This window comes from Sturnira hondurensis, unplaced genomic scaffold, assembly GCF_014824575.4.
Source record: "Sturnira hondurensis isolate 20B ecotype Veracruz unplaced genomic scaffold, ASM1482457v3 Scaffold0001221, whole genome shotgun sequence".
NCBI lineage: Eukaryota > Metazoa > Chordata > Mammalia > Chiroptera > Phyllostomidae > Sturnira > Sturnira hondurensis.
Window position 1 is genome coordinate 5,560,430 of NW_028073852.1, and position 256,164 is coordinate 5,816,593.

Here is a 256,164-nt window from a genome sequence, read left to right on the forward strand (position 1 = left end):
TCAGGGCCCTGGCCAGGGTGGCTCAGTGGACTGAGTACTGGCCTGTGAACCCAAGTCTCGCCAGTTCAATTCCTGGTCAGAGCACATGCCTGGGTTGGTTGCAGGCCAGGTGCCTGATGGGGGCCGTGCAAGAGGCAGCCAGCTGATGTTTCTCTCTTGCACTGATGTTTCTCACCCTCCCTTTCTCCCTCCCTTTCCCCGTCTCTGAAAATAGTTCAATAAATAATCTTTAAAAAAACAACAGTGAGGGAACTGGGGTTTGTATCCCCCAGTTCCTGTCAGTCACTACAGGAGGTTGTTCCTTCTCCCTGCGGAGATGCTCAGCAGGCTCCGGCAGCCCGGGAGAGTGCTGGGACAGAGTCTGCCAGGGTTGCCAGGGGCAGCCGGCAGCCGCCGGGTCCCTGTGCATGGAAAGGATGAGTGGCGGGGGGCCTGGGCGGAGCACCGACAGCGTCTGCCTGCCTGCTCCCGCCCCCCTGAACCCCTGTCACCACTGGCCTGGACAAACGCAGCAGTCACCTAACTGGTCTCCCTGTCCTGATCCTGCCTCATCTGATAGACCCCCAGCTCGAGTGGCCACGTGTGCCCAGAAGCCCGCCAGCCTGGAAAGAAGCAGGAGTGGCAGAGGTGCCGTGGCAGAGGTGCCCGTGACAGCGCGAGGCTGCGTGGGGCACGCACACCGCCTCTCGGGGCTCCACAGGCACCTTTTCCTCCTCTTGGAGCTCTGACTCCAAGCCCAGCGACCTGCCCCGTGGCCAGCCGTCGAGACGAGGGACCAAGACAAGGACGACCGGCCAAGGACCACCGCTGACTCTGGCAGGGCTGCATCCACGCAGGGAGCCACGGCCCTGGGACGCCGTTTAAGCCGTTTTCCAGATGGAAGGTCAGCTTTCCTGCTGGTGCCCCACGACGTGATGGGAAAGGACACCGGGGAGCCCATGTACAAGTTCAAAGCCTTGCTCTGCTCCTTGCCACTGTGTGACCCAGTGCAAGTGACACTTCCACTAAACCTCAGGGCATTTTTTGTCTGTAAAATGGACAAAACACTCCACACCACACAAAGGTGCAGGAAGAGAGCAGGGAGGCTCGGCGAAGTCCACAGCCCCGTGAGCAACGGGCAGTGAGGACCCATTTCCCTTCTCACCGGTCTGGCCTAGAGAGTCGCTGGCCAACTCCTGCCGTTTTGACCCAAAGAGCCCGAAGAGCCCACACGAGAGGAAATCTTAGAAGTCCTGGGAGAGACGGCTGAGCGTCCCACTTCCCCGAAAACCTCTAAGACACACAGTCTCTGCCGGCCCTTCTGCTACTCTCCACACGCCCCGCCCTGCCTGGCCCCCAGGCCAGCAAAGGGGCCAGGCGAATCCCAATACCACCACTCTCTCATCCCACGAATTCTGGAACTCGCTCAGGTCCTGCGTGACCCTCACGACCGCAGTGTGAGGCCAGGGCTGTCAGGGCCGTCAGGGCCGATCTGGGCCCAGGACCTCGTTTCCAGGCCAGAGACCTGGGGACAGAGAGGGGGCTCACCCAGGGTCGCCTGGAGCCTGAAGCTCTAGGAAAATGGTAAAGGCCCCAGATAAGGGGCCAAGTAGCAGGATTTGAATTCCGCTCTACTTTCTAGCTGTGCGACCCTGGGCAAGTCACTCTACCTCTCTGAGTCTTAGTTTTTTTCCTTGTCAAGTGAGAATAACACCTTACACAGGTTGATGACCCCCTTCTACAGACGGGGGGGAAAGGAGGTGATAAAATGGGAACCACTGGTGAGTTACAGACACACAAAGGTGGGCGTTAGAAGCCTGGCCTCCTCCCTCTGGGTTCCAGCGTGTACTCTCTCCCCCTCCCCCTCCCCCTCAAGAAGTTGTAGGAGAACAAGGTCGAATAAGAACCAAAGTGCTGCCTTCAGAGAAGCGACAGCAGCCGCCAGAGAGGCAGCCGGTAACACAAAGAGGCAGACGCAGAGGTCAGCGGGCAGAAGGCCAGTCGGCTCTCCAGGCCTGGAGGGTCCCTATCCCTTAGTGACCACTTCCCGTGCACCGGCCTGTGCCGACGCCTGGCTCCCTCTGCCACACTCGGCGCTCACAACGCTGTACACAAACGGAGGCTCGGAGCGGCTAAGTGACCCTCCTGCAGTCACATTGCCCACCAGTGGTGGGGCCAGGACTCAGAGGACAAGAGGTTGGCCTCCAAGCCTGCCCGCCTCTGCCCTCAGCATTTCTGCCCTTTAGAGCGTTCAGACAGGTGTCTTCTGAGCCCCCGGGGACTCCGTGCAGCTCAAAGATAGCAGAGATGCCGCGTGGGCGCCCGCAGCTATGATCCATGGTGATGGCGAAACACCAATCTCACCCTCGCCCCTTGCCCAGACATGAAGAAGAACAAGAGAAGAAGAGGAAGAAGAAGTTAAATAACTCTTCTGGGTTGGCCCCCAGGCCCGTCAGTGCAGCTGCATAAATCACCAAGGCCCGGGGACCCAAGTGAGGAAGACGGGCCCCATCTGTCACACCCCTGTACATAATAAATGCCCCCCATTAAAGGCCAGGGAGTCAGCTCCCATCCACACACACGCACAGTCCCGCTGCCCTGCCCTTTGCTCTGGGAACAAAGCCTCCACTCCACGGGCTTCCCCCACCCAGAGGTCACTGGAAGACCCCAGGAAGTGGTGACGAGAGAGGAATGTCAGTGGCCGAGGCAGGACTCCCACCAGGAACTCGGGTCACAACCGCCCCTCCCCAGAGGCAAACAGAACAGCTTCCCACAGCCTCTGCCCGACCCTCAAGCCCACCCCGGAGCTGGGAGTGCCCCAGATGGGTCTCCTGCACCCAGAGGACCTGCCTCTACCTCAGAAGAGCCCGGTGGGAATGAATCTTAAGGATGTCCTCATCCACCAACCTCGCCCACGCACAGAGGACAGAGGAAGGCCGGTCCCGGGTCGCGGAGTCCATCCGGATAGAGCTCAGATGGAAACTACATCTCCTGGCTGCGGCCCAGTGCTCTCCACCTGCCCGCCCCTCCAGGCCGAGCTAGTTCATTGCCCCCTGAAGCCCCCATCCCCTCCCCCACTCCGGGATCTGGAAGCTGAGGGGCTCAGGGCCTGCCAACTGCCGATAGCTCCTCCACACTGGGGCCAAAGGGCAAAGGTACAGAGGGGCAGCCTGGTACAACGGAATCAACCCAGAACCTTAGCACCAGACAGACCCCGCGTCCCAGCCCGGCCCGGCCAAACATCAGTCATCCATTGCTGCACAGCAATACCCCGAAACCAAGCAGCTTCAAACAACACCTATTTGTTACCTCACAGTTCCTGTGGGTCAGGCACGTGGGTACGGCCTAGCTGGGCCCTCTGGGAGCCGTGGGCCCTCACACGGCTGCCACCGAGGTGTCAGCCCAGGGTCTGCCGTCTCACGGGATGCTCCGACTGGGGAAGAATCTACCTGCAGGCTCACGCATGCAGCTGTTGGCAGGATTCTGGCTCCTGCGGGCTGTCACAGCGAAGAGCCTCCATGCCTTGCTACGCGGGCCTCTTCCGCACGGCTGCCTGCTGCATCCAAGGGTGCAAGCCGAGAGCACGGTAAGAAGCGGCCAGCAGGAAGGAAGCCACAAGCTCTGGAAACATAACCCTAACAGTGACATTCTATCGCCTTTGCCGTATTCTGTTGGTTAGAATAAGTCCCTAAGTCCGCCCACAGTGAAGCGGAGAGGGTTACACAAGGCTATCTTGTAAGCCTGCCGACCACAGACATCGCAAACTGTGTGTCCTTGCCCACATTCCTTACCCTCTCTAAGTATCAGTGTCCTCCTCTGAACCGTACACATGGGGATACGGTACTCAGCACCAGGCACAGAGAAGGCACTCGGGGAAGAACAGTTATTTTTCCTCTGCGAGCTACTCATAGACTGGGAGGCCGAGAGAGGGGTGGCGGGCTGCGGAGCAGCCGGACAGACACGGGAAACAGGTGAACCAGGACACGGTGCAGGGACGAAGGACATGGTACGCGGGTCTTCCCAGTGTAGGGGGAGAAAAGATTAGCTCCTGAAGTGGAGGAAATTCTTTACGGAGCTGGATTCCAGAGGAAGAGTAACAGGGAGCGTTTGGGGCCTGGAATAACTGGGGAACCTGCTGAGAACGGACCGGGCCCCCTGAGAGTGAGCCACACGGAGCCTCCTGTCACATCACAGCCTCAGAGGAGGGACGTGGAGTCCTGCGGAGCTGGTCTCCTCCAAGCGGGTCTGGCGCTGGCCTGCTGACTGGCCGCGTTTGCCAGTCGGGGCAGCGGGCATGACCACCAGCACATGCTGGATGAAAGGCAGGCCCTGGGGAGGGCGAGGGCCTTCTCCAACGTCTCCGCTTCACCCGGCTACAGTGACTATGGGCTGAAACTGGAGCCAGCTGTTGTAGGCTGGAAGTCATAGAGCAGGGAAAGAATCGAACCCTGGAGTTTCCAAGTAGAAGTGGCTTAGACTCTAAGGAGTGTCCACCCTGCGGCCCGCAGGCCACAGGGGACCCAGGACAGCTGTGAATGCGGCCCCACACAAAATCGTAAATCTACTTAAAACATGATGAGATTTTTTGTGTGACTATGTGCTGCAACGTATTTATTTTTTAAAAGATATTATTTATTTATTTATTTTTAGAAAGAGGGGAAAGAAAGGAGAGAGGGAAACATCAATGTGTGGTTGCCTCTTGTGCGCCCCCTACTGGGGACCTGGCCCACAACCCAGGCATGTGCCCTGATTGGGAATTGAACTGGCGACCCTTAGCTTCACAGGCCCACACTCAATCCACTGAACTACACCAGCCTGGGTGATACAATGTATTTAATATGTGGCCCAAGACAACTCTTCTTGTGGTGTGGCCCAGAGACGCCAAAAGTGTGGACACCCTTGAGGAGGACCACAGACAGGTGTCAGAGAGCCACCAGCCCTCTGAAGTCACGCACCAACTGTACCTGTGGCTGCGCAATTCACCGAAGGAGAGAAATCTGTCCACCACCCCCAACAGATTAGCATCACAGATCCAGTCCAGGTCTCCCCTTTTACAGATGAAGAGACTGAGGCCCGGGGGGGGGCTGCTCCAGACAGTACAGCCACCCGGCAGGCCAGCCCGCCTGCCACCTTTCTCGGCAGCCTGGAAACCCACCCTTCACCCACGGACGCCTAGGCGCTACATGCACCCTAATGAGCAGTTGATGTCTCTGAAGGGTGTTTCATTATTCTGCAGGAGAATCACTTTAATGGGCCGCACGAAACAAAGAGTTTTAATAAAATCTCACGTGCTCTGGGGGCCCCAAGCCCCTCCCTGTGCTCCTCTGTTATTTCTCCCGATCTCATGAAGATACAACATTTGTCACTGTTTCATCAGGAGCCACAGTACCCCGCATTATTTATGAGCTTGCTATTTACTGAAAATTGTGTTTCTGAGGGGGAAGAAGGGGAGGGATGGAGTTTATCACAGAGAAGGCTTGGCAAGAATTTGTGATAGTCCAAAGTTCCCAGACGCCTGCGCTCCTATGGAGACGGAATGAGTTTGGTCCCCAGTGCCAGAGCCTGACCACGAGTCCCCTTCCAGCCTGGAAGCCTTGACCAGCCTCCTTAACCTGACCCCCGTCTGTCTGTCTTCTTTAAAGAAATACGGTTTTTTTATTTAAAGGAATATGCGCACAAGGCTAAATGCAGAGCCCTGCCGCACTGCTTCCGACTTCCCGTTGCATCCCCCTAGGCGGCCCAGTCTAACTTTCTGAAACGTCTCTCCTAATATTTACCTCCATTTTTCTAAATAATACGTTTCTGCTGGTATTTCTTGTTTCATCGGTTTTAGACACAATCTATTAACTTCCTACTGCAACGGATGAGTCTCTATTGCCCTCCCACCACCTGCGCCCCCTCCTGCCATGTTGCTGTTTTTAGTTCTTCCATCGGTTGCCTCTGTGGCCGCCCCCCCTCCAAAGCTGCACTTTGGGAAAAGGGAACATGGATGCTCCTTCTTTCCCTTCCCTCACTTCTCGCCTCCTAACTCGCGCCACCCACACTTCCACGCTGGTCAAGTTGGTAACATTCACCGTTATTCTGCGACCACGAGAGGTCTTCCAGAGGGACTGTGAGAGCTGAAAACCCTGAAAAGCATTTACGTTTGTGCCTCCATAAAGTCTCTCCACTGCGGAGCCGAGGAGCATGCGACAATTACAGTCGCCAGTCGCCTTTCTTCATTCTTTTGTCTTAGTTGTCTTTGTTACATTGCCAATTCTTTCTCAGAGTCTTTGTGAGGCAGGGGCGACCAGCCCGCAGCCCCCGCCCGCTGGGGCCCTCCCTGCTCTTGCTCCGGTCCCACCAGCTGCTCCCCGGGCCAGCGCACGGCTCCCGCCCTGGGACTCAGCCCTGCCCTGCCGAGTCCTGGCCTTCCCCTTCCCTAGTTTACTCTCCCACAAATCGTAACACTGCCCAAGTGGCTTCCTTAAAAAGGATTTACAGGAGGTAAATTTTCTGAGTCCTTTCAACTTGAATGACGGTTTGGCTGGATATAGAAACTCTAGACTGAAAACCCTTTCTTTGGGAATTTGGAAGGTATCCTCTGTTGCCGGTGAGAGCCGATGCCAGTCTGATTCTTGTGGCTTTGTAAGTGACCCGACTTCCCTCTTGGAATCTTCAGAATACTCTCTTCTCCTGTTGCTCTTCCGACTCACGCTGGTGTATAAAACTGGTGTGGCCTCTTTTTCCTTTATTGTTTTGGGCACTCAATGGGCCCCTCCTTGTTCTGTTTAAGTTGGAACTTGCATGTTGTAAACACAGATCCTCTCACTATAGAGCAGTTTTGCCTTTTTCGAGTTTCCTATAAATGGGTTTTTACCATATGTGCCTTCCGTGTCTGGCTTCCTTTGCTTAACATTATGTCTCTGACCGTCACTGATGGTACTCCGTGCAGAGATTGCTGGTTCTTTTTCACTCCTTAGTAATATTCTGCTGTGCGCCGACATCACCGTTTGTATGAAAAGTGATGGACATTTGGAAGAGTCCCAGTTGGGAACTACCAGGAATAATGCTTCTGCATCGGTGTGTATATGTCTTTTGGTGGAAACAAGTACTCACGGCCCTTCGGTCTACATTTAGAGCTGGAACTCTTGGCCTACGGGGGAGACATACATTTAGCTTCTGTAGATGCTGGCACAGAACCTTCCGAAGTGGCTGCACCAATGTCAGTGAGCAGTAGCAACGTCTGAGGGGTCCGGTCGCTCTACATGCTCACCGGGACGTCAGACCCCGTACTGCTGGCATTCTGATAGGGGCGTGGTGGGACTTGGCTGTGGTTTTAATGAGCATTTCCCCAGTGACTAATAGTGATGACCACCTTTGCCTATGTTTACTGACCATCTGTGCTTTTTCACTGACTTGTTTTATTGACTTGCTCATCCGTAAAAGCAGAAGTTTCTCACTTTCTAGATTGGCAGGACCGCTACACGCATTCCAGACGCACCTTCTTTGTTGGTGTATGTATCACGAACTCGTCTCTAAGTTTTGACTTGTCCTCTCGCTCTCTTAATATTTCTGAAGAGAAGTTAACTGAAACTTAGTGATTCTTTCTTTTATACTTAGTTGTTTTTGTATTCTATCTAAGAAATCTCTGAAAGACACGAAGCTACACTTTGAGGAATTTTTTTTCTCGAAACTTCATCGTTTCACGTTCCACATTCAGATCGACAGTACATCTCGAGCTAATTTTTGCGTACAGTACACGACCACTCCTTCCCCATAGCCACCCGGTCGCCTGGCACGAGCAGCCCTTTTGCTGGGCAGCTTCAGATCTTCGGGCTTGTGGAAATTATCTTGCTTTGTTTCTTGATAATCTTCACCCCTCGGTTTTCTCTGTCTTGAAATTTCTGCCACTCAGATGATAGACTTCCTGGAATGTTTCTCTGGGTCTCGTTTCTCTCTCTCATTTTTCTTGTCCTTTTCCTTGCTTGCTTTACTCTCTGAGAATTTTCCTTAACTTTACTTTCAATCCTTGTATTGAATTTTATTTCAACAGTAATCTTTTTTATTTCCGAGCATTCTATCTTGCCTCCCCATCGTTCTCACTCCCCAGCTCTGCCCTTCTTCTGGTCATTGAGGCGCACCTGCCCTTTCGTGTGGGTCATTCCCGCTCCCCGCAGAGCCTTCTGCGCCGAAATGGGGAGATGAATCACCCAGCTTCAGTTGGAGTTCCAGACACAGACCCGTATCTTCGAAGATTCCTTCTTTTTCATCCTCCCTTATTCCTGCTTTTCACATCTTCTTTCTTCTCATTCTCTTTCTCGTTATCTACGGTCTGATTCTCTGGGGAGACAAACTCTGAAACAGACATTTACACTCTGGAAATTTACAGGGGTTCCCCCACATCGATCCTGAGCAAAGGGTGAAGGAAGGAGAAAGAAGCAGAGGGAGAAGAAGAACTGTGTTGCAACGGCAACCAAGACTTCCCAGGATCCCGGAGACAGCCCTGGAGCTGGAATGGCCCCCCCTCGCTGATGTCGAGCAGGCGGCCCTGCTCTGCGGAAGGGCCCCCTCCCCACAGTGAGCAGTCACTGGATGCAGGGGTGGGTGCCCGGGAGGAGGCGAGGCCGGGGGCAGGCAGCCCTTTGGCAGCTGGAGCAAACCCAGAGCAGGACTCAGCTGAGAGTCCTGCGCTGGGGGACAGATGGCTCAGCACAGAAGGGGAATCTTGGCAGCACAGTATACACCACAGAATCCACTCAGTCTCTCAGTCTCTCTCTCTCTCTCTACACACACACACACACACACACACACACGCCCCACGTGAAACAAGGACCCCGGAACTCCCTCCCTGTTCACTATGGGGAAATAGAGGAATCCACAGAGCGCTATCCCCCCTGAGCCCAGCAGCCCCTCTGGCCACGCCCACACCCACCATTTGGAACTGAAGGATGGGGGGAGGGTGGGTGGCAGGACTGTGTCTGCCCCCAACCAGAGGTGGGGGTAGAGCTAAAACCACTGAAGCCTCCCACCCCCCCCCCAACCCCCAGCTTAGGGTCTTCCCCAGCCCTCCTGGGAGCGAAATTGTGTAAAAATACCCTTCCAAGTAGCTAATCTGCACTGCAAAGGCACGTTGGGAAGGGGAACTTGGGCTGCAGGAAAGGACTCAAATTGAAAATGCTCGGCGGGGCGGGGGGGAGGGACCATTAATAAAAACAGTAATTCACCTCCTTACTGAGCAATCCCAGAACGAAGAGGAGAAACTGCTGAGTCCCCGTCTGAGTAAGGAGAGGGGACAGGAGGAGCCAAACGGCGACAGTTTGGCAGACAGACTGGGAGAGAACCACAAATGCTCCTTCGAGTCTCTCCAGAGGAACGTGAAGGTCTGTGGTTTTAACAGACCCGGTGATGGGGCCCAGACCCAACTCTCCCCAGGGTTCCTTCCCACGTGAGTCTCCCACCCGCAGCCGCAAAGAGCCCTCCAGCCACCGGGGCGACCCGTCCAGGGTCCTTGTGCAGGGCAGCCCCCCACGCCCCTCGGGTTCACCAGTGGAGGAACAAGGTGGGCCTCACGTTGCTGCCGCCAGCTCTGCACGGGAACTGCGCCGGGACTTGGTCCCTTCTCACCTGTGGTCTCCAATGGCCCGGCGACACTGTTAATAACCACACAATTATCACTCACGGGAAGCTCATTATGTACTGGATGTTCTGCTTTACCTTACCAACCCTCACAACAGAACTGAGAGGTAGACCTGTTAACACCCGCACTCCTATTTGGTAACAGCTTTCCTCAGACGCATTATAATCCCCACACTATACGGTTCACCCATCAAAGTGCACGATCTCGTGGTTTTCAGTGTATCCTCAGACTTGCACAACCATCATCACAATCGGCTTTAGAATGTCATATCACCCCTCAAAGAGTCCCATGCCTACTCCCCTGACCCTCCCTCCCCTGGCCCTAGACAGCCCCTTGTCTGCCCTCTATGTTTACAGATTCAGCTCTCTAGACAGAGTCACACAATACACAGCCTTTCACAACTGGCTCCTTTAACTGACCATTTTCAAGGCTGGCCCACGTTATAACGTGTAGCGAAGCTTCATTTCCTTTTACGGCAGAATACTTCTTTATGTGCATACACCACATTTGGCTCACCCACCCACCCGTGGGTGGCTGCTGAGTGTGGTCCTGCCGTTTGGCCATCGTGAAGGACGTGTGCTTCCCCTTCTCTCGTGCAGGGACACACGAGTAGAATGACCGAGTCACGCGGTAACGCGTGTTTAACGTTTTTTTTCTGCACCATTTTACACTCTCGCCGCTGATGCCCGGGGGTTTCAGCTGGTCCACGTCCTCACCAACACTCGTTATTGTTTGTCTTTTGTAATTACAGGCATCCCACTCTCGTGAAGTGGTGTCATGTGGTGGTTCGGATTTGCCTCTCTCTACTAGCCAGTGACGCTGAGCATCTCTCCGTGTGTTTACTAGCCATTTGTACGTCTACTTGGGAGAAATGTTTATTTAGATCCTTTGCCCGTTTTTAATTGGGTTACTTATTATTGAGTTGTAAGAGTTCTTTCTATAGTCTACATGCTCTCACCTGCATCAGTTCCGTAATTTGACAATGTTTTCTCCCACTCCATCAGTTGTCTTTTAGTTTCTTGACAGTCCTCGGAAGCACGAAGGTTTCTAATTTTGAGCCCTGAGAGCGGGGCTCAGTTGGTTGGGCATCGCCCTGCAACGCGGCAGGTCGCAGGTGGCATTCGGGTCCAGGCCCCTGCCCGGGGGGCGGGTTCTCTCCCCGGACAGGGCGCATGGGCACGCACGAGAGGCAAGCAGCCGGTGTTTTCTCTTTGGCATGGATGTTTCTGTCTCTCTCTCCCCACCCCTTCTCCTCTCTCTAAAAATAAAGAAAATATTTTTTAAAAGGTTTTTAATTGTGATGAAGTCCAATTTATTATCTTTGCTGTTGCTTCTGTGGCTCGTCATAAGCCCACTTCACAGGTGAGAGAGGAGGCACGTATTCAGCAGCTCGCCCGAGGACACACAACAGCAACCGACCAAGCCGAGGCTCGACCCCAGACCCACAGACCCCGCAGCCTCCTTCCGCTTCCTTCCACCGAGATCCAGAGGCGCCGGTGTCTCCGCGGGCCCTGCCTTGGGGAGAGGGCGGGCTCCCACCCCCTGGGAGAAAGCCCACGCCTGCCCCTGTCCGTGGGAGGCGGGGACGGCCACGGCGCCAGGCCCTGCCACAGACGCAGACACCTGAACCTCTGCTCGGCAAGTCGGCCCCAGAGGGCCACGAGGAGCGTCAAAGAAACCCTCCTCCGTGGAAGGTTCCTGCACAGCGTGGCCCACAGGGGAAGAACCTCTCGGTGTCAGGCCACCCACTCGCCAGGGCCGAGAGCTCGCCCGAGAGCATTAAGAGATTCTTACAAAGTCCTTCACACTCCGCTCTAATAGTTGCCATTCATCACTTCATTTTTCTCCAATAAACAGTCATTCCTTCAGCAAATATGTATCAGGCACCTACGCAATAAAAATCTCTGAGCTGAGAAACTGGAAGATAAAGTGTCCTTTCTCTTTAGATCATCCTGGAAAGGGCAGCAACTACTGTTTCTGGTCTAAAGACGAGGAGAGTGAGGCACCATTTTACAACTTGGCCAGGATGACAAAGTCAGACAGCAGTGACCTCGCAGGGCCCGCATCCGGGCCCACCGTCCAGGCTCTGTCTGCACATGGTGAATACCAGTTGATGGGGTCAAACTCAAGGCTACCCTTGAGTTTCCCGGTGAAGAATGGGGCTCCCTTGTTAGAGAAATGGCACCCAGGCCCGAGAACACAGGCGGCCCCCCGTGGGCCTCCCAGCCACCTCTCCCCCGCCCACTCTGCCGAGACGAAATGACGGCCCCTCAGCTTGGCAACCCGGCCACCTGCCCGGGAAGACGGGGTCCAAGCCCACGGTTTGATTATTATTCTTGTTTTGTGACTCATTTTCCAGTCAAATCCTTCATTTGTGCAAAACCCCATCCACCCTCGAGCACATTTGTCTTGTCTTTGAATTTTATCTTTTTAATTAAAGAAAAAAGAGCCCCCCAGAAGGCAGCACAAATCAGGTCGCTGTCAAAGACCTGCCTTCCCAAGGAGCAGGTCACGGACTCGAGCCCTCGGCCTGCCGCCAGCGTAGTGGCGACTGTGTCCACATTGCCTCACCTCCTGGGGCCAGGTTTGTTCTCTCAGATAAAGGGTTTGGGCCCCACTGTCCAGAAAGCCCACGTACAGTGGGGACAGGGTGCCACGGGAAGAGTGGCCCAGGGGCTGGAGGAGCCCAGGGCAGCCCCACAGGGAAGGGCTGCCTCTCGACCTTCAGCACGAAACGCTCCCGCCCGACGCCAGCGGGACAGGCTCCCTCCGGGCTCAGGGCCCAGACCTCACAGCCCCCGGGAGGACCCCGTGGGCAGGACCGAAGCTGCCACTGCTCTCCGGGGTCCCTGGGGCAAACCCGGACAAGAGTGCCCTGAGGGTCTTGTTTTGATGGAAAGAACGGAAGTGCCCATCCATGGGGTGGGGTGGGGAAGGGTAGGGGAGCACGCGTTCCAAGTTCAGCTTGGTTCTCAGCACAGGGAAGGCAACATCCCCCCGACCTCCCCTCCCCGGGCCTCTCCTGGGGCCTGGCTCTGATTTAACGGCTACCTTTCCCTTCTCTCTGATTCTTCTCGTTCCTTCCTGTGCCTCCCTCGTTCCTGGGAGTCTCGAGGAATCCTCCGAACGTACTCACCCTTCCCTGAGTGATCCCATTGCCGGGCCGCGCCTCCCAGTCCTGCCTTTACACCGGTCTTCTCGGATGCTCAACAGGCGTCGAGAAAGGAAGGAAGAGCGGAGGGAAGAGAAGGACGAGGGGAGTGGAGGGGGAAAGGCCAATGGCCGAAGCCTGGTAGGGACGTCCTGCACTTGTCTGATTTAACTTCTGGGTCATTTAACTCCTCTCTGATGCCCCCAGGGCATCACTTAGGGATTTCTGCATCGCTCCCTAAGGAGCCATGTCTTCCATGTCTGATCCCAGCTGCCTCACCCGGTCTGCCTGCCACGGCCGATCCCTCGCCTCCATCCTACACCTGAAAACACTGAGGCTCAGGGGAAAAAAGAAAAGAAAGCCTTCCCAGGTGGATTTAGGCAGCTGAGAGAGTTTGACACCCCTGCCCCATAGGCAGCAGCCTTGAGAATGATGCCTGCCTCTGCCCTTTGCCATTGGGGTGAACTTCATTCGGCAAGTTACGACCTCGCTCGTCTTACCTGGAATGGAAGGGTATCAACACCTACCTCGTGGGGCTTTTATAAGAACTGAACCCGACCATGGATATGAAACTACCTGGTGCGGAGTATGTGTCGGATTACAAGACAATCCTCCTTCGAGTCCCACCCCCCGACCCTGCCTCTCTGAGGCTCAGTTCCTGGCTCCCCTAGATTTGAAGCCCCGAGAAATAGCACCCAAGCCCAAGAACACACACCCTGAGAGATGGGAGTGGGTACACTCGCCTCAGCAGGGTGTCTCCGGCATTAAGACACGCTCAGGAAGGTGGTTCTCCCGCCCCGGCCCGGCGCACGGCGGGGGGCACAGCCGGGAAAGCCGTCTTCACCACAGCAGGCTTCGCCTTCTCCTGCCCCCCGCCCACCCCCGCCCTGCGGCCTGGGCGCCTGCCAGCCTCACGCATTCCGCTCAGGCTAAAAGTTGGCACACGGGCGCCACAAGCCAGATGTTCCAGCTTTGTTGAGAGTGGCTTAAATAAAGCCTTTAAAATAAGAATTCTCGGCCATCAAAGAGATGTCTCTCTCCTGGCTCCATCTCTCTGACACACAAGAGATTTTTTAAGAGGAGAGGAAGCGAAAAACAACCCTACGAAGCAGAAACATTGTTAAAAGCACATGGACTTTTGCCACCACGCTCTGGCCTCCCAGATACTGACACAAAAGAGAAAAGAACCCGTGGGGAGGAGCCAGTTCCCCCCCAGCCCGGGGCCGCAGCCGCAGCTGCAGCTCCAGGATGTGTCTCGGGAGCCCGGACAGGTGGGGGCCATCTGACAAGCTCGCGAAGGCAGGTTTTAAAGAGACATGCACTTGGATGACATTGGCCAGTCGGGGAATCGGCCCGCTTCTGCTCCCAAAGAGGGGGCAGGAGTCTCCCAGTGGAGACTTTGTCAAAAGTGGGCTGGACGGGAAGGACAAACCTTCCCTTCCGGCCCCCTGTGTGATGGCCCGGAAAGGGTGGCCTGACGCCGGCCCTTCGCCGTCTCGAGGCAGTCCCTCCCAGGGAAGGTGACATTAGAGGGGACGCGCACACGAGGCGAAGCCACTCAGAAGATTGTCGTGGACACGGCTTCACAGCCTTTCCAAGAGCCAGTCACAGTGCGTCACCACCGTCTTGGTATACATGATTTCTGCGACGAGTTGGAGACCAGACTCCTTGAGACTCCGCTAGGCCTGGTGTAGCTTTAAGACGGACCCTGACCCGCGCGAGCCGGAAGAGGAACCACGTGCTCAAAAACGGGACAGGGCCTTCGGTGATGGTCAAGAGGCTGCTAACCACACCAGCCTCCACAGGTCACAGCTGTGAACTCTGGGTAGAATATTTTGAAGCTGCCGGGGGGCACTGGTCAAACAAGAATCGGGCAGAAATTAGAGGGCAATTCACACTCGCAGAAACGGCAGCGAGTGTGGTCGATGTTTTTAAAGCATTTCTCCTGAATGCAGACCACAGTCAGTGTCTCACGGGATAGCGACGCTGAAAGGAAACCCAAAACCTTGGTGTCTTGAAGAATCAGGGAAAATGGGGGTGAACACGGCCGCTGGAATGTGACGGCAGAAATCCCAGCAGGGAGCGAGGCGCAGAGGCCAACCCCAACTTCTGTGCGTTAACTCCGGCCAAACTCCTGGCCGACCCTGCCGCACACACGCTTGCGTGGGGAAGACCCCAAACACCCAGCTAAGGTTAAAGAGCTGAACTGAGATTTCAGCCGCTGCCCAGCGGAGGGGACACGGAGCTGGAAATTCAATGTCAGCCAGATGAAAAACCAAAAGCCAACACTCTTTAGCATACAGTAGAATCCAGAGTCTCTCCCAAATATTCCCAACAGCCAGGCGGCAATGCAGAGTTACTAGACATGTGAAGACATTGAAAAAGGAGGAATCAATGGAGACCGATGGTGAGGTGGCATTGTGGCCCTGATGGCCTGGTATGAGAAGTCCCTTTTCAGGGGGAGCTCTGCCGCTGAGATCCGACAGGCCTGGGTTTGTGTCCCGGACCCAGCACTCCCAGCGTGTCACCTTGAGCAGTTCCTTTACCTCCCCGAGCCTCGGTTTCCTCATCTGCCAAAAGGGGTGACACCATCTCCCCCGAGTCGTTGCTGCGGAACCGAAGGAAATGATGGACACGGCCGTGCCTGGAACAGCACTCGGTGTGTGGCATGAGCTCACTGACTACCGGTTGACTGTAACTAAGGATTCCCGAGTCCAGGGCACGTCTCTGGCCCTGCCTCAGCAGGCTTTAAGCCCCTTGGCACCTCCTCCCCTTCAGTTCCTAAAATGGGAGTGCTTTGCATTGCATGACACAAGTTCTGGGGAAACCTTTCCGATCCTTCGAAGGGACAGCCTGCCCACCTAGGTTGTTAGAATGCACACGTCCAGCCACAGCTTCAGGAGGGCGCTAGACGAGATTAAGAAAAAGGAGCAATCCCCCGCTCCCACCCCACCTAGACGTCATTTTAGGAAGTGGTTATTTGAACAGTGTCCTGCCCCCTCAAGCCCTGGTCCCTAGAAGCCCTGTCTTCAGCTAGGAACACATTGATCAGAAACTGAACTGCCAAGATTGTCACAGCGTCAGGTGTTGTTCAGGAAGGACAGGGACCAAGAATTGACCGTCTAATCCCTTCATTTCAGGAGTGAGAAATATAAAGCCCAGGAAGGAGGAGTGATGGGCGTAGATTCCCACGGATAATTAGTAGAGGGGTTTGCCACCTGGACACAACACTTAGAAGATACCAAGTACGTAAAAGGGAGGCTGAGGGCAGGGAATGCTATTCCCACTTTTCAGGTGAGGAAACTGAGCCCTAAGAGGCGATAGGGCTGGTTCCCTGGCACCCCTGGGGCTCATCCCCAGTCTCTCCATCCCTGACCCTCAGACGCAGCCATCTCTGCTAGACCACACGCCCGTGAACACACTTCCTGGAGTCTATCCCAAGCAGACGAAACTGGACAGAAGGTGGGACCATCCAGGAGAAACCATTCTGGGAAAGTGGCCGGGCCCAGCCGCTCCTGGTTAGCCACCGAGCAAAGCCAGTCAGACTCCCACCCCACCTCTACTGAGACGCATACATTTCTGGGCCTTGACCTTAGAGATGGCCTTTGGGATGTCCCTCTGGGCATCTAGGGTTGGCTTTACGTGGAGCATCTCACCACCCTAAGACTGAGGCTTCCCCCAGAAAACCTGTGGAAAAGGCTCAAAAAGAAGCCTCCTAGACAACTGAGGGTCTCTCTCTCTCTCTCTCTCTCTCTCTCTGGCTCTCTCCAGAAGGCCAACCAAGTTTCTCAATTTGGTTCTCATGACCTGCCCCCAAAACTGGAGAATGTGCCCTCACCTCCCTTCTCCTTGGTACCCAGCTAAGGCTCAGACCCCAGGGAGACCAAAAAGGGCTCTGTGGACCGGCCCCATCCCCTGATTCCTTAGGCGTCCCTTCCCCTCACTGGACTCCACTTGCCCCACTCGTCCAGGACACAGGCAACTGCCCACAAAGCCAGTGGTCTGGGTGACAAGGCCCGGGCCGCCTGCTCTTTCTCCAGCCCCACCCTCACCTTTGCCTGCCCCAGCCCTTCAAGACCAGGCCCCTGGCCTTCCCCTGCCCCACAATGCTGCTGCTCTGAACTGCTCACAAATTGTTAAATTTGACTCGTTTGTCTTCATAAAGCCAGAGCTTCCAGCCTCCTGTTTGATTTGTGTTCCTAAAGTATCCATGAAACTTTCAATGGCCTGGGAACAGCCAAGCAGAGGTCCCCCTCGGCCCCTAATAGAAGCCACCAGAGGCCAAGACCAGTGAAGGTGGAGACCCTGAAGAGGGGCAGGGGAGGGGGTCCAACCTCTGGAGGGGGAGAAACTCCAAGGACGTGGCAGGAAACGTACAGGGAGGAGGGGGAGCAGCTGGCAAGGTCTGGAGAACCTGCTCTGCCAGCAGCAGAGGAGGTGGAATCAGAGAGGGAAACCGGCCCGGCCGAGGTCACACAGCCTGTTCTTGAAATGATGCCTGGTCCCAGCATGTCTTGAATCCAGGATCACCAACCCACAGAGCATTGAGGCTGGAAGGAAACTTCAGATTCGCCCAATTTTTGTCAGAGTTGGGGTTTTTTTTCTATCGTGGTAAAGTACACATTTGAAAATGTACCATTTTTACCACGTCTACGTGTCCTTACAGCTGAGGCACACGGCACAGTAGCAACATTGCACAGCCAGCGCCGCCGCCGTCTCCAGAGCCCCCCCCCCCCGCACTCTACACACGGGAAACCCGCGCGCAGAGGGACCCAAGTCCTGGCCCGGGGTGGCAGGCACGGCTGCAGCACAGGCTGGGTTAGGATTTGTCCAAGCCGGTGTCCCCCGGAGGCAGGCTCTGTGGGCCAGAGGCTGAACGTGTGAAAGAAGGGGCCCCCCCACAGTTCTCCTGCACCCCAAGGTCCCCCAGCTGACAGGCATCCCTCTCCTCTGTGAACTTGAGAAGCAGCCCCCAGGCAACACAGTGCGGGGGTGGGGGGGCCTCAGCCCCAGCGGGTTTGGAAACCATCCATCCCCAGCTGGGAGTTTAAATCCATCTGTACAATCAGCTCCCTCCGGTCCTGCTGCTCTGACTGCTTCTCACAAAACCTCACTGAGGCCTTGACTCTTTCTTATTTTTTTTTAATTGAAAACATCCATCGACACCACCCCTCCTCCCTCATGTCAGGGGAGGAGGGTGTTCTGTTTAGACCAGGGTTTTGGTGCGACACAGGCTAGTGAGGCCCGGGGAGGGGGATAGTGATGAAATACATGCCCCAACACACACGTGCACATGGACACACACACACACGTAAGCATTTAATTACCGTGGGAAATCACTTCCAGACACTCTCCTCTCTCTCTCGGTCTGCTCCAGTCAGACGGCTTTTGCTGGAATATCTGTCCCCATAAGAAGTCCTTAACCTCCACCTGAACAACATGCGTGGCGGGGGCTGGGTCTAACAGGGACCCCGGGAAAGCACCCAGGGCAGGTGGAGGTAGGGGTGCCAGCCAGTCTTCCAGGGACGGGAGAGGAGAGTCTCTCTGAGAAGGTAACATCTAAGCTGACAGCTGAGAGTTTTAAAAGACCCCGTCATGGGGGATGGGCAGGGGGGAGCTCTCCCAGCCGTGGGATCAGCATGTGCAAAGGTCCTGAGGCCACATGTCAGGCTACACCTCCGAGGCTGGCTGCCCACTGTGTCCCCGCCTGTCTCTTCCTGGGCCCACCACTCTGCCTCATCCACGAGTGGGCCAACAGCACTTCAGCACAGACAAGGAGTGACCCACAGCCACCCTGGGAGGTAGATCAGGAAATGTTCCCTTGAGGTGAGGAAGATGCGGCTGAGAGACGTTGAGTGACATAGTCTGGGACAAGCCAGACCTCCTCCCTCTAGAGCAGGTCACTTTTGCCATTCCCTGGAGGCCCCAGAGAAGCCGGGCTCTTGGGGGCGGGGAGGAAGTCACCTGGAGAACAGCCTAGCGAGAAAGGGACGGGCTCCGGAATCAGACTGCCGACTTCCCACCCAGCTCCAGCCCTCTCCAGCTTTCCTCTGGGCCAGCTCCCCTCACCTCTCTCAGCCTTGCTTTCCTCACCTATAAACTGAGGTAAATACTTTTCCCCAGTTGATGAGGCTGCTCTGTAATCACTTGGAACATTGCCCAGCACCTAGTAAGCATTTAAAAAACACCCATAAGATTATTATTATGCAGGTTCGGGCGTGAGACAAGATCGGGTGTCTTAAATTTGTCTTTAAAATGAAATACATGCCCTCCTACCCCCATATGCACAGTTTTTACAAAACCAAACACTGTCTCTGTCCCACCCCCCTTCCTCCCCGCCCTCTGTGAACGCCCCAGACTACTGACCATTGCCCCCGTGGGAAGAAGGGCACGGCTTTACACAGAACAAGGGGCCGCACAAACGGTATCTGTTGATTAACACGCTCTTAAAGCGCCGAACTCATCACCCGGTGCTCCCGGGCCCTGCGGTTCCTCTGCTCCTGCTTTTCGGTGGCGCGCAGCCGCACAGCTGCGTCCCGAGTCGTGAACAGGCTTTCATGTTGTCATCAAATGAAACTTACAGCAAAGCTAATCAGCCCCACGTGGGTGCTATGTGTTATGATTATTCTGCTACTTAGAGATAAACTCTAAATAGTAAGACACAGCTCGGATAGGAAGCGGTTATGGATTCCCCCTTTGTCAGGTTTGAATCTTTAAACAGTGGTGGCATTAGATTGAATCCGTATCACAGACACACGCACGGAAGTTCCCTCCCAGGAAACTCCAAGGCCCCCGCATCCACCAGCCTGGGCGCCCCGCCGTCCACCCACACACCCGAATATGCAGGCCAAGGCTCCCAGGCCTGCAAGGGTCTCTCCCATCCCTCCCTCTGTAAGGCTGTCTAGAATGTCAGCCTGTCCGTCCATCTCAGGGCAGGTGGTAGAAAGCACATGGATTCTGAATTAGAATGTAGTGGATTCAAACCTTGGCTCTGCTATTCAGTAGTTACATGATCTGGAACGAGTCACTTATATTCTAAGACCTTAGTCTCCCCATCTGTTCAAGGGGCCACTGTAAGGATAAAAGCATGAGATGCGCTTTAGCAGAGCGGCACCCTGTGCAGACCAGGGCATCGGACTGCTTGTATTCCTCTCCCTGCCTGGCTCCTTGTAACTGTGTGGCCTTGACCCCTCTGAGCTTCAGTCTCCCCACCTGTGAAATGAGAGTGGAACCAGTCCCTACCCCCTAGGGCTGTTGTGCAGTTCGACACGGATGTTACATATAAAGTGCCTGGCATCGGAGCGTACGCCACAGAGGTTCGCTGCTGGGGTTATTCACGCTGTCACTTGTCCGGTGCTTGGCACACCCTAGGCACTCCTCTCAAATGCGTGGATTCCCCGCTCCCACCAGAAGGGACAGCCCAGGGGTCCTGGGCAACAGTAGCCCCGAAGCCCACTGCCATGCCTGCATGGCCAGGAGGGGGTGACGCTGACAATGGGCTTCCTCTGGGGTGAGGTGAGGCAGGAAATGGAAACAGGGAAAAGTCAGGGAGGGGCTCAGACGGGTGGGAAGACCAGAGCTTGGGCAGGGCTGGCTCCAGAACACAGGGCTGAGACTCGATGAACCCAAAATGGGGGCCCTTGCCCTTGGCGAGTCTGAGACAAGGTGCCCAGCAGCCCTGACTTTGAAACGTGCCTACAAAAGGAGAGGAAGACCAGGAAGGCACTGGGTACCGGAGTGTGAGGAACAGGGACAGAGAATAACCTTGTTCTGGCCTGTCTGGACTGCTATGTCTCCCGCAGGGACAGTTCCCATAGTCTGGACGCTGGAAGTCCTGCTGACCCTTCCCCGCCGGGGACCACGCCCCCAGACAGCAAGAGCCACGTGGACATGCTTGAGCGGGCGCGTCGGTAAGCCTAGCAGGAGAGCGAGAGCCAGGCCGTTAATGAGCTCGTGAGTCATGTCAGAGTCAGGCTTCCCCCAGCACTGCTGAACGACTCCCGTGTCATCCACTCAGGTCCCGTCTCTCCTGTTGACAAACCACTCTGTTCCTCCGTTCAGAAAACACTGAAATAGACCTTTCTCCACCAACCCGTGGGTGTGAGTGGCACTAACAACCCCTGAATCGCGCTAGTGCCAAGCACCTATCTGCCAGCTCGGGGACTTCAGCCCTTTGCAAACATTCTCCCAAGGGGTATCTCACTTGTGAATAGGTCTCGGTTTCCACTCTCAACTGCTCTGCAAATTGGCTATAATAAAACCCTTCACTAAATGAGGTAGGTTTTTTTTAAAAAAATCTTGTTATTACTCTTACCAAATGTATTTGAGCACCTGCTTTACAGCAGGCCCTGTACCAAGAACTCAGCATTCTTGTGCAGGCTGGGGAGGGCTCCCTAAACCTGACTTATGACCAGAATCCAGCGGCAGGGTCCCACCCCCGCGTTGCTTGGGCCCCAAAGGGTTAGAGAGGAAATGAAAGGACTGTCCACACATACACACATAGTTTTCTTTTATTTCTGGAGACACTCAGTCTACCAGTGTCACTGGGTTCAGATGGGTTTGAGGACCGACCAGCCACATGCCTGCTCCCAGAACTACTTCCTCTCCGGTCCTCATGCTACCGCAGCCAGACCTCAAGGCCAGGCCACGTCAGCCTCCCACGATGAATTCTCGGGGCTCCAACTGTCCCCCAGCCTCCTGCCTTCCACTGGTCCATCAGACCCTGCTCCGAATATGTCACCCCAGGAGTGGACAGAGTCAAGGGTTTGGGTTCCCCGCCAACCACATCTTACTCTCCCATGAACCAACGTGGAGGCTACCGTCCCGCTCCCCAGTCAGGACGAACAGCCCCAGGGGCCGCCCCCAGCACAGTGCCTTCTGTGAGGAAGGGAGCGGCCTCGAATGGGAGCCCTGGTGGGACGACATCACCTGCCCCCTCAGGGCTGGACCTGCCCCTCTCTGCGCCTGGCCACATGGGAGACCAGGGTGGAGGTGCCTCAGATGCGGGTGCCCCTGGCATGGGCACCTTAACCTGGCCCTTGCAGCTAGAACCCCAGGCGAGCGGGAGGTGCATTGGGAGAGCTCTGCAGGTGTGGGGAGGGTGTTACGGGGACCCACGGGCCACACTTGCTCACACACACCCCAGACCTGATAACCCATCCAGGCCTCTGCACTGCGAAGAGGCTCCAACCCTAACCTGGGCCGGGTCCCGTGGGTGGTCTCTGTGGCCTCCGGCCTCCTTCTTGAGGCTGAGTCCCATTCTAGGCCCCCAGTCTAACGTCTGTGACCAAATCCTCAGGTGTGAGGGCTCGCCTCAATAGCTAACGAAGAGTAATAAAATCAGTGATAATGGCTAATATTCATTAAGCGCTATGAGCCAAACAGTTCCATGTAATTCATTGAATCTGCAAACAGCCTTGTGAGGTAAGTACTATTATTGACCCCATTTTGCATATTTTAAAACTGAGGCTTGTACTCCAAAGGCTGATGGCCTTATCTAGTGACCCACCTGCCAGATAACAGACCTCTCCAAGGCCAACCCTCATCTGACATTTTTCCTAGACACTCTGGGTGGTAAGCATTACTGCCCCATTTTGCAGATTCCAATACTGAGGCCCAGAGACTTGATGGACATGCTCAGGTTCCCCCAGCTGGGAAGTGGCCAAACCAGAAAGTGTAGGGCACCCCATCCTCATGCTTTCTGCCACCCAGAACCCCCTCTACACAAACACTGAGCACCCACAATTGACAGGCAGGCCCCCCGCCCGTGCCGCTTCCTCTCCCCACAGTCCTAGTCCCAGGGGTCTCTGTCCCAGAGGAAACAAGAAGAAAACGCAGGGCTGGGGCAACTGCTGGGGGACGAGGGCTGGGGGAAATTCTCCGAGTGGCCACTCCCATAGCCCCTCCGCCCTCTTGCTTCCCAGGAAACCTCGGTGAGGAAAGGCATGCAGAGACGGGAGGCCTCTCGTAAAACAAACGAAAAGGCCCTCCGAGCTCGAGTGGGTCCTTCATCCCCTTGAACGCCGGGCTCCCAGCCTCAAGCCAGCAGGTGCCCCTCTGCCACACGGGTGAGTGTCCGTCAGTGTCCTGCCCCCACCCTCCTCCCCAGGGCGGGGTGCGCCCCCGTCACCCGTCTTCCTTTCCTCCTCTACCCTCCCCTCCTATCTCTGTCTTGTTTAAATAAACCTCCTTCCGGCAGACAGAAGAGCCAGCTCCCAAGCTTCCCCGTCCTGTCACCGGTCTTGTCCAACCCGGCCTCCCGCTGCACCCTGAAAGAAGAGGGGCCTCCCCTGGACGTCCCCACCCAACTCTGGATGTGTCCCCTTGCTGTACGTGGGCCCTCTCTGAATGCTCTTGGAAGAGGGTGGGAGCTGCTGACGCTCTCCGCCTCCCCAGCCAAGGGCCAGCCCCACCTGGTGACAGGCTCTGCGTGGGTTCTGAGCTCACTGTCCTCGGGGCGTGAGTAAGGCCAGCATTCACCTGGGCGCTGCACACCCATTGTCCCCTATTTACTCCTCACAGTAACTGTGCCTCGTGGACACCATCAGCGCCCTTTTCAGACGGGGAAACGGAAGACCAGAGGAGTTAATTAAGGGACCAGAGTGACACAGCTACTGAGTGGCGGAGGTGGCACTCAAATCTGGCCCATCTGGCTCTGGGTGCAGGCTCGGGTCCACACGGTAACGCCCCTCGGGCACTCACACCCCACCTCCTCCCCCCAGAGCCCCCTTGTTTGGGTCTGTGTGAGTCACCACTGAAAGGACCAGACGCTTGGCTGAGACGGACAGCAAGGCCCCCTGCCCTGCATGCTTGTATCCAAACCACCAGGGAACATCATCAAAAGTAGAACATCCCGGTCAGTTACCGAGTCAATTCTCCGGCTCCAGGAGATAAGCCTCACCTGTTGGATGAAAGCCTTACCCTGGGCACCCAGCCACCTGCAAATGATAATGAAAAGGAAGCCCAGGCCGCCCCCCCGCCCCACCGCAGCTGAAACTCCCACGTTGGGCTGCAGGTACCACTTTATCCTGCCCCCCCCCCCCCCCGGCTCCAGCCCCCAGGCCCGGTCTGGTTCCTGGACAGGGAGCCTCGAACCAGCCTCCTTCATTTCACCACACTCACAGGCACTTCCGGTGTCACCCCGGGGAACCTGGGGGAGTAGGAGCCATCCTCCCTGGTCTGGGACTCAGGGTCTGGCCTGCTGGCGGTCCCAGGCTGCAACGGAGCAGTGAGGTACTCGGGGCCACACACACACTGAAAAGATCTTCAGAGCTGCTTTTGAAAGGAGGTGGTGTGACCTTAATCAAGTCACCTCGTCCTCTGAACCTCAGCACACTCACCTGTAAAATGGGTGGGACTTCCACTGGGCCCATCTCCGAGGCTGCTTCGGGCAAACAAGCAGCTCACTTGAGGGGAAGCTTTGGCAGGAGCCCCGGGTAGATGCATGGGACTGTGACGGTGATGACAAGGGCACACGCCCTCACGGAGTGCTCCCCGAGGCAGGCACTGTTCCAAGTGCGTGATGTGTCCTCACTCACTGTGTCTTCAGGACAGCCCTCGGAAGCGGGAACCATCACTGCCCCACTGGACAGATGAGAGGAGTGAGGCGCAGGGAGTTAATGAGGTCCCGAGGATGCCTGGCTAGCGTGTGTCTGTGGCAGGCCTGCGGAGCAGGGCCCTCCAGCACTAGGCTCCGCCCTGGCCGGTGGGCCAGTTGCCCCCGCAGTCTGAGGGCACTAAAGGAGATGAGGAGGTGGCGGAGGGAGCTGCTCGGGCGGGGGGAGCACCTGACGCAAGCCAAGACTTTCCTTGCCTCTCACTGGATTCAGCAGCCGCAGGGGACGGGCGTCCTCAGCCCTGGGGGCACATCGGGAGACTGAGGACCAGGAAGCCCCGGGTCTCCTGGCCCTTGGGGATTTGAACCGTGTCTCCTCATTCCCCTCCCCCTACTACTTCCACTCCGCCCCAGCCTTGTCTTCCTGAGACCAAAGCCCCTGCCACCCTGTGCCTTTCTGGACACCCTGGCGGGCGGGCAGCCAGCTGACCAGAGGCTGGACATAGGTCACGCCCTGCCTTACACTTCCTGCCACAGGGTTCCCACCTCTCCCCGCCCAGGTAGCCCCCTGCCTAGCTCCCCACCGCTTCCCCCCATTGCCACATCCAAACTGCCTATGCAGGGCACCCATCAGGGCCCTGCAGAGGAGGCCTAGTGTGGCCATCGTCCCGCACTGGAGAGCGCTGGAATGTGGGTGGGGACCATGCCCTGGACCAGCCTGAGGGGGCCCTCAGAGCCCCCGGAGGCCCCGACCCACATACCCAGCTGTACCCTCCAGCAACTGTCTTCCCTCCTCTCCCCTTCCACGGGCCCAGGGGAAAGGAGGAGGGACTGGGCTCTTCTGCCTCCTCCTCCCCGAGCTCCCACCAAACCTAGAGCAACTGGGCTCCAAGGGGGGCCTTGCAGAGGGTGCGTGGGGCAAGGCTGCCCCCAACAGGCGGTCAGGAGAGGAGGTCACTTTGCTCAAAAATCCTGAAATCTTTGTAAACTCAGAGCCGGTGGGGATGTTTGGGGGAGTCAGAGTCTCTTTGCTGGGGGGTGGGGTTCTAAATCCAGCATATGGACGTGGAACCAGGAGGCAGAGATGACCGGAGTCGGAACCCCCCCAAGCATAGGATCAGAGATGCGTACCACCCACCACCGGCCCATTTCACTGTCCCTACTGCTGGCTCCGGGCCTTAAAAACTGTCCTACGTGCACCCGCCCACAACCCCTAATCGTCTGGAAGTGCTTCCTGGGATCCAACCAGAATTTCTCCTGCTGCGACTCAAGCCCAGCTCCAAGTGCCCCAGTCCTGGTTGGTCCCGGAGCGGGGAAGATGAGTGAGTGGGCAGAGCACCACTCATCTCAGGGCTGACTGGAGTGGAGAACTGGGCAGGCCAAGTACTGAACGAGAGCCAGCGTGGTGGGGGGCGCCCCCGGGAGGCCTTCAGGCTGAGAGCAGCAGAGCAGAGAGCAGAGCGTCTCCTGAAGACAAATGTCTCCGCTGCCTTCGGCCCGAAGCCCCGTTTCCATGAAGACATTATCCCCTCTGGTCGTTCACCCAATCGGAGCATGTCTGTAGCACGGGGGCACGTGCCCTCGCCAGCGGAACACCACTAACCAGCACACCAAGGCTGGTGAGAGCAGCGGCCAGTGTGGCCCGCCCTGCTGGCCAGGCCGGGGACGAGGCAGCGTCTTCTCGGCCTGGCCTGGGTCTGAACCCCAGCTCTACCCCTCCCTCTCTGAGCCACGGTTTCTTCATCTGTTAAGGAGGAAGAATGACTCTTGCCTCGTTTGGCAACTGAAAGGATTTAAGCGGGATATTGCTCCAGAAGGTTCAGACACAAAGCAAGGCCCACACTCGGTGTTCCAGACACATTACATTCACGAGTCAGGCCGGCAGGGCGTGGCCTGGATGGGCCCTGAGCCCTCTCAGCTGAATTACCAGCGGTGCATGGAAAACCTCTCACCAGTTGTGTGTCTCAGTCCTTTTGGGGGGGGGAGGTAGCGGCCCCCACCCCAGGGACGCCATCACACTTAGACAGGGCAGCACGGGTAAGAGCTCCTGGTCTGCGCTGAGTAGGAACTACTGGTCACCANGGGGACGAGGCAGCGTCTTCTCGGCCTGGCCTGGGTCTGAACCCCAGCTCTACCCCTCCCTCTCTGAGCCACGGTTTCTTCATCTGTTAAGGAGGAAGAATGACTCTTGCCTCGTTTGGCAACTGAAAGGATTTAAGCGGGATATTGCTCCGGAAGGTTCAGACACAAAGCAAGGCCCACACTCGGTGTTCCAGACACATTACATTCACGAGTCAGGCCGGCAGGGCGCGGCCTGGATGGGCCCTGAGCCCTCTCAGCTGAATTACCAGCGGTGCATGGAAAACCTCTCACCAGTTGTGTGCCTCAGTCCTTTTGGGGGGGGAGGTAGCGGCCCCCACCCCAGGGACGCCATCACACTTAGACAGGGCAGCACGGGTAAGAGCTCCTGGGCTGCGCTGAGTCGGAACTACTGGTCACCAGATGCCATCAACCGGTCATTGTCCAGAGTGGGAACCCTGACATTTTGGAGGGAATTCTGAAGCCAGGTGGGGGCTGTCATGATGGCCCCTCCAACTGTCTGTGAGCCGCCCCACCCAAAGAGCCATACCCCTCATGTTTCAGGGCCCTGGGTTCCAAGGTCAGAGCCCTTGACCCCTCACCAGAAGCAGAAGCAAGAAGATGTGCCCAAGGGTTGGTGGTGCCCCCAGTGGTGCCCCCGTGTCTTGAGGACAGGTCAGCTCCCTGGCTGCATCTCGGGCCCCTCACCACAGTGTCGGGCTCACTCCAGGCTCACTCCAGGCTCCAGCTGAGCCCCCGTGCATCGACCACACTCCACATCTGCCTGCTCGAGCCGGGAACAACCAGGAGGAGAGGAGGGGTGGGCTTCCGCCTCTGTCAGGGGCTCAGTCCTGGGAATCCACCCGAGTGGCCTGACTTTGGCTCAGGGAGTCCATCTGAGCCCCCGCCCCGACCCTGTCTATAGGAATCGGGCCATGGCTGGGGACCCAGGCCCTTCTGAGGGACAGCCAATGGGGAACCAATTCGACAAGACCACACAAGGGTTAGGACGATGAGGCCCACAGAAGGTGAGGGTGGGTCACAGAGTGAGTCATCGGTGACCAATGGGAAGACAGACCTCAGGTCTGCCGAGTCCCCAACCCCGAGGGCACCAGCCCTGCCCCTGCCTTGCCCCTGAGGCTGGGAATGGCTTCACCGAGGTAGGAACCCTGTTTCTACAGAGCATTACCTGGTGCTCAAGTGCACAGCCTGACTCTCCCGCCTCCTGGCTGGGGCCCCTCAGACAGACCCACTGAAGCTCTCTGAACCTGTTTGTCATCTGTGAAATGAGGGCGTAGAGGCTTGCTTCGCGGGCAGCCGTGAGGATTCGGGGAGACGATGGAAACTGGTTTGGAAACAGAATACAGCATGTGCCTGGCTCCTCCTGATGGGCATGCAGTACAGGGAAGGCCATCCACCCCTCTGTGAACCATCGTCTTGTGTTCACACGTATACACATGTGTGTGCACACATGCACACACACCCCACGTGTACAAACATGCCCACTCAAACACACACACACACACACGACACATACTGCAAATACTGATAAAGGAGAAGACAATCAAAACCTTGAGCCAACAACCTGGACCTCCGTCCCATCCCTGCACACACTTGATTCTGACGGTGCTGGGTCGGGGGCGACAGAGAGAGGGACGGGGGAGCAGGAGGACAGGACCCTGGACGGGGCAGAAATCCACTGAAAAGCTCACTGAAAAAAGACCCTTCTCTTCCACAGCAGTCCCGCTCGCCTCTCCGGCCCAGCCTAGGCCGGTCACCTAGCAACAAGCATCTCTCCAGAACCCTTCCGAAGTTGCCAAGTTGCCGACAGCCTTCTCCTCGGAGGCGCCCTCCGACACTCCCTATCACCTTCCTCCTGGCACCAGCTGCCCTCTCCCAGAAACCACACCCCGCACGTCCTCTGGACCCACTTCCGGGCCAGGAGAACGTAGAGAGCAGGACCTCGATGACAGGTGCTCCCTGGGGAGGGTCAGCACAGGCCTAACCTCCCAGATGACACTGGGGAACAAATTCAGAACTGAGAGTCAAGAGACCTGACTTCCTGCCACCAATTTCCCGTGCGACCCTGGGCCAGTCACTTAATCTTCCTGCATCTCAGGATTCCCATCTATAAAATGAAGGGAATAATAGAGTGGCTGTGAAAATTAAATGAGTTAATAGACCTCAGACCTTAAAGCAGCACCAGGCACAGAGTAAGGGCCATTATGGGAAGTGTTTCTTAGCTACCAGGGGAGGGAAGATTAACCACTGAGCTTGAGGACTTTAAAGCCTGATGCATTACTTTACCGCATCATCGGCCTAAGCCGCCACCCGTGGGCAAGGCCGCCAGCCAGGGACCAGGGTCGACTTCTGCCCGGTGGCCCCTGGGCCAGGCCTCGTGGTGTTCTGCAAACACTGCAGCGGTGTGCCCGGCCGCCACCCAGCCACACCCAGGGCCTCTGCACCAGGGCAGGAGACTTCCGCAGAACACCACGGCCACCACAGGGCCCTGGTTGCTCTTCCTGCTCCCTTCCCAGCCTCCACTCCCGCTCACGGAGGCCCAGTTCCACTCCCTCCAAGCCCTCTCCTCTCCCCTTAAACAGACAGGAGCATCAAAGCGCGAAAAACATTGAAATTGCCAAACACAATTTCTCTCCAGAGATGACAAATTTGCCGCAATTTATTTTTCCAAACAGGAGCTGCAGCTCCTGGGCTCGGGCAGGTTCCCCGCCCCCCACCATGCCCTCTGTGTGCAGTGGCACCCCTGCCCTGCACCCCTGCAGAGAGCCGGGCACTCCCCATCTCTGCTCCAGGGGCAGAGTCTTACTGCGGGGAAGGGTCCGAGCAAGGGCAGGAGACAGAAAAGAGAATCGGCAGCCAGTCCCTGGAGGTTCGCTTGGCCAGACCTCTTCAGCCAAGGCCAGACAGAGCACCTCAGGGTGAGTCCTGAGACTGGAGGAAGGGCAGGCTCCGCTTCTAATAAACACGAACAAAAGGGACAGAGCCCCAGGACACCGCAAGCGGGGCCACTTTATTTACAAAATCACACTCACTCCTCACCCTCCCACTCTGAGCCGGGTCTCACAGGGAAGGGCACACCGAAATGGGCCACGGTTAGTGGGACGTGACTCGGAGCTTCCGGCCCCGCTGGCTGCGAAGCCGGCACCCTCCCCAACCACCACCCGGAGACCCTGGGCACCTCGTCAGACCGCAGACTTTCATCTCCAAGCTGGTTTGAATCGATGTGTCTTACTATCTACTTTTAAATACATGCGCCTGTGTTTAAGCAGCATTAAAATCCAACAGCCCTCCTGTGGTCTGCATTCTGAAGACCACACAGGACTCCCTTGTTTGTTTTCCAAAACGAACTTCCGCGTCCCAAAGAGAAGACTCACCTCCCGTCTGTGTGCTCACTCCGCCCCGTGCCCGGAAGACGCCTTGCGCACCTGCGGGAGTGGGGCCTCCACCTCCCAGGCCACCGCGCTGGGGGGGGGGGGGGGCTCTCCATCTCTCTCAGGTGCTGTCATTGCTTCCACCGGATGACAGGCAGCAGAGCCCGTGTTCGGGGCGCCCCTCTGCAGCTGGGGCCGGGGGAAGTCATTCTCTCCAAACCTCAGCCAGGAACGTGGGGACAGCAGCAGTTCCCAGCGGTGCGTGAGGGTTAGCTGAGTGCACGGGCCCCTGTGTACTAAAACGCCGCCTGGCCTGGGGTGAGCGCTCAGTAAACGCTCGCTGTCGTGAGGTTCGGTGGGTGTCCAGTCATCAATTCATAGTCCGCCTGCCCCCAGGAAAACCCCTGGGGCAAGTGCCTGTCCCTGGGCGAGGTCCTGGCGCAGGCTTCTGTGGACCTGGGCCCTCACGGAAGCTTTCCATTGCTCAGGATGACCCAGGGTGATTGAAGGTCCCAGGACCCAGAAGACCCCAAACAAACCCCAACCTCTGATTAGTGGGGGTCTGATTCAAACAGAAAGGACTTCCATGTTTTGTATGTGAGAAAAAGCCATCTGGGAAATTTTTTTAAAGATTTTTTATTTATTTATCTTTATAGGGGAAGGGAAGGAGAGAAGGAGAAAAGGAGAGAAATATCAATGTATGGTTGCCTCTAGTGTGTCCCCTGCTGGGAACTGGCCTGCAACCCAGGCATGTGCCCTGACTGGGAATCGAACCGCGATCGTGTGGTTCGCAGGCCCACGCTCAATCCACTGAGCTACACCAGCCAGGGCTCCATCTGGGAAATTTTTAAGTTAGGTCTTTACCTCACTCCACACACCAAGATAAACTCCAGCCAGATCTTGGATCTAAACATCAACGATAAAACCATACAGGTAATAAAAAAATACCAATCCTAAAGTAGGAAAATACCTTTCCAAGTAGGACACAAAACCCAAAAACCACAAAAGATGGGTAAATTCAACTCCATAGAACTGTTTATTTTACATGAAAAAATTATAAATTAATTAAAAGACAAATGACATGGTCAAGGAAAATGTACTTTAGTACGTATTTCAGGAACAGGCCCACTTTCTTAAAGAACCCGACGCAAGGAGCAGAGCCCACATTGGGGCCTGGCAGCTATGTTTCTCTGTACAAGCCACAGTGCCGCGTCCCAGCCTGTAGGCACCTGCTTCTCACATGTGTCTGTCCATGAGCATCAGCCCCAAAGGCAAGACCGCTCCGAACACCAGACAAAGTCGGGATTTGAGGCCTAGGAGGTCATGCGGCCCATCCAGCCCACAGGCAGGCACGCTTTTCTTCCTTGTCCTTGTTCTCAGAGAGGGAAACGAGCTCTGGGTGGCACGCCCAGCAGTGCCTGGACCAGGTCGCCCTGCCTTCTTCCTCCTGCCTTTCTCCGTGGCCCCTTACTGCCTAAGACACCCAGCCAAGGCTGTGTGGGCAGGGGAGGTGAAGTCCCCTTGCATGCGTGCACAAGAGGTCCCTGAGTAGAGCCAGGGGATTCCATTCAAGGCCACTGTCCCCATCCCCTCACTCATGTACAAGGAGGCAGGCATGTGTGGGCTGCCGGCTGCCCCGGGTACCTACCGCCCCGGTAAAGGAGGTCAATGGGGGGAGGGGTGCAAAGTAAGAGCACGGCTTCCCGAACCCTTGTAGTCCCTTTAGCACAAGATAAATTGTTGCCTCTGATTCAATTTCTTCCTCCCTCGCTTCCTCCCTGCTCGGCTTCCTGAAACAATAAGAAAACACATTTCTCATTGCTGCATTTAATCCTTCAGGCGGGGAACAGAAGCTCCACATCTAGTTCCATCCATGAAATGTGGTGGCAGGGAGAAGGCCAGGGAGGGGCCGTGGGAGGGTGAGTGGAGTCCAGGAAGACGTGAAATTCTCGGGGGATAGGGCGAGGCTTGCTCTGCTGGGCCCTCTGTGAGTTCATCATCCTTTCCCTCCGCTAGTACCTGCTGAGGCGGGCCCTACCGACTGTCAGGCAGACAGAAAAGAGAAAGACACCGTGCAGGATTCGCCATGCAGGGGGCCCACTAACAGCGTTCCCTGGACTCTGAAGGGGAAGTTCTGGGCCCTAAGGAAGCAGGGACCCAGGGAAATGTCACTCTGGCTACAGAAGGCCTTGCAGTAGATGAGACATTTGACCTGCCTCTCAGAAATTCACCAGGCAGGTGACACGAGGAGGAAAAACGCCATTTTAATAATGACATTCTAATGCTGCATGGTCTTTATGGAAACGTGTACAGGGCTTTCGCCAGGTGCTGTTGCCCCCATCGTGTTACCTAGTCCTGCACCCTCCCTGCGGAGCAGAGATTAGCTGAGCACACCCATTCTGCAGATGAGGAAACAGAGGCCGGGGTGGGGGCGGGTGAAACGGCTCACTTGAGTCTCCACAGCCAGACAATGGCAGAGCTGGAGTTCAAGCTCAGGTGTATCGCTCTAAAACTGGTGCCTTTCAGACAGCCCCGGGATGCCAGTTTCTTCCCAGAGACGGTGGCTTGGTCCCAAGGTGAGGTTAAGGAAGGCAGTGGACAAATGGTTATGGTCTCCTAAAGCCAGAGAGCTGTGAGCCCAGGAGATCCAGGCTGACCCAAGCACATTGCTAGGCCTGTGCTGAGAGAGCCCCTGCCCTCAGGGGGATGTCCTCACTCAGCCGGACAGCCACAGGGGACCGTAGGTGGGCAGTTCTTTTAAGAAAATCTAGTCTTTGGGCTTAGATTTGCTCTTACCCTGTAACTAAGGAGATAGATAGATAGATAGATCTATAAGTAATCAGCTGCTGTTTTTAAAATGAATTGAAAGAAAAATAACAAGGGCAGAACTTTATGTAATGCACCAGGTGCTATGCTGTGCTCTCTCTCATCGGCTCCTTCTGACAACCCTGTCACGGGAAATACCGCAATTCCCATTGTACAGAGGAGTAAACTGAGGCTCGGAGAGGTGAAGCCACTTGCCCAAGGTCTCTGACCTGATCCAAGCCATTGCTCATTCTTTTGTACCATAAATGTCCAGAGTTCCAAAGGAAGTCATTTTAATAGCTAGGACATGTGACTCTAAGAAACAGAAAGATTATAAACAGAAGGACAGCATCTCCTCAAGGTCAAAGATTTTTCGAGCCTGGAGACAGGAGGATAGTTCAGTATCTCAAGAGGCCAGAAAACGCCAAGTCCCATCACGTGCCATGGAGGCCCAGGAGGCGGCTGCCTGTCTCCGCAGCGGGCTGAAGAATTAAGCAATGAGGGGCCTCGGCTTCTGGGGCACAGATCTGGTGACCATTCCCCCTCCTCTGATTTACAGAGTCCCTGCCTGAGCACCCACACATGGAGCTTAGGGGGTCCCCTCAACGCCAGGGATCAGAATCCAGCCAGCACTGCGGCCCCTGCACTGATTATTATGCCACCTGGACCGTCTGAGAAGGTGGCCCTCGACACTGCTTGGGAGGGTGCAGTCATCGCCTCTGTTGGGGAAGACATTTCATCCTCAAAGGTAGAAATGCTCAAGAAACTCAAACCCGCAGGACGACGGAACTCAGAGGTCAAGGGTCCTCGCGCAGCGATACCTCAGGTGTTTGTCATCTTCGAGAACTGGGTCTATTTGAGCAAGTCTTTAACTTGCCTTTAGTTCTAATCTAAAAGTTTATTTAATAATTTAGTAAGATTTGTGATTTTAAGTTAAAAAATCGTATTAAACTCATACATAGTATTAGGACACTTAACTTAAGATTCTCTTGGATTTGTAAGAATTACTTAATTATTTGAGAAGGTTTATCCGTTTGGAATAAAGCATGATACTTAAAACTAAAATAAAATATATTAAATTTATCAAATTACATTTACATATTATAAATGACATTTACGCACCTGATTAACTTTGCAGATGGCACATCACCAAAAGTCCCCCAAAATACTGCTAAATTTTGGTAGACTTACACGAGGAAAAATTATAAGTTAATCTTAAAACTTAAGAACTAGAGTTTCCTAAATTAAACATTCCTTTCAAAACCAAAGTATCTTCTGAATGTTTCTTGTGTGCGTACAAACTGTCTCCACGCAGGGCACCTCCCACATTCCCAAAGCTACTGCTTTGCCTGAGTGGTCTCACTTAGTCCTTACGACTCTGTGAAGCATTGGTACCATCTTTACTCTGGGCACTCTGCTGCAGACAGGACCCTGCACGGGGCAGCTGGGACTTGAGAGCCACCTTTCTGAACCCCTGGGCCATAAATTCCCACCTGCAAAGAAAGAACTCCCTGTCTCGGCTGATTGGAAACCCCATCGAAACGCCTGGTGACCGGCCCCCTCCTCCTGTGTCCCTTAGTGTTGGAGCCACAGCCCCCGCCCTCACCTCCAGACCCGCTTCTGTTGCTTTGTGTGTTCTAGGACCTAGCAGCACAGGGGTCACCCAGGAGCTTGTTAGAAATGCAGAGTCACAGGCCTTGCCGCATCCTTTCTAAATCAGAACCTGCCTGCACAGAACGCCCAGGCGGTGCAGCTGGAGTCGGAGAAGCCCCGCTCTACAGCATTGCTTTGAACCAGACTTACTCCGCCCGGCAAACAAGTTGCTGCTCCACTGTCCCTCTCCCCAGGAGCCCCCAGACTCCTGGGGGCAAGCGGAGTGTTAATAGGAGAGGTACAGAACTACCTGGCCCACTGGGGGTGAGAGTGAGCCTCTTCCCCACCACCAGCTGCTGAGCAAAGTAAATTTGGCTGAACTGCCCAAGGCCACGCTAATCTTTAATTATGCCATAATGTCTGCCTTCCCCCAGGTAGCCATTACGCAGGCAGTTACTGTGGGGCCCTGGCTTTAAACAGCTTGCAGATTTCCTGACAGTATTAATGGAAGTTTTGCAAATTGATTTGGGGAGATTAGGGAGAGAGAGGCTGGCGTGACCTGACGTGACGCCCATTCTAAATGGCTCAGATCTGCCTGTCCTTGATCCCTGCCCAGGGCAAGAGAAAAGAGTGAAAGGCGGGCGATCTGGATCCCAGGCCTGGTGCTCCTACAGTGGGCTTGTGACCTTGTCACTTCCTGTCTGGGGCTCTTCTCTAAAGTGAGCCGGTCGGGCTAGTCTGGAATCACCGGCTGGTTTCCACTGGCGTGAATCGTCCTGATTTCTGAGTCTCAGAAGCTGGCAGAATGGCTTGCCTTGGAGGGGACGAGCTTCCCTCCTTCCTTCTTTCCCTCGTCCATTCATTCGCTCACCTCTTCACTCAATACACATAACTGAGGACCTACAGAGGCTTTGCAGCAGGCAGTGGGGATGGATACGAATAGCTGCTTCTGGCTGGCCCAGAGTCGCCCTCAAGAAAATCGAAGGCAAGCAGGGCTCACCGCCACAGGCTGGGGAAGCCTGCTATCAGGTTCAGAGTACAGGGCCCTGCCTCCTCCTCCCACTCTGCTCCAAGAGCCAGAGGAAGGGAGAATGAGAGGAGGCAGTGAGCTGGAACGGAGAGAGAATTGGCCTTGGCGCCAGAAGCCCGTGTTCTGGAAGCAGCCCCAGCTCTAATCGCTGTGTGATCACGGGCAAATCGATTTCTATTTCTAGCCTCCAGTTTCTTCCTCTGGAAACCGGGGAAATGGGAATGATACTTGCTGTCCTGTACTTGCAAGGAGGTAGCTGAACGTCATTAGCGAGCCTGGGGCCTTTTGATGGGGGAGGAGAGTTGCCATGTTTTCGGTTGCCATGGAGCTGCCCATCTCTGAGAAATCCAGCCCCCGGGCAGAGCATCCAGGTGCGAAGCCTTGGCTGGAACCTCCACCACCCTGTCTCTCCCTCATAAGTGACAAGTACCCCAAAACTTTTAAAATATTCCCAGGGACGTGGGCAAGGCAGGGACAGAGGGAGAGCCAGGGTGAAGACCACGGGTCAGCCCCACTCCCTGTAGGGGGGCCTCAGGAGTGGGCCTGGATCCCCGAGTACATTATCATTTCGAAAACATCCCACGCGTTGTGGAAAGCAAGGACCCAGCCTGAGTCCAGTGTCCCCAGGAGGGGAAGTTACTGACTTGGCGGAGTGACCCTGGCCCACACCAAGGCCTTGCGGTTGGGAGGGAACGTGGGCCTCCTGGCTACCCCAGGCCAAAGGCGTATTCTGCTGCACTGGGCACCCGCACCTCTGCCCCCGGCACCTTGCGCCTCTCACTGCCGCCACCCGCAATTGCGCCTCTCTCGCCCCATGCACCACAGCCTCCGTGTCTTCACCCTCTCCGACAAGCTGGCTAGAGCCGTCCTCCTCAATTCTGCCCTGGAGCACTGTCCCTGATTCCAGAGCCTCAGTCACCTAGCCCCTCCAACCTCACTGCTACCAGCAGCAAGAAGGGTTTATGGGCCTGGGTTTTATTCTAAAAATAAGTTTTCGATTAAAGTTGAGAGGTACGAAAGAACGCCACCTCAGGCAAGCAGCCGCTCTCTGAAGCTTCCTCTCAGACAGATGGTTTGGAGCATTTTTAATTAATGAGAGATGTGCAGATGGGGGCCCTTAGCCTGCAGCGAAATGTAGAGGCTGGGGAGCGGTGCAGCGGGCCTGACCTGAGCGGGCCCTGGGCCAGGAGATGCTCGCCGCCTGAGCTGGAGAAGGGAGCCCTCGCCCTGCGTCTCCTCCCCAGCCAGGCTGGCAGGAGCCTCGGCCAGCCCTCAGCGTGAGGCAGCTTGTACACTGGACTCGGAGCCCTGCAGCCACCAGGCGGGAAAGGGGTCTAGAAGGGCAGGCCTCTCTGTACACATCAGACGGCCCCAGGGCCTCTGCAGCCCTTGCTTCGGGATGCTTTACATCTCTCACAACCAAACGCTCCTTCCCCCAGATCTCCACCTTGAGCAAGTCTTTCAAGGTCTCTGAGCCTTAGCATTCTCGTGGGAAGGTAAGGATGGAAGCACCGCAAACCTGCAGGCCTGAAAGGATCATGAGCCCCCGCCATTTAACCACCAGGGCTTCAGCACCTACCAACACCCTCCTGCCGAGAGGCGATCTGGTCTCCAAGGCCACAGGCCTCTCTCCCTCTCAGAGTCACAAAGCGGCCGGTTTTACCTGCAGTCAGCTCCACCAGAGTTAAAGTGGACTCTGTCTCCCCGAATTAAGTATGATCACTGAAAAATTAAGGAGACAATGTATATGAAGTTGCTTTGTAACTATCTTCTTTCATTACATGAGCAGACGACCTGGGGCCAGGAGAGGGAAAGGTGGGACCAGCCAAGGAGAGGTCCCAGAACAGCAAGCTCAAGCCTTGCTGTCGAAGCCCACCTGGTGGTGCCCAGCCTCCCCTCCCCTATCCTTCCCAAGTTCACCCTCACCTGCTAGGCCCAACAAGGGGCAAATGTCAGAGAAAGTGCCCCAAGGCCAGCATCAACCAGGAGTCACTCAATCAACAAAAGTTCCTGGAAACCCTAGCATGTACCCGGGACTGTTCTGGACATGTAAATGTAAAGTAGGTACTACCATTGTCCCCAGTTTATTAACACCGAGACTCAAGGGGTTAAGTAACCTTACTAGGAAGTGCCAAATACAAAATTCAAATACAAGGTTTGCCTGACTCCAAATCCCATGCTTTTTTCTTTTTAAAGATTTATTTATTTATTTTTAGAGAGATGGGGGGGGCGTGGAGAATAAGAGGGAAAGATCGATGTGTGAAACATTGGATGCCTCTCTCACGCCCCCTACTGGGGACCTGGCCCGCAACCCAGGCATGTGCCCTGACTGGGAATCAAACTGGCGGCTTTTCAGATCACAGGCCAGCACTAAATCCACTGAGCCACACTAGGCAGGTTCCCATTATTTTTCATTCATTCAAAAAGTGCTTATGGGCACTATGACATGACAGGCACTGAATCAAGTATTCAAACATGGGAAAGTTGCCCTGAACAGTGTGGCTAAGTTGGTTGGGCACCATTCTGCAGAGGAAAACGTTGCCAGTTCAAATCCCAGTCAGGGCACATGCCTGGGTGGTGGGTTGGGTCCCTGGTCAGGGTGTGTACAATCGATGTTTCTTTCTCCCACTTTCTCCCTTCCTGCCCCACTCTCTAAAAGTAAATACAATCTTAAAAAAAAAAACAAAAAAAAACACGGAAAAGTCACTAGCCTTGGAAGGAGCCCTTGGTTACTGCCCCTGTCACCGACACCCCATACTCAGCCCCATCTGGAACATTCACTTACTCCTGATGAAAGCATGTGAGACAGCAGGTTGGGCGGCGGGAGGGGGGGTGGGGGGAGGACACTGCTGAGCCCTGCTCTGGGCGTGGCAGCTCCTTGCATTGCAAGACTGAGCCCTCCCACCAGCTCCGCAGGGTCATGTGGCTGAGACTGCTTTGCCTGTCCAGTGTCACGATTTTCTACCTCTGCGGCACGGGACTCCTGATTCAATCGTGAGGGCCAATGTGCCTAACTAAAGACAACATTTTAAATCCTCTACTGCAAATAGCTGTAGCCATGAGACTAAGCTGTATTTAACAAAATGTAGAGGAAGTAACTGTGTGGGACTTCAAGAAAAGCTGCAAAAAAGGAAAAGAGGTTCCGGATGCGGGCCCTCCGGGCCCTTTCCCTTGCTTGGACAAACTCAGAGACAATGGCTGAAGTTTAAACAGACACCATGGATCACGCAGGCAACTCTGAGAATGAAAAGCGTATGCTCAGAATAGCAGGAAAAAAATAGGCTCTTGGGTCCCAGATGATACCAAGGGAGCCCTGATTTCCCTACATCTGAACACGAGCAAGAAACAAACTTCTCTGTTGCTTATTTTTCCTGATCTCAGTTGCCAGCAGTCAAATGCGTGTGTTAACAGATACAGTAGTCGTTGCCATCCTCTCCTTTTGGACACTGAGGCTGACAGGTTGCCAAAACCCCACAGCTCAGTAAGGGAAAGAAGCAGGATTTGAACTTGAATCTGATTCCAAAATTCCTGTCCCTCCCATTCCTTGGAGGAGCCTCACTGGCCCCCAGTAATTCCTGAGAAGGCAGAGGCATTACAATAGAGTACAAACCACGGACGAACCTTCATCTCCTTGTCTTAGAGACGCACGTCAGAGCAGACTGTCTTCCTCCCACCTACGCACACTGGTAGATAAACTAACCACATAGCAGGCAGCAGGCAAATGTCTAACTCACCATTTAACGTCTCCTCTGTCCAGGTCTCACGGTGCCAGGCTCTTTCAGGGCTCACAGAAGAAAGTCCCTGAAACTCATTCTCATGCAAACTTCACGTCGTACTCTTCTCTAGGGAAAATTGTGTTTATTCCTTAGAACTTTCTGGATGCCAGAGAGTGGTGTTTGTACATAAAGTTTTACAATACTTCTTCCTTTCCAACATGGATACCTTTCATTTCATTTTCTCGTTTTAGCACTAGTTAAAGCCTCTTGTAGTCTATGTTGAATCAAAGAGGTGAGTAAACCTCCTTGCTTTGTTCCTGATCCTACGTGGAGCGCATTCAGGCTTTCACCATTAGGTATGATGCCTCCTGTGGGCTTTTTATAGCTGCCTTTTATCAGGTTCAGGGTGCTTCCTTCTACTCTGGGTTTATTGAACTGTATCATACTTTTTGTAAATGATTTTCGTGTATGTATTGAGGTGATTGTGTGCTTTTCATCCTTTATTATACTAATATGGTGTATTATATTGATTTGGGGGGGTTTAAATTATATTTTATTGATTATGCTATAACAGTTGTCCCGATTTTCCCCCTTTGCACCCCTCCACCCAGCACCCACCCCCACTCCCTCAGGCAGTCCCCACACCATTGTCCATGTCCATGGCTCACGTGCACAAGTTCTTTGCTACTCCATTTCCTGTACTGTACTTTACATCCCCATGGCTATTTGGGGATGTATTTGTAACTACCTATTCATGCTTCTTTATCCCCTCCTCTTCACCCATTCTCCCACACCCCCCTCCCACCTGGCAATGATCAAAATGCTCTCCACATCCATGATTCTGTCTCTGTTCTTGTCTGCTTAGCTCTTTTTTTTTAGATTCAATTGTTGACAGATACATATTTTTGCCATTTTATTGTTCATAGTTTCCATCTTCTTTTTCTTACATAAGTCCTTTTAACATTTCATATACTACTACTTTGGCGGTGATGAACTCCTTTAGTTTTTTTGTCTGGGAAGCTCCTTACCTGCCCTTCAATTCTAAATGATATCTTTGCTGGGCAGAGCAATCTTGGGTAGAGGTCCCTGATTTCATGACTTTGAATATTTCCTGCCAATCCCCTCTAGCCTGCAGGTTCTTATGAGAACTCTTTCTCTTGTTGCTTTTAAGATTCTCTTTATTTTTAACCACTCGCATTTTGACTATGATGTGTCTTGGAGCGGGCCTCTTTGCATCCACCTTGTTTGGAACTCTCTGTGCTTCCTGGACTTGCATGTCTATTTCCTTCACCAAATTAGGGAAGTTTTCTTTCATTATTTTTTCAAACCGATTTCTAATTTCCTGCTCTTTCTCTTCTCCTTCTGACCCCTCTGTGATGCACATGTTGGCCTGCTTGAACGTGTCCCAGAAGCTGCTTGTACTATCTTTGTTTATGTGGACTCACTTTTCTTCTTGTTCGGATTAGTTGTTCTTTGCTTCCTTATATTCCATATCATTGATTTGATTCCCAGCTTCATCCACTCACTCTACTGTTGTTCCCCTGTAAGTTGTTCTTTATTTCAGTTACTGGAATCTTCACTTCTGACTGGATCTTTTTTTACACTGTTGATGTCTCACTAAGTTCCTTGAACATCCAGAGTTTAGTGTTTTGACTCTGACAGTTGGCTTATCTCCATTTTGTTTAGTTCTTTTTCTGGAGTTTTGATCTGTTCTTTCATTGGGCCATGTTTCCTTGTCTCCTCATTTTGGCAGCCTCCCTGTGGTCGTTTCTGTGTATGAGGCAGAGCAGCTATGACTCACTGTCCTGGTTGTGTGGCCTAATGTAGCAGGTGTCCTGTAGGGTCCAGTGGCACAGCCTCCCCTATCACCCGAGCTGGGTACTCGAGGTGTGCCCTTTGTGTGGGCTGAGTACACCCTCCTCTTGTAGTTACGCATTCATGGCTATTTGCGGGTCAGTGGGAGGGATTTACCCAGGCCAATTAGCTGCAAGGCCTGGCTGTGACAACCACCAAGTTCTACTCTCCAGGGAGGATCAGCTGTGCAGGGGCAGGGTGGCAGTGCCCTGACATGGTCTGTGGCTGTCCACTGGGTATGCAGGCTCTGGGGTTTCCCAGCTGGTGCAGGCCAAGGCCAACCCCAACCTCCGTTCATTCCAGCTACTCTGCATAAATTATAAAGCAGTCCGAGACGGCTGCTACTAGTGCCGGGCTTGGAGATGCCAAGCTGTGACTCTAAGCTGGCTGCTGCTAATGCCAAACCTGGGGCTCACCGAGGCTGGCTGTTGCTTGTTTGAGAGGGTCTGGGAAGTTGTGCAGCATGGGCCAAGACCAGGCATTCATACAGAAAAGTCTCTTTAAGAGGCCGGGTGGAATGGAGCCTCAGGGGATCTCCAGGGTGGGGCAAACTATTAACCAGGCTGATGGAGTCTCAGATAGCCCCCTGCAGGCTCTGTTGGGGGGAGGGTTCAGAAAAGGAACAACAGCCTCTACCCACCTTTCTGTCCGGGAGAAAGCTGCTCCCCAGCTTCCCGCCTTGATGTCAGACACTTTGGTTCCCCCTCAAGGCCACCAGTGATTTTCAATCTGCTACCCCAGTGATGGGGCTCACAGACAGTGAGTCTGAGTCAGGCTCTGCTTTTGGCTACAGAAGTGTCTTCCACTGAGTCCCCACTGCTTTTAACAGCCAGAGTTACAGGGACTTATCTTCCTGGCACTAGAGCCCTGGGCCAGGCTGCCTGGTGCGGGGCTGAGACTCCTCACTCCCAAGATCTCCCTCCCAAATTTGTATCCACCACATGTGGATGTGTGACCAGCCCATTTCACATCTCCACCTCTCCTAAAACTTTGGATGGGTGTGGTTTCTTTAATTCTGTACTTGTCAGACTTCCATTCAACTCGATTTCTGACAGTTTTGAGTGATGACTGTTTTATATTTTAGTTGCAATTTTAATGTGGCTGTGTGAGGAGGGAAGCAATGTTTGCCCATGCCACCATCTTAACCAGAAGTACCTAATTGATTTTTGGATGTTAAAACAACTTTTCGTTCTTGAAATAAATCCTGCATGGTCATAGTGTATAACCTTTTTCATGTGATGTGGGATTCGGCACACTAATATTTTATTGAGGAGTTTGGCTTAGATATTGTTCTGTAGTTTTCTTGTGATGTCAAGAATTCTGTGCTGGAAATCCCCAAGACCAGTCCCAGTTCCGACGATTCACTATTAGTCTCAAAGGACTCAGCATAGAGTCACACTCACGACGATAATTTACTACAGAGAGACGATACCAAGTAAAATCAGCAATGGGAAAGGAGCACGGGAGCACGTCCAGAGGGAACCCGAGTGCAAGTTCCCTGGGGCCCTCTCTCAGTGGAGTCAGAGGGTGCTCTTAGTGGGCCCAGAACAAACCACGACAACATGTGTGGAATGTGACCAACCAGGGAGGCGCATCAGAGACCCAGTGCCCAGGGTTTTTACTGACAGGCAGGTCACGGAGGCACCCTGTGCCTGACACAGCCAAACCCCAGATTTCCAAAAGGGAAGAAAATACTTAGCATAAACCACATTGTGGATCGACAGCTCAGCTTTGGCACAGGGAGCCACTTTTGTCGGTCAGGGTACCGGGAACACTGCTGGACTCCAAGTTACCAGAAGCCACCAAGGACCAACCTTGCAAACAGGCCTTTCAAAGGACAGGAGTCAGGGCATCTACCTTAACTCTTTCCAGCACATGTGCATTTAAAACAAAATCCCAGGAAGTAATGCTTCATAAAGGCAAATTAAATGCTAATGTTGGAATTTTAGCCACAGGAGGGAAGGAGGTCTGAGTGTCGGGATATCCTTGGTGTCCAGAAACCACACCCCTTTGGCTTCCTCACGTGTCTGTGGAAGGCCAAGCCTGAATCTCTAGAGTTGTGAAACTGGAGTGACAGGAAAGGCCCTCCGGGTCGTGTCCTGCGGTGCTTAAGCAGAAATATCTTCCCCACGCTGGAGGGAAAAGGGCTTTTACAAGCCTCTTGCAGCAGCAGTAGCTGCTCCCGCCCCCAAAACTGCACCAGTTTCGTCGGTCACAGTCTGGGGCAACCACCGCGAGCATGTCAGAGGTGGGGACAGGAAAGCCCACACTCACCTGGGTCACCCTCCAGGCAGCACGGCCCTGGTCCCACCGCCAAAGCGCTGCTCACACTTCTTTAGCTCCGCAGCTAGAGCCAGAAGCTTGCAGGGTTACTGTCACTAGCTGATGTACTCAACTTACGCCCCAGACAGCACCCCAACCTCTGATGCCTAGTACTGATGGTAATAAAAAAGGTAGGAGCTTAAATGCTTGTTAAGCACAAGGTATGGACTAAGCACAGCGTGAAGCAATTTCACATACTAACTTACCCTCCCAACACTCCTGCAGCGCAAGCTGGCCCCGGGGCACACACCGAACAGACGGCAGTCGGAATACGATCCCAGGTGCGAGGGCCCCAGAGCCAGCATTCCTAACGGCCAGACAACTGCGCTGCACAAAGACGACCCCGCGGCGGAAGGAGTCCCCTTCCCTCCGGAGAGCCCCTCACATCCTCCGACCTGGACTGGTGTTGAGGCGGGACGGAATACTTCTTGAGGCTAAAGTCCAGTGAAGACAAAGAACCAGGTAATACAGACACTGCACACGCGGGCACATTTCTGAACAAAGTTTCTTCCGTGGTACTGTCTTCCAGAGGCCAGCTCGAGACGCAGTGGCGTTCCTGGCTGCCACAGGAACGTGGGTGCGCTGGCCTTCAGGGCGGGGTGCCAGGAATGTCAAACACTCCACCACAGAGAGAACAGTCTACACCGTGAATGAGCCTCCTACTCACCCACGGGGGGCCACGGCACCCCCACTGACGAACACCACGCCACAGACTGGCCCTTGTGTACAGCTCCAGGGCTCCAGAAGCAAGCGGCAACAGGAGAGATCACTTTAAGCTCACTGCTTCCAAAGCCTTACCTTACAAATTCTGAGATTTCGTGGGGCGTCTGCCAGGCAACCATATGGCCCAAACCTGTTCCTCAGCCCCCACGTTCAGATCAGTCTCCAAGGCATGGACGGGAGCCAGAGCCAGGCCCACAGGCTAATTGTCCAACAAGACACTTGGCTACACCCTGGCCCGAGCAGCGAGCAGACCTAGGGCGATGGCAGCTGATTCTTGGACTGTGCAATTGAGAAATGTTGAGAAATCCTCAGAAGGAAAGAGACCGCGGTCACTGCTCACTGTAACTGTCACCAGCTCAGCTCGGTTCTGTGGGGCCAAGGCCTCTGCTGAGCAGAGAAGATGCCCCTGAGAAGGCGGCACGTCAGGCTGCAGGTAAACCATTCTGACCATCTGTGGCCTCTGGGTGCTTCCCTTCTCTCTGTCTTCAGACATATGTCCCTCAGGAAAGGCTCCAACTCAGGTCCCCAGACCTTCTATCTAGAGAAAGGCTGGTATTTATGAAATAGCCAAAGAGCAGTGTAGTGAAGAATCAACAATCGAGCTTACGTTGCACGGCCCCCTTTATAAATAAACAGCACGGCAGCGTGTGTTTGTTTCCCACCAACACAGCAAACCCGTGGTCTGCGCAACACGGAAACCCTAGGTCTCCAGCTTCTCCCCCCGCGCCCTTCCTAAACGGCCTCAACACCTGGCCGGGAGAAGTGCGGCCCAAGACGAAACCTACCGAGCTTTGCCATGCATAATGCGCACCCACGTTTTGGGCCCAAACTTTCAGGGGGAAAAATCTTTCATTTTAATTTTTTAATTCAGTTTTTTATCTATTATATTTAGCTACTTGGTTTGTGTATTATAAAGGAAGTTTAGCATTTATTTTTGAACATATATGCTACAAGGAATTTTATGTAATTACCAAACACAGAATCTCTAGAGTTGTGAAACTGGAGTGACAGGAAAGGCCCTTCGGGTCGTGTCCTGTGGTGCTTAAGCAGAAATATCTTCCCCACGCTGGAGGGAAAAGGGCTTTTACAAGCCTCTTGCAGCAGCAGTAGCTGCTCCCGCCCCCAAAACTGCACCAGTTTCGTCGGTCACAGTCTGGGGCAACCACCGCGAGCATGTCAGAGGTGGGGACAGGAAAGCCCACACTCACCTGGGTCACCCTCCAGGCAGCACGGCCCTGGTCCCACCGCCAAAGCGCTGCTCACACTTCTTTAGCTCCGCAGCTAGAGCCAGAAGCTTGCAGGGTTACTGTCACTACAAAAGGTATTTCAGGTCCTACCCATGTATAACGCGCATCCTTATTTTTCCCTCAAAGATTTGGGCAAAAAAGTGCGCATCATACATGGCAAAATACGGTAATTCATGAGACACTTGACTTTCTCCCTGATAAGCTTAATGACCACAATGTAAAACAGGATAAGGAAAGCCAGATCACTTACGGAGTCAGTGGTGACGTCCCTAACGCTGCACCCTCGTCCCCTGGATGCCTCTGACAATTACACGGGCAGCTGTAAAGGAGGAGCGAATGGACCGTTACAGGTCCTAATACTCAGAGGTATCAAAGCGAATCGTGGTCAAGAGCGAAACCCTAAGATGGTAGCGGTGCTGTGGGAGGCTGGAAGGGCAGTGATGGATGGCTACCAGACAAAATCAAAACATAAAACAATAGCGATGGCACCAATACAATGATCTCAGAGAAACAGTTATTGTTATGGAAAGGACTATTTTAAAAAGGCAGGTAAGAAACCGACTATGAGGAGACTAGCAGATGGGGGATAATGATTCTTGGCTCACGACACTTTAGCCGAAATGAAGAGGTTTATGAAATAAACATAGGATATAGGGTTTTTTTATTTTTAAGGGAGCTGCCATGAAGTTTTACATACTTAAAAGTTGGCTATTATCCAAAAGAGAAAAAAATTAAACAATTTACATTAAAAATAGGTCTGGCCCTTGCCAGGGTGGCTCAGTTGTTTGGAGCGTCATCCCATAACCAAAAGGTGGCAGGTTCGATACCCAATCCGAGAGCATAGGGAAGCAACCAATGGACCTCTCTCTCTCTCTCTCAAAGAATAAGGGAAAAAATGTCCTTGGATGAGGATAAAAGATAGATAGGCTGGCAGTTACGGCACATGGCAGACTAAGCCGATACGGACGGCCCTCCATCTCAACCGCAATCCACAGACACAGAAAAACGCCACACAGCCCTGGCCGGTGTGGCCCAGTGGATTGATCACCGGACTGCAAAGCACAGGGTCGCTGGTTCCACTCCCAGTCAGGGCACAGGCCTGGGTTGTGGGCCAGGTCCCCGAGAGGGGGGCACGGGAGAGGCAACCACACATTGATGTTTCCCTTCCTCGTTTTCTCTCTCTCTTCCCTTTTCTCTAAAAATAAATAAATAAATAAATAAATAAATAAATAATCTTTTAAAAATAAAATGCTTTAAAATAAAGGAAAAAAGAAAAATGCCAAATAAGATGCAGCACATTTGAAACTACATGGCTCATTATGAGATACTACTTCACACTCATTTGAATAGCTATTTATCAAAAATAAAAAATGAGAAACAGAAAATTAGTGCTGGTACGGATGCGGGGAAATTAGAACCTCTATGCACTGCCAACAGGTATGCAAATTGTACGGTGGGTTCTTTAAAAATTAAAACATCACCATGTGATCCAACAATTCCAATTCTGGGTATATACTGGAAAAAAGTAAGAGCAAGGACACAAACAGACATTTATATGCACACGTTCATAGCAGCATTACGCACAATTGCCAAAAAGCAGAAGCGACCCAAGTGCCCGTCAACAGACGAAGAGGTGGACAAAACGTGGGTCTTCCACACACAGTGGAGCATGACTCAGAATATTGCCTTTTTCTTAAAAAAGGAAGGAGACTCGAGCACTTGCCACAACACGGATAAATCTTGAAGTCATTAGGCTCAGTGCAATAAGGCGATCATAAAAGGACAAATATTGTATGATTCTACTCAGCTGGCAAACTCACAGAAACAGAAAGTAGTGTCAGTTGGCAGAAAAAGCAGGGCGAGCACACTGGGTGCTACTGGGGTTTTTTAAAAGATTTTATTTACTTATCTTTAGAGGGGAAGGGAAGGAGAGAGAAGGAGAGAGATATCAGTGTGTGGTTGCTTCCCGTGAGTCGCCCGCCAGGAACTGGCCTGCAACCCAGGCATGTGCCCTGACTGGGAATCGAACCGCGATCGTGTGGTTTGCAGGCCCACGCTCAATCCACTGAGCTACGCCAGCCAGGGCTGGGCGTTACTGTTTATTAAGTAAAAGTCTCAGTTTGGAAAGAAAAAAGTTCTTGAGATGGATGGTGGTGATGGCTGCACATCAGTGCGCATGCACTTAAGGCCACTAAACTGTACACCTCAAATGCTTAAGGAGATAAATTTTGTTATGTCCATTTTACACAATTTAAATAAACTAATAAATAGCCAAAAGACAAAAAACTTACATGGCTGAACTTAAAAGAGAGAAAGGAAGATTTTCCTTAAGAAGAAAACAAAACAGAATGATAAGTGAACCGCAGAAAACTGGGGACACAGGAAACTAGACATTCCACCTAGTCTAGTTGTTGGCTTTTAACGCCCACACAGAAATGGCCACACCAGAAGGAAGGAGTTGACACCAGGCCCCAAAGTGCTGCAGGAGCCTCTCCACGATGCTAGACAAACCCCACCCACCTGCGAAGTGAAGCGGCGAGGAGGCTTGCTCTGTTCGGGCTCCTATGAGAAGCTGAAACCCAAAGGCGTGCCATGTGCAGACGCAGGTAAATAGTGTGTACTACCTGAGTTTTTAAAAAGGTAAAAATGGGTCCCGTGTTCTGTAAGTCATGGACGACAGTGCAGATTGGTCCACACCACTCCATCCCCCCATGCAGAGGCATTTGGCAACACTGCTGTCAAAATGACGAGGCACACACAATAGCAGAAGACAAGACTTTGACGTGCTACGAGAAAACAACGCTCCCCCCTGGCTAAACAACACAGTTAAGACTCCTGGAGACTGAGAGCACTGAAGATGAGGACCAAAGATACACTGGGGGGAGAAAGAGAGCGAACCCACTCAGAGGAAGGCAGTTGCAAGAGGGAATGATGAACAAATGGATAAACATATGGAAATTGTAAACAGAAACTAGCTATATAGAACAACAATAATTATTATTACAACTAATTTAGGGGATGTAAAAAATAAAATGAAACTAAAATATTGAAGGAAATGTAAAACAAAAGGGAATGATTACATTTAAACTGTTTTAAAGACTATTGTTAGGGAGGAACAGAGAGTAATAATTAACTATATTAAGTACGCAAGTTAAAATTTTTAAAGTAATAATAAGATATAACATTTCCAAACTAGCAGAGGAAAAAAGGGGTAATGATCTAAATTTTAAAACTGGACCAATTCAATGTAAAGTAATAAAAGGAGAAAAAGCATAAGCAAGAGGGATAAACAGAAAGTATCAAAATTATATGGTAGAAGTACATTCACTGTATCAGGAATCATTAAAAAATTAACTAAACTTACCAGTTAAAAAATGTTTGACTGGATTTTTTAAAATACTAAAAATCTAACTATAGACTGTTTTTAAAGATATATGTCAGCCCTAAAAACAAACATACAAGATGCAAAAAGAGCTACTAAAACACACCGTCCTCCCTCAACCTCTGCCCCATCAGCCCCACCACAAGAGCCAGAATCACTGGAGTATTAGAAAACTTTAAGGGAGAAGCAGCATTTTACAGAGGCTTTGAGAAAAATATAAATGATCAAAACAGACTCAAAAAGGAAAACTCAAGACCCAAGCGATGAAGAAAATTGAATCAGTAGCTATCAAAACTCTGTCCGTCCCATTTAAAAAACCACTAGGCCAAGATGAAGCTGCTGAGCAAAACACAACCTCCCTCTTACAGACTCAAACTGTTCCAAAGAAAAGAAAAAAAGGACTAACCCTCCCCCTACTCATTCTGTGAAGCTAAGATGTCACTGACATCAGAATTATACAAGGATAATACAACAAGTCATCCCCCTTACAAACACATGCCAAAAACTAAATTAAATATTAGCACCAAGTCCAGCAATGTAGTGAATATAAAAAATTAATATGATATTTTATCAAACTGAAAATGTCACTGATTATAAGATACACCATTACTTTACACACGGAGAAAGAAAAATGCTGTCGCTTCAACCGTAACATAATGCTTTCTCCCCACTCATACGTTTTATTTTATAGTTACTGAAGTTTTTCAGACTGACTTGCACACAGATTGTTAATCAACTATCCTTCTCATGCATCCATTACAAGGAAAACACAAGCAAAACAAGTAAGATCTCTACTTTCACGGTTCCAACTCTTCTCACTTTCAACTCAGAGTTTCCGCTATCCCTTCCCGTCAACGAGGGGCCATGGGAACGGTTCACGAGAGTCTCGGCCGTTCTCCCTGCTACTTCCCTCTAAACCACCGACACATATTCTGAACGTTTTGATGCTGAAGTTGTCTCTAATTTACCTGAAGGTAGCAATAAGAAGTTTTCAGGCAACAGTCAAGATTCATAAGCCTCCCTCAAATGGTTGTAGACTGAAACACTAGGGAATTACAAGTGACCAAATCTGAACAAAAGCAATTAGAAGATGCCATTGACTATGAAACATGTTCTAATTACAGAACATGTGAAAACTCTGCATCTCAAAATCCAGTTTAGTCTATCACCACCAAATGGGGTTTATCTCAGGAAGGCAAGAATAATCCAACATCAGAAAATATGAAAGTAGGTCACCACATCAACAGGCTAAAGAAAAAACTCTCAACATATGAAGAAAAGCATTTGATAAAATGTAACAATCATAACATTAAAAAAAAACCCTTAGCATAACGGAAATAGGAGTAAACAACTTTATGTAGCTAGCTACCTGCCAACATTTCGCAGGCAAAAAAACCCCCCCAAAACAGTAAAATACTAGAAACATCCCCTTTAAAGGCACGAACAGGATAAAAGTGACTGCCATTTACACAAAAAGTCGTAGCCAACTCAGTAAAATAGGAAAACGGTAGAAATAGTACGAGAAAAAAGAACTAAACTATGTATCAACCCAAGTATTCTAAAATAACATATACACAAAATATTGCACTCTAAGAGAGTTCAGCACGGCTGTGGAATAAAAAAGAAGTCAATATATAAAACTCCATTAGAGTGTCTATGGTACAGCAAGAAATAATTTAAAAATTAAGTTTTGCTCTGGCTGGTATAGTTCTGTGGATTGAGCACCAGCCTGAGAGCCAAAGGGTCACCGGTTCAACTCCCAGTCAGAGCACATGCCTGGGTTGCTGGCCAGGTCCCCAGTAGGGGGCGCATAAGAGGCAACCACTCACTGATGTTTCTCTCCCTCTTTTTCTCTGTTCCTTCCCCTCTGTCGAAAATAAATAAATAAAACCTTTAAAAAATTAAGTTTTATTAAAAAATTCTAATCATAATAGCTCCTAAATCACAATATTTAGAAATAAATCTAACCAAAGATAAAATGCGTCTTTACAGGAAATGTTTAAAGCTTTAGGAAAATAAAACATTTACTAATAAAAACAAACTGAAGTGCTTAGACATAAATGAAGTGATATAAAATATTTGAGTGGGAGGAATAAATATATATAAATAAGAATATCTCTATATATAGTCATTTCTACCTCAAATAATTTAGACAATCACTGCAATTCTTAACAAAATATAGAACAAAACTTATATGAAGGAGAGATAAAATGAGATCATGGGGTAGCCAAAATAATTTTAAAGTAAATAAAAGCAGGGTTGGGGGAAGCACCCTACCACATATCAAGACATTTTATATGGCCCTGGCTGGTGTGGCTCAGTAGACTGAGCACCAGCCTGCGAACCAAAAGGTCACCAGTTCAATTCCCAGTCAGGGCATGTGCCTGGGTTGCAGGACGAGGCCCCATTCAGGGGCAGGGTGTGCAAATGGCAACCATGCATTGACATTTCTCTCCCTCTCTCTTCCGCTCTGTCTAAAAATAATCTACCAGACCAACAGAACAACTTTTAAACCAGAATCAAACCCAAATAAAGAAAACGTGACCAACCCGGTGGAACGCAGCAGAATTCGGCACATGGTAGCGGTGGGAATGCGAACACCTGGTCAGTGTATGAGGAAAGAGCTCCATCCACAACACGCACCATACACAAGAAAAGCTAAAGGAGTTCATCACCACCAGACCAATATTCCAAGAAATGTTAAAGGGTCTTCTTTAAGACAAAAAAAAGCGGAATACAAATAATACAATGGCAATAAATACATATCTGTCAACAGTTACTCCAAACGATGAAGTTCTGCCATCTGCAGCAGCGCAGACAGACGTGAGGACACTGTACCAAGTGAAACGGGTCAGGCGGAGGGGACGGACGCCCGCGCATCACTTCCATGTGGACTCCGGAAAAGCAAGCCAACACGCAGAACAGAAACAGACTCATACGGAGTCTGATGGAGGACTCCATACGGAGGACATTTTAACAGGAGGAGGAGGAGATGGGGAAATGAGTAAAAGAGGTGAGGGATTAAGAGGTACAAATTGGTAGTTACAAAATAGTTATAGGGATGTAAAGTACAGCATAGGTATATTCAATAATATGGTATAAATAAATAAAATGATGCAAAATGAATAACCAAAAGATCCATCGATGGATACAGTATAGAAATATACTGGGAGACTGGAAAACTTTCTTGAAATGAATGAATGGTAAGTCTCAAAACTCTATGTTAAGACGGAAATAAAAGCAGCAAAAGTGTATACGTTTTATACATTTTAAAAACCCCAAAAGAATACTTTTTTACGTTTTCACAGGCATATGCATATAAACTAAAAAATGTGTTTAAGTACATGGGGATGATACCCAGGTGGTCTTTTTCTAAGGAGAGGAAGTGTGGGGAAAGGATATGACGGGACCGGGCTGGGGGAGGGTGGCGACTTAACAACATCTGTTCCCTCTAATCTCTGTAAAGAAAACCCGCAGCAAACATGACAAATGTTACCATTTGTTTAAAGCAGCTGCAGGGTACAAAGGTGTTTATTACATTTTTCTGTCCTTTCAGTGCATTGCAAATGTTTCATAATTTAAACATTGTACACAAAAAAGGTGTGGCAATATGCATGATATACCTGTTTTAAAATAAGGATAGAGGCTAGAAAAGGAAATGTTTGTTTACAATGGAAAAAACTGAAAATAGAATTAGTTAAAAACATTGTAAAACAGCCATATACTGAAATGTCATATAACCACAAAAAACTGTCATTCAGAAACATGGTTATTAAGCCAAAAATGCTGGCAACGCATTACGTTAACGCACCTGCCCTACTTCATCTCTTCTCAATTTGCACCCATGGAAAGAAGTTAACTACAAGCAGCCTAATAATAGTAAAAAGAGCAAAAGAGTAATTCCAGTGTTTCACACAAGAAAGATATTGTTATAATATTGACATGGAACTGCTACATTTGAAGCCAGAGGCAATTACTTCGCAGTGTTGGCCCCAACACCGCCCACTTTCTGGATGAGTCCTGGCTATGGAACCAGCCAGTAAGAAAGCTGGTGGAGCCAGCAGAGCCAGGCGAACTGCAATGAACTGCACGTAGTGAAATAACTGGCAGGCGTCCGTGAACCCCAGAGGTATGCTACGAAGCGATGTCGTGTTCGTAAGAGAGGGCAGCGGGACATCACTGAGGATTCTGAGAGAACAGGACACTGTCCTGCTACACTGACACCCTCCACTAAACTGGAAGCTGACTCGGGTCCCTATGACTGCCCTCCATTATCCTGCTCACTAAAGTTGTCCAAAGCGCCTAACAAGTGTGATACCAGTTGCACATAAACTTCAACAGCATCCTAAAGAAAAACAGTCTCTTCTACTCACAACACTTTTGACACTAAACGTGTGGGGGTCTTCCCACACGAACTGGCTGTCCAGCTCTCCAGGTATCACCTGGAATCCCCCAATTCAGTTGTGACCCTGACTACCTGGAGTTAGTGCGGACCCCACAGATTAAGGGCTCAGTCCCACAAGATTGCTGCCCACTTCAAATGACAATTCGAAGTCCCCATGTTATTCATACTTCTTTGCAACTTGGCTGCAAATCAGGTTCCCATGACCCCTTTCCTCCATTCGATAACTTGCTATAGCAGCTCGTAGAACTCAGGGTACCACTAAACTTACATTTATAAGTTTATTGTAGTGGATATTAAAAAGGATATAGATGGCCTGCTTTTGCCAGATGACGAGGTGCATAAGCCAAGGCCCACAAGGGCGCTGGTGCAGGAGCCTCTGTCCCCAGGAAGGCTGGAGCGCGCCACCGCCCTGGCATGTGGACATGTCACCAGCCTGGCAGCTCTCTGAACACCCCAGTTTAGGAGTTTTTATGGAGGTGTCCTCATGTAAGCATGACTGATTAGCAAGTCAGTCTCCAGGCCCTCTGCCTTCCCTGGAGGAAGGACGACAGTTCTAACCCTCTAGTCCTAACTGGGTTCCTCTGGCAGCCAGCCCCCACCCGGAAGCCATCTAAGGGTCCATCTAGAGTCACTTCATTAGCATGCAAAAAGACACTCTTGCTAATCACAGAGATTCAGGGCTCTTAGAAGCTCTTATGTCAGGAATTGAGAACTAAGACCAAGTATTACAATAAAAAACGTGGTGATAGCACCTACCAACCCCAGTTGTAACAGTGAGATGCTACTTCTCTCTGATGGCCTGCAGGCTAAATGTTCCTGTTACAGACATGCTAATCAACTAGAGAAATTGAGGCTTGAGCAGCACGCTAGTCCACAAAGAAGTGCAAAGTAAGGACTGTTTATTAAAGATTCGCAGGGGTCTCCATAACTGGACTCAGATCAGCGGGGGTCACCAGGCCAACGGGAACAAAGGGAATGAGAAACTATCTGTCTTCCTGGGACCCCTTTTGATGCCCATCTGTCTAAGGGGCATCCACGCCTTGCCTTGCCCCTCCTCCCTTCCCTTAACAATAAAGATGACTGAATCCATTTTCTTAAGATGGATTTGAGAATTAGTTCTCCCATCTCCTTGAGCTAGACCTTCTTGATCAATAAACCATTTCTTACTCCAAAGCTCTGATCTATTGATCAAATCTTTCCTTACTGGCCTCTCTTTTGAAGCATCAGGCACACACAATATATATCTTATTACATCATAATATGACATGTACGATAAAGGGTGGGAAGGTAGAACTCTTAGGGGAAAATATTTTCATTATTATTCCTTGACTGTAAAAATATCTCTTGTGGCCCTGACCGGTGTGGCTCAGCTGGTTGGGTGTCACTCCAAAAAGCGAAAGGCCACTGGTTCGATTACCAGACAGGGCACATGCCTGGGTTGCAGGCCAGCCCCAGTCGGGGCCTCTGCAAGAGGCAATCGACCAATGTCTCTCTCACATTAATGTTTCTCTCCCTCTCCTTCTCCCTCCCTTCCCCTCTTTTTAAAAATAAATAGGTAAAATCTTTTAAAATAATTTTTGTATTCTTTACACCTTCATGAAACATTTTGAGACTACTGAGACCAACAAATATAAACTGCTTTTATTGTTAAGTATTAAGAACAGCTCAGACCGTATAATGATAGTTGTTTATAAGCTGTGCTGAATTTCAGCTTCTACAAGAATTGATTTTGAACTCAGTCACCCTTTGAGAGAAGACATACCAGCCCGCATGATTTCGTCGACCAGGAGGATGTTCGCAGCAATCACCGTGCTGAAGAAGAAGACGACAGGGTGAGTAAAGCCCGCCCACTCGCTCTCATCTTTTCCCCACAGTGATCTCCACCTTCCACGGGTACTTCGTTCTTCAATGATGTTGCGAGGTTTTATGAGACACGTATTTTAAGTGCAAACAGCACCTTTGTATTATCATTTCTTTTGCTGATAAAGTGGAGGCCTGATTGTATTTTCCAGCAAAACTGACCTCGTTTTTAGCACATCATTTGATTTTTCCCTCTATGCATGCAGTAAGTACTATTTCAGGACAGTCCTTTCTTCCCCTTCTCCTCAAATAAACAGAAAGAATAACATTTCCTAAAGCTTACACTCCTAGAATTAAAACATTAAAGGGACCGTAAAATGACAGAAGCCAGTTGTAATAACTCAATACTAGCCCTGGCTGGTGTAGCTCAGTGAATTGAGCGCGGGCCTTCGAACCAAACAACTGCGGTTCGATTCCCAGTCAGGGCACGTGCCTGGGTTGCAGGCCAGTTCCCAGCAGGGGACGCACGAGAGGCAACCACACATTGATATTTCTCTCCCTCTCTCATTCCCTTCCCCTCCAAAGGTAAATAAATAAAATCTTAAAAAAAAAAAAACCACGCCTTTTCCCACATTTAACCATTTTTCCACTCTAGGGTGGCAAAAACAATAGGAAAAAAATGTCCCCAAAAGTCTTTCTCTTTTATTTTATTTTTTAAGATGTTTTTTATTTATTTATCTTTAGTCTTTCTCTTTTATTAATGCAAACTTACCAAGAGTGAAGTAGTTGTTTTTTCACACAATAATTATCCCAAACTCCTGCATCTGCGGCTACCATTGGCTCACCTACAAAGTAAAAAACACACTACTTGAATACCATGTGTTGATACATTGTTAATATTTGTTGCATATTCTAACAACAGCTAAGATACCACCAAAACCACCATCATCACGATCACCACCGACCCCACTCTGTCAAACCCAATGGGCGACTCTCAGGCCTCACCCGTCTGCAGCACTTACCACAGTGGATCACGGCCTCCCGACTATCCTTCCCCCACCCGTCTCCAGGGACAGCACATTCTCGCAGCTCCTTTTCCGTCTGCTTTGCTGGTCCTTCCTCCTCCCCACTGAGCTCCTCCTGCTGCAGCATCTGGTGGCTCGGTCCTGGACTCTTCCCTCACTCTCAGCCTGGGTGACCTCAGCCAGTCTCTCAAGCTAAACCATCTACACCCTGATGGCTCTCAGGTTTTTATCTCCAACCCAGAGCTCCTTCTTGAGCTCCAGACTCGGATGTCCAACCCTCTATTTTACTTGGAAGTCTGCACTACTTCACACATACTCTGCCCTAGCTCAGTGCTGATCACCACCCCCCACAAAACCTGCCCAGGCTCCTCCGACGGCAATCCCACCCTTCTAGTTGCTCAGTTAACTCCTCTGCACAGAGTAGCCGGTGATCCTTTAATTAGTCCGTGTCACCCTCCGCTCCGAATTGCCCCCTCTCCTCTACGGTAAAGCCAAAGCCCTCAGACTGGCCCGTCTGCCTGTATAGTCTGACCTCCTGCTACCTCCCTCACCTCCTTCCTCCTGCTCAGAATTATCGGACAGTGACTTTTCCATGGGGTCGTTCCCTCTCCCTAGCATCTTCCCGCGATTGCCCCACATGGCTAACGCCCCCCAACTTCCTTTTTCAATAGGCAAGTTCGCAGTCCTCATTCCCAGTGGCCTGCCCTGACCATCCTCTTTAAACTGGAACTTCCTCCCCACCCTCGTGAGCTAGCATTCACAATCACCCTTACACTGTTATTTTACTTTTCAGAGAATGCATTACTTTAAAAAATGCTAACAAACGTATTTATTAAGGTTATTCTTTATTGTCCGCCCCCCCCACTACAACATGAGCTCACAAGGGCAGTGATTTCTGCTGTTTTGTTCTGTGTGAATCCCGAGAGTCAAACAAGTGTTCAGTGACTACTTCTTAAATGAACAAACACTTAGCAAAAGTAAACTAAAAGGCACACAAATTTTAAATATTAAAATCCAAAATCCCCACCCACTTCCTGTAAGTTCTGGGTCACTATACTATACCCTTTTTCTCTATTAAGCAGCTCATTTGTCTTCCCTTCCTTACCTGTATTCAAGTTGATGCCAATGGGTTGTTTGGATTCTAAATGCTCAGACTGAATTTTCACTAGTGTTTCCTGCAGGTCATAACCAGAATTCTGAGCAAGAACCTTCAGAAAGGAAAGGAATAATAAGTATATACGTAGAATACCTCCACATGCATCTGAATGCAGAGTATGAAGAAGGCGCTGCTTTCTAGTCTTGTGAAGACACATTCACTATATACTAATCACCTCCTTTGGAAGAATTTCATTCCTAATCTAAAATTATTATTTTCTATACTAGCATTTTTATATCTACTTAAATACTTTCCCTATGCATATCACATAGATCCTGAGGGGGCATTAGAGTTGCCCCATGTCCACCCCATTCAATTAATTTCCCTCCTTGCAAAAGATTTTTAAAAAAACATGAAAGGAAGTAGAATGGTATTCTTGTTTCTTCTAGTCCCTCTAGCCACATGTCTTCCAATTTTTTTCTGGGCACTTGCAAAAAGAAAAAAATATTTGCAGCATCTTTGTTCCCTTCATCAACATGAGGAGAGCCACAACCTGTGACAACAGGGACAGAGATACCTGCTCTCCGAACCAGATTTAACCTGCTCTATGAACCAGGTTTAACCTGCTCTCCAAAATAGGTTTATTTGCATGCGGCCCCAACCAACCGCTGATGAGTAAAAAGGTATGACCAATGCATACTAGGTTTACCAGTCTGTGTCAACTCTAAGATCATTACTTATTGACTTTGCTGCTTTGAGCAAAGGAAAAAAACAGATTTCTGAATCAGAAAGATTCTACAAATCATGAGTAATTTTAAAGTAATTATCAAAGAGACTTTGATAAGTAATTATCAAAGAGACTAGCATTACTAGTAATGTTTTAATTCATGGTTAACAGCATATTTGAAACAGTTTTTCTGCATTTCTAAGTGGTTCACAACCAGATTAAGGCAAAGGAAAAGAAATGGTAGATCTCTGTCCTTCTGCTGATACATGAAAAAAATCTGGTTGCTCTTCTTTTCTAGGAATTACGATGATAATGAAATGCAAGCTAGTATTTAGGAGTGTTAAATAGCCTGAAGTTCTCACTTTGCACCATTTAAAGTGATAATACTTTAGATACCAGCAACAAAATAAAGGTCTACATCAAAATCTAATTAAATCTTAAATCCTAAAATTTTTCATTATAAGTAGTTAATCAAGAAGCATGTTTAAAGAAAACTTTTGGAGTTACTTCAACTTTGGAATTCAGAGAATAAAGCAAGGAGGTAATTTGGCTATTTCGTTCCATGGCTACAAGGATTCTGAGCTGTTATTCCAAAAGTTTCCCTGCTGTAAAATATCTTAGACAAAACTACGTTAGGAAATGCAAATAAAAATCTGTCCTCTACTCTGTTAACTGCTAGACGATATCAGCAATTCATAATTAAACACCTTATGTCTAACCAGCTGTTCTTGGGCCATTCGGTTAGTGGTACCTTAGGAATAATGAGTAAGGCGTCAGCAAAAGCTTGGACTCCAAGACGAGCTCTTCCTCTCACACTGTGCTTGTGCGCACTGAGGGCTTCGGCCATTGCCACTTCCATGGCACCCGCTCCTGGAAGCACGCAACCTGGGTGGGCGGGGAACGATGGGCAAAACACACCACACAGAAAAACTGGAGAAAAATGCAGCTAGCTATTCGAGTGTGTTTTATTATCTCGTCTACATCTAAAATATATTTAAATATACACAGAAATAAAATAAGTTGCATAGCTCAGCGATTGCTCAGATGTCTTATGAAGCACCCTGAAGTTATACAACATTAAATAATTGAGCATGGTAGAAACTGGCTACAAATAGCTGATTTCATTGTTTATCCCCCGGCAAATAAAAGTAGACATTTCCTCTACCTTCACCATACTCCTTTATGACTACACTTACAGTGTAGTTATTTATAACCTACAGTGGCAGGTAACTAAATGCAATATCTAACTTGGAAATTTGAGGGGGGTGAGACAATTAGGCCCCGGTTTTGGGGAGGCAATTTGTTTTTCACAGGCAATTCTCTGGATTCAATGACGTATCCGTTCTCTGTACTCTGCAGCACTCAGACTGCTCCCTGGTGGGGGGGGGGGGCGGGGACTAGCTGTTCTTATTACTCTAAGGCAAAAGCCCTAGTTAAACACATTTTTGTATCAGGATATGACATTTATTCCTGTTCGTATGATTTTATAAAGTTCATGGCTCTTTACAAAAACTTGCTTTGGAATCCTCCATCTTTAAAACAAAACAACACACACTCACAGATCTCCCCTTCCCCCCACACTATGTTTTAATGACCATCCCCTTTCTCTGCTCAAAAGACTTGTCTGTGCATCGGCCACTACATCCTCACCTCCCTCTGACACTTTTTAAAAGGTCCTTATTAAGTATTAAATACACACAAAAATACTTATATGTATAAGGGATAAAGAATAAATGTACAAATGAATGCACTCATCTACCTACCACCCAGCTTAAGAAATAGGACATTATCCCTAATTTTGAAAATTTCCTGATCCCACTCCCCGGGGAAAATGCAGCATATCTAAGTTTGTGGGATGCTACTGAGGCAGAACCTGAAGAGAAATTTTTATCTCTGAACGCCTACGTTAGAAAATAAAAAGGGTCTCAAGCCAATGGCCTCAGCTTCTACCTTATTAAAAGGAAAAAAGAAGGGCAAACTAAACCTAATACATAGAAAACAGTAAAGATCAGAGTGGAAATCAATGAAATAAAAATGACCAATGTCAGAAATGAAAAAGGTAATCTCACTACAGATTTTACAGGTATTATAAGAATAATAAAGGAATATTGTGGGCAACTTTATGCCATTAAACTTGAAAACCTACCTCAGGGATTGGCAAAGTTTCTATATGTTAACAACTAATAATCAGAAATTGAAATTTTATAAATACTATGTACAATAGAACAAAAAATCATGATATAGGCTAAACCTGAAAAAAAAGATGTATAAGACTCATATGCTAAAAGTTATAAAATACTATTGAAATAGGTTCAAGAAGGCCCAAATAAATACAGCTATACCATGACTCAGTAATGTTAAGATATCAGTTATTCCCAAACCGATCTACAGGTTGAGTGAAAATCCAATCAAAACCCTAGCAGTCTTTTTGGTAGAAACTGACAAGCTGATTCTAAAATTCCTATGAAAATGCAAAAGATTTAAAAGAACCAAAATAACTTGAAAAAAATAAAATTAAAGGCTTAACATTACTGATTTCAAAACAAAAAGTGACAGTAATCAAGACAGTATGATGTTAACACTGAGAAAGACAAACATCAATGGAACAGTGAAGAACTCAGAAAAAAAACTCAATAAATACGGACAGCTGATTTTCAACTAAGACACAAAGGCAGCTCTGTGGGTGAAAGGACAGTCTTTTTAATGAAAGCAGCCCTGGCTGGTGTGGCTCAGTGGACTGGGTATCAAACCAAATGCTTACGGGTTCAATTCCCAGTCAGGGCATATGCCTGGGTCGTGGGCCAGGTCGCCACTAGGGGGTGCGCAAGAGGCAACCACACATTTATGTTTCTTTCCCTCTTTCTCCGTCCCTTCCCTCTCTCTAAAAATAAGTAACTAAATCTTCAAAAAATATTTATTAAAAACTAAGTGTTTGAAGGCATTTTTTAAAATTAGCCAATTCATTTTTTTGTGTAAATTCTAAGAATCAGGTAAACTACCAAAGGCTACATGCCTAAATCATGTATGTTGATCTTGTTGTAAAAATACTGCTAGCTTTTTAAAAATGACTACAAAAAAAAGGCAGTGACCCTTATAGCGAACCCATATTTTTTCAACATAGGAACCGATGTGTTTTCTCCTTTTCAATAATGAAACCTACGTAACTGATTATATCCTTTTATATTCTAGCAGCTTAAATATTTATAGTGACTATTATGTTTGCTACACAGCATTTAAATTCTTTTTTCCTAGGTTCCAATTTTCCATTTCAGCTTTCATTTTACCATTATTTCACATCTATCTTTTTACTTATTAAATAAATCTGGCCTCCTGTTTATAAAGTTTATTACTCAATTTTTTCAAGATATAATTCACACACAATAAAATTCAGCCTTTTAAACTTATAGTTTACAGTAGTTTTTAGTATATCCCATGGTTGTGCAACCCCTATCTAATTCCAAAACATTAAAAAAAAGACTCTGTACCCATGAGCATTCATTCCCTACTTCCCTCTTCCCCAGCCCCTGGTAACCACTAACCAACTTTCTGTCCACATGGCTTTGCCTCTCCTGTTGACTTCATAGAAATAAAGTCACATAATATATAGCCTTTTGTGTCTAGACTCTTAGCATAATGTTTCGAAAGTCATCGTGTTGTACCATACATCAGTATTCATTCCTTTTCGTGGTTGAGTAATACTCCACTGAATGGACATACCACCTTTCGTTCATCCATTCATCAGCTAATGGATATTTGGATGGATCACACTATTTGGTTACAATGAATAGTGCTATTGTGAATGTTAGTGTACAGGTTCTTTGTGTGGGCACATGTTTCCAACTCTTGTGTGTACCTGAGAGTTGGTCTGCTGGGTCAGACAGTAAATCTGTAACTTGCTGAGGAACTGCCTGTTTTCCAACAGTTCCCACCGGCAACTGTATACAGGGATCAGCAGAAGTAACACCTGCCTGAGTGTGGTTTGTAGGGCAATAATATAAGTGCAATAACTTGCAGTTTTAATTTGAACACTCCACCTACAATGTCATATGGTTTGCTCGGGTGTGATATTGTTATGTTACAGAATTACATGCTGAAGAGTGTAACAAAAGGGGGAGTTATCTGTGCGGGCCCTGTATATGAGGACTCCCACATTACATCGCCCAGCTCTCCGACGACAGCCACCCTAACGTGCAGTGCTCTCTCTTCATGGTTTTGATCTTCGTTTCCCTAATGACGAAGGAGACTGCGCATCTTTCCATGTGCTCGTCATTCTACTTTCAACACGTGTGCTTTCCTGAATTATCTATCCTAACTCCTTTCAGAAGGAAGCAGTTTATAAAGTATAAATAAATGATACATGTTGATATTCTTCCCCAATCTTTTTTAGTTTTGACAATTACAGTTTACATTCAGTATTATTTTGTACTAGCGCAGCAGTTAGACAAACATATACTTTATATTGCAACTGAGCTAATGGACTAAGTTCTAAGTAGTAAAAGCTTTCCATGGTTTTAAAAATGAAAATTGATACTATAGTATTAAATGGAGTGTTTTTTCACTTTATAAACAGAATATAATTTAAAAAGCAACATACTATTAAGAATATCCCAAAGGGAAAAACATTCACAATCCAAACTATAAACTGTCCAAAGTGAAATGAGAGAACAGTTACCATTAATACCTTTTAAAGTACTATACATACCATAAGAGATTTAATACCACTTTAAAAGTACGGAAGGGTCATATCCATCACAGAAAGAACCTACCATCCTCAATGGCGTTTTTGACGGCACGAAGCCCGTCCCTCACGGCGTCTTTGATCTGTGTCAGAGTGTGCTTGTTCGGTCCCTTGACCACCAAGGTGACAGAGCGAGGGTTCACACAGTCCTCAATAAAAGTGAACTTCTCTTCACCCTAAAGGATAATACAAGAGGACATTACTTTCATACGTATTGTCATTAGGCAGTCAAGACCTTCAGTTTATAGTATTAGAACCCAATCTTCACATGGATTTTTCTTGTCAAGCATAACTAAATACACGTTCAAAGCAGTTAAGTTATATTTGAACTCTTAGCAAACATTTGGGTAAACAAACTGTAAAATCTATCCTGTGGATTATTCAGACCTCAAAATGTACAGCCTAAATTAAAAGGTTTAGTATTTAAAAGTGTTTTACTACCCACTTTATAACCACCACCCCCAGAAATACTCACTAACACGTGTTCATACACAAGCCCAGCGTGTCCCAGGCAATCTATGCTGAGGTCTTCCAGGGAGTTCACCGCTACCCCACCGCAAGCAAGAGAGAGTCTGAAATCGCAGAGATGCCAACACAGCTTCGGTTACAGAAAACACAAAAACAATCTCTTAAAGGGGAAAGGATACCTAACACACAAGACTACATCGCCACTGGATTATATTGCTTTTAAAATCTGTTTTAAGAAGATGAAAACCTTCCTTGTATTCCAAGAAAGGTCTGAGGTAGGTTAATCTTGATGTTTAACAGTTTCACTATTCACTGAAATTAAAAACAAAATTTGAAATTTGTATGCTACTATTTTGCTCAACAATGCCTACATATGAGCTAAAAGGAATACATACGGGATAATTTCCATTTACTCTGAATAAACCTAGCACACATAATCATCTGCGCGCTTACCTTTCCATATTCCTTCGTTTGGCTCTGCGAAGAGCCACTATGCCGTGTTGTGCAAGCGTGTCTAAGGAAAACGGATCGATCCCCTACAACCAGATTAATACAGAAGTTACCAGCATGTTTGAAGCCAGTAGTTCTAGGACTTTTTGATCTCAGCACAGTTTCACACACTTAAAAATTAAAGAGCCCAAAGAGCTTTTGTTTATATGAGCTGTATCTGTAATATTTGTCATATTGTAAATTAAAATGGAAGAATTTAATATTTACCAATCCATTTAATATAGTAAGAAATACATTTATGTTAACATAAATAACATTTAAATGAAAGTTTGCAATAGTTTTTTTTTAAACAAAAAACACAGTGAGAGTAGCGGAGTCACTGTTTTACATTTTTAAATCTTTCTAATGTCTGTCTGAAGAGCAGGCAGCGGAGCCTCCTATCCGCTTCTGCATTCCATTTGGTGAAATATGTTGGTTTGGCTAAAGTATAAGAAGAAAGCCTAGCCTCACAGAAACACGTACTAGAAAAGAGAGGAATATTTTAAAGGCCTTTTCAGATAAATGCAGATATTCTTCTTCGATAGGAAAATTCAACAAGTGGTTAGTTTCAATGTGGACTATGGAACCATATCAATAACCTTTCCACACTCTCTCACGTTAAAATCCATTTGTCCACCTTGCACTTTGAATTATTTACTTGTGCATATTTTGAAAAATCATGCATTTTTAAGGCCTTTAGAAAATAATGGTTCACTAAGTAAACCATTACTTACTGCTCTAGGCAGTAAGCTCTGCCTAGAGCTCCCAAATGTTGACACATTTTATAGTTATACAATATCAAAAATATCACCTTTGCTAATATCATCACTAATAACACCAGAAAAATCTTGTAAATATTGGAAAGCTATCAAACTCACAGTGGCAGATACAAGTTTTCCAAAATTCTAATTTTTGTTTGAAGGCTTAAATGCTATCATTGGCAACAAATACTGTCAGCAGTTTGCCTTGAAGTGACAAGATAGATGTCTCATTTTTGACAAGAACCTACCAAGTACCCACGTATAAATATAGTTTGTCTGTCAGTCACTCTTTCAAGTAAAAATGGCATTGCATGAAAGAAGTGGCCAGTTGAGCTTAAAACACAACTACACAAGAGCTTCCTTCGAGACGCATTTTGATACACTGCGCGTGCTTACTTCACGTTTTGTCACGAGGAATTATCTAAGGGCCAACATTGAATAACATCAGTAAGTTTCGCCACGGCATTGACACACCCTTAAAGGCGCCTGCCTTTTCCCTCCAACAGCCCGTGTGCGCCCGAGTGACGATCCCGAGCACGAGGGCCACCAGCACGGCTGGCGCGGCTGCTTTCACCTGTGCCGAGGCGCCCGCCAGTCTGCCTACCACTGCTCCTGCTTCATCAGTGCAAACGTCAGTGCAAGGTAAAAAGCATTATTATGAATACTATGAAAATAGTTTTGACCTCATAAACTCCCTGAAATGGTCTTAAGGACTCCTGGGGGTCCATAGACCACACTCGGAAAAACAATTAAGAGTGCTGGCTGCCGTGGCTCAGTGGACTGAGCGCTGACCTGCAAACTGAAAGATCGCTGGTTCAATTCCCAGTCCGGGCACAGGCCTGGGTTGTGGGCCAGGGCCCCACGAGGAGGCGTGCAAGAGGCAACCACACACTGATGTTTCTCTTCCTCCCTTTCCCTCTGTCTAAAAATTAACACATAAAATATTTTTTTTAAAAAGAAAAACACAGGGCAGGGAATATAAAACAAAAAACTGTACTTGAATAAGAATTTTTAAAAAAGAATGAAGAACCATTTACAAACAGTTAAAATCTAAACTTTTTTCTCACCTTTTGATTAATGACAACAAATCCTCTGTTGGACTGAGTACAGACTTTGCCTTTCAGGTCTATTATTTTTTGGACTTTATCGTCAATAAATTTTCTTTCAGCTCTTACCAAGTTCTCTTTTTCTTCTGCAGTCTTGTAAAAGAAACCAGAGCTTACCTCTCTAAAAGATTAATAAAAACAAGCTAGTAAAGGTAGTGAGAGGAACAGGAAAAGTTAGATGTTTACACTAAACATTTGAGAGAAAAGAAAAATTTTAAAACACTTTTAGAAAAAGACAATTTCAAAAGTTATAAAGAGTAGACCTAGCTGGTGTGGCTCAGTGAATTGAATGCTGGCCTGCCAACCAAAGGGTCACCGGTTCAATTCCCAGTCAGGGCACACGCCTGGGTTGCAGGCCAGGTCTCCAGTGGGGGGCATGTGAGAGGCAGCTACACAGTGATGCTTCTCACCCTCTTCCTCCCTCCTTTCCCCTCTATAAAAATGAATAAAATCTTACAAAACAAAACAAAACAAAAGCTAGAGTAAATGACCTACATACGTTTTTTCATATTCTAGTGATACATTGCAAGTAAGGATAAATGCATCTTCTACTCGCTTCTTCATTTCTGGATGGCGGGCACCATGATCCAAAACTAATCCTCTTATCAACCTATTAAAAACATGTAATGTTTCTTTCTTTGAGTATACACTCTAAAACTTGGTAAACAATCAGAATCACACTCTGTAAAGTCGCAACACAACTGCCAGGCCACACACTGTTTCCTTGCACCAACTTGAACCCTAACACATAATTAGTAAAATTAGAAATGATAACTTGCTCTAACACACTGTGACTGTTAAAGTCTCAGTGAAATCAACCCAGAATTACCCTCTAAATTATGTGCTCAAACAAATGACACAGCTGATCAAGTAATAAAAGGTAGGCACACAATGAGTTTCTTAGGAACATTTGTTCAAAATAATTATGTGAAACAACTAAAATGTTAAGCTAGATGTCCAACAATGAAGCATTGTTCAGCAAATAATGGCCCGCTCTTTCAGTCACGAAGACTACGTAACAGCACAGAAAAACATTTACAGGGGTAGCTGATAAGCACTCAGTGACGAACTGCACATAAAACATGACGACAGCTATCCTTTAAAACAGGACAAGCACCTTGCCCTACCCAGGGGCTAAACTGGTCGGAGCACCGTCCTGTACGCCAAAAGGTCGTGGGTTCATTTCCTGGTTGGGGTGCACACAGGAGGCAACCAATCCACGCTTCTCTCTTACGTCAATGTATCTGTCTATCTCTCTCTCTCTGTATCTCTCTCTCTCTCATTTCCTCTCTCTCTAAAAGAATAAACATATCCTCAGGTGATAATTTCTTAAAAAATAGCACCTGGGCATTGAAAAGAAAAAATGTGAAAGGAAAGTAAAAGGGTAGGATTATGCTTGAGTGGTTAGGAATATAAAAATATAGATAATGTTGGGGGGATCTTTTTTCCTCTTTTCCAAATGTCCCTTCAAGAGTGAATATCTCTATAACTCTTTAAAAATTCATTTATGCCCAATGAGGGGATGTCATTTCTACTTACGAATCTTTCATAACCAATATTTGTTATGCACTAAGGAAATAATTTCCAAACAGTTAAATATAATTATAAAGAAGTTTTTGAAGTTTTGATGTAACTAGATTACTCCTAACTCCCAACTTAACATGATGCTGTTTTATTTAGGAAGAAACGAGCAAACTACATGTTCAATATTCTTCACTCTTCGAGGCTCCTTCACTCTCCCCTTCCCCCACTCTCAGCAAATGACCTGGTTTCTTTAAGAAAAAGTGAAATGCTGTGCCATTACTACCTCTACCAAACCGTCTGCACTTGAACCCAAACACGCTGTTAACTGACAATGACCTGTCCGAAGGTTAGCTCTCGGAGGTTAACCCCCTCCTGTCCACCACGCCCCACTTCCCCATCCGCTCCTGCACTGCTCCCTGGCCCCCGCATCAAGTCTTTCTGCCTACAGGAGCCTTCCCCTCAGGATACACACCTGCCATAATAAGGCCCATCTTTAAAACAAAGGAGTCTTTCTGCTCAGCCCCATCCTCACGTTCCCTCCAAGCCACACCACCAGTTCTCTGCCGGCTTTTATAGCGGAACTCCCGAGTCGTCTCCATTTGCACCCTCACTTCTTCCCAAACCATTCTCTCGTGAGCCCACCTTCAATCTGATATTCACACCCACCCCTTTACTGAATCAGCTCTCATTAAAGATACCCCAAAGACCCACAAGTGTTTTCCAAATCTAACAGTTAATTCTCAGTTCACAATAATTTGCTCGAAATTCCTGCAGCGTGTACCACAGCTGATTATTCTCTCCCTGTTGAAATGCCCCCTCTCTCGGCTCTCCCTCCACCGCACTGACTGCCCCTTCTCAGTCTCCTGTGCTGAACGCTCCTTGTCTTTCCAATTCTAGACAGTGGGGCTTCCCAAAGTTCCCAGTCCTTAACACCGCTTCTTCCTCTACCTGCATTTACTGCCAGATGACCTCATCGACTCTCGTAGCTTTACGTCACCCACTCACCGACTGACTCCCAAACGCGTATTCCAGTCCAGATCACCGTTCTGAACCGCAGACACGTTTCTCCAACTCTGCACCCAGCCTCTTCACAGAGATCCCTACCGGGCCCCCAACACACAACACCCCCCACCCCTGCTCCGCCCAGTCTTCTCCATCCCGGGAAACGGCACCTCCGCCTTTCCAGCTGCTCCTGTAAAGACATCGCTGACTCCTCTGTTCCTGTCACATTCTGTGTCAAAACATTAAGAAATCCTCTTGGGGACTTCTGCCAAGATGGAGGCATAGGTGGAAGCACTGTGCCTTCTCCCACAACCAATTTTGAATACAACAAAGGTTTGGAGAACAAAGACACAGCCGAAGAACAGAAAATTGAATTATACAGAAGTCCAACAACAACGAACCATTCAACCAGGATGGTAAGAGGGGCGGAGCCAGCAGCAGAGCAGGGTCGGGCAGGAAAGATCCCCAGACCTAGGCGCGCAAGTGGCCCAGACCCAGTCAGGGTGTAGGGCAGACTGACCGCGGTCGCACATTCATGCACAGTGAGACGGACCACGCAGGCCCCAGGGGGCGAGGGCTGAGGGCAGTGGCACACTCGTGTGCAGTGGGACAAAACTCGCGGGCCCCAGTGACAGTGACAGTGGCAGCTGCCGCACCTGTGGTGGCGGCAGTGGGAGGCAGCAGACGGGACACCATTGCTCCTCTTTGACCCCGCCCCCACATACAGCATCACAACCCAGCGACTTAGTTGCCCTGCTCTGATGAACACCTAGGGCTCTGCTCCTCATACGTAACAGGCACGAACAGGCCAAAAGATGGCTCAAGAAGAACTCAAAGTCCCAGAGCCAATAACTCTAAGCAACCGAGAGATTGCCAGCCTCTCAGAAGCACAATTCAAGACACTATTTATCAGGATGCTCACAGAACTCGTTGATTATAGTCACAAATTAGAGGAATATATGAAGGCTAAACTAATTGAAATGAAGGGAGATGTCCAGGATACCAATAGCGATGGAAAGGAAACTAGGACTCAAAGCAATGGAATGGACCAGAAGGAAGAACAAAACACCCGACCAGAAAGGAATGAAGAAATGAGAATTCAAAAAAATGAAGAGAGGCTTAGGAACCTCCAGGACATCTTTAAACGTTCCAACATCTGGATTATAGGGGTACCAGAAGGGGGAAAGAAACAGCCACGAGTGGAAAACTTATTTGAACAAATAATAAAGGAGAACTTCCCCAGTCTGGCAAAGGAAATAGACTTCCAGGAAATCCAGGAAGCTCAGAGAGTCCCAAAGAAGTTGGACCCAAGAAGGAACACACCAAGGCACATCATAATTACATTAGCCAAGACTAAAATGAAGGAGAGAATCCTAGAAGCAGCAAGGGATAAGGGGACAGTCACCTACAAAGGAGTACCCATCAGACTGTCAGCGGATTTCTCAAAAGAGACCTTACAGGCAAGAAGGGGCTGGAAAGAAGTATTCCAAGTCATGAAATCCAAAGACCTACAGCCAAGATTGCTTTATCCAGCAAAACTTTCATTTAGAATGGAAGGACAGATAAAGTGCTTCTCAGATAAGGTCAAGTTCAAGGAGTTCATCATCACCAAGCCCTTATTATATGAAATGCTAAAGGGACTTATATAAGAAAAAGAAGATGAAAAATATGAACAGTGAAAGGACAGCAAACTCACAGTTATTAACAACCACACCTAAAACAAAAGCAAACCAAGAGGACAGCTAGATCAGGAGTGGAACCATAGAAATGAAGAACACATGGAGGGTTAGCAACAGGGGAGTGGGAGGAGGAGAAGGGGGGAGAAGGTACAGAAAATAGCATAGACGGTAGGTAGAAAATAGATAGGGGGGAGGGCAAGAATAGTAGGGGAAATATAGAATCTAAAGAACTTGAGACACGTGGTTATAAACTAAGGGGGGGGCAATGGTGGGGGAGGGAGGGTGCGGGTGGAGGGGAATGAAGGGGGGAATAGAACAACTGTAATGGTATAATCAATAAAAATATATTTTTAAAAATCCTCTTGGTCCTTCTCTCTAAAAACATCCTGACCTAAACCATTTTCATTTCGCACATACATCGCAGAGGAGCCCTCCCTGGTTCCTGGCCTCTGTCCCGGCAACCCCACATGACCCCACAGCGCACTCTGCACAACAGCCATAGGGTCCTTCGGAAACGGAAGTCGGAAACGCGCTGCCCTCAGCAGTGGTGGGCTGATTCGGACCATTCCTACTGCAGAAAACAATACTGGGTTAAAAACAACAAAACAAAACAAAACAAAACAAAAACCCTCTAAAATACCAGAAAGCTATATGCTAGTGATGAGCTACAAGTAATTTTCCTTTCAAAACTGAAAAGAAAACAGAAACCCTTAGAGAACTTTGGGATCTCATCATAAGGTCGCTTGACAGTTCAGGCAAATCTGAACTTGGGTTTCAATGGCCTCTCACGGAGAAGGGAACAGAATTGAGAGGTCAGAGTTCACCCAAGGTGCAGTCTCCCAGAAGGTCCTCCTCCCGTGGGAACCCAGTGGGTCATATACTCAGGGCAGAAATCAGAAGGACAAGAAGAAGCAAGCAGCCCTCACGTGGACTGGCCGTCAGAACCCACCACCACCGGATATTCCCAAGGAGCCTCGAGCGGTGGGTTTGGTTTAAAGCAGTCCCGGAGCCCCCGCAGCCTCAAACGCGGCTCCTCTGCTCCGAAAGCACCCGCCTCCTAGGCCGCAAACTGTTTCTACAAAGACTTTTTTCAAACACAATGAATGGCACATACAGAAACAAAGTGTGGTGAGTAAGAACCAGCAAAACACAATAAACACCATAAGTAGACAAGGCAGACTTTAAATACTGTAATTAGCAGACATGAACTATATGCTTAAAGAAATAAAACCTAAGTTTGAGAAGATATGCAGGGAATGGGAAACCACAAACAGTGACATGGCAAATTTAAGAAAGAACCAAACAGACCCTCTATAAATAACTAAAAATATACACACATATATTTACTGATGAAATATGATATCTGGATTGGCTTCAAAATAATCCAAGTTTGGGACAGGGAAAGGAAAAGGAACATATAAAGGGAAATAAGATGAGCTAGATTAGCTACACACTGAAACGGATACAAGATGAAGGACAGGTACGTGAGTTCACTCTTCCCTTCTCTTGACTGTTATGCGTGTTTCGGACCTTCCGTGACAGAACACTCTAAACGAGTGAAGTCCCAAATCAGCACGAGGCGCCTACTCTGAGCGCGTGCACGTGCAGGTGACGCTAAGCGCACGGCCCCTCTTACTGACCTCTCACCTCCACTTTCCCCTGACTCCGCTCTAGACACGAGGTAACAGCCCAGCACGTGTCTGCCTCGGGCAGGGCCTCTGCAGCTGTTGCTGCCTCTGCCTAGCAGACCCCTCTTCCCGCTGCTCACAGGACTGGCTCCCCTATTTCTTCAGAGACCCCTAGTTCTCTAGTTCAGTTTCGTGTCAATGGAACCGTGCACACGCCCACATACACAGGTGCTCCAGCCTCCTCATAGCATTTGTTACCACTAGTTTGTTTACTATCTCCGACTAGAAATGTAAGCTTCTTGGAGAAATTCTGTTTTGTCTACTTTTCACTTCTAGTACCTAAAACAAGGACTGGCTCTGGTAAGGATCCAATTAACATATGTTAATGAGTAACTAATGAAATTAATGAAAGAATATCTGAAGATAGCCAAATAGTCTAGAGTCTACCTCTCGCCAGAATTTATGTGACTTACTTTGTGTCTGTGTCTGATTTGTGCTTCATCTCCATGATCTCCACCATGAAGAGGTCAATAGGGTGCCCTGGTCTCCTAACAGCCAAAACAGAGTCCACCACGGCCTGAAAGGGAAGTGAATGGGAACAGGGAATTATTCGGGCTACTGAAAAAACCCACTGGCCCAAGTAATCTATCACCAGACTAAGCAGACAAAGGGCCTGAGGTTCCCAAACACAGGGCCAGGCCGAAAAGTGCCAGTTGGTCACTGGATGTGTCATTACAGCCCAGGGGCCTTCAGGGATCTGTAGGTACAAACCCTTTCTTTCACAGATAGGAAAACTGATACAAGACTTTAAAGAGTCACAGTCTTAAAACAAGGTCTAGCCAGCAGTAGCAGGACCAGAACTAGAATCCAGGCCTCTGGAACCGCCAGGCCACTGCTCCTGCCACTACAGCGACCCTGGCCAACTTCCCCACCGAGGACGCCTTCGGAGACGAGGCGGAGACCCAGCAGAGGGGTAGTGCTCACACCTGCTGTAACAACAGGAAAGTCACCAGTCTTGTGTCGTACCATTAAATACACGTGTGTGGTTTAATGTGGAAATAATGCTTTTCCCCAGAAATCCTAAAGTAAAAACTGACACTCCAGAGGGATGTGCCTCACTTACTCTGCCAAATGTCCCCAGGGATAAGCAACCTGAGAAGTATAACACAATGCTACTTAGCCCAGAAAGCAATACAAAAATGACTACAGAAATTAAGTGCAATAGCACAACCACCCTAAAATATAAATAAAGCAACAACAGTATCTCAGAAAAGTTTACTTAATGTAACAAAATATTTGGCTTTGGAGCCCACTAGGGAATGATGAGAACATCCTGGGTAAGGAGAGTCCCAGCGTTGGTGTAACCCCGGGAGAGAGTGGGGCTCTGAGCAGAGGGCATGAGGGCCCTGAGCCACTTGGTTCCCGGGTTCCCAAAGCAGGAAACGCAGCAGAGGCTTTGCTGGGCTCTGCTCCGCATGAAACTGCCTGCTTTTAATCTGCTCTCCCAACCAGCTTCTCCTACAGGTAAGGAGAATTGCCCAGAAATGGCTCAGGTGTCCAACCCACTTGGTGTTTACGTTTCTCAAAGTAAATCAGCATGACAGCACCCTGATTTACATGTCACTGTCTTAAGAATGTGGTTAGGAACTCAGCACTCCTGATACATTGATACATTCAAGTTTCAGAAACCACAAAGCTAAGCAGCAGTGCTACCACCAGACTGCAGCTCCCCGATACAGGCTTCCCAAAATCCCCGATCTTGTCCTTATAGCACCCACATTCTACGTGTAGAAGTGACAAAACAAACGTGCCCTGCCCAGGCGTGAGGACTGAAAGAACCACCGCGCTGCTCCGAAGTGGTCCCCCAACGCACAGCACACCGCCCACCCAGCTCCCCCACATGTCACCTCGCACGGTGCACACGGCCCTCTAGGTTGAAGAGACCAGTACATCACCCCCATGTGACACTTCCGTAAAAAACTGTACCTACTGTTCTGACAAATCAAATCTAGTCAGTAAGCAAGCCTAGAAACATCTGTTCATCTTACGTATTTTATGATTTATTTTACGTTCCAAAGAACCACACGCAATAGTTGATTATCTTATAGGAAAAAAATCGTATGTCAAGCTATACTCTTTCTAAATACGTCAATTTAATCACAGACCTCTGTTAACACATCAGCCAGTTTAGCATGAACTTTAGTTTGCAGAGATGTGCGAGCCACATCTAAGAGGAAGTCTCTTTTCATCTCTTTTTTCACTTTAATTTCTTCCAAAACTTCAAGTGCTTTTTTCTTTGCAGCTTCAAATCCTTCCGCTATTATTCTAGGGTGCAGGCCCTAGTAAAACAACATAAAACTAAATTATAAAGTGAATCACGCAAAGTAAAAGTAACCATCCTCTCCTACTAGCAGGGATATCTAAAAAAAGGAGTATCACTCACATCAATGCCACTAAATATAAGTGTATGTATGTAATTTATAAAGCAATTTTTCATTGCTTCGTTTTTCATAACAGTCTTACAATTTTTCATTTTTCATTACAATCTCAAACTCACAGAAAAATTCTAAGAACGAAGAAAACGACGTAAGTTCTCTGGGTTTGGTCTGAGAACCATGGCCCTGTTGCCCCGCGGTGCCCTCGGAATGGGCACGGAAGTCCTCTCACCGCAGAGGCAAAGAATCACCACAGCCTTGGAGGAAACTGGCAGACAGGCAGCACCTTCATTCAGTGCTCGAGGTTAGTTAGCATCACGGTAACGGGACAAACGGACACGTGCCTTGAGATACGATGCACAGGGACACTACGGCGCTGACATAGCACTCCCGCCGAAAGCGTATCACCCGAGTCCCATCTGAGGAAGCCAATCCAACCCAAGGGACTTTCTACAAACTAACTGGCCTGTACTACAGAAATAACGCTGTCGTGAAACACGAACAATGGCCCAACATAAAGGAGACTAGAGACGTGACGGCTGAAAGTAATGCTTGAACTTGGATTTCCTTCTGCTGTAAAGGACACTATTGGGACAAGTGATGAAATCTGAATAAAATCTGCATCAATGTGTCAGTGTTAATATCAATTTCCTGGTTTTGACCACTAGACTGAATTATAGAAGAGAATTACCTGGTTTTAGGAAATATGCACTGAAATATTTAGATTGTTGTATCTCCAACTTACTCTTTTTTAAAAAAGATTTTATTTATTTATCTTTAGAGGGGAAGGGAAGGAGAGAAGGAGAGAAATATCAATGTATGGTTGCCTCTCATGAGTCCCCTGCTGGGAACTGGCCTGCAACCCAGGCATGTGCCCTGACTGGGAATCGAACCGTTATCCCTTGGTTTGCAGGCCCACATTCAATCCACTGAGCTACACCAGCCAGGGCTCCAACTTACTTTTTTAAAAATTTTATTAATTGCCCTGACTGGTGTGGCTCAGTGGATTGAGCGCCGGCCTGTGAATCAAAGGGTCACTGGTTCGATTCCTAGTCAGGGCACGTGCCTGGGTTGCGGAGCCAGGTGGGGGCAGGGGGCATGTGAGAGGCAACCACACACTGATGCTTCTCTCCCTCTTTTCCTCTCTCCCTTCCCCGCTCTCTACAAGTAAATAAGTAAAATATTTTAAAAGATTTTTTTGTTTTTTATGAGAGAGAGAGAGCATGCAATTGATTTGTTGTTCCACTTCTTACTAATACATTCATTGGTTGATTTGTGTACGTTCAACCCTGACTAGGGATTGAACCCGCAGCCTTGGCATGTTGGTTAACAACTGAACTACCAGCGAGGGCCTCTGCAACTTATTTTATACCATTCATAAAAAAACATGTACATTACAACAAGTACAAACACACATATATACATTTATTTATCTGAGAAAAATGTTATTCTTTGGGATATTCCTGTAACTTTTCTATAGGTCTGACATTATAACAAAGTATTTTTTTGAAAAACAGAATTGTTTATTCTGAAAAGTAATTCACAAAATTATTGAAGCTGAAGCTAGGTCTAACTCATGACCTCCACTCCTTTACACTAGTCTTACAACAATTCTGAAAGTTGACATGCACTGAGCACTTGTGTCAGGCACTGCTGTACGGAGCTCTACACGTACTGTTTACGTCAGTCCTCTTGGCACAGTGGGGTGTGGATTGCCGTTATTACCCCCGTTTCACAGATGAGGAAATTGAGGCCTCGGGAATAACGTCATTTGCCTGGATCAGCCAGCAGTTAGGAAGGGGAGCTGGGACTGAAACCCACAGGCCTGACTTCAGAGTCTGTTGTGACCCATCGTCAGCACGTTCCCCGGTCTAGGACCTTGAACCCTCCACCCGGACTACTCCAAAAACCTCCAGTCTTGACTCCCTTAAAACTGTCCCCCAGATATTTTTATAAAGATTTTATTTATTTATTTTTAGAAAGGAAGGCGGGGAGAGAAACATCAGTGTGTGGTTGCCTCTCACGTGCCCCCTACTGGGGACCTGGTCCACAGCCCAGGCATGTGCCCTGACTGGGAACTGAACCAATGACCCTCTGCTTCAAAGGCCAGCACTCAACCCACTGAGCCACAGCAGCCAGGGCTCACTCAGTAGTACGTTAATGCAAACAGCATTCTTCTGGGGTGGTGTGCTAAATGCCCTCCATGACCTGGCTCCCACCTGCTTCTCCAGCCTGCTCACCACTGTCCGCATCACCTCAGACTCCACCAACACCAAACTTTGTGTAGCTGTGCACACAGTGTGGCTCCTCGTCTCGCGGCCTCTGCGCACGTCGTTCCTTCCTCCTGCAACGCCATTCTCCTTGCCCCTCGCTCTTTCACCTGGCTCACTCCTTCTCATCCAAAGGATGAGCCCAGGCCTTATTTTCTCCAAAAAGTGCTTCCCAACCCCCCAGACTAGGTTAGGACACGCCCCCCCCAGTGTTCAGGTGACACCCCACGTCTAGCTCTGCTGCTCCACTGCCACGCAGTTTCACAGGTGTGTCAAGGTCTGCCGGCGTCCCCCCTTCCCAAACTTCTCTCCTCCCAGCCCAGCCCGAATTTGTTGAGGTCTGCCTCTTCCTCCAGTGCTTGAGAGGAAGCTGACCCTATCCCTAACTCGGGGCGGGGCGGGGGGGCAGGCTCCCCATTAGATTAAGTCAGTTCCTCTAAAGATTGTGACTGGTCTGGGATGACACAAGACCAGTGTCGGCCCAATCACATGAAGTGAGGTCTTATGCTCCGCAGCGGGGTGAACGGCACCTCCCTCCCTCTCCTGCCGAGCATCACTAAGGGGAGAAGGTGGTCCTGACTTCCTCTGACAGTCTTACAGTCTGGGTGCAAATGAGCCTTATGGGAAAACAGCAGGATAAGTAGGAGAGCTAAAAGAGAGAGGGGACCCGCGTACTTGATAACCGACTGAATGTTTTAATCAACCGGCCCTGGAAGCTGCCTTATCGCTCTACATCCTGCTGAGGCAGATAATTTCTTTATTGTTTAAGTGATTTCTAGTCAAGTTTCTACTGCTAACAGGCAAAAGCATCCTTAGTGAAATAAGCCGCAGGTACTAAATTAATAGACAGTTCCCAATACTAAATGAAACACAAAGAAGTAATCATTTTACCATTTTGACCAGGCTGTGCTTTGCTGAAATACTCCTGGAAAGAGAGGATAATTCAAATCCTTAGAGAAGACAGAGAAGTAAGGCCAAGAAAAGAATACAGGCTGAACAAAAGCAAAGAGGTAGAAATATCTGTAATGATTTTAGAGGCTAGAGAATGGAGGAGTCTGGCTACAGCAGACAGTCTGTAAGGGAAATAAAACTAGAAAGGCAGGTAAATTCACAATGTAGGAAGCCTTCAGCAATTTCTCTCCAAAAGCAAAGCCTTCAGTAAATGGTGTCGGGAAAACTGGAAAGCCACAGGCAACAGAAAAACTAGACTGCTATTTGACACCATACACAAAAATTAACTCAAAATGGATTAAACACTTAAATATAAGATTTGAAACAATAAATCATACAGAAGAAAACACAGGCACTAAACTTACAGACCTTTGACTCAGAGAGGCTTTTTTGAACCTGACCCCAAAGGCAAGGGAAGTAAAGGCAAAAATAAATCAATGGGACCACATCAAACTGAAAAGCTTCTGCTCAGGAAAAGAAACTCCCAACAAGACAAAAAGGCAAGGAACCGAATGCGAGAAGACGTTTGCAAACAAACCTCCGATATGGGGCCAGCAAAATATAAAAAATATATTTTATTTTATATTAACAAATATAAAACTAGCAAAATATATTTTGGGGCTTTGCCCAAAATATATAAAGAACTCACACAACTCAACAACAAAATGACAAACAATCCAACTAAAAATGGGCAAAGGACCTGAACATTTTTCCCAAGAACACATAAAAACAGCCCAGAGACACGAAAAGATGCTCAGCATTGCCAGCTGTAAGGAAAATGCAAATCAAAACCACGGTGAGATGCCACCTCACACCTGCCAGAACGGCTGTTATCACCGAGACAGGAAGTGATGTGCGTTAGAAAGACGTGGAGGAAAAGATGTGGTGAGAACGGAAACTGGTCCAGACCCTACGGAAAACAATATGGAGGCTCCTCCAACAATTAAGAACAGATGCTCCATCCGACCCAGCAATCCCCCTTCTGGGTGTCTGCCCAGAACACTGAAACCATGCATTCTTAAACATGCAGATGCCCCCAAGTTCACTGCCGCATTACTCACAGCAGCCCAGACTTGAACACGACCCCGAGGGGACTGGATAAAGAAGGTGGCAGATACAAACCATGAACACTGCTCCACCATAACAAAGGATGAAATACTGCCATTTGCAGCAACATGATGGATCTTGAGAGCACCTTACTAAGCAAAACAAGTCGGGTGGAAAAGGACAAGTATGATTCCACTCATATGTGGGATATAAAACAGAAAGCAATAAACAAACAAAGCAAAACAAGAACTCTCACAGACACAGACAACAGTATGGCGACCACCATAGGCAAAGGTGGGTGGGGAGAGGGTGGAGGGGGCCAAACATGTGGCGACAGGAGACTGGACTTGGGGCGGAGGGCACACAGGGCACTAGGCAGGTGACGGACTGTAGAAGCGCACGCCTGCAACATACAGTGTCACCTCAGTGAGCTTAATTTTAAAAACAGTAAATTTTTCCCAGTTATTTTTTTAAACCATAATTTGTTTTCAACTTTCTCAGTGATGTTTTCTTTCTTAGGCCTTTAGTCATGGGTACATGGCTCATTTTTTATCTTTTTAAATATCTTAAATTTTAAATTTTAAAAACAGCTATATGATTCCAAATAAAAGAATCATTAGTTTGGCTAAAACAGTTCATTATTATTGTCATTTATAATGTCAAAAATATTTTCATATTAACCTTTGCCCTCCAAAACTAAACCATTTTACTAGTGTAAAAAAAGTCAACTTTCCATGCAAAATAAAGCACCATAGAGATGCGAACTCTACGAACTCCAGTACCTCTGAGATGTACAGATCGGCCTGCTTCAGCAGCTCCCCGATGAGCAGGACGTTGGAAGTGGTGCCATCTCCTGTGACGTCGTCCTGGGCCGTGGCTGCTTTCGCGATCAGCGAAGCTGTCGGGTGTTGGATTTGCTGGGAAAAGCAAGCAACCAATTTAAAAAGACAGAGGGAAATGCAGAAATAGTCCGCCAAAAACAAGATAACCTAAACGCCAACAGTAAAAATTAAGAAATTGAATAAGCTTCATTCTACAAGTTCACAGGTTTTATATCAACACTTAATACATGTCAAGACCAAAAGTTCACAGTTGAGAACTAATGAGATCTGAACATTCTATAAAAGAATCTTTGCTCAAGAATGCAATGACATTTCCGAAATTAGATTAAATCCTTCAGTCCTGAAGAGGAATATATTTACTGAAATTGCAAAGGGCTTTTTTACTTCTCTGCGATTATGAAGAACATAACGCAGTGTCTTTAAAAGATGCAACTAAATTGGAAGTATCCCTAAGCTATTACTTGAAGTATAAAAAGATTTGAAAACAGCCAAAAAAACATTTTTTGACATTTAATCTGACAAGGATATCTCGTGGTTGCAATATTAGCTGACAGCCTTGGCTTACAGATACACAAATGGCATTATGTTCTCTGTTAAGCTGTAGTGAGGTTTACAGAAGTTGGCGGTATCAGCTCACCATCTCGTGAAGCAGCACATTGCCGTCTTTGGTGAGTTTGATGTCACCTGCCCCAGAAACAAGCCTGTTCAGAAAACAGAGGTGTTATTAACCCTACATGGCAAGAGCCAAGCAGGACATTCCCAGTGTTTGCCCCTCTGTTCTCCTTCAAACACACCCTGGGCCTGGAAAACGTCCACCGAACCCCGGAGGCCCCACCCGCAGCACCACCCTCTGCAGCCCACAGAACCACTCTCCCCAGATGACTGCTACAGTGATCTCATTCCAGGTGGCGCATCTGCACGTTTAAGAATGAGAGTCATTGGCGAGTGATGACAGTGGTTTGCCCAAGAAGAGTACCTGGAAGTCTACGAGGCACAGGTTGGTGAATTTCCTGCAATTTTTCACTTTGATGAAATGTTACCACTCATTCACTCAATTTAGCTTGTCTTCATCCCTCATATTTATTAGATCATCAAATTCTGTCAACTCGACGACCTAAAAGCCTCTTCAAACCACTGTCTCCTCTCCATCTCCACCGCAATCGTCGCCATCTGCGATCTGGACTGTTTAGCGCCCACAGAGCTCTGAATTGGACTCTACCCTTCGTTTATCTTTCTAAAGGGCAGAATGGCTCAGCCAGTTCCCCTGTCAAAAAGCCTCTGATGGTTTTCACGTTCTCCACCATTTTCAAGGCTAAATCCAAACTATTTAGCAACGACATAGCTGACCTTTCCCAATGTGGCTTACACCTATTTTAAATGTCCCATCTACCAAATGAAATCTTGTGGTTCCCTTAATATGTAATGTTTGTTTTTATTTGTTGGATTTACACCAACTGGCTTTCTTGTTCTTGAAACGCTCTTACAAGACCTATTTCATTTCTTCAACTAGTGAACTCTAACTCACCTGTCCAGACTAAAATCAACTGCTGTGAGTCTTTTCCTTCTCCCATCAATTAGTCCTTTACCTCAGTGTCATGTGATTAAAAGTAAATGCAAGCCACATACTTTAAAATACATGCTATATAGTACATACACGCACATCACATTCATTTCTACCAAAACTGAACTTTTATCTTGGTCGTCTCTGCGTACTCTGTACCCGTAAGTACCTAATAGGCACCTGTTTTACTGTTAATGTACTCCGCTCATTCCTGAGACTGGATCTCTCCTCTCACACCTTTTTGCCCTCACTAGCCTCTTTCCCTCACTATCTCCTAAAGGAAAGAATGGCGCTACATAAATACATGCTGAAAGACTGAACAGACAGGAAAAACCTTGGGCACACAGCGCCCAAATAACTTGCTAAGGACTGACAGCTAGAGCGGGAGCTTGGATCCGAACTCACGCCGGCCAGGCCTCAAAGCCCGCGCCCTCTGCTGCACTGCACCCCAAAACGAAGCCGAAACGAAGGGCATGTGGCCAAACAGTCTTAAAAGGGCAAGGGAGTTAGCTGGCTTCTGTTTCGTGTGAAACACTGTATAAACTTTATAACTGCACATAAGCCTTAACGAAAAGTTGGTCGAGCGGGTGGGTGGAGTGGACGGGGTGGGTGGGGCCTTTTCCTTCGGAAGGCTTCCCTCCTGCACCCGGCCACAGATGACCGCAGGACGGGGGTGAAAATGAGGAAAATCGCCCATAAGTGTGTTCACACGGCTCTTGGTGGAACGTTTGCCAGTCACGACCCAACCAACCGCCGGCGCCCTAACTGCCGCCTCACATTTTAATGGTGCCCTTGGGACCCAAGTTGGTCCGCAGCACGTCCTGCAGCCCTCGGGCGGCGCAGATATTGACCGCCAAGGCCGCCTGGGCCCGCGCCACCTCAGCCTTGGCGTTTGCCGCCTTGATCGCGGCCATCGCAGGACAGTTGAAGGACCACCGGACCGGCAAAAACAACCCCGGCCGCGACTCCGAAATAAAACCCGGCGCCAACGTCCACGTTCTGCAGCCTCAGCCAATCCTCGTCCGGACAGGAAGTGACGCTATCAGGCATCGCCACGCCGGAAGCCGGGAACGCCTCGGGGCGGTCGCGAAGATGGCGTCGTCCGCCTCGGCTCGGTCTGCCGCTGGGAAGCGGGTGGTGAGTCAGGACGAACTGCGGCGGCTGATGAAGGAGAAGCAGCGCCTGAGCTCCAACAGGAAACGCGTAGAGTCTCCATTCGCCAAATACAACCGTTTGGGGCAGCTGAGCTGTGCCCTGTGCAACACCCCGGTGAAGAGCGAGCTCCTGTGGCAGACTCACGTCCTGGGGAAGCTGCACCGAGAGAAAGTGGCCGAGCTGAAAGGCGCGAAGGAGGCCAGCCAGGGGCCGTCCGCCAGCGCAGCGCCTCAGCCCGCCAAGAGGAAGGCGCCCGACGCAGAGAGCCAGGACACGAAAAGGGCGAAGGCCTCGCAGGTGGCCCAGGCGCAGCCCTCCACGTCCGCCTTGCTCACGAACGCTAACCACGCAGGAAAGGAGCCCGCCAGAGCCACCCTCGGTAAGACATCGGGACTTGGTTTACTCCCTGATTATGAAGATGAGGAGGAGGAGGAGGAGGCAGGAGGAGGACAAGAGGGGGACTCCAGCAAGCAGCCGCCCGACGTGCAGGGCAAGGAACACTCACTTTCCTCCTCGCGGGAGGCAACAAGTAGTATGCTGCCGAGCGACTTCTCAAATACAAATCCCCCCAAGGCTCCTCTAGTTCCGCACTCAGGGTCCATTGAGAAAGCAGAAATACATGAAAAAGTGGTGGAAAGGAAAGAGAACACTGCGGAAGCATTGCCAGAAGGCTTTTTTGACGACCCTGAGATCGATGCGAGGGTACGAAAGGTTGACGCCCCAAAGGACCAGATGGACAAAGAGTGGGACGAGTTTCAGAAAGCCATGCGGCAGGTCAACACCATTTCCGAAGCTATAGTTGCCGAGGAGGACGAGGAGGGACGGCTGGACCGGCAGATTGGGGAGATCGACGAGCAGATCGAGTGCTACCGTCGGGTGGAAAAGCTGCGGAATCGCCAGGACGAATTAAAAAATAAGCTCAAAGAGGTCCTGGCCATAAAAGAACTTCAGAAAAAGGAAGAGGAGAACGTCGACAGCGACGACGAGGGAGAACTACAGGATTTGCTGTCTCAGGATTGGAGGGTGAAAGGGGCCTTGTTATAGGTTTGCCAAGGACCCAGTGTTTCCGATACCCTCGCGATTGTATGAAAAGTGCGCTCTCCCTATGACATCGGTTACTCCATACCTGCCTGGACCAGGTTGTTGTGGTACAAATGTGAGCCCGTGAAAATTGGTTTAATGTATTTATAGCACTTTGGAAAATTGGTTTAAAGTATTTTTGAGTTAAAGTTGTTTAGGAATTTTTTAAGCATTATAGTAAAATGCCAACTTTTTCACATAATTAAGGACTGAAATATATAATTTAGAGTTGGAAAAAATCTAAGTTGTAAATATTATACATAAATACATATTCACTTAGTGATTCCGTTTTCGAAATTTATAAATTTATAGAAGAAAGACCAACAGACAGGCTTTTAGATGAATACCAAGTGTATTGGGATATATATGCCTTTTTCTTTTCTGATCCCCGATCAAACTCAAGGGTGGGGGCACTTTGGGTGTTTGTTTCCAAGAATACTACTCATAGTTTCATTAAGTCATTCAGAGTTAATCAGTCCTGTTTCTCTTTCAAAAACATGCTGTAGGAGAACATGGTGAAAAACATGCCAGACGAGACCAGCCTCCTTCTCCCAAAGTGTCTCTTGATTAGACCAAGGATTGGATGTATGTGCATATGAAGATCACCCACAAAACTTTTAAAAAGATGTACAGGAATCAACTCTGAAGCTTTTTTAAAAATTGAGGTGCTAAGCCCTACTATTCAATAAATCTGGAGTGGGAGCCAAGTATCTGTATTAATTTCAAAAGCTTCCCAGTTTATTCTAATCACACCAAAGTTGGAGAGTCACTGCCCAAAATCCAGAACCCATTCATATTTTTTCAAGCTGTTTATTTTGTAAATAACATATTCCATAGGTCACTGTTATTGTATAAAAGAAACACTACCTTTTATTTATGTTCCATCCAGTCTTAAATTTTATGGCAAATTAGGGTTCTGACTTACTGGTTTGTCTATTGTAGGAAGAATATATAGTAAGTCCTCACTTAAGGTCATTGATAAGTTCTTGGAAGTGCAGGGAAATTACTGATATTGAAATCAGTTTACCATAGGTAATGGACATCAACGAGTTAAATTCCTGTGGCATTTCACCAAAACAACAACGTTCTTCACGGACGTGTAATTTTTTTCTCCTTGAGTAACAACTAACTGGCTTGTGCTATTTGGACGTGTAATTTTTTTCTCCTTGAGTAACAACTAACTGGCTTGTGCTATTGTTGGTTTAAATCATTGCTTCTCTCTTTGGAGATAGAGGTATTCAAATAGGAAAAAGGCATTAGCAGTGCTCCACAGATAGAGATGCACACAGCACAGTCAGAAGTGAATGGTAATCATAATAACCAGGACTTGTATGGTTCTTACAGTATAGGTGAGGCAGGATTCTAAGTGATCTGCATCGACTCAGTCTAGTTTCCCTAAAGCTCGGGGTTTTTGTTTTTTTTTGGGGGGGGGGTTCGATTTTTTTTTAATCTTTAGAGGGGAAGGAAAGGAGAGAGGAGAGAAATATCAATGTATGGTTGCTTATGTGTCCCCTGCTGGGAACTGGCCTGCAACCCAGGCATGTGCCCTGACTGAGAATCGAACCACGATCCTCTGGTTGGCAGGCCCGTGCTCAATCCACTGAGCTACACCAGCCAGGGCTAAAGCTCAGGTTTTATGGGGGAAGTACCAAGAGATTAGGTTTGAAAAAGCCTTGAACACTAGATGGAAATTCCTCCTATAGGCAAGATGGGAAAAGACGTTTTTGAGCAAAAAAAAATGTATCTGCTACAAGAAAATTACAGAAGACAACTTCAGTTGCAGTATATACTATACTATTACGTATAGTATGGGCTGCTATATAATCTATAGAATGGAATGAACGTGGGGGGGAAGGAAGCTGGCAGACCACCTGGAAACTAGATTTTAGAAACAGGGTAACCAAGACTTTGATTGGGCGTGAATTGAGAGGAAAGTAATAGAACTGAAAGAACTTCACAGGAAAAACCAGTAACATTTTAGCGACTAGAAGTGGAAGAGAAACAGGAGAGCTAAAGATGGAATTAAAGGGTTATTTTAGTGTAGATGCCTACAAGAAATCATCTAATACTGAGAATCTTATCTTGCCTTTTACCAAAAGTCTTTGCTTTCTTGTGCGGTCAGCTGATTGGTGACGGCAGCTTCGGTCCGATAACGCACAGTGGGCATGCCTGCCTGGACTGTATGGAAGAAACCACACTCAAGAGTTTTCCATCATTCATTGCTTTATTATTTCAGTAGATGAAAAAGTACAAAGATGGGCTTGAATGGTGGGTCCAGTTCTGTGTTGGCTTAAGAGGCTAGGCTAAGGGTCCAGAGGAGCACTGTCCATTTAAAAATACACTGCAAGCCACACACAGGTTTGAAAACTTAATGGTAGCCAGTCGAAGAGTAAAAAGAAATGTGAAATTATTTCTAATGAATTTGTTCCATTATATCCAAAATATTGTTTCAATATGTAACCAATATGTAGATATTAGTGAAATATTTTCCACGTGGGGGGCTCTTTACTTTTGAAATCTGGCTGCATCTAACAGCAGGTCTCAGTTGAGACTGGCCAAGTTTCAAGTTCTCACTAGCCGTTTGTGACTAGTGGCTACCGTTCTTCGTGCAGATTTAAAGAGAAAGGTACACAAGAGGAAAAAGCACGCTCAGAAGGCAGTGGGCAGAACAATGTAACTGGAGCGGTGTTCATCCCTGACGGGGCAGGGGTTCTGGAAAAGCAGCTTACGGACCATGTGGCGGGCCCGACTGCCAAACTCTAAGACTGAAAGGGTGGAACTTTCTCAACAACTGCATAGCCTTGAGGTTGTTGAGTCCTCACGTGTAACGAGTACTGCCACGTATGTTACTGCACACGCAAACCCCACTGAGTTTTCAGGAAGTCCAAAAAGCTCTCAAAACCTGCTCCCAGCCCTGACTGGCATGCCTCAGCGGGTTGGACGTTGTCCTACAAATCAAAAGGTTACAGGTCTGATTCCCTTCCCAACAGGGAGTGTGCAAGAAGCAACAGATCAATGTTTCTCACCCTTCCCCTCTCTCAAAATAAATGAAATCTTAAAATCTCCCAGTGCTCTGTATGCCAGAGCACGAGCGATGGGGCCCTGACCAAATCAGGTGAGTCCTTGCCAGGTCAGAGACCCGAATAAGCAGCATCAGGAATTGGGGGTCCTTCCTGCCCACCACAGGTTGGAGAGCCCTGTACCCCTTTGAGCTGACCACACAGGTTTCGACATTAGACTGAAAGGCCACAACGTTCCCAAGTGCTAAGAATTGGGCCCAAGGGTTTCTCCAGTCTCTTCCTCTCTTTCGAAAACCCCATAATTCAGACAACAATCTATTAAAATCATTGTGAATGCTACAAAGGTAATCCTCTCACCCCTTACCAACTTCATACACTTCCTCTAACTGGGAGAAGAAAAATGCCGACTTCCTAGTTAGCCTTCAAATGTGCCTCTGCGTGGTGCCTTACAATCTATAAGATGCTATCACATATATTTCATTTAATGATGGAAGTAATGACTACTTTTTACAAGGAACAAAATATGACTGGAATTAAAATTGCAGGAAAAAATACAATTTAGACCTAAAACCTTTAATAGTAATAACCACTAGATTAGTATGGAGTAATGAAAAGAACAAGGAAACTGGCAAGAGAAAAGAGGACACAGGTTCAAGTTCCCACTCTCTTATTTTCAATGGCTAGTGATCCCTGGGCAAGTCACCTCTGAGCTTTAGTTTGCTGTACTGTGAAATGATGCCACCTCACAGGGCGTGGTGAGTCAAAGGTCACGTGAAAGGGGTTTAAAAAATGAAAGTGTGGCCCCCTGGCCAGGTGCCTCGGTTGGAGTGTCATCCTGCGCGCCAAAAGGTTGCTGGTTCCTTCCTGGCCAGGGCACATGCCTAGGTTGCAGGTTCGATCCCAGTCAGGGTGAGTTCTCTCCCTCCCTCCTCCCCTCTCTCAAATCAATAAACACAGCCTCCAGTGAGGACTTAAAAAACAATCAAACCGTTCTTCATGGCATCACACAGCAAAGCGGTTGGCCACATGTCAGCAGGAGCTGTGGGCGGTCCTGATCGCCCAGAGGCATCTTAAAGGGAGACAAGGAGAGATTAAAGTGAGTCGGGGGCAGAGACCAGAGTCAGCAAGTGCACCCAGTCCCGGCTGCTCCCAGTCCTCAGTCCCCTTTTCTGCCATCACCATTCCACTTGGCTCATTTGGCCTGTCACTTGGCAGGCAGAGCTATTCCAGCGTCTGCTCCTGCATCCTTCACTGAAAGCACTCCCCGCCTCAGAGGAGGAAAGCGGTTCCATCTGGCTGCACCTCCATCTCCTAACAGCACTTGGCAGGCTGCAGGCGCACCAGGGGGCCAGCGGTCACCTCAGGGGGAGTTCACAGGGCCGCACTGACTGGGTGGTCAGTGGTGGGGACCGGGTGCTTACTGGGGGGTGTGTGTGTGCCCGGTACCTGTTTGCTGGTCTGCCAGGCATGGTTGTGAGTACCAACCAAGCTAGGCTGTCAGATTATTAATAATGGTTACCATTTACTGAGTTCTGACATGTGTCTGGCAGAATGCCAAGGCTTGACACGCACGTCTCATCCTCGGAGCAACCCTGAAGAGGACAGCTCCATTGTCCAGATGGGGGAGCCTGCTCGGGGCAACAGGCCCAGAGTCCCTCCCATCACCCTGCATCAGCGTGACTTAACATTACCTTGTACTTTCAAGTCTCCCCACCCCCAGGTGAGTGAAACAATTATCACCTCCATTTTGGCCATCTTGTTCAAGGTCACTCCACAAGTTCATTGCTAAAGTAGTCCTAAGATGTAACTTGATTCCCACTCCAATATTTTACTAAAATGTGGAAAATGGGAGAGGACTCCTCAAAACAGCAAGAATTAAGATTAGGGACGTTCACTGTCAAGTGCAAGGGTGCTGCTGTTCAGAGACTTTGGCAGGGTTGGGAAGCCGTGTTCCTTGAAGTTTATCAGACTCTCCACACTGCCCTGCTTTCCCCGTTTCATCAGCAACAAATTTAACTCCTTAGTCGTCTCTGTTGGAAGCCAGAATAACGACTTCAATTCCTAGACATTCCAACTGGGAAACACCCGTTACACTGCGCTCTGTGGTCCACCACTTCTTAACTAGGTGGCCCCGGGTAAGTTCCTTCACCCCTCGTTCCCCAGCCACAAAATAGGAAGAGCAATTGTTTCTACTGGGATGACTGAGAGGACCGAATGAGGTACATGCAAGTGGGTCCTTTTAGTACAGATACTCAGATAACACGAGTGGAGTAAATGAATAAGCTACGGCCCTACCTTCCAGAAAACTACAGTCTGGTGGTGTGTAAACAGTGCAAGAAATTGGACAGCCTCCACCGTTGACTATAACGAGACAGAGCTGATCGTGTTGAGATCTGACCTTCCCCTCTCACTAGCCACGTGGTATCTGCCCACTCAGTTCATTCTCTGAGCCTCACCTGTGCCGTCTCAGGGCGTTATGCTATCTGGGCACCCTCCCTTAGAAGCCCCTGCCTGTGTGTCACTGTGATATTGTGAAGTATAATAAAAAATGCCTGTATGTATTTCGGCCTTCCTCTGGTTTCTGCCAGAGCTCCCAACACCCTTGGAATTTCCTAAATGATTAGAGTGTTGAAGGGGGTAAAGGTGTCATTTGTTATTCAAACCAAGCCCCTGTTAGCCGCACCGAGTTTATGTTAATGAGGTGACACCTGGAAGTGTGATTGCCAGTGGAACGACTGCAGCATGACAGTGTTAGAACATTCAGCCCCTCCTCCCACCCGTCCTCGTCCTCTGGCAGAGAAGGGAGCTGGAGGCTGGGTTCAGTCACCAATGGCTAATGATTTAAACAATCGTGTGATGACTAATCTATGTGATGGGGCCTCCACAAACACCCGAAGGGCAGGGTTCAAGAGCGTCTGGACTGGTGAACAGGTGGAGGTGCTCTGCACCCCTTCCCACATGCCTTGCCTGTGCATCCCTTCCGACGGCCTGTTCCTGAGTTACAGCCTTTCATGATAAACCGGTAATCTACCAAGTAGCCTTGTTTTCCTGAGTTCTGTGGGCTTCTCTAGCAAATTAATGGAACCAGAGAAGGGGGCCATGGGAACCTCTGATCAATAGGCAGCCTGCCAGTCAGAAGCACAGGTCACATCCTGGGCTTGATTATCACCTGAAGTGGTGGGAAGGGGCAGCTGTGCCACCGAGCCCTTCCCCTATGCGGTCGACACTGACTCCAGGAAGACCGTGTCAGAACGGAATTAAGCTGCAGGACGCCCAGCTTGCCACGGAATTGCTTGGTGTAGAAACCTCCCGAGGGTGGTGTCAGAAGTTGAGTGGTAGTCAGAGCAGCAGAGCACATTGTGTGTAATGGAAACGCCAACACGAGTTTCTCCTTCACACTGGCCACACCTGGAGCTGAAGGCAGGTGAGGGAGACCACACCTGGCTGGGAGCTCCCAGAGAACGAGAAGGGTCAGGGCTTCCGTGCTATACAGGAAAGAGCACAGGGAGCACGGAGACCTGGTCTCCAACCCCCACCACCGCATTAGAACTGGAAACCCAACATTCATCCGGCCACCCATCAACCAGCCCCAGAACAGGGGAACTGAAGGTGGCTTTCCAAACAGGCTCATCTCTTTGTAAAACACATTAGCCCTTTGAAAACTATTAACCTGCCTAAAAAATATGACCGCCAGGCCTTCACACCAGAAAACCCAACCTAGAAGCTCAGGGAAGATGGCAGCAACTTTGAGTCTCTCTCACTCGGTGTGTGACCTCAACCCTCCCCTCGAAGTCCATGCCTGAGTCGCAGGTCAGTCACTGCCCGAGGCACACCTAACCACCCGCTCTGCTCTGCACTAGTCCAGCCTGGCAGCTGCGGCACCAAGACGCTCAGGCGAGAGGCCAAGAAGCCCCTCTGGTTAAGCAGCAGCCTCCGCGGCCGTGTGAAGAATGCCACGGGCTGATCTGAGTGATTACATCTCACTACAGCTGTTCCCTTTTAAATATTTATTCAGGCAAACACCACCGCTGTTTTTTCTTTTTACAACTTATTTTAATCGGGTGATTATTACGCAAATCAAATCATAAAATCGGCTCTCAGTGCTGAGATCTACATGATTCATAGACCAGAGCTTATTACAACAGGAGTCCACTGAGTGCAAACCAGCCTCTCGAGCGCCCACACTGTCTCTCCAAAGGTGAGCAGTCTTCCCTCCATTCTGCCCACAGCTGCCAGGCGTGCGTAGTGAGCAGCATAAAAGACGAACAACATCCGCCCTGGCTGGCGCAGCTCCGTGGATTGAACCCCGACCTCCAAACGGAAAGATCACTGGTTCGATGCCTGGGTTGGGGGCCAGGTCTCCAGTCGGGGGCATGGAAGAGGCAGCTGAGCGATATTTCCTTCCCCACCTCTCCTCTCTCTAAAAATAAACCTTTTTTAAAGGTTTATTTAAACCTTTAAACGTTTTTTAAAAAAATGAACATAATCCACCCATTTTCCTGTGATTTTGGGGGGGTAACAATCCTGACGAGTCCAAACCGGCAGTTCAGGCTGCATTTTTTTTCTATATTGATTTGTTTATTTTTAAATATATTTTATTGATTGTACCATTACAGTTGTTCTATTCCCCCCATTCATTCCCTTCCACCTGCACACTCCCTCCCCCACCATTCTCCCCCCCTTAGTTTATAACCACGTGTCTCAAGTTCTTTAGATTCTATATTTCCTCCACTATTCTCGCCCTCCCCCCTATCTATTTTCTACCTACCATCTATGCTATTTTCTGTGCCTTCTCCCCCCTTCTCCCCCTCCCTCTCCCCTGTTGCTAACCCTCCATGTGTTCTTCATTTCTATGGTTCCACTCCTATTCTCGCCCTCCCCCCTATCTATTTTCTACCTACCATCTATGCTATTTTCTGTGCCTTCTCCCCCCTTCTCCCCCTCCCACTCCCCTGTTGCTAACCCTCCATGTGTTCTTCATTTCTATGGTTCCACTCCTGATCTAGCTGTCCTCTTGGTTTGCTTTTGTTTTAGGTGTGGTTGTTAATAACTGTGTGTTTGCTGTCCTTTCACTGTTCATATTTTTCATCTTCTTTTTCTTATATAAGTCCCTTTAGCATTTCATATAATAAGGGCTTGGTGATGATGAACTCCTTGAACTTGACCTTATCTGAGAAGCACTTTATCTGTCCTTCCATTCTAAATGAAAGTTTTGCTGGATAAAGCAATCTTGGCTGTAGGTCTTTGGATTTCATGACTTGGAATACTTCTTTCCAGCCCCTTCTTGCCTGTAAGGTCTCTTTTGAGAAATCCGCTGACAGTCTGATGGGTACTCCTTTGTAGGTGACTGTCCCCTTATCCCTTGCTGCTTCTAGGATTCTCTCCTTCATTTTAGTCTTGGCTAATGTAATTATGATGTGCCTTGGTGTGTTCCTTCTTGGGTCCAACTTCTTTGGGACTCTCTGAGCTTCCTGGATTTCCTGGAAGTCTATTTCCTTTGCCAGACTGGGGAAGTTCTCCTTTATTATTTGTTCAAATACGTTTTCCACTTGTGGCTGTTTCTTTCCCCCTTCTGGTACCCCTATAATCCGGATGTTGGAACATTTAAAGATGTCCTGGAGGTTCCTAAGCCTCTCCTCATTTTTTTGAATTCTCATTTTTTCATTCCTTTCTGGTGGGATGTTTTGTTCCTCCTTCTGGTCCATTCCATTGCTTTGAGTCCCAGTTTCCTTTCCATCACTATTGGTTTCCTGTGCATCTCCCTTCATTTCAATTAGTTTAGCCTTCATATGTTCCTCTAATTTGTGACTATGTTCCTCTAATTTGTGACTATAATCTACCAGTTCTGTGAGCATCCTGATAAATAGTGTCTTGAATTGTGCTTCTGAGAGGCTGGCAATTTCTCAGTCGCTGAGAGTTATTGGCTCTGGGACTTTGAGCTCTTCTTGCACCATCTTTTAGGCTGTTCATGCCTGTTCCGTAGCTGGATCAGAGCCCTAAAGTGTTCACTAGAACAGGGCAACTAAGTCGCTGGGTTGTGACGTTGTATGTGGGGGCGGGGTCAGAGAGTAACAATTTCGTCCCGTCTGCCGCCTGCCGCTGCGGCCCCGGCGCTGCACCCACCACCGCCACCAGGCCCACGCGTTTCGTTCCACTGCACGTGAGTGTGCCACCGTCGTCAGCCCTCCACCACTGGGTTCGCCCCCTGGGGCCTGTGTGGTCCGTCTCACTGTGGGCGAATGTGCGACCGAGGTCAGTCTGCCCCACACCCCGACTGGTTCCGGGCTGCCTGTGTGCCTAGGTCGGGGGATCCGTCCTGCCCGACCCAGCTCCGCTGCTGGCTCCGCCTCTCTTACCGTCCTGTTGAACGGTTCGTAGTTGTCGGACTTCCATATAATTCCGTTTTCTGGCCTTTGGGTGTGTCCTAGTTCTCCAAACCTTAGTTGTATTCAAACTTGGTTGTGGGAGAAGGCACAGTGTTTCCACCTATGCCTCCATCTTGGCGGAAGTCCTCCAGGCTGCATTCTTAAAATGCAGGCTCACAGGCAGGATCAGGGAGGCCTTGGGGTCAAGGTCTGAGGCAAGGGCTTCACCACCTCGGGACTGGGAATAACTAGCAACTGGCAGGAGGGATCCTGCTTATTTGCCACCAAGGTAGTTCTTGATACGGATCCTGAGACTATTCCAATAAAACTCTCCCTTCAAAAATGCACTCACACACAATATTTATATAAGAATTTCAGGAGGTTCAAGGACACCCCAGACCCTGTCCACAGACCCCGGAGGGGTCCATGAGCCTCAGGTTATTTCTTACTTCTCTGACGTTAACATCCAAGTATCCCTCATTTCTCCCCTGCGTCTTTTTTTAAAAGATTTTATTTTTTAGAAAGAGGAAGGGAGAGGGAAAGAGGGCAAGAAACATCAGTGAGAGGTTGCCTCTTGCGTGCACCCCCCACTGGGGACCTGGCCAGCAACCTAGGTTCTGTGCCCTGGGCCCTGACTGGGAATCCAACCAGAAGCCGGACTCAATCCACTGAGCCACACCAGCCAGGGCTCTCCCCTTCACCTTTACAGAAGCCACCTCACTCACTCCCAGTTTCTCTACCCAGCAGCCAGAGTGAGAGCAATTCTGTCAAAACCAGTCAGATCACGCTAATTCTCTGTTCAGTGCAATCCACGAGCTTCCCATTGTACCTGCAATAAAAGCCAACACCTTTACGGTAGTTCCTAAGATCCTACAAGACCTGTCTTGGGATACCCTGCTGACCGCACCTCCACCTTTTCTCAGCCTCGACTCCGGCCACTCTGGCCACACCCTTGCTGTCTCCCCACCAGACAGACACTGCCTGGCCTTTACTTGCTGCTCCCTCTACCCAGGACTCCACGGGGCTCTCCCCTTCATTCCTTGTGGTCTTTACTGCATCGTTACTTTGTTGGTGAGGCCTTCCTGGCCCCTATTCGCACCTGCAACCCTGTCCTGCCCCGCCTGGGACCTCCTATCCTCCTCTCCCTTCTTTTCCTCCAGAGCACCCACCTCACCTTACACACTATGCGCTCTACTTACTGTTTACTCTGTCATCTCCCACACCAACCTGTTACATTCTCGAGGGCGAGGATTTCTGCATTTTTGTCTCACTGCTGTTCTCCAGCTCATGTTATGGTGCCTGACACCGAGTAGGCACTCCATACAGAACTGACTGGTTGATGAGCAACTGAATGATTAAACTCTGCAGGGGTATGCATGTGTCCAGGCTGGGGAGCAGAGGGAATGTACATTGCCTGAAATACCCCTAAGGACCAAGCGAGTTCATGTGAGTCATCTCATTTCATTGTCTCGCACAGTCCTGAGAGGTATTTCGATCCCCATTTCACCATGAAAAGTGAGCCCCAGAGAAGCTGGGAAAACATGATGGCTACACAGCCAGTGGTGGATCATAACTCAAACCTAAGTCTGTGTGGTTCCCACCACACATTAGCTCGTTCTCTCTAGTGGCGGTTCCTCCTTCTCTAAGGAAATGCAACTGCCAGCTACTTCCGTTGTTTTGCCTCCGAGGGCTGAGTAAAAGAGATCAATCACTTGGGTTCCTAGGAGATCTAATCAGGCAAAACAAACATTTAGAACCTGCGTCTTTGGGCACATTTGTGTCAAACACAGTCAAAGGTGCGATGTGATGAACACTCTTCTGAGGGAGCTTAGCGCTTTCAGAGGTTCGTCCATTTATTCCATTCACTCACGGGTTTCATTCACTGATTCACACACATGTGCCGGGTACCTGCCACGTGCCCAGGACTGATCTAGGCACCGAGGATAAGAAGGTGCTCAAGACACAGATGTCACTTTCTGCAAACAGGTCTGACGTCTAGGGCAATGCTGCCCCATAGAAGCATCACGTGAACTAAGTGTGCACTTTCATATGCTCTAGTCACCACATTTGCAAAAAGGTAAAAATAAAATTGAGATGAACTCTATAATTTATTTTTACTTAACCCCACACATCCACAATGATCACTGCAACATGTAATCAACATAATAAATTACTGATGAGATATTTCACAGTCCGTTTTGTTTGGTAACACGTCTTTGAAATCTGCATGGACTTCACACTCCCAGTGAATCTCTGTTCAGAGGAACCACGTGTCGAGAGCTCAGGAGCCAGAGGTCACTGGTGGTGACAGCATTCGACAGCACGGGGGCCAGGGGAAAAGATGCGGTGGCGGGGATTTCCCAAACACCACGGTAAACGCAGTGACCAGAGACTTGTTCAGGATCCCTCACTGCTGGTCAGGACCTGAGCCTCCAGTGGCCTTCCAATCCCAAAACCTCATTCATTCTGTGACACATTAGAGGCTCTCCCCCACTCCGGACAATGGAATTGTGGGGGGCCACACAGAATATGCAAACAAAACTCACCCTTTCCCTTTGGGTGCCTCCTCCTTGCCTCTCATTTCCTGCTTCAGTCAACAGCATCATCGTGTACCTTATTCACTCCAGTTACCCTCATTTCACCAAAGTCAGCACTTTGGATGATAATTTAAAATCTAAATGTCCATGGAACACCTTTCTCTCCACCCAAACTAAATGAGCTTGTTCAGGACAGCTTCATTGGCCACAAGGACCTTTGTTCCCCAGGTTCCATGGAGATGGAACTGGAATACATCACTGCATAAGCTTAAGGTGTGCAGCATAAAGGTCTGACTCGCACGACTGTGAAACAATCCCCGCAATGAGTTTAGTTGGCATCCATCACCTCCATTCAGCAGAGTAAATGCAGTGGTAGAGACTCAGGATCGTTCAACTTGGGCCTCCAGACATAATACAAAGAAAAAAATTTTTCCCTTAAAACTATGGACCACTTCACGAATTAGCACGCCACCCTTGCACAGGGGCCACCTAATCTTCTGTGCATTGTTCCCATTTGTACAAGCTGCCAAGGCCAGCACGCAGAACTTCTCCGTTAGTTCCTTGACCTCAGTCTCTTCCCCTGCCCAGCTTCCACAGTAGTTACTGCTTCCTAAGGCGCTCCGTGGGTCTCCAAGCCCCGGGTAACACAGGCCGAGCTCTTTTTCTCCTAACACAGAACTGGTCCAGGATCTCAACCTCTCTAACAATGCCCGGTCGTTTGCCCTTCCTCGATCCTGCACAAGTTCGCTTACCTCCTCTGAGCCTGCTGCTCTTCTGTAAAAACAGCCACCCTAATCTCTCAAAAAGTTGACCCAGGTTTAAAAGAGATCAATACACCTGAAACGACACATAATCAAGATTACTCTCTCCACCACTTCTCTACATTTTCTATCCAGTGCCTCTTTTTAATTCAGTATTATTTGTAGAATACTTCCTAGGCGTTAGGCACTGGGTGCAAACAGGACAGAGAGCATACAGAAAAGTAGACTGAATGACGTGACTGTTGCCTTCCTCAAGCTCATTTCTATACAGTTTCCCAACCAGTATCCTGAAGGACCGGACACCCTGTAACATCACCAGCCAACAAGAGAGTCCTCAGACCTTCAGGCTGGACTGCGCCCCAGGGCGCCACCACTTACCGTAACTTCTGCTTTTCCCAGCCACGTCCAGGTTTGGAAACCACTCCCTCGCCCCCCACCCCCAACACACAGCCCAGCCCAGGGCCTCACTGGTCCGTACCTTACCGTCGCCCACGTGGCTGGCTGGGGGCGGGGATGGGCGGTGCAGCTTGGGCCAGGACCTTTGCGCCTGCGCGCTGAGGCCGGCTCAAGGACCCGGATTTAAAGAGACAGAGTACAACGGCGGTGTCTGATCTCGGCCTGCGGGCGCCGGGTCGGAGGCCTGCGGGGTACGCCGGAGCCCGGAAGGCAGGTGAGGAGCGGCGCGGCCGGCCCAGGCCGTGGGGAGGGAGGCAGCCCGGGGCCCGGGGCTCGGCGCGGCCCGGGAGCCAGCCCCCTCGGCTCCTCCCCCGCCCTCCCGCGGAGCCCCGAGGCACACCCTCCGTGACGTGGCGGCCCCCCGGGAGCTCGTGGGGGTTGGCTCCCGGCTCCCTCGGACCCCCACGGGTCCACTCCAAGGAGGATCCCCCAGTGTGGCCCCGGCCGGGTCGGCACACGGGAGCCTTTCTGCAGCCGTCGCGTCCCTTTCCCCAGCCCTGGGCTGTGTCCTCAGTCCGAGGGACTCGCTTCCCCGCCTCCGGCGCCCCGGGTGGGCTCCCCTAGCTCGCAGCCCCTGCGCACTGCCCCGAAAGCACCGCGGGAAGGCCCTCCAGGAAAAGCGGCTGCAGGGCTTCCCCTTCCCGGCCCGGTGCAGCTCACTGAGCCGAGGCGGCCCGGGCTGCCTGCAGACCTCAACGGTTTCCGTCTCGACTGCCTTTGCCGAAAAGCTGAGCAGCCGCGGTGGGGGACTGTGGGACCCACGGGTTTCCTCAAAGGAGCCTTGTGCTTCCTCGTGGCCCGGGCCGGCGGGGTAGGGAGCTGCAAGGAGCCCCGAGGTCGGCCCCCTGCACTGTGGGCGTGGGGGCCGCGTCATAGAAGTCGTTGACACCCCGTGTGTTCTGAGCTGCTCTCACTGGCCCACCGTACTTTCGTATGCTTTACTCTGTGGTTCTTCAACTCCTGGGGCTTACAGAGCCCTGTGTGCGATTTCGTGAAACTCATAGACCGCTCTGGGAAAAAAAGGTACATGTTGAATACGCACGTTCTGTATACCTTTCCAGGGCGTTCAGAGCCACACACACAACACACCAGCCCATCCATGGACTCGCTTTAATTCCCCAACCATTCCGTGAGGTAGGTATTATTTCCCCTGGTTTAGAGATAAGAACACTGAGGCTCAGAGATTTCTCACAGAGAGCATAGTCCTTAAACTCTAGGGCCACTCCTGCATGCCCATCCCTGGTGCCCATCCACCTGCGTCCCTCTGCGTCGGGTTGCACTACGTTGAGTGAAGTCTGCTTTTCATTGTAGGTAACCCAACAGCAGTTTCACACAAAGTGGTGTTCAGGCCGAAATAATTTCCAGTATACTGAAAATCAGAACAGTGGAGATAATTCAGAAAATTATCCCTGTCGCCACTGGGGCTGATTTTTCGGTTCCTGTGACCCTTGCGGGCCAGCATTCCCTGAGTCAAGTTACTGAAGCACAAACAGGCTGAGTGCATATGGGCAGCCGCTGCTGTGTGCCCAGAGCCTGTTCCAGAGCCTTCTCTCTGAGAACGACAAGCCCTTGAGTTCTGTACAGTCGGTAGCCACGTGTTACAGTTGAGGAAATTGAGAAATGGAGAGGTCAAGTAGCTACCAAGGTTACCCAGCTAATGAGCTGTGATCTGAACCCAGGCAGTCTGCTTCTCCAGATTATTTGGGATAAACCAAAGGTCTCACCTCTCAAAATAGGGCTTCTGATTAAGTCACAGATCTGTAGAGTGGCTTAATTAGTTTCCAAGGAGGGCATATGTGTATTCTGCACATTAAAAACTTCATAATGTCATCTTTCTTTTTTTTTAAAGATTTTATTCATTTTTAGACAGGGGAAGGGAGGGAGAAAAACTTCGATGTGTGGTTGCCTCTTACACGCCCCCTCCTGGGGACCTGGGCTACAACCCAGGCACGAGCCCTGACTGGGAATCGAACTGGTGACCCTCTAGTTTGCAGACTGGCACTCAGACCACTGAGCCACAGCATGGACAATGTCATTTTTCTTGGCGATTAAAAAGAACTTGAGGTCTCATAATACTTAAGGGTCATCATTCATTTTGAGTACCAGGTATTGCCGATGACCTGAGGGGGAAAAAAGCCTTTATGTTATTTGGATTCTCTGGATTGTGATTTATTTTATTATACATGTCTACATTAGATAATTGAATACCCTTTTGCCAACTGAGGTTTCCTTTATTAGAACTCTTCATCTGTAGGCATTAAATCATTACCACTTTAGGAAGCATTTGATCAGGTAGCATGGACTGTAGAGAACCTTGGCCTTGGAGAACACTGAAAGCCTAGCTCCTCATTTGTATCTCACCTTTTCTGCCTCTCACCTGTTTGTGCAGCTGCATGACTCTGGCTTTGAAGATCCTCTTCCCGGCAGCCTTCCGTGCACTCAGCCGAAAAGAACTGTGCCTGTTTCGAGAACATCTCTGGCCGGACGTAAAACCGTTCAGCCAGTGGTCAGAAACAGATCGGCCTCATGGGCGCTGCCTCCTCCAGCAGAGAAAGCCCATCCCGTCATTCCGAAACGGCCATCTAAGACCACGCGCCACTTACCTTGTCTTCTCGCCAGGGTTGCATGTGGGACTCTGCAGTGAGCCCTGTGAGATGGCCGAGCAGCGGTTCTGTGTGGACTATGCCAAGCGCAGCACAGCTGGCTGCAAAAAATGCAAGGAAAAGATCGTGAAAGGCGTGTGCCGAATCGGCAAAGTGGTGCCCAACCCCTTCTCAGAATCTGGGGGGGAAATGAAAGAGTGGTACCACATAAAATGCATGTTTGAGAAACTGGAGCGGGCCCGGGCCACCACGAAAAAAATCGAAGACCTCACGGAGCTGGAAGGCTGGGAGGAGCTGGAAGACAATGAGAAGGAGCAGATAAGCCAGCACATTGCAGGTGGGGCCAGGGAAAGCGGTGACGAGGAGAGTGGAGTTCAATGTGTTCCTGCTTTCTTTTTTTCTGTTACCTTTTTACTTGGCGATCATTTTTAACTCACAAAAGAGTAGCAAGAATAACAATAGTACAAAGAATGCTTCTACTCCTTTTACCCAGATACACCTTTTGTTAACATTTCGCAGGCTTTGCTTCCCGGTTGCCTTTATGTGTGCTATTACTCCTTACCCACCCGGTTTTTTCCTGAACCGTCGGAGCGGCTGTGTGCACACGGCGCTCTGCCTGTGTGTGCTTCCATGTGTATATTGTAAGAGCAGGAATATTCTCTTACATGACCACACTACAGCTAACAACTTCAGCAAATTTGCTCTTGATACAGTACTTTACCATCTGTGTCCCAGTTTTTTCAGTTGATAAAAGGGTATCTTTTACAGCATTTTCCCCCCTTTGGGATAGAATCTTTATATTAAGGTCAGGCATTTTACTTAGTAGTTATATCTCTTTAGCTTCTGGAATATTTCTGTAGTTTATCAATTTATTATCTGTTTGGTCTCATAGATTACTTCTTTTTTCTGGTGGCTTATTATTGTACCATACTTTATTAATTTGGTTCTTGAATGTCTCCAACTTAGCCAGTTGAGAGACCCTTTGGGCTGGTTTTATGTGCTGAATACCCCCATCTTTTTAAAGCGTTTTCAACTATGTCTTTATTCTCTGGCGTAACAGTGTGCCCTTGGGCTTACCTTCCATGGCCTTTCCCGCTGCCCTGGAATCAGCTGTTTCTCTGAGAAGCCCTGGGTCCCGCTAGTGAGGAGGGGCCTTAGAGACCAAACTCTGAACGTGCTGTGTCCTTGTTGCCATGAGCCATCATTGCTTTCAAGCCCTTTCAGCAGACCAGGACTAGGACATGCATGTATGCATGTATACAACATACATACATACATACACAGATGCATGGAGCATAGGCACACACACACGCGTATTAACATTTATGCCTATTTGAGAAATCTTACACTGGTACTTCCAAGTCCCACTGGTCTTTTATGGCTGTGTCTTCCTTACGAGTCATGTCTTCAGGTAAGCGTAGTTCCTGTCACTGTAGGAGGACTCTTAACAGTGGCTCCGAAAAGGCTCCTCTGTCCTTGTTTCTTGAGAGGAAGGAGACATCCAGGAGAGAAGACCGCTTCCCGTGCATTCCCTTCTCAAGCCCTCCGTGCTGCCTCCCCTGCCTCCCCTGCCTCAGCCACCAGCCTCACTCAGAGGAGGGGACGGGGTCGAGGGGAACTGTCGCTCGGCGCAGGTACCTCGGCGGCTGGCGACGTTCCTGGCTGTGCCAAACGAACATGCTCTGTTACCCATTTTCATCTTATTTTCTCTGCATCTGTAAATGGCGGCTCATTCCATGGCGTCGGGTTCCCAAGTTCTGTCTATTGAGATTTCTGACTTCCCCCAAACAACGGGAGGTTATTAGATGTCAGGTAGGAGGTAGAGAGTGTTGATGGACATTGGAGTTATTAACAGAGGGTAACTGGGTCCTTTGTCCCCAGAACACTCTCCTCCCGCATGTTACCGTGTTAACGGGCACCTCTGCCCAAGCTTCGGGTCACTCACGCTGGCACTGACTCGCCAGGCCCGCTGTCAGAGCGATGGGTAGGCCCTTCAGAAGCCTTCTCAGGGCCCTTCCACTGAAGCCCGTTCTGCTTTCTCTTGGGGCTCACAGACCTGTCCTCTAAGCCAGGAAGCACCCCGAAGAAGAAGGCTGTCGTGCAGGCGAGGCTGACTGCCACCGGCCAGGTGACGTCTCCTGGGAAGGGGCCCTCGGTTGCCTCCGGTACCCACCCCCGGAAGTTTTCTGGCTTTGCAGGTAAGCTGGGGTAGGGCTGCTTTCGCCATTAAGATCCTTCTGACTTGGTGTCCTGTTTGGGACTGGAGATAAGAGTGAAAAGTCTGTGCTGTCCAGTCTCATTAATGATTTGCTTCCATCTGAGCAGAGCCTGATAATGGCTAATTCTCAGTGCTTCGTCTGTATAGCATTTTTATTTTGTATACTTTTTAAAAAAAATGCTCCCTTGAGGAAAGGTTTTTATTGATTTTAGGGGCGGGGGACAGAGATGGGTGCGCCATCAAACAGTTACCTCCCACACACAGCCTGACCGGGAATCGAACCCACGACCTTTTGGTGTACAGGACAGCGCTCCAACCAACTGAGCTACCCAGCTAGGACTCCTTGTGTACTTTATTCTCTGTTGTAGCAAAAAGATGTTTGGTTTGTTAAGGCTTCCCTTTGAAGTAGTTACATGGGTCCAACAGATTATTATAACCTGTCCTTTACTTCCTTGGGGTTTTTTGGTAACGAAAGAATTTTGAGAAGTTGCATCCCTGAACTTGCCCAAGCCGAGATGAAAGTGCAGGAGAAGGCCGATGTCACACACGCCTTACTAACAGATGGCAGTGGGCTGGGTCGGGGCTTTCACGGCCGGCCGTGGTTTGTCCGTGCTGCAGTTAACCTCAGGCAGTACTTCTATTGGGGCTGTTTTCTGAATGAGGAAGTTGGCGTTAGGGTTCCTTGTGGACTGAGCCTGCACACTGGGGTCTGTAACTCCGGCACCTGTGCTCCTTCCTGCTGCCCCTGGCCTGTAACTCCAGCACCTGGGCACGTGCTCAACCGAGACTCGGATGAAGAAGACAAAGGCGAAACACAGGGCCCCGGAACTCGTTTAGGGTGGTGGATTCGTGGGCGCGAAGGAAGCCTAGACTTGAGGTCAGGAGGCCCGGGCCCTGGTTCCAGCCCCGGGGCCTGACCCGCGTGCTCAGGGGAGTGAGGCGCTTCCCCTCTGAGCCTCAGTGGCCTTGACCATGAAGGGGGGGGGCAGCATCTGCCTTCTTGATCCCAGTCTCCGCATGGGGCTGCGGGAGAGGAGGCAGTCGGAATGGCGCCTGACTAGTTGGGGTTTTATTCATTTAAAAGTGTGAGGTTTGGTTTTTTGTTTGTTCCTTTAATGGTAGTTGAAAGCCAGAAATACAGAAGAGCCGAGGTGACAATCAGGACCACGTGTTTCCGGAAGGACCCTGGGGAGGGAATTGGGGAGAAGTTGAGGGAAGCAGATGTTCTGGTTTCTGCAGCCTGCTGAACATCAGGGCTTCGGAGAGTTGTCCCCTCAAATCCTCTTCAGCGTTCATAATTTACAAAGCCCCGACAGAAGCGGCTTACATCAGCAGCCTGCTCGCTAATGGCTTTGCTGCAAGTTTGCAGAGAGAAATTTGCTTTGTAAATTGTCACAGGGGCATAAGAGGGGGGTCACTCAAGACTTGTGCAGTTATTTGGGGTGGCTGGAGAAGAACCCTGCTTGTTGACAACGCCTGAGGCAGAAAAGAAGGTGGTGATGGAGGTGGCTGGGAGTGGCTGGGAGTGGCGCAGGGCTGCGAATGGCTCTCCCCAGGCCTCCGTCTCTGCATCAGAAAGGAGCTCCGTGACCCCCAGGGCTTCTCCCAGCTCCGCCTCCACGATAGCAGTTACCTTGATTCCTCCCCCACCCAGCTTCTATGGGCAGGCTTTACTGCTGTGCCGAGATGCCCCCACCAGACTGGGCACGAAGGGGCCCGTGTCCCCTGTGAAGTGCTCAGGCAGAGACCCCCATCACCCGGTCCTCTGCTCGGGCAAGAAGCCACTGCTCGCTCACCGTTAATGCTGTGAGGTGTGGGGGTCACACTTCTTTGCCTGTTAGTTCCCCTTCTTTCTCAGGAAGGCGAAGCGAGTCCTTTCTGCTGGCTCGCTCTCCCTGTCTCTGTCTCCAACAGCCAGACCCAACAACTCCGGGGAAGCCTGCCCAAGCCCCACGCCGAAGAGAAGCCTGTCCTCCAGCAAGTGCGACCCCAAGCACAGGGACTGCCTGCTGCGCGAGTTTCGGAAGCTGTGCGCCATGGTGGCGGAGAACCCCAGCTACAACACGAAGACCCAGATCATCCAGGACTTCCTTCGGAAAGGCTCAGCAGGAGGTGGGCCCGGAGCACCCCGGGGGCGGTTCCCTGTGCGGAGCGGAGTCGTAGCCAGACTCCTGGGCCCGTGAACTGCAGTTGCTCTGCCCGTGCGTAATGCTCTCTGCTGTTGCTGGCTCGAAACTCTTCATTCTGAAAAGAGTCCCGCATTTTTGTTCTGTGCTGGACCCCCACAAAGTGTGTGGCCGGTTCTGCTCCGAGCCCATTGGCATCTTTCTTCCTCTGCCCCTATTCTGCCCCCGGGAGCCCGGGAGAATCCGTCCCACCACCCGACCAGCACCCAGACTCACTGTCCCGCACGAGTGATCAGGCTGAGTGACTCACAGGCACAGCGGGCAGTGGGCCCTTCCAGCTCTGCCTCCTCCCTCCATCTGACAAGTCACGGCTGAGCATCTATGGTGTGCTCGCCACTGGCAGCACCGAAGTGCGGGTCGTGGCTCTGCCCCACGGGGGCTCATCCAGGGGCCGAACCGGGTGCAGGGCAGGGGCAGACGCAGAAACCGCAGCCACCAAACTGACCTCTGCTGCCGCTGTGGTGGCACAGGGCCCGGTAGCAGCGCAGGCTGCGGTGGAGACCTCTCTTTCGGTTCCCAGAGTTTACTATTTCTGTGTTTAAGCTCTGTTTCTCAAGAAGGGTTCCCTTCTCCTGGCTCCAGACGGTTTCCACGGTGACGTGTACCTCACGGTGAAGCTGCTGCTGCCCGGTGTTATTAAGAGTGTTTACAACCTGAATGATAAGCAGATTGTGAAGCTTTTCAGCCGCATCTTTAACTGCAACCCGGATGATATGGCGCGAGACCTAGAGCAGGTCAGAGGAAGGGGAGGGTGGGGCCTTCCAGGCAGGCACCTGCCAGGCCAGGCACCTGCGGTCTCCGCCCCTGGCTGGGGCACACGCTGTGTCGGGGAAGTGAAACCCTACTGAGTGGGGCTCCACCGTGAGAGCGGCGAAGGCGAGGCTCCAGCTGTTACTTCCGCACGGTTCCGAGGACTGCAGCCACGCTGCTGCCGAGCCACAAAAGCTTCCCTGCTCTCACTCCTGGGGCTCTTCCTGGACCCTCTTTTTCTATCGCTGTTTTCTTCCTACAATTTGGCCTTGCCATCCAGCTGCGGTTTGCCCACGACAGCAGCCTTGGTGCCACGGAAAGTCTGTCCGAGCACCTCCCCCATAGCATTGGTCATGTCCGCCCTCAGTTCAAATCCTGCAGGAGTCAAGTCGGCTCAGCCCTGGGTTAGCCCTCACTTTCCAGCCAAGGCCACACTCTTTGGTGGGTGGAGCTGCCCTTGTCCAGACACTGCGGGTGGGTGGGTTCTCTAAGGAGTGAGGTCAGTGTGCCTGAGCTGGGCACAGGAGCAATGACCGAAATCTCCGATCAAGCACTGGGGGCTAGGGGGTGGTACACTTGGCCATTTGGGGGTTGCGGCAGTGGCGTTTGGTTTTTGGAGACAGGGTGACGTGTCAGAGACCATCAGAGTCTTCTTCGAGCAGAGCAGGTCGTTCCCCCCGGCGGCCAAGAGCCTCCTCACCATCCAGGAGGTGGACGAGTTCCTCCTGCGGCTGTCCGGGCTCAGCAAGGAGGACGAGCAGCAGCAGGCCCTGCAGGACATCGCCTCCAGGTCGGGGGGCTGCCCGGCGCTGGGGGGTCGGGGGGGACAGTGGAGTCACTGGGAAAGGGAGGTTCGGGGCTTCAGAGCTCTTCAAAGACCAAGCCGAACGTGCCCCGCCCCCAGGTGCACAGCCAACGACCTCAAATGCATCATCAGGTTGATCAAACACGACCTGAAGATGAACTCAGGTGCAAAACACGTGTAAGTGCCAGCCCCTCTGCTCTCTGTGAGGACAGACTGCCCTCCAAAGCGATGGGGCCGAAGGCAGTGGTCCTCATTTCCTGTCTCCACGGGCAGGTTAGACGCCCTTGACCCCAATGCCTATGAAGCCTTCAAAGCCTCGCGCAACCTGCAGGATGTGGTGGAGCGGGTCCTCCACAATGAGCAGGAGGTGGAGAAGGAGCCGGGCCGGAGACGGACTCTGAGCGTTCAGGCCTCCCTGATGACCCCGGTGCAGCCCATGCTGGTAAGGATGCTGCGTGGGCCCTGCCTTCTCGCCAAGTGCGCCCTGCTCCACTGAGATCTGAGAGGGTGTGAGTGCTGACAGCCCCAGCCAGTTCACCGCAGGGGTCTGGGGAAGGACGAGTGGACAGGCAGAGAGCGCTTCTCAGTGGGGAAGTGAAGGCAGAGGAGACGGCAGCCTGGTCTAGTGGGAATACCTGAGCTCTGGGCCCAGCTCTGCTGCCGACCAGCTGTAGACATTGTGGCTCACTCCCCAGCCTCCCTTGGTTTGTAGTTTTCTTGTGGGAATGAGTGTGGAACCCTCTGAGGTGTCTGCAGAGAATGATTTTTCTGTTGTTTTTCCTGAAGACAGGTGGGTATATAAGTAACTCCTGAGGTTCTGTGACCTGTCCCAAAGTTGGTGGCAGAGCCAGGCCTCCTGGGACAGCATGACTGGGCATCCTTTTCCTCCGGGGAGAGGAAGCTTGAGGAGGGGAGACTAGCAATGCCAGGCCGTCCTGGGCCTCGGTGCTGGCGTTCCCTCCGTGTGCTGCACGTCAGCTCGGGGGCCTCTGGGTTGTCCCAGGGGCGTGCAGTGTGTTTGATGACACTGTGGTGTTGTGACACCGAAGCCCTGGTTTAGGGTTCTGCCTGTGGGGTGGGGAAGTGTCCGGTCCTTCCCAGGAATGTGGGACAGCCAGCACCAAAGTGGTGAGATGTCCACCCCAGGACAGGGCCCGGTCACCTGCAGGAGTGGCCGTTCTGGCTCTCATAGGAGTTCTCTCTGCAGTCCGTTCCACAAACCACCATTTAGAGAGTGCCACGGGTTTTGTTGCATAGTGGTTAACCACACACCTCTGGAGTGGCTCCCAGCTTCGAACCTCATTCCTGCCACCGACTGGCTGTGGAATCGTAGGTGAACCCCTAACTCCTTGGAACTCCAGCTTTTGCATTCCTGAACTGAGGACGGTGACTAGCACCGGTCACGTGAGATACCGTGCTAGGCTGGAATGGAACTCCCTGTGCGACCTGACACACTCCCGCGCCCCCAGAGGGCGGCCACAGTGGCTGAGTCTGGTCGACACAGGCATCCGATGGGTACTCCTGGGTCGCGTCCCTGATCACTGCCACCCTGCCACCTGACTGTTCCCTGCACTCGAGTCTTACCTCTGTGTACCTCCTGTGCTCACGTAGCCAGTATGTTTACTAATAAGCCAGAGGCCCTGCGCGATCCTAAATTACTGGGGAAAGACTGAAATGCTCTTTCAATCCTGAAATTTGATCAGCTCTACAATGAGCCGAGTTCCTGTTCTTCATAATGCGAGCTCCTGTGTCAGCCCTAGATACAACACCGCCTGGGCTTGCCGTCCCCACAAGCTCCTCGGCGTCCTGCCCGAGGCTGTGCCCAGGGCCTTGGGCCATGCCCACTGAGCCGGCTGCAGAGCTCTGGGCCCTTCCTTCCCCGCCCCAGGCCGAGGCCTGCAAGTCCGTCGAGTGCGCAATGAAGAAGTGCCCCAACGGCATGTTCTCCGAAATCAAGTATGACGGGGAGCGCGTGCAGGTGCACAAGAGCGGGGACCACTTCAGCTACTTCAGCCGCAGTCTCAAGCCTGTCCTACCTCACAAGGTAAGGCCCCCCTCCTGCCGGGACTATCTTCCCCTTCTGCCCGCAAGAGTCTCGGGGCCAGAGCCCCACAGCCATTCCAGCTCCGGTGTGCGACAGGAGTGAATTCATCCGGCCATTTTTGGACCCTTCTAATCATGATGGCTTGCTCAGGAGGCCACGCCAAGGTGCGCAGGCCACACCACAACTGCTGAGGGCCCTGACCAGTGTGACTTGGTTGGCTGGGCATCGTCCCCTCAAAGCAAAAAGTTGCAGGTTCCATCCCCAGTCAGGGCATGTGCCTGGGTTGCAGGTTCCGTCCTGGTCGGGGCGCGTACGAGAAGCAACCGATTGATGCTTCTCTCACACATCGATGTTTCTCTTTCTCTTTCTCCCTCCCTTCCTGTCTCTAAAAAAATAGTCTTTTTTAAAAAACAGCCGCTCCTGCTGAGGCCCCGGCCCCTAAGGGGGTGGAAACAGAGTGGGGCGAGGTGCAGGCCTTTCCCGGCCCTGCTCTGAGGGGCACGTGCCTCAGTGGCCGGTGTGCCCCACCCAGGCCAGGACCGGACCAGTTGTGCTTTCTGGATGCCGGGGCTGGCATCGCTTAGCGGGGCTGCCATGGACGATCACAGGATGTCCCCCATCGGGGACTGTCAGAGATCAGGGACTCTGCCTTGACCGGGAAAACCTGGTTCCAGAACCCTTTCTTGCTCATTTGGAAGATGGCTGTGGGTTCAGATCTCCCACCCGGAGAAGACGCTTCTCATGGTCCCTTGCTGCTTCCAAGGGGGTTCACTTCTCCCTTCCCATCCTGTCTGGTTTCCCACGGGCCTCTGCCCGCCTTTCCTCCCTCCCTTCTGTGGGGGGCCTGCTCCCACCTAGTCTTTCTCCCTTTTCCTCCGAACCCTTCTCCACAGCCTACCCAAAGGGACTCGGCGTGGGCCAGCCACCTCCCAGGTTCAGACAGAGGTTCTGCAATACGCCGTCCTCTTGTCCAGGTGGCTGGCAAGGCCTGGGTCTGTTTGCACATCAGCCAGGCTTCCACACGTTGGTGTTCTGTGTCCCTTTCAGGACCTGGGTTTGTCCTCTCTGGCTTGGCCGCAGGTCCCTGCTGCCCGTTTGTCCCTCACCTAAGTGCCCCTTGTGCCCACAGGTGGCCCACTTTAAGGACTACATCCCTCAGGCTTTCCCAGGGGGCCACAGCATGATCCTGGACTCAGAGGTGCTCCTGATCGACAACAGGACGGGCAAGCCACTGCCCTTCGGGACTCTGGGAGTGCACAAGGTAGTGACTCGGGCAGGTGTGTGAAAATGAGTGTGCACGCTGCTGGTCCGACGGAAGGATGAATCACTGGCTTAGGGGTGGGCTTATTCTTCATTTCCGAACTGTGTGAATTAGCCCAGAGTTTGGGTGCGTCTTTGCATCAGAAGGGGCTCGTGCTGGGAAGTGACTGTAGTTGGACCGGGTTCCGTTTGGTTCCATCTGCTAAGTGCCCTCTCGGACCAGGGCTTCAGAGCACGACGGGACGTTTCCGGTGGTGCTTCCGAGGGCTCTGGAAGGGCGCGGCACCACCCAGTTTGCACGCCCTCCCCTTCCGCCCCCCGCACCTGCTGCCTCCTTTTCCCTACAGAAAGCCGCCTTCCAGGATGCTAACGTCTGCCTGTTTGTCTTCGATTGTATCTACTTCAATGATGTCAGCTTGATGGACAGGTGAGGAGTCTGTCTTCAGTTCCTGGGTGGGCAGGTGGGGTGTTCAGATTGGAAAGGGTGGGGAAGGGTCTAGGTCACACACCTCCTTGTGCCCACGCGCTGGGCGGGGCCAGGCAGCGGCGGAGGGAGCCGACCGCCAGCACACTTGCTGCGAGGCGGACAGAGGGAGAGAGGTGGGGGCGAGCTCTCCCCTCCGAGAGCTTAAGTCACCCCCACCCCCCCCACCACTACTTTCTCTGCTGTAGCCAAATGGACTGCTGACCAGAAGTAGACTGTGAGCACAGTAGGGTTTCAGCACCCACAGGGACGTAAGGCAGGGGCACCCAGCTCAGAGGTGTTGCTTTCAGCAGAGGCTGACGGCAGGATGCTCTGGCTGTAGGGCCCGTGGGCAGGGCTGTCCTGGAGAACCAGCAGTCTTGGCTCGGCGCCCTCCAAATTCTTAGGCCCGAAAATGAGTATTGGCCCCTTCCACACTAGGAGAGTGTGTCCCTCCCGCACTGGCCCAGATCCTTGAGCGCAGAAGGGAAAGGAAGTGGAAAGGAGAAGGCATTGGGGGTAGGAGTTGGGGTTTGGGTTTTAGGTCCTGAGGCCTACCAGCCTGCTGACCCAAGAACCAGTGGGCCTGGGAGGAGGCTGGGTGCCAGGGACAAAAAGCAAGAGTCGGAGCCATTTTTCAGGTGGGACTAGGGTTCATGATCCATGTGGGCTAGGAGCCAGGTGTCCCGTGACTTGATAAAGGAGAGGGAGGAGCTACCAGGATGGAGTGGCTCTGTGCCACAGCCACAGGCATCTGTCCTCAGTCCCCATGGGGCCCTGGTAGCTCTCGGCGGGCAGAGCCGTTAGCCATGGCAGTTGCCCTCATGAAGCAGCATATCACTGTCCTTTCCCTCCTGAGGACTCTGAGCGGGGCCTGGGGGACCCTGGCCCAGCCTCAGCTTGTGTGTTCCTCTTCCTTAGGCCTCTGTGTGAGCGGCGGAAGTTTCTTCATGATAACATGGTTGAAATCCCCAACCGGATCATGTTCTCAGAAATGAAGCGAGTTTCCGTGAGTGCAGACCCCACCGTCAGCAGCGCCCTAGTTTCCACATGGGCTGTGGATGTGCCTGTGTTGGCTGCTAGTCTCCACCTGCGAGGGGTCCCTTGTCTCCCGGTGCAGCAGCTCGGGTTGGGGGGCCCCTGCTTTGTGAGCCCTTTGTTCTCCATCTGCAGTCAGGGGGCTCCCAGTGGGCGTGTCACTGGTGTGCCAGACGGAGCCACCCACCCCACTCCCGCAGCGCCCTCGCGCCCCGCGGCCTCTCCCATCTCACCATCTCTCCTGTCACCCTCAGAAAGCGTCGGACCTGGTCGACATGATCAACCGGGTGATCCGGGAGGGGCTGGAGGGGCTGGTGCTGAAGGACGTGAAGGTGAGGCGGTCGCTTCCTTTGCTTTCTTCCGGGGACCGAGCCCACCCGCTGGGCCGTTCCAGCCCCGGCCAGGAGACGGCAGTGGCCGCCCTGGGTGTCGGGATGCGCACTGAGGGGGCATCTTTCCAGGGTTTGGACAGCTCTGTGCTGGACCTGGAGAGGGGGTTGGTGTGTGTCCCCTGCAGCGCCGGGAGTCTGAGGGCTCCTCCCGAGAGAGCGTGGGTGCTGCGGCAGACCCGGGTGCTACGTGAAGAAGTCATTCCACCTTGCAGAGTTTCCATTCTGGTCCACGTGGTCTCGCTCTTGCTTCCCTGCAGGGTACATATGAGCCTGGAAAGCGACATTGGCTGAAAGTGAAGAAAGACTATTTGAACGAAGGGGCCATGGCTGACACAGCTGACCTGGTGGTCCTTGGGGCCTTCTATGGGCAGGGGAGCAAAGGTCAGGGGGGTTCCTGGCCCTGGGATGATACTTCTTTGAAAGGGGCCCCTGACGGTGCAGGCTGGCCTTTTTACCGGCTCAATCTGCCAGCAAGGCCACTGGGGACTCCCAGAATTCTGGGATCGGGGCCCCTGACTTGGCCCACGTCACCTCAGGCAGCCAGTGACACCTGAGAGCTAAAGACATGGCCGGGAGAGGCCGGACGAGGATGCCCTGTGCTCTCCTGACACAGCGGAACTGCCCACCAGCTGATCAGGGCCTGGCGGCCTGATCCTTTGGCAAAACCCCAGTGCCTGATGGGAGGGAAAGCTGGGTCTGAGGAACCAGTCCTCCCAGGCAGCCTGTGGTGTGCCAGGCTCTATCCAGTTCCTTGCCCTCCTCACCAGGGCCCAGCCGGTTGCACACGCTTATTATCCCAGATGGATTGAAGGGTAAATGAAGAGTCCCTCAAAGAAGGGGCTCAGAAACGGTAGACCTACACAGCCAGTAAGAGGCGGTCAGTTTGTGAGCTACGGCACACAAATGCCACGGCCCCAGGCCCCTCTCTCCCCCGCAGGCCGCCCCTTGCTCGCTGGTCCAGTGGGGCTGGCAGAGGGGGCTCCCGCACCCGCAGCTTAGCGAATCCCCCTCCCAGGTGGCATGATGTCCATCTTCCTCATGGGCTGCTATGACCCGAGCAGCGAGAAGTGGTGCACAGTCACCAAGTGCTCAGGAGGCCATGACGATGCCACACTGGCCCGCCTGCAGAGGGAGCTAGACATGGTGAAGATCAGCAAGGTGCGGAGACAGCCGCGGGGCCATGGGGGTCATCTGCCCGTCTCTCTGGGGAGGGTCTTCTGGCTCGTCTGTGGGGGCAGCGTGAGGCCTCCACAGTCTCAGGGTGCCCACCGGGTGGGAATTGGGCTGAGTCACCTCTCCCCACACTCCCGTGACTGAGGGAGGCTCAGGAGTAGCCCAGAATGGCGTCTCTTCCCCTCCAGGACCCCAGCAAGATCCCCAGCTGGCTGAAGGTCAACAAGATCTACTACCCTGACTTCATCGTCCCAGACCCAAAGGTACCAACCCGGGAGCCTACGATCCTTCCGCCTGAAAAGTTTCTGGGGCCACAGTGCTGCCATCTCAGCCTTGTTGACCGTCCACCCCCAGGTGGGGGTCTAGGCTGTTCCCCCTCGGGGGGCTGGTCAGCACGGAGGCATCATCTCCAGTGGACAGGGAGAGCGGCCACCCGCCCCCAGTCACAGAGGGGCTGCCGGGGAAGTGACCTGGCCTGCTCCCTCCTTGCAGTAAGAGAAGTGGGCCCCCAGCAGACGGCACTGCCCCACGCTCACGTAGCATCGCTCACGTAGCATCGCTCACGTAGCGTCGGCAGCCGCGGCGAGGCCAGTGCGGCCTCGGTCCCGCCATTCCGTAGTGCTTCTCGCTGGTCTGGCGGCGTGCACTTCTTAACCAGTACGTGACCTGGCTCACTCCCACAGAAAGCTGCCGTGTGGGAGATCACGGGGGCCGAGTTCTCCAAGTCCGAGGCTCACACGGCCGATGGCATCTCCATCCGCTTCCCTCGCTGCACCCGAATCCGGGACGATAAGGACTGGAAATCTGCCACTAACCTCCCCCAACTCAAGGTGCCAGCTGCGTGTCCCCTTGACCGCACTGTCCCAGCCTGTTCGCAGGTCCTGTCTTTTCCCCATTCCGCTGAGTGGGGCAGGGAGGGAGACCAGACGGCCGCGGGCCGGGAGCGGCGGCTGTGGGCTGTGGGCTGTGGGCTTCGGGCCAGACCCCAAGCTGCTCCTTGCAGCTGCTGCTGCGGGCTGAGCCCCCGGCGCCGTCTGTGCCACTGCTCGAGGAAACAGGGCCAACGTTCAGAAAAGCACCAAGGAGGCCAGCTTGTCTTCCTTTGCCTTTCGTCCGTCTTTGTTCCCTGGCTGCATGTGCCCAAAACAGACTGCACTGACCGCCTCTGCGGCCAATGGCTGGGAAGGGTGCGACCCCACCTGCCGTCCCCGCTCCTCCGCAGGAGCTGTACCAGGTGTCCAAGGAGAGGGCTGACTTCACCGTGGTGGCAGCAGATGCGGAGAGCCCCCCCGCGGGGGGCAGCAGCAGCGGAGAGAATGGGGGCCCCTCGGGGCCTGCCACGGCTCAGGAGGCCAAAGCCTCTCCAGAGCAGCCCTCCACCGGTGCCAAGAAGGCCGGAAGGAAGCGGCGTCACTCCAGCAGCGGAGGTGGTACGGAGGGGGCGTTGGGATGGCACTGGGATGGCGAGTGCAGTGTGGGCGGGGGCTCCCGCTCCAGCCCACGGGATCCTGTCCACACAGTCGACGTTGACTGCATTCCTGTTGGGTGTCCAGCCGTGGGCCAGAAGCCATTCTGTTGGGTCCCCTCCCTCTGCTCAGTAAACCTGGTGCCGGGACTGGGAGAGCCCATCTGGCCTGGGGATTAGCTACCTCTGAGCGCTCCTGCCGCCCCCCCACCCCACACTCACAGCAGGGCAAGGCCTGGCCCTCTGCTCCCCTCCCCCTGGGTTCTCATTCCAGGCTCTCCCTGCAGGCCACACACTGACTGCAGAGCCTTTCCCTGTAAAAGAGGGAGAGAGGCCGGGCGTGAAGACTCCTGTGAATGTGGGGAAGAAGCGCAAGGTCTCTGACGAGACCCCATGCCAGGCCAAGGTGAGGATAAAGATAGGCGTGCATCCGAGGGCGGTTCGGCCTCATGTTCCCGACACTGCACTTGAACAGAGAGCTGAGCGAAGGTGTTTGGGGGACCAATGGCTAAACCCCCTCCCGTCCTGCAGCTGCTCTCCCCTGTGCCCTCTCATTGCCTTGCAGAGGCGGCGGGTCAGGGAGCAGACAGGAAGGAGAGCCAAGTCTGCAGGCAGGAGGTAGCCAGCCAGCCTAGCAGGGAGAGGCTTCAGGGACCCGCCCAACTGCCAGTCCCCAGGCACAGTTTGCATTAAAGGGGAGAAAGCCCGGTCTGGTGTGGGCGTGCAGCAGTGAGTTCCTGCTCAGGGCAGGGCCAGCTGGCCAGGAGGGGGAGGGTGCCCATTGGCTTCGTGACTGTCCCCTTACCCGAGAAGCCCTTCCCTTCTGTGCTCCCTTGTCAGTCTGTTTGATTACAGCCACCAACCCTGGGGGAGCCAGCGGCCAAAGGGCAGATAGAGAAGTAAACACAGGGTCACGGTGAAGTGTGCTCATGCCACCCGAGCCCTGCCAGCCAAGAGTAAGCAGAGGCCTTGCAGCTCAGGCCCTGAACCCTGTCCCTGCGGACCTGTAAAACCTTCGGTGTCTCTCCCCACCTGAGGCCCCCGGGCCCCTCCACAGCAGCAGGCTAGGCTCCCAGCCCCCCAGTGTGTGTACAAGTGGATGCTTGATTAAGCAGCGTCCCTGCCTGCCAGCCCGACTGGTTCTTGGAGACACCCTTATCCCTTGCCCAGGCCCCCAGTGCAGGACCATCCCCTCTCCCTGTCCCCTAGGCAGGGATCAGAGGGCAGTCCTGCGTACTCTTAAGTAGCTGGCAGATGGAGGTTTGAAGCCTGTGCCTTTTCTCCAGTCAACTCCGCTTGTGCCCTGGCCGGCAGCTGTTCGAACCCTGCTCTCTGGCCGGTGCTCATCCACTGGGAGACCCCCCTGCCCCCCGACTGAACTGGCCCCGCCTCTGACCCCACCCTGACCCTGTGCTTGGCAGGTGCTGCTGGACATCTTCACTGGGGTGCGGCTCTACCTGCCTCCCTCCACACCTGACTTCAGCCGTCTCAGGCGCTACTTTGTGGCATTCGATGGGGACCTGGTGCAGGAATTTGACATGGCCTCAGCCACACATGTGCTGGGCAGCAGGGACAAGAACCCTGAGGCCCAGCAGGTCTCCCCAGAGTGGATTTGGGCTTGTATCCGGAAACGGAGGCTGGTAGCTCCCTGCTAGGGCCTCCGCCTCCCCTCTCCCTGGTGGCCTGCCCTGCCCCACCCCGGGCTGCAGCTGGGGCAGGGGACCGGGTGGGGATGGACTTTCTCCTCTAGGCAGTGTCTTCCAAACCCCCCACCCATGCATGGTCTCTCCCCGCCAGGGGTCAGGTGCTCTGGTCCCACCAGTGAAGCCATTTCTCCTGCTGCTTGTATAGATCTTTCGGATCTGGGTGCTGGTTTTGTCATCTGTTTTCTTTAAAAAGCTTTTATTCCTTTTCTAAATAAAATACCTTGCAATTACCTTTGTCCCCCCCGCCCCCAGCCCAGTGATTAAGGAGCTAAGTGAGGGCTGGGCTGTACCGAAGATCTATCCCCGAAGCCAAGCCCCACGACAGTCTGCCCTTCCTCCCCACCCACCCCCGTTACGTGCAGGTTCATGTCAGCTGCACTTCAGAGACGGCCCTCAGAACGCTGCTTGTGTTTGGCAAACCTGTGCTCAGCCTGGCCCTTGGCCCAGGAGTGAAGCCACATGTGAGAACACAGAATGCACCGTATGATGCCATCGTCCATGCTGTCCTGTCATGGGGGCAGGTCTGCTCGGAAGGGGGCAGACGGGTCAGTTACGAAAGTGGGGCCCGTCGGGGCCATTCAAAGCTCCCAAAGGATCCGCCTCCCCAGAACCTTGGAAATAAGACTGGACAAATCTAGTCTGCTTACAAAGAAAGACTCCTTCCTTTGCCACCCAAGGCTGATTTACTTGAATAAAAGAACAATTTTAGTGCAGACGAGTGCTGTTCCATAGAACTTTCTGCGCAATGGAAATGGGCGGTACCCCTCGTAGAATGAGCCAGCCATACTGGGCTGCTGAGCGTTGGAAATGTGGCTTGCACAACCAAGGAGTTGTCACGTGTGACTAGACTACCACACTGCGGAGGGCACCTACGGACAGACTGGTGCAAAGCCAAGTCCTGAAATTTAGCAGCTACAACCTTACACAAGTTACCAGCTAGGCCTCCATACCTCCCAAGGGGATGGGGATGGGGACTGACTGCATCACAGTCACACCCTACATGACAGGGTCGCTGGGAGGTGTAGGTGAGCTCACGGTAAGTTCCGCATGGTCTGCACAGCACTTGGCACTGAAGCAGAGCTGGGGAATCCACAGGGGCGGCACATTCAGACGCTGCCCCAGGGAGGCCTGGCCTCTACCCACGACTCTTGTCAGGCCACTTCTCCAGCCTCCAGCTGCTGTGACAGCTCACACCAGCCAGACACAAAGCTCTCCAGGAGACCGTCTGGCTCCTGAAGGTCAGTTCTGTTTTCTCAAACTGGCAGGCTGGGAGTCAAGTGGAGGTGACTCAGTGTCTGGGCCTCCCAGACCGAGGACCACTGCCTCCCGCCAGCCCTCTGGCACGCTCGACGTAAGCAGTACACTCTACCGGGAGGCTGCTTCCGGTGAACCCGGAGGCCAGCTTTAACCTGACTGACCTGGGTTTCCACCTGCAGGTTCCAATGTGTGTGGACGAAGGGGTGGAGTGGGAGGGGCTGCCCTGAGTCTAGCTCAGAACACTGGGTGGTTTTGATGGGCACCATTCAGTCTGGCTTCAGTACCATGAATAATACACCTTTTCTATCTTATCGTCAACGCAGACAAAAGCTGCCCCACTGAGCACTGACCTACTTGAGTTTCCACCCCTCCATGCAACTGGACAGAGTGGCAGGACCCGGCTCTCCCTCGATGTTCTGCCAAAGGACACTGGCACTGTCCTCAGCCCGACGGACCCCACCCCACCCATCCCCACAGGGCACACACTCCAGAAGCAGCCTCGCAGCACAGGGGCGTTTTGCCGGGTGGCACCTTCCGTTTGCCGTTCCAGGTGTTCTGCCTGTTTCCTTCCACGCTTTCTGGTTCGCTTCTCCTGCTGCTGAGACGATGCCATCGGCACCACCCCATACCCCTCAGTGCACTTCCACAGAACTCGAGCTTTCGTTAAGCTGTCGCTTGGCGGCAGAGGTCACACTGGGTGCTCAACAGGTCAGTGGCCCAGAACAGGGAGGACAAAGGGCTGCGGCCCGGCCTTGAGCCTGCACACCCTTTGGACAAGTCTGTCTCCGCAGTCCGGGGTCAGACCCGCACACACTCGAGCTCTCCCAGCGGCTGCTCCCGGAGCCCCTTCCCGGGTGTGCACAGGCTGTGTCCACACAGCAGTCGGGCATGGGCTGGGCCGGCCTCCGAGTCCCACTCCGGCCACCGCAGCTGTATCCAAAGCCACTGTCCCTCTCTCAGGGCCACTGGCTATCCTCGGGCTCCCCTCCATGCCCGTCCTCAAGGTCCACCCCTTACCGAATCATGGTCAGTGTCCAAACTCTGTGCTCCCTCCCATGTGGTCTCATAGTGAGTCCTCCCATCCGGCCTCCACCCTCACCCAGGCTGTCCCAGGCCTCTGGAGCACACCGGTGAGACCTTAAGCCTCCGCACTCCGCTTCTGTCTCCTCCTCTGCCGAACAGGGCTGTCTTGACTGAAGCCCCACAGGACCTGGCCCAAGCATCCCTAAAAACAACCCCGTCTCTGAAGAGCACAGCTGTGCGCACACGCCGGGGTCCAACCATCAGCAGGCCGGTTCCTGTCGGTCCTGACTATCAGGCCTCCGGCAGCCTCGCGCTGCACAGGACAGGCATCTGCACAGAAACTTTATTACAAAATTATAAAGCAGGGTTGTGTGACAAAAAATACATCTGGGTTCGTTTAAACACCCACGTCTGAGAATCAGTCTATGCCACTTGTAGTAACACATTCACATCCAAAAAATTCCAAGAAATTTATACAACATACGTGGAGCACTAATTCCTGTACCGCTTATTCTCACTAGTTTGGATCCAAATATTCCAACATCACAAAACAGTCAGCTCTTCAAGCCTTGTTTAAAAAGTCTCGCCTTGTTAAAAAGGTCTCAACCAAAGTTTCTGGACAGTCACCGCAAAAGCCAAGGAACCATTGGAGGAATTAGATGTTTCCATGATAATAAAGACCAAGGACCCATGAGGGGCAGAAAGGAGCATTCAAGGATAAAAATCGAGTCTTCTACCTAGGTCAGATAGTAACTGAAACAAGATCTTGGAATTTCCAACCTTTTTTGGTGTGATGAAGATACCAAAAGAACAAAAACAAAAACACCCGGGGTTGCTAGCCACCTGTTTTCTTAAATGAAAACCTTCACCAAGAGGTTAGAGGACTTGAGCTTAAAGGCAAGTTCTTTCTCCCAAATGAGTAAATGGTATGGATTCTAGTTCTTACCGAGGTTACTCACCAACCCTTAGGGTAGGACTTCTGACTCCCGATTAGGAGGGAAACGGGGAAGCAGGGCGAGGTAAGGCCTCCACAGAGAAGCAGATTTAAAGCAGGAAGAGCCGGCTTCTACCCTGAAGTTATCGCTAGATCTCAACGAGGTGCACGCAGACAGGCCTGTTTCACAGTGGGACTGAGGAGCAGCTGAACCCCTCGCTGACCTGATGGGCGCCGTCGACTACGGCATTTACTGCCCAGCAGGAAAACGTCTTCACCGGGAATTGTGCGTGATTCTCCCTGTTCCTACAGAGGAATCAAATCATCCAGGACCTGGCATGGCAGCGAGGTACATGGCCCAGGGTTTAACTGACAACTACTTGACGGAATTCGGTTTCCCCAAAGGGAGGCTCAGACTCAGCGGTGGAGGGAAAGCACAAACACATCTGTCAATAAACAGGTTCTCTCGGAGGTTTTCCCACTGCTTTCCAGAGTCATGACTGGCTATCTCGGCTGCGTGGGGTTGGGGCGGGGGTCCTGCCCAAGGCCCCCTGGTGTTTGGGGCTGGCCTCTCCTGTCCACGGGCAGCGGCGTGCACGCATGCTCGGGCCAAGCACGCCAGCAAACCGTTCCCTCGCCCCTTGGCTCTGCGGCGGCATGAAGATCGGAACAGGGCTCCGGACACGACCTGCACAGCACCCAGGCCTCCCTAAAGAGCCTGGAGAGCAGAGCGCGTCCCCGTTGCCCAGCCTCAGATCAGCAGCTGGGAAAGGGGGGGGGTCCCCACCAGCCGGGGGACTAAGACTTCCCGCTGTCTGCTCAGGGGCTGGGACCACCTCATTTAGCACCTTCCAGTGTGTCCTAGGTGCTCCGTGTCTCTCGCACGGCTGGTCTCCGGGAACTCAGGAGTCTGGCTAGAGAAGAGCTGGGTCCTTTGCCTAAGTGCCCTGAGTGAGAGCATGTCTACACCTCCACGGGACAGGGACTTCATCCTCAGGGGACAGTGGCTGAAAACCCCCGTCTGTTGGAGAAGTCCCAGTGATACAAAGCCATCGTTTCCACCCAACGCTTTTCCTTTTCTTTCAAACTAGAATCAGGGACAGTACTAAGGCAGGCCCCCAGGGAACCAGCAGAAAGGGCCCACACACCATCTCTCACACACAGACACGGACCTTCCCAGCTGTCGGGGGCCAGAGGCTTCGTGGGCTCCCGAGGTCAGGTTAGGAGACTGAGAGCTTCTCACCCAAGCACTGAAGGAAGCAAGTTTTAATGCCTTTGAATAGCATCTGTGTTTCATTCCTCACAAGAGAGAACTCGGCTGGTCCAAACTCTGTCCTAAGGAGGACTGCTAGGGGTCTGGCAAGCTAACACCTTTTTGGTCTGAAGAGACAAACGGATTTTAGGCAACGCAGCAAGAAACTTTAGCAAAGGTCGGTTAAAGCACAGAAAGCCTGTGAAACCAGAAATAAATCCAAATGTGCTGGGGAGGAAGAGAACCATTTCTACTGGGACTTCTGATTGGGGACACACAGGCAAGCAGCTCGGGGGGGCTGGGTGGGGTACAGGGGGGAAGGAGGAAGATGGGATCCAAGTTCTGGAAAGTCCTCTCTCTTCATCAGTTACCATCGTCACCCAAGATCGGAGAAACGGGGACTTGCCCAAGCGACCTGTACCAGTTCGCACTGCCTCGGGCCCTGCCAGCCAAGAGGCGTGCCTCCGTGGCAAGGCAGGCGTGCCCAGAGGTGACACAGTCTCTCTGCTTGACCTGGCCTTGGGAACACTGCAGACACTCCCGTCAGCCTGCCCCTGTGCAGGCCGGCCAGCCCTGAGCCCGACACCGCACGCCGTGTCCCTGTAAGGCACTGAAGAAGCCGGTACAAGCCCTCAGGACCGGAAGACGTGCACAGCCCGGATCACGTACTGCCGGCAGATGGGACACTCGTTCATGCGCTTGCCGCACTTGGTGCAGGTGACCATGTGGCCGCACTCCAGCAGGACGCAGTCGATGGGTGAGTCCATGCAGATCCGGCACAGGTTCTCCTCCAGGCTGGGCGGCACCGCCCCCCCTGCACAGGCACAGGCAGAAGGGGGCAGAGTAAGGGCGTGCAGTGGGAGAGAGCCCAGACACGGTGAGCAAACCCCGCAACCCACACACGGCCCCTCCACCAGGACTCCAAGAAAATGTTCCCCCGGAACCAATCCCAGGTGCTGCTTTAATCTGTGCCTCTACAGGTCGGGTTATAGATTTGAAGGATCAAGTACCTGGAGATCAAATACATCCCAGAGCATGGGAACTAAATAAGGCAAAGTCTTCAAAGCTTAAAAGGAATAATTTTCAGACAATTGATGCTGTAATAGGTTGAGTGAATGGCACTTAGGGACTCATTATCCCTCGAGGCAGAACATGCTGAACAGATAAAAATGGTCCAGAAAAGTTTGGATGTAAAGGGAAATGTAATGAGTGATTAAGGGCTACAAGGCTTACCTGTGAACCTGACCCCAATTTAATAAGGCCAAGGATCAGGGGCCTCCTCTGCTATCCCACCCACACCCCTGGGCTTCCTCAGAACGTCCTGGTGAGAGAGCCCACCAAAAACTGTGAGCTCCCTCCTCTGTGCTGCCCCCGTAAACCGTATTTGTGGCCCACGCCTGCCCACCACACTGGGTGGCACTTTCTGAGTCTGCCTTCTTACCCCGACACTATACCGGGAGTTCTGTAATTCAACAAACCTATTCAGTTTCTGAGATACTTAGTGTCTGCTGTGTGCTCCGAGGTCAGATATCCGCCTTGGAGTCCCCAGAACTCGGGCCATGTGGTGGCTGTTTGCTAAACGGCCCATGGGCATTCAGTGAGCACCCCAACGGCACAACAGCAGCTCACACTGACCGGCTGCTCCCAGGCAGAGCCCTCAGAGCTCTCCATGTTTCAACTCATTGAATCCCCACAAAAACTGTGAATTTCCTGCTCTTACTACCCATTTTACAGATGAGGCAACTGAGGCCAAAGCGCTGCTCACAGCACACAGCTGCCAAGTAGAGAAGCCAGGAGGCGAACCCAGGCAGGGGCTCTCTGGGCAAGTGGCCTCAGTGTGGGCACTACCCAGAGGGCATTCATCCCCCCCGAGTAAAGAGTTCTTGTAACAGCCCACGGTCTCGTCTGAGTGGTGAGACACAGCGGGCCTGGCTAGTGTCCGGGTTTGGCTGCACAAACAGAAACCCCTTTGTGTCCATAAACGCAGTCCCAAGCCAGCATGTCTCAAATGGAAGCCCAAACCAGGTGGCCAGGCACGGGGGACTGGACCGCACCGTCCACCACTGCCATCCCACCGGGGAGCTGCCCACACTCCGCGGCGCTTCCTCTTCCTGTTTCCCGGACTGCTCGAACGTCAGGACACGCCTGAGTGGGCTGGCTGTGAAAGGTCCTGAACCCTGTCCACCCCCCAGAGGGGCTGCCAGCCCTGCAGCGAAGGTGCGGGAAGGGCTGGACTATACAAACACCCGCAGTGGGCAGAAGTCACTGACAGGATTTCATCAGTGATCACTTCTCTCAGGAACAGTCATCAACTCAGGTGCCAGCATCTCCCAGGGAACCAGAGAAAGAAAGGAAGGTACCAAGGGGATGAGCATGACCTTGGCATCACGGTGAGGGGGTGGACGGGGATCTCTGGAGAGTTTGGGGGAAGAAGTAAAGAGAGCTCCACTTGCGATCATCCGTCCACCAGAAGACTCCATCCCACTCATAACAACCTTGGAGGGTCTTCTAAGTTGTAAAACGCTCTGCGGGCTCCTGCCCCCTGAGAAGACTCCCTTGTGAGGACGAGCTCATCGCCACAGAGCCCTGACTGACGCTAAGTTCTAACCTAGCCCAGCAGGCCGGGACGCAGCCCAGAGTCAGGGTCCTGCAGGGCTTTCTAGGCGCTCCCACAGGCTCAGGGTGGTCTTCGACACACAGGGGCAGCCTGGCAGCTGAGGGGGTTGTGCATCTTGCACCTAGAGAGCACCGTGCGGAACGCCTGTCCCAATCTGTCCCCAGAGTGGCTCCAGCCACTGCCCGGCCTTGTACTGACAAGGCCCTCTCCTTCTGGTTGGTACCAGGAGGCCTGAAGGCGCGCACAGCCCAGCCCGGAGTGCAAACTGGGGGGAAGGAGAGCCTTGGCACTGGGAGCACGGAAAGGAACCGAGTGGGACACGCGCACCATGCGCTCGGTTAAATGTTTCACACAGGCTGGCTTCCGAGCCCAGAAGCCAGGAAGTGCCCATCGGTCTGCCCCAGGTGTGCTGCCCCTCCCCTCCGGGGAGGGGAGGGGAGAATTTCTAAGGACACCAAGAAGCCCGTCCTCCGGGAGTCCCCCCACTCCTTCTGTCCCCATGCCGATCCCCCCCGAAGTCTCAGCCTCTCAGCAGCAACTGGGGTTGGAGGAGGGGAGAGACAGAGAGGCTGAGAGCCTAAGCCCCTTCCCAACAGAGACGACTACATACCGTTCTGGTCTTCGGCACCGCACACTGAAAGGGAAGGAAAGAGGTGTCTGAATTTGCAAGCAGAGCCCCCAGCCACCCTGCCTCCATCGCTGGCCTCCACTGTCCCTGCTGGGAACCGGATGGCCAAGCACCCAGACAGACACCCGCCCTCCCTGCCGCCCACGCTGAGAACCACAGAAAGCTCCTGCTGGGGGTCTGGGCTGGTCTTAGAAAAGGGTCCCCACTGGCCTGGATGACCAAGGCTGCCAAGGAGGGACACCGTGCCCAGCACCCTCAGGCTGGAGCTCCGGTGGGGAAGAGGGAACGGCGTTCCAGCAGCCGGGGTGTCTGGCCGGGGCTCCTGGGTGGAGCTGTCTCCTACTCCCTACATACTCAGGATACCGGGGACACTCTGGGGACGACCCCAAAGGCAGGAGTGAGTCTGACCAGATGATGGGTCAGAGGTCCCTATCTGATGAATTTGAGCGACTGGGAGGGCAGAGCCTGACTCTGTGTCAGCATGTGAGGGGTGTAGGTGTTAACCCACAGGGAGAAAATGGGGAGGGGAGGGGAGCTGGGTTCTAAGGGAAATCCTTTCAGGGAATTCAGAGTTCAGAACAGCTAAACACCCTTCTCTGCTGCAGGACTCTCTGCCTTTACTAGCGTAGCATCCACCACGGACCAGTCAGAGCGGGACAGGACGGAAGGATTCTTCCCCGAACTCACTTGCCCACAGGCCCAGGTATCCAACTGGGCATCGCGTGAAAACGATGCTGCGGAGGAGGCGGTAGGGAAGGAGCAGAGGAGAAGCCCAAGCGCGGCCTGACACACCCTCTCCACACGGAGGGTGCGAGGTCCCCGCCCTCATCTCCTGCCTGTTTAAGCAGTTACTGTTGGAGGTTATGGTGAGCATGGTGGCGGTGACGCACGGTGGGAAAGGCCATGAACCTGACCAGGAGCTCCTCGAATCTGGGCTCCACAACAGAAGGGGCATGGATCACGCCTACTCCACGGGCTGCTCTGAAGATTCGCTGCCGAGCCCGGTCCCGGCACTCGACTCTGAGTGACGGCTGTTACTGGGGGCACAAAGGCGTGCGGTGGCTCCTCCCTTGGAAGATGCTGTCCCCCTCCGGAGAGTGAGCGCTTGGGGGTTCTGCGGGCTGCCGCCCAGACGGCCCCTCCTCACCCAGGTGCTGCAGGCCCTTCTGGTCCTTGTACAGCCGCGTGACCCTCTCCATCAGCTCCCACTTCTCGCAGCAGCCCTTGTAGTTGACGAAGTTGCGAGCCAGGATCTCTTTCAGCTGCCGCACAGTCAGGCCTTCGATGTCCTCCGGGTCGGTCAGGTCAGACAGAGACGCCCTCCGGCCCGGGATGGAGCTGTCCTCCGAGTCCACGGACTGAGAAGGCAAAGATGAGACCAGTGGGTTCAGCCGGAACTCCCCACGCTCTCTCCAAGCACCCCAAAGCACCCAGCACCCTGTACTTTCGATAACCCACCTCCAAAGTAGGAGTGGAGGCAGGGAGTCGCTGGCAGGGTGCTCTGCACTGCAAACAGACCCCAGTCTCCTCCTGACCCAGGTTCTGTGCTTGGGCACAGCCAGCCACAAACCGAGCAGTGGGCACCTGCTGGAGTCAGATGCCCCGATTCTGACTCCCAGCTCCTCCGAGTAATGCTCAAGAGGACCGGGCAGGCTGCACCCCACTCCGAGCCATCTGCCCCTCCACAGAGGAGAGGCAGCAGTCCCGGCACACGGGGTCCCCGTGAAGACTACACGGGGCAGCACAAGAATCCGAAAGCGTGCTGTTGGCCTTCCTCTCTTCAGTGCAGAGTTCTCCTTTCCCACGAAGGGGGAGACTTCCAGGCAAGCACCCCTCTGCAGGTAACCTTGACCACACTGGACTCGCCCCAGCAGGACCGAGCCCAAAACGCTCTCACCTCCCCTCCCCGATAACGGCTGCCGTGTGCTAGCAGCAGTGGAACAGCGAGACTCGCACGGCGGCACCAGGAGCCTGCGCTCGGGCAGCTCCCAGAACGTCTAGAGACTGGACACTACGGGCCACCAGGCGCCCCAGTCAACTCCGCACCGACGCACTAGCAGCTTCGAAAGAGCACTAACACTGAACCCCACCGACTGTCGTCACAGACCAGGTCTTCTCTCTGCGGAGTCTGCTGAGGCTCCCGACAGAAGCCTACGAACAGCAGTGGAATGGTCAAGGCAAAGAAAGGCACAGACCCGAGAGGCCCCACCTGGGTCTCGTCCTCAGCGGGCGCTCTGGCTGCGCTCTCCGGGTAGACGGGTTCTCCTTGATCCTGAGACGCATGGCCACTGGCCTGTGGGAAGAGAAAGTGCCATCACGTCCAGAAACGTCCTGGCGATCTGCACAGCACTGGCCTCTCCTGAGCCCACGCCATGTCCCCAGTGGCCTGCCGCCTCCCCCAGCACGCTGGGGTCCCGCACCGCAGCGGGACAAAGGCCGGCTCCCCAACACTGACTGTCAGGCAGAGGAGCGGCTCGAAGGGTCTCCACTCCGGAGCAAGGGTGCGTCCATTCTGCCGCCCACAGGACGGCATTCGCTTGCTCACTGCCGTCAATTGAGTCTCGGCTTGAACGCCCCACGTGACAGGAAGGTCAGGTGTCACTGCAGGAGACTCCCTCCGTCATTGAACTTTTTCCTTGACACTCACCCCAAGATGCCCTTCCTTTAACTTCCACCCACCATCCTCGGGCCTGCCCCCTGGACCAATGCCCACTATTTTCTTCCAAACTGCTTGCATCACGCCCTCCCTCCACACCCCACCTCCTCGGCTTCCTCACCTGGCGTGGCTGAATCGACGTTTCCAGTCCTTCACTGCCCATCCCCTCTCTCTGGCCTGTCACTGCTCTCATTCTGGAAATGTGCCCAGCCAGCGGGACACACTCTTAGTAAGAGCTGTCTTAAAACCTGGGTCCAAAATTTATTTTAAAGCATCTAAGGGTCTACTAGCCTCAGACGATACAAGACAAATGCCTGTGCTCTTTCTGCTTGCTCAGAACCGGGAGCCTCCGAAGCCCATCACCATTTAAGCCACAAATCCCCTAACCAGCCCCTCTCCACCCACTGCTCCCTCAAGGCAGAGGGCCTCCTGTGAGCCCAGAGCAGGGGCTGTCTGAGCTCACAGGCCTTTGCCAGGAGCCTCTGGAAGCACCAGTAAAGGGACAGCCTAGGAAACCAGCCACCCACTGGCCCAGCCCCTCCTCCCAGACTAGGGTGCATATATGGAGCTAATTAAGAAGAGGCAAGCAACTACAGTGCGAATGAAACGCAGAAATGGCCACCGCCCAGAAATGCCGAGTGAGTTGTTGCACAGCATGACAGGTACAGGGAGGCACCCAAAACAATGTCTCCAGAAACACCCCCGCTGCCCCTCAATTTTATGCAGGCGTGGCGAGGGCCTGGACTCACAGAAACCTGCAGAGCCTCACCTGCTCCTGAACAGATGGCTCTGTGCGTCCTTTTTCTCTCAGAAAGAGAGACTGGATCTCATGCTGCTCAGCTCGTTGCCTCTGCCCACTGGCTAAATCAAATTCTACAACTAGAAGCTGCCCACGGTTCCGCTTATTCCACACGTCCCCTCCCCTGGCAACCAGGGCACCCAAGGTAAAGGACGGAGCCCTGGCAGAGCCGGCCCTGCGAGAAGATTCGCATCCTGGGGGCAGCTCACTCGGGGAACCAGCAGGTGGCCTTGCCCAGGTTACTGAATTAACTTCCCCCATGTCTGTCCTTCTGGCTTGCAAAACGCAGATCTCACGAGAACGAGAAACGCCAGGGACCTGAAGGCCCTCTGAAAACATCGGTGATCAGAGGTGGGCCCAACCAGACCTAGTGCGGGCCGTGACCTGCGGTCTGAACACTTCTGGTCAACGACAGGAAGCTCAAAACCTCCTCTCAGTGAAAACCCACCTGAAGGTTCTTCAGGGAAAAGCACTTTCCTCAAGTTAGCCTCCTAGGTCCCCATAAACAGAGAGGAGCGCCCAACCAAGCAGAGGGAGGCGGTCACAGCAGGAGGAAGAACCTGTCCAGCAGACAGAGGCAGAGCTCAGGAGAGGGTTAAGCTCCAGGTGGGGCGAAGGCATGCTCGGGAGGACATGCGTTTCCTGCAGGTGAAGCTGGCGGCCACACTGGCCTTAGGCCCCAGGGCCCACCAGAGCCGGATCCGGGGCCCGGTCCTGGCAAAGGAGGCGGCACCAACAAGGGGCAGCAACGGTCCAGGTCTGTGGGCACCGCCGGCCCGAGTGCTGCGCCAGCCCCAAGCAGCTCGGAGCTCTTCGGACCTGACGTCACACCAGCCACCCCCCGACACCCTGGCAAGTACAAAAGTGGCCTGGCATTCCGAACCTCGCTTCATCGGGGGAGGCTCGCAGTTCACCCGGGGTGACCGAGAGCCAATGACAAAGTGAATGTGCAGACTGGCTGGACCTTCCATGTCCTAAGCCCACCGAGGCACTTACATAAGCACAAGCACAGGACACCACCGCTCCTCACACAGTGCCTAAGTGCCCTGGCCCCACTCCCACCCCTTAGTTGGCTTGTGCGTCTGCCTTCCCTCTGGGGCTTTCTCAGGGCGAGGCTATGCTCCCTCACCCGGTCCTTCCCGTGCCCAGTGCACAGTCCGGTCAGTGTGCTGCTGGCGGCTGACCCCTCTAGGCCCCACTGGGACGGCGACAGGAAGCTTAGCGTGCAGCACCGGGCTGACCACTGCCCTGCCCGGGGACTGGCAGGGAAGCAGTGTCCGTCCTCGTCTCAGTCACTGTGGTTCCCCACTCGCCCTGCTCCCCACATGGTGCTTTTCGCCCTATGTGCCTTGGGGTGGTTCCTAAGCAACCGAGTTCCCTACCTAGCCATGAAAGACCACCACAAAGGTGAGTAAGTGGGAGGGCGATTTGAGCAGAACCACATTTGGAGAGTTAACTGGGTTTTCTCGAAATATTTCTGGGCCCTGACTGGTGTGGCTCAGTTGGTTGGGCGTCATCCGGCAGCACAGGTCACTGGTTCAATTCCCAGTCAGGGTACAAGCCTGGGTTGCGGGTTCAGTTCAGGTCAGGACACTTGAGAGACAACCCATTATGTTTCTCTTTCTTTCTCCCTCCCTTCCCCACTCTCTAGAAATAAAATCTTTTTAAAAAATATTTCTGGAATGAGATTAAATTTTCAATGTCTGACTGGGATCTGTATGAATTCAACACAAACAGCCCTGGCCGAGTGGCTCAGTTCATTGGTGCATTGTCCCATGCACCACAAAAGGTTGTGGGTTCAAACCCCAGTCGGGGCACATACAGGAGACAACAGATCCATGTTCCTCTCTCACATCAGTGTCTCTCTTTCCCCTGACCCCTATCTCCCCATTCCTCTCTCTCTCTAAAATCAATAAACATATCCTGAGGTAAGGATTTAAAACAGCACAAGAAACCCTGGTCCCATGCATTGTCATCTCTGAAAAACGCCCAAACCTGAGGGTGAGGTCAAGAAAATAATCGCTTGTGCACACACATAAGACCCTGACGCTCCCAGCCCACCCCCCACAACGCAGGCGGGGGCACCGAGCCCTCAGACTGGCAGAGGCCTCGGAAGGGCCGTACCTGCCGGTGTTCCTGAGCCTGGGCCGCGGGGGCAGGCGCGGCCTGTGTGGGCGGAGGGGGGTGGCCGGGCGAGGTAGGAGGTATGGCGCTGGAGCGGAGCTGGCTCAGGAAGGCCTGCTGCTCGGGGGAGGCCGCGGGGAAGGCCGGGACACGAGTCCTGCCCTCCTGGGCGGTCACGGGCTGCTGGCCGAGCACCAAGAACACGAGCTCCTCCTTCTCCCGGCACGTTTCTGTCGAGATGTCATGGAGGTTGAGGTAGTCCCTCAGGTCCTTCACCTTCATCTTCATGAGCTCCTCCCGCTGAAAGGCCGTTGCTTGGAATCGTTGGCAGAGAAGGCAGAGGCGGGGCCCGTTCCCCACTTGGCTGGAACAGGTCGTGCAGAAGCTTTTCTTACAGTCCAGGCAGGTCTGCTGCTTAGAGCAAGAGGCAGAGGAAACCACGTGAGACCGTGAGAACAAGCCGGGGCGGGCCCACAGATGGCACTCGGAGGTGGCAGGCCCTCCGCGTGTCCCTGTACAGGACATGGCAGTGCCTACCCCACGTGAGGCTGTGTTTCTTTTACCCACAGAGAAATGGAGGCCATGAACTAAGACTGCCAGGTTTCGAATAAAAAGTCCCCATGCTTTTACTGTCTCCCTCCTCCCTGTCTTGTGGTGTCAGGGCGGGTGTACCCCCACCTCCCGTTTCCTCATCTGTAAAACGGGGCAGGTAAAGGTATGAGACAGTGCATTTAGCACATCGGACACGGAGTCCAGCCACAGCGAGTGTGACTGCTCTGGTTCCTGTCGCTGGCAAACGCGAGCTGGTGATGAGAGGCAGGGCTCTAGTCCGGGACTGTGACCCTGCGCCGCTGAAGCAAGCAAGCAAATGTGGAAAGGCTGCGGCGGCAGCTGCAGTACCAACTAAACTTACTGAGGGGCCACTGCGGGCCACAGCCATACCTAGCTTGTCTTTTTTAAAGATTTATTTATGTTCAGAGAGAGGAGAGGGAGGGGGAGAGAGGGAAACATCAATGTACAAGAGAAACACAGACCAGTTGCCTCTCGCATGCCCTTAACTGGGGACCTGGCCCACCACCCAGGTGGCCTGGCTGGGAATTGAACCAGCGATCTTTCGGTTTGCAGGCCAGCGCCAGGCCCACTGAGCCACACTACCCAGGGCCTAGCTTGTCATTTAATTCTCGAAGCAACAGCCACATAGGTACTCACGTACCTCCCTGCCTCACAGACCAACAGCCGAGGCCCAGAGCACTGTGCTGCATGGCAGGCAGCGAACAGCAGAGCTGGGATCCACGCGCGGGCTCTGTGGGGTTGAACACCCATGGGCGTGCTCCTTCCACCAGCCACACTGCCTGACTCGGTCCCGAGCAAGCTAACAGCGGTCCTGAGCCAAGGGCCTGGCTATCCATCTCCAACTCCCACCCCAGGAAGGCCCACTTGGAGGGCTGGGAATCCAGGGGTGCGGAAGAGCACATCCAAGGAGAACACTTAGAGCTACGGCAGGCCGTCTGAACACGGTTTCGGGAGCTCCTGTTTGTGGAAGCGCTGAGAGTCTCAGAGGGGCAGCAAGAGGGCCCGGCCAGCCCCCAGCAACACCCACATCTGCAGATGACACAGCACAGGATGCCTTTTGTCTTTCAAAGATTTTTATTTATTTGTTTTCAGAGAAAGGGGAAGAGAGGGAGAAAGAGAGGAGGAGAAACAGCGGTGTGAGAGAGAAGCTTCTATTGGTTGCCTCTCGCACGCCCCCAACCTGGGACACCTGGCCTGCAACCCCAGCATGTGCCCTGGACTGCGTCGAACCGGCGCCCAACCCACCGAGCCACACCAGTCAGGGCACAACACGCGACGTCTTGCTCAACTCACAGGAAGGAGTCCCTCAGCCTCTTGCTGCCCAGGCTGAGCAAGCACAGTGACCTCTGGCCACTCTGGCTGCAGCCAGAGCAGGTCACACTCCCGAAAGAGAGGTAATACCTGGACTCACTGGGATGACCCTGGAGGGCGCACCCACTAACCGTTTAAAGAGGCAGAAAACTTTTTGCCCTACAGCGACTTAGGTATTAACCTAAGTATTTTTGCTCCCTTGTTTCTAAGTATAGAAGCTACTCAAGCCCACGAGAATGCCGGCAAGACTCGGATTCTCGCAGTCAAAATCGTGGACCCTAGTGTGGGGCGGAACACAGGTCTGTGTCATTGCGCTGGTTGTACCTGGTTCTAAGTGTCCCTCACTGACACAGGAAAGGGGCACGGGCACGGTGCTCCCACCCGACCTTAAAAGAAGGCACTGCGAAGGACACACTCCCAGCCCCTCTCACTCTGCACAGCTGCGACCGGACAACGAAACGCTCGGGGACTGCCTTCCAAGTGCACAAGCTACACTGCACCACCACGGTCCTGGGACCAACTGCCACTCACGCCACTCAGGTAGGAAACAGGTGTTTGGGGGCTTGGGGGGTCATTCACACCTGAAGCCTTTCTGTTGGAAAGTAAGTGTTTAGGGGGACTGCTGGTGACATGAGGAGGCTCCAACGTCATAGCGCTGTGAGCCCTGACAGGGACCGTCACTTACGCCAGAGCAGTTTAACAAGGCCTCGCCTGATGCAACTGAAAAGCTCTGCGTCGCTCATCGCCGCAGCTCAACAAGGCCCCGATCCTTCTTCCAACTCGTGCAGTTTACTGGGTGCAAGATCGGAATGCAAAGACAGCAACCCAGCTTCCACGGCCCCCCATCCCCCAGCAGGGGCTCTCAAGTCAGCCTGCACCTGAAACGCATCTAAAGGAGAAAGGCAGGGCCCAAGGCTAAGGCCCAGTTTGCAGGGGCAAGAGAGAACAAAGGGAGAGGAGGACCAGCTGTCGACAGCCAGCAAACGTGGGCAGAATGAGCAGAGGAGCCCTGTGCGTACAGACTAGCAATCGGCGCAAACCCACTGAGCCACAAGGCAGCGTGAACGGCCAGTCAGTGGGGCTGGCCGGCCGGCATTAAATGCCAGAGCGCACACGTGTCCGGCATCAGAACAGCTGGCAGCGGCAGCTCAGGCGGGCGGCTGCTGTCCTCTCCGGCCCTTCTCCTGCTCCCAACCCCTCCCCACCCACTTCCTCACCCTGCCCCCCCACCCCGCTGAGGGGAAAGGGGCAGCCACAGGAGTGACACCGCATTCTGCCATGTATAAGGTGCACTTCCTTGCCCAAATTTTTGAGAGAAAACTAAGGATGTGCACTGTACATGGGTATAATGACTACACACCATGGGTGTGATAATGGGTATAAAACCCCGTGTGTAGTGCACACAAAAGCGCGGGTGGACACTATGCACGGCGAGCCCTGGCCGTGTCCTGGCTGAGGGAGCTGGTGCAAAATAGACAGCCTCCCAGGGCCCCAGGGTCCTCACCTGCGGAGTCAGGTGTTCAGTCGGTGTAAGGACTACTGGAAGCATCGCATGAGACAGCATCACCAAACCTTAGCACAAGGTGGCAAGCTCTCAAACGGGTGACACAGCCATCTTTATTCTCTGTCACCTTCGTTTCATCTCTGAGCTTTCACCAGGACCTGAGAACCAACCCCTGTCTTTCCGCTCCAGGATGGGAATTACCTCTTCCATGTCTCCGAACACAAACTCCTCCTCCTCCAGCCCAACTCAGGGGGCCGAACGCCAGCCCCCCTGCACAACCATCGGGGCTGCTGCTGAACCACAGGCAGGTACCTCCAAGACAGCTGGCTTGCAGCAAAAGCAGCCTGCCCCTCTCTGTGAGACAGGAAACTCTCAGAAGGCAGGAAACGCGTCTCACTTACGTCCTCTCCTCGCTCATTCCTGTTCTCCTCCGAAGGGAAATGAGCTCTTGAGAGATGCCAAGAACCCACTCGGTCTGCCTGTTCCCCCAAGTTTCCAACATGCTTCACGCGCCAGGCCCCCGCGCCCAGCTCACCAGCCCTGTCCTCTCTGCTCCTTCTCCTCCATTTCTACTCCACGGAGTGTAGCTGACATATTTTAAAGGCGGGAGGGGGGTCCACAATCACCTGCAGATACTGAGAAACTGTAGGTAAGTTGTGGGGGAGTCAGAAGTTGTCCACGGATTTATGACTGTGCAAGGTCAGCTGTGTGTCCACATCCATCAGTAACGTGGAGGCAACTACTGACCAAAAGAACCGAAAGTAGCTGTCTCTGATGGGAGCAGAATGAGAAAGGGGGTCCTACGATTGTAACAAACTTCATTGAACAACCTGACTCTGTGAGCTGTATACTTACATAACTGTAATAATTGTTTAAATTGTTCGAGAACAACCAGTTATACGACACGAGATTAAAAATAATAAGGTTCCAATACGCCCATCAGAGATTCACGCGGCTCATTTAAACGAGGGTGCTCTCTCCTCCTTCCTGCCAATTACTTCGCCACTTCTCCCAGCAGCTGTTCTGACCATTTCTCACTGTCTGTGGAAACATCAAGTTCTCTGGCATCCCAACAGAGTCTTCCCTTGACTGAGGAGTCCCTGAAACTACCACCTTATATAAAGGGAACAATCTCTTCATCTGTGAAATGGGAACGAATAATAGTACAGATTTCATAGGCTATTGTAAGGACCGAACAAAGATAAGGCATCTGAAATGCCAAGTTCAGTGCGAAGGATGTGCCAAGTACCCAGAAGCCCTCCTCCTATTTCATCTCAGATCCTTCTCCCCACCCACCGTCCCCATCACTGAGAAAACCGAGGACAGGTGGCACCCAGTCCCTTCTCCTCTCCACGTCAGTCTCAGTCTACAGACTACAGACTGCACTTTTCAGTCTCCCTGTAAAAGCAGGGGCACCTCTGCTGCCGAGCAGCCGCCCGCGGCCTGCCCGCCCGCCTGCCTGCAGCAGCCTCTCTGGCCGAGTCCCCACAGGGCCTGGGGTGGCCAAGTGAGTCACAAGCAAGCTCGGCCACATGCCCACCGCGGCTGTGCGGCAGTCAGGTGTGGGCAAAATACAGCCTACAGGGTATCTGTCCTGTAGGAGAGAGAGCTTGAGAGGCAGAGGCCTGGGTTTGAGTCCCGGCTCTGCCGTGTGGAACTGCGCCCCTGGGGTGCCACCTGAGCAGGAGGGCGAGCGAGCGAGCATTTCAACGTCTCTCACGCTATTTGTCAGGGACTTGGCACATGCAGTTTCTCTTTAACTATTAAACACTAAGCCTTATGTTTCTTATAAAACGGAAGTTCGGGACCTGTAAAACCTGCATCACAGAGTTATTGTGAGGATGAACTGAAACAGCTCTGAACTGCTTACAACAGTCCCTGGCATACAGCAGATGGTGTAAGAACGCTCTTCTCCTCCCAAACTTCCCATGATCACCACTTCAACGTCGCAGGCTGCGCTGCAGACCGCTCACCCCACAGGAGAGAGCAGAACGCTGGAGTTCCTCTGCGGGTCGCCCTGCCTGGCCAGAGAGCTCGCTGGCCCTGGGAGCTGACAGAGGGGCCGCACCCACCATCAGCACCCAGCTGGTAAGCTGCCTTCCTGCCCGCTGATCTGGGAAGCACAACCCGCACAGCGCATGAGCTCCAGTCTGCGGTGCCAGGGTCCTGATGGACCCGAGACGTCCTTGACACTGCAGCCAGGCCCTCGTGGCCGCAGTGGGCGCAGGCAGTAACACGGCGCTGCTGCACCATGGGCGCTGCATGGGACCCCCTGCGGCTTGCCTCCTCTCGCTCTCACAGAGCCCTGAGACGGGCCCGCCCATCGCGTCCCACTTTATAAACAGGAAGGCAAATGTCAGGGAAGGCTCCACAACACAGCCAGTCAGTGGCAAAGCTGGTATCTGAACTCAGGTCTAGCCAGCCCCAAATCTGTGCCCCAATGCGCTGACTTTGCTTGGTCAGTCTTTCCTTTACTGCTTTTGGGAAAGGGATGGGCCTGGGTTCCAGGCATTGATGAAGCAAAGGGAAGGCAGGGGGCAGAACAGGACGGCGAGTGAGGGGCCCGAGGGCCTGAGCCTGTGGCAGGCCGGGAAGCCAGCACTTACCTTCCGAGCCACGTTTGCGAAGTGGGCCCCACAGGCCTTGCAGCTTGGTTCTGCGCCTGTTGGAGAAGGGAAGGAGCTGTACCCGGGGTTGGAATAGGCCTGCGCCCGTGCCCCCTGGGGTGGTGGGGCCTCCTCAGGCTGTCCGTCCAGGCAGAACCAGTTGCAGCAGGTTGCCCACATGATAAAATCTGGTGAAGGGGAGGAGAGGAAGAAGGGTCAGAGTTAAAACATACCTCTACTACCACGCCCCAACTCCTGAGGGCATAGGTGCTCAGGGATGCGCAAACCCTTCCAGCCACCCCCTCAAGGTGGGGACTTGCTGGGCTGCAGGTTTCCTGCCACGTCCTCCACCACCACAGCTGCCTCTGCACGCAGGAGGCGACTGCAGACACGCCTCTGCCAGGACAGGCCGGGCTGCCCAGTGAGCACACTGCCTTTGAGAGGCTGCTGATCCCTGTTTGGGTTTAATCTGAGGTCTAACTTCAAATACAACCTTTTGCAAGTGGCCTAACATCCACTTTACTCAGGAACATGACCTGGTCCCTAGAGCTCAGACACGGAACTGTATCACACGCACACCGACCTCTCGAGGCAGTATTACCATTTCCTGTGAGGCAACCCGGGCTAAAAGAAGTCCAGGTCACACAGCTGATAACGATACAGAAAACCGAGATTTGGAAAACTCGGGTCTTCCGCGTCTGCACCTAATGCTCGTTTCCCTGGTGCTGGCCACGCCCCAGCCCGGTTTCCCCCCACCAGCCAACAGAGCCAGCTGCCCCCAGGTTTGTACCACAGCCCTGCGCGAAGCCCCATCACGGCGCCTCTGACCGCTGGCTGCGCCGAGAGCTCACCCGTTGTCTCCCACCACTGACCCTCGAACTTCCTGAGAGCAGTGACCACGTCCCACTCACGCCCGCACCCTACCTAGCAGCGTGGTGCACAAAGCAGATGCTCAACAAATAAAACTCAGCTTTCTTGCTGAATCAGTGCCTCTGTGAGTTTATTAGAAAGTGTGGGGTCATTATTCCCATTTTACACACCAAATACAAGTACTAGGGACAAGGGGACTGATTACTTTTTATTTTTATTTTAAAGATTTTATTTATTTATTCTTAGAGACAAGGAAGGGAAGGAGAGAAACATCAATGTGTAGTTGCCTCTTGCACACCCTCTACTGGGGACCCGGCCCACAACCCAGGCATGTGCCCTGACTGGGAATCAAACCAAGGACGCTTTGGGTTTGCAGCCCATGTTTAATCCACTGAGCTACACCAGCCAGAGCTGACTTTTTAAAATCACAAAACAAAGAGGAGCTAACCTTTCAAGTGTAAGAATAAAGATCACAAGACAGCCCACCAAAATGCCAAGCACTGCTGTGATAAAGTGTGTGCTTTCTCAGTACACCAAGGCGGTCCATGTGGACATTTTGAGCCCGAACTTGCTGTTTACAGAGATAATAAATGGAACAGTGTTTATTAATAATCAGGTCACACAAAAGAACGATACTTTTTGCTCTGCCTCCTGACTTGTTCAAAGTGCCTTTGTTAAATCACAATTCAAAGAGGTGATAAGCTTGAAGAAACTAAGAAGCCAACAGTTTCAACCTTGACTATTTTATAAAGGGAAAGAAAAAGAGGCTGAGCAGAGAGGAACCTTCTGGCTCACACAGGTATAACCTAGGGCTCTGACTACTACAGGGCCTTTTCAGCTTCCCAGCACCGCCTCCCAAGCACCTGTGATACAACCCATTCACTTTTGTAGGCAGGCCCCATTAACACCTGTGACCCCTGGAGAACAGGAACCACAACAGTCATACAGTACCCAGCAGGTAGGTGGCACACTAAGGACTAGTGAATGAATGAATGAATCACATACAATGTTTAAATCTCAACTACGCACACATCTGTTCCATTTCCTACACAAAAACATTTCTTGCCCTGGCTAGTGTGGCTCAATGGACTAAGCGCCAGCCTGCAAACTGAAAGGTCGCCGACTCGATTCCCAGTCGGGGCACATGCCTGGGCTGAGGGCCAGGTCCCAGGTTGGGGGCGTGTGAGAGGCAACTGAGCAATGTATCACTCTCACAGCAATATTTCTCTCCCTCTCTTTCTCCGTCACTTCCACTCTCTCTAAAAATAAATAAGATCTTAAAAAATTCTCTGTTACTATTTCTCGACTGAAGACTCTAAGTTTCCAGAATACAGGGGTATAATCTGCCTTACTTGCAATTAGCGGTTCCCACACAATGATGAAGAGCAGTCAGTTAAACGAGTTCTCTCTTGGTAACAGGTGACGACAGTGAGCAGCAGTCCCTGAAGGAGGGACTCTGCAGCTCTCGACAGCATCTGCCGAGACGAGCATCTGGAATAGTGCGGAATAACACCAGGCCCCTGTATCGGGTCTGAGTAAAACAGTTCCCAAGCCCTGCTTTACTACTTACGGGTTATGTTACCCACGTCCACCAAGTCATAACCTCTCTGTACTTCGTTCTCCTCCTCTGGACATCCCCTGGCCATGAAGCACTGAATAAACACTGGTTGTTGCTACTGGCATAACACCAACACCCTAACCACGGTTTCTCTGGCAGTGCGCAGGCAAAAAGCAAAACTAGGCGTTTCACCACAATTACCATTTGGCTTTCCGGGTTTGTCCCCAGGGCTCTGCAGGAATCAGCCGTCTGTGTCAACGCACTAAAGAGGCGGGAGGAAAGGAGGAAGAAACAGTCTTCCCAGGATCTTCCCAGGATAGATCTTCCCAGAATAGATCCCAGGGTCTCTGACATACACAACAGAGCAGACCGTGAATCAGTAAGTGGGATGACGCCCCCAGGAGCAGGCGTGTGCCTGCGTGCGAAGGCGGGGCACGGGTTAAGGTGCTGAGTTTTGTACCTGTGGGAGGTGCTGACTGTGTACAGGGCACACAGGGGTTTGGTCTCCGCTGATGACGAAGGCCTGGGAATCCTCAGCCTTCTGCAAGTATGTACACGCAGAGTGGGGCAGAAGACTGAGAGTCAGGGCAGAAGAGAGGCAGGCCCAGGAGAACCCTCGGGAAGACCTGATCCAGGGCACGCAGAGGGAAACGAACAAGCAGAACATAAAGATAGATGTTCAGAGGCGGGAAGCTGACAGTGTTAGGGGTTTCAAGAAATTATCCACGCTATCACATGACCCAGAGAGAACACAATAAAAAACTGGAAAATGCCCCACGGATCCAGTTTTAGGAAGACGTGGGTATGTTCTTTACTTGAGCAGTTTAGGAAAATAACCGTAAGTTGGAGAGTGAATGACAAGTGAGGATTTGCCAAGACTCTAAGGATAAAGTAATCTTTCAAGCAACTTTTGAATGTGAATGGGAGAGAAGGCGGAGTCGGAGAGGATCGGGGCCACTAAAACTGGAGAATGTGGACATACCTAAAGATGCAGGGGAAAACTCCACAGACTAAGAGACTGTAGAGGAAGGAAGCCAGCAACAAACAATGGGGCCAGGAGCGGAAGCAAAGTGACCCGGTGATCAGGGCGAAGTCTGGGCAGACCACTTCTGGGTGGGGGAAAGGTGGTCCCTCTCACCAGACCATGGGACAGGGGTGAAGAAAGATATAACCACAGACAAGCTCACAGCATTCACAGAGAAATGTGAAAGAACGAAACAAAAAGGAAAGGGGAGGCATTTAACCACAAGAAAATAACAAACTCCTCTACACGTTGCGACTGTTTCCTAAGAGAGAAAGCCCTCACACAAAGGGTGGACCCTCTTGGTGAGGCCCCAACAGTAGGAAAATCCTGGGACACTGGCCAGCTGCATGTCGTTTCAATTCCTGTGCTCGACGCGCACTGAGAAAGCACTGGCCGAGCGCTGGGCACCAGGGAGACCAAAAGCGACCCTGACGAGAGGTCCCTGCACCCAGGGGACCGTGGCCCAGTGAGGCGCTGCAGGCCACCCTGACACAAAAGCAGGGGTCCAGACGCTGCGTCCCCCAAGGCACGGCTTCCGATCTCTCGGCTTTGCCTCCCGTGGAGCCCGCCTCCTTGGAGAGCTCTCAAGGAAAAGCCCTCGGCCTGTCCGTTTCAGGGGTTGGCTGATCTAGCCAGGACTGGGCTCTGGGCGAGACCTGGTGTGCACCCCTCTGCTGTCCGTGGGCCCCGTGCTCCGGGGAGGACACGCTCATCCTGGGATGCGAGTGCGCGGGGAAGGGGCCACTCCGGGAAGGGCTGGGCGGAAAGATGCCGCTGCTGAAGTCCCTTGCACCTGCTCACTCTGCTCGGCCACCACCGTCAACAGACTCTTCGAGTTTATTTAAATACCAAAAAGAAGCATTTCCTAATGTGGTCTGTTAAAAGTACGCTCTGGCCAAACTGGAAAGCCGTCGGCCCAAGTAATAACTGTATTTGGGGTTATTTCAGGGAGTGAAAGGAACGAGTTTGTCATTTTCACATCGCTATGCCAACTTAACACTTTTCTCCCGGGAGCAGTTTTTCATCAAGCAGATTCACGTACCCAGCATCTGATATGTCACCTAAAGGACGGAAAGTTGTGAGGAGCACAAAGAATTCTCCCATGTTGACAACTCTGAAAAACTCCCCTCTCTGATCTGCACATTTCCTTCAGATCTTGGAAGACCATTATCAGATCTTCCCAGAGGGAGGGAATTTCAGGGGAAAAGGGGAGGGGTTTACAGGAACAAGTATAAAGGACACATGGACAAAAACTAGGGCGGGGGTGGAAATGGGAGGGAGGCAGGGAGGGCTGCAGAGGTGGGCTGGGATGGGAGTAAAAGACAAAACTACTTGAACAACAATTAAAATTTAAAAAACATTTTTTTCAAATCTCCATGGAGGGCTTGAAATTCCTTCTCGATTGCCCCCACCCTCTTCAGAAAGAGGGACTTGGAGACTTAGTCCTCGGAGACTGCTCCCTCCTGAGTGTTTGAACATGGCCCACGCTCCTCTCCCACTCCGCCTTCAGGGGAGGGGGGGACGCAGGGCGGGGGGGGGGGGGGGCAGGAGACTCCACTGTTCCCGGTGGAAGAAGCCTGTGCAACGAGGCCGGGGCAGCTGGCTGGCACAGGGGATTTTGTCAGCTCGGCAAATATGCTGGCGTTTCCTGGGAGACCGCGCCCTGCTGGGCAGGAAAGCTGCAGTGTCAATGGCGAGGTGAGCTCAGGGGCTGCACCAGGCAGGGCGGGTGCGCCAGAGTCGGAGGCGAGGGGGGGTAACACGCCTGCTTCCCTTGTTCGCCTGACCACGCCCAATAATTTTAAGTGGGCCCGTGGTCATCGTGGGCTTCCCCGAGGAGGAAGGGAGTCTGACTCACGGCGCAGAGGGGGCGGAATGCCAGCGTCCTGGTAAAATGAGTGCGGTGTGCACTGCCACTCCAAAACCACCTTGCCAACGACCCCCGGAATCGACGGCGGTAATGCCAAGTCCCCAAGGTCCCCGTCCAGCGGGTTGTGAGTCTAACTGCCTGGCCCGTGTGCCAAGGCACCTCTGCAGGAGCAGGCTCCACGCGTGCGGGGACGGCAACACCTTGGAATTAACACACTGATGGTGAACCCACTGTGCGAAAATCCTCTCAAAACGCCCAGTTTAAAAAATACCTCCAACCCTCCAAGAAGGACCTTCCTGACACGGCACACCGGAAAACGGCAAGGTGGAAAGCCTCACAGAATCATCCCCGGTACAGAGAGACACTCTCTACCGTATTCCCGGAACTACTACGAGCATCTGCGCTGTAAGAGCATAAAGAAAAGTACCCCGTGCAACGGATCATTAGGACAGACGGGCTTTGCTCCGTCTTGTGTATTATCCTTAAAGAGCAACTGAAGTACAACGGCAACGCTTTGAAAAGAAATGCTGTGAAAAACCCATCGACGTGGCTCAGCTTTGCCTCTGAAATAACTGACACGTAACGACACGGCTGAACGAGGAGGGAAGAACGTGGCCGTTCACTGGAAGAACGCTTATCTGTCTGCCAGGCCCTGGGCGAGGCACTGCCTGGTGTCACTCCATGCAACCCTCACGACAGTCCCGGCCAGGTGGATCGGCCCCTCCCACCCTCAGGTGACAGAGGCAAGGTTCAGAGAAGCTGAGTGACGTGTGAGAGGTCACAGCGAATGGGCGGTAAGCAAGGGGAAGCTCATTAATTCATCAAATCCTAACTTACAATTTGTGGACGGCTCCAGTTACATTTCAGTCAGAGTTTACACAAGAGAGGGTTTTAAAGCCTCGAGGACGACATCTGTAATCCGTAAAAACCAGTAACCAAGAAAACCACTCCGACCCCTCGCTCCCCCTCGCCTCGGTAGGGCCCACTCTCTGCTCTCCTCCACGTCAAAATTTCTCCAGACACTGACCCCACTTCCTCATCCCCACTCTTCAGACCGCCCCAGTCCAGCCCGACCTATCCGTTCCACCCAGTCTCTTCGCAGGGTCCCCAGGGGCAGGGTCCCCAGGGAGTTCCCCGGGGCCAGGCAGGGCCAGCTCTGGCTCCATCTTGCTCCACCTCCCAGCTGGACAGTGACCCTTCTTCCCTCCTCCTTCAGACCCTCGCTTCTGATCATCTCTTAGCTTCCAGAACTCTGTGCCCCCTCCCCCCCTCGGTGTCCCCCTACCTCAGAGCTTCTGTGCTGGTTCTCCCCCTCCCCGTTCTCAAGTGCTGGGAAGGCCGAGTCTGCCTCTTCGCTCCCCATCTCCACTCCGCTCCTCACCTGCTGCCCCGGACAGTGGTCTAAGTCACCACCTCCCATCTGTCCCCCACATCTCCCTCCTTAGTCCCTTGGAATTTGCTGTGTGTTCTTTCTGCCTGGACTCCTCTCTCAAGAACATCACATGCTCAGCTCTTTCTTGTCCTTCACCCCTCAGTTTAAGTGTCACTTTTTAATCGCACGAATGATACTCAGCACTGGCTACTATGATCTGTGTACGTGTCAACTGTGCCACCTAACCGAAATAGAAAGTCCACGGGGGCAGGGACTGGGTGCTCTGCTGTGTTTCTGGAACGGCCCCCTAACCAGACTCCCGCTCCAGTGCTTGCCCCCCTCCAATTCCTCCTCCGCGGCCTCCTCCACTTCCCTCCTCCCCACAACACACACCGTAAAAGCTTTTTAATGGCTTCCCACCGCATTTTAGAATGAAACTTCCAACTCCTTACATGCGTAAAAGATCCTGGGTGTGCATCGGCCCCCACCTCCCTCTCCAACCCACATCCTGCTACCTCCCTCACCTGTCACTCAGCTGCAAGCCACGGTGCCCTCTCCCATCTTTAAGCCCAGCAAGCTCATCCCGGGCTCCCTGTCGTCCTTCAGGTCTCAACTCCAACGTTACCTTTTCAGAGGGGTCCTCCTCATCATACCTCCCTCATCACCCTGAGTTTCCTCCACGATAACTACCACAACCTGCGACTGCATCGGTCTGTTCACGGCCCGAGGGCAGGAACCCCACCTGCCCTGCCATTCTCACCCGCACCACGCACACTGCGGCTCCCACGGCAGACGCACAGATACTCGCAGAACAAACCGACAGAGGCGAAGGAACAGCCAGTATCTGACCAACACAGCCGAGGCAGCGGGCACCAGTTACTTAGGGCCCAAAGCATGTTCTCAGTATTTACAGTGACATCAAGTGACTAGGAAAAAGTCCTTTATCAAAAACAAAGGGCAGCTAACCTTGGGCAGGTGGCTTAAGCTTTTTAAGTCCGTTTCCCCACCTGCATAGAGAGACACCACCGCCCCTGCTGGAAGGCAACTGTCGGATGAGCAGGAACATACAGGAAGTGCCTAGCCCACAGTTACGTGCCCCACAGAGAGCACACTACAATAAATCACCATTAAATTATAAGCTACAATCCTAACCCGGCGTCAACCTAGAGAGACGTTCGGAAAGCCCAACGCCCATCTCTCTCTGTCCACCCAGAGCTGGAGGTCCCTGCCCCCGAGGGCCTGGCTTGGCTGGGTAGGGGCTCTGGCCGGCTGATCACGTCACCCACACAGTAAAGAGTCACCATTCTTCTGAGAACCCACCTGAATTTTGCAATCATCTCTCAACTTGGAAGGCTGTTTACTTTTAAAAATAAGTCAGTCTGAAGAGAAACTTGAACCCCCTTGAAACGGTCCACTTCAGAACAGAATCTCCGAATTAGCACTGGGGATTTTCCAGTGAACCTACCTGAGGTGTTCCCCTGGGACGGGGAAGGTTCACAGTGCCGGTCACAACACAGTGCGCATCGAGCAGGACAAACGTCACGTTTGTGAGCGAGCCACCCGCAGAGTAAACTGTATGACAGACTGGTCTCACTTGCTGGGGACGGGGCAATAGAGCGTGTTTGCCGTGGTACGAGACCATTTCGGAGCTATTTATTTGAGAACAAAGAATGCAGAACACCTAAGTCACAGAGGAGACAAGTATAAGGTGGAACTCTGGAACCCAAAGCCTAAATTCGATCAGCAGCCCCGTTCAAGCGGCAGACGGGGATGGATAAACACGGGAGGCTTCACAAGGCTGGGACGCAGCAGAGAAAACCTTCCGGAAGGTTCAGAAACCCCCCAGGCAGTCCTCTGGGTGTGCGTCACGGGTAATGCACGTTTCCTAGACGAGAATTTCATTCTAGAGTGATGTTTTTAAAAAACAGAACAGTGGGGGGAAAAAGTTCCCAAATAAATGTTTTACTCTGGTTTTAGACTCAGTCAGACCTGAACTTAAATTCTGGCTCTAACACAGAATAACTGAATGAGCTTGGGAAGCCTGCCTCCCCGAGCTTCTGTGTTACAGGAGAGGCATTCGTACGTTTTACGGGCTGAGGCAGAGCACGAGGTCTGTCCAGAGGTGTCCAGCCGTGTAATACGAACAAGAGAGATATTTACTGAAGATACAAGAAACACTGTACATAGGACAATGATGCCTCAGTCCCCTTCAAAGTAGGCACCTTGGGACCTCACATAGTTCTCCCAGTCACCATCAGCCATCCTGTTGTATTTTCCTGAATCTCATCGATGGTCTAAAATCCTTTTTCTTTGAAAGGTGATTTTAGTTTTGGGAAAAGTCAGATGTTTCAGGGCGCTGTATCTGGGCTGTAGGGGGGCTGAGTCACCTGGATGATTTGTTGTTTTGCTAAAACACTCTGCCTGAGACACGATGCACGAACGGGCACATTGTCGTGATGAAGCTGCCGACCACCAGTTGCCCTTAGCTGCGGCCTCCTGACTCATCCCAATAGTTCCCGGGGAGGAACGTTCAAGCTCCACGCAAAACCCGGTGCAGATTCACTGCTCTGCTCACTCGGTCATTTTGAATGTGACGGCCACACAGTGCACATGCTCACTCAATGGTGCCTACTGCCCCCACTGACTAGTACAGCGAGGTCATCATCGTTCATGTGTGTGCATTACAGTCCACCCTCCTTGGCTGCCGGGTTACATCGATGTGCTATTTCCGAACAGACCTCGTAGGTGCTCAGTATAGAGAGAGAGCACGCCTTTACTGGTCAAGGTACGCGGCAAGTCCTAGGCAAGTCACCAGGGTTTCGGTCCTACGGGAAGAGCAGAAGGCAGTGCCACACCTTCTGCAAACGGCAGGCATTATCACAAGGGACTGGTGTTAAGTATCGGCCTCTCCAAACCAGCTTCTGCTGCCTCTGCTCACACTGACGGGTAAAGATTCCAAAGACGCCAGGTCTCAGGCTCAGCCTCCTCTCTCCACTTCCCAGGTGGCGCTTTACTAAAGTGATCAAAGCTTTAGAAGCTCTAGGTGGGGAGGGTCGTCTGTACAGGCGGCAGACGAGAGGAAAGGTGGGGGAGTTATCGAGACCAGGGGGTCCTGAAGTCCCTTCTCAGATGATCCTAGAAATTTATACTTTTTAAGGAGAAGTACACTACGAAACACGTAACGTGTGCCTAGTGAGTTGTTACGTTTTCATCCATTGCCTCATTGACTACAATAATCCTGCAAAGGTCAGAGTTTAAATGCTCATTTCGTAAATGAAATGAGCGGACCCCTCATGAGCTGCCTTCCCAGCCTGCACCACGGTCCCCACCCTCGCTCCACACACGGCACCTATTTCCTCGGGGGAACACACCGCCCCCCCCCCCCCCCGTCTGTGCCTTCACTCGTTGGATTGTCCATTAGCAATACCGTCAGCCCAACCCGCTCCCAGCTGCTGCGGATTCCCAGAGGAGCGAACACGGGCGAGGTCTCCACGCTGCACGGTGACTGCATTATGGGCAGGCATTCAGGTAGCGCCACATTTAACGACCGCCTGACTGTGACTGGGTGTGGCCCATGAAACAGGAAACAAGAGCGAGTCTACCCCCCAGCGCTGGTCCCAGCCTTAGTGCCAGGTAAATGTGGTCACCAGGTATTTGCGGCAGCGTTACTAATGGTAACAGCATTAGAGTTTTCTGGGGTTTTTTTGTGGGTGAGGGGGTGGAGGGCAACAAATACATGGCTGAAAAACTGCTTTCATGATTCCAGGATGATGAGCAAATTAGGGGTTTAAACTCATATAACCACATAAATACCTGTAAGGAAAAACCTAATAGTAGTGCCTACCTCATCCATGCTGAAGATAACTTTTAAATGTCTAAGATTACTTAGAAATAAGAATGGTAAGAAACTACCTTCTAAAGTAACAGAAAAATATTAAAAGTGACGGCTAATACAGCATTAGAAAACCAGAAAGGGAGAACCTCGAAGATGAACAGGACCGCGGCGCCCACCCCTTTCCTGCGTAACAGCCGCCTGGCTCCCCTTCCCTCCAGCCCAACGCTCCTGGAAGGCTTCAGTGCCCGCAAGGGGCCTGGGCCCGAACGGCGCGTGATGAGAACTGCGAAGAACACAAACAAAACTGCACAGAAAACAAATGGGGAAGTAAATTAACAGAGACAAGAAACCAGAGAAACAGACCTCAACCGCTACACCCAGGTCTCAGCACAGCTCTGCCTGCTGCTGCTGACACATGCAGCACACATGTGACACATGTGGTACATGCTGACACATGCAGCACACACCGACACATGTGGCATATGCCAACACACTGACACACGCAGCACAAGTAAGGCAGAAGGAGAAACGCAACCAAAGGGCGTGTGAAACAGCAGCAGAGGGTCCTGGGGCGGGAAGTGTTACAAAGGACACTGGGAAGAAGGGGAAGAAGGCGAGAGCGAGTTCACCTGCCACCAGTAACAAATGAGCTCTTTCCCTGAAGTGGTAACTGTCGTGAACAACTGAAAAACATAGATAATAATCACAATGTTATGCGTGTTCTCGGAAACTCCCTGGTTTCAACTGGTCTCTGACAAACACCTGCAGAGGGGCCGCAGCATCTGCTCTGCAGTCCGGGGAGAAGTAACTCTAACCAAGGGCGCTGGGCCCAAGTACCACCCTCAGCCCCGCCCAGTGAAATGCTGCTTCTCGGTGGGAAGTGCGGGAGAGGACGGAAGGAACTCCGCAGCAGGAAAACCTACACGTCCAATTTCAGCATCCGCCCCCACGGGTGGGTCAACCAGGGAAGGAAACCGTTCCGCGTCAACTCTCCCAACAACGCTGAACAAAGAATAAATGGACAGGCAGTTTGACTACCACAGGACCCTTCTTCCACCAAAGCTGACCACAAAGCTCATCACGAATAAAGACCGACCCCCTCGAACTCTCCGGTGCAGGAAACGGGGCTCCCCGAGCAGCTTTTCTGGACCTTCCAGCGAAGCAGCTGCTTTCACGAGGTGTCGTCACGGTGACTGACCAGCGGGTAACCAGGATAAAAATGTCCACGAAGCCAGGGCCTGGGTGAGAGGATCTCTGGCACCCCTACGCCGTAGGAAAAGGCAGCACTTGGAGACAGACGTTCTGTCTAGGATCAGAATTAGGTATTTTACTTTCCCAAAGTGGACTGCGAAAAGTTACTATAGCCAATCACACTATGATGTGGAGAATGACAAAGACTCCAGACTCTGGTGGTATCAGAAGCCCAGCGCATAACAGATGCTCAATACAAGTTGGCCAAGAGTAATTCCGAGAAATCTTTAAGGTTCTTTTTTTTCCAATTTTTTTATTTAATTATTTTTCAAGTACAGTTTTCTGTCTATTACTCCCATCCCATCCCACCCCCATGCTCCCCCCCTCCCTCCCATTTCCACCATTCTCAGTTGTTGTCCATGTATCCTTTATATATGTTCCTCTAAATCCCTCCCCTATTCCCCTGAAATTCCCTCCCCTCTCCCCTCTGGTCCCTGTCAGCCTGTTCTCTATTTCAGTGTCTTTGGTTATATTTTGCTTGCTTGTTTGTTTTGTTGTTTAGCTTCCTGTTAATGGTGAGATCATATGGTATTTGTCCTTCAACACCTGGCTTATTTCACTCAGCATAATGCTTTCCAGTCCCGTCCATGTTGTTGCAAAAGTTAGGAGCTCCTTCTTTCTTTCTGCAGCATAAAATTCCATTGTGTATATGTACCATAGTTTTTTGATCCATTCATTTACTGACGGGCACCTAGGTTGCTTCCAACTCTTGGCTGTTATAAATTGTGCTGCTATGAACATTGGGGTGCATAGGTTCTTTGGGATTGGTGTTTTAGGGTTCTTAGGATACAATCCTAGCAGTGGAATTGCTGGGTCAAAAGGCAGGTCCAATTTTAGTTTTCTGAGAAAATCCCATACTGTTGTCCATAATGGTTGTACCAGTCTGCAATCCCACCAACAGTGGACCAGAGTCCCCTTTTCCCCACACCCTCTCCAACATTTGTTGTTTATTGCTTTGTTTATGATAGCCATTCTCACCGGTGTAAGGTGGTATCTCATTGTGGTTTTAATTTGCATCTCTCTGATAGCAAGCGATATTGAGCATCTCTTCATGTGTCTCTGGATCCTCTGTATGTCCTCCTTGCAGAAGTGTCTGTTCAAGTCCTTCTTTAAGGTTCTTTAAAGTGACAAACTGTAACTGCTGGATCCCCCATCCACCTTTCTGTTAGACAAGCCAATACACCTAGTCAGGCTCAGTCCAGTTTTCCAATGCCGTTCCAACAACTAAAGGACTCCGGGCCCCTCCCACCAGCTCTTCATTTGCTAACCCCGAAGAACCCTCAGCATCTGAGAGCGCCCTGCCCTACCCTCCGCACAGTCTGGGGCTGTTACATTTCTACCCCACTGCTAAGGAGGTTGGCCACTTTTCCCCCAGTCCGGCCAGTTTAAACATTCTCCCTTAGCTCCTCAGCCCCTCTCATCCAAATTCAGGGAACGGAACGAATATTGCTCCCCCGATACCTGGTGTGCCGTCATTGTCTGCACTGAACTGAAGTCAGATGGGATTTGGCACTAAGTCCCAGGTAAATTCAGACTACCCACCCCCTTCCTCCCACTGACTGACCTTTGGCTTGGTTTGATGTCAATCTGAAAATTATGCTGACTTTCTAAAATGTCTTTTGCTCCTGCCACGATGCCTCACGTCCAGTACCCATCCCAAGAAGCAGAAATGGAGATTTCTCGTTTGCCTGGTCATCACAAAGAAAACCGCTGTATTCTCACCAGTCCCCTTTGAACACGCGTGCCTGATTGACACGGCCTTCAGGTTTTACTCTTTGCCTATACGTCCCACAACCAAGTGCAAACTGGCTCATCTTTTCTACCCCTTTTTCCTGAGAAAGATATTTGTTTAAAAAAAAACAAGACACCTGCGCTGACACCAGGAAGTAATGCTCTTCTCATCGACGCTGAGATCTGCAACTACTACCACTTTCCCCATCTGCTCCTGGAATGTCAGCGTCCAGGGCTAGCGTCCTTTGCCACGTGGCAGGGACACAAGGTGCACGCCACACAGGACCCAGGTCTTTATCCGCCCCATATTCATAGCTTTCGGTTTGAGACCACCAGAAAGGCCCTGTTCTGAAATTACTCAGTTATAACTGCCCACAGAGAGGCCAAGGTTAGTCGCACTCCCCACAGATACGTAAGTTATTCCATAGTCGACCCAGCCCAACAAACATAATAAAGCAGAACATTTCTCAGGGAGAACAATGAGGAAACAATGGTGGGGGTCCCTAAGACTGTTTACCAGCTGAAAGGCCCAAGAGCTAATTACTTGTTTGATCCCTTCTCCCAAACCTGCCTTGCCCAGAGGTGAAATGGTTCAGCAGTAGACCCAGCCTTCAACCCTCACGGACATTTTCAATGCAAAGGCTAAAACTGGGATAATTTGTGAACTATCTAGAGCTCGGGAACTCGGGAAACACTCCAAAGATGTGCTAGAAATCCGGGAATCCAACAAAAGGATCTTGTAATTTAAAAGGCTGGTGAATGCTAGGCTACGATCTACTGTTATTTTTTAAAAATAGCCAAGCACAGCCTGAATCCCACAGCTACCCAAGTAACCAGACTGGCCATGAATTCAGCGGTCTCACTTTATAAAACATGCGGGCACGGGGACGGTGGAAGCTAAGGAAAACCACCACGCGTCAGGGAGAAGGGGGGCACATCCCTAAAGGAAGGTGTGCACCTGCAACAGGCGAGGGCGGAAGGGACCGGCTGCCTTAGCTCCTTTTCAAACCAGAAACTGAGACTTCTTCAACCCCCTCAAACACTCCAAGTCTTTTTAACCACAGTGAGTTTTGAAACACAGGCACACAAGTTACACTAACAAGGGCATCCTGTTTGCCCTTGACTTCCTGCTCTGGGTCCTCTCTTTATACTGCTGCTCCCCAGCCGCAAACAGGTAGGTCGACTTTCCTGTCCACGAACAACTGGTTCACTGGACAGCGTCTCGGTGACGGTGAGGCACACTGTTCTACGAGTCAGAGAGAAAAGTCGCCTCAATAGCACGGAGAACTAGTCACGAGGCCCGAAGGCAGCTTCTGGACTTCCCACGCTTCATACCAACATCTGACCTAGAGTAAACAATTGAAACACAAAAAGTGCTGAGATAAGAAAACTAAGCCTGAAAAAAACTTAGAATATGAGGGCTGGGAAAAAGAGCAAGAAAATCAGATATATTTTTATTATTAAATGTTGGCCTCTTTTCAAACGTAGCAAGAACAGGCTTCTGTCAGCCAGTCCCCACTGAGCAGAGAGTCCCAGCAGGGAACCACCCAGAAGGAGAAGGCTGCTTTGGTGAGCACTGTCCCCGGTCCAGCCTGCTACCAGCCTGAGTCCACTTTTCAGCCCTGCGAGAGCCTCCGGTCTCAGAGACCCGACGCCTCCACTTCCAGTGACGCTCCCCTTGCTGTCAAAGAGCTAACCGTTCTCCCCGAGTTGCATTCAGCCCTGGGATTAAAAGCTGGACAACAAACATCCCCTTTCTTATGGATTTGTCATTTAGCCTCTTCGGGTGTGTTTTCCCATCTGGAAAACAGGAGGGTTGGACTGCACTCATCTCTAATGTTTCTTCCAGCTGTAGAAAAAATTCAGGGATTCGATGCTACCAGCAGAAGCTTCTGTGGCTTCTTGCATTATGTCTATGGTCAAACAGGATGCCTCTAACATTCCACAGCGCCAACACGGGAACTGACCTACTAACCTCCCAAGCACCCAAGGACTGTTTCCCTTTCCCTTGAAATGTGGACCAGAAAGTTTCCCACTTGAAACCAGTGGATGAGCAAACTGTAAGGACTGTTGTTTACACACGGTCTTTTCATTAGGATCTTAATGCAGTCACGCTGGTCATGTGATTCCTGGACAGGAGACAGCCACCCCGGGATGGAGAAAATCTGGCCAGCAAGCCTGTGGCTCTCCCACACAGTGACCACTAACGAGGCAAAATAGAACCTGGGTAGGAAAAGGGAGTGGTGAAGACAAGCTCCGCGAGCCAGCGCAGCGGGAAGTGCAGCAAGTTTAAAAGAAAAGGAAGAGAAGCAACGAAGGGGGAAGAAATCTAAAGCAATGAGAAAACTAAATCTGCAATGTTGCTTATCCGCTCCTTCATCCAGCAGGTCTCGAATGCCCAGTGTGTGCAGGGAACTGAACAAGACACAAGAGGAAATACAAAGGTCAACCAGCCAGACCCGCACAACGAGGCGCTGGCCCAGTGTGAGAGAGAAGGCACGCACGCAGACGGCCGAAGCAGACGGCCGAAGGGGGACTGTGCCGTAAAGAAGACATGAGAGTCCTGTGCTCCGGGACCCAGAGGAGGGTGTGATCACTCCCAATGAGGGGATAGGTCACAGAGGCTTCACAGAAACAATGACACTCAAAGTCAAAACCACAGCAGCAGAACCACGGATGCCCAAGTAGGAAGTCAAGGACAGAGAGGGGCAATGAGTCACGGGGTGTGATTTAGACAGAAGAGGGCACAAAAGGAGGGATGGTAACGGCACTACCTAGTGACCCAGAGAGCCCTGGCTAAATGGAGTAACTGGACTGCAGCCAGACTGAGTATTTCAAAATCAGACTCAGAGGTTGGATTTGAATTCCGTGGAAAAGGAGGTGGGGAATGGGTCACGGCTGACAAGTTAGGAGCTGGAGAAATCTCGTACTTTAATGCATAAAATTAAGATAATAAAGCCACCACAAAAACAATGTGTGCAGACATGTAACGTCCCTCTAAGGAGATACACTGTCCCCTGAACCAGAAGCGAGAAGACAGGAAGACAGAATGGCTTGCACGATTCTGTTAACACGCGGGGGCGGGCACAAACTGCGCCCCTTTGACTACCAAACCTTTTATTACCAAACCACAAGCATGTAATTCCATAACATAACATCACACTCAAGCACACCATATGGCATGTTAGGTGAAATGTTCAAATTAAAGCCATAAATTATTACACCCGTATTGCAACCCTACCAACCACACTCAAGCAGGCGTCATTTCTGCGGGACCCTGCACTTAACCAGAGTGTGGTCAACAAGGAAGAAAATTAGAAGGAAAAGGCAGAAGAGCAGGAGGATGTAGAGGAGGCCATTTTCACCCCAGAGTCGCCTCAGACAGAGAAATGCTGGGTCTAGGCAGGTGACACACCACCTTCTCAGTGGGGAGGTAAGGCTCCTCCGTGAAGCAAAAGCAGATCAGCTTGGGGGAGCGGTTAGGGGTGTGGACTCGCAGTGACAGAGGGAACGGGTTCCCATCCCAGCTCAGTCTCTTACCAGCTTGGAGACAGCTTTGGTTTCCTCACTGGTAAACTGAGGCTAACTGTGCCTACTTTTCAGGAGGCCCCCTGGGAAGATTAAATGTCCTACTATGTGCAAAACACTTTGTACAGTACCTGGCATACAGTAAGCAACCTTAGCTTTTTTGTGACGGGATCCTTCCCCACAAACTGTGCTATCATATTATTCCATGCTCACCAAGCAAGCTTGATATCATTAAATTTCATTTCTGAGATCTCTTGTTCTCAGAAGAACAATATCCTAGCAAAATCCAGAATCCTGTTAACAGGAAAGGAATCCTTCACTCTAAAATAATAAATTGACACTCCTTTCTGAGCACGAGTCACTCAAGTCTAACAGAATCCTGTCTCCAAAAGACTCATCCTTTTCAAGTGCAGAACAAAATACATTTTGTGACTCAAGAACCAGACTTAAAGCATCGTGACCAGAACCCCCACGGGTCTTCCTGAGAAGCTGGAGGGCACCTGCCAGCCCGCCCGACATAATGTCGCCCTCGATCTACAAGTCAAAATGGTAACACTGCTCAGCCGTCCACCTCTCTCAGACCCTTCAATCATGCACTATGATGAAGCACTTTATCTCCTTCTCTGACCTTTCTGGGGGTCAAAGATCCCGCCTTTGCCCTGGCTGGTGTAGCTCAGTGGATTGAGTGCGGGCTGGGAACCAAAGGGTCGTGGTTCGATTCCCAGTCAGGGCACATGCCTGGGTTGTAGGCCAGGTCCCCAGTGGGGGACGTGTGAGAGGCAATCACACACTGATGTTTCTCTCCCTCTCTTTCTCCTTCTCTTCTCCTCTCTAAACAAACAAATAAATAAAATCTTTAAGAAAATACACTGTGTTCTATCTAAAATATGCCACTAAAAAGAAATTTTAAAGTGTAAAAATATGTAAAAAGTTCTACGATTTCCTTCCCACACTCCAAAGGAAGGTCTCACCTCCCCCTAGAATGTGGAACTTCGTTCTGGAGGTCACGGCACCACCGGGCGGACTGTTCCAAGACAAAGGTAAACTGAGCGCACTCCGTGCGGCTCCTGGCGCAGCCACTGGCGCAGAGCAGGTGCCGCCAGTGCTGGTTTGGGAGAGCCTGCCTCCACACACACTTCTCTGCACAGACCACCTCTCCGCCACCTTTCACCTTTCACCTTTCACCCTGTTAGGGAACTCCCGACTTCCCTAACGGAGTGGTGGGTCCTCAGCCTCTTGCACATCACACACGTGTTCCCCCACGCCACTCCATGCTGCAGAAAGCCCTTTCTCCAAGGTCACCTAGCGCAGGCTGACGGTCAAACGCACGGCCTTTTCCTAAGTCCTCAACCTTCCTGACCTCCTGCAAACACCAATGCCCCACCCACGTGTTCCTCCAGTCTTCCCCACGGGCTTCTCCTTCCCCTCATTCGCACTGAGAGGGCAGCAACTTCACTCTCCTTTGACCTCAAAGAGCAGCCGTCCTCCCTGTCCTCCCCCGGTTCCTCCTTTGCCCCCAACATCCCCCAGGGCTCAGTACTAACCATCTTCCTTTCCTTCTCTGGTGAATTCTACCGGCTCTGTTTTGAATACGTCCTGAAACTACCCCGTGCTCACTCTGCCCACGGCCATGCCCCGCCTATGTGCCACTTTCTTTCTCAAGAACGACGGCCCTAGTGGTCCCCTCTCTTTGACAGTCTTCCTTCTACACAGTAGTCAGGGCCAACTTTTACTTAAACGAATATATATGTGTACTCGGGTGGTAAAAATTGGAACAGCTGGAATAAAATAAACAAGAATAAAAATATTTTTAAATACGTTCTCTGCTTGTTACCCCTCCATTACAGCCATCAGTGGTCTCCCACCACGTTCTTTTTTGGACCCCCCAGCATGGCCCACAGAGGCCCCACGTGTTATGGGCCTGCCCACCACCCCGCCCTGGCTTCACCTCACTCAAAGCCCTGGGGTCTCCCTTCAGTTTCCCAGAAAACAGGAAGTGACTGACGGCTCCCAAGCCTACACAGGGCGGTTCCTTTCCTCCCCCCAAACCCCCGAACGTTCTCCATGGCTCTTTTCACAAAGCTGGTCCCTTGTCAGTCAGACTTCGGCTCACCTTCCCTACAATGCGTTTTTGCCTGGCGCACGATGGAAGTGCAAGTATTTGCTGATTGAATAGATTCCATAGTCTTCATTCAGACAACGCCAAACCTAAACATCTGGAATCAGTCTCGCCCTTCAACTTCAGTACCTCATTTCTAAAGGCCTGCTGCATATCCTGACCCCAAATTCAGCGTGCCAAGTACACTCAAAACAAGCTATCCATCCCTCCCCGAACCAGTTCTTCCAATCTTATGAAATCATATGAGCGACGGAATCCACACATTCTGCTTCGGAACTCTGATTTTTCCCATTCATTTGCTCCACTTGTCCAAAATTCTAACCACCCTTTAAAACTGGTTAAGCTATCCCTTCGATCCTGCATGCATGCAATCAGCCACTTCTTCACTCAACAAACACTTACTGAGTACCTTTGAGGAGGCAGGCACTACGTTAGATCCTGGAAAGCCGGGCAGACATAGTTTGTCTATTACACATCAGTCACACAATCACACAAATATTTAATTATAAGCTAAAAAGTACTGTGAAGGAAAAAGTGCTAGAAACTATGAGGAAAAAATGAGCGAAGCACCCAGAAACACTCCTCCGATGACGTGCCAGCCAAATGAAACTACCTGCACTGGGCCGCCTGGAGCGCAGGGCGTGCCGGGCAGAGGGCCCGGCCAAGCCCCAGAAGGCGGAGACCGGCACGCCTATGTTACAGTACCCGCCCTGAATATTACACCTGTCTCGTTCCCTTTCCCCGTCCCCATGGTCATTTCACTGACAGCCACCTGAGAGAAAGGGCACGGGGTCTCTCGTGTGCCAACACCCTCAGGAGACCTGGATTCACGTGTGTGGTCCCTAAGGAGTCCCTGCTTATAAAAACTTCCAGATGACGCTGACACGCGACCAAGGTCATAAATCATATGCTCAAACTATCTATTCAATGAACATGTATCGGTTATTCTTTTTTTTCTTTTTATTTTTATTTATTTAACTTTTGTTCAAGTACAGTTTTCTTTCTTGTATTCCCAGCCCTGCATCCCCCCAGTGCTCCCCACCCCCCTGTATCGGTTATTCTTATTAAAAAGCTCTAAGGTCAGTGTGGTAAACTGTTTCCAAAATCAGGGACGACAATCCCAACCATGCCCTTCTGAAGTGTGACTCGGACACTCCGCTCCTGTCTGTGTCCCCTTCCACTGGACACAGGCTACCCGTGACTCACTCTAACTGAAGCCACGGGGCAGAGAGATGATGCAGGTCTCTCAGGCCTGGGCCTTGAGAGCCCCCCAGCTCCCGTCATGGGCCCCTGGAAGCCAGCCACGTGGAAAAGGAGCCCGATGTACACGAACGAGTGGTGAGAGGCCGAGAGAGAAACAGGCCTCACGGAGGAGAACCAAGATGCCCGGCCAGCGGCCAGCACCGAGGCCCAGACGTCTGGGTGACACCGCGATGAAACCACACAGGGCACCCCAACACCCTCCTCTTCCCTGAACTACCCAGAGACTGACCAGCAAAGAAACGGTTGTCATCTGAGGCCACTAAGAGTTTCAGGGTGATTTGTGACTCGGGGACAGATAAGTCAAACTGAAATTCAACCCTTTCGAAGTTGTGCAAGGGTTTCTCAACTTTGAAGATCAGACTCTGCCTCATACTCATTAAAATTACTCCTCCTCCAATTTAAACCCGTTTCCTTTTCAGTCTTTGAAGTACATGAAGAACAATTAAGCAGAATCCCCCTGGCAGAAACTGGTCTTGTACTTGAAGATGGTAATCAATCCATCATCCCTTAGCTTTTCCTTCTCCAGGCTAAAAATCTTTCCTTTTTAAAAAAACGTATAATGACTTATTTTTTTAACTTTTAATCTTCTTTATCCTCTCTGAAGGATGTGGGGGCCAAAACTGGACACCAGTATCTAAGGGATTATTCCCTAGCCCTTACGGTTCATCTTCCCACAATCCAATTCCACACTGTCCTAAATATAGCCTATTAGGACCCCCCAAAAATGTGAATCACCCCACAAACCTGATCAATTGCCAGAATTACTGTGAAGCCTTTCCTGATCCTAGCACATGGCTTACCGCATTCTGGGGTGACGCCCCTCACTCATCACCGTGGTCTGACACTCCGCTGTCGCACTGGGTTTCACAAATTCTACACATTGGAAGCACAATGGCAAAGCCTGAGAGGCCGGAGCAGGCACACCAGTAATTTCAGTCAAGGTCTCTTACCGTTATCGGGGCCTTTCCATTCGTCAGGCAGGCTCTGGGAACCTCCTCCTTCCCCTTCAGACATAAAGGGGCCTTATCGAAGGCAAGACCTTCAGCACTCGCCTACTGAGCACAGGTACCTTTGCTGGGGAAGCCAGTAAGGTCTATTTAACTGCAAGAGACAAACCTGTTGCTTAACGCCCTGTAAAAACACGTTTTCTCTCTGAGTCTTAACTGAAAGTGTGTTTTGATGTCAGAAGTAGCTTCCAAATCCCCAGTAAAACAGGGATAATAAAGCCCACCCAACAAAGGGCACTGCGGGTATTAAAATAATACAAGGGAGTAAGTGTGTAAAGTGCCAATACTATAAAAATGTTACATGTGCCCTGGCTGGTGTAGCTCAGTGGATTGAGTGCAGGCCTGCGAATCACATGATTGAGGTTCGACTCCCAGTCAGACCACATGCCTGGGTTGCAGGCCAGTTCCCAGCAGGGGGCGCACAAGAGGCAACCATACATTGATGTTTCCTTCTCTCCTTCCTTTTCTCTCTAAAGATAAATAAATAAAATCTTTAAAAAATGTTAGGTGACATTATGGAACTCGGTTTCAGCAAAGCCCGTAAATCTTCAAACTGACTTAGAATGGTGACCTGACGGTTTCAGACATATGTACAGATTAGGCACCATGGGCTCAAGTTCATCTAACAGGAACCAAAAACATGCCATCTTATAAAAGAGCTTATAAATTGCCCAATACTGCTAAGAGTAATAAAGACACTTGAACTAGTGGTTTGACCTTGCAGACCCACGTCAACCACTGCCTGATGGAACTAGGTCAGGGACCAGGTTCAGTTAAGGAACCCAACAGACTAGTGGAAGGGACGCACCAGGCTGCAGAAATCTAAATAAGAAAGAATAAGGCCTGGTCAGGAAGCTCTGTTGGTTAGAGTGTCTTCCCACTAGGCTAAGGTTACGGGTTCGATCCCCAGTCAGGGCACATACAAGAATCAATCAGTGGATGCCTAAGTGAAACAACAAATCAAGTCTCTCGCTCACTTGCTCGAAAATCAATCAATATGTAAGTTAATAAATAAGAAAGAACCCTATATGAGAAAGGCAGAAAAGGTGTAACATAGGAACTAAGTCTCCTGAGGGATGAGCACTTGGCCAGCCAGAGAAGGGGGGGCACTAGCAGAATACGGGGTCCCAGAAGGACTTTGTATACCAGGAACTAGAAAATGAGAAGTGCTGTGAGGCTGAACAGGAGAGAAATGGCTTGGGAACGGAGAAGCAGATAAGACAGGTAATAGTCACAGAGGTAAGATAGGCAGGAGAGGGTCAGATTGTGAAGGACTTCACCTATGAAGCTAAGCAGGAAATAAGGAACCAATGCCACTCTGAAAACCCCGAGAATAAAAAGATTAGATTTGGCCTTTAGGAAGATAACTAGCAACAATACGAAGATGGAGCTGAGGTAAGGACTGAACCAGAAGTTAGAAACTCCAACCCCCAGAGGCAAAGTCTTTAGTGTGTGGTGAAACCTTCAGTGTGTGAGATGGGAGAGAATGGTGTTGCCTGCGACCTTCGAAGGGTGCAGGCCCCACCTAAGAGTCCACGCACACAAACGTTTAGGCATGCCGTTTAGGCATGAAACAAAATGTCTAGTTTCTGACCTCTGGTGAACTTAGGCAGTAGCAGTGGGAATTAAGAAAAGACACATCAAACAGTGCTCCAATACAGTAGTAATCAAAAGGGTTTAGTAACTATAGATTTAGCACATTTAGAGGACGTGGGGTGTACAAAGAGTAAACAGGAAGATTTGGTGGACATAATTAACAGAGTTCAAACATACAGCAATATAAGCAGATAACAGACACTGGGGGAGATAATGAGCTGTTATGCAAGTGTTGAATTGAAGGGCCTTTGAACATACTGGTAGGTTTGCCAAGTTAGACAAAGTTTGTCAAGATTCGTGAAGCTGGAAATAAGGATCCGGCCCTGGGCAGGTGGCTCAGTTGGTTGGAGCATGGTCCCATACACCAGAAAGTTGTGGGTTCCGTCCCGTCAGAACACATACATAGTTGCAGTTTCGATCCCCAGTCTGGGCACGTATGGGAGGCAACCAACGTTTCTCTAGCTCTTTCATTGCTTCCTTTCTCTCTAAAATCAATCAGCATGTCCTCAGATGAGGAGGGAGGGAGGGAAGGAGGGAGGAAGACAGGGAGGGAGAGAGGATGGATGGATGAAATTTGGGACAAACAGCTGGGCTGGTAAAAATACTGAAGACAGCTGAATTTATGGGCACATTAGAAATCCTTAGAGGAAGAGGCTGGGGAAGAATGAAAACATACTCAAGGCAAAACCTTGAATCATCAACAGTTATGGGATAATTCAGAGAGAACAACAGGAGAATGCACTGGAAACTCAGAAAGAACAAGGAGGCCTCACGGTCCAGTGGAGTGTTGCCGGGGGAAGAAACGAATGGTTCAACAGCGCTAAGTGCTGGGCAGAGACGAAGCAAAATAAAGGCTGAAACCAGGACAGTGGGTTAGGCATTGGGTTAGGTGATCGGGAACTTACCGGGCATCTTCAAGAAAACGTGAGTAGGGTAATAGGGGCGGAAGCCAAAAGGAAGGGTTGCCGAGAGAGGCAGAGTTGAGGGAGTATAGACTCGTCCTCATTCTATCCTTATTGCAAACCAACTACATGCCAAGCACCCTAGATACAATTCCGATAAAAGACGATGACTTTCAATACACCTGTGATCAGACAAACAAAGGGTACACCTGAGCACCGGCCAACCCAGTCTCGCTGAATGACAAGAGACTCCCAGGCTCAGGAGGCTCACTCGGGTGGAGTTGGGGCAGGGTGTTTCAGGGAGGGCTCGTTTGTGCAAAGGCCCGTTTGTGCAAAGGCCCGAGGCAAAAGAGAACATGGATGTTTGGGGTAACTGCGAGGAGCAGGAGCAAACGTTGAAGGGGGCAGTTACCTAGTATCAAGGCTAAAGACTTACTAAAAAGTTCAGAGGTGAGGAGGAGGGAGAGAGGGCAGTAGCCTCAACAGAATTAGGGACCAGAGTTGGTTCTTCATAACACCGCAGAAAGGAATTCGGAAAACCACCCGTAAACAGTGAGTGTTCTCTGAAATTCAATATTCATGATGATTAGGTAGGTAGATAAGCAGATACGTGGGCCCCTCTCTTCCTTCAACACTACTTCCGTTTCAGCGAGGCAGGTAGCTCCCCTGGTTAGAGCGTCATCCTGCTACCCGGAGGTTTGCTCCACAGTCACAGCACACACAAGGATCAGCCAGTGAATGCATAACAAGTAGAACAGCAAACTGATGCTTCCCTTTCTCCCTCTCTCTCAAATTAATAAGTTATTATTTTTTAAAAAACAACAGTTTGATAAAGTGTTTCTCACAAGACAAAAAAAGAACAGAAAAAAAGAGCAAAGAGGGATAAAGCTGTAAATCGGTTTGACTTCTCTAAGATTTATATAATAAATGGTCTAATTAGGTCTAAAACCATATCCAGATGCCAAATGAATGAAACTTTCCCCGCTTAAGTCCCAATGAGCTGAAGGATTAACTTTAAGATAGCCCAAGATAAGGCAGAGACTGGCTTCTGCACACCGAGGACTTTCCTCTGCAGCTCAGTCTAGCTACTAAAACTAAGAAACAATCCGGGGTTACCTGCTTTTGCCTGTTTCAAAACATTGCCAAGACAGAAAGCAAGCTGCCTCCAGTTCCAGCGGCTGAAGTCCTTGGAGCAACATTCGGATGAGATCATCTCAGGAACCAACAGCAGTGGCTTTCAGGCAAAGTGAATGGTGCCGCCTGGGGACATATCTTTGGTAAGCAAGATTGCAACAGAGCAGGCGGTTTACCCAGGGCCGTGCTGACTCATGCCAGGCAAGCACACTTCCCAAACAGCTCAGCTGGAGCCAACCTCCGTGCTCTGCGACCTGGAAAAGAAGAGGTGCCCCACTGTTTTTTTTAATTGACTGCTGATTCCTGGGGACAGGTAACCGTCATTCCCCTAATGTCAGTCCCTCTGCGGACTCTGGAACCTTTACCCAGAAAGCCCCAGTGGTCGCTTTCTGAAATTTCATCTGAGAACAGCTGGGGATCAGGACAGCAAGATGCCTGGAGGGAGCTGGGCCCCGGCTCTGAAGATCACCCCCAAGAGGCGGATAAAGAAATCTCTCTGCATTTACAAACTACAACACCTGGGTCCGAGGACCCTGCGCTCACTGTCACCGAAGGCTGTTCTGTCACTAGGGAGTGTTTTTGTGAGCTCGAGCCGGACTCACTGTTCTTTCCCCTCTAGGCCTCCTCTGGCCTCTCTACTTCCTCTGACAACTCAAGTTCTCCAATCAAGACAGAAATACTGGAGGTTGTTTCATCAGCTGTCACCTTCTCTCTACGAAAGCTAAACTATCCACCATCCCACCTACTGGACGCTTAGGGAATATAGAGTCTGTGAAAGCTGCGTGAACACTTTTAAAAGAAAAAAAACCCTCGGTTTATGTCAATTCTCATTTATTGGCCGGCTTACTTTTAAAAAATCAATTCTAGAATGACTGGGTCATCAACAGCAACTAATTATTATTGAGTTTGCCCTGATGGGCTAGAATTGGCATTGGTGCTATACAAAGAAAACAAAAGATTAAGGCCTCGCTTTCTCTGTTTTCATTTGACAAAATACAGAGTTCATATGAGACCCTTCTGTTCCCTGGTCAAGATTCCTCCCGGTCATCACCTATTTCTTAGCCTAGTCATTCGAGGCTACCACATCCAGCTCCACCCGTCCTTCGAGGGAGGGTCTCCCACGCACAAACTGGACGCAGCTGCCAACTCGATGGTCATTCAACAAACGTTATTTTATTCGGTCAATTAAAATAGACATGTAGGCCGTCATAATTTGGGTTTTAAAAACTACGCTACTAGCCCTGGCTGGCGTAGCTCAGTGGATTGAGCGCGGGCCTGTGAACCAGACGATCACGGTTCGATTCCCAGTCAGGGCACATGCCTGGGTTGCAGGCTGGTTCCTTGCAGGCTAACTACCAGCAGGGGATGCACAAAAGGCAACCATACATTGATGTTTCTCTCCCTCTCCTTCCCCTCTAAAGATAAATAAATAAATAAAATCTTTAAAAAAAAAAACTATGCTACTTAATTGTATTCCTTTTCAAGGGGCTAGTTTAAAAAAAGTTACTTATCCAATCACCTAATTCCTCTTAATTACATTATTGCAGTAAGATAGCCACACTGAGCTTGTGGAAGGCTTTATGTCCCCCCTTCTATTCATTTTATTTTACTTTTTATGTTCCCTCATTTACTTCTTCTCCTTCAGTGTCTTCCTTTTCAGAAAATAGCTGTGTTGGGGGGAAAATACAGCAAATAAAAAATTTCATTTAATTTAAACATGGAAAAAGAAAATGGTGTTGAAAGTTCTCCTGCAGCGTCTGTCAGTCCTTCTCACATGATAAAGGACCTTTACCACAGTCACCCGCCACTATCTCGGGGACCACACTCCCAAAAACACCGCTGCAGAGGACGATTAGTCACAAGGTTCTAAGGGAAGCCATCTCGAGGCCTATTCAGTAAAGATGAGTATGGAACCTCCAAAAGGGAAAAAAAACATGGTTAGGAGCTTCTGACTCATTCTGTATTAGCAAATAAGGAAGAGAAAACCCGGAGATACTGCGCCTGGGAAATAAATGTAAATTATACGGACAGCCACACAAGGCCAGACACACGGGAACTCGCTGACTCTGCTGAGATGAACAGCGCCCAGTAGGTGAGATAAGCCAGCACCGAAGGTCATTTCCCTGTGTGGGGTTCCCCCCAAACACAGCTCCATCCTACTCACTTCCTTTAAACTACAAGGGCTGAGGACTACACATTTAGACCTTTAAAAAGACGCTGAATTTGAAATAATGATTTCAGCTGCTTGAGGTTTTATGAGATTAAATGAAAACTATAAGAATATAAGGACTTCCGCCAAGATGGAGGCATAGGTGGAAACACTGTGCCTTCTCCCACAACCAAGTTTGAATACAACAAAGGTTTGGAGAAATAGGACACACCCAAAGACCAGAAAACAGAATTATACAGAAGTCCGACAACTACGAACCGTTCAACCGGGACAGTAAGAGAGGCGGAGCCAGCAGCGAGCAGGGTCGGGCAGGACAGGTCCCCCGACCTAGGCGCGCAGGCAGACGGGAACCAGTCGGGGTGCGGGGCAGACTGACCACGGTCGCACAGTGAGACGGACCACGCAGGCCCCAGGGGGCGAACCCAGTGGTGGAGGGCTGACAGCGGTGGCACACTTGCGTGAAGTGGGATGAAACGCGTGGGCCTGGTGATGGTGGTGGCTGCGGTGCCAGTGGGGGCCACGGCGGCAGGCGGCAGAGGGAAGCCATTGTCCATCTTTGACCCCGCCCCCACATACAACGTTACAACCCAGCGACTTAGTTGCCCTGCTCTAGTGAACACTTTAGGGCTCCGATCCTGCTACGGAACAGTCACAAACAGCCCAAAAGATGGCGCAAGAAGAACTCAAAGTCCCAGAGCCGATAACTCTCAGCGACCGAGAAATTGCCAGCCTCTCAGAAGCACAATTCAAGACACTATTTATCAGGATGCTCACAGAACTGGTTGATTATAGTCACAAATTAGAGGAACATATGAAGGCTAAACCAATTGAAATGAAGGGAGATGTCCAGGAAACCAATAGCGATGGAAAGGAAACTGGGACTCAAATCAATGGAATGGACCAGAAGGAAGAACGAAACATCCAACCAGAAAAGAATGAAAAAATGAGAATTCAAAAAAATGAGGAGAGGCTTAGGAATCTCCAGGACATCTTTAAACGTTCCAACATCTGGATTATAGGGGTACCAGAAGGGGGAAAGAAACAGCCACGAGTGGAAAACTTATTTGAACAAATAATAAAGGAGAACTTCCCCAGTCTGGCAAAGGAAATAGACTTCCAGGAAATCCAGGAAGCTCAGAGAGTGCCAAAGAAGTTGGACCCAAGAAGGAACACACCAAGGCACATCATAATTACATTAGCCAAGACCAAAATGAAGGAGAGAATCCTAGAAGCAGCAAGGGATAAGGGGACAGTCACCTACAAAGGAGTACCCATCAGACTGTCAGCGGATTTCTCAAAAGAGACCTTACAGGCAAGAAGGGGCTGGAAAGAAGTATTCCAAGTCATGAAATCCAAAGACCTACAGCCAAGATTGCTTTATCCAGCAAAACTTTCATTTAGAATGGAAGGACAGATAAAGTGCTTCTCAGATAAGGTCAAGTTCAAGGAGTTCATCATCACCAAGCCCTTATTATATGAAATGCTAAAGGGACTTATCTAAGAAAAAGAAGATGAAAAATATGAACAGTGAAAGGACAGCAAACTCACAGTTATTAACAACCACACCTAAAACAAAAGCAAACCAAGAGGACAGCTAGATCAGGAGTGGAACCATAGAAATGAAGAACACATGGAGGGTTAGCAACAGGGGAGTGGGAGGAGGAGAAGGGGGGAGAAGGCACAGAAAATAGCATAGAGGGTAGGCAGAAAATGGATAGGGGGGAGGGAGAGAATAGTGGAGGAAATATAGAATCTAAAGAACTTGAGACACATGGTTATAAACTAAGGGGGGGAGAATGGTGGGGGAGGGAGGGTGCGGGTGGAGGGGAATGAAGGGGGGAATAGAACAACTGTAATGGTATAATCAATAAAATATATTAAAAAATAAAATAAAATAATAAAAAACTATAAGAATATAAAAATATGTACAGGAAATTTAAAAAATAATGGTGGCCTTGTACTTAAGGTCTTTCAATGCCTTACCTTAGAAGTCACACAAGCAATTCACTGCCTAAGCTACATAGGTTCGCTTTTCATGGGTGGTCACAACAGATATGTTACAGGTGTCTGTGTGTGTGTGTTTTGTGTATATAGGTATATATATATATAATGTGCACACATCCACACCCATTGTTTTGCGTGAACAGGAGTATGTAATGTCATTGATAACCCACGTTTTGTTCTGAAACATTAACATTATAAACCAGTTGTCAAGAGAATTAAAAATATTAACTTCTCAGAATTCTGTAGCTTTCCAAATCCATAGAAAATTGCCAAATACATAGAGAAAGATACGAAAGGACACATGTGCCGAAGAGGGAACTGCAATCGGAGCAGATCAAGGAGGTGTTTTTAGCTTTATCTGCATTAGAATTGCTCTTAACAAGTATGTATCCAAATATTGCACGGTAATTTAAAACTCAGTTGGAAAAAAAAAAACAAAACCCTCAGTTGAGCCCTGGTTGGTGTGGCTCAGTGGACTGAGCACTGGCCTGTGAACCAAAGGCTCCCGGTTCGATTCCCAGTCAAGGCACCTGCCTGGGTTGTGGGCCAGGTCCCCAGTGTGGGGCCATGTGAGAGGCAACTGCACACTGATGTTTCTCTTTCTCCCTCCCTTCCCCTCTCTTTAAAATAAATAAAATCTTTAAAAAATAAAAATTAAAAAAAACCTAAAATTCAGCTGAACTTTACAATTTTTTACCATTTATAAACTACTTAATCTTGTCCCCTTCCCACTTTTTCAACACCCACCTACTCTCCCATTCACAACATCCTAAATGATATTGCATATTTCTTCTTGTTAACAAAATTGATCTTAACTATGTCCATGTACTTTTTCTGATTCACAGGTGGTGAACTGATAAACCCAAAAAACCATGGCTGCTTCATCATGCTAAAAACTAGGGACACTGCCAAACTCAAATCTCTGGCGTCCTGGGTTCCCCTAACCTTTTTTGTTTTTAACTAGTAAACCTCCTCTTCAAAAAGGACAATATGCATGTCAACTAAACATCTGTCATCCAACAAATCACAGAAACTAAACATGAGAAATGAAGGCAATTTCAGGGAACCCAAGATGACTCCAAGCGCGCTGGGGAGTCAGCAGGGGCGCTCACTGCACCCCAGACCCGAATCCGCCGAGGTGCAGGAGCCTCCGGAGTCCGCATCGCTAATGAGCGTCTTCCCCTCCCCAGTGACCATGACGCCACCGCATGGCGGTCCTATTTGGGTCCTGTTTTGATAGACAGATCAGAGCTATGTTCCCGAAGCAAAACGTGCTCTTTGCAAAGTTTTTGTCCACACACCATCAAACTGAACAGCAGTCTCAGTAAGCATGTCTCAGACGTCAGTCCCCAAACCCACGAGAAAAGGCCAAAAAACAGAGCAATCGAGTGAATTTATGTTGTTCATCAGACCATTATTTTCTTCAGGCCTCCAGAGACATTTATCCTAACTACTTCTGAGGATTTTATTTTTGTTTTTTGATGTTTTTTAAAGAATCTTTGTTGTATTTTTCCATTACCATTTAATCCCCTTACACCCTCCTCCCCTGTAATCACGGTACTGCTGTTCCTGCCTATGAGTCCTTTCCCCTTTTTGCTCAGTCCCTCCACCCCCCCACCTCAACCAGCTGTCACCCTGATCTCCACCTATGAGCCTGTCCCCAGTTCCCTTGTTTGTTCAGTTTGTCCCTTGGGTTCCCCGTGAGAGTGCGGTCACACGGTGCCGGTCTTTCTCTGGCTCACTTCACTCGGTGTGATGCGCTGCGGGGGGGCCCCCCACGCTGCCATTAAGGGTCTGAACCGTCATCCGCGGTCCTGTTACCCTGAGACATCTTCGCAGCTGGGGCGTAGCACTGGGGCTTGTGGGATTTTCACGGCTGCGAAGATTAAAGTTCACTTGACTCAACAGAATAATCAAATAACACAAAGGAGAAAACCTCCCCAAAGACAGGGGCTGAGAGCAGAGGCTGCTGAATGCCTGAGGAGGCAGTTTTGCCCACAAATGCAAACAGGGGAGGCCGTAGAGCTCGAGTGTCTTGAGAGTCCCCCGATGCCAACTTATCACCGCAGCATCAGCCACCGCGAGCTCGCAGTGCCACTTGGAAGCACAAACCTGCTGTATACAATGGCCTCTCCTGGGAGATGAAGGCCGTCGCCACGGCAGGAATTGTTCCATCTCGGGACCAGAAGGACCAGGCAGTCCCTTTAATCTTTAACGAGCTACTTTCGCGTTCAGATGCAGGAATAGGCCCTGCGTGAGGCGCAGCCGCTGCGTAGCGCTCTGCGGCAGGACCACCCCTGTTTGTCCCTGGGGTCCGTCCCTGGGGTCCTTCCCTGGGGTCCGTCCCCCCAGGGCCGTTACCAGCATCTGCTCCTTACGTAAGTGTGAGCACTCGGTGAGCCCCTGTGTGCGGTGCCTCGGAGTTCAGAAAGGCAGCCGGTACCCAGGGCACAGCACGGCCTACCTCTGGCACCACCACACGCTGGGAACAGGAACCAAATGTCAGGAACAGAGAGTGCAGGAAGCAGGAGGAGGAGGAGGAGTCCAGGCTGCTGGGCCGTCTGCGGGGGACCTGAGGACAGCACTGGGAGGAAAGAGGTCACCAGTGTGGGCCAAACTGCACCCTGAGCAGCTCACTTTAAACATCTGGCAACGGAAATCTTGGAACCATTTGATGGGTGTGGTTTTCTAAACAGAGCGATTTCTTCATTTTTGTCCTCCTGGGCTCCTTTTTCCCTGCTGGAGAAAGGGCAGGGAAAAGACCCTGTCCCCAAACTCCATCACCCACACCCCCAACAGCTTCAGAATGAAGTGAGCGTTACACTCCCGTCCCATTCCTCAGTGACAACCTTCCCATTCAAGGATTCTGTAATGCCACTTAGAATAGTTCCTGAATTCCTAATTCTTCTTTACTATGTGCCTTGGGGTTCTTCCCCTCCACACACACACACACACACACACACACATACTTTCTCTCCCTCTGTCTCCAATCCCTCACCCCATGCCCACGTCCTGCCTCCAACAAGTCAGACTGGCTACATTTTCACCCTGGTTCCCACTAAAAATGCCACAAGATCAAGTTACCCCCATTCGGGTCCTCCAGTCTAGGAGGCCTTTGTTGGTGTGTGTTTCACCTTGGCGGGCGCCGCCTCGCCAGGCAGATAAGGTTACCTGTTCACCTACAGTTAATCTTCAAACTGGCTCCTGTAGGCTGTGGAATAAAGGGGTAAGACTGCACAGCTTGAATGTCCCATCAAGGTAATCAAAGTAATGGAAGAGGGAGAGAGGACAGAGAGAGAGATTCCGAAACAGAGACCCAACTGTGCATTGAGGCCGTACTTAAGAAAACACTCCATCTGACTAAGCAGCTGACGAGCAGACACCCAAAGGGCCGCACGCTCTCTAAAGATGGCTGTGCTCAGTTCTGCATCCCTCAAGGTTCTGCGAGAGATCACATCACAAAATCAGACTTGTGTTCTTTATTTTTCAAATGGATAGATCAATACTAACATCCAGAATTCTGGTAATTCACTTGCAAATAAAGCTACAACCTTATTTCAAACCAAACCCCTACAACAGGAATAAAATATATTTCAGTTCGATCTTTCAAAGGTATCTCTCTCATCCCTTTTATAAGAAAACAAACCCCCAAAAATGTTAGCGAAAGGAACCCCAGGCTCTGTCCCAGCGATTAAGTGCTTTAAAAAAGTCATAAGGAAAAATGCCTATAATACGTCACCACCCACCAGGAGGCAAGGGGAGGAGGCACGACAGAACAGGCGAGTGAACGCACACACACACACACACACACACACACACGCACGTGTGTACAGAGAACACATTCATACAGCAGCAGGCCAAGTCAGTCCACAGCTGTGAGTGCAGAAAACCAAGTTTACTCTTGTATTACTATTTCTTAATTATTGTATTACTTTCCATACAATGAACTGTCACCACCTTTGCCGACCCCTTCTATACACAGAAAGATACAAAACACAGAGTTCCAATGTCTCAAAGCATTCAACAGTAGTCATTTCTGCTTTATATACATTCTTTGTGCCACTTCAGTATTTTATTTTTTTTAAGAATTTATTGGTTTATTTTTAGAGAGAAGGGAAGGGAGGGAGAAAGAGAGGGAGGCATTGATGTGAGAGGGACCAAACCCACAACCCAGGCCTGTGCCCTGACCAAGAATCAAACTGGCCACCTGTCATGTTACAGGACAACACCCAGCCAACTGAGCCAAGGGTCAGGGCAACTATCTCAGTATTTTGAAATGAGGAAGGTGTAAGCTAATTAATAGCACCAGAAAGAAAGTACATAAGATTGCTTCACGAATAAAATGAAACAGGCCCTGGCTGGTGTAGCTCAGTGGATTGAGTGCGGGCCTGTGAAGCGAAGCAAAGGGTCGCTGGTTCGATTCCCAGTCAGGGCACATGCCTGGGTTGTGGGCCAGGTCCCCAGTGGGGGACACATGGGAGGCAACCACACACTGATGTTTCTCTCCCACTCTTTCTCCTTCCCTTCCCATCTCTCTAAAAATAAATAAATAAATATTTTTTAAAAAATGAAACAGAACAATTTTAAGAAGCTGTGAAGGCCATCCTAAGGCAAATTTTCAGTATATTTAAGGCTATATTCATCGAGGCAAATTCCTTAAGAATTAACCAAAAATTCATAGTTTGGGCCCTGGCCGGGCACCTCGGTTGGTCGGAGCATCCTTTTGTGCACCAAAAAAGACTGCAGGTTTGATTTCTAGTCAGGGCACATGGCTGGGTTGCGGTTTCCATCCCCAGTCAGGGCATCTGCAGGAGGCAACCAAATGATGTTTCTCTCTCTCTCTCTCCAGTCAATAAACATATCCGGGGGTGAAGATTTTTTTAAGAGTCCTACTGTGTGGAGGGCACTGTTTGCTGCTCTCTCACCATCGCTGGATTAGGGATGTTGGGGAAAAGGGAAGTGCGTGACTGTAAAAATGCAACGAGTCGTTCAACTGCCCGACCACTACGGAGAACGGAGGAAGGTGAAAACTTTGTGAAGCAAAGCACACTTCATGTTAGTTTGCAGTTCCCCCTACGGGGCAATAAAAGATTCTCTAAGCAGGGATCAGCGAAACCACCTGAAACACTGCAGGCAGCACCTGTGCCGTGTCCCTCCAGGTACTTGCAACTGAGCAATGAGCCACCCTGCAGAATGACCTCTCATTGCCGGCTCAGCTCAGCGTTCAGCCGCAGGTGTCCTGCCTGGAGTCCAAAGCATCGACAACTGCACCGAGGAGACAAATAAACGGGGACAGACGTGGTTACCAGTAGGGCGCCTCACACGTGACGGGCTTCTTACTACAAACGTTTTTTTTTTAAGACAAAAGACTCTGCAGCCGTCTTCAAAATGCGAGGGAGAGGTCGGTGGGAAAAATGCAAATGCTGTTTCCTCTGTGGCTCTCCAACGCAGCCTCACAGGCCTCCCACACGCCGAAAGCAGGACACATGGCTCAAAGCCCAGATAACCGAGTTTTGCTCTCAGTGCTTTCTAATCAGGGCTTCTTCCTAAAAGCGGTCAGTCTCCCCCCAGCAGTTCCACTACCGCTCCACACAAGGCCCTGCGAGGCATGTACATGTATATCTTCTGTAGAAACCAATTTATTGAGAAGGCCTATTAACATACTGACAAATAGCAAGGAACTCCAAAAAAAGAAAGGAGAGAAAACAAAAAGCACCCATAAATTCTCCTCTAACCCGATGCAATTTTAAGGGTGACTAGTTTATATAACAGATAGAATTACAGTCTCAGACTTAGGAAAAAACTGCACAACAATCCTTCAGTGCGAAGAGAACTAAACCTAGTAAAACAAGCAACAAGTGCTGCTAACATCACTTTAAAAATCACGTTCCACACAAGGAGGCCTGAGTACAAAAGGGTCATTTAAGCCCACGCTGTATGAACGGAACCTGTTTCTGCAGGTCTGCTCTGAAAAGCAATCCTGACGCGGGCTGACGGGTGAGCTGCGGCTGCGGCCCGGTGCTGAGAGCTGGGCCCTCAGGGCCAGACCCCTGGGGTTCGACCCCTGCGGCCTCAGGCCCACTGCTCGCCTGCTCTGCACGGCGTTTTTGCCTCTGCAGAACCCAGGGAACGGCCCCTGCGCCTCACAGGGTTGTTGCGAGGATGGAATGGGTTCGCGTGGTCCCTGGCACACGGTAGGCATGCCGAACTGCTGGTAACTTCTGTGCAGGCGCGACATGACCCAGAGAAGTGTCCCACTGCAAAGTAAGCGTCAGTCCTCTTACACCAATGAGCCTTCCCCCAACTCCCACTGAAGAACACATACAATTTCATTCAGGAGAAAACTGCCATTTTACGCAACGCAATGAGCAAGATAAATCCTGCCGAGTGCGCCTAACGCTTCCCAAGCTCTGTTGGCAACATGTGATTTCAACAGAGAGGGGCCTGTTTTGTAAAGATGGTTTTATAACATCCGTCACCAAACGTAATGTTCAAAGTGAAAATTCGAGACTTCACAGAGCAAGCATGGGGCTCCCAAAAACACCTGTACCCTCCTTTGTGTTTCTCATCCTTCTTTCTTAATCAAGGTTCTAAACACTGGAGTCCCCTGCGGGTGGGCACACAGCCTGACAGCATGCTCACGGAGGAAACTGTCACTTCACTAGGGGGGAAAAGGCTGTGGGAGTCAACAGTCCTACAACAGTCGCCCCCCACCCCCCACCCGTTAGATTGAGTTTGTCCTGGCGATGCTCACAGAGAGAAGGCCTGACTTGAATAACCAAGACACATACAACACCTTTCTCCACTTCTAGGCTCCCCAACTATTTAGGGGGCAACCAAAGACACTTCGGAATCAAAAACATAAGCCGTTTCGGAAAGCGTCCAGCAGTGCCTGTCCAAAGCCCGACGTGCAGCCTGCCGCTGAGACAGCTGCGCCACGGGCCGCAGCGTGCACTTCCGAACTCGTGCTCCTTCCGCGCAACTGGGCACTCCCCAGAGCAAAGTCCAGGCACAGGGAGCAGTGTTCCCTGCAAACACCCAAACAGCCTCATTATTGTTTAACTACCAAAGAACAGCTCCAATAATGTATCCAGTTTAACATTTCGACCCACCGAGTAATGAAACCAGGAGGCAAAGCATGCATGTAGAGACTTCTCTCCCCTGCTACAAACCAAAATTCATTTTGACATTAGAGCCACACCAACTAATTAAGGCTTATTCCTAAACTACTTATAACAGGCTTCTAAAAGCAAACACAAACTCAAGTGCCTCCAAGACACGACGCACCCCTGTGTTTTATCTTCTATCCCCCCCCCCAAGCACCTTTATGAACTACGACTAAAGTCACAGGACAAGAAATGTGGTTAAAAGAGGCAAATCTCCCTCCCGATTCAGGCACCAAATGCAAGTTTTACCAATTTCTTCTTAAATACATTAAAGGTAAGTGTCCCTCACCTAATCCCCAAATATTAAAATTATGGTTCTGATCGAGCAAACCACCCAGTGATGGCCCCTCCCCCCAAGGAGGAACGGGAATTCTCCATTGGTTGCTTCAGTTACAGGGAGCACGGGGAAGAAAATGACCAAGGCCTGTGGGACTGGGATACTCGCAGAGCCACCTAGGACCACCCTGCGCAGCTGCAGACCCTCCAGGGAGGTCCAAGCTAAGATGCACACCAAAAAAATCACATTAAGCACGTAGAAACTTTCACAGCACTGACACTGCCATGCGCTCCAGAGCAGGGTTTCTCTGGTAACTTGTTTTTCTTGTCCTTTACATTGTTGGCAACAGATTGGGGTGGGGGGATGCCTTCACAAAGCTGATCCTTCCACAGGTAGTTCGAGAAGCACTAATTTTTCACACTATGAAGGGCCGATTCAGTCGTTTATTGCTCTGAAGCTATCAAAGCACCCTTGCCCTCACTGTTCTATGGCTTCGGATTCGAAGGAAATTAAGAAACCAATATGGAGAAGCCAACAGGTTTCCATGGCATAACCTAATGGAAAGAGCACTACATTAGGAGTCAAAAGACCTCACTGCTTGTCTGCAAGAGCCAGCTAATCAGCTGGAAACCCTGGGAGCACCTGAGTCTCTACTCTTGTCTGCAAAATAACTCACATCCATGCTTTCCAACCTCACTGCTGGGTTGGCCAGGAAGTTCATTTGGTTTTCCCATCAGACGGCTCTAGTCGCACTCAGCTGGCTTTAACTTCATTCAAAACAATTTTGTTAGAATGTGTTTTGACAGCTGTCATATCAGCATGCGTTTTTTTAAAAAAGTACCAAAATTGGTGAATTTTTGTGTAGCCATTTTAACATGGAAGATGGAAGAAAATACACATTTTTAGCATATTATGCTTATTTCAAGAAAGGTATAAACACAACTGAAATGCAAAAAGAGATCTGTGCAGTGTATGGCGAAGGTGCCGTCCTCCAACTGATTGATGGTGTCAGAAGTGGTTTGCGAAGTTTCACGCTGGACATTTCTCGCTGGACGATGCTCCACGGTCAGGTGGACCGGTCAAAGTCAACGGGGATCTAATCGAGATACTGAGAACAATCAACGTTACACCACGTGGGAGATAGCTGACATATTCAAAATATCCAAATCAATAGTTATTGGTGAAAACGAAAAAAACGTGTCTTCTATTTTACAGGAAAAACTAAACAAACTTTTTGGCCAACCCAATGTTACTGTTTTTAACATGCGGTTCCTTCTTATGGTACTACGTTCTCCAAGTATGGTCTGCAGAAGAGCTACATCAAACCCCCAGCTTCCTCCCCAAACACCGATTCCACAGGTCTTGGCTAGGAGCCAGGAATCTTTCTGCTAAACACCCAGGAGATTCCTACACACACTAAAATTTGACATCTATTGCAGTAAAATGAAATCTTGTTTATGCCTTTAGGAATAAAGAAAAGGTCACAATTTGTATGTAATCCCTGATAAAGAAGTTATTTTAGGCAAAAAATATATTTTTAAAGATTTTATTTCTTTTGAGAGGGGAAGGGGGGGGGAAGGGAGGGAGAGAAGTATCGATGTGCAAGATGTATCAGTCCGCTGCCTCCTGCACACACCCCCCACTGGGGACCTGGCCTGCAACCCAGGTGTGTGCCCTGACTGGGAATTGAACCAGTGACCCTTTGGTTCGAAGGCTAGCACATAATCCACTGAGCCACACCAGCCAGGGCAAACTTTTTTTAATGAATGAAATTTAGGGCTCTGATGAGGATCATCTGGAGGTAACACTGCAGGGCCCCCATTTTGTATCCCCCCATTAATCAGCTGATTCACCGTCACTACCCAGCTGCTGGTTTGCAACGGAGCCAACAGTCAGAGTTGGGAAACACAGAGCTAGATCAGTGGGTGTTGGCGCGATGATTCAGAGTCACCTTGGGCTCCGGGTCCAACCGCACAGTGGGGGTGGGAGGGAAGGCGGCACACCTGTGTTACAGGTTCTCCGGGAATTCTCTGATAGGCCTCTCCTGCCTGCTCTGCAGCCAACACTGGCTACCGGGGTCAACTCCTGCTCTGACACAGCAAGATTATGGAGACTCTGCCATCAGCACCTGGGAAGATGAGCAGGCATGGTACCTGACTGCAACAGACAGGAAACAGAGATAAGCAAATGCGAGAGAAGCTGAAGGACTAAGAACTCTCCACTGTGGGCTGGGGTGGTCTTCCTCGTCTTGGTTCTTCCTTCCTACCCTGTGCCCCTTGCACAAAATCTTAGCCCCTAACTGTTCCTCTCCCTCTCCAACTTTCACTGTTTGGACAATTTGGATTTTATTACCTGCGAAGACAGTTCCCAATGTCTCCCTCTTCCAGAGCCATCCTGGACTAAGGATTCTTTGAAGGGCCTGAACTGCAGCTGACCTGCCACAGCCCCACCTAGAGCACTCCTTCCGTCCAGCACTTTCAAATACAGGCTTCCGCTCTAGTGATCCTACTTCCGCGCCTCGGAAAATAATAATTCAACCTGGTCACAAAGGATAGAATGAATCGGCTATGGGCTCACTCGCTCAAGACCTGGGAAAAAGTCGGTAGTTGACAGAGGAGGAGGTTTGGTTACTTCTCAAGCAGACATCTTAATCATTATGAAAGTTATAAAAAATACAGGTTAGATTCAAAGAAAACAGTGGGGGGATAACATGCTTTCCTGTCTAATTAAGGATGAAGTATATTGATTCATGAGCCGCAAGTCTGTGTGTGTGTGTGTGTGTGTGTGTGTGTGTGTGTGTGAGAGTGAGAGAGAGAGAGAGAGAGATCAGGACCGAGCCCAGAAAGACTTTCCAAAGCCAATGAAAGGGGTGAAACAAGCAGAGATCGGGGTGGGGAAGGACCATCCATTTATTTAAGCTCCCCCCACCCACCTCCAGTTCTTAACATAATCCAGCAGTCACTGATTGGAATGGCGCTGATTACTTAATTACGTTTAACCGCTCAGAGGCCAGCAGAGGCTCCAGTTGGCCAAACTTCCTGTTAAGTTTCAGGATGACCAGGCAGCATTTCTTTAAAGAGGATCAAGGCAGTTAAAATGTTTCAGCAAATCACTCTGGCTCCAAAAGGTTCCAATAGGTTGGGCTTCCCCTATTCTTAGAACCGGCCTGGTGGAGACAAAGGGCTGTCCCAGGGAGCCCTGACCACACACCACAGCCCAGAGATAACGAAACCATACTTTTATATTCGATTCTAGGAAAGGCATGTCAATGCTCCCACTAGGAGATATACGCCAACCCGTAGCATTGGAAAGGAAGAGATTTTATAAGTAACACTGCTCAACAGATTTTCTTTAAATTCAAATTCAGCCCATGAGCAGCAGCCACTGAAAAAGGCTGCTGAGAGAACAAGTTTCGCTTTCTCTTTTCGTAAGAGAGGACACTGGAGAAATTACCAGACCAAGGTCACTTTCCCTTAAAGGAGGGGGGAAAAAGTTAGCAGCTTCAACAGATGAAAACCCGGGTAGGTCATAACTCCGTGAAATCAGCAGCCTGGTGAGAGAATCTCTCCAAAACCCTGTAGGAAATTAAGTGCGGATTAGCGTAATTAAATGTAAAGTCTCCTTGAGAGCAACTTCTATTCCTGAAGACTAGAGCCCCTTCTGTGAAATGTATCACAGAAAAATCGCGGTGAACCGGATTTGCCAGGCATCACAGCCTTCCCGCCTGCACCTCAGGTCTGCCAGTGCTGCGATCTAAACAGCACAGAGCAGCGAGGCTCCGGGAGGGACTTAATAACGCGGCTTATCTCAGAAAACCACCCCGTTCTCTGGTCTCTGCAGAAGTCCATGTGCTCATGTGGCTGTAATATACTCGGGGGTTCCCCCCAAGTACACACACTTCCTCAAGAGCTGTAGGAAAAAATACAGTCACAGGGTAAAAGGCCAAACACTGTCTCTTCTGAATGCTTAAATAGCCAATTGTGCGTCTTAATACATTAATTCTATACAGAGAAAGTCTATTATGGCCAAGTTGAATAAGACATCTTTAAAAATGTACCCTGGGGCCTACATCCCTTCAACTGACAGTAAAATCACCCTCAAAAAAGCCGTTTTAGGCAACATCTAGTATTTTAATTTCCCAGCTGCCAACAAAAAAATATATAAGGAGCAGAAATTAAACTAATTATGTCAGTGGCACAGAGAACAAAACTTTAATTGTATTACACAATAGTTAGACATTCAGGGAACAAAACAAAGGCCCTAAGGGTAGAATTTCTTTAGAATACAAATGATTCCCAGTCAATACGATAAAAACCAGTTTGGGCAATAAAGAGATTCATGGTTTGGATGTAAAAACTCAACCAACATCATAAGGCAACACAGAAATAGTCTAAGAAACAAACCTCTAACACGGCGGCACGTCACTGTCGTAATTTGCATGTGCTGCATCTTTAATAAGGCGTCCAAACCAGAAGGTTCTAATCAGCTTTTGTAACGCCCCGCCCACAAAAGAGCCCATTCATTTAGCTGGGAGACAGGTGTTAGCAACAAGCGACCTCTTAGCCAGGGGCCCGGCCTCCCTCCGGTAATTGTGGCATGACTGGCAAGTTGAAAGGAGGGTAATTTGAAAGAGGGAAAGGGAAGAGAGAGGGAAAAAGAAACAAGAGAGACGAAAAGGGAGAAAGGAAAAGGAAGAAAGAAATGGATGTTAGGTGCTACCTAATAGGGCTACCCTCGCAACCTCCTGGCCTGAACTGGACTCCCTGGCTGTACCCGGACACGCAAGGGAGAACACACACAGGGTTAAGTTATTCCTGCAGACAGCCACTCTGGATATAAGCCTGCACGCAGCACCTTTAAAACATTTTGTTTTAAGTGTATAACTCATTCTTCTTACCCATATTCTCTACTGAACTTTAGTCCTCACTCTCATACGCCTTCTGAAAGACCTGATGGAAAGACAAACACCTTATGAGTTCACCTGCATGTGAAATCAAAAGAACAAAACAAACAAACAAACAAAATTGAAACAGACTCAGATATAGAGACCAGCCTGACAGTTGCCAGAGGGGAGGGGAGGTTGGAGGACTGGGTGAAAAAAGGTGATGGGATTAAGAAGTACAAACTGAAAGTTACAAAATAGTCATGGGGATGTCAAGTACAGCATAGGGAATATAGACAATAACATCGTAATTACGTGTGGTGTCGGGGGGGGGCGGGGGGGCACTGGAAACACGGTGGGGAGGGGACGCCTTGTGAGGTCTACCAGTGTCTAATCACTGTGCTGCATACCTGAAATTAATACAAAATAATACTGAATGTGAATTTTAATTGAAAAAGTTTTTTAAATTAAAAAAAGAGCTGACTACATATTCCTATAAAGATACAGAGAAGGCTGGATTTAGAAAGACATCTTAAGGCTACAGAATAAAAGTCTTATAAGAAAGTGGGAGAAAAGATCAATCACTGAGTTGCCTGCAATGTACAAAGAACACATTTTTCTCTTTTTATCCGCGTAACAACCCTACCAGGCATTATTTTCACCTCGCAGGCAAAGCAAACAAAGCTCACAGAGGCTATGACCTCTGCTACAGGAGGTACGGGAGCTGGATTCCAGACCACGGCTGTCTGTTTCCTAAACTGGTAGGCTTTTCCCAACTTTAATTTTCTAACATACTTAGTTCCCCAGTTCTGCTTTCACGCAGATGGCTCTGTATTTCAGCAGTTTTTCTTCTTTCCTTGAACTCAGCAAAGTACCTATGACTAACTTTGATGGAGAATTAAGGTCTTAGGGTTTTCAATAAGCACTCCCACTACGTAGAAATGAAATATCTGCCAAGTTGCCTTTATTTTTCAACCCTGCATGGGGAGAATTCCCAGGCATCGCTCCTGCCCAACACGGATCATAACTAGATGGACTTCCAGTCATTTCCACATTATCATTCATTCGCCCACTCAGGAAATAAAGAAAAGCTACTCTCACCAACCCTCCCTCGTGACCCTGGAGATAATAGAGCAAAGGGAGGGGCCGCTCAGTGAAGTAATTTACATAAAAGTTATAAAAGCACCTTGTTATCTCTCACAACCAGGAAGTGGACTATTCCAGAAAAATCAAACATCCTGAACAACACGATGCTTTTAAAGGGACTGCCAATTTATAAAGACTTTTAAAGCAATAAAACAGTCACAATAGAGGCTTCCAAACCCGCTACAAATCAGAATCACCTGGGGAGCTTTTGGGACCAATGCCAAAGAGGTTTTTACATGTAGATTATGGTCATCACTTACCTACTCAATCAAAACCTCCGGGAGGTGGGACCTGAAAATCTGTATTTCTAGGGAGCGACTCAGCTGCCGCCTGCTGGGTACCGAGCCTCTCAAGAAACCCTGACTTTTGGGAATTCCTTGCAATAAAACATGCTAAAGCCGCACTGAACACAATGTGAGCTTCTCTCAAGGCTCCAGGAGACCTCGGGCTCTGCCAGCGGCTCCAGGTCACCCCTACGCGGACCAAACCAGAGGGGAAGGCAAAGTTGAGATTTCACATTGGTAGAAAGCTGGAAAAAAAACAGCTTTTGTTTTTCTATGTAATCCAAAGAGCTAGTTTTCCCCCAGAGGAAATGCAGACTTTATGCTTGCATTAAAAAAGGAAAATGCTTAAAAATATACAGTAGGACTCTCTTAACCAACTGCTTAGCTCAAATTCAGAATGTTAGCAGGCCCAAAAGCAGCAAAAAGGGGCATATTCAACTCGCGTAAGAGACAGCAGAGAAACTTCAAGACGGTCTTAACCACCAGAAAGGAGGACAATGAGTTTAAATTAAGAATGGCATTCCAGGATTGGGTAAAGCCACTGCCCTGATCATGGCAAAACCAGGTAAAACCTGGAACCCGGGACAGCTGAGGTCTTTGAACATGAGGATGTGGGTTCCCACTGCCCAGAGGGCTTTCATGTGAAATACACTTGAAATGCACCTGAAATACACCATAATAGGATATCCTATTAAGGGCCCAACAGGTGTTAGGGTTTCAAAATTCTATGAATAACAAAGTTAAAACAATACAGTGACCAGACCAATTAATGGGAGTTTGTGGGTTTGGATATAAAAATACTGGCATTACAATTACCAAAATCCTCCTTACATAAACAGAAGTAACTACCAGTAACTACCAAAGAACACTAATAATCAGTCACCATCCCACACAATAATAATGGTCGTGAGGCAGCTCGACAGCAATTTAAACCACGTATTTTCATTAAACTCTAAATTGTATCTTAGCTCTGGATTGCAGGGGTTTCGCGATTCAAAGGTGCAGAGGTTCATCTTTCCTCCCAAAACATACAGTATGCCCAGTACAAGTCTGATGCCCCTAATCGGCCACTAAAACAATAGCAGGGTAAAAAAAACAAACCTGAATTCATTGTTTTTTTTTGGGTTAAAAAAAAAACAAACCTGAATTCATTAGTCCCTCTAACACACCTCAGGTTTACGTGGGTACTTTCAGGTGCTCTTCCGGATGGGTTTGGCTGGGTCAAACATCACACGGAACATATAACTAGGGGGAACACTGTCCTTTTCTGATATTGTTGTTACCTTGCCTTCCTAAATGCTGGTAACTGAAAATGCCTTTTCCACTGCTATTTTAAAAACCCTTAAAGAGGCACTCCTATGAGATGGTGCTAAGCAAGAGTTACGTTAACTGGCGTGAACTGTGGGAAAGTTTGAAAAACAACTTAATTTGGGGGAGGGGTTTCCAGGAGCATGCATAAAGGACACATGGACAAAACCAAGGGGGTTGGGATGGAGGGTGGGAAGTGGGGATGGCTGGGGTGGGGGGAGTGGTGGAGAAGAAAACACATTAATTTGAAGCATTCTGAGAAGGGCTCTCATTTTGTATCATTTTAGCAACTGGTTAAATTAAGTCAACGTGGAGAATTTACAGCCACCGATCCCAGAGTCAACAGTGGGGACAGCAGCTACCCACCTGACGGGTATGGCAGCTCCCAGTGAGCTGGCCTGCACAGCTGGACGCAGACATTAAAGAGGGAGCGTCCTACGTTACACCGCGCTTTCTTCAGACACAGTCACGTTACGAGTTAGCCCCGCCAGGTGAGTCCGCAATCGCCATCCACAATTATCAAACATTTTAACACCTCCCAACAAGCTGCAACGTTTGAACTGCCCTCTGAAGTCCAGATTAGGAGATTCGATAGAATTTCACAAACGCACATCATTATCGATTTCCCTTGAGTGTGAAAGAGAACACAACCAGGAAAAAAAAGAGGAGGGTGCTCAACCAGAAACCCCCTGAAAAGGAAGTTTTACTGCCAGCTCCCAGCCCTGGGGCTCGGCTCTGTATACAGACTCAGCCCAGCACCCCCTGTCCTGCCTACCTCCACTCCTAGAAAAGTGGTTCAATACAGGGACCCCCCACCCCTGACCACATTTCAGCAACTGGAACTGTCCCTGGGAAAACCACCAGGCTCCTCCAAACAGACGTGGCAGCCAAAGGGGTGACCGAAGTCTCCTCTGTCCCCCAAACCACCTGTAAAATGGATGAACACAGTACTGACTGCTTTCTTAGAGGGCCACACGCACCCGCGACGTTTGTTCACTTCGTCACTGGCCTTTTGCCAGCGTGCAAAGTGACAGTCGTGGGTAAAGCCCTAGTTCCAAGCTAACACTACTCCTTCCCTGGGACAGGCTGGGAGGAGCGCGGTACACTCTTCCTTGATGACACAAGCGGCGTGTCCTTCCTAGAACGAACGGCAGGCCAACGAAAAGCGGGGACGATGCCGTTCTCGCCTCCCGCCAGCCTGAAACGCAGCTCCGAGCAGCCGGACGCCTGCGGCTCCGGTTCCCCGGCCCGTCTAGCCGGGCCTCCCCACGGCTGGTCAAATGTCTCCGGGTCAGCCAGCCAAGAGCGGCGCCCCCTTCCCTCTCCGTCTCAGCCCCTGGCGACCTCCCACACATCGTCCTCTCAAACACCGGGCAACTCCCAAAAGAGGGAACCGGGGACCCTGAGGACAGAGCCACACTCCCAAAAAACTCCTCCATCACGCCTCCAGCTCCGGCTGCCTTCCTCCTCCCCCAGGGAGCCCGCAGGGCTGCTGCAGCGGGAAGCGGGAAGCGGGGCCGGTGGCCGCGTCCCTGGGTCAGTTTACTCGGTGTAAAGCAGGGTCTTCCCCGCACAAACAAACTGGACCTGCCGGTCTGCGGGGCGTTCGGAGATGTTTGAGGTTGCACGGCCCCAGTTACGGCGCCCACCGGGGGAATGCTTTCTTCGAGGGGACTTTGATGGGACAGGTGCAGATCACAATGAAGGGGACTTCCAGCAACGCGGAGGCTCCCATCCCGCGGAGGGCAGTGAGAGTCCCAGGCCGCGCTCGGCACCGAGGAGGCGCCCGAGCCCGCACAGCCTGGCCAGCCCGAGGCCCAGCAGCGCCCCGCCCCGGCCTCCCCCTGGACCCCACCACAGGCCAGGCGCCCCGCGGGCCGGCGTCGTCGTCGTCGCCGCCGCCTCCTCACCTGCCGTGGCCGCCTGTCCGGCCCGCACCTGGGAGGGGAGGAGAGGGGCCGGATTCAGGCTGCGGGCGCCTCAGGCAGGGGGGCTCCAGGCTCCGCCGCGGCAGCGTCTCCGCGGCTGAGGGGTACCGGGGGGCGGACGCGACATCCTCGCCGCCTGCCCCAGGAAGTGGGCCCCCCCTATCCATCCCCAGCCGGCCGGCCCGGCCGCTCCCGCCCCTCGCGTGGCCCCGCCCCCAGAGGGCCCCGGCCCCGCCCCCTCCCGGGAGCGCGCCGCAGCTCCCGCCGCGCTCGGGCCACCATAGAGACAGGCGAGGCGGCGGCGGGCTCCAGCGCGGCCCGCGCGCGCGCCCCCTGGCGGAGCCGACGCCGCCAGAGGAGCGGCGGGCCGAGCCCGAAGCTGGGGCCGGGCGCCGGTTGCGGGTGTCGGAGGGTCCGCCCTCCTCCCAGCCTTCGTTATCGAACTCCGCGCGAGAAGGTGGAGGGTCCGGGTCTGAGTCTCAGCTAGGCCATCGGCCAGCTTGGTGACCTTGGGCGAGTCCCTTAACATCGCGGAACTCGTTTCATAACAAAAAGTTTGAAAGTTGCCTACCCTTCCTATCTCCTTCCTCACCACGCTGTTTGCAGGCGAGGGTTCCCAAATTACGATGGAGGAAGCTGAGGCCCATCAGGGCTTACTGGCCTATTCAATGTCCTGTAGCTGGGAGGTATCATTAGCCAACTTAACCACCGTGGCCGAAAGCCTTTTTAAAAGAAAGGGTTTATTGAGCCCTACGGGACCAGGTCCTAAGGAATGAAATCTACACCATCAGCAGCAGCCCTGGGTGGAAAAGACAACCAGTCCCCGCTGTCCTGGAGCTGACAGGGCGCTTTTTCATATAACACATGGGTAGAAAAATGTAAGTTGTTTGGGAAGAATTTACATTGGCTACGGAGAAGGGGAATACGGTGAAGCGACAGGGCAGTTCTATGACAGGAGCACTGTCTAAGAAAGAAATATTTACTGCTTTCCACTGGTTACAGGCAATGAAGGTCGCACACGTGCAAAATCCGATGGCTCATCTTAATGGGCTTAGGAGCCACCTGGATGGATGTTGATTCAAAGCTGCAACATACATTCAGGAATGTGAGCAGTCTGTCACCTGGCCCCCAGCCATTAACAGGCTAACTGCTCTGCTCTGCTCTCCAGCCCACTGTAATTTAATTTAAAACATTTCAGAATTTTTGTTCTTGTCAGTATCAAAACCCGTGCTTGTCCCACTCACTCCATAGAACCTCCCTCGTCCAGCATTTCCCAGGACTGGCTGGTTTCACAGCAGGAAGTTGAGGATACCCACAGGGGTGTCCAACGCTTTGGCGTCTCTGGGCCACCCCGGAAGAAGAGTTGTCTTGGGCCACACATTAAATACACTGCAACACATAATACAGAAAAAAAACCCTCAAAATGTTTTAAGTAAGTGTACAATTTCGTGTTGGGCCGCAGGTTGGACACCCCAGGCAGAGGAAGGCTGTGGAAGAACGAAAATGGCTGGGTGGTAAGGAGGTGCTGATGAAACCATTCCTCAGCTATGTACCTTCCCATGGTGTACTTACCCTTCCTGAGCTCATTTCCGCACCCCTGAAACACAGACTGGTACAAGGATGCAAACAAGCTAACGAGCTAACACGCTAAGTTTAGTAAACTGTAAAGCACCAGGGTTGCATGGGGAATCCTTAGCCACCGTGGGCTGAGAAAACGCCTAGCCATGAGAATAATATAAATCCTAATGCTTTTGACTGGTGTCTATTGACACTTAATTTTCTTATGCTTTAGGTTCCTACAGAGACCTCTCAGAGTTCTTGTGAGCAATTTGTTTTGTTTTGGTTTTTGCATTTTAAAATAAGAAATATCCAAGGAAAAATAGTTTTATGTACAGACTCTCACTTTACAAGTATCATTTCTCATCTTCTCAACAACTCAGCAAACTGAGTAGTATTATACCCACGAAGATCTGCAGATTAAGTAGGTACCCAAAGCCTCACAGAAAAAGACAGAGCTGGAATTTGAAACTGGATCTTTCTACTACCAGGAAGTCAAGGAATGCCTGGCCTCCTAGAGGCCTCCTGCACCTGAAATAAATGTATCAGTCTTTTTCCTACCTGGCTAGTCTGGTAACTTTCCTTGATGCAATTCCCTGTCCTCTCTGCTTCTCTTCAGGTTTTTATTTTCCACGTGAAGGCATTTATTGTCTCTCCACGACCCCCCCCCTCCCCGGTTCCTTGTCCCTTGAGATGCCTAGACCTTGGGCATCCTCTCTTATTTCTGAAAAAGATTTGTGATCTGCGATGAAGACACAGCGTTCTCCGCCCAGCCTCTCCCTGTTACAGTCCCAGAAAGTTGATAGGCCCCAAACGAGGATGGGGTGGGGCCAGAGGGAGATGTCTTTTTGTAAATGGAAGGTTACAAGATGAGCACTTCCTAAGGGAGTGCATGTAACCCACTGTGCAGCCCCCAAAATTGGAGTCTGGACTCACGACGTCCTGTGGAAATCATTTTTTCTGAGCCCTCTGGCCCGCGTGACAGCCAGAACGTCGGGATGCTGGTAAATAACATGCACATCACTGAAGCAGGAGGCCTCGGAGCCGCGGTCACCCACACTCCTTTCCCCACCAGTCGCATTATCACCATCACTATTTTTCATCTTTATCATGCCCTTGCACAGAGGCAGTCAATAATGCGCGCATTGTGCTGGTAATCTGAAATCCTTTTCTGCAAGCAATAGTATTTAGTAGTAATAAAACACTAATTTGTCTACCAAGTGACGTATTTATAGGAGCTGTTTTCTGGGACATATTTTTATTATTTCTACTCATTTGCTAAGTACTTTCCAATACATATTTATGAAGCGCATGCCTTTCCCCAAGCAGTAGTGAAAAAATAAATCATATTATTTCTTTTATTAGCAGCAGTGTGGCTTAGAAATCCTGGTGCCCTAATATTTGTTCGTTCTGGCAAGAGACAGAAGAATTACCAGTGACCAAGCACCTCCTATGTGCCTGTGAAAGGCACTTTACATCAATCATCCGCTTAATTCCCCTGAGACATACATTTTACCAATAAGGAAAATATAACTCCCCTGCAACATAGATTTTAACCGAGACAGAGAGACATTACCTTAAGTGGCTCGGCCATGAAGGGCCCAGAAGGGTTTGGAACCTGGACCTTAAGTCCAAGACCCTGAATCATTTGGACACCACTAAGCATAAGGGAGGATGTGAGGGTGGGCACACCAGCCACAGGGGCAGTGGGGGTGGGCAGAGGCAGCGCCTGAGGGAGTCAGGGCACTTGGGTAGAGCTGGCCTGGGGAACGGTCCAGAGTGGCGTGACCAGAGCAGTGTGCGGTGGCGGCGCGCGAAGCCAGGAAGCCCTGGTCTAAGAGCAAGACCCCAGGAGGAAGCAAGTGTGAGGGGCCAGGTCCTGCATGAATGTCACTGGGTGGTCTGGCAGAGCAGTGAATGGGGCGGAGGTGGGGGGGTGCTTCCCATGGCCAGAGAGGCCACTTGGATGAGGGCTGTGCCCGTTTGGCTGTAGTAAGTGCCCCAGTGGGAACAGAGCTGCGCAGGTTGGAAATTAAAGGCGGCGTGAGAACAGGAAGTCCTGGCCTAGGAATCAGGAGTTCTGGGTTCCCGCCTGGTTCTGCCACCAGGACTGCAATTCCTCCTCTGTGGGCTTCAGTTCCTTTTCTCTTCTAAATGATTTTCGAGAGAGACATCAGTTTGTTTTTCACTCATTCCCGCACTCGCTGGTTGTTTCCTGTACGTGCCCTGCCCAGAGATGGAACACACAACCTTGGTGTATCGGGACGACGCTCTAACCAACGGAGCCACCCAGCCAGGGCCTGGGCTTCAGTCCCCTTCTCTGTTACACGGCAAGATGGGCCAGAGGGTCTTTCCAGGCCTCTCAAATCGCTCTGTCTAGGGTCCTCAGTCAGGAACTCAGCACCTGGGACCATGGCAGATCCCTCCGCAGGCCAGAGACGGCCACCAGCTCCAGGCTGAATGCCAAGCCCAACTGACTGGGCTGCGGTGTGGGGAAAAAACTGCGGAAGACTTCGAGCTCCACAAAAAAGAATGTTTCATTGGTTGGCGGTGTCATGGGCTCAGGCGCAGGGATAGGCCCTTCCTAGCTTAACGTGCAACAGTTTGCTACCATGATTGCCGAGATGTACCAACGGCCACCCCCCCCCCCCCCACAGTGTAATAATACTGAAGGTTAATTTCCCCTGGGGTGTTTCCCGGGGGTGGCAGCACCAGGGTTCCCGCACTTAGGTTCCCCAGTCCCGCCCCGACGCAGGCAGACGCCCTCCTCCCGGCACCTCCAAAGCTCTGTGCTTCTTGCCTCTAGCCCTGCTGCGTGTATCACCTTTAAATGTCCTATCATCCGTTTACAACTCTGCCTCCCCCTTTTCCTGCAGCCAATACTCAACTAATTAATTACACAACAGACTCTCCAACCGAGACAGGCAACCTTCCTTTAAAAAAAATGTGTTCAGTAAGCCCGACTGTTTCTCTGCGTGGCCTTTTCTCTCCCCTTCCCTGGTGTCCTCCTCTCCTCCCAGCCAGGGTTACAGCTCGCAGACGGATGGCCACAGTGCTGGTAACAGACAGAGGGGGTTGTTTCATCCACTAGGCACAAGGCTGTGGTACAGCTGGCAGGAAGAAAAGGGTAATTACATTGCCTCTCGGAGCCACTGGCAATGAATTTCTGCATGAAGACTAGATTTGCCATGTATTATGTATGCCAGCATCAATTTTCCCAGCTGGCTCTATTTACTGAGCAAATTCTCCTCTGTCTGTTTACAGGCAAGACCATGGTTCAGCACCTCTGGTTACTCTACACCGTGGAGAGGCCCCAAGGGCCACCATGCATATTAAACTGGTGGCTGGATTCTCCAGGAGCAGGTCACACCGTCCGCTCCTTCGATTACCTCCCTGGGCCTGCAGGGAGCTCCCTGGCCCGCCCAGTCCTGGTGATGAACGCAGGTGTGTGAAACCACATCAGCAAGTGAAAGAGAAATAACTGTTCTCTGGGGCCCCACTGGGGGGAACTGAAAAACAACCTTCTGGGGTAAATTAGGTGGATCTGGGGCTCAGGGAATTTCCTTCTGACATTTTTAAGAGCAGAACACAGGTGGAAAAAGAGCTTTACATTTACAAGGTTACCGCAACTCAGGAACTCAAAGACAGAGCTAAGGGGAAGACAGCCTCATTTTACGGAGGCAAAAAAAAAAAAAAAAAGAGAGAGAGAAGCAAAGGCAAGCTTTGTGGTTCGGCCCCGTGTAAGGATGGAGGGCAGGTAGGGTGGTGACGCGCAAGGGTCTTCCGTCCTGTCAACGGTGCGTTCCTTTGGGGAGTCACCAGGCCGGGGTGCACTTGGCTCCCACCAGAAACACACGTGGGAGAAATGGGGAAGAGAACTTGGCTCCAGAAGGAATTCCCGGGTCTGTCCACCATGGTGTCCTCTCTCGCCAGGGCTCTGTGTGTTCCCACGGACAGAGAAGCTGAGGAAACTGAGGTGTCTCCCCGCCCAGCCCGAGAGCTTCTCCTGCGGCCCCAACGCGGCAGCGGACAGAAGTGTTCCAGCACAGGACAGCAGGGGGCCTTGAGGTCTCTCTCCTTCCCAGTCACCAGCACAGTCATATCTGCTCTCCCTGTCGTGCTGGACTCTGCTCCAGAGTCCCCCAGGCCCCAATGTCCACCGTCTCCTGGAAACCTGTTGGCTGGGAAAAGGCAGGAGGGAAGGGTCAGTTTTTGAGTCAAGCAACCCAAGTGGGTAGCCAATTCGGTTGCAAGGTCTCAGCACCCAAGACTTTCTCTGTAAGATATCTATGGGCATAGAAACCACCCTTGAGGGCCCAGGTCATTTTTTTAGTTTTATTATTATAACTTATTGATTTTTAGCGATACAGAGGAAGAGAGTGAGAGAGCGAGAAAGAGAGAGTAAGAGAGAGAAACACTGATTTGTTGTTCCACCTGTGTATTCATTGGTTGTTTCTTGTATGTGCCCTGACGGGGGCTAGAACCCATAACCTTGGAGTATCGGGACAACACTCTAACACTCTAACCAACTGAACTACCCTGCCAGGGCTTGGTTTTATTGTTATTTGGCAGTATTACTATTATTAGCTTTCTTTGCCCCTGGGACCGGCTCACCAGACGGGGAGATTTGGTCAGACACATGGTGCGCGGACTGCCTGGTGCCCCGGCTCCTTCGCCGCCGCCAGCCAGGACCACCCGCGTGCTGGGCACAAAGCTCCAGGAGCGGCCCAGCGCGGGTCTGAGCTTCCCGCTGTCCCTGTCTCGGGTCATGTGGTTGGTCACCTGCAGCAGAAAGAGTCAAAGGCTTACAGATGCAAAATGCTAGTGGGGGGGGACACCTGCCCCTACTGCTTCATTTCACAGGTGGGGTCGAGAGGCCCGTGAGGAGAAACGCCTTCCCCGAGGCTCCGTAACTCATCCACAGCCTGCCTTGACCTAGAACCCTGGGCTCCGGACTCGTGCACAGTTCTCTCCCCCAAACCACGATGTCTCAGGCTTGACGCCAACAAAACTGATGGGCACGTGTCTGGGAACAAGCAGACGTGCTGTGTGCGCTTCCTAAGGGAGGCCACGGGTGGGCTCAAGCCGACACCCCCACGGATGGGCATCCTGAGACCATGTCCATCCACGTGTCGGGGGGGCATCGGTCTGGAAAGGGGTTCCTGATCTGGGTGGTCAGCTCTACTCTGCCTGGGCTGGTCGCGGGTAAGAAAACCCTGTAACACAGGTTTAAACAAGGTAATGTGTAACTGCTAAAAATGGCATTCTGGAAGATTCTTTAAAGACATGAAAAACAATGAAATGGTAAGTTATTTTTTCTTAACACAGTTACAGTCTTTTTGGAAACTTGGTTAAAAGCACATGTATGTGCTTTTAACATATGTGCGCAGAGAAAGAAGGTTCTGCGGACATATGTAAAAATACGGTTTCTGCAGAGGTGGCGACTGAGTATAGATTTGACTCTTACATTTATTTTTTACCCTCCCTAGGAGAAGCATGCAGACTTGTAAGAAATTACTCCATAAGCAGAAAATCTCATTTTAAAAGCAAAAAGGTCCGGTCCCTTTCTATGAAGCTTTGAGAAAAGGCAAAACCGGGGGGGACAGAAGCCGGACAAGTGACCGTCTGGGGCAGGGGTTCGGGGCTGAGAGAAACGGACACTCGGTGACAGGACTGCCGTGGGTGACAAGACTGGCACAATGGCGGCCAAACTTCAATCAAGCAGCACTCACTCCATGTGAGTTCCCCTCAGTTAAAGTAAAAGGAGAAACAAGACCGCCCCTGGTTGCTTGGCTGCTTGTGGACCCACCCCCTCCTGGTCCACAGCTCTGGATGACCCAGGGAAGCTGCGTTGTGACCCTTTCCTAAAGGGCCGCTTGGCAGCTCAGAAGCTGCCGTTTAAGGGAAATAAAGAAGCTTCTATTTAAGGGCAAAAGTTTCTAGCTATGGCTAGAAACCCCGTTCCTCTTCCCCCTGGGGACAGCCCAGCATTGACGGGTGAGACATGCACGGCTGGCCAAGCGCACTGCCTCACCACCACTGCCACGCCAAGGTCCCGGGCCAGGGTCTTCAGCTCTTGGGCCAGCTGCATCATCAAGGCCAAGCCTGGAGGAGGAGAAGCAGAGGAGGAGGGCAGGGGGCAGCCGGGGCTGGGCCGGCTGGAGGCTGGACCCCAGAGCTAGGAGACGGGACCACATCCCTGACCCTGGGCCCTGCCACACACAGCACTCACCTTCCCTCTGCTGACCTCCCAGAAGTGGGGAGACCACAGCGGTGACAGAGTCCACAATCACCACCTTCACAGTCCCTGAAGAATCGCTCACCTAAGCAGTTGGGGGGAAGCCGGGGTGATGCTGAGCCACTTGGCCTCTAGAGGGCTCCCTAGAGGCCTCCGGGTAGCAGACAAGCTTGCTCGTCCCACAAACTGGTAAGAACCTTCCCTGACCCCACACACAAGCCCCAGGCGCCACCAAATTTCAGCAAATGTCTTTTCCCTAATCCCATATGTACGCCTAACAGATTTTACTGAATACCTGGGTGGACAGAGAGGGTTTAAATCACAGGACATCCCAGGTAGCCTGAGCTAATGAAATTTGAGAATTCCCTGTTCAGAGTGTTGTGGCCCCTGACCAAGGATTTTCTTTTTCTTTTTTTAAAAATATTTTATGTATTTATTTTTAGAGAGAAGAGAAGGGAAAGAGAGAGAAACATCAAGCGTGGTTGCCTCTTGAGCGTCCCCCCATTGGAGACCTGACCCACAACCCGGGCATGTGCCTGGACTGGGAATCGAACCAGCCACCCTTTGGTTCTCAGGCCAGTACTCAATCCACTGAGCCACATCAGCCAGGGCATGGTCAAGGATTTTCTTAGTGGCTGTCTTCCTCCTCTTGGCCAGCCCCCACCATCTCCTCAGGCCGCTCTTTCCCCTCTCCTGCTTACCCCCCAAATCCCTAACTTCCAGTGAGTTTAGTTTTCTCTTTACTTCACAGTATCCCTCAAGCTCTGCCTCTAGGGCTCATCTTCCTTATCGAAAATGGTTCCAAATATAGACTTATCTAGACAGCCATCTGTTAAAACCACAATTTTTTGTCTCTACACAAGCATTAGCATCCTCCCGGTTTCCTGGACCTAAACTGTCTTCGATGCTTCCCTTTTCCCTTACCTCTTCTTTTTATTTTTTCAGGGTTTTACTTATTTATTTTTAGAGAGAGGGGAAGCACGGGAGAATGAGAGGGAGAGGAATGTGGGAGAGATACACTGATCAGCTGCCTCCCGCACGCCCCCAAGGGGGGACCTGGCCTGCAACCCAGACACGTGCCCTCCTGACTGGGTATTGAACTGCTGAGCCGTCAGTTCACAGGCTGGTGCTCAATCCACCAAGCCACAGCAGCCAGGGTTCCCTTACTTCTTACATCCAAGTCATTTGCTGATTCTGTTTCCTCAACTTTGTTTTTCACTTCATGTCAGCCGAATCTGGGATAGTCAGCATTGTCTACTCTTTCTTTGGAATGTTTTCCTTCATCTCCTACTTACTCACTCTTGGCCAGTCAGCAGCTTATCTAAGACAGGACGGCAAAAAAGAGAGAAGGTAGAACTGAAACTGGCTTAGCCCGCCTCACCTTCTGGGAGAGCAGGTCGCAGTCTCTGGCTATGATGGGACAGCAAGCCCTGCCCTGCTCGTAGCTGGGGAGCTATCAGGTCATCTGTGGCAGGGAGACCGGAGGGTGACCCCTGAGTTCCCTACCTTTAGGTTCTCAAGCCCTTGTATAAGCAACGCCCTCCCCTTGACCATGGATGAGCCCTGGGACTTTCTCTGACTAATAAAATGTCAAAGGTCTTGGAGAGTCACTGTCTTAATCAGGCTGTGTTATATGGCAAAGGGAATGAGACATCACTCCTATGATTATGTTATGTTATGAAAGACTGCACCTGGCCCTGGCTGGTGTGGCTCAGTGGATTGAGCACAGGCCCGCGAACCAAAGGGTCACTGGTTCAATTCCCAGTCAGGCACGTGGCTGGGTTGGGGGCCAGGTCCCCAGTAGAGGGTGCGTGAGAGGCAACCATGCACTGATGTCTCTCTCCCTCTTTTTCTCCCTTCCCCTCTCTAAAAATAAATAAATAAAATATTTAATTTTTTTTAAAAATGCTGTAACAAAAGACAATGAAGGACCCAGCAATCCCACTTCTAGGTATTTATCTGAAAAAACCCAAAACACTAAGTTGAAAAGACATATGCATGATATAGTCACCGCAGCATTATTTACGATGGCTAAGATACGGAAGCGATCTAAATGTCCATCAGCAGGAGAGTGGATAAAGAAGTTGTGCACATACACAATAAAATATGACTCAGCCACTAAAAGAAAAAAGAATGAGCCCTGGCTGGTGTAGCCCAGTGGATTGAGCATGGGCCTGTGAAGCAAAGGGTCACTGGTTCGATTCCCGGTCAGGGCACATGCCTGGGATGCAGGCCAGGTCTCCAGTAGGGGACACACGAGAGGCAACCATACATTGATATTTCTCTCCTTCTCTCCTTCTCTTCCTCTCTAAAGATAAATAAATAAACTTTTTTAAAAAACAACTGTTTAAAAAGTAAATAAATAAAAATATTTTTTAAAAAAGAATGAAACCTTGCCACCTGCAACAACATGGATGGCCCTAGAAGGTACTGTGCTGAGTGAATTAAGTCAGACAGAGAAAGAGAAACATCACATGATTTCACCTATATGTGGAATCTAAAACACAAAATAAACAACACGCAGACTGAAATCAGACTCACAGAGACAGAGAACATTTTGACAGTTACTCAGCGGGAGGGGGGTTGTGGGGAAGGGTTGAAAAGTGAAGGGATTACAAAGCACTGGGTTGGCCAGTAAGTTCACTTAGTTTTTTTTTTGTACAAAGGCTCTGGAAGTGCTTAGTTGTCTTTACCTTCATTTGAAACAAGTGCGTTAGACGGCACTGTGACGGCCGTCATGTCCACGTGCATTAAAAAGCCCGTCAAAATGGGTGAGCTTTTGTGCATCCATTTTAATATTGAAGATGGAAGAAAATATGCAATATTTTTGGTGTGTTATAATTTATTATGCTAAGAAAGGTAAACACACAACTGAAATGCAGAAAAAGATTTGTGCAGTGAATGGAGAAGGTGCTGTGACGGGTTGAACCTGTCAAAACAGTTTGCGAAGTTTCTTGGTACTACAGATATTCTGGCCAAATAATTCTTTGCTGTGGGGCTGCCTTATGCGTTGGAAGATGTTTAGCAGCACCCCTGGCCTCTGCCCACTAGGAGCCAATAGCAGGAGATAGCCGATATACTCAAAATATCCAACTCAACAAAGTTATTGGTGAAAATGAAAAATGTGTCTTTTATCTTACGGAAAACACTGAACAGACATTTTGGCCAACCCAATATCTGTTCTCACCGCCCTGAACGTGGATGTGGATGTATAAAAACAAGAGGCTAGAGCAAGGGCAAGCCACTCTGCAATGATGAGAGGGGAGAGCAAGAGAGTCGGACACACCAGCCCAGAGCCCTAATGATGTGGCCCTGCCGAGCCCCAGACACATTGGAGGTCCTCAGATGTCCTCGAAGCGTGAGTGTCTGGCAGCCACACTCTATTATATGCAGCTGAAAACTGGTCCCATGGGGGCTGCAGAGATGAATGCAACACCATCCTTGTACTCAAGGGGTTACTGTCTAGTGGGCAGGAGGAACACGTCAACAAGGAGGCGCTCTGAACCCCATCAAGCACAGCTGGAGTCGCCAGACTGCGCATCTGCATCTCCAGCAAGTCTCTAATAGGGCACCTGCCCACGAACAGCAGCCAGCACCAGAGCAGGGAGGGGCAGAGCAACAGGCTCACCTGCTGGGCCATAGCACCTCGGAGGTCCTGCAGCACATCCAACACCTGGAAGAGGTCAAAGGCACGCACCACCTGGATTCTCCGGAGAGCTGCTGCCTGAGAGACGAGGGGGCTCCGGATTAGAGGGAGCAGGGCCAAGCAAGATGAAGGGGGACTTTGAGGCTGAGCAGGAACAGGCATCTGGAGGGAAGGACTGGTGCCCAGGAAGGCAAGCGGGCTTTGTCTCAGGGGCCAGCTGTCACTGTGGTGGCTGCCTGGGTGCTGAGCTGCGAAGCCAAGTCCGGGCACAGTGGGAAAGAGTGCACGGACTAATTAGTGGTGTCTGCCATGGGCAAGAAATGGGGCAGAATCAGCGATGCTGGGCGTTCGCCAGGCCTGAACTGAGGCATGCAGGGAGCTGGCTCCCCTGGAGGGCAGTGTGGGTAGAATCCAAGCTGGGACGGGGTCATAACAGGGAGGCTTGACGAATACAGTATTGATAGAGCAGCAAGTTTCAAACCCAGAAAGAGCTATTCCTCTAAATGGCCAACATTCTTACAATGTAAGGGTAACGGGGGTCTTCGTGTCCGAGCTTCAGAGGAGTCCAACACCCCTGCCCCTTACCTGCTCTCCCTCGTCCAGGGTTCTCGCCTGAAGTAGCTGGAGGATGCGGGAGGCCGTCAGCCCTCCATTGGAATCAACGTACAGGACGTCCTGCTGCAGGCCATGGGCCACATTTGCGGCCACACAAAGACACACCTAAGTTAGGGACAAGGCTCTGGGTGAACTGGATCCCTCAAGGACTGTCCCGAATGGGAGCTCCCCACCAGCTCTAGTTCAGATCCCAGGGACAAGAAGGGGCCAAGTTCAAGGCCCACTCCTCCCCACTCACCTTCTCTCTTCCAAGCTCTGAATCACATGCTACCTGCCAAAGCTTCCCTGGGCCGGGGTGGGGGCAGTGCACGAGGGGTGCAGGGGGGTTCCAGGACCACACACCTACCTCCCCCAATCCTCCTGGCTGCCAGCCGCTCCTGTTACCTGGGTTTTGCCGCTACCTGGGGCTCCCACGATTTCAGTCACTTCTCCGGTGTAGAGACCAGCATCAAGCAGTTTGTCTAGGCTGATGGCAGAAGAGGAAGGAAGAGAATCAACCCGGGGGACTGGAGAGTGGGGGGGGGGGTAGTAGCCAAGAAGAAAAACACGACATTCCTTCCAAGCGCTGGCTGTGTGCTGAGACAGTGGCTTAAAAACCATCCTCCGCAGAGGTCCCTGCCGCCCCATCTCAGCCCCCGGGGTTTTCCTTGATAATATTTACCATGTTTTTCACTTTGAAATAATTATAGACAGATTCACAGGAAGTTGCAAAAAATGCACAGGGAGGTCCCATGTACCCTTCACCTTGCTTTCCCCAAGGGCAGTGCCCTGCACGATGCGAGGAACTGTGCTTCAGTGCAGTATCAGCAACTGACATTGACAGAGTCCACAGAGCTTATTCCGATTCGCAGTGTTCCCTTCACGTGTGTCTGTGTGTAGGGTTCTGCGCCCTCTGACCACACGTCTCCACGAATGATTGTGTGAACACCACAGTCACGACACAGAACATTGCCAGCCTTACAAGGCTCCCTTGTGCTACCCTGTGACAACCACATCCCTCCCCTATGCCTAGCCTCCCGCCCCTGGCGACCACCAACCCGTTCTCCACCTCTACATTGTTACTTCAAGAAGGTCGCATACATAGAATCGTAAAGCACGTGACCTCTGCGACTGGCTTCCTGGCTCAGCACCGTTCCGCTGAGACCCACCCAGGCTGTTGTGGGGGTTGCCAGTCTGCCCCGTGCTGTCCCTGGGAGGCGAGCCATGGTATGGATGTACCAAGTTCATTTAACGGTCCACCCACCGGAGGGCATTTTAGCTGTTGACAGTTGGGCACGATTATAAATAGAGCCGCTATGAACATTTGTGTACAGATTTTGCGTAAACCTAAGTTTTTATGGCTCTGGAATAAATGCCCAAGACTACGTGGCTGGGATGTAAAGTAAGTGCGTATTAATTTTATAGGAAACCACTATTTCCAGAGTGGCTATGCCATTTTACTTTTCCACTAGCAACGTATGAGTGATCCAGTTTCCCCGCACCCTCACCAGCATTTGGTGTTATCATTGCTTATTTTAGCCATTCTAATAGGAGAATGGTTTTAATTGGCATTTCCCCAACGAATAATGATGCTGAACATCCTTTTCTTGGCCACCTGTATGCCCCTCTGGTGAGTGTCTGTTCATGCCTCTGGCCCATTGTCTAATTAGATGGCGTTACTACGAGGCTTAAGAATTTTTTATATATTCTAGATGCAAGTACTTTGTTGGCTACGTGGCTTTAAAATATTTCCCCGACTTCATAGCTTGTTTTTTCATCCTCTTTTGCAGAGTAAAAGTTCATACTTGCAATTAGTGTTTAATTTTGACTTTCTTATGTAAAAAACTAAGGATTTTACTGCTCAACACTTTCATTTCAAATCTAAGAACTCTTGGCCTCCCCCTAGTTCCCAAAGGTTTTTCTCCTGTTTTGTTCTAAAAGATTAATAGCTTAAAGTTGTACATCGAAGTCCATGACCCATTTTCAATTTTTGGTTCATCTATTTATTCCCTGGGATGCTCAATAGCTCCAGCTCCCTTTGTTCAAAAGGCCGCATTGCTCCTCCGCTGGCATGCTTCTGCCCCTTGGTCAAAAATCAGCCGGACACACCTGGGGTCTATTTCTGGATCCTCTATTCCACTCCATCGATCTGTACGTCTGTCTCTCCGCAATGATGCATTTGTCTTGATTACTGCAGCTATATGGTCAGCCTTACTGTTTGGGAGAGTGATTCCTGCACCTTTATTCTTCTTTTTCAAAACTGTTTTAGCTGTTCTAGGCCATTGGCTCTTCCATAAAATGATGAGAATAAGCCTACTTCTACAGACAGCCTTGCTGGGGTTTTGGTAGGAACTGCACCGAAGCTATCGATCACTCTCGGGAGAACTGGTACCTCTGCGATGTTCCGTCCCCTGACCCACAAATGCCCCTCCGTTCGCTCGGGTCCTCTTTCATTTCCTTCGTCAGCAATTTTTCATGTTCACGCGCAGATCCCATCCCTGTTTTGCTAGGTGGAGAGCTATGTGTTTCACCGTCTTGGAAGCAATTTTAAATGGTATTGTGTTTCTAACATTCATTTCCACATGTTCATTTTGAGTGTATAGAAACGCAATTGATTTTTAGGTTACTCTTACATCCTGCGACCTTGCTGAGTTCACTTAGTACTGGCAGTTCTAGGGTTTGGAATTATTTTCTGTTTGCTTGTTTTTGTCTGCCTTCCCCATTCGGCCCAGAACCCCCTGCGGCAAGAGCTGGGCCTCGCTCACTATCACACCCCAACGCTGGCACCCCGAAACCCAGGAGCCCTGTAGTAACTGTGCCCAGAGAAGTGAGCGATGGGACCGTGCTGTTTAGTCCCTGTTATCGGCAGCTCTCTGGCTGCGGAAGTCTTGGGATAAAACTCAGGACACAGCCAGTTCCTAATCCAAGTTCTGTCCTTGAACCACCATGACGCAGACAACTAACCAGCCTCCACGCGCTGCCCAACCCACAGGCTGAAGATCCTCCTCCTCCACCAGAGCCTGTACCAGGGCCACCACGTCCTGACCACAAGCATCCTTCTCCTACCCCTGCACTTCCCTGCGCAGGTGCCAGCCCCCAAAACAGTTCTGAAGACCTCCCACGACTGCTCTGTATAGGCCAACTAGCACCTTAGTAAGCACCCAGTCGATTTCAGTTCCGGGGACCCTGTGATTGTAACCACAGGCCCCCCTCCAGTTGAAACGCTCTGGTCACCACTGCAGCCCTGTGTCTCCTTGGGACAACTGTGCTCACCCTGTCTGTTTAATAAGTGCCTGTCTGAAAAGGCACCCAGGCCCTACAGCTCGGGGATCCCCTTTCCCCCACTGCGATCAGAGAACCCCCGTCCCGTGACAGCAGTGCTTCCCCCGGTGTGGCCCCCAGACCAGCACGCCCCTCTCCCACGTCCCCAACCCGGGACCTGCTAAGAAATGCACACTCTCGGGCCCCGCCTGGCGATGGAGACAGCATCCGAGTCTCAGCGGAGCTTCCGGGGCATTGGGATGCACACTCGGTTTGAAAAAGAAAACCAGCAGGCCAGTGAGTCTCGATCCTGCCTACCTATTACAGTCACCAAAGGGGGTTTAAAAGGGGGCAGGGATCAGCTGCCCCTTTTAACCATCAGAGCTGGTCCGCCCCTAGAGAGGGCGATTAAATTGTCGGTGGAGGCTTGCTTGGGTTTTGGTCTGTTTGAAGTAAGCACTTAATAAGTGTTCCTAAAAAAATGAAATAAATATTCTTGAAAGAATGAATTATAGGAGGAAAGCTGGAAATTTCCACATTGGTGACTGGTTGGATAATTATGGGTAAATTGTGATTTACACATATTACATAATATTATAGGACCATCAAGATGATTTGAAGACTTTTTAAAGACACTGGGGAAACGTTAAGACATCGCAGACAACGTGAAGCCAAAAAGGGGTGGCAGTGTGTGCGCTACCTGACATGAGTCTCCCAGAGCAAATACCTGTAGGAACCCAAAGAAGCTGAAATCGCTGACTGAGACGTTTTTATTTCTTCTTTGTGTTCTGGTGTGTTGCACGTTATCCATCATGTATTGTGTATCTACTGCACATTATCTATTATGTATCTATTATGTATTAAGTGTGCCTTACTTATAAACAGAAAAATACTGTTATTGAAACAATTTTTATAATGCTCTGCTATCAATTTTTATAAAGCTCTTACAATGGATGAATTTGTAACAAAAATTAATCCATTCGGAAAAAAGCTCCCAGGTGATCGTCACGTGAGGACGGGTCTGGGAACCCCTGGCTTAGGGCAGCTAAGTCAGGTAGGACACAGGTCTAAATGTTTCCTAAGCTGCCCAGGTGATTCAAATGTGCAGATTCTAAACCGCTGGCCGCGACTCTCCAGCCAAGAATCGAGCACAATCCCAGCAGTGAGGGCCTCTCTGCCTAAGCAATTCCCAAACCCACCTCCCGGCACCTTCTCACCGGTGTTTCTTCCACATCTCCCACCTCCTCGAGGGCTTTCCTGCCAATCACCTCTAACTGGGCAGGTGCGCATGGAGACAGACCCCCCCCCCCCCAGCCGGCTTCATGGAGCAGAACACCTGGGATTTACCTACCACTTGGTCTGAATACAAATGGCTTCGGGGGTTTACTCTCCACCTTTCCCTCTGATTTGACTTTTAGGCAATCTATCAGCCACTCATTCGAACATTGCCTGAGTCCCCGCCAATTTCCTGAAGGCCTTATTCTAAGACGAGGGAGATACAGAGCCAGACAAGACATTGCTCTGGCCTTCAAGAAACCACCCACATCCCCCAACCCACAGAGCTTCTTCCGAGCTCCGCTCTGTGCTTCACTGTCCCTGACAAAGATCCCCGAGGGACATCGGTACCGAAGGCTCTGAGAAGGCCTACGGCAGAAAAACCTCTTTAATTTGGGCTAATGGAGCATTTCCCAAATTTCTGGCTAAAGAACTTCCCTTCCCCTTCCCTTTTAAAAGTCACATCCGGCCCTGGCTGGATTGAACTCAGCGGATTGAGCACCAGCCTGTTAACTGAAAGGCTGCTGGTTCAATTCCCAGTCAGGTCCCCGACTGGGAGAGTGTATGAGAGGCAGCCATGTATCTCTCACACACTGATGTTTCTCACCTTCTTTCTCCCTCCCTTCCCCTCTCTCTAAAAAAGTAAATAAACAAAATCTTTAAAAAATAAAAGTCATATGCAACCCTGGCTGGGTAGCTCAGTTAGTTCGAGTGTTGTCCTAATACACCAAGGTTGCAGGTTTGATCCCCGGTCAGGACACGTACTAGAATCGACCAATGAATGAATCAATAAGCGGAACAACATATCGACCTCTCTCTCTCCCCCGCTCCATCTCTCTAAAATTAATTTAAGAAATTTTAAAGTCACATCCACGAACTGCCCACAGATCCGCACGAGGAAGGCCGAAACCTGGGCAGCCATCTCTGATTCTTCACAGCCTCGTCCCACCCGGTAGGAAGGCCCGTCTCACCTTCTCTTCAGTGCATCCCCCACTGTCACCTGCCTGAGACCTGACCCACGCAGCCCAGCGCCACCAGGCCCCTCCTTGGCCTCTCTCCTGCCAGCCTCCCGGGTCCCGGGCACCCCGCACACCTCCACCACACTGCCTGTAGCCCTGCTTTCACAGTACAGCCCTCCTCCTGCCTCGAAGGAGGAAACAGGGCAGACAAGTCACAGTCAGGTTTTTGGACCTAGGCATGTGACAGCTGACTTCAAGTGCCTGCTCTGCCACTTACTGGCTGCACGACCTCGAGCAAGCCACTGAACCGGAGTCCCCGCTGCCTCGCCTGCTGACTGGTGGTGTGCACTGTAATGTGCTCAGTGGTGGTCATGAACTACAAGCATGGTGCCCGGTTCTTGGTGAGCACCCAGAGAAAGCCCACTCTTCCTCAACACCCAAGGCCCACCTCCCCCACGGAACCTTCCCGAACCACTCTGCCCCCACTGCAGCTGCAGCCCTGCCGGTGTACCAGCTGACTGCTCCCTGAACACGTCCCCTGAATTTGCTGGTTTGACAAGCTCCCCAAGCCTGAAGGCCGAGTCTGCTCTCTGTCAATCGTCACTCCCTCCGCAGGCTGCACTCACACCTTCACGCACCTGTCTGTTGGGCTCACTGTGCTTGTCTCCACCTCACACTCCCTTAAGCGCAGGAGCCTGCCAGCAGGTAGCTGGCAACCAGGAGGCAATCAGCCGGTGCGTGATGGGTAACAGACTCAGATCCCCAAGCAGGAAGCGTGAGCACCACGCTGGGTGGACCATGCAGAGAGGCTGTGTCATGAAAGCAGCAAGGGCCAAACTGGCCCGAAGACCCCTGTGGTGGCAGAGTTCTTCACCCAATTCCTCACCAGCAGGAGGGGAAAGGGGTCAGACCCCTCAGTCAGAAGGTGGCTGTTATCTTCTACCTCGCCCCTCTCCAAAAGGCACAGCAGAATGTAGCTGCTCCTTCACAGTCTCGTCCCCTTCTGCAGCAGAGTGTGGGGCGTGAATCAAGCACCCCAGGGCTGCACCCCCAAATCCACCCCTTGCTCCTCCTGGGCTCAACTCAAGGGGTTAATAATCACCAATGCACACTGAAGAGACTGTATAACCTGTCCTCAGGGGCTGGGAGACACGAGGATCTCGATAAGTGCTAGTCCCGCCTGTTCTTTCTCGTCCCATTCTTAAGTGAAATAGGACAGGGAGCCCAAGAGCTGCTCTGATCCGCTGCTGAATAACAACAAAATACTGACATCTCGAGTTGCAGAGCAGCAGTTATTAACCAGGGGCGATTCTGACCGGCACAACTCGGGGAGGGGGGAGGTGCTACCGGCATCCAGGGGAGAGAGGCTCAGGAATGCAGCCGAACATCCTGCAGCCCACAGGACTGCCCCCCATCCCCTCCACTGCCCCACCAGCGAATAATGATGCGTCCCAGAATGTTGGGAGTGCGACGTCACCAAACCCTGTAGTAAGCAAGAGAGCTCAGAAGCCCTGCCCATCGGTCCATGTTGCCCTCACCCCTGCCTGAGAAACCTCGCCCTCTCTAGACTCAAGCACTAAAGCCAAGTTGGAAGCATCCATGTCCTCCTGCCTCTCGCCTTCTTCCCAAAATACACATACAAACCTTCCAATGCCAGTCGACAGGATGGCAGTGGACGTCTTCAGTTCCTCGTAGAGATCAGCGCCATTAAAGGGGAAAGCTGAGAACTGAGCCAGCAGCACCCGCCTCAGGGCAACCAGGGCCTGCCAAAGGGGTGGGGGCAGCTCAGGACGGAGCCAGGGGCACTTCAACCCAGAGCAGAGCACAGAACTCAGGAATGAGCAATGACCAGGCAAGGGAGGGGGCATCCCGGAGTCCCATATGCCCCTCCCCACTCCTGGATCTCTGGCAACCCTTTGCTCGGGGACAGATATTTGCAGACGCCCAGGTCTGGAACGAGATCATCAGCTCACCTTGTAAGACAAGCCACATTTCTGGGCTACCTCCTCCAGGTCTGCGGAAACCAGGTCCGCCACTGAAAACAAAAGTGTGGTTGATTGGCAGAAAGGGCGGGGCTTCCCATGCTTGGCTCCCCCCGCCCCCAGCCGCGTCTGTAAAATGGGGTGACAATTCTACCTCGGGGCAGGCCCTCTTAGGAAGCCTGCGCGAACTAACAGAGCTGCAGGACCAGGTGTGGTGCGGGGCACACAGTCGGGGTTCTGCCCTGCTTGGAGTTGGGCTCGACCACGTCCACCACCCTGAGCCTCTCCCCAAGGGTGGGGAGCAGAGGAGGGAGGGGACGCCCGCCCCCCGGGTATGCCAGAGCCGCGGGGCCGCCTCCGCGGTGTGCCCAGCTGTGTGGCAGGCGCACGCGGTCACCTGTTTTGATTCCGTGGCTCCTCAGAAGCTGGACCATGTCCTGGGTGAGGCCTGGGCAAAGGCCGGCCCTGAGCACGCCCATGTTCCCTGGGGCCCCGGGCCGCCCTCTCCAGACACGCCTCGGCGCGCCTTTCTGGATCGGGGGCAGGCGGCGCGGAGCGAGCAGCCAGCCCCACGTGGGGTCCCCGGCGCCCTGGGCCCGCCAGTCCCGCCCGGCCGCCGCTTCCGGCTTCCAGGCCCCAAAGCCGGAGCGGCAGCGCCATCTGCTGGCCGTGAGAGGCGGTGCGCGGCCTCGTGCGGCAGGTTGTTGGGGCGGAAACAGCCGAGTCTGAACCGCTCCAGTCACCGGGCATTTCCACCCGGACCTGCGTCGCCTGCAGGCGCCACGTGCGCTCCGAGTCCGCGCCAAACACGCACGCACACCGACCTGTGATCCCCTGTTCTAAACGCTGGGCCAGAAAGTTCCAGAAGACTGACCGTCCCCATTTTCAAGGGACCTACCTACTGGTGAGGGCAAGGCAGCGAAGAGGAAGCCAATCGGATACTACAGATTACGTAACGGGTGCCAAGAACACACAGAGGGCATCCGCTTCTTTGATTTGTGCATTTTAAATAAATAACATTTGTGTTGATTGATTTCAGAGAGAGAGAGAGAGAGGAACGGGGGAGGGAAAGATCGATTTTTGTCGTTCCACTCATTTGTTCCTTCCTTGGTAGGTTCTCCTATGTGCCCTGACGCAGGATCTAACCCGCAGCCTTGGTGCACAGCTGAGCTATGGGAAAGGGGCCAATAACATCTAAACAAAGGAACAAACAGACAAAAATGCTGAGTATATAGAACACAAAGTATAAGATTTGGTGAGTTTAAACATCCTCTCCTTTGCCTCAGCCTCCGGAAGAAACAAAAGAACCTTCCAGGGGTGTCTCCTCATAATCCAAGGAGGCGGGCGCTGTTTCTATCGCTGTTTCACACCCGAGGAAGCCCAGGCTCCAGAGGTGCCGTCACCGAGCCGCAGGTGACAGAGCCTGCGAGGGCAGGGCTGGATTCAGTCCGTCAGACGCGTGCCGTCCAAGTGCGAAGCCGGTTCAGCTGTACCAGCCTCTCTTCCCACCTCGGAGGTCGTGCGTGTGTTTTTTCCTGCAGTGGCGTGGCTTCCTTGAGAACAGAAATAATGTGTGGCCCATCCCTATCCCTTTGCAGGGCCCTCCTTTGTCACTCAACACCTGGGGACCCTTGGGGTCAGAGTGTGGCACGTTTATAATTCTGGCAGCAAAACCCGGGTATATGTGCTTTCCCCAGGCCTGCAGACTGGGCATGGTGGGGGTTTGCCGCCTGCAGTTTCTGGACAAGGCGCCTCAGCCTCCCACAGTCTCCCTCTCCCGGAGACCCATGCTGGTGCCGCCTCCCTCCAGGTCCCACCTGCCTTTGTCCCACCTTCCCTCCCCTCCCTCCTTCCCAGGGCAGCGCCAAAGGGCTCCACAGGTGGTGAGCATTTTGATCTTCAGAGAAGGGCAGCTCGCCTGCCGACCCGCAGAGCCTTAGAGCAGGAAGGGTGATGGAATCGCTTCTTGGCTCTACCCACTCCACGCCTCCTGGTCCTGGCCCTGGCAACCGCAGCCTCTAATTGTTACCCTCTGCGATGATTGTGAAGTCAGCTCATTGCACCCGCATCCCAGCTAAACTACGGTGGGTCTGCTGCCTCCAGTTTCTCTCCGCTTCCCATCTGCTTGGTTGCCCTGCAGGGTGACCGCTGCGGTCCCAAACCAACCGGATGGCATCAGAGGTGTTCGGTAAAGTGGGAGACGGGGAGGAGGCCCTGATGAAAAAGGAAACAGTCAACGTTTTGAATCCAATGTTGGAGCCCTTTCCGAACCCCAAGTCTATGAACAGGACGGTGGCCACCAAAGGATTCCCATTTTCCTCGAGGGGCAGTTTGTTTAACTTCACGGAGGAAGATATCAGCAATCTACCGTAAGACTCAAGTCCGGTCCCTTCCTCCTTTCTAAGCCAGGGGCTGGGGGGTGGGGAGGGGCGGGACGAAGAGGTACCTCCTGGACCCGTCACAACCTGGGCCTTGGACTTCCTGGGAAGGGCATGTGTGCAGGTCGTGTCATAGATTACTGACCTCGAATCAGTTCCTGGAGGCCTCCCACTCCAAGAAGCCTTCCAGGATTAGTCAGAGATCTGTTGTTGTTTTTTACTTCATTATTGTTCAAGTACAGTTCTCTGCCTTTTCCCCTCCCCTCACCCTCGCACCCCAGCCATCCCCACCTCCCTCCCCTGATTCCACCCCCCTTGGTTTGTCCATGCATCCTTTGTGGTTGTCCCAAGTTGTGTTGACTGCGCATCCCTAGTGTAGTTGGGGTCCTCCCCCCTCCCCCAGACATCCCTGCCCCCGTTCTCTCCCCCATGGCTCCTCTCTCCATCCTCCTTCTGGTGCTGTCCCCTTCCTGTGTGTCCCCAGTAGCCTGTCTGTGTTCAGGGCAAGGCTTACTGCTCCTCCTCAGAGATTCTCGGTTCCCTTTACTTCATCCCACAAAACGCTTGGAGCTCCTGCAAGGTGTCTGGCCGAGGGTTGAGTTCTGGAATGTACAGCTAAAAAGCAGTACCTTCAGTAGCTCCCCGCCTTGTGTGTGTGTGTGTGTGTGTGTGTGTGTGTCAAGAATCAAGAATGATACAGCTGAGCTAGGATACGACTCCTTGAGAAAACGAAGAGGCTTAGTATAGCTCGGGAGAGGGTGCAGTGGAGGGAGGCTTCTTGGAGGAGGTGATCCGTGAGCTGAATGTCCTGGGAATGGAAGGAGTGAGCCAGTGAGGGGGGTGGTTGATGCAGGCGGAAGGGATCATCCGCAAGGCACTTTCATGGTGTGTGTTTACAGTCATAAGGGCCCTGTACTTACGTTAAGGCTCCCGTCACTCTCTTGAAATTCTTAATAATTTTTAAAGGGGCCTCACAGGCTACCTTATTTTGCCATGTATAATGTGCAAAACCCACATTTTGGGCCCAAACTTGCAGGAAAAAAATCTTTCATTTCAATTTTCAATTCAATTATTTATTTACGTGCTTGTTTTTTGTATTATAAAGGAATTTTCGCATGTTTTTGAACATATGGATATTGTTATTGCTTTCTAGAGTTATACCTCAAAAAAATTTTAAATGATTTTAAATATTTATTTTTAGAGATGGGGGAGGGAGGGAGAAAGAGAGGGAGAGAAACATCAATGTGTGGTTGCCTCTCATGTACACCAACTGGGACCTGGCCCACAACCCAGGCATGGGCCCTGACTGAGAATTGAACTGGCGACCCTTTGGTTCACAGGTCCATGCTCGGTCCACTGAGCCATACCAGCCAGAGCAAAATCCTAAATGATTTTTGAAGGGAGCCCACAAACTATGTCCCTGGTCCTAATTATATAAAAGGGATATAGTATCCATTTCCTAAGGGACCTGCAAGTGGCAGGTATGGCTGAAGTGATACATGCTTCCAGGAAACTTTGTGTTGTGCTGAGAGTCTAGGGCTAGGAGTCCAAGTTCTACCACTTAGCTCTACGGCTGCGGAGAAGTTAATTAAGATCAGGGCCTCCTCAGGCCCACGTGTGGATACTCGGGCTAGCGCCCATCCGGCAGGACCACTGTAAACCTCAGAAGACAGTGTGTCCAGCACACAGCTGGAGCCGAGCTACCTTCCGCACCCGCTTCAGCCCTGGTGTTTGGAAAAAGTAAATCTAAAACAGAGATTCATGAGGACAACTTGAAGTGTAAGTGGCATCAACACTCAAGACCCTCCAGCCTACAAATGACCTTGGTGGGGAAGTCATCTCCTCTAAATCCCCACCAATGGCTGGCACTGGGGGCTTGGGCTAGTCAGGGTTGGTCAAAGGTTTTTGGGCATTCACCCCAATATATGTACATTCATCTGCTAATTCATGCTATGTATATTAATATTGCTCAATGTTATAAGTTCTAAGTAAATAAATTAATAATCACATTAAATATTAAATAGTGAAGCCCTGGCTGGTGTAGCTCAGTGAGTTGAGCACCAGCCTGAGAACCAAAGGGTCACCGGTTCGATTCCCAGGCAGGGCACGTTCCTGGGTTGTGGGCCAGGTCCCCAGTTGGGGTGTGAGAGGCATGATGTTTCTCTCCCCACTACCTCTCTCTCTTTCCCCTTCTCTAAAAGTAAATAAATATTAAATAGTGCATACATATTAGTAAAGCTTATTTTTCTTTTAAACATTTTTCCACCCTCCAGTAGGTCATGGGGTCATTCCCTGGGACCTTTGCACCCCACTTTAGAGGAAGGACTTAGACAGTTTTAGCAGGTGTTCCTCAGTGGTTCTCAGAATCACCGGCATCAGAATCACCCGAGGATCCTATGCACTGGGGCAGCTTCCCCAGCCCCGCCCCAGCTGGGGACAGGGCACCAGGAATCTGCATTCTCCATGAACACATGCCCTGGGTGGGGGGGTAGACACACTACTGCACAGCAGTGAGGATGTTCGGAGCTGCTCAGCAGCAGCTGGGGACCCACGTGAGTCAGGCCCAGTGTCCGGCCTCCCGGAGCTCCCGGGCTGCCTGGGCCAGCTGGGGTGGCCCCCTCCCCCATCGGGTCACTGGTCCCCCCTCACACTCCAGGAGGCCGATGCCAGAGGAAGAGTCCGAGTGCAGCTCCGACGACACCAGCACCTCCCCCATCTCGTCCACCTTGTTGAACCCCATCAAACTGGCCGTGACCAAGCCCAACAGCAGCTTCTTTGCAAGGCTGCTGGAAGGCGAGCTGAACAAACTCAACACCTCCCCGGCGGCCAGTACAGAAAAGGAGGACCTGGCCCTCTGCGTCCACCACTCCAAGTCCCACACAGCCCCTGGGGGCCTGCTGGACCTTGACAACCCTGAGCTGGACACGGACACCACCTCGACATCCTCGAAGTCCTCCGTGGTCACGGATGTGCCAGAGGCGCCCTTCATCTGCGAACACACAGTCAGCGACTACACGGCCGTGGTGCGTCTCCCGTCTCCCTCATGCATCTCCCAGAGGCTGAGTGGCCGCCCCCAGTGTGCCAGGCTCTGAGCTGAGCTCTGCGGGGAGTGTGAAGGTGCCTCTCACCTCCATCCTGACCTCAAGCTCACGGGTTAGGAGACAGGGCATCCGTGTAAGAAACTCCAGTGCAGGCTAGAAAGGGCTCCCAGCTGTGGGGAGAGTTCAGATCAAACGCCACCACGAAATCAGAGGAAAGGAAACCTGACTTCTGGGGGCAGGGATTAGCTTGGTGGCTCTTGGTAACCTTTGAGCTGGATTTAAATACCAGGAAGGCATTCCCTGGAGGGCCTGATGCTATGGAAGGCATAGAGGTGGGGAAGTGGGGGAGGAAACAGCCAGGCCCCAACCCAGGGCTTTGCACACATTCCTGTCTCCATAGATCTGATCATCTCGTTAAACAAGGTTCCTGGCCCCATCTCTAGAGGTTCTGATTCAGCTGGCCTGGGGGGCGGGGCCTGAGAATTTGCACCACCAACAAAATCCCAGGTGGTGCTGACGCCCCGGACCACCTGTTGAGCAGCCCTGTCCTGGAGTGATGTTAGGGGAGGTTGGGGGAGTTAGTCCAGGGTCGTTTTCCGGAAGCCCCCCAAATGTTAGGCTACTTTATAGATTTTTCTGTCAGCAGCGGGGAACTGCTTCTTGCAGAGGTTTTCATCTGGTGGTGGGCACAGTCCGAGCTGAGCCTGAGGAAGATGAGTGTGGAAACCCGACTGTTGGAAGGCCTGGGGCCCCATTTCTTCCCAGCCCACCAGCACTGGCAGCGTCCTGTGGTGACCCGGGAGCAACTGAAGTTTTTGTTGTTCCACTCTCACCCCAACCCCAACTTAGACCTCCGGCATCAGAAACCGGCAGGGCAGGGGCCAGCAACCTGTGTTTTAACAAGCAGGGTTGTTCGAGGCACCCCAGTCTGAGAGCTTCTGGCCTGGAGAGAGGAGTTGGCTGGCCAGGAATCTGCAGTGTTATTGAAACGCCCTCGGACCCGAAGGCAGGCTCGCTTGGCGACCCCTGTTGTGGCACACGGGCTCTGGAGCTGTCCGTTTGATCCCCGACTGTCACTTAATTGCTGTGTGACCGTGGGCCAGCCACTTACCCTCTCTGAACCTTTAACCCCACCAGCAATGAGAGAGGCGGGCAAGATAATCTCCCAGGTCCCTCTCACTTGCCATAGTCCGGAATGGCCATTTTCAACTGGTGTGCTGCAAGAATTTTTAGAACACACAAGTGCTGAGGCACACCTGGTGGGCTATTTATTATCAAATTGCATGTTTTAAAAACTCTTGCCCTGGCTAGTGTAGCTCAGTGGATTGAGCACGGGCCTGCGAACCACACGATCATGGTTCGATTCCCAGTCAGGGCACATGCCTGGGTTGCAGGCCAGTTCCCGGCAGGGGACCCCTGAGAGGCAACCATACATTGATATTTCTCTCCCTCCGTCCTTTCCCCTCTAAAGATAAATAAATAAAAATCTTAAAAAAAAAAACTCTCGAGACACACTGGTTAAAAATTGCCCGTCTGGAGGAAACAGAATGAAGGCACCCTGCACGGTGGGCCAGGCTGCGCAGGAAGACGAGTACAGGCAGCAGGCCGGCCGGCCCATATGCGGTTGGAGTACCTCACGCCCCCATGAGAGCTGCCTCGGCTCCAGCAGGGACTGGGATGGCCGTGGGGGTGGGTGGGGGACGGGGGGGGGGGCAGGGGGTGGCAATGGGCATCCCCACCCATGTGGCATGGCAATGGGGGCCGGGGCAAGGGGAGGGCGGGCCAGGCCAGGTCTGAGGAAGCCTCCGGGGCTCTCTTCTCCCAGATTTCCTGGACCTACGCCCTGAGCAAGCAGCCAGTCAGCTTCTACCAGGTCCTGCTGCAGGAGGTAGCCAAGAGTGACAACAATCTGAAGACAAAGAGTCGCCCGTGGATCTTCCACAAGATCTTGGGCACCACCGTCAAGCTGATGGAGCTGAAGCCCAACACGAGTTACTGCCTCATCGTCCGGGCAGCCAACACGGCTGGAGTGGGGAAGTGGTGCAAGCCCTACAAAGTGAGCCCCGGGGAGGGGTGCCCAGGGGGTCGGGGAGAGAAGTCTGCACCAGGGGCTTTGGAGGTCGGGGCCACCCCCTACCACCACAGCCCGTCTCCCTGCTGGCTTGCTTTCCACGCACACACACACACATCGATTGCAGGCTGCTCTCTCCTGGGAGGTTTAAGGACTAAGCCACTCTGGCGCCCACAGGGAATGTGAAGTAACATGCTCATCGGCATCACTATAACCGTCACCTTCCAACTCTTACCAACGATTGTAAATGGCATTGAAGGAAACAGGGAGGAGGCTGAAGGGGGACAAAGAAGGGAGCAGTCTGGGGGTAAGGAGGGGCATGGGGTAGGGGAGAGGCCTGCGTACATAGCTCTGTGGTTGGAAACATCACAGGCTTGAATCATACCTTTTTGTACCTGCTTCTACTGGTGTTGACAGGTAGGTTGGCCAGGCTACGAAGCTAAGATCCCATTTAGCAAACAAACCAGGGGTGGCAACGACAGATCAGGCCTGGGAAGGAGATCTGAGGGGTTTTCTCATGTGATTTCAGTTTGCAACCGTTGCCAATGACCTGAGCAGCTTCCCCGAGAACAACCCCATCCAGATCACGGTGCGGCGCAGGGAGCCCCAGCGGAAGACAGTGGCCATCAGGCCCGACGAGATGCGGAGGCTGGAAGATCTGGAAAACATACTTCCTTACTGAGGAGGAGGGTGGGGACTCGCAGGCCAGGGCAGCCACCGCCCACAGAGGCTAGGCACCCCCTCCCCGGGTCTGGGCTGTGTCCAAGTCCCTCATTAAAGAACTGCAGTTCGCTCAGCACCCCGACATTCTGCTTCCTGCTGCACTCGGCCTCGGCTGGGCTGCCGGCACCCACCTTCCTAACTTCTGCCAGAACCACGAGTCCAGTGGGCGGGGAGGATGGAAGGGCAATGTGATGCCACCGCCACCGCCTACTGCCCGGCTCTGCCCGCCTCGCCCTTTCTCGACCCTGGAAGAGACTGGCACTCCGACCAAACACACACCAGGAAAACCAGCAACCGGGGCAGAGGTGGTGGCCCCCCACACCCTGTCAGCAGGGCTCTGGCGGGACACGGTGCAAACTACACAAGCTTTGGGGCATCTGTTTAATTTTGGTTCTTCTTGGATGCGAGAGCACAAACCACTTAAGCTTCCTGGGCTGTTTCGTCATCAAAAATACGGGAACGTGAGACCATTCTAGGCATGGCTATTGGGTTATCGTCAGGGTCACGTGAGAGCACCCTCAGAAAAAGTGCCCACAGACAGGGTCTCAGCAACTGCCACCTTCCTTTGCCCTCCCCAGCTAGGAACGTGTGAAAACAGGGGTGGGGAGGGTGTTCCACAAGCTAGAAAGGCTGTGGCCCTGAGCAGTCCACACGAGTGAGCTTCAGAAGTTCAACCTGGCCCTGGCCAGCTGGCTGAGCTGAGAGGTGGTTAGAGCATCATCCTGATACACTGGGTTCCATCCCCGGTCAGGGCACATCAGGCAACCAATGAGTGCATAAATAAGTGAAACAAATTGATGCTCTTCCCTCCTTTCCTATAAAATCAATTTAAAAAGACCATTCAACCCGAGCCATCCGCCTTAGCACTGGAAGAGGAGAAAGTGGAGGCAGGAGGCCTGGGGGGCAAGATCTTGGTGGGGAGTCTCTCCATGATATGAAGTCCTCGGGGGACAGAGAACCACCCTGTTGTCACACCATACCCACGTCTGCTAGAGGTCATCACTGCACGCCCCATCAGACTGGTCCTTTCTGAATCCTGGGGGCCTGGCTCTGAGCCCGGGGCACCTGGCAAGGCCCTGAGAAGTGTGTTGGGTGGGGTCTGAGGGAGGCACCCGGCAGCACTCCCTGTGCCAATGACAGTGTTGTCTGTCCCGCTCTCCGACACCATGAGCAGCCTGGAGCCAGTGGGACTGAGGACAGCACCGGTAACTGCACGGAGCTCTAATGCAAACCGCCGCATCAGACAGCATCGCCTCACACGGTATCCTCTGGCCGCCCCGAGGGGGCTGCAGCCAGCCTCCCACTGGCTGGCACAGGGCAGTGGAGGGAGAGCAGGCAACTGCGTGGCCTGTGTGGTTTGGGGGTAGCCCAGTGCAGAGGGGGCTGAACAAAGGACTTGGCACAGACCTTGGCTGAGCATGGATTCTAGACAAGGGATTCTCACCCAGACACACAAAATATAAGTTATTTATTTGGTCACAGAATCTGGGGTCTGCCCCTACCTGGGGCTAACATCAGGGAAAGTAGGCAGGGACAGTGGCAGGGACCCAGTAACTGCCTGGCCTCCTGCCAACCCTGATGGGACTAGGAAGACCCAGAGTAATGGCCAAGGGCTGAGCGTCGAGGTAGCTTCCCATGACCTGCAAACTCCGGTGCTGGGGAGGAGCCCCACTGAGGTCCGTGCACGGCCAGCAGGCCACACCTGTTCTCCAGGTCACCACCCAGCCGCTGGGCTGCTGAGCAGGCGGCTGCCACAGGCCGGGTCCAGCTGGGGGTCAGAGCACTGTAGGGCTTCTCATCTCCTCCATCTGTGCAGAAGGGGAGGGGACGGGATGGGGGTCCTCCGCAGGAAAGGGAGGCTGCCTCGTGATCCCCCGGGCCCTCTACGGGCCTGTGGTTTCCCTCAGCCAACCAGAGCCTGGCTACTGCCTCACTCAGCGGCAGGCTGCCTCACCACAGCCTCAACCGGGGCCCGGCCCCCTGGGGAGCCCACCAAGGCTGTCCCTGTACAAGGACGAAGTGCCTCAGGTCCCAAGGCATGTCACCTCCTAGTTCCTGTCTACTGAAGCGTGACAACCCCAGAGACACGTTAACCGAGCTGTCCCAGACGGCACAGTAAAGGCAGAACCGGGATCTGAACTAGGTCTTAGGACATCCCAATGCAGCGCTAACGAGGAGCTCCCGCCTGGCACCACAGCGACCCTGGGCCTGCCCCCGGGAGAAGGGCCTCAGCACTGGCGGGGGCTGCCACAGTGCCTGACATTTCCACAGCCCTCCCACAGCCCGCTAAGAACCTGGCTCTGCACACCTTTCCGGGGCAGTCTGGGGTCCGAGCGAGCCCCCCAAAATCTACACCACAGGGAAAGCTACCAGGAGTAGCCCCCACAAGGGCGCCAGGGCGCAGCACACCCACGCCCACTTCCCCAAACTCACATCCGAAGGCACTTGTCCTTCCCACCACTTGCCACGCGCTGGCCATCTGGGCTCCAGTCGACGGCATATACCTGAACCGGGGCGGAGGAGGAAGAGGGGAGGTGGGGCAGCGAGGAGGGTGAAGAAGGGCCCGGCTGCAGCCCCACGCCCACCGGGGCCCGGCAGCTCACCTCGTCCGCGTGGCCTGGCAAGTCGGCGGCCAGCTTCTGGGCCTTCACGTCCCACACCTTCAGAGTGCTGTCGCTGCTGCCGCTGACCAGGAGCCGGCTGTCGGCCGACCACGCAATCTGGTACACGGCAGCCACGTGGCCACGCAGGGACGCCAGGTACCTGGGCCAAGGGGGGAGGTGACGATGGGGATGCGCAGACACATCTGAGGGGTCCGCTCTGCGCCCACGGCAGTGGTCTCCAACCCCGGCTGCGGGTCAGAATCACCTGGGAGCTTACACAGAATCCCACTGCCCGGCCCCACCCAGGACAACCGAGTCGTCCCTGCCCGGGATGCGCCTGTAGGACTCCTCCCAGTGAGTTGTTTGTAGGGTGCCCCCTGCCAGCACTCCCCGCCAACTCTGCTCCGCACGCCTTAGCACCCAGCGCAGCCGTCTGCCCGGCCCATCTGCCTGACATCCCCCCCCCCCAAGTCGCCTGCTCACAGGTGGCACGGAGCAGCACGAGGCCAGACCACCTGGTCCAGACAGACTGGCTGTGTCTACTGGGACGAGGCATGAGGCATCTCTGACACGCAGCCGTCTGACCTTAGAAAGAAACTGAAGGACGCACAGGCGCCTCCCCTCCAACCCGATTAACCCCGAGGGCGCCATGCAATGCCACACCAGGGCGTCTTGGACTGAGGGACAAGCAGAATCACCTGCTGATGTTATTAAACTGCAGGTTCTGTGGTCATCACCAACAAAGCGACAGACAACGAGTGCTGGTGAGGACGTGGGGAAGGGGGAACCCTCCTGCACGGTCGGTGGGGATGTAAACTGGCGTAGCCACTGTGGAAGACAATATGGGCGTTCCTCAAAACACTAAAAATAAAACTACCGTATGACCCAGCATTTTCCACTTCTGGGTATGTGTCTGAAGAGACCCAAAACCCTAATCCAAAAAGGCAACAGGCCTCTCCGTGTGCACCGCGGCATCCGTTCCTACAGCCGGAATAGGGAAGTGACCCAAGTGTTCACTGCCAGGGGAACACGCGGCACGTGTGCAAGGGAATACCCCTCGGCCTCGTAAAAGAACGAGACCTTGCCACCTGTGACCACACGGATGGGCCCAGGGGGCATGTGCTAAGTGAACTGAGTCCGAGAAAGACAAATACTGTATGATTTCACTTCTATGTGGAATCTAAAAATCAAAATCAAGAACAAACACAATAAAAACAAAGTCCTCTACACGGAGCATGAGTTGATGGTCGCCACGCTGAAGGAGGGTTGGCAGGAAGAGTGAAAAACAGGTGAAGGGATTAAGAAGTACAGATCGGCCATCACAAAACAGTCACGGGGGGTCCAGCACGGCCATGGGAATAGAGCCAACACCGCCGTCATCACCACGTACGGGCTCAGACTGGCACTGGCCCCCCGGGGGCGGCCACTTCGTCAGGTATCTGAATGTCTAGTCACCCTGCTGTGCACCTAAAGCTAATATTGCATGTCAACTATAGTTGGAAAAGAATTTAAAAAAATTTCAAGTGCAGACTCTGATCCACAAGCTCTGGGTGGGTCCCGGGATTCTGATTTCTACCAAACCCCCAGATGCTGGTGCCGCCCACCTGCAAACCACACTTTGAGGAAGGCCAGGGTTAAGATCGCCTCTCCTTAGACGCGAGATGAACTAGCGTTCTCAGTGCCCACTCAGTGCTGCTGCTAAATATACCATCCCGCCCTGGCTGGTGTGGCTCAGTGGCTGAGTGCCGGCCATTAAATCAGAGGGTCACTGGTTCGATTCCCAGTCAGGGCACATGACTGGGTTGTGGGCCAGGTCCCCAGTAGAGGGTACACAAGAGGCAAGCACACACTGATGTTTCTCTCCCTCTTTCTCCTTTTCTTCCCCTCTGTTTAAAAATAAAATAAATTAAAAGTTTAAAATAAATAAATATACCACCTCACTCAAGGTTTCTTATTACAGAAGAGGAAACAGGCTCAGAAAATCCCAACACCTGCCAAGGCCACACAGCTAGTAAGCGGCAGAGCCACGCTCCTTGCAGAGTGCCAGGGGCCGCCTCCTCCCTGCCCACGTGCCCACTCACTTGCCCGTCCTGCCATCCCACAGCTTGATGGACTTGTCGAAGGAGGCGCTGGCGACCACTCGGGAGTCCGGGGAGAAGAGCACCTGGTTGATGAGGGCCTGGTGCCCCGTCATCCGGGCAAGGGGCTTCTTGTCCTCTGCTGGGGACCACAGGAATAAGGTGAAGTCGTCTGAGCCAGACACCAGCCTCTCGGGGCCCTGGCCCTGGGGGAGGCAGAGAGCGCACGGAGTTGGATTTGGTCTCAGGCGGGAGAACCCGGCCTCGGCTGCAAACTCGCCGCTGGTCACTCAACACGGTGACGAGGCCCAGGCCAGCCACCAACTCACACGAGTCACTTGCCCCAAAAGGAAACTGTGTGAACGCAGGACGGTTTCTAAGGTGAGTAATTACACGAGAAAGCAGGGGCCGGGGTGGCGCGCTGCAACGGGGAAGGGCTTCTCACGGGGTCTGTGCAACTTAATGACAGGGGTGCGTTCTCATTTGGCAGTTGTGTCACCGTGCAAACATCACAGAGGGCACTCACACAACCGCGGTGGCACACACAACCTATTGCTCAGAAGTGAGACACCTGCGCGGCATCACCGCACAAAACCACCCCAGAGTAAATCAAGCACACGAGAAAACAGTGCAGACACACGAGACACGTGAGGCCACCGCCACCACATCGGGGACACGGTTCACAGCAAGCTTTTTCTAAGTATCAAGAGTGCCCTCTGATAACAATAATGCATCGTGACGGGGCATTAGGCCACATCCCTAGTCAACAGGAACTTTCCATTATCGTCCTATGGGGCCCCTGTTGTGCGTGTGACCCATCGCTGACCTAAATGTCACCATACAGCACATAACCATACCACACACAGTGTACACACACACATACGTGAACACATGAGGTCTCTGGAAGGAGAAACAAGACACTCGTGGCACGAGATGCCTCCAGAGGGAAGGATCGAACATGTGATGGAAATGAGAGGTTATCCCCTGCCCGCCCTTTTGTGTTCTCTGAACCTTAGATCACATGAATGTGTTACTTAAACTAACAAAATTAAAGAGGTACCTTGGGAACGAAATCTAGAGAAGCAACAAAAACAAAATGAAATACGGTGATCCCACACATTAGGATGTCAGGAGTGTAAACCAGGGTTTGTAAGAACAACTTTCCAGAAAAGGCACTTTCTGAGGTGGGGCTGGAGGCAGAGGGGCTGAGGGTCCGCAGTCCGGGGGGGGGGCTGGGAGCTCGAGAGCCCAGGGCAGGACGTGCCAACGTTTACTCACCCGCACCAGGTTGTACCGGCTCAGCGCCCTCTCCTTTAACTCCTGCACTGTGGCCGCCACGCACCGGAGGGGAGAGAGGGAGATGAGGAAGGAGGCTGATCAGAACACAAACCGCGAACACCCGGCCTGGGTCCGACTCTCACGCATTAAAGCTAGAGAACGGGCCCTTCACCAAGCAGCCCTCTCCCCTCCTTCTCCCGTTCACTCACAGGACCCCTGGACATCCTGGGGGTTAACTGAGGCCTCGGCTGGCTCGAAGGCCCCTGTGCGCAGGGCATAGTCCGTGCTGAGGGCCATGGTATTCACCCAGTGGCCGTGGCCCTGCAGAGTCCGGCACAGCACGCCCTAGCGGAGAAGGCAATGGGTCAGACGCACACAGCACTCTCACCCCTGGGGAACCTGCACCCTGAGGTTAGTCCCAGGAGACTCAGAACCAGGACCCTCACTCAGTGTGATCTGAACCACACCACCCTTGGGGCCTCACGAGTCCCCTCGTTTGTAAAGAGGGCCCGGGCTCAGAGCAATGTTTCTGAAACACGTTTCCCGGAAGGAAGTACATCAGAACACCACGGCTCCGGTCAGGTGAGTCTGGGACACGGCAGGTCCAGTAAAGGAAGCTAAAGCAGCCGCTGCAGCAGGAACCTCCAGAGTCGGCCAACGCTAATGCACATCGGAGCCTCTCCGGAGTGCAGCACCCCCGTTCCCCGGGCGCCTCCCCGACCCGGCTCCCAGAACACTGGTCACTGCGCCCTCTGGTGCTCGCCTCCCCAGACCGGCTTCCCCAGACCAGCTTCCCGACTCCCCAGGGTCTTACATCGAGAGCCCTCCAGACTTTGAGGGTGCGGTCCTGCGAGGCAGAGTAGAGCAGCCCGTCTCCTCCCCACCGGAGACAGGTGACCGACTGGGTGTGCCCCGTGAGGATGCGCTCACAGCGGCCCAAGGTTGTGTCCCAGACCCGCACGCTGCCGTCCTTGGAGCTACTGGCCACATAGCGGCTCTCGGGGTTCCTGGGGGGCGGGGCAGGGAGATGTGACCTCGCTTCCGACCTCGCGATGCCTGTCTTCCCGCGGCACCTCCCCGTCGCCACTTCGGGGTCAGTGACAATGTCTAGGTAGCTCCTGACCTCAAGGTCCAGCTGCACCTCCTGGCAGCTCTCGGGCCCCGTGATGAACAGCGCCCCCCACACCCAGTGGCGACGCAGGTGTGGAAGACCTTCCCCACTCCCTGCCTCACGGTCACTGTCAGACTGCCCACCTTGTCCAAGTGGAGTGGGGGACAGCTCTGAACCCTTTGTTCCTCATCTCCCCAGCTGTGTCTCTTACGTGTGGAGCGGCTCCCAGCTCAGGCCTGTGATCCACTTGCTGTGGCCAGTGAGGGTCCTGCCCACCTGCTTCCCTGTGCTTGGGTCCCACAGGAGAATCTGAAAGACGGACGTTCAGGGAATAACCCACCCAACCTTCCACTGCGCCACCCACCCTCCCTGAAGACCCAGAGCCTGGCTCTGACCCAGCTCCATGAAGGTAACCCCAGAGTTTCTGTCCAGTCACCCGGCCTGTCACCTACCTGGCCATTCTTACAGCCTGAAGCCAGCTTCTTGCCGTCTGGGGACCAGGATATGCTAAGGACCCAGTGTCTGTGCCCTAAGAAGGAAGGGGAGGGAGAAAGGAGAAACGTCTGTTTTTATCCCCGATTCCCAGCAGTGCCTGGCACACAGCGAGTAGCCCTAAACCAGTTGCTGAGAAAACGAACAATCGAACAAAAGAACAGATGAGGCTTCCAAGGCAGAGGGAGCACGCAGCCCACGTGCTAAAGCCACGCACCTTGCTGCACAGCTAACACTGCCTTTCCAATAATCCCTCACAGGGCACCAAGTGTTTTCTGTCACCCCTTGAAATCTCACAACAGCTCCAAGGTAAGAAGCTAAGCAAGAATTATCGCCTTGAATTTCCGGAAGAGAAAGCAGAAACTTAGAAAGGGAGTAGGCACCCCCACACAAGGTCCTTGCCCAGCCAGTGTGTGGTCCCCAGTACAGGCACCCCCCAGGAACTTCAAAAGCAAATCCTCGGGCCACACCCCAGACCAAGAGACAAAAACTCTGGGGGTGCGACCCAGCAGTCTGCAGTTTAACAAGCCCCCCAGGTGATTCTGATGCATATGCAAGTTTGAGAACCACTATGGCAGAGGCTGGGTTTAAGCCAGGTTCTTCTTGCTACGACTACTAGCCAGTCAGTCCCTTCCCACAACCCCACGCTCACGCTTCGGTTTGGTCTGCTTGTTTACAAACAGCTGGCTGGGCTCCTGAGGACGGTCGCTGCCTAGGCAGGCAGGCAGGCAGGCAGGCAGTCAGTAAATGGATGCAAAGGAGTTGGAACCTGCTCTGGGCATCCTCACCCATTAAAGCGCCAAGTCCCCCGCCCACTGTTAAGTCTCACTAAGCAGCTAACTGCATACGGACCCTGGCACGTGAAATGTGGTGTCTCCGTGCTGAGGTCCCAGAAGCGCACAGTGGTGTCTCCAGAGCCACTGGCCAGGTACCTGTGGAGGAAGAGACGCTGCCTGACCTCTGCAGTGGGGACAAGGGGTAGGGCTCACCCCGAAACACTGCCTGCGTCTGCTGTCTTTCAACTGTCTTCTGAGAATACAATCTGGGACTGGACTTTTCTCTCTCCCCTGACAAGGAGAAGCACAACATGGATACGATCTGGAAGAAGACCCAGGAGGCCACTCCTCTCCTCTTCCTTCCTAAAAGGAATGGCCACAGCTGTAACCCGAGGTAAAGCTTCTCATCCTACCCAGAGGGCCGGATGCTCATTTGGGCATCATCCCACAAGGGCTTGATTCCTGATCAGGGCACATGCCTGGGTTGGGGGCCAGGTCCCCTGTTTGAAGGCATGAGAGAGGCAACCAATCAATGCTTCTCTTTCCCTTCCCCTTTCTCTAAAAATAAATAAATAAAATCTAAAAAACAAACAAACAAAACAACCCAGTTTCACAGATGATGAAGAAAAACTCAAGAAGGTTGAATGACTTGCCCAGGACCCATGGCTAGAAGGGGCAAAGCTGAACTTGCAGCTCAGATCTCCTTGAGATCAAGTCAGGAAGGACTCTTGCTAGGCAGGCGCCCTTGGTCTGGGTGGACTGAACCTCACTGGGGAAGTCCCTCACTTGCAACCTGAGCCAAGAGCTTGGGTCCCGTGGATCTTAACTTGGACCCCCACACTCCCCTCCACAATCTCGCAGCTATCCTTACTTTCCCGTGGGGCTGAAGGCCACAGAAATGACTGCCTCACTGTGACCCTCCAAGGAGCTGGTGCAGCGGGTCACTGCGCGGACCTTGAAGATCGCCTGTGGCTGGTAAATGATGTCCAGAACCTTCTCTGTCTCCACCGCCTGAGACTCCAACGTTCTCCCCAAGGAGGAAACAATCTCCGCATCGTGGACGTAGAAAGCCAGTGGCAGGGGATCCTCCTGGAGGGCAATGGCAAAGGGCAACTCCCCCATCAAAAGCTGGGCAGGAGCCACCGCACCAGGGAGGCTCCGCCCACTGAGCTGTGGGGAGGTGGAGCTTCCGTCTTTTCAACCATACTGCTTGAGTCACTGGCCCCCCATCATTCCCAATGGAGGTCGACCTTTTTTAATCCTTGAAGAGCAACTGTAAGGTGCTTACAAAGTACTTTAAAATCCCTTATCCGCAGACTACCAGCCCTGGGAGGCAGTCTTTCATACCCCTACTTGATAGAGGGAAAAAATCTTGAGGCTCTGAGCAACTAAGTAAGCAGCCCAACATCCTATGGCTAATGACTAGTTCAGATTCTTCAGTGTTCTTTAAAAAAGAGCACCAAGTCCAGGACTAGTATAGACCCTTACCTGGCGTTTTCCAAGCCACCACGCCACGCTGTATAATGTGTTTTTAAAAGCAGCCCAAAAACTGTCTGGAAACGCATACTCTCCGCTTCGCTCCAGGGTCTGGGGTAGTAAGTCCGGGGCGGAGTCCAAGCACAGCATTTTTAAGTACCTCCCACCCCCACAGAGGGCAACCCTTTGAAAACATTGGCTTGGAACTTAAAAGAACAAGGCTTTGAGTTTGACCCTTTTGGGTTCCAATTCCAAATCCAACATCGACTGCGCAGCATCTTGCGAGTAACTTAATGCCTCTAGGCACACTGTAACATGGGGATAATTAATCAGGGGCGGCGCGGAGGAATCATTTGACAACGCTTGTGGACCGCGACGGTCGGTGTGTAAAGTGCTCTCACACCGAGGCATCTTTCTGACCCTTCCCCCGGTAAGTGGCCCTCCAGGGACTCGCCCTGGGGGTAACGCCGGCTGTCGGCGAATGGTGGGGGCCCCTTGGGTCTCCTGAGCCCTGTGGGCCCGACACGGCCGGCACCGGCCACCGCTCACCTGGGCCAGCAGCGCGTTGCATATGAGCTGCAGCTTGTCCGGGGTGATGTCCACCGGCACGTCGAACGGAGATCCCAGCAGCTGCCCGCCCTCATCCTGGAACTGCACTAGCAGCCGCTGCACGTCGCGCGCCGCCGCCTCGTCCTGCGCCAACACGCGCAGCAGGCGTCAGCCACGCGGCTGGGACGGAAGGGTCCCCGCTTCCGCCTCCCTCCCGCATCCTGGACCCGGGGCTCCAAAGCCCGGCCGCCACGGCCCCGCCAGCATTCACGCACACCCACCGCTACCGCCGCCGCCATCCCGCGTCCTCCCCACGTGGAGAAGAAAGAAAGACTCTGGGGGACAGAGCGCCTCCCCCGTGGTCGGGTGGTGCCCCGGACGGCGACATTGCCCTCTGGTGTTTCGGAGGGAAAGTGTCGCGCGGCGCCAGGCCTCCAGTCTTCGGAGCGGTCTCACTTGGTACACACCTCCCGTTGGACCGCTCGCTGACGCCACGGTCGATCTTTCCCAGCACCTTGAGAGATGCAAACAGCCTTTTGTCTCTTCACCCCGGGGATTCTTGCCCCGCTTTACAGATGGGGAAATCCAGGTTCTGAGTGGCTGGTTTTCCCGGAGACCTCAGAAATGGCAGACTAAACAGGCTCCAGGCAGCAGCGCTCTGTAGGGGGTGACTTACAAAGCCGAGGGCTATTGGGTGGAAGGCAAAAATGATTGTTTGGGGGTTTTTTTAATTTGAAAAAGTGACTTTTATTGTATTTGTATTGTACATGTTTATTTAGAAAACTCAGAATACATGAATAAAAATAAAAAAGAATAAAAACCCCTGTAACTTTGCCTGCCTGGAAATAGGTCACTGTTTAAAAAAAAATTAAATTCATTGGGCGGGGGGGGGGGGGCATTGGTTACTAAGATTATGTAAATTTCAAGTGTCCGGTATTATAATCTGTATGTTGCACTCCGCGCTCATCACCCAGAGTTTAGTCTCTTTCCGTCACCCTACAGCGGACCTCCTCCACCCTCTTCAGCCTCCCCCTACCCTCTTCCCCTTATCTCCAGTTTTAAAATGGATCAGATCCATTAAAGGTATCAGATGACTACAAAGGCAGAAAATGCCTGCGGTTCTCGACACCGTAAAGCAATAGAAACAGTGACAAGGACCGCGACGTGTCGAGCTTCGTTCTGAGTGCTTTGCACACGCCCCCTGCTGCTGACAGCAGCCCTTTTCCACGTCACAGACAACGGAGGGCCCGAGGCCGAGAACGGAGAACTGGAGCGCTGCCCCGGAAACCTGGGTTTTCCCTGTCCGTCCTGCCCTCCCCCGCCCCTCAGCCCCTGAGAAAGAAGGGGGCAGCCTCTGGCTCTGTTCTCTCCATCGCCGCGGCCACACTCCTCTGGTTTCCCACGCCCTCTCTTCACTGGCCTCCCAGTTTTTATTTTCACCCCATGCGATCTCCGCACTGCAATCAGGGTGATGATTTCAACCCCCAAATCCGGTCTGTTTCTGTCCCCCCTAAAACCCTGCAGTGGCTCCCATGATGTCCAGGGAAAAATTCAAACTCCTTAGGAGGGTCCATTCAGCCTCACTTACGCCCTCAGCCATTCCTCTCTCTCTAAGATCGAATCCTCTGGCTTTCTGTTCTTTCAAGGCATACCTCTTCCTGCAACAGCGCTTTCACGCCGAGGCTTTCTCTGTCTGGAAATGTTACGTTCTGAACTGCGTCCCCCCAAACTCCCAATTCATGTGTGGAAGCCCTGCCCTCCCGTGTGACTGTATTTGGAGACCGGGGCCTGTAAGGACGTCATAGAGGTTAAGGGAGGTCATAAGGATGGGACCCTGATCCCATGGAACTGGTGTCCTTCCAGGAAGAGGCCGAGACGCCAGAGCTCCCTCTCTCTGCGCTCGCACAGAGAAGCGGCCAGGCAGGGACACGGACAGAAGCCGGCTGTCTACACGCGGGGAGGAGAAGTCCCATCAGAAACCAGCCCCGATGGCACCTTGGTCTGAACACTTTCAGCTTCCAGAGGTGTGATGTTTAAGCCACCCAGTCTGGTGTTTTGGTACGGCAGCTCTAGCAAACTGATACCAGTTTCTCACTCTGCAGGTCGTTCCTCCAATGGTCATTCGTTCATTCAGCACGTGTGCTGAGCCTCACTGTCCAGCGGGCCTCGTTCTAGGAGCCCTTTGTCTGTTAACTCCTGTGGTCACTCAGGGAAACAGCCTCCAAAGCGGTGTCGTGTCCCCTTACAGGTCTTCAAAACATCCAGGTATTCCTCGTATGTAAAGTGGTAGATTTATGGAATTATCTTATTCATTTATTCAATCAATATTGTTGAGCACCTACGACATACACCACACACTGTTAGAGGCACTCACTTGGGGTATGTGAGTGAACAGAATCGACACAGGTCCTTGTCCTCATGAGTGTTCTTCGTTTTTGTGCCCATTGCTAGTTCCTGGCCCGTAGTAGATGCTTCAGAAATGCTTGTGGAATGAACGTCTGGATCGGGCTTTGTAGCTGGGATTCACCGGACGTGAAGTCACAGGACTGCAGTTCTCTGCTGGTGAAGGAATCCTTTGTCATATTCCCTCTTTGCTACAGAGAACTTGCCCCGCAAAGGGGCCTAGGACTGGGGACACCATGAGCTCAGGGGAGGCATCCATCCACCCATCCTTTCTTTTACAACTGACACGAGACAAACATGCATCAGGGGTGGGCCTTGTGTCCAGTATGCAGGGGAACTTGTCCAAAGTCACAGCTGTGTGTTCAAGGTCACGGAGCCCGGGCAGGACCTAGTGTGGGTAACCTCCTTTGCCTTTTCTTCAGCATCCTTCTTGGCTCGGGCCGGCTAGGAAGGGGGCAGGGGGCACAATGGTGAAAGGTGAACCGAAGCATCCACGTGCAGACACCATCCATTCATCCTCGTGTCCAGTCAGGAAACCCACACCGGGCACTGACCTCGCCAGGCTCTGCCCAGGGGGAGTCCAACCGAAGGAGATGCTGTGCTTGCCCGTGGAGAGGAGACTCAGAGTCCAGGCTTGGAGACACTGAAAGGCGAGAGAGCTCTGAGTCAAACTGGGGACAACCCTCTACGTGTGCCTCGGGAGCCCTCAGTTGGATGGTGAGAAACGAGTCCTGCCCCATCCCAGGGTGTCTTCTCTAGGGGTGGGCACACAGTTCTCCCAGGAAGACCCCTTTCTGATGTGGGAGGCTCAGCTGGTCCTGGGGTACAGGCCTTGGTCTCCGGGGATTGCCGGGCTGACCCAGCCCTTGGAGAGGAGACTTCGGTCTAGTGGGAGGTCCCAGCCAGACAGGAGAAGTAGGCTGAACGGGGAGAAAGAGGAGAAAACGGGCAGACCAAAACCAAACCCAGTTACATTAAACTAAGTTAACAAGTCTCCCGGTCTTTCTGGAAGGCAAGGGCATTTTCAACAAGTGGATGCCAGAGGGATAGGAAAGTTGTGGACAAGCAGAAGAGGGAAAGAACGTTCCTCTTCTCCTTCCCTCCTCCCTCCAGAAGGGCGTTTCTGGAGGCCTCCAGCTCCTCCGGGGCCTGGGCAGCTGCTCTGTGCATCCAAGTCTGTCAGCCCCTCAGCTGTCACTCCGCTCCCAAAATAGCTGTGGTTGGAGGAGGGACAGGAGGCTGTGTACCCCGGATGGAGGGCACTACAGCTGTGCCTAGGGAAGGAGGTCTACTCAGGGTTCCCGTACCTTCTGGATTTTTCCCTCACTCTTCATGGTGTGAGTGCCTGAGCCCCAGAACTGCCCCTGAGCAGGGTGCTGGGGCAGAGGTTAGTCGCCATCTCCACGTGGTACCAACTGTCCAGTCTGGGGAGGGGGAGGGCCCTGAGTATCAATGACAGACTCCAGGGACACCTGCCCCTGTGGCCAAATATGGTCTGGGGCCACTGGCAGGGGTGATAAAGTCTCCCGGATTGGGACTGGGAGGGGCAGACAGAGGCCGGCAGCCTGGGGGTTCACGCTGGAGCCTCAGAGGAGCCTTGTCTCAGGAGAAGAGACCATTGTCACAGGAGAACAGACCAAGAGCATTGTTGTTGTGAGGAGGTGAGCCTGTCAGACTGCCCCAGGGACCAGGCAGGAGAGGGGGCACCAATGAGAACTTGTAAGGCCTGTAAGGAGAGTTCAGGCCTTTGGCGTGGTGGCTTCGTCTGCCCAGCTGGGAGGGACAGAGAGGGAGGCACAGAGACTCTGAGGCCCCTCTCAACCTGGGCCATACTCCAAGCAAATGCTGTAATGTTCTTTTGGGTAACAGATTGTGGGGGTGCCGGGCGTAGGGCCCTTCCAGGAAGAATCCTCCCCTTCGTCCTGGAGCTCCAGACCTCACGCCAGCAGCCTGGCCCTGGAGCTGGAGTGAGTGGCTGGCCAGACGCAGCTACCCTGTCCTGGCAGATGGCGGAGGCAGAGGCAGAGGCCGTGCAGCTGAAGGAGGAGGGGAACCGGCACTTCCAGCTCCAGGACTACAAGGCCGCGACAAAGAGCTACAGCCAGGCCCTGAAGCTGACCAAGGATAAGGCCCTGAAGGCCACGCTCTATCGGAACCGGGCAGCCTGTGGCCTGAAAACGGTCTGGGGCAGGGCAGGGGGCTGTGGGCCGGGCTGGGGTGCCGGGGTGTGGAGGCAGGCAGCCTCCCCGTCCCCCGGGGATAAGCTTCGCCCATCTTCTAGCGCCCTGGCCGCCTCACCTGAACCCTCAGGTGGAGAAGGGTGCCCCTGACTGCTTTCCTAGACCCGCTCCTCTGGGAGACAGACCCCCCCCCCCCCAGAGGGAGCCAGCATAACGGAAACCGGCATCAAACCAGGGGCTTTTCATAGGTTATGGCGTAGTGTTTTTTAATGACAGCCTGCTGAGGCAGCCGCTGTTACGCTCATACCGTAGATAATAAGCATCTCAAGGCTCAGAGTGTTCGATAACTCGTCCAAGATCTCTCAGGTTGTTAGCAGCAGGGCTCTGATTCAAATCGCCCACTTTTCCACAACCAGCCAGGGGCCCTTCCCTGGCCCCCGAAAGCCGGCAGCCCCCAGCAGGCGCCCTCCCCCTCCCGTGGGGACCCTCTCAGGCTGTCTCTGCAACGGGCCACCTGAACTAAATCTCCTCCTCCTCCTCCTCCTCCTCTTTCTCAGGAGAGCTACGCCCAGGCTGCCTCAGACGCCTCCAGAGGTGAGCCACCCCCTCCTCCCTGCCCCCCCCCCTCAGCATCCCGTTCTGTCCAAGAGGCTCTTGGCACCTGGATGAGTTACAAACTGTGTCAAGGCCAACCTAGGTGTTGTAGGCGGGGCTTCAGATGTGCCATCCATCCCAAAGTCACATCTTTGCAAATGGAGGTACATGTTAAGTATGTTGAAGCGGTTTCTTTTCTTCAGAGATTGCTTCTGAAGACCTTTGTCACAGTCATGATGCCCCGCCCCCTTTGTTGTGAATTTGGATATTCTCTTGGGGGGGGGGTTCCCAGCATCAGGTCCATTAGCCCACTTGGTCCATTAGCCCAATGGGGGCCGGGCTTCTTCTGGGGAAGGGGGAGGCACCTGCTGCCCGGCCCACAGACCATAGAAGAAATAAACATCAAAAATAAATGTGAGTCAACATGGACTTAAGTGCATGATTAAAATGGAAAGACTTCTTCGGCTGTAGGCCTGTGTTGGGTTTTGATCTAGTTGCCACTCTTTTTGGAGAAACAGAGAACCTGGAATGAGTTGGGGGGGCGCAGTCCCCACTGGAGAGGGCCCTGGAAAAACACACCATGTGAGGGGCAGTCAGGGGAAGTGGCAATAATTAGCTCAGAGAAGGCAACTCCCAGGTGGGACAGAGGAACGCTGCCTTCAAATCCCTGAAAAACCAAAACTGTCACAAGGAAGAAGGATCGAATTTCATTGGTTCTAGTCCTGGACTTGGGCTAAAAGGGCGGAGAGATATGTTTCAGGGAGGGAAAGGGAAGGAAGGGCTTTAGGATGGAGCTGCCTGAGAAGGTGCAAGCTCCCCGCTGCTTGAGGTATGCAAGTACCAGTTGGATGAACGCTGGGATCATCATGCAGCAAACTCTAGGGATCTGCGATTGGGCAAGGTGACCCTTAAACTCCCTTCCAACCTTGAGAGTATGATTTTTAGCCTTTCCCTAACAAAGGGGAGCCTTGGGCCAGACAGTTCACAAGGGGTGGGGGGCTCATCTCCAAGGAAGAGATTGGGAGCCGTGGCAAGGGAGGAGGAACCTTGGTGGTCTGCAGCCCGGCCCCCTAAGGCCTGGCCTGTCCCCCTCGCTAGCCATTGACATCGACTCCTCGGACATCAAGGCCCTGTACCGGCGATGCCAGGCCCTGGAGCACCTGGGGAAGCTGGACCAGGCCTTCAAGGACGTGCAGCGCTGTGCCACCCTCCAGCCGCAGAACCAGAACTTCCAGGAGACACTGCGGAGGCTCAATACAAGCATCCAGGAGAAGGTGAGCCAGACCGCTTCCCACAAGCCTCGGCTACCTCCCCTGCCCCTTCCTCGCAAGGGCGTGTCAGCGATGCAGGACACGAGGGCGAGGCAAGTCCTACCTCTGCACCCTTGGGTGGGGTGAGCACGCGGCACCCGCAGGCACCACGGGACAGATGGGCGACCTGCTCAGCGTGAGCGGCATAGACACTGCCGAGCCAGGTTCAGTGCTGGAGCCAGCCAGACTAGAGCATGCACGGGTCTTTTACGTTCCAGATGGAGGGCTGTGTGCTTTTTTTAAAAATTGCAACTTCGTAGGTCTGCAACTCTTCCTTTCTCTCTAGGAGGTTAAAGGAGCATGAGTCACCTAGGAATGGGCAGGGCGGGGAGGGTGTATTGGTGGGGTTGTGGACAGAGGAGGGTCAGGAGCCAGGAGGAAGAGGAAATCTTTTCTAGGAAAATGGAAAGAAGTGGGGAGAACTTGGACCGGAGGTGAGGAGTTCGGCACCCTAGGCCTGCCTTAGCTGCCAACTTTCTGAGGGGCCCCTGGGGTGTCAGTTTCCTCTCTGTTGGAGCAAGAGGGGAGCTGATCCCTCAGCTCCTGGCTCCAAGGCTCAGTAACTCCTCTGTGCCTGGGGCGGCCCCGAGGTGGGACCACTGTCCACAGGGGAGACTCAGGGCTGAAGGAACACAAACTAAGGAAGGTCGGAGGAGGGGTGGTACATGAGAGACCCCTCCCTTCCCTGAAGGCCAGGAAGGAAGTAGTGGGAGGTGCAGAAGGAGCTGTGAGGTGGGAGATGTGATCAGTTTGGTCATTTACGAAAGCTTTGGGGCACAGAGGCTGGGGTGGGACTGTCAGGGATGAGACATCTAAATAACAATTGTAAGTGCTTAAGGAGCTGCTTTGAAACTGCTTCCGGTTTCTGGCCTTGGATGCCTATTTCTATTTTAGCCCATATTTAATGTCTCATAGCTAACTGTTTACAAGATTTCAAAATTGGGGTGATGACTCCGTGCCTTCCAAGACTTGCAATGACCCAATTGTAAGCTTTGTGGGGCAAGGACTTGATTTTGTTCAACGATCTAGGCCCAGCATCTAAATATCTACAACAGTGTCTGGCACCTAGTAGTTGTCCAGTAAACTTTCACTGAATGAGTGAATGTGTGAATGAATGAATGACAGTGCAGGAGCGGAGTAGATACCCTGATATTCACTGAGATGAACTTCCCGAGTTGCTGACCGGAACCTGGGCCTCTGCCTGCCTCCCTCCCCACCCCCTCCTCCTTCCTCAGCTCCACGTGCAGTTCTCCACAGACTCCAGGGTACAGAAGATGTTTGAGATCCTCCTGGACGAACACAGTGAAGCTGACAGACGGGAGAAGGTGAGTGCTGGACGAGCGGCCGACCCGCAGGGGGCGCTCTCGGACCCACGGAGGAACTACTTGCAATTGAGGCCCAGCCCCACTCTCTGCACGGTTTGGGGAGCAGGAATAGGGTGGTGAGGGCGTCTCCTTGGAGAACGTGGACAAAAAATAGGCCAAGGGTCAAGCACTTTAGAAAACAATATGAACTGTAAGAAGGGCGGGGTTTAGGGTGAGGCCAATGAGGAGAGTTATGCAGCAGGGGTGGATTGTGTATATTTACATTTTTGATATTTTGTGCATCAGATTTTTTTCATCGCATTGATTTTGATATTTTGAGTGTCTCACTTGCCTCACCCTGAGAAAAATGATGCAATGTTTTATTTTATTACAAAATGTTACAAAAATTCATTCTGAAATATGAAACTACTTATAATACTAATGCTCTTAGCCAAATTTGTTGCATTTTCTCCCCTTTTCCCTTTTAGTCCATTTTCAGAGGGAAATACAAATGAACCTCTAAATGTTGTAAGGACTTGGCAAAAACGCCTGGGGAATGTTTGTTAGCTTTATAGACAGTAAGGCCATAGAATATGCAAATATCTTTTATAACAAACTCTTGTGAAGACTCGATGAGTTGTTACAGATAAAACTCCTTGGTGAAATTCGAAGCTGGTGACTGGCAGAGTGATGATGTTTCTGGTCTTGCCTTCCTGGGATTCTCTGGTCAGCCCCCTCCCACCCACCCACTGCCCATCTCTTTGCCCCCCTTTCCTCCTCCTCCTCTTCCTCTTCCTTCTGCTTCATGAGTTCTCCCCTCTGCCCAAGGTTCTCAGGTCCCCCTCAGTGCCTTCTCTTCTGATCTGGGCCTTGTAAGGTTCATGTATCCTCAAGTTGGAAGGCTTTAGGGTGGAAAGACACGTGGGAACCTTCCAGCTCAACTGCCTAATTTTATGCACCGGAATCTAGGGCCCAGAGAGGTTCTGTGACTTGCCCAAGGTCACACAGCTAGCATGTAGCAGAATCAGAACTCACACCTAGGGCTTTCGAGACTCGCCTCGTGCTCACCCTGCCCACCACCTTCCACCTCGCTCAGCAGAAACTCTCGCAACTTCAGATCAGCCTGAACAGGTAACCGAACCAGCGAACAAAATGCCAAAACCACATTCAAGGGAAATAATTCTCCACATAAAAACTCTTCTCTTCTAGTAAAAGGTAAGCTGAGGCCTGTTGAAAGTTTTAAGAGTTTATTTGGGCAAAATCAATTTGAATCAAACAGTGTCGAAACAGGAAGTGGTCAGGAGCGGGACTGGAGCCAGGGGAAGGACTTACGGGAAACTGGTGGAAGCAAAGCAGGGAAATGATGTGACTGGCTGTAGCTGGAGCCGTCCACCATTTGGGAAAGCCTAGCGGGCTGTGATTCATTGTTCCTGAGTCTGGACTTCTTAACCTTGAGACCTTACACCCAAGACCTGAGTTGAATCTTGGTTTGCTTAGGTTAGCTGCCAAGGCATTAAACACACCTCGGTCTAATACCCTCTTTGTTTAATGAATGTAACACTTTCTACTTATTTTAAGTTCATAGCCATAAGTGTTTATGGATACATAGCTTTATGTTCAGAGTTGAACCTACAATTCTGATTGTGTTTTCATGAAGCTGGTCTTTATGCAAGTGATTGTGTCTTTCTTTTGAATTATATTCTTGGGCTGTGTTTCCAGGAGTGAGATCATAGGGCAAAAGAATACAAAGATGACTGGGAGACCCAGTTCTTGAACCGGACCCTGCCCCCGGCCCAGGACCAAGGCCTCAGCAGCCAGCTCCTTCTGTCTCTGTCCCTGTCACTGTCACTGTCACGGTCTCTCCTCTCTCTCAGGCTGCCAACAACCTCATTGTTCTGGGCCGCGAGGAAGCAGGGGCAGAGAGGATCTTCCAGAACAGTGGGGTGGCCCTGCTTCTGCAGCTGATGGACACCAAGCGGCCGGAGCTGGTGCTGGCTGCCGTGCGCACCCTGTCTGGCATGTGCAGTGGCCACCAGGCCAGGGTGAGGGCCCGGGTGTGAGGTGCTTGGCTCCTCGTCAGAGGACCTGGAGGTGACATGTAGGTGGGGTGTGGCTGGCATCAACAGACCCTGATACAAAGTCTAAAGTGCCCCTCCAACTCTGGTTGTGTGGTCCCGGATTGCTCCTGCGTTTTAACTCCGAGCTGGAAATGGGTCCACACAACAGTGAGGCCACCGAAGGTCGTTTATGAGGAAGAGCCGAATGCGAAGGCTTTGACAGTTAACCCCTTTTCACACCAAGTCTCTGAACTCCAGTGCGTATTTCACACGTGCTGCACATCTCAGTGTGAACTCGCCAGAGGGCAGGTGCTGGGTGACACCGTGTGGCCAGTGGCTCTAAAGCTCTGGGAAGGGGCATGGCTTGTGTCAAGGGTCCTCCGGGCCCTGGGCCTGGAGACACTGGCTCCCTGCTGCGTGGGGTGGGTATCTCCCACTCCCGACCCCGCGTGGCGGCTGGAAGGGAGCAGCACACAGCTGACTGTGGTTTGCCGGGGCTCCAGGCCACAGCGATTCTCCACGCGGTCGGGATAGACCGAGTCTGCAGCCTCATGGCGGTGGAGAACGAGGAGATGTCTCTGGCCGTCTGCAACCTGCTCCAGGCCATCATCGACTCTCTGTCCGGGGAGGACAAGCGGGATCATCGCGGGAAGGAGGAGGCCCTGGTTCTAGGTAGGAGGCGGTCTTCAGTGTCGGTTCCGGGGCCTGCAGGCAAGGGAGAGTCAGGTGCCACCTCAGACGGGGATTCTCTCTATGCGGAGGTGGTCTGGTCTTATTTTCTTTAAAAAAATTATTTATTTATTTTTACAGAGAGGGCAAGGGAGGGAGAAAGAGAGAGAAACATCAATGTGGGAGAGAGACATCAGTTGCCTCTTGCACGCCCCTAGGTGGGGACCTAGCCTGCAACCCAGGCCTGTGCCCTGACCAGGATCTGGTGACTGTTTGGTTTGTGGGATGACGCCCAACACACCGAGCCACACCAGTCAGGGTTCATACTTACTTTACGATTATAAAAACTAACAGATGCACAGCAACATTACGTACAATAATTTAAAGGTAGAAGCAAATCAAATGTCCGTCGATGGATGAAGGGATGAACAAAATGTCCCCCACACACTGTGGAATATTTACTCCACTGTAAAAAGGAAGGAAACTCGGACGCAGGGTGTGCCACGGACGAACCTTGGGGACGTTATGCTAAACGAAACGAGCCAGCCACAGTCAGGCAGCCACACTGTGACCCCACGTACTGCAGTATCTGAGGCTGCCAGACTCACAGAAACGGAGAGAGGCAGGGCAGCTGCCGGGCGGGGTGGGAGGGCATGAAGAGTTATTTACCGGGTAAGAGTTTCCAGTTTGGAAGATGAAGTTTTGGAGGTGGGTGGTGGTGGTGGTGGTGGTTGAACAACAGGCAGAAAGTGCTTCACGCCACTGAGCTACACGCTCAAAAACGGTTAAAATGAAAAGCTCGTTTTACGTATATTTTACCACAATTTAAGAAAGTATCAGAGGCTCATTGGAGAAACTTGGAAAAGTTTAGAAATATGTAACAATGAAAAAAATACCTTGTAATTACCCTTCCAGATAACTTTTCTCCCTAGCCATCCATATAAGTTTCTGTTTCACATAATTGGAATTTGACTATGGATAGTTTTGCGTTTTTTCTTCACTGAGCATTAGGTTAGTGTGGCACAGCACTCAATATTCTCCAGAAGCATTCGTTTTGACTTTGGTAGTGATTAATTTCACATTTGTTTCCTTCCTGCACACGCGCACACAGACTCCTGCTTCTTCCTGCTCATCCCTAGGCATCATTTTGGGAGTTTCTGCTCTGCCCGGGAGGGTCACAGAAGCAGCTCACCTAAAGGAAACTTGATTCTAAATCATTTTTTTAGAAATGATTCGGCCCTGGCTGGTGGGGCTCAGTGTATTGAGTGCCAGCCTGGAAACCAAATGCCTGGGTCACACACATGCCTGGGTTGTGGGCCAGGTCCCCAGTGCGGAGACATGTGAGAGACAACGGCACATTGACATTTCTTTCCCTCTCTTTCTCCCTCCCTTCCTCTTTCTCTAAAAAATAAATTAAAAAACTAAAACAATATATAAATAATTTTATTATGTTTCATTGTATGATTGTAATATAATTCATCAGCCAGCTCTACATTACTGGCGATTTACATTGTTTCTGATTGCATGCTGGTAAAACACCTCAGAGTCCATTCTTTAGATGAATCTCTGTTTGGGTTTGTCATTATTTTCTTGGGACGAATTCTGGGACACGCGAGTACTAGGTCGAAAGCCATGACGTAACAAATGTCGTCTCTCCCTCTTTCCAATTCCTTTCTGAGACGTGCTTCCGTTTGTGCTCTCACCAAGTGAAGATAAGAAGAGTTCAGGCCTCAAATCGTCCTCGCCAGCCTCCAACACGATCGTTGTTAAAGATATCTTTTCCTTGTCAGAAAAACTGTCTTGTGTGAATTTTAAAAAACTGCTAGCGAGATCGATCATTTTTTCCTTATCTGTATCAGCCATTTGGATCTCTTTGTCTTCGAATGGCTTGCTCAGACTGGTGCCTCTTTTTCCAGAGCTTTCTTACTGATCCAGGAGAGCTCTTTGTAGATTAGTGGTACCAACTTCGGGGGAAGTGGCGTGGCCCTGACCGGCGGTGTCGTGGTCAGCAGGTCCTTCCCTGCACTAGAATCATCGGAGAGTCTGAACTGGCCTCACGCCTGTGGCTGGTGGCTGACTGGAGATGCCGCCCGGGGCACCTCGGTTTCCCTCCTCGTGGCCTCTCTAGTGGGCCCCCGGGCTTTCTATGTAGCCGATTCTCCATGGACAGGCCCAGGTGTGCAAGGGCCATTCAAGCCCCTGGTTGCCGTGGGTCACAGGCCCGATGAGGCCCAGGCGGCAGGGGGCCGCCCTGGGGGCTGCCCTGGGGCCCGGGACTTCCTTGCGAGGTAGCGAGCTGTCGCATCTCTGCTCAGAGATTCTGAATGTTGGTTTCCCATGGAGCTTCCTGTGGCATCTGCCCACCTCTGGCCCCAGGTCTGTCCCCTGCAGCCTCACAGAGTCGCTCTGTCACCTCACCCTTGGGACATCTTTATCTGGAAGCAGGCTGTCCTGCCCGGGTCTGTCCCCCCTTCTCCGCTGAGGCAGCCTCAGCCCTTCATCACTGATTTCTGTGATGTGGCTGGAAAGCCTTGTCTTCTGCCTGCCTGCCTGCCCTTGGGCTCCGACCTAGAAGGAAAACAGAGTCTCCAAGTCCCAGAGAGGCCAGATGAGGCAAAGCAGGACAGAACATTTGCTTATTAAGATTTCCAGTGGCGGGGGGGCGGGGGGGGCCTGGGGTGGTGCCTGGCAATCCCGGATAAAGGCTTGCATGTAGCCTGAGCTGGTGAGGAGCAAGGCATCTGTGAGCAGTGTAAATTTCCTTTCTGGAAAAGATTTTATCAAACTGGTTTATTAAAAATGACACAAAGCATCCCCGGACCCCTGCCAACCTTTGCCTGGAGTGCAGATACTTCCAGGACCCAGGGCTTGAACAGGCTGTGTGGAGGCCAGTGCTTGGAGGGCAGGAGGACCCTGCAAGTGTTGTCTAGGGATGTCCCCCCTTTTGGGGGCGGGATGGACAGTACTATGCTCTCCTGGGAAATCCCACCATCCCAGAAGCGGCGGATGTGATATGTCCAGAGTCCTGGATGCCCCTTCCACTTTTGGCCCGAAACACCCAAGGCTGCGGAGCCCTCCCCACTCACACCTGTCCTCTCCTTCCTCAGACACCAAGAAGGACCTGAAGCACATCACCAATCACCTGCTTGACATGCTGGTCAGCAAGAAGGTGTCAGGCCAGGGCAGGGACCAGGCCCTGAACCTGCTCAATAAGAACGTCCCCAGGAAGGACCTGTCCGCCCACGACAACTCGCGCACCATCTACGTGGTGGATAACGGTGAGCTGCTGGGTGGGCCTGGGGCTCCCTCCAGCCTTGCCCAGAGCAGAAAGTGGAAGGGGCCTGGCCCTTGTCTTCTGTTCCAGCGGAAAAGGCAGGAAAAAGCATTAGCATATTAGGATCCACCAGCGGGCTGGCGAAGGTGTAGGTCAAGTCTGAATTAAGGGCCTGACCATACCCAGAAATGCCCAAGCATCCCCAAAACATCTGGGTGGCGTTTCCTAACATATGGGGGTGAGTGTCAAAGAACGAACAAGACTCCACCCACCCCAGAGTCTTGTTTCTGAAGTCCCGTGGTTGGCAAAGTGCTTCCCTCTAGAAGGGAGCAATGGCATTGAGAGCACTTTACATGAAGCACCGCAACGCCAGTCCACCGGATCTGTCAGCTCCGAGGTGTTAACCTTCTCCTAAACCAACTCCTTCCACTGGTCAGGCATCACGCCCTCGGCTCTATAGTCTGCTACGGCGAATTCTCTCTCGAGGCTAATGGCGTTTAGACCACTCATTGCTCTAAAAGGTTCGGGTCAGCTTTACCAGCTTGAAATCCACTCTCTTCTGATATTGCACTTTGCTCGTCTGGTGTTCACAGGTCTCAGCAAAGTGCCGTTAACAAATGACTCTAGTGCGTAGGACTCGCCCCAGACGCTTTTGCCCCAGCTCTGGCCTCTGCATGTGCTGTGCGCCTCTCAACAGCAGACCTCTCTGCCCGAGGACCTGGGCCCCGCCACACGGTTCACGGTGGAGGGCGGTCCGGAGCCGTATTTATTATTCTAGGCATCCAAATGAATAGCATTTGGGTAAAAATAATATGGACTTAGAGCCCTGGACTAATGACAAGCTGCAGCGTGGAGGTTGTGTGTTTTGCAGACTGGGCTGGGCAACTTGGGATGGGAGAAGGGCAGAGGGGGGGCAGAGAGAAGGTGCGGAGTGTTCCAGCAGAACGTGAATGAGATAGATGCTCCGAGTGAGGGCAGGGACAGAAGGGAAGGATGGGAGAGGAGGTCAGGAAGACGGCAGGAGGTGGAGCAGGTGCGTGCTTTGGTGGTCTTGCAGAGCTGGGCTTGGGGGGGGGATTCATGAGGCCCCTCCCTCCCGGTGCCTCCCCAGCCGTGCTGGTGCTTTTGTATACATAGTAAAATGCGCACAGCGTGAAACTTACCGTCGGGCACTGTTAGTTCAGCCTCACCACTCGGTTTCGTGCCTTCCGACATTTGAACGCTCCTCCTCCCACTTCCGCCTGCCACCTAAGCTCTGGCCGACTCCTGGCCACCTCTGTCACCCCAGAGACAGCCCAGCATCACAGCACACATTACAGGCTGTGAAACCAGACGTTGCTGGGGAAGTGTCCTCACCGTGTCACTTGCCAGCTGCGTGGTAACTTCCTTGACATCTCCAAGTCCCGGTGTTCTGCTGTGAAGGAGGGGAACGATTCCAAACCAGCGGGATTATTGTGGGGACTGAACGAGGTCGCGTGTATAAGGCTCTTGGAGTAAGTGCTCAAAATGCAACTCTTACCTTGTTGGCAAGAATCGTCCCATCCGCGGGGCTACCGCTGTGTGCTTATTACACTTTGCCACAACCTTTGCGCGTCTGTCTTCCCTGCAGTCTTGCAAGCTTTTTGCAAGGTGAGGGTTCTTTTATTTCTGTGCCTAGAAGGCAGTCATTTATTCCTTCACTCATTCACTCATTTATCTAACAAGGACATGGTGGTGAAATTAGCCCGATGTGTAGTAGGAAGCCACCCAACAGTCTTCAACAGAAAAGGAAAAATAACAAATAGTAAAGACAGTCTTCGAAATAAATAATACATATTTACCGGGTGATTATGATGCATCTGGACTGGTGGTAGGCAGTTTCCCTAGATTTTCTCATTGAGTCCTCGAACTCCGTGATGGGGGCAGTATTGTTCCCATTTTCCAGGTAAAGAAACGGAGGCCTGGGGAAGAGAGAATATAAAATAATCTTTGAAGAAGGTGATACATCGCCCTATCGAATGTGAGCACGATAGAGTCCTCTGAGGTCAGTCCTTGATTTTGTAAATGTGAACAGACCCTCCCGTGGTGGGGAGGCGAGTAGCTCAGGCAGGAGCAGGGTCAGGTGCAGAGCCTGGGTCTTGGCCGCACTCCAATGCCCTTCGCCCTGGATCAGCCAGGTGCTCCCAAAGGCAGGCTGGAGTGACTGGTGGTAAGATGTGACCGGGTGTCTGTGCGGACAGTCCAGCAGGGGTCTTACTGCTGCTGCTGACTGTCCCGCAGGCCTGCGGAAGGTCCTGAAGGTCGTGGGGCAGGTCCCAGACCTGCCGTCCTGCCTGCCCCTGACCGACAACACCCGCATGCTGGCCTCCATCCTCATCAACAAGCTCTATGACGACCTGCGCTGTGACCCAGAACGCGATCACTTCCGCAAGATCTGCGAGGAGTACATCACGTGAGTGCCCGGAGGCCTCAGGGTCGGCCTGTGTATTAGTTAGTTATCGGTGGTGGGTAACCAATTGCCCCCAGGCTCAGCAGTTCAACACAACAATGACCCTTTACTATAATACGCCAGCCATTTGGGAGTGGCTGGGCCTGGTGGTTCTGGCTCTGGGGTTCTCTTGTAGTCACAGGTCCAAGTTGGCCTGGGCTGCGGCCCTCTGAAGGCGTGACTGAGGCAGGAAGACCCGCTTCCATGATGATGGCATGCTCACACGGCTGGCACACGGGTGCCGGCTGTAGGCCGGAGGCCTCGATTCTCCCCTGTGCGGACCTCCCCTCTCGGCGGCTGGCTTCCCCTAGAGTGGGTGCTGGAGAGAGCCAGGTGGAAGTGGCGATGTCTTCTGTAACCTAGCTTCAGAAGTCATTCTGTTCATTAGGAGGGAATCAGTGAGTCTGGTCTGTGTTTGAGAGGAAAGATTCAGGCTCCACCTTTAGCAGGGAGGACTGTCAAAATACGTTTGGAGGTACGTGAGCCCTACTACAGTTTCCTGCAGTTGAAAGAAACAAACCTTGGCTTGTTGGGGAGGGGGACGTGGCTCTGTCAAGACCTTAACAAGTGTGACAGCTGGAATTCCTGGGTCTTCTCATGTCCCTCCATTGCCCTGGTGACGCACACGCTCTCTCCGAGTCTCCGTTCCTCTGTGTGTGTCTTCTCCCTGCCCCTCCGACCGTTGCATGCAGGGCCTGCATGCAATGACCCTCGAACCTGTGCACGACTCAGGTTCTGGAGCCCACCATTGACTTGGCAGGCTGGGGCGTGTTTGAAAGCACCCGGGTGCACTCTCTGGTGTGGCTCAGTGGGTTGGGCATCTTCCTGCCCACTGAAAGGTCGCCGATTCGACTCCCGGTCGGGGCACGTGCCCTGGGTTGTGAGTTCCGGCCCCTGTTGGGCGTGTGCAAGAAGCAACCAGTCGATGTTTCTCCCGCACACTGAGGTTTCTTTCTTCCTCCCTTCCCTTCCTCTAAATAAATAAATAAATAAATAAATAAAATATCTTTTAAAAAAAGGCACCCAGGTGAGTCTTGGGAAGGTGAGGACCGCGCCTTCACTTTGCTTTTTCTCTCTCCACTCTGGGTTTGCACACTCTTCTGGTAAAGGGCCAGAGAGTACGTATTTTTGGTTTTGTGGGACATGTAGGTCTCTACTGCACGTTAAAGGAAAAACCCCAAACCTTTAAAATGTGAAAGCTCATTTCCTCAGCTCACAGATTAGGCCTGAAGTCCGCAGACCCCCACATGGCCCACCACCGCTGCTCCTGGCCCCTGGTATATTTCACTCCAGTTTCTCAGGGCTCTTCCGACCTTTTCCCCCCTCGGCCTCGGCTTCTGTGGCCAACTTCTTGAGTCTCTCGTGAGGTTCCAAACTGAGTTTGGGTAACTGCCACCCAGCTAGTCTGCCTTTCGCCTGAGGGTTTGACTGAGGCCCCTCCCAGTCAGCAGGTGGAATTCAGCCTCTGCACAGGCCCCGCCCCCAGGCCTGTCACCTGAGGCTCAGTGGGTGGGGTCACTGCCTCCAACAAATGGCACCTGAGGCTGTCCCCACCCTGCTTCCTCAGGGGCCTGGGGCTGGGGGGAGTTCAAGCACCAGCTTAAAGGGCAGAAGCCCACTAGTTCTGAAGGATCTAGGGTCCCTGGCACTGGGCGGGGAGAAGAAGGGCAGGACCTGGCGTGTCAGAACTGGAGGGGTTCTCAGAGCTTCCAAAACCAGCCCCTTCCCCCAGAGGGACTTGCTCAGGTCACCAAGCCAGCCAGAGGCAGGTGTGGGACGGGAGCCCAGGTCTGCAGCCCCAGTGGGGGAGTTCTCCTGACTGGTCCATGCTGCCTTCTTTCCTTTACACACATCTGCGTTTCCTCGCTGCACAGCTGCCCGGGTTCCCTACTGCAAACCAGCCTGGGCAGGTCATGGTCATGGTCGTGGTCATGGTTGTGGGAGGCTCAGAAGGGGTGTCACCTCTGCCGGCCCCAAAGGAAGACGTTCCCATAGAACAGATGATACTGTAGTGAGTTCTGAGAACAAAGCGGAACCTTCTGGCTCATCCAGGCCACATCCTCACCTGACAGGGGGTGGGCCTGGGACCAGAGGGGGAGTGACTGGCTCGGGCTCCCCACGGCCCTTTCGTGTTGCTGTGGCTGTCATACCCCCCACCCCCCACTGACACCCCAGCTGCTGGGAGGCCTGTTGGCTGACAGTCCTCAGCCCTTGCCTGTCCTCAGGACGCGTCTCCGCTGCTTCCCCCTTTCAGGGCAGCTGGCATCCAGTGACTTGTCCCCACCCCAACGTGGAAGGGCTTTGAGGGGGTCTCAGCTCTGGAATTCTTCACAAGCCGGGGCTTTGTCACGACTGCATGCAGCCCAGGGCTTCCCTCTGTCCCGTCCTGCTTGCCTCCTTTCCCCAGAAGGCATAGGTCCCAAGAGCTCCCCCTAATAAACTCCCTGCGTGTCAATCGTGGTATCAGACTGTGTTTCTAGGGGAGCACAACCCCTGGCACATCGGTTATGTCACTTGCCCTCATCATAACTCTTCCAAGTAGCAGTTCTGGTCTGAGTTTCCAGATCAAGAAGCTGAGACTCAGAGAGGTTCGGTGAATTGCCCAAGGTCACACAGCATGTGGGTGGTGAATCCAGGATGCAAATCCAAATCTGTATGCCCCCGATTCTCACACCCTTTCAAACCACCACCCCTCCCCGCAGGGTCAGTTCTCTTGACCACCCCTGCTTTCTATTTTAGGGGCAAGTTTGACCCCCAGGACATGGACAAGAATGTGATTGCCATCCAGACAGTGTCAGGGATCCTGCAGGGCCCCTTCGACCTGGGCAATCAGCTGCTGGGACTGAAAGGGGTCATGGAGATGATGGTGGCACTGTGTGGCTCGGACCGAGAGGCAGACCAGCTGGTGGCCGTGGAGGCCCTCATCCACGCCTCCACCAAGCTCAGCCGGGCCACATTCATCATCACCAACGGCGTGTCGCTGCTCAAACAGATCTACAAGACCACCAAAAACGAGAAGATCAAGATCCGCACGCTGGTGGTGAGTGGGCTTGGGACCAGACACCATGCCAGGCAGCTGGGGCATCAGGGTGACCCTGAGGGCACTGCAGGCCCCCCCGCAGAGCAGGCTGAGATGCAGGAGGCTGTGGGAACTAGAGTCAGAATTGTGGGCCCTGTGTTTCACCTCCCACACCTGCATGCCTGTGCTTTTAATCCTTCCCTACCTCCCCCCCCACCTTTCCCTCCGGTAATCGCCATACTGTTGTCTGTCTGTGAGGTTTCTTCTTCTTCTTCTTCTTCTTCTTCCTCTTCCTCTTCTTCTTCTTCTTCCTCTTCTTCCTAAATTTTCATTCACCTTTTCCTTGTAAGCAATTCTAATGAGGCTTTGAGTCATTTTTTTGTTTGTATCAATTTTTCACAAACGAATTTCAGCTTCTGCTGTTGTGACTTTTCTCTTAGGGCAGACGTTTTCCCTAAGGACGGTCCAAAGCCCCTGGGTACAGTTCTGTGCCCCCCCCCCAGTTTGCCACCCACAAGACAGGATCCCCCCGCCAGTTTCTGTACTCCCATAGTTTCAGCTTTGCAGTTTCAGACACGATTACTATTATCTCGATGTTTCAACGTGGAGACACAACACATCTGTTGGGTCAGGGGGTAGGGATGGGGCTAGGGGTAGCATCTCTAGCTTTGGGGGCATCGGTCTGCACCCGGAAGCCTCGGAAGGCATCTTGGAAGAGGTGGCCCCAGGGCTGAGTGTTGTAGTACGCAGAGAGGTTCATCCAGGCGAAGAGAAAGGGACAAAGTGTTCCAGCCCCTGGGACCGGCTTGAGCAAGGCATTGTCCCCAAGCCCGCATCTCTGATCCTTTCCCATGCCCTCTGTCACCCTCCTTCACAGGGGCTCTGTAAGCTCGGCTCCGCCGGTGGCACAGACTACGGTCTCAGGCAGTTTGCTGAAGGGTCCACGGAGAAGCTGGCCAAACAGTGTCGCAAGTAAGGGGTCATGTTTCCCTGGATGTGCCACCTCCTCTTCCAGATCGTGGAAGGCCCCACTGCCCAGCAAGGGCGTCACCGTCCCCACCTGAGTCCAGAGCCCTCCCCCAGTGCCTCTCCCTCCCCAATTCCAGGTGGCTGTGCAATCCCTCCATAGACACTCGGACCCGGCGATGGGCCGTGGAGGGCATGGCCTACCTCACGCTGGACGCCGACGTGAAGGACGACTTTGTGCAGGACCTCCCTGCCCTGCAGGCCATGTTTGAGCTGGCCAAGGCAAGTCCGGGAAGATCTCCTGAGTCAGGCTCCCAGGGCCTTGCGCACAGCCTGGGAAATCGGACCCCTGTGTGCTCACCCTGGCTCTGCCCTCTGCTCCCAGTGGGAACCCTCTCTCTCGCCCTCACTTTACCTGACTACAAACTGGGCTTGCAAGGCTTCGTGCCTTCTGGGCAGCAGGAGGATGAACAAGAGGATGGTAATTTTGCCCCGAGATCCTAGGAAGTGAGACCCGAAGCACCAGGCAGCACCAGGCCTCTGGGGGGCCCCTTCTGAGCCCTCTCAGGCCCTCTCCTCCTTTTCACCACTGAAGGGAGGAAGTACGGGAGGTTTCCCCCAGGGCCCACCCAGAGGGTGTCCAGTGCACACCCCCCCTCGCCCGGTCCCCATCCTACCTCACCCCCACCCCAGGGGAGGCAGGGGAGGCAGGCAGGTATAGGGGAGTGTGTCAGCCTGGACTTTTCTTTTCTTTCTTCCTTCTTTCCTTTCTTCATTCATTGATTTTTTTTTAGAGAGAGAGAGAGAAAGAAACACTGATCTGTTCCACTCATCCATGCATCCATTGGTCATTGGTTGACTTTTGTATGTGCCCTGACCAGGGATCAAACCCCCAGCCTTGGTATATGGGGACACACTCTAACCAACTGAGCTCCCTGGCCAGGGCCAGGCTGAACTTTTCTTTTTTTTATTTACCTTTAGAGGGGAAGGGGAGAGGGAGAGAAACATCAATGTATGGTTGCCTTTTGTGCGTCCCCTGCTAGGAGTTGGCCTGCAGGGAACCGGCCTACAACCCAGGCATGTGCCCTGACTGGGAATCGAACCGCGATCCTCTGGTTCGCAGGCCTGTGCTCAATCCACTGAGCTACACCAGCCAGGGCCGTCCTGAACTTTTCAAAGAGGCACAAAGCAGCGGGTGCCCTCAGAGGACTCCCACCCGTGCTGTCAGGGGTGCTGTTGGGGGTGCAGCCTGTGCCAGCGGAGCCAGCTCCTCGCCCTCCGTGTGGCGTGGACTTGCCCTGAACTGAGCAACATCAGCCACAGGCTCCACCCAAACCAACACGTGGGCCCAGGGAGGAAGCCATCTTGGAAGCAGAAGTTTGTTCTAAAGTTTCATTTCTGCCTCTTCTCTCCTATCCCTCTGCCCCATGCCCTGTCCCCCAGACCTCTGACAAGACCATCCTGTACTCGGTGGCCACCACCCTGGTGAACTGCACCAACAGCTACGATGTCAAGGAGGTCATCCCCGAGCTTGTACAGCTGGCCAAATTCTCCAAGCAGCATGTGCCCGAGGAGCACCCCAAGGTGGGGACAGGGACAGCCCAGGAGGGGGGTGTCTGTGCCACCAGACCTCCAGAGAGGTGGAAAGGAAGATAGTGCGGCAGGGTGCTGTGTGGGCGTGTTTGGGGAGAATTTGGTAGAGTTGAACTGAAGATGATAATGGCAAACTTCTCCCACTAGGTGGCGCTCAGGTTTTTCTTAGTTTTAATGTTCTACTGGCTGTCAGGGTGGGGGTTGGGGTTGGGGAACCCCAACAATTTGTAGTCGGAGAAAACAGGACCCTGCTGAACACTTTGCTGTTCCTGTTGTTGCTTTCATGGACATCAGACAGTTGCCTTTTATGTTCCCAATACATACACATGTTATTTTCTGGGGTGTCTGGATTTGGGGATATGTGTGCTAAGTAGGAAAAATGAGAGGAGAAGAGACATGATGGATCAGCAGTGGCCAAGATGTCACAAATCCCTTGGGCCGCCCCCTCCCTGCAATGCTGCCCTGCACACACAGGTACACTTCGTATGTGGTTTGCATGCGAATGTATTGTATGTGCATCGTATTTCCAGCCAGTAAGACACAGAGGTTTTTAAAACGACCGAAGTAACATAACCATGTTGCCACACAGACATGTGTTGAGAAATAGAGAATAGAGCAGAGAGTAGAAAAAGGAGCCTGACTGCTCACAATGGCGTCCTCCCCTCTGTCGCCCTCAGCACCTGGGCGTGTCACTGTCCCTGCCACAGAGGTCTGTGTTTTTCTGTGCACCTTTTTTCTTTACATAGTTATAATCAGAACATACTTATCACTTTGTACCCAGTTTGGGAAAATACGTTATGCGCTTTCTCAGGGCAATGTCATTCTCCAAGTTATTTTCCAAAGCTGCATAGTATTTCGCGCAGGCAAGAGTGGAGAGCGCCTCCTGCTGATGTCAAGTTCAAATGTGGCTTCTCGAGATGGCCCAGGACTGGCAGTCTGCGCCAGCTCCTCTGAGGATGGCCTGGAAAGACTATTCAACCCTGGGGCTGACTTTGGGGGGTCCAGCAAAACCTAGTCTGTTGTTATGTCAGCTTTAGCTGCACCCTCTCCCCCACACTCCGCCCACACCCGCTACATATCCTGATGGAAAACCAACCATTTCCAAAAAACACAAAAAAACCAAAACCCCTAAAAACTAACCTAGGGGTCATCTAGTGTTTGGGATTATCATTCTTTTATTCCACGCTTCTGTGAATGAAGGAGTCTCGGGATTGATTTCCAGGCCGTACCAGCTACTCGGGCTGTGTGCCGGGGGCGGGGCCAGGAGGAGGAGGAGTTGCCCTGAAGTTCACAACCGCAGAACGTGCTGTCACCCCCTTGGCTGTGGGGTGGACGATGGGAATCTAGAGGAGTGTGTCAGTTTCCCAATACTGTTACAACAAGCCACCGCAAGTGTAATTGCCCCCAATAACACAAACTTGTTGTCTTCCAGTTCTGGGGGTCAGAAATCTAAAGTGGCCCCACTGGGTCAAAGTCAAGGAATCGGTAGGGCCGGTTCCTTCTGGAGGCTCTGAGGGCACGACCTTTTCTTGTCTCTTTCAACTTCTGAAAGCCACCCGCCTTGGCCTGTGACCTCGAGTCCCTTCAACCTCTGCTCCTGCCGCCACCTGTCCTGCTTCTACCTTGACCTCCCGCCTCCCTCTGATAAGGCCCCCAGTGATTGTACTGAGCCTGACCAGACAGCCCAGGCTTGTCTCCCAGCTCAGGGCCCTTAACTTAGTTATGTCTGCAAAGTCCCTCGTGCCAGGTAAGGTATCAGATTCCCAGGTGCTGCGGATTAGCACATGGACACCTTTGGGGAGTAGTATTCTGGGAAGATGTCGGACATGCACCATCTTTGTTCCAGTACAGATTGGCCTGGTGCCCAGGGCCCTTCTCCACTGCTGCCCTTTTGTGCCCCCAGGACAAGAAAGACTTCATAGAAATGCGGGTGAAGCGGCTCCTGAAGGCGGGCGTCATCTCTGCGCTGGCCTGCATGGTGAAAGTGGACAGCGCCATCCTCACCGACCAGACCAAAGAGCTGCTGGCCAGGTGTGGCCCTGGTGGGCTGGGCTGGGGTCTGTGGGGACTCAAGGTAGAGGGGCAGGGAGTAAATAAGGAAATGAGCCACTGAGGGGCCTCGGAGGAGCCTAAAGGGGACCATGACAGAAAAGTGACACGGGGCACCGGGGATCACGAGTGGAAGTTTGCATCCGGAGGAAAGAGGTCACTCTCTCTGGTTACCTGGTTCCCAGGCTTTGTGTGGGACCGCCTGCTATTTCAGAGATGAAGGGCCCGGCCCCCTGTGAGTGCAGCCTGGGGCAGGGGGCGGGGAGGCGGGGAGGCTCATGGTTACAGCGCAGTGGAAAGAGGGTGGGCGGCCAGGAAGGCCTCCTGGAGGGTGTAACAGCTCCAGGAGCCCTGAAGGAGCAGAAGGAGCCACTCGGCTGCAGGGGAGGGAAGGCTTCCAGGTGGAGGGCACGGCGCCTGCAAAGACACCACGGATGGTAGAAGAATGAGTGGACTCAGGGTCCCCTGCAGTAGCATGGAGTGTGTGGGAGGGAGCAGCGCTAGAAAAGACCAGAGAGGGGCACAGGGCAGGGTCACGGAGGTCCTGGGGTGCCTCTTTGTTGACGTGCTTTGTTGTCGTGGCTGGTGGGCAGCGAGGAGCCGTTCATTGTCTCCCTAAATGACACCCACCGCGAGGTGGCTCTTTGCAGCCTCAGTTGGCTCACTCCCTCCCCAGCCACTCACGACATTCTTGGTAGTATCTTCCCATGATGCACGGTGGCAGCACCTTCCCGGGCTTCCCTGGCTCCGACTGGCGGGTGGCTGGTGCCGGGGAGGGCCTTGCTGGTGCATGACATGCCCTGTGTCCTTACTCTGCAGGGTATTCCTGGCGCTGTGTGACAACCCAAAGGACCGAGGCACCATTGTGGCTCAAGGTGGTGGCAAGGTAAGTGGGCGGGACGAGGTTCTTGCCATCCCAGAAGGAGCTGGGCTGGGGAGGAGTGCACTTGGTGTGTGTGTGCACAGGCACGCACACGGGCACACAAGCACGCACACTGTTGGCCTGGCTCCAGAACAATGTACCCCTGCCCCAACCCGACCTCCTGGAATATGGCCATTCAGGTAACTGTGCTGTCTGTGCGCATCGCCCCAATCCAACCTCTTCCTGATTCTGTGACGTGTCCTGGGCCCTGCTGTCCCCCTGTCCCCCTGGCCGCCAAAAGGCAGCACAGTACAGATACAAAGACCATGGACCTGTCTGCGGAAGACTGGTCATCGAGTCTTCGCTGGTCCCCTAGTTAGTTGCCCAATCTTGGGCGAATTACTCAGTCTCCCTGATCCACAGTTTCCTTACCTGCTGAATCACACACTCACTTTGCAGACTGTCACAGGGTTAGAGGGAACACACTTAAGGTAGGTGCTCAAGGAATGGCAGCTGCTGTGATTGGGTTTGACTTAGGCAGAAAGTGAAACATCCGTGTGTCGATCTATCTGATCTTCCCAAAGCCGAATAAGCGCATGGAGGGTGGGGAGAGTGAGGATGAGGCCTTGATGTGCACTGGGACCTGGGGGTGGGGGCGCAAATCTGTGACTGTGTGTTTCATTGTTCTCTGTGATGCCCAGGCATTGACTCTATGGCAGAGTCCTGCTGAACTTCCGGTGGAACGGACAGACAGGCAGCAGCGGGAGGATGGGAGAGGGGCCTCGGGGTGTCTGTGACCCAGGAGTGACTGTGCCCTTTCTCGCAGGCCCTGATCCCCCTGGCTCTGGAGGGCACCGACGTGGGCAAGGTGAAGGCAGCTCATGCCCTGGCAAAGATCGCTGCGGTCTCCAACCCGGACTTGGCCTTCCCCGGGGAGCGGGTGGGTGTCTGGCTGGGTGGGACGGGGCGATGGAAGGAGTCTCCTCTGCTCCGAGGGGCCTTTCTTCTTGTCCCCCTGCTTCTGGCCTGGGAGGGGGCGTGGCGCTGGCACAGAGGGGGCCATGAACCGGAGGCTCCCGGACTCCAGAGTTAGCTCTGCCTGTGACTAATGGGGCTATCCTTTCAGAACAACCCATCTCACCTGCAAAGTAAAGGCAATTACCCTGCCTTTCAGGGTCATTGTCAAGGTCGAATCAGACAATGGGTGGACCAGTGCTTTAGACATTCTAAAGCTGGACACCTGTAAATGTCAGACACAGGGATCATGGTCTCCACCTGACCCACGGCTCACCCCATCCCCCAGGTGTATGAGGTGGTGCGGCCCCTCGTGAGCCTCCTGGACACGCAGAGGGACGGGCTGCAGAACTACGAGGCCCTGCTTGGCCTCACCAACCTGTCCGGGCGGAGCGAGAAGCTGCGGTGAGTGGGGGCCTGGAGGGGGCAGGGGCAAAGACCCGTGTCCCAGGGAGGGTTTGGTTGGATTTCACACCTACCCTGTGGGGAAGCCACTCTGCTCCAAGACCAGGGTCAAAGGCAGCGGAAAGAACTCAGTGGGAGGGATTTGGGCACATACTCCACAGCAGACTGTGAAATGACTTCCTTCTGAAGTTGTAAAAAGATACCCAGGGGGACGGTGGGAGAAAGGTGCTCCTTCGCAGCAGCAGGGGCGGTGGAGTGTGTTGGGTTGAGATTCTTTTGGTGCCAAGTGGCAGAAATCTCAACTCTGACCGGTTTAAGCATAAAGGGAATTTAGTGGCTCATGGAAATAAGAAGTCTGGGGTGCGGCTTCATGCAGGGGCGACAGAGCTGACCTGGGGCCTGTTCTCTGCTCTCTGGGATCTCTGGGGGTGGGGGGTGGGATGTCTTCCCCCCTCCCCCACAGTCATGAGGCTTCACCTTCACATCCAGGTGTTGTGCTCGCTGTTGTGCTCGCTTCGGCAGCACACAGACTGAAATTGTAACTGCTTTTGCGTTTCTTCCACACACCGAATATATGTGGAATAATATACGGGATTTATTATATATGTGGAGCTTCGGTAAATGCAACTGGCCGAGCCTCTCCTGACCTCTGAGAGGCCCTGGTCTCTGAGAGGAAGAGAATTTCTCTTCCCCAGCAATAACAGAAAAAAAAAAACCCTCCAGCTGGGTGGCATTGTCATCCTGGGACCCGTCACTGTGGCCAGGATGCTGTGCCATGTCATTTCGTTCATGCCCACTGGCGTCCCTCCCGGAGCTGGGGGCAGGATGGAGGCCACAGGGGCCAGGCCGGCCGAGGACATGGAAGGGACACCACCAGGGTGGGGAGAGGGCACCCCGGTGGCCCCAAACCCCAACTGTTCACGACAGAGAACTCAGTGGCCTCCCTTCCTCCACCCCTCCCGCCCCAGGCAGAAGATCTTTAAGGAGCGGGCCCTACCAGACATCGAGAACTACATGTTCGAGAATCACGACCAGCTGCGGCAGGCAGCCACTGAGTGCATGTGCAACATGGCGCTGAACAAGGAGGTATGGGGCTGACACCGGGTAGGGGCGATCGGGGAGTCGGGGAGTCGGGCCTCAGGCCGGGGCCTGGCGGGAGGCTGGGGCTGACAACACGGCGTTATGGTGGCATTTCTGCCAGAGAACCAGGAACCCTGGATGACAGCCTCCATCCTGAGGAGCCCTGAGGGGAATACAGGTACAAAGGAGGAGAAAGAAAGCAAAGTAGGGTTACCCCCAGCTGGGGCTTTGAGCCCAGAGCTTGCACTGGATGAGGTAGACATGACCATTTACCTAAGGTATTTAGGTCTCAGTGACCTCAGAGCAAAGCAGGACAAGAGACCAGGGCCTCTCAGAGGTCAGGAGAGGCTCGGCCAGTTGCATTTACCGAAGCTCCACATATATAATAAATCCCATACATTATTCCACATATATTCTGTGTGTGGAAGAAATGCAAAAGCAGTTACAATTTCAGTCTGTGTGCTGCCGAAGCGAGCACAACAGCTTTAGAATGTTTTCAATGTTAACGTGACCGGACCGTTGCTGTTGCCCTGGGAACTGCCGTAGTAACTGTGCTCTGCACAGAGTGATCGTGGGCCTTGTAATAATACAGTGAATTCGAAACATGTCGGGGCCTCATGGTCCAGCGATGGGACCGGCTGCAGCCACGCGTGAATGCATGTCCTCCCCTCCCCTCCCACTAGAGGCGTTCGCTCTGTCTGTGGGTATGGTCTCCTCAGAGGTAACAGCAGGGCGTCCATCCATCGGAGGCTCTTTCCTCTCGGACGTGGGGGCCAGGCCAAGGGGCCCAGCGTGAGGCGCACCTTGCTCTCTTCACCTTAAGTCCGGGATCTGCTCACTGTTGCAGGAGGAAGACTCGACTCGTGAAAACCAGTTACAGTCTCAGGGTAGAAAGCTCCCTGGGCCCACCAGGTTGCTGCCTAAAGCTGGGCTGGTGCCTGGCAGCTGTGAGTGTGGGAGGAGAGTGGGTGTCCCAGCGCAGGGGAGGGGGACGCACTGGGAAGGGGTGGCAGGCAGCCTTCTGGGGCGAGCGCCAGCTGCTGCAACAAGCCAAACCAAGCCTCGCTGCTGCCCCACAGGAGGGCTCCTTTCTCGGGCATCGTTTCTCACTCACGTTTGGACCGTGCCACTCGGGTCCACGCAGTGACTCATGGGTCCAGGCTTCTTCGATCATGGAAAACTGCCTGCTTCCCTCTGCCTCCCTTGGGAGAGACCTCTATTCAGACAGTGGATGGGGAGAGGGACCCTGGGAGGGGCACCTGCAGGGCCCGCCCTGGTGGCCTGGGAGTGACACACATCGCTCCCACTCGTGACCCATTGCTGAGACGGGTCATGACCCCTGTACGTGCGAGGCGTGAGGGAACACACTCCTGTGGGGCCGCTGCTTCCCGTCCACAGCTGTGCCCATGAGGAGCGATTGCACTGACCTTCGCTGCCACACTTGCACTCTTCGGACCCCGATCCAGCTCTGGGGAGACACGGGGGTGGGGGACCGTAGCCTGGGCAGCTGTGATCTTGGACTCCTTTTGGAGCTCCACTTCCAGGACACCTGACCCTATGAAGTGCCCTTAAACTTGACCAATCACATATCACTGTAGAGCAGAGAGCTAGAGGGGTCAGCGGGCTGGGCCAGGGCCCTGGGCCCCAGGGGGCCCCTCTCCTGCTTTTGGGTCCTTGGAAAGCCTCGTCTCTTTAATACCAGATAAACTACCCACCACCCCCTGCTCCTGCCACACCCCCGTGCCATTGGGGGCTGCACAGTCATTTTGGGGCAGAGCCCCGAAGGTCCAGCTGCTGTGAGAGAAACACTTCAGGCTTCTGCAAAGGGAAGAGGGCCATACTCTTCAGGGCACACCTGGCCATGAAGCGTAGGGGTCGGCCTCTTTCCCCAGTGGCTGGGCAGATGCAGACAGAGATGGTGGCGCACACGATCTGGGGAATCCCTTGTTTTCTCTAACCTTGTAGTTGGACCATATTGTAGCCCCCTCATCCAGCCAATCAGGGAAGACTTCCTGGGGGAGGGGGAGCGAATGAGTTTCTCTAAGGAAAGCTCGGAGAGATCCTGGGTCAGAGAACGTGGCCTCAGGTGCGTCTTTCCCTCCCCCAGCCGGCAGGCGAAGGCACTTTTCTCTGAGCCGTGTGCCCCGCCCCCGCCCCCTCCCGCAGGTGCAGGAGAGGTTCCTCGCCGATGGGAACGACCGGCTGAAGCTGCTGGTGCTGCTGTGCGGGGAGGACGACGACAAGGTGCAGAACGCAGCCGCGGGGGCCTTGGCCATGCTGACGGCCGCCCACCAGAAACTGTGCCTCAAGATGACCCAAGTGGTGAGAGAGGGCCCTGGGGGCTGGCAGGGGGTGGGCTCTAGGGACTCTCTGTGTGCCCAGACCACACGCTGTGCATGGTCCTTCCCTGGGGAGGGGGGCACCACTCCCAGCCCCCATGTTCCTACCACCCACGGAGAGGAGAGTCAACACCCTGTCGCCCCTTGTGGTCATTGTTTGAACTCTCCGAGTTTCCCAGTTCAAGTCTCTTCCACTGCGGTTTCACCCGCTGCCTTTGGTGGTGCTTGGGGCTCGTGATGTAAGACTAACGGCAACAGCAGCCCCAACCCCAAGCACTGCTGTGGAGCCACAAGCTCCCCGGGAGTAGGGTGGGCGTGGCTGGGGCTTGGGGGTGGGTGGGGAGGGAGCTCTCTGAAGTGGACGCAGTGTCCGGTTCCTTCGGTGGCGCTGTAGCCATTGCAGCAGGGTGCAATGAAAGTCATATTGACAGTCACCAGCATGGGGGTGCAAAATGAAAGTTTATTTCTCCAAACTGAACTTGAGGTCACTGCCGTCGTTGTCTCTGCTGGTGGAAAAAAAATGGAAACACCTCGATCCACGTGTACTCGAATCAAGTCTGAGTTAAAGGCAGCCTCTTTCGGACACCCAGTTTAACGTAGAGGTGTATGTGGCCGGGGGTGTTCTCTGAGGTCCACAGTGCTGATGCTGTCCCTGCCCCGGGGGAGGGGTGCCCCTGCCAGACCTGGCTCTTCCTGCTTGGTTCCTGGGCTTCAGCACTTTCTCTGAGGCAAGCGTGTCAACACTGTAGGGCGTGCAAGAGTCACAGAAGGGCAGGGGCTGGCTAAAATACTTTCCCCAGATATTCTGATTCAGAATCGGGGGTAGGGGGTGCTGACCGTGCTACCCTCAGCAGCCTCTGCTGCAGCAACTGGTCTCAAGCTCCTACCACCAGTCCCCCTCAGGGCGCTCTGCGACTCTCCCATTTCCTGGGCTCCAGGGACCCAAGGGACCCACGTAAGCACACGCTGAGTCCCAGATGCACACACGACCAGGTGTGTGCTTGCCCTCTCAGAGCCCAGAATCTGGGCCTGGCTTGTCCAAAATCTCCTCTCTCTGTCCACCCACTGATTTCCAACAACCACCATCCCTGCTCCAGACAACTCAGTGGTTGGAGATCCTACAGAGGCTTTGCCTGCATGACCAGCTCGGCATCCAACACCGGGGCCTGGTCATCGCCTACAACCTGCTGGTGGCCGACGCGGAGCTGGCCAAGAAGCTGGTGGAGAGCGAGCTGCTGGAGATCCTGACCGTGGTGGGCAAGCAGGAGCCGGACGAGAAGAAGGCAGCGGTGGTTCAGACAGCCCGGGAATGTCTCATCAAGTGCATGGACTATGGCTTCATTAAACCAGCGTCTTAGGCAGGGGCCCACAGGCATGTGGGGCTGACTCCGGGCCGGGAATCCTGGAGTGTCAGTCCATCTAGGGATCATAGCAGTGATGATGGAGTCCCCATAAAATTAGAAAAAAAAACCTTGGTTTTTCTTGAGTTGTGAATCTTCCCCTTTGCCCCAAGTTTGTCTGTGTCATTGGCTCTCTTGCTCCCTGTCTCCCCACACCTGTCATAATCTAGAAATTCCTAGAGTAATTTTTATCTGTAATTTGGAGGGCAGGTTGGGTAACTCTGTACCTATCCCAAAGGCCAGGATAAAGGGCTTAAGGTCTTTGTATTTGGGGAAATGACTGGTATAGTAAGGTAGGAGCTCGCAGGTGTGTAGATTGAAAGGCCAGTGCCTGGGTGTGGGTCTCTGTGGTTCCCACGCCCTCTCTCCCATCTGACCGCCCGACCGAGGCCACTTAGGGCTGCCTGCTTCAGCTCAGTGCCCGGTCCCAGCCCCTTGTCACACTCCCTCACTCACCTGGGATGGGAATGCAGTCCCCATTCGACAGTGTGACAGGATTGTGCAACTTGCTTGGGAAAATCTCCCAAGCAAGATGGGCATGCTGAATATAAATGAAATCAATGCAAAGTACTTTAATAAAAAAAAATCTCATTGGTTCGTCGATCTCGTCTGTTCAGGGAAAGTTCAGGTATTGCTAGATGAGGGTTCAGATACTGTCCCCAGCATTAGTTTCTGTGCAGGTGTCTTTCTCGCTCATCCCCTCTTCCCATATCTTGGCTTTGACTTCCTCGGGGTTGACCTTACTTTCCGGCAGGTGCTCTGCCTGTGGCAGGAAAGAAGCTCTGGGCTCACCTAGTGACTGTGTGGTTCATGGCGTGAGTGAAGAGAGAAAGCCATCACAGGCACGCGTAGTTCCCAGGGATGACGCTAAAGTGTCGAGCTTCCATCACATTTCAGTTTATCGCACTGACAGAATAAAGGAGAAAGAACAATCTGATCACGCCGATAGATGCAGGAAAACACTGGGTAAAATTAGACAACTCATGATAAAATGTTTCACTAAACTAAAAATAGGAGACATCCTTGGTTGGTTAAACATTATCTGTATGAAAATCTATAGTCAACACCGTATTTCATGATCCCCCTGAGATTAAGAATGAAACAGTATTTGCTATTATAAATTCTGTTCGGCTTTGAACCAGGGGTTCTAGCTAGTGCAGGAACAGAAGAAATGAAAATGAAAAGCATGAGGACTGAAAACCAAGAACTAAAACTCAAATCATTCACAAAACAGGATTGCTCATCCATGTCCACCATCTGAAACAAAAATCTATAGATAAACTGTTAGAAATAGTACATGAGTTTAGATAAAAGATCAATTATAAAAATCAACTGTGTTTCTATATGCCTGTAACAAACAATTAGAAAATTAGAATTTAATTGCCATTGATAATAACATAGAATGCATCAAATGTCTGGGGATAAGTCATGTGAAAGATCTGGAAGGGCTTTGCATAGGAAACTATAAACTATTATGGAGAGAAATAAAAGGAAGCCCCCATAAGTGAGAGATGGTACCATGCTCATGGATTGGATGACTCAGCGCTGTAGAGATGTAAATTCTCCCCAGTTTGACGTGGAGACTCCACAGAAGACCAATCAGACTCTGGGACATTGGGGGACAGAGACTAAGTTGTTTCTGAAGTGTATCTGGAAATAAAAGAGTTGAGAATAGTAATGGGTTTTTTTTATTTGATTTTAGAGAGAGGAAGGGAGAGAGAAACATTGATTTGTCATTCCACTTGTTTATGCATTTAGTGGTCGCCATGACTGGAGATTGAACTCGAAACCCTAGAGGATCAGAATGACACTCAGGCCAACCAAGCTACCCAGCCAGGGCCCAGTACTGCCCGAACTGAAAAGTGAAATTGGAGCAAACTACTTGAAAAGATACTTCATAAAAGAGGCCTTAAGTACATCAAAGATGCTTGACCTTACTGGTCATCAGGAAAATGGAAAATAAAATTATTATGAGAGGTCGCTGTAGACTCATCAGAATGACAGATATTAAAAACACTGAGAAAAACCAGGTGTTGGTGAGTGTGCAGAGTAGCCGAAACTTACGCGTGGCACGTGGAAATGTGAAATGCTACAGCCACTCAGGAAAATGTGTGTGGCAGTATCCCGTAAAAGTGTTTGGTAGTATGCACTGACATTGAACATCAGCATCTCCTGGGTACACAGCCAGCGGAAACATGCACTTACCTGCACCCAAAAACATATATGACAAATTTTTCATCAATAACCCCAACACCCAATTACTTCTATACACACTGTGAAGGCAACTTACCAGCACAACATTCAGCGAAAGAAGCTGGACCTAACAGATTATACCTTAGAGCGAGCGATTCCATTCGTCGAGGTTCAAAACCAGATGAAACGTAGCTTGTGCTGATGGAAGTCAGGACGCTGTTCGCTTGTAGGAAGCAGGAAGCAGGGAGAGGATGGTGATGGGCGGGGGTGCACAGAGCTGCTGATCTGGGGCCTGGCCGTGTTCGCCAGCATCAACCTAGTGACTGGACATGTTTCCGCTTCATTTTCCTCTCGCTGGTGGAGAGATTCCTCAGCCTTTGTTCTCAACAGGATGTTCTTGTCTCGTTTTTCTTTTTTCAAAGATTTTATTTATTTATTAATTTTAGAGACGGGAAGGGAGGGAGAAAGAGAGGGAGAGAAACGTCAATATGTGGTTGCCTCTCGTGTGTTCCCCACTGGGGACCTGGCCCACAACCCGGGCGTGTGCCCTGACTGGGAATTGAACCAACGACCCCTTGGTTCACAGCCTGCGCTCAATCCGCTGAGCTACGCCAGCCAGGGCTCTTCTCATTCGTCCCCAGTCTCCCTGGGTTAACTCTTCCATTCCCATTTTCTAGGCCAATTGTATCTGTATCTGTGTCCCCACCCTAGGTCTTTCTCTTGAACTCTTGCCACATATGGTCGATGCCTCCCTGACCCTCTTTTGCCACATCCAGTCAATAGGTATCTTGTTCATTTTTTTATTGTCAAAATGCGTAACCTGAAAGTCACCCTTTTAAGTGTACAGTTTTGTAGTGTTAAGTGTGTTCACATTTACATATGAAACAGACCGCAGCTGTTTTTGTCTTGCAGAACTAAAGCTTCATGCCCATTAGACGATGACTCCTCACTCTTCCCTCCCCTGGCCCCCGAAAACTGCCTTTCTACTTCCTGTTTCTAGGAACGTGAACTGTACCAGGTACCTTGTATAAGTGGGATCATACATTATTTGTCCTTTTTGTGAGTGACTTATTTCCTTTGGCCTAATGCCCACAAGGTTCATGCATGTTGCAGGATGTGACGGGATTTTCTTTCATTTTCGAGCTGAATAATATTCCACGTTTTGTTTACCTATTCACTCACTGATGGGCAGTTGCTTCCATTTCCTGGCTCCGGTGCGTAGCGCTGCTATGAACACGAGAAAATGTTTGGTGAGCGTTCCTGAGATTATTGTCATTAAGCCAAAAATTATTTATTAAATCGCCGTGTGCCGGGTCCTAGGCAGGGTTCTCCAAGGGAGACAAAGTTTCTCTTTCCGAGAATCTTTTCTTTTTTTTTTAACTTAATTATTATTCAAGTACAGTTTTCTGTCTTTTANTTCGAGCTGAATAATATTCCACGTTTTGTTTACCTATTCACTCACTGATGGGCAGTTGCTTCCATTTCCTGGCTCCGGTGCGTAGCGCTGCTATGAACACGAGAAAATGTTTGGTGAGCGTTCCTGAGATTATTGTCATTAAGCCAAAAATTATTTATTAAATCGCCGTGTGCCGGGTCCTAGGCAGGGTTCTCCAAGGGAGACAAAGTTTCTCTTTCTGAGAATCTTTTCTTTTTTTTAAAACTTAATTATTATTCAAGTACAGTTTTCTGTCTTTTACTCCCATCCCAGCCCACCCCCAGCGCTCCTCATCTCCCTTCCATTTCCACCCCTGTTAGTTTTTGTCCATGTGTCCTTTATACTTGTTCCTGTGAATCCTTCCCCTTTTCCCCTGAAATTCCCTCCCCCTCCCCTCTTTCTGAGAATCTTATAATTTGTTCATTTATTCAACAGACATTGTCCCAGATAAGGCGGCAAAGGTGGAGATACAGTATCACACGGTATAGACAAGATACCTGGCCTGGTGGAGGCTTTGATTCAGTAGGGGAGACACTCATATCAGCAATGATAAAAAGAATTATTTAATTAGAGTTGTTAATGAAAATTATAGGAATCCATGAGAACTTTTTTGAAATCTACATATTTGTTCTCAGCTTTAAAAAAATTTTTATACATGTATTTTTTTTGAAGACAGAGAGGGACTCCGTGGATTGAGCACGGGCTGTGAACCAAGGGATTGCCGGTTCGGTTCCCAGTCAGGGCACATGCCTGGGTTGTGGGCCAGGTCCCCCGTGGGGGGCATGTGAAAGACAACCACACACTGATGTTTCTCTCCCTCTCTTTGTCCCTCCCTTACTTTCCCTCTAACAATAAATAAATAAAGTCTTTAAAAGAGAGTGAGAGAGAAAGGGAGGGAGAAAGAGAGGGAGAGAAACATCCATTCACTTCCCATGTGCACTTGGACTGACCCCAGACCATTCCGACTTGGGGCACTGTGCCCCGACAACACCCCGACGGGAGGGGGCTACACCCTGACAGGGGAACCGTGCCAGGGCCCCAACCCAGGGACTGAGCCCTGACATGCGTTGGGGGCGACCTCAGACCAAAGCAGCGACCTTCCCCCTTGCAGAGTGAGGCCCAACGGACTGAACCACGCCAGTCAGGGCCTTATGAGAACACGTTATGGGAGGGAGCGTGGAGGCAGAGAGGGGCAGGGTGGGGGAATAAGACATGTTCATAGACGAGTATGACAACAGAACCTGCTAAGTTCCACGAGAACCTCAAGCAGAGCACTGATGAGACTTAGAGAAGGAAGAATCACACCGAGCAGAGCAGTGTGTTTGAGATCCACAAGAACCATCCTTTATCAGCGGGTCTCTGGGCACACGGCAAAGGCGGTGGTCCAGGTGAGGGAGGGGATGCGTGTTTGCCCAGCATCCTTTAACGTCTCCAAGCATCACTGGGGAGCTGCTCAGAAAGGCAGAATCTCAGACCCAACTCCCAAACAACTCAATCAAAACCTTCATTTAAAAAAGATTTTATTTATTTTTAGACAGAGAGGAAGAGAGGAAGAAAGAAAGGGAGAGAAACATCAATGTGTGGTTTCCTCTTGTGTGCCCCCCGCTGGGGTCCTGGCCCACAACCCAGGCATGTGCCCCGACTGAGAACTGAACCAGAGACCCTCTGGTTTGCAGGCTGGTGCTCAATCCACTGAGCCACACCAGCCAGAGTGGAGCCTGCATTTTTTAATAAAACGCCCGGGTGATTTACACAGACCCCACAGGTACCAAAATAAATAAAGGCCTCGTGTCCGAGCACTGTGATACATTTGCATTGCCACCAACACGAACAAACGCCACCGTTGAACACGGTGCCACCAAGGCCAGGTCTTGGCCTTTACTGGGCCGGCAGAAAAGAAAGTGCATTGGTTAGGGGAAGTCAGTTTCCTGTTGTTGTTAATTTTCCTGTTGTTGCCAGTTTCCTGTGTTGTCAAGTAGCCTTATTTCTTAGAGCTGTTTTAAGTTCCTAGCAAAACTGAGCAGAAAACAGGGCTATCACACACCTCCTGTCCCTGCCCCACACAAAGACGCACCACTTCTGCACCACAGCGTTATGTCCGTGACAAGGAACAAACCCGTCGCTCACATCAGGGTCCACTCTCGGTGCTGCACGGCCTACGGGTGCGGACAAGGGTTGGATGACATGCGCCCACCATTACAGCAGCATCTTACAGGGCAGCCCTAACTACCCTCTGAGGTTGTCCGTCTATCTTCAACAGGTACAGGAAGTCGTGAATTAGGGAAGGTCAGCTTCCTTTTCAGAAAGAATTCAAAAGTTGCTTTAGCTGTTGCGGAGACTGACCACCTTTCGTTTTTGTTTTGGAACCTCAGCCTAAAAGGGATTCTGTGAGCTCAGAGCAGAGAGGACCAGGGAAGGGCGGATGCATTTCAAACCAAACCTCCTTGTGCCCCTTCACAAGCTCGGTCCCTTTTGTTCACAGACTCCCAGCCATTGCTGTTGCCAATTCAGTGCCACCCTGAAATTATTTTCTTCTTCCTGAAGTACTTAATAAGTTAAAGCTTTAGTCACCCTCAGTCCGACCGGATATTTAATCAAGTTCATTTGATTTCGCTTTTTGAAAGTCATTTAAAAATGAGTACTTCAGCCCCGGCTGGTGTGGCCCAGTGGACTGAGCACCGGCCTGTGAACCAAAGGGTCTATATTGTTTATGTCAAATAAAGTGAAGTTTGAAGTTCCCCTCGGCTTCCCAGTGCCACAGCCGAACTCCTAGGACCCTGATCTTTCTACTGAGCAAGCTGTTTAGCTCTTACCGATCCCATTTGAAAGAGCGTCTAGTAAACCTGGAAATTCTGTATCAACTGAGTCACTTCCTGCTGGAGCGGGTACCTTGCCTTTGCAAGGAGACTCCGGTCATGGTCGACCAGTCGGCCCCAAGTGCTACCTAGTCGTTCTAGGACAAAACAGTGGTGATGGTTGGTAACAAAGTAGATTTAAGACAAATGCAAACAGGGAATGCCTCAGGGTCTCAAAAAAAGCCCCCACTAATATCCATTGTTTATGTGGATACATAATATTCCAAACCAGTTTTCCACTAAACTTCTGTTCTAACATACCACTGCATTTCATTTACAAAGTTTCCAAAGAATTTGAAGCTAAATCCCAAAGCAACCGTATTTTTAAAGTTGTAATATGGTGAGTTCACAAATTGCCAAACACTCGTCAGGTTTATACTTGAATACTAAGCCCTGTTGTTAGGGCCTTGGATCCTGAGACTGCATTCTGAGAACTATTTTTATTTTTATTTTCACCAGTGGAAAAAAAAAGGCTTATTCAGGAATAGCAGGGAATTGTCATTCAGGACAAGCATGGCATAGCAAAACCTATGGGCAAACCCACTCGACGGAGGAGAGGAAGGTCACTTCTCGGAGGGAAGGAGGGGGATGGGTGGGTGCTCTGGAGGAAAGGCTTGTGGTGGAAAGTGAGAGCTCAGGGTGGTGATGGCTTCTCATTGGCTGAGTCGCACCAGTGCCTATTGGCTGGGCTTGTTGCTGGGCAAGAAGTCTTCCATCCTTTCCAGTTAGTGTTGTGGGTTCCTCTGGATATATTCCCAGAAGTGGGGTGGCTGGATCAAAAGACAGATCCATTTTTAAACATTTGAGGTATCTACATCCCGCTTTCCACAGTGGCTGCAGCAATCTGCATTCCACCAACAGTGCAGAAGCACCCCCGCCCCCCTGCACCACACCCTCACCAGACTTCTCATCTGCTCATTTGCTGGTGATGGCCCCTCTTACCGGTGGGAGGTGATGTCTCATTGTGGTTTTAATTTGCATCTCTCTGATGATTAGAGATGCTGAACATCTTTTCATGTCTCTGGGCCCTCTGTATGTTCTCTTCACAGAAGTGTCTATTCAGGTCCTTTGCCCATTTTTAAACTGAGTTGCTTGGGGTTTTTTGGTGTTGAGTTTTTAAGTTCTCTTTTTTTAAAGATTTTATTTATTTATCTTTAGAGGGGAAAGGAAGGAGAGAGGGAGAGAAACGTCAATGTATGTTTGCCTCTCGTGCGTCCCCTGCTGAGAACTGGCCTGCAACCTAGGCATGTGCCCCGACTGGGAACCGAACCACCATCCTCTGGTTCGCAGGCCCACGCTCAATCCACTGAGCTACACCAGCGAGGTCTGAGTTTTGTAAGTTCTTTATAAGTTTTGGATATTAACTCCTTATCAGATTTATTGGTGAATATGTTCTCCCATTCTGTGGGTTGCCTTTTTTATTTTGTTGATGTTTTCCTTTACTGTGCAAAAACTTTTCAGTGTGAAGTCGTCCCATTTGTTTATTTTTTCTTGTTTCCCTTGCCTGGGGAGACACATCTGGTAAAACATTGCCATGACGTAAAGACTTATGTCTGAGGTTTTACTGCCTGTGTGTTCTCTTAGGATTTTTATGGTTTGGGGTCCAACATTTAAGTCTAATT

General features: G+C 51.7%; 8 protein-coding genes, 3 long non-coding RNA genes and 1 pseudogene across 24 annotated transcripts; 6 read left to right on the top strand and 6 right to left on the bottom strand.

The window, feature by feature from the left end:
- Positions 1–54,466: 54,466 nt before the first annotated feature.
- On the bottom strand, positions 54,467–81,101 carry CCT6B (chaperonin containing TCP1 subunit 6B). 3 transcript variants are annotated; one of them, XM_037066527.1, is made up of 14 exons: positions 80,778–81,099; positions 79,077–79,140; positions 78,380–78,514; positions 73,060–73,233; positions 71,368–71,471; positions 65,561–65,671; positions 65,023–65,182; positions 63,159–63,241; positions 62,713–62,809; positions 62,266–62,413; positions 58,251–58,384; positions 56,782–56,884; positions 55,424–55,496; positions 54,468–54,663 (listed from the first exon to the last, which is right to left on the bottom strand). In XM_037066527.1, the coding sequence occupies exons 1-14, from the start codon at positions 80,912–80,914 to the stop codon at positions 54,591–54,593; spliced, it is 1,596 nt and encodes a 531-aa protein (XP_036922422.1). In that variant the 5' UTR covers positions 80,915–81,099; the 3' UTR covers positions 54,468–54,590. The 3 variants fall into 3 exon arrangements, with proteins under 3 accessions (XP_036922438.1, XP_036922422.1, XP_036922430.1); XM_037066543.1 differs by lacking the exon at positions 73,060–73,233 and having other exon boundaries at positions 54,467–54,663; positions 80,778–81,101; XM_037066535.1 differs by lacking the exon at positions 65,561–65,671.
- ZNF830 (zinc finger protein 830) lies at positions 81,059–82,844 on the top strand. The gene has a single exon (XM_037066629.1). It carries the CDS (start codon positions 81,093–81,095, stop codon positions 82,197–82,199), a length of 1,107 nt encoding a protein of 368 aa, XP_036922524.1. The 5' UTR covers positions 81,059–81,092; the 3' UTR covers positions 82,200–82,844.
- An 11,750-nt stretch (positions 82,845–94,594) lies between these two features.
- Positions 94,595–94,695, bottom strand: LOC119003366 (uncharacterized; annotated as a pseudogene).
- Positions 94,696–95,469: 774 nt separating this feature from the next.
- Positions 95,470–114,192, top strand: LIG3 (DNA ligase 3). 3 transcript variants are annotated; one of them, XM_037066501.1, is made up of 21 exons: positions 95,470–95,588; positions 96,436–96,508; positions 97,764–98,314; positions 100,032–100,175; positions 102,110–102,307; positions 102,964–103,115; positions 103,755–103,921; positions 104,036–104,113; positions 104,210–104,378; positions 105,825–105,980; positions 107,110–107,241; positions 107,588–107,667; positions 108,625–108,712; positions 108,996–109,073; positions 109,391–109,514; positions 110,149–110,291; positions 110,495–110,569; positions 110,990–111,136; positions 111,529–111,736; positions 112,059–112,177; positions 113,193–114,192. In XM_037066501.1, the coding sequence occupies exons 3-21, from the start codon at positions 97,768–97,770 to the stop codon at positions 113,424–113,426; spliced, it is 3,039 nt and encodes a 1,012-aa protein (XP_036922396.1). In that variant the 5' UTR covers positions 95,470–95,588; positions 96,436–96,508; positions 97,764–97,767; the 3' UTR covers positions 113,427–114,192. The 3 variants fall into 3 exon arrangements, with proteins under 3 accessions (XP_036922396.1, XP_036922411.1, XP_036922404.1); XM_037066516.1 differs by having other exon boundaries at positions 111,529–111,733; XM_037066509.1 differs by lacking the exon at positions 96,436–96,508.
- Positions 114,193–115,364: 1,172 nt separating this feature from the next.
- On the top strand, positions 115,365–116,331 carry LOC119001303 (uncharacterized). The gene is made up of 2 exons (XR_005069539.1): positions 115,365–115,442; positions 115,917–116,331. It is a non-coding gene; the product is annotated as an uncharacterized LOC119001303 (long non-coding RNA).
- A 61-nt stretch (positions 116,332–116,392) lies between these two features.
- RFFL (ring finger and FYVE like domain containing E3 ubiquitin protein ligase) lies at positions 116,393–179,176 on the bottom strand. Of its 8 annotated transcripts, none has more exons than XM_037066573.1 (8): positions 178,969–179,176; positions 142,115–142,280; positions 132,762–132,959; positions 126,768–127,178; positions 123,398–123,481; positions 122,336–122,546; positions 121,171–121,194; positions 116,393–118,757 (listed from the first exon to the last, which is right to left on the bottom strand). In XM_037066573.1, the coding sequence occupies exons 2-8, from the start codon at positions 142,118–142,120 to the stop codon at positions 118,576–118,578; spliced, it is 1,116 nt and encodes a 371-aa protein (XP_036922468.1). In that variant the 5' UTR covers positions 142,121–142,280; positions 178,969–179,176; the 3' UTR covers positions 116,393–118,575. The 8 variants fall into 8 exon arrangements, with proteins under 8 accessions (XP_036922468.1, XP_036922502.1, XP_036922450.1 ...); XM_037066607.1 differs by lacking the exons at positions 142,115–142,280; positions 178,969–179,176 and adding exons at positions 157,804–157,947; positions 159,608–159,668 and having other exon boundaries at positions 132,762–132,817; XM_037066555.1 differs by lacking the exons at positions 142,115–142,280; positions 178,969–179,176 and adding exons at positions 157,804–157,947; positions 159,608–159,666 and having other exon boundaries at positions 132,762–132,949.
- On the top strand, positions 163,181–166,583 carry LOC119001297 (uncharacterized). The gene is made up of 3 exons (XR_005069538.1): positions 163,181–163,468; positions 166,023–166,024; positions 166,572–166,583. It is a non-coding gene; the product is annotated as an uncharacterized LOC119001297 (long non-coding RNA).
- Positions 179,177–184,102: 4,926 nt separating the features above from the next.
- Positions 184,103–199,132, bottom strand: RAD51D (RAD51 paralog D). The gene is made up of 10 exons (XM_037066657.1): positions 198,896–199,132; positions 198,490–198,551; positions 198,161–198,279; positions 191,427–191,508; positions 191,013–191,147; positions 190,410–190,505; positions 186,776–186,866; positions 186,578–186,648; positions 185,158–185,325; positions 184,103–184,724 (listed from the first exon to the last, which is right to left on the bottom strand). The coding sequence occupies exons 1-10, from the start codon at positions 198,975–198,977 to the stop codon at positions 184,641–184,643; spliced, it is 990 nt and encodes a 329-aa protein (XP_036922552.1). The 5' UTR covers positions 198,978–199,132; the 3' UTR covers positions 184,103–184,640.
- A 1,535-nt stretch (positions 199,133–200,667) lies between these two features.
- FNDC8 (fibronectin type III domain containing 8) lies at positions 200,668–206,670 on the top strand. The gene is made up of 4 exons (XM_037069566.1): positions 200,668–200,867; positions 203,533–203,899; positions 205,743–205,973; positions 206,518–206,670. The coding sequence occupies exons 1-4, from the start codon at positions 200,668–200,670 to the stop codon at positions 206,668–206,670; spliced, it is 951 nt and encodes a 316-aa protein (XP_036925461.1).
- Positions 206,671–208,162: 1,492 nt separating this feature from the next.
- Positions 208,163–217,398, bottom strand: NLE1 (notchless homolog 1). 2 transcript variants are annotated; one of them, XM_037066675.1, is made up of 13 exons: positions 217,356–217,398; positions 217,075–217,218; positions 216,004–216,138; positions 215,126–215,205; positions 214,234–214,310; positions 213,993–214,090; positions 213,485–213,677; positions 212,880–213,015; positions 212,671–212,717; positions 211,396–211,598; positions 209,315–209,474; positions 209,145–209,215; positions 208,163–208,519 (listed from the first exon to the last, which is right to left on the bottom strand). In XM_037066675.1, the coding sequence occupies exons 2-13, from the start codon at positions 217,167–217,169 to the stop codon at positions 208,507–208,509; spliced, it is 1,308 nt and encodes a 435-aa protein (XP_036922570.1). In that variant the 5' UTR covers positions 217,170–217,218; positions 217,356–217,398; the 3' UTR covers positions 208,163–208,506. The 2 variants fall into 2 exon arrangements, with proteins under 2 accessions (XP_036922570.1, XP_036922563.1); XM_037066668.1 differs by having other exon boundaries at positions 215,921–216,138; positions 217,356–217,392.
- Positions 217,399–221,034: 3,636 nt separating this feature from the next.
- UNC45B (unc-45 myosin chaperone B) lies at positions 221,035–248,369 on the top strand. Of its 2 annotated transcripts, none has more exons than XM_037066689.1 (20): positions 221,035–221,138; positions 221,484–221,657; positions 222,215–222,251; positions 223,350–223,525; positions 224,797–224,886; positions 226,740–226,907; positions 227,426–227,594; positions 230,699–230,869; positions 233,125–233,296; positions 236,072–236,372; positions 237,229–237,323; positions 237,458–237,599; positions 238,761–238,901; positions 240,814–240,941; positions 241,779–241,845; positions 242,648–242,761; positions 243,125–243,240; positions 244,209–244,326; positions 246,487–246,642; positions 247,757–248,369. In XM_037066689.1, the coding sequence occupies exons 2-20, from the start codon at positions 221,484–221,486 to the stop codon at positions 248,015–248,017; spliced, it is 2,796 nt and encodes a 931-aa protein (XP_036922584.1). In that variant the 5' UTR covers positions 221,035–221,138; the 3' UTR covers positions 248,018–248,369. The 2 variants fall into 2 exon arrangements, with proteins under 2 accessions (XP_036922584.1, XP_036922593.1); XM_037066698.1 differs by having other exon boundaries at positions 221,035–221,130.
- Positions 248,370–248,627: 258 nt separating this feature from the next.
- Positions 248,628–250,695, bottom strand: LOC119001344 (uncharacterized). Its single transcript, XR_005069546.1, has 2 exons — positions 250,394–250,695; positions 248,628–248,965 (listed from the first exon to the last, which is right to left on the bottom strand). It is a non-coding gene; the product is annotated as an uncharacterized LOC119001344 (long non-coding RNA).
- Positions 250,696–256,164: the final 5,469 nt, after the last annotated feature.

What these genes read in the sequence shown, in the direction of transcription:
- CCT6B (XM_037066527.1), bottom strand. Translation starts at nt 80,914, where the DNA reads ATGGCCGCGATCAAGGCGGCAAACGCCAAGGCTGAGGTGGCGCGGGCC. An exon ending in CCGATCTGTACATCTCAGAG is followed by an intron (nt 73,234 to 78,379) that starts GTACTGGAGTTC and finishes TTGTTTTACTAG; the next exon opens with GGCCTGCACCCTAGAATAAT. An exon ending in CAAAAACGCCATTGAGGATG is followed by an intron (nt 58,385 to 62,265) that starts GTAGGTTCTTTC and finishes CCGCCCACCCAG; the next exon opens with GTTGCGTGCTTCCAGGAGCG.
- ZNF830 (XM_037066629.1), top strand. Translation starts at nt 81,093, where the DNA reads ATGGCGTCGTCCGCCTCGGCTCGGTCTGCCGCTGGGAAGCGGGTGGTG.
- LIG3 (XM_037066501.1), top strand. Translation starts at nt 97,768, where the DNA reads ATGACTCTGGCTTTGAAGATCCTCTTCCCGGCAGCCTTCCGTGCACTC. An exon ending in AACTCAGGTGCAAAACACGT is followed by an intron (nt 104,114 to 104,209) that starts GTAAGTGCCAGC and finishes CTCCACGGGCAG; the next exon opens with GTTAGACGCCCTTGACCCCA. An exon ending in GATGTCAGCTTGATGGACAG is followed by an intron (nt 107,668 to 108,624) that starts GTGAGGAGTCTG and finishes CCTCTTCCTTAG; the next exon opens with GCCTCTGTGTGAGCGGCGGA.
- RFFL (XM_037066555.1), bottom strand. Translation starts at nt 157,900, where the DNA reads ATGATCTCATCCGAATGTTGCTCCAAGGACTTCAGCCGCTGGAACTGG. An exon ending in TCGCAAACGTGGCTCGGAAG is followed by an intron (nt 127,179 to 132,761) that starts GTAAGTGCTGGC and finishes TGCTCTAAGCAG; the next exon opens with CAGACCTGCCTGGACTGTAA. An exon ending in CGGTGCCGAAGACCAGAACG is followed by an intron (nt 118,758 to 121,170) that starts GTATGTAGTCGT and finishes GTGCCTGTGCAG; the next exon opens with GGGGGGCGGTGCCGCCCAGC.
- RAD51D (XM_037066657.1), bottom strand. Translation starts at nt 198,977, where the DNA reads ATGGGCGTGCTCAGGGCCGGCCTTTGCCCAGGCCTCACCCAGGACATG. An exon ending in CAGGTAGCGGCAAAACCCAG is followed by an intron (nt 191,148 to 191,426) that starts GTAACAGGAGCG and finishes TCCCTAACTTAG; the next exon opens with GTGTGTCTTTGTGTGGCCGC. An exon ending in GAGGTGCTATGGCCCAGCAG is followed by an intron (nt 186,867 to 190,409) that starts GTGAGCCTGTTG and finishes CCAACTGCTTAG; the next exon opens with GTGAGCGATTCTTCAGGGAC.
- FNDC8 (XM_037069566.1), top strand. Translation starts at nt 200,668, where the DNA reads ATGGCATCAGAGGTGTTCGGTAAAGTGGGAGACGGGGAGGAGGCCCTG. An exon ending in TCAGCGACTACACGGCCGTG is followed by an intron (nt 203,900 to 205,742) that starts GTGCGTCTCCCG and finishes CTCTTCTCCCAG; the next exon opens with ATTTCCTGGACCTACGCCCT. An exon ending in AGTGGTGCAAGCCCTACAAA is followed by an intron (nt 205,974 to 206,517) that starts GTGAGCCCCGGG and finishes ATGTGATTTCAG; the next exon opens with TTTGCAACCGTTGCCAATGA.
- NLE1 (XM_037066668.1), bottom strand. An exon ending in GCCGGTACAACCTGGTGCGG is followed by an intron (nt 211,599 to 212,670) that starts GTGAGTAAACGT and finishes TGCCTCCCCCAG; the next exon opens with GGCCAGGGCCCCGAGAGGCT. An exon ending in TGCCAGGCCACGCGGACGAG is followed by an intron (nt 209,216 to 209,314) that starts GTGAGCTGCCGG and finishes GCCCCGGTTCAG; the next exon opens with GTATATGCCGTCGACTGGAG.
- UNC45B (XM_037066689.1), top strand. Translation starts at nt 221,484, where the DNA reads ATGGCGGAGGCAGAGGCAGAGGCCGTGCAGCTGAAGGAGGAGGGGAAC. An exon ending in GGAGGAGGCCCTGGTTCTAG is followed by an intron (nt 227,595 to 230,698) that starts GTAGGAGGCGGT and finishes CTCCTTCCTCAG; the next exon opens with ACACCAAGAAGGACCTGAAG. An exon ending in GCCTCAAGATGACCCAAGTG is followed by an intron (nt 246,643 to 247,756) that starts GTGAGAGAGGGC and finishes TCCCTGCTCCAG; the next exon opens with ACAACTCAGTGGTTGGAGAT.